The sequence below is a fragment of the Rhinatrema bivittatum genome, chromosome 4 (genome assembly GCF_901001135.1).
Source record: "Rhinatrema bivittatum chromosome 4, aRhiBiv1.1, whole genome shotgun sequence".
NCBI classification, from domain to species: domain Eukaryota; kingdom Metazoa; phylum Chordata; class Amphibia; order Gymnophiona; family Rhinatrematidae; genus Rhinatrema; species Rhinatrema bivittatum.
The window spans coordinates 60,461,662-60,726,556 of NC_042618.1; the positions used below are offsets into that span (position 1 = coordinate 60,461,662).

Consider the following 264,895-nt stretch of genomic DNA (forward strand, 5'->3'; position numbering starts at 1 on the left):
GCTTTTCGACCGATGGATCCTGGGTCTCCCATGGCTCCGGTGCCCTCCCCACTTACAGTGTCATCGGGAGGAGAAACACCATTCTGCATCCCTCCATCGGGAGTTCTGCCTCAGCCATCGATGCCGATACGTCCCTCGCAGCCGATCCAACCATCGGTGCTGATACGTCTATCGGCGCCACCAAGCCATCCATCGATGCCCTCGATGCCTACGCCGGTGCCTTCGATGCCGTTATCGGTGCCTCCGATAATTCCTCCAATTCCTTCGGAGCTTAGACCGGGACCTTCAGGAACTCCACCACCCTGTTCCCCTCTAGTTCCTAGAGGGACACATGCTGATCCTTATGATACCTGGGCTGATGATTCCTTGATAGACACCAATAATTTAGCTTCATCACCTTCATCCACTGAAAGTAGGAAGCGTTCTCCTCCAGAGGACCTCTCCTTTATAAACTTTGTGAAGGAAATGTCTGAATTGGTTCCCTTCCAATTACAGACTGAACAGGATGATAGGTACCAGATGATGGAGTTGCTCCAATTCCTGGATGCTCCCAAGATAATCACCTCTATTCCCATCCATCAGGTCCTTCTGGATCAAGAAGAACTGGGAACATCCTGGCTCCATTGCTCCAGTACACAGGAAAGCTGACACTACCTATTTGGTGCAGTCAGCTCCAGGTTTTCAGAAATCACAACTGGATCACCACTCTGTCATGGTGGAGTCTGCACAGAAGAGAACAAAGAGGTCAAAGCCTCACTCTTCTGTTCCCCCCGGCAAGGAACAGAAGTTCCTAGAAGCCATTGGTCGCCGAGTCTTCCAAGGGTCGATGCTTATCTCCTGAATTGCCACCTATCAGCTTTATATCACCCAATATAACAGGGTCATTTTTAAGCAGATACAGGACATCTTGGACTCCCTGCCTCAGCAATTTCAAGAACAATTACAAATCCTAGTAAACAAGGGTTTTGAGGCAGGCAAACATGAGATCAGAACATCTTATGACATCTGTGATACTTCTACTAGAGTATCTGCAGCTGCTATTTTGGTGAGACGGTGGGCCTGGCTGAAGTCTTCTGACCTTCGCCCGGAAGTACAAGACAGGTTATCCGACCTGCCTTGTGTTGGGGATAATCTGTTTGGCGAACAGATTCAACAGACGGTGGCGGAACTAAAGGACCATCATGAGACCCTAAGACAGCTCTCTTCGATGCCTTCCGACTTCTCTTCAAAGCAGCCCTTCAGAAAGGACTCTAAGAAGTCCTTCTTCCGCCCGAAGTCTTAACCGCCACCAACCAGATCCCATGCCACAAGACCTTATCAAAAACTGCAGTCTCGTCAAACACGTAAACAAAAGCCACAAGCAGCTCCTCAGCCAGGGCCTGCTTCAGGTTTTTGACTTCCACCTAGAGAGCAGCAGCCAGATTCCTCTGCCTCACATACCAGTGGGAGGTCGATTGTGCCACTTCCACAACATATGCCACTCAATCACCTCCGACCAATGGGTATTGGCAATAATTGCTCAGGGTTACCATCTGAACTTTCTCTCCGTGCCACCGGACTCCCCACCTCTACCAACGTGGAGAACATCCAATCACTCCATTCTTCTGGATCAAGAGGTCTCCCTCCTTCACCAGTCCAAAGCAATAGAACCTGTACCATACTCTCAGCACAGCCTAGGGTTCTATTCCCGGTACTTTCTAATCCCCAAAAAATCAGGAGGTGTCCGTCCTATTCTGGCCCTACGTGCCCTCAACAAGTACCTCCACCGAAAAAAGTTCAAGATGGTCACCTTGGGCTCGCTTCTATCTCTTCTTCAAAGAGGAGACTGGCTCTGCTCTCTGGACCTCCAGGACCCATACACTCATATTTCGATAACTCCAGCTCATCGCAAATACCTGAGGTTTCTACTAAGCCCCAAGCACTATCAATATCAAGTGCTTCCATTCGGCCTAGCGTCTGTGCCACGAGTCTTTACAAAATGCCTCGTAGTCGTCGCAGCCTTCCTCAGAACCCAAGGTGTTCACGTCTACCCCTACCTGGACAATTGATTAATCAGGGCTCCCACTCAGCAAGCTGCTCTGTCGTCCCTCAACCTTACACACTCTAATTTCATTAGGATTTCTCATCAACTACAACAAATCCTACTTAGTCCCATCTCAAACCTTGTCGTTCATTGGGGCAGGCTTGGACACCTTACAGGCAAAGGCTTTCCTGTCTTGACAACGAGCACTGACTCTTGCGTCTCTTGCTCACCAGCTGCAATCTCAGCACTCTGCGACTGCACACCAATTTCTCGTCCTCCTGGGACACATGGTGTCCTCAGTCCAGGTCACGCCAATGACCCGCTTGGCCATGAGACTCATGCACTAGACTCTGAGGTCTCAACGGACTCAATCCATTCAGCCCCTGTCGACTATTGTCCACATTGGTTTTTATTGGTTTTGGTTTTATATACCGACATTCATCAATGATATCACATCGGTTAACAGTAAAACAGAAAACTATTATATACTTTGCGGATACTAAATACATTGCACTACAAGAACTAGTAAGAATGCTTCAAAAATATACATTGTATACATTGCAGATACTATATACATTGCATTGCAGGGACTAATAAGAATGCTTCAATTATATAGACTAGTAGATGACTGGGTGAAATTAGGTGGGGCTTTTGTGGGTGGTGTTAGGAATAAGATGGTCACTGGGTGTAAGCTGGGTAGTGTTAGGTGTAAGCTTTTGTGAACAGCCACATCTTAAGTTTCTGCTTGAACATTTTTTGGCAGTCCTCCTGGCGTAGCTCAACTGGCATTGTATTCCAGAGGGCAGGGCCGGCTACAGAGAGCACACGTGCTCTTGTGGACGCCAGGTTGGTGTTTTTGGGGGAGGGAGTATGAATGGTAGCAAGGTATTGGTTTCTGGTGCGTTTAGTTGACTCATGGAGAATCAATGAGTCGTTGAACCAATTCATCTCTGGATTGTGGAGTGTCTTATGTATGATAGAGAGGGTCTTATGTTGGATTCGGGATGCAATTGGGAGCCAATGTAGTTCCTTTAATACGGGTGTTATGTGTTCGTTTCTGCGCGTGTTAGTGAGGATCCGGGCAGCTGTGTTTTGTAGTATTTGGAGAGGGTGGATGGAGTTTTTCGGTAAGCCTAGGAGGAGTGAGTTACAATAATAGAGTTTAGAGAATATTGTGGTTTGAAGTACTGTACGAAAATACGGAGGGTGGAGTAAGGGTCTTTTTTAAGTGTGTGCAATTTAAAGAAACACTCCTTTAATGTGATGTTGATAAATTTCTTGAGGTTGATGTGCTTATCAAGGATGACCCCTAGGTCCCGTACCTGTTGGGAGAATGGGAATGGAGGTGATTGAGGGTGAGGCGGGGGAAGGGTGTTAGGGTGACTTTGGGGTGAAATAAGCATGATTTCTGTTTTTGCAGTGTTCAGGGCAAGGTGAATGTTAGGAGATTGTTAATTGAAAGTAGAGTGGATTTCCAGATGTTCATGGCATTAGGAAGTGTGTCAGATACTGGAATAAGTATCTGCATGTCATCGGCATAGATATAGTGGGGAAGCTTGAGGTTGGATAGAAGATGACAGAGAGGTAGGATGTAAATGTTGAAGAGGGTGGAGGACAGGGAGGAACCTTGTGGGACTCCTTGGTCGAGGGGAATTGCTTTGGACTCATGGTTTCCAATTTTGACTTTGAAGATTCGATTACTGAGATAGGAATTAAACCAGTTGTGGGCAACACCTGTTATTCCAATTTCATTTAGTCATTGCAGGAGGATACTGTGGCTGATGGTGTCAAATGCTGAGGATATGTCTAGGAAGGCTAGGATATAGGATTGACCTATATCCTAGCCTTTAATAAGTTGGTCTGACAGGGAAAGGAGGAGGATTTCCGTGCTATGGAATTTCCAATCCGTACTGTGAGAGGGTGAGGAGTTGATTGTCATCAAGGTATTCTGTGAGTTGTTTATTGATTGTTTTTTCAAGAATTTTTGAGATGAACGGAAGGTTTGAAATGGGGCGGTAATTGGACAGATCAGTGGGATCGAGTTTCGGTTTCTTCAGTATTGGCTTGACAATAGCTTAATTGTCACCTCACTGACTCACTCCGTCTGTCTCTCGCCTGGTGGAAAAATCAGATCAATCTCCTCCAGGGCTTGCCCTTCCAGGCTCCAGACCCTCAAATCACTCTCACCACCAACGCTTCCAACCTCAGTTGGGGAGCCCACGTGGCCGATCTGCAGACACAAGGATCTTGGTCTCCAGAGGAAGTCAAACACCAAATAAATTTCCTGGAACTTCGAGCAATCAGATATGCTCTCAGGGCATTTCAGGATCGCCTCTCAAATCAAGTTATCCTGATTCAGACGGACAACCAGGTGGCCATGTGGTACATCAACAAACAGTGAGGCACAGGCTCCTTCCTTCTGTGTCAGGAAGCTGTGCAGATTTGGGCGGAAGCTCTCTCCCATTCGATGTACCTCAGGGCCACCTGGTTGCCGGGAGTGGACAATGTGCTGGCAGACAAGCTGAGTTGCGTCTTTCAACTGCATGAGTGGTCTCTCAACCCCTCGGTAGCAAACTCCATCTTCCAACAATGGGGATATCCTCGTATAGACCTCTTTGCGTCCCTACAAAACCACAAAGTGGAGAACTATTGCTCTCTCATTCGCAGCAATCTCTCTCAACCCAGAGACACATTCTCCCTCTCATGGGCAACCTGTCTGCTCTACGCGTTCCCTCCACTTCCTCTTCTCTCGAAGACTCTCGTGAAGTTACATCAGGACAAGGGAACCATGATCCTGATAGCACCTCACTGGCCACGCCAAGTATGGTTTCCAATACTTCAGGATCTCTCCATCCGCAGGCACATTTCCTTGGGAAAAGACCCACTTCTGATCACTCAAAACGACAGGTGCCTACGCCATCCCAATCTTCAAGCCTTGTCCCTGACGGCATGGATGTTGAAAGGTTAATCCTTCAGCCACGTAACCTTTCTGAACCAGTTTCCCATGTCTTGATTGCTTCACGGAAGCCTTCCACGAGAAAAGCTTACTCTTACAAATGGAAAAGGTTCACGTCATGGTGCTCTTCTCAGTTCCTTGACCCCTTTTCCTGTCCAATCCCGAAGTTTCTGGACTATCTCTGGCATCTATCAGAGTCAGGTCTTAAGACTTCTTCCATCAGAATGCATGTCAGTGCGGTAGCCGCCTTCCATAAAGGTGTTGGGGATGTCCCTATATCAGTACAACCCCTTGTAACACGTTTTTTGAAGGGCTTGCTCCACATCAAGCCTCCGCTACGTCCTCCGGCCCCTTCTTGGGACCTTAATCTGGTTCTAGGTCGGCTCATGAAACCACCATTCGAGCCTCTTCACTCTTGTGAACTTCGATATCTCACATGGAAAGTGATTTTCCTTTTGACTCTCACTTCAGCTCGCAGAGTTAGTGAATTGCAGGCCCTAGTTACCTATCCGCCTTACACTAAACTTCTGCAGGACCAGGTGGTACTCCGCACTCACCCTAAATTCTTACCCAATGTAGTTTCGGATTTTCATCTAAATCAATCCATCATACTACCTACCTTTTTTCCCAGGCCCCATTCCAATCCAGGAGAGCAGGCTCTGCATACCCTTGACTGTAAACGGGCTCTAGCGTTCTACCTAGACCGTACAGCTGCCCACAGGGAAAGCACTCAATTGTTTGTCTCTTTCCATCCTAACAAGTTAGGGCAGCCTGTGGGTAAGCAGACTCTCTCTTCCTGGTTGGCGGACTGCATATCCTTTTGCTATCAGCAAGCGGGCATTCCATTTCAAGACCGTGTTAAAGCACACTCTGTGAGGGCCATGGTGACTTCAGTAGCACATCTCCGATCAGTGCCGCTTCCTGACATCTGCAGGGCTGCCACCTGGAATTCTCTCCACACCTTTGCAGCCCACTATTGCTTGGACAAAGCCGGAAGACAAGATTCCATCTTCGGCCAGTCTGTCCTTCGTAACCTCTTTACAACGTGACGTACCAACACCCTTCCACCTGCCCGGTGGGGTTCAGGATGCCCTCTACCAAATCCCACCCCAGTTGTTGTGCCTGTTGCACGCCTTTGGGTACATTTGGTGCATGTTCAGGCATCCTCAGCTCGGTACTCACCCATATATGAGGACTACCATCCTGCTTGTCCTGTGAGAAAGCAAATGTTGCTTACCTGTAACAGGTGTACTCACAGGACAGCAGGGTGTTAGACCTCACGAAACCCGCCCGCCGCCCCGCAGTGTTGGGTTCGTGACGTTTTATTATTTTATTTTTCGGCACTGCCTGTAGCTTTTAAATAAGACTGAAGGGGGACCCCTGCTGGCTGCAGGGTTAGTGCCATGCTGAGCATGCCCAGTAGGGGCCAGTCAAAGTTCTGGAAACTTTGACAGAAGTTTTCCGTGATTGGGCTCCATCCTGATGATGTCACCCATATGTGAGGACTAACATCCTGCTGTCCTGTGAGAATACCTGTTACAGGTAAGCAACATTTGCTTTCTAGAACCAAAGGATCATGATACGAGGCTCTGAGTTGGTAGAATTCTGAGCCACATCAGGAAATATTTTATTTCATGGAAAAGGCGGTGGGTGCCTGGAATACTCTACCAGAGGCTAAAATAGTAACAGACTTTAAGAAAGCATGTGATAAACACAGAAGATCCTTAGTTATAAAAAAAAGTGAAGAGAAGATCGGAAGAATTAACAACTTTGGCTAGCTGTGAACAATAATTAGAACTAGAAGTCCTAGGAGAAACTCAGGCACTCGCATAGACATGTCAAGTTGGAAGGATAGAATAAATTTGCAGCTAGGTCTGTCTGGAAGACTGCAAGTACAGTATAGACTAGAAGTCCTAGAGGAAACTGGCGGCAGCCCATGGCAGCATCACTCCCGGCGGCAGTTCGTAGCATCAGTCCTCTCTTCTGCCGCTGCCGGCCTGGGTCAGCAGCCTTGGGTAGGGGTAGGCAGTGTGAGGCGGATGCCACAGCAGCATTCTGAGAAGGGCAAATGTTTGCAGCCTCAAAATTCTGCTGCCTCAAGTGGCCGCCTTACCCTGCCTCATTATAGAACTGTCCCTGGTTGGCCCCGCCTGGCAGGCTGTAAGTACAGTAAAAACTGGAAGTCCTGGTGGATAATGCGAGTGCTCAAGGAGCTGGGTCTGCCTGGCAGGCTACATGCTTCTTGTGTTGACGGGGTTGATGGTAGACGGATGCTGTTCAGAAGAGCCACTGGGATTTTGGGAAGCCAGATGTTCAGGTATTGGTGGCTATTGGATTATTGTGGGACTTGTAGTTTGACATGGGAGGGTAGTCCTGGATGTGAACTAAAAAATAGGTTCTTGCATTCTCAGCTACCCAGGAGAGTGGAGTACAATGGAGAAAGATGACAAAAACTGTCTTGGATAAGGAGTAGCATTCTATAAGCACTCACACTCTATGGCTGCCAGTGTGGACAGATATACCTGGGCAAACCGAACGGGTTAGTTGGTCTTATTCTACAGTCACCACTTTGTTTCTCTGTTACTATGTTCATTATTTTGTTATCCAAAACTTGAATAAACTGGAAGAACATTAATATCCTTTATTGTTCTTTAGTCTTGAGAACTGTGCTCTATGACCTGGTAAATATTGATTGGATAGAAGTAATTTATCTTCTTTAAAACCTTGTGCTTCTATTTGTGAGCATGCTCAAAATCTACAGCATCTGGGTAAGCTTACAGGGAGTTAAAAAAAAATCATAATCTGTTGCTATGGAAACAATTTTCAGTATGCTGTAGATCTATTTGTTAATAGCATCAAACCGTTTCTGAGCTCTCACTGGCATATAGGTCTCCTCTTCCCTACTGGATTTCCTATAGTGCTTACTTGAGAAGAAAACTGTTAAAAAACATGACTTTATGAGCTATTCTTGTTAAACCAAGAAATTCCACACACAACTAAAGAAGCTTACTTTCTAGGAAATATATGTCAAAACATATGCATGGATCTGAAAATTAAAAAAAACACTCATCAGATTCGCCATATCCTCTCTGACACATCCTGAAAATTTGATGTAGATGGATACCAAGCACAAAAGTTATTAGTGGGGGACACACACAGAGCAATCTCATAAGCTTTCTTTTAATTTGGAAAATAGGCTAACAGAACCAACAAACCCTGAGAGGGACAGGTCCAATGGCCCAGTAGTAGTGCAATGCATTTTTATACAGGCTACTCTAATTTGATTCCTGGAACTGACTCACATTCTTGTGGCCAGTAGCGGGAATAGGTGCTGCAAATCCACAGCTATGCCAAGGCCGGTATGGCTTCAGCCATAGACACCATCCAGTAGAGGGCGCCACTGCTCCCTCACACTGCTGCTGAAAAGCAGCCTTCCCTCTACTACCGATATAGTCCCTGGGGATGAACAGCTCTGTTGACCTGAGGAGAAGAAGACGAGCTGCTTCAGGTGTCCTCCATCTCCTCAAGGCCATCCTTGGGAGCGGGGAAGGTGCAACTTGGGGAGATCAGGGCTTTGGGGGTGCCTCTTTCCACTGTGGTAGCCCTGCCTCTATCCCCGGCTGCACTGTTTAAGGCCCACAGCCTGAGATGCATTCCTGGGAAGCGGCAGGGCACCACCTCTGTTCTGATGAGGCCATGGGCCCCGAGGAGTGAAAACACAGAATCTGCTGCCCAGTTGCCAGCTCAGATGCAGCCTGCGCAGGGCTAAATTTGTTTCTCAGATAGGCAAGTATGCTGCCATGCTGCCAATACATTAACTGCCCTCCCTCAATAAACTTTTCAATAAACTTTTGGGGAGGGAAAGGGGAGGAGGTAGGATGGAAGGGAAGGGGAGTGGAAGGGTTATCAACTAACATAAGAACATAAGAAAATGCCATACTGGGTCAGACCAAGGGTCCATCGAGCCCAGCATCCTGTTTCCAACAGTGGCCAATCCAGGCCATAAGAACCTGGCAACTACCCAAAAACTAAGTCTATTCCATGTAACCATTGCTAATGGCAGTGGCTATTCTCTAAGTGAACTTAATGGCAGGTAATGGACTTCTCATATTTGGCTGGCCTGGCTGTTTTTTGTTTTTTTTAAGAGTGGCTGTCTAATGTAAGTGCCCGTTTTCTGCCAACCTCCAGACCCCAGACTGGCCGGGATTCCCCATTCTTGCTTTTCCTCTGCCCGGCACTGCAACCAGCACCGGGCATCTGGCAAACCTTCAGTCAGGCAAGACTCCAGGATTGCTCTAAAACTTCCAGTCCTCCATATTGCATCAGTGCTTAGTGGCTAAGCAATATGCGATTGCAAAATCAGCTTCAAAACAGAAGATGGGGCAGCAGGTGCACGAGCTAGGGGTCGTCTACGCCAGCAACTCTTCCAGATCATACCCCCTATTGCAGGGCCAGCACATCCTATTAGGTGAACTAGTTGGTCGCCTTGGGTGTGGACCATTAGGGGGCCAGAAGAGCAGCCATGTGGGGCAGCGAGCAGAGCCTATCCTGCTTGCAGCAAAGAGGAGTAGAGATTTGGCGGGCCGTGAGCAGTGCCCACTCTGCTCACGGCCCAGAAAAGCACACACTCTGCAGGCGCATGACAGACGTTTTGACTAGGGTGCCTAATATCCTTACACCGGCCCTACCCAGGTGGCAGGAGACACCCGGAAGAGGAATACACCATAATTTATTCCCTCCCTGTCCCTGCACCTTGTGCCTGTGCCTTCTGTTCTGCCGCATGCACTCCCACCAGCCTCAGCCAAGCCAAAAGTGCATGGCAGAACAGTGTATTTCGTACCATCACCAAACCATGTGTGCAGCCTGCTGCCTCCAACTCTCAGAGGCTCTGTTCCTACTATCATCTGGCCCCATAGGACTACTGAGAAGTCCAAGCCTCAGCCAATCAAAAAATGCACAGTGGACTTTCTTTGCACCAAGTCACATGTTGCCCAACAGAGGAGGAGAAACCTGGACTAAGAGATCACGTGGGTGTGTGTGAGAAAGCGAGAGCATGTGTATGTGTGTGAGTGACAGGCATGTGAGACTAAGAACATAAGAACATGCCATACTGGGTCAGACCAAGGGTCCATCAAGCCCAGCATCCTGTTTCCAATAGTGGCCAATCCAGTCCATAAGAACCTGGCAAGTACCCAAAAACTAAGTCTAATAAACTAAGCCCTAACCTCTTTAGTTTTTCCTCATAGGGGAGCTGTTCCATTCCCCTTATCATTTTGGTCATTCTTCTCTGTACCTTCTCCATTGCAACTATATCATTTTTGAGATGTGGCGACCAAAATTGTACACAGTATTCAAGGTGCGGTCTCACCATGGAGCAATACAGAGGCATTATGACACTTTCCGTTTTATTCACCATTCCCTTTCTAATAATTCCCAACATTCTGTTTGCTTTTTTGACTGCCACAGCACACTGAACCGACGACTTCAATGTGTTATCCACTATGACTCCTAGATCTCTTTCTTGGGTGGTAGCATCTAATATGGAACCTATCATTGTGTAACTATAGCATGGGTTATTTTTCCCTATATGCATCACCTTGCATTATCCACATTAAATTTTACCTGCCATTTCGATGCCCAATTTTCCAGTCTCACAAGGTCTTCCTGCAATTTATCACATAGAAACATAGAAATGACAGCAGAAGAAGACCAAATGGCCCATCCAGTCTGCCCAGCAAGCTTTCACACTTTTTTTTTTCCTCATACTTATCTGTTACTCTTGGCCCTTAGTAACCTTTAGTTTCTATTTCCCTTCCACCCCTGCCATTAATGTAGAGAGCAGTGCTGGAACTGCATCTAAGTGAAGTAACAGGCTTAATTGGTTCGGGGTAGTAACCGCCATAACAAGCAAGCTACACCCATGCTTATTTGTTTACCCAAACTATGTAATTCAGTCCTTGTTGTTGTTGTCTGAATATAAATCATCTTTTCTTCATCCCCCCTGCTGTTGAAGCAGAGAGCTGCACTGGATATGCATTGAAAGAGAAGTATCAGGCTTAATTGATTCGGGGTAGTAACCGCCGTTACAAGCAAGCTACACCAATGCTTATTTGTTTACCCAGACTATGTAATTCAGTCCTTGTTGTTGTTGTCTGAATATAAACCATTTTTTCTTCATTACCCCCTTCCATTGACGCAGAGAGTTACGCTGGATATGCATTGAAAGTGAAGTATCAGACTTATTTGGTTTGGGGTAGTAACCGCCATAACAAGCAAGCTACTCCCCGCTTTTTTGTGAATGCAAATCCTATTTTCCACATTTCCTCTTGCCGTTGAAGCATAGAGCAATGTTGGAGTCACATTAACCATGTGTATGTTTATTGAATAAGGTTATTATCTCCAGGTAGTAGCCGTCATTCCCGCAAGCCACCCTCTCTTCATTCACAACCTCTAGACTTTATGGATCCACAGTGTTTATCCCATGCCCCTTTGAAGTCCTTCACAGTTTTAGTCTTCAACACTTCCTCCGGAAGGGCATTCCAGGCATCCACTACCCTCTCCGTGAAGAAATATTTCCTGACATTGGTTTTGAGTCTTCCTCCCTGGAGTTTTAAATCGTGACCTCTGGTTCTGCTGATTTTTTTGCAAAGGAAAAGGTTTGTCATTGACTTTGGATCATTAAAACCTTTCAAGTATCTGAAGGTCTGTATCATATCACCCCTGCTCCTCCTTTCCTCTAGGGTATACAAATTTAGATCCTAGCTATTTCTGAACAGGAATGCCTACTGGCTGGCTTAAGGGCATACTTTTTCAGTGTTCCAGAGAGTACTATGGTACATAACCCTCAGAATGAAGAAGGAAACTGTTAGTTCTTGAAAATTCATATGCATCTTTTTGGTTGGTCAAATAAAAGGCATTACTTTGTACAGTGATTCCAGTCTTTTCCAGAATACAAACAGCTACCAGAACAGGCTGTAAAAAGTCATATTTTTCAAAGAATCTTGCACAATATTTGTTATTGTAGTCAGATTCTGCTGTAACCACACCCTCCATATAACCTGGCTTCAAGTCAGAGGGATAATTGTCTGGACTTTTCCACTTCTGTTTTAAACCATTTGTGGAGTTTATCAATAGGATAAGCTTTGAAGTATGAGTGGAAAAACCAATCTGAATTTTCAAAAGTTGCGTGTGTAAAAAATTGCACTTGCGCAGTGTAAAATAGCATCTACGCGAGCATATGCTATTTTAAAAACCACAACAATCACGTGTAAATCAGGGTCCAGAAGTAAATTTGTGCGTGTAAAAAAGGGGGGGGGGGGGGATAAACCAGGGGTGTTCTGGGGTGGGGCCGACATTTACATGAACGAGTTGCTATTTTACAACCTGTCAAAGTGACAGGCGCTTAAGTCTGGAATTTGTTGCCAGAGGATGTGGTTAGTGCAGTTAGTGTAGCTGGGTTTAAAAAAAGCTTGGATAAGTTCTTGAAGGAGAAGTCCCTTAACGGCTATTAATCAAGTTTACTAACAGGTCGATACTGTAACGTGCGGTTGAGGATTTCCCGTCTGTAACGAGCTGGGAGCGCACAATTCGGACGCGTAAGGCGATCCAGCGATACAGTCTCCAGTTTCACGCGTCCTTAGCGCTTCTTAAAACAGACGCATAACCCTTTTCCGCACGCAGCATGTATATGATATGTAAATGAACGAATTAGCTGTATAATGAAGGAATTAGCTATTCCCCTCCGATACTGTGACGCGCGCTCAGATTATCTCCTTTGTAACACGCTATTTTGCCGCGTCCTTAACCTGTTAGTTTACCACCACCCTCTACTTGGTGTTAGAGTGGTGTTAGAAAATTAAAACGGGAGTAAAGTGTAAAAAATGGGGGCGATTTCGGCGCTCAAGGCCCCGTCCGGTCTCCGGTGCAGCCCCAGTCTTGTCCCCTCCTCCCGAAGCAAAAAAAACCCAAAAAACCGAAAAAGTAGCAAGGCTCGGGCCTGCTACGGTAGTCCCTTCTCCCTTCTCCCTTCCTCCCGATTTCGGTGCTCAAGGCGGCCGGGTGGGCATGCATTCATCCAGGCAGAGGGAGCCGGCGGCGAAAGCGGCCTCCGGCTCCCTCTGCCTGGATGAATGCACGGCCCCCGCCGGCAGTAAATGAATGCCCGTGCGACTTCGGCGCTCAAGGCGGCCGTGCATTCATCCAGGCAGAGGGAGCCGGCGGCGAAAGCGGCCGGCTCCCTCTGCCTGGATGAATGCACGGCCCCCGCCGGCAGTGAATGAATGCCCGTGCGATTTCGGCGCTCAAGGCATGAGCGCTGAAATCGCCTGGATGAATGCACGGCCCCCGCCGGCAGTGAATGAATGCCTGTGCGATTTCGGCGCTCATGCCTTGAGCACCGAAATCGCACGGGCATTGTTTCTGTTTATCCCAGTCTAATCGGTTGCCCATTCAGGAGCCAAAGTTATTTTCATTATGACTAGGGTTCAGTGGTCTTTTTCTGATTTAAAAAAAAAAAAAAAAAAGGCTGGAGATCAACTTATTTGTTAGAAAGAGGTTTTCCTATAAGGAATTTGATGCATGAATGAATGCCCGTGCGATTTCGGCGCTCATGCCTTGAGCGCCGAAATCGCACGGGCATTCATTCACTGCCGGCGGGGGCCGTGCATTCATCCAGGCAGAGGGAGCCGGAGGCTGCTTTCGCCGCCGGCTCCCTCTGCCTGGATGAATGCACGCCCACCCGGCCGCCTTGAGCGCCGAAATCGGGAGGAGAGGAGAAGGGAGAAGGGACTATCGTAGCAGGCCCGAGCCTTGCTACTTTTTCGGTTTTTTTTTTTTTTTTGCCTCGGGAGGAGGAGACAGACTGGGGCTGCACCGGAGACCGGACGGGGCCAGGGCAGGTGAGCGGGGGCTGGGGGAAGGTTTGCCGAGCATCGGGGAACATAACTGTCCACTTCCTGGTACCTGTCATTTCAAATGTCATTTGAAATGACAGATACCAGCGCGGCCGTGAAGCGTTAGGCCCGCGAACCCAGGATACTGTATAGGCGCTCTATACAGTAAAATGGGTTGCGCGGGCCTAACGCTTGCCTAAGGCTTCGCAGCCACGGCATGCATTTGCATGCAATTAGAAGAGAGTATCGAGCGCTAGGTGAAGAGAACTGTGCGTGCGGGGAACGAGGGTGCGCCTGGCAATGCCGCACTCTTTCTACCGCGGCCTTAGAGTATCAACCTGTTAGAGAATAGCCACTGCTATTAATTGCATCAGTAGCACGGGATCTTCTTAGTGTTTGGGTAATTGCCAGGTTCTTGTGGCCTGGTTTGACCTCTGTTGGAAACAGGATGCTGGGCTTGATGGACCCTTGGTCTGACCCAGCATGGCAATTTCTTATGTTCTTATGACTGACACACATGTAGCTTGGCAGGGCCTCAAGTGCAACTTTTTAACACTACAGTGCTTTAACACCACAGAGCTTTAACAACAGAACTCAATATAACTGAGGTAATAATTAGATTGAATGGTTACAATTCACAAGAATATTTTAATGTGGTTCTTTTAGCTCCAGCTTGTTAAAGTAGTGATCAAGTTGAGGGTTCTTACTATTAGTAGAGCTCGTTTTACACTATTCTGCAGGGCTGAAGATGCTTTCAACATTTGTTTCAACTTCTTTCATGAAAAAAAGCCCAATTATTTCCTTATTGGTCACATACTTCTTTTTGCATGTATTTATTTATCTAGATACATTTAGCTCACACCTTTTCACTGGTAGCTCATTTGATATATTTTTTAAACGCAAGGCTTTCTGTAATGAATTATATATTAGTTAATTCTAGCAGATTATCTTCAAAAAAAAGTCCGAGATCATGGGTTAATTTTGAAAAACCTGAAAATCTGCTTCTCCCCTTCACATCAATCACTACGGTAGGCTCCGGCCCGACTCTGCCGCAGCTTTGCCAGGGCGGCGCGGAGGCGTCTGCCCTTGGGAAAATTCCATTGCCGAACACTAGGGGCTCTCGAGAGTGGACGACGTCTGGTTACTATAGCAACGGGCCCCTGCCGTCTGTTGCTGCGAGGCCTTGTTAGGGTCCCAAGAGACAGCGAAAACTTTGGTTCCGTGTTCGGCGAAGTAAGAGGCAAACGCCAAAGGAAGGAAAATGAGTTTAGTTCTGCTGTCCGAGTCTTCGGCTGTAACGGTGGCCTTGCAGCACCTTGTAATGATCGGTAAGAAAAGCGACGAGATCGGCAGCTTCCCTTCCTTTCTCCCTCCTCAGCTCCCTTAACGTATTCCTATTGATAGAACGGCATTAAGCAATGAAAAAACACAAATCAGATAGTTTTATTATCATATGTTATATTTTAGGCTTCAAAAAAAGTCTTATTTCCATTTTAGTAAATATCTATGCTCTGTTTATTTTTATGTTGTGCCTTCTTTAGCCCTTTTTTTTGGTCTCCTGAATGGTTAGGATTTTATTTTGTTTCCTGGGAATTTCAATGTTATAACAAAAAAAAGTCTGGAAAAATGATTTTGTTTTAACAAACTGGTGAAAAATCAATGGAAAAGTCATTTTCCCACTGATTTTGTTTTGTTATAACATTGAAATTACCAGGAAAACTAAAATAAAAGCTGAAAATGTAGGTTCATATGAATGGTATATGTATTTGAGTCAGTTTCCAAATTCCTACAGTTTTCAGGTTTTTTTTTTAATGGGGAAAGAAAGTTGAAATACTTATTTGTGTTGCTGAAGTGATAATTATGTCATCTTAGATGCAAAGGACCCTACAGTCAGCCTTCCATTTACCTGAGGTATGGATGTGCAGCCCAAATAATTTTGTTTAGACTTTTTTTTAGGGGGTAGGTGTTTTATTTCATTTTATTTTAATGTGTAATGCCATTTGATTAATTTGACAAACTGAAATAAAAAAAACCCAATAAAATGAATCTGAAATAGGGCCTACCTGCGCCACCACTGCTACTTCCCAGGGCTTAATACATTTTAGAAGAGTTTGGATGCATCAGCAGCCTGCAATGCAGTAATGAGATGTACAATATATGTGAAAAATATTTGGTTATGCAATCCTAAAAAGTGAAAGCACAGAATTTTTCACTCCAAATGTTAAATTAGCCCTGTTAGTTCCAAGTGCCATGACATTGCCTAATGGTATTTAATCCTCATCTAGACATGCATTGATTGCCATGAAAATAGTTTCTGCTATTGCTTCTTTTAGATCCAAAAGATGGAAAAATCTGTATTGAACTTTGCTGATATCACTGTCAAAAAAAATTACAGTCATGGCTATTTTCCCTATTGGAATAGTTGTCACATCCTCTAAAAGTATGATTTCAATTTTGAACATAAGTTTTCTTTGGTAATTTTTCCAATGATATTCTTAAGATCATTCAATCACCAGAAGCTAGAAATCCTCACCTACTAATTCACTCAATACAAAAAAGGAGGATGTAATATGTTCTCTTTTATAATTTTTTAAAAGTGCTAAATAAATTGTCCTTATCAACTCTTTACATAGGAACAAATACCATCAGTATTAGTGCAAATGGAATTTAATCCATCGCCTCTCGCCACGCAATGGGCCTCAGGCAAATTCAGCGTTTATTCAAGCACTTGGTATATAATCATTTGGTATTGTTCCTTTATTTATTCAAACACATTTTTTAATTGTTATCCACTAAAAAATTTTTTAGATTATTTTCAAAATTTATTTTATCCCAAAACCCAAAAAACTCATTTATTTGTGTGTTTCTAAAATCTCATATACTTATTATTATCCTTGCATGGATAAGAATTGGATAAGAATTAAAAAATGTGTTTGAATAAATAAAGGAACAATACCAAATGATTATATACCAAGTGCTTGAATAAACGCTGAATTTGCCTGAGGCCCATTGCGTGGCGAGAGGCGATGGATTAAATTCCATTTGCACTAATACTGATGGTATTTGTTCCTATGTAAAGAGTTGATAAGGACAATTTATTTAGCACTTTTAAAAAATTATAAAAGAGAACATATTACATCCTCCTTTTTTGTATTGAGTGATTCTTAAGATCATGCCATATTGGGTCAGACCAAGGGTCCATCAAGCCCAGCATCCTGTTTCCAACAGTGGCCAATCCAGGCCATAAGAACCTGGCAAGTACCCAAAAACTAAGTCTATTCCATGTTACTGTTGCTAGTAATAGCAGTGGCTATTTTCTAAGTCAACTCAATTAATAGCAGGTAATGGACTTCTCCTCAAAGAACTTATCCAATCCTTTTTTAAACACAGCTGTACTAACTGCACTTAATTATCATAGATTCTTTGGTAAATTTACAACTCAGTAGTGGAGTCTCCCAAGGATCTATATTGGACCAATTCTTTTCAGTATATTTATAAGTGATTTGGAAAAGGGAGTGAAATTAATAGTTAAATCACAAGTTGATTGTGAGGAATTGCAGAAGTACCTTATGAGACTGAGAATTGGGTATCTAAATGGCAGATGAAATTTAATATGAGCAAGTGCAAAGTGAAGCATATAGGGAAGAATCATCCAAACTTTAGCCGATGCTGGGTTCCATATTAGACGTCACCACCGGAGTCACTGTGGGCAATACTTTGAAATCCATGGCTGAGTAGGAAATAGTAATCATAAAATCAAATAAAATGATAGGTATTATAAGGACATGCATGCAGTATGAAATGGAAGATATCATAATGCCTCTGTATTGCTCTGAGGTGCAACTGTACCTTGAGTATTGTGAGCAGTTCTGGTAGCCCCCAACTTAAAAAAGATATAGTGGAACTAGAAAAGGTACATAGAAGGGTGACCAAAATAATAAAAGAGCTGGAATAGTTTCCCTATGAGGAAAGACTAAAGAGGTTACAGCCTGGAGAAGAAATGCCTAAGAGAAGATATGATAGAGGTCTAAAAATCATGGGTTGGGTGGAATGAGTAAATTGGGAATGGTTATTTATACTTTTCAATATTACTAAGTCTAGGGAACACTGTTGCGGTCCCAGTCACGGCAGCCACGACTAGGCCCTTACCTCCTTGGTCCCGGCCTGTCTCCGAGGGTCTGCGGCCTGTTTCGTGGCATCCCCGTGGGGGGACGCCGCCGAGAAGCCCTGCCTGGACGCCTTCCGGGGCACGGAGCAACAGAGGAACTCCGTTCCTGCCTGAGACTTGTTTCACTCCGTGCCCAAGTCTTGCTTCTGTCTGGCTTGCTTGCAGTAATCTGTTCTGCTTCAGTTCCAGCTTGGTTCCAGTAGCCAGTCCTGCTTCAGCTCCTGTCTGGTTCCAGTAGCCAGTCCTGCTTCAGCTCCTGTCTGGTTCCAGTAGCCAGTCCTGCTTCAGTTCCTGTCTGGTTCCAGTAGCCAGTCCTGCTTCAGTTCCTGACTGGTTCCAGTAGCCAGTCCTGCTTCAGTTCCTGTCTGATTCCAGTAGCCAGTCCTGCTTCAGTTCCTGCTTGCTTCAGTCCTAGCCTGCTTCAGTTCCTGCCTGTCTCCTGATCCCTGCCTGCCTGCTCCAGCTCCAGCTTCCGTGATCTCCTAAGTCCCAGCGGCCGGGCTCCTCCCGGGGGAGTACCGGCTTCCAGGGTGAATCACCTAAGTCCCAGCGGCTTGGCTCCTACGGGCTCCTCCCGGGGGAGTACTGGCTTCCAGGGTGAAGCTCACGTCCAGCTCCTGCCTGGAATCTGCCTCCCGACCTGTCACTCACCAGAGACTATAGTACACCTCTCCCCAGTCTCTCACAAGTCGGCCCAAAGGTCCACTAAACAGTTCACTCACAACAAACACTCCATGAAGCTAATAAGTAGCATTTTTAAAAAAGCACAGAAAGCTAGGGCTGAAACCTCAAAGATCTTTTTGAGATGAAGTTCCATCTTCAATTTTGAGTCTTTAAGTGCTGCAAAGCCCCTCAACTGGGATAGTGGTCTTTTTTGTAACCGCAGTTACTAAGACATCCACCTTAGGCAACTTAAGAAAAGCTAAGGCATCCTCCGGCAGGTGATATAGCTTAGCCATGGCCCAACCAGCCTTTAATCCAGATTCAGGAACATCTAATTCCTTAAGAACCAGGTCTTTAACTATTCTATGAAGGGGAAAGGATCTAGAAGGACTCCTAAGACCCTCCAAAATTGGATCCTTTCTTTCATGCTATGACTCCATCTGCTTATCTTTTATCCTGAGCTCTGCTGGGATCTGAAAAATCATCGTGGGCAATTCTTCCCTCTTAAAGAGTTGAACCACTTTTGAGTCATCTCCCTCAGCTACAGGAAGTTCTTCTCTTCCAAGGGTTCCTGATCCATGCCTTCGTTCCCTGGGATATCTTCCTGAGGCACATCTGGGAGATCCACCTCATTATCCTCCCCTGATGCAGCCAACCTAAACTCCAGACATGGATTGGGCTCAATTCTCCTCTTTTTGAGGCAAGATGGAACTATCTGCCCCACCCCCCCACCCCAGGAGGGCCCTTCAGAAAGGGCCATTTAGCCCCAGTCCTTTTTCTCAGAAAGGCTTTGTGCATTAAAGGCACAAAATCTGCAGTAAAGGGGGGTCCTCCAAATCAGAATTCTCAGAGCATAAATCAGAATCTCCTGTTGTGTTGTCCCAGGGAGCATAGGACCCCCTACACCTGCCACTGGTGACATCCGTGGGGGATTGGCAGTCCCCTCCCCTGCAGTGGCCTGCCCTGCGGAGGAAGAATACATTAATGCTGCTACACTTCCCACCATTAAAGGTTTTGAGACTACAGGACTGCTGTTTCTCTGCTGCTGACTTCCTTCTGTTAGTGGCAGCTGGGGAGACACACAATGAACTTTCCCTGCCACTTGCACAACCTGTGCACAAACCATAGGTTTGCAATTTGGCTCTGCACTCCCTGTAGGCCAAACATTGCTTCTCGTGCTCAGAAGGAGTGGACATTTTTTCTTTTTACAGTGTGCTGCTGCCTTGAAAACCTCCACTGTATGCCTTTCTCCCTTTATAGTTCCCACAGTGCTCTGTGAACGGCTTGCCTGCCCACCAGATCACTGAATCTCAACCACACTCACCAACCCACCCAGCCGCTCACTCTCTGCCTATGTGCCTTTTTTTTATACTTATAGGGACCAGAACCCCCAAAATAAAAAAAAGAAGAATGCAATACTTCCCTGACATCTGTCTTTGGAGGAAGGCAGTAAGAAGCAGAGGGAGAGAGAGTGAGATGGAGGGGAGGCTAGGGTATGAGGGAAACAGCACCATTGGCTTTCAAAACTCTCCTCCAAGATGGGTTGTTTCTCTGTACAGGGTCCAAGTTATTAAAGGGTCACTGACCCCCTGCTTGACCATATTATACCAGGGGATGGTTCTAAAACAGGACCTATTACCTCTGGGAGCAACAAATTTTGTCTTCCAAGTCCAACTGCAGGTTAGACTTGAAGATATTCCAATGATAGAGAAAATAGCCATGACTGTCATTTATGTTGACAATGATATTGGCAAAGTTAAATACAGATTTTACCATCTTGTGGATCTGAAAGAAGCAATAGCAGAAGTTATTTTCACAGCAATCAATGCATGTCTATATGGGGATTAAATACCATTAGGCAATGTCATGGTACTTGGAATTAATGGGACTAATATAATGTTTGGAGTGAAAAATTCTGTGCTTTCACATTTTAGGATTGTAATATTTTTCACATATATTGTACACCTGCTAGAGACAGAGAATATTGCGTGACAGCAGGTGGCACAGTAACTTAAATTATCAACAGTATAGTAAAGTTTTTCTTTTCTGTAGAGTAGAAAAACTCAATTATCTAGACTGCCCATGCGCAAAAGGGATCTCTTTGTCTACTAACTTTCTTGAAATATTGCCAAGCTACTGATGATAAAAAAACTACTGCGTATGAAAATGGTGGATTTCTTGTCTTTGTCCACTGCTTCTAATCACTATATTGTGAGCACTAGCGCTGCACTTTTCTGAATCTAAATATACGCAGTTGGACACCCCAAAATATCTAGAAAAAAATCAGCATATGTATCACTAATGTCATGTCTCAGGTAATCACTACTGTAAAAAGAACGTGACTGCCTCAAAAGTTAAAAGTGTATCTTAAAGTCTATAAAACTATTTAAAAAGTCCAGTTTATACTCATTCTGGGCAGTTTCTAGGTGTTTCCAGCTCTCTGCACTAGTAGAGAGCTGCTTGCATTGGACAGAAAACCTTTAACTCTATCTCCTATCTTGTTCCAAATAAGTAGTTTCTTGTACTTTTAATTAAGTCAAATCTCCATTTTGTTCTGCTTGTGACCTTGAAGCTTGCAGGCTTCAAGTTAGAGGAAGGGAGGTCTGTGGGTCCATGGGGAAGCTGCGAAGGGAGGCCATGGGCTGTGGACTACTAACCTCCCACAAGCCTGTAATTTCTTTAAGCAGTACTATGTGTCTGTATCATTTTTAGCAAAAATATTCAGCCAACAAGCTGCATGCTGACCTTGTACATAATAATGTCTATTTCTCACATTCTCAGTCTCATTTTAAGAACATACTTTTACTAACCTCTGATCATACTTTTACATATACTTGGGGCCTATCTGATTTCTATCCTATACATCTAGATAATCTTCATGTCCACTATTGCCTCACATTAATAAATTCCATCCCCAGCCTTTGTGGAAAGATGGTTAGATGTTAGACCTAAATCTGTATAGTGATTGGAGCAAAGAGAATAGTGAGCATAATGACTACTGGATGGAAAACCAGTCGCTGCAGAAAACCTTCACAAAATGAAAGCATAACTAATTCATACTAGGGGAGAAAAGGGGCTGGGAGGGGTGCTGTGAAGCAAGAACTGTAACACAATATGTTTCTCAGTGAACACAAAAGACAAAACTGCATGCAATTACTATAACTCATTATAAACAAATCATAACTACAGTATGTGACAGTATTTTTCTCTCATAAGGGACAAAATTAACCCTTTACATCTGCAAGACTTTCCCTTACACACTAATACAGATGAGGAGGGGGTGTGTGTGTGTGAGCTCTTTGTGTTGTGGTGTAGTTAATGCAACTTTGTAGGTAACCTATGAGGCCTACTCCAGCAGCTGATGAACGTGCCCTGAAGTGGCACAGTCTGGAGCTTCACCTATACCAGTCACCTCCACTGCAGAGTGAGCCCTTGGGTTCTGGCGATAGGCAGGACTTAGGCGGGTCCCTAGGGCAGTGAAGAGAGTGAAGAGTCCAAAGGCACACCAGGGTCAAGGCAGGCAGTAGACTAATGTAGTTGGAGATAGGCCAAGGTTGAGGCAGGTGCTTAACACAGATAGTCAGATACAGACAGGAGGCAATCATGGTCAAGTCCAAGCAAGAAGTTGAGATCCAAAGAGTGGCCAAGGGTGGACGAAGAAACACAGAAGACACTGGACAAGACGGACAGGATAAGGCTGGACAAGAAAAGCTGGATGAGGCGAGGCTGGACGAGACAAGGCTGGAGAGCAGCGAATCAAGAACACTGGAACACTGTATCAAAACCCACTGCTACTAGGCAAGAGATTTGTTGCTGAGGCAATGACAGGGAGTGCGGGCTGCACTTAAGAAGGGAAGTCCTGCTGACATTATCACTGGGTGCAGCAGTGTCTTTCCTCCCCAAAGGCCCTTTAAATATAGGAGTGTAGCTAAAGGAAGAGCCCGGAAGAGTTGGAAGATGGTGCTGTCCAGCCATAGCGTTGATGCATGAACTGTGGGAAGCAGCCCTGGTCACAGGAGGCAGTGTCCCAGCCAGGGAGGAGCTGGTACTGTTTCCGGGGTGAATGAGGTTGTTACAAATCCGGAGGTGGACTCCTTTTCTGAGGTAAAGTTAGCGCTACCAAAGAGAGAGTCAACCCTCTCTGTCCTTACCGTCGGAGGGCAAGGCTTGAAGGTTCAGCAGTTGAATGAAGACTTCGCCCTGGAAGCTCGTGGCTCCCCCAGGAGGAGCCCGTAGGAACCCGGCCGCTGGGACTTAGGAGACTCACTGAAGACTGAAGATTGGTCTGGATGCAGACGCCTCCTGCAAGTCGTGAATTCCAGACGGCTGGCGCCTCCAGCAGGTTGAGTCAGTCCAGGAGTAGAATCCGAAGAGTAGTCAGGAGCCGTTCCGAGGGTCAAAGCCAGGAGAAGAGTCGAACCCGTTCCAGAAACAATTCAGGAGAATGGTCTGAAGCCAGTCCAGGAGCAAGCCAGGAGAAGGGTCCACAACCGGTCCAAGGTCAGCAAGCCAAGAGAAGAACGACAGCCGGTCCAAGGGTCAGATGCTAAGAATCAGTCCAACAAGGGAGGAGAACAGTAGCGGGACGAAGACCAGGAACTAGACCAGGAACCAGGAACACCAGCACTGAATCCAAACAACCAGAAGCCTCAATACCAAGGCAAGGTCTGAGGAGCAGACCTTGCCTTAAATACAAGAGGTGAGGGAGGAGTCCCGGGAAGGAGCCACGACAACTTCCTGTCGTGGCCCCTTTAAATATATTCTTCAGCTCCGCATGCGGCCCTAACTAACCCGAAGGGGGCGGAGTCTTCCAGGCCATGCAGAGACATGCGGCCGGCCTCAGCAGCGGCCGTGGCCGCGAGGGGAACGCCGGGGATGGGTGCCTGCTCCAGCGGGAGCCATAGCACTGACCCGACGCCGCGGGTGAGCATTTGGTCCCGGCCACGGACCACCGCGGCCAGTGGCCATAATGGTCAGCTCCCACTGTAGACCGCCACGGCCGGCGGCCGTAACAGAGGTGGCTCGTGAGGCCATCCTACGAACCTCTGTAACACAGAGTTTAATTATGTGTTGAGTAAAAAAATATTTTCTCCTATTTGTGTTAAATGTATCACTTAGTAACTTAATTGAATGTCCCTTAGTCTTTGTACTTCTTGAAAGAATATGATTTACCTGCAGACATTGGCCAGGAATATGGTATTAGTGGTCTTGGCTAGATGGCTATGTAACTGGGCTACTGATTGTTACGCGTGGAGGGGACCCTTGGACCGAGACGAGGATGGTGCTACCTATAAGAGGGCTTCCCACAGGTCCTCACCATCAGGAGGCGAACGCAGGTGATGGAGACCCAACCAGACCTTCACCTATACCAGCCCTTGTTCCCTGCAGGTTGAGCCCTTGGGTGCTGGGGCTGGCAGGACTTAGGAGTGGGTCTCTGGAAGAAGACAAGCTTGAAGATGGAAGGTGGAAGCAAGGTCAGGCGTGCCAGAGGTCGGGGCCGGCGGTGGGCAGGAGGATCCAAGGACAGGCCAGAGGCCAGGGCAGGTGGCAAGCAGGAGAAACGATGAGCAGGCGGGCAGCAGACAACACAGAATCCAGGGATGAGCTGAGTCAAGAACCAGAAGGGGAAGCCGAGGCAAGTGTTGGAGACCCCCTGCAGAAGAGGACACACTATTAGAGACTTCAAATCAGGAGCTGTAAGTGAACACTGCTGTGGTGTGGATGTAGATGCATCCATAGTGAAAGAGAAAGCACAAACCCCAGCTGCAGACTAGCAGGGGTTAACAGAGGGCCTGGTTCTCTAAGGACCAGGTTCATAGAGCACAAGCAAGGTCAGGCTATGCAGGAAGAAACTGTGAGAAGTGAGCAGGAGGATTAAGGCAAGAGTTGCTTTTTGCAATTCGGGAGGTGCCCAAGCTTTGACCAGGTTTTCAACTTTTGCTTTGCTGTACAGGAGACAATCCTGGGGCATATTAGATGTGGTAAAGGAGATGCAGTAAACAAATGCGGTCAGCTATTTGAGTGATTTGAGGGACCATTTACAGCATCTATCATGCTTAGCTCAGACCAATCTGCTGCAAGCACAAGAAAAGCAGAAAACATATTATGACAAAGGGGCTAAGGAAAGGGAATTCCAGACCAAAGAAAAAGTTTTGGTATTGGTGCCTGAAATAAACTAGTAGCCAATAAGAAGGGGTTATTTGAAATAAGAAGGCGGCTGGGACAGTTAAATTAAGAAGTGTTGCAGGATTGGGGGAGGTCCCAGGTTTACTATATAAATGTGCTAAAACCTTGGAAGGAAAGAGAGGCCCTCTAGTCACCCAAGGGGGAGGGAAAGAAGAATCAGGTCCTGAGAGAGGTTCTCCAGGACCCCATGAAGTGGTGATTGTTACCAAAAGGCAGCAGAGCGAGTTACAGCAGTTGGTCAGAGAGGCTGGGGATGTATTTTCTCCCATTAGGGCAGACCAAATTGGTCCAGCATGAGATTGTTACTGTGCCAAGAAAGATAGTCCGGCAAAAACTATATAGCAGCCTCAGCAGGAGATACGGGACCAAATTGAGGAAATGCTTAAATTCGGAGTGATTGAGGAGTCAAGAAGTGAATGAGCTAGTCCAGTAGTTTTACTGCAAAAGGCATACAGTTTTGTATAGATTTTAGGTAGGTTAATGCCATTTCTCGGTTTGATGCATATGCCATGCCTCGGATGGATGATCTTATAGAACAGCTAGGAGGGGCCAAGTACCTCTCCACATTAGACTTAACAAGAGTTATTGGCAAATTCTGATAGAAAAGACAACCTTTATAAACCCCTCAGGGACTATCAATTTAAAGTCCTCCCATTTGGCCTTAATGGATCTCCCCCAGTGTTTCAATGCCTCATGAACATCGTACTGCGGCCCCACTGCGAGTACATCACTGCAAATTTGGACGACATAGCTATATTTTCCTAGTCTTGGGAGGGGCACTTGAAATAGTTGTCCTCTGTGTTGCACTCCTTGAGGCAAGCCGGGTTAGCCCCCAACCCAAAGAAATGCACATTAGGCCAGCGAGAAGTCCAGTTCCTAGGTCATGTGGTGGGAAATGGGGTTGTGAAGCCACTTATCCAAAAGGTGGAAGCTGTCACAGAATGCCCTATACCAAGAACGAAAAAACAAGTTTGGGTTTTTCTGAGGTTAGCAGGCTATTACCACAAGTTCATTCCCCGGTTTGCGGATTTAACCACTCCCTTAACTGATTTACTACAGAAGGTTCGGACAAACCAGATACAGTGTGGACCTCAGTGTGAAACTGCATTTAACTGCCTCAAGGAAACATTATGTCAAGAACCGGTATTATATAGTATAGATTTGAAAACCTTTCCTGCTATAAACAGATGCCTCAGAAATAGGGCTAGGGGCAGTCATTTCTCAGGTGGGGAATAATGAAGAACACCTAGTGTTAAATCCAAGTTATAACTTTTTAAAAATAAATGGGCATTATGCAACCATAGAGAGAGAAAGGAAAATTGAATCGCTGTTAGGGAGGCCATTCATACTAGTTATAGACTATTCCTCACTGAAGTAGTTAAATAGTATGAAGGATACAAATGCAAGGCTGATCTAGTGGTATTTGCCTCTGCAAGTGTTTGACTTTATATTGCAGCATAGGGTTAGTAAGGACCATAAAAATGCTGATTATTTATCCAGGGAGGTGCTAAATGGGGCAGAAACATTAGAGTCGAAGACTTGTAAAAAGGGGAGAGTATTGTCAATGGTGTATGATGGGCATTATATTCCCCTAGTGAATATAAGAAGGTGGGTTGTAAAGAAAACCTGAGAAGGAGATCCAGTATGTAAATAGATCAAAATAGGAGGTAGATTACAACTCCCAGAAGGCACAGGCTTCTGGAGCGGGAGGAACTCCCTAAGCTTTGCGCTATTGAGAGGATGAGAGAGTCCAGGCATGGTGGGAGAAGCGTGAGAGCATGTCTGAAGAAAGGATGGGCCAGGAACAGAAAGGAGATCTACTAGAACTAGATGAAGAGAAAGAAGAGATGGAGGTGGAGGTGTTGGGTAGCCCTGAGGAAGAGCCAGAACCAATGGACTTGGGAGACAAGTGGTGGAGACCCCTCCAGAAGAAGACACACTCATGGAGACTGCAGGTTAGGAGCTTTAAGTGAACACTGATGTGGGGTGGATGTAGTTGCAGCCATAGTGAAAGAGGAAGCACAGACTATGGGGAGAGGTGCAGTAGGGTCTGGTTCCCTAAGAACCAGCCCATAGAGCACAACTATGCTTAGGCTATGTAGGAAGCATCTGTGAGAAGCATGCAGGAGGATTAAGGCAAGAGTTGCTTTCTTATTGTATGAGTTTGAGACTGATGTGGTTTGATAAAGTAAAGATATATATTTCTTTAAACAATTGGGATAACTTGCGACTATAAGCTTACGCAACTGGGGTGAGAGGATTTGAACTCATAGTAGTGACACTCTGGAAGGAACAGAGTAAAGTAAAGCTATAGAGACCTTAAACTATTTTTATTTATTTTTATTTTTATTTATAATTTTTATATACCGACATTCTTACATCTGATGTAAATCATACCGGTTTACATTAAACAGAATAGCAGGAAATAAATTTCCATAGTCTAATACAATGAACATTTCTAATTAAAATTGTTAACAAGCGAAAAGAAAAGGTAAAGAATTGGAATAAAGGTTAAATAACAGAAAAATATAAAATATAAAAGATTTTTTTTTTTTTAGAAGCACAAGGGTGCACAAAGGGGAGAGCCCCTTTGTCGCGCCAATCACGGCACGCGGCGCCTGATGGTGCGCTCCAACAGAGCGCACTGTTAACCTGCCCTTGGACGCGCGTTTTCCCTTACCCCTTATTCAGTAAGGGGCAGAAAACGCGCGTCCAACCCGCGGAACCTAATAGTGCCCTCAACATGCAAATGCATGTTGACGGCCCTATTAAGTATTCCCGCACGATACAGAAAGTAAAATGTGCAGCCAAGCCGCACATTTTACTTTAAGAAATAGTTTCTGCCGGCAATGGGAAAGTGCACAGAAAAGCAGTAAAAACTGCTTTTCTGTGCACCCTCCGACTTAATATCATAGCGATATTAAGTCGGAGGTCCCGAAGGGTAAAAAAAGAAAAAAATATATAAAATGGGCCGGCGCCTGTCGGGTCGAAAACCGGACGCTCAATTTTGCTGGCGTCCGGTTTCCGAGCCCATAGCTGTCAGCAGGCTCAAGAACCGACACCGGCAAAATTGAGCGTCAGCTGTCAAACCCGCTGACAGCCGCCGCTCCGGGCTAAAAGGAGGCGCTAGGGACACCTAGCGCCTCCTTTTGCCCGTTTCTACCGCCGGACCTCATTTAAATAGAGAATCGCATGCCGGGAGAGCGGGCGTTCGTCCGCTTTCCCGCGGACTTTACTGAATCGGCCTGCAAATGGGGGTGAGAGAATTTAAACCCATAGCAGGAGATCACGTGATGTGGTGAGTGGGGTCGGACACGTCTGACTAGAGCTCTGAGTGTAACATCCTTCCCCTACCGCCATCTGAGCGACCAGGCAGAGAAAATAATAACAAAAAGAGATTAGTACTATCGCCTATGTTGATAACTAATTTTATGCAGAAGTCTCCATCGGTGATGCCGGCAAAAATCGCAAAAAAAGACAAAGAAAAATCTCGGGGGATGAAAGGCAAGATGGCGCTGCCAGTGACCGAGGCCCACGTCAGAGACAGCCCCATAAAGCAAACTCAAATGCACCCGACCACGGCAGAAATTAAGGATGCAGTTATCAATGCATTGGAAAGCCGGCTTATGGGCATATCAGAACAACTATCTTCATTACAGGCCGTTATTACGGATTAGGCTCCCCGACTCGATCAAGTTGAAGGGAGAATGGCTGTCATAGAAGAAGAAGCTTCGGCACTCACCAACAAAGTAAGCACCATGGAAAAAACGTTACATACTCAAACAGATAAACTGGATGACCTCAAAAACCGAGCCAGGAGGTCCAACATAAGATTTCTTGGAATACCCGAAACCATAGAAGATAACTCACTGCGCCACGAGATACTAACATGGCTGCCTGAAGCGTTGGGCCTTCCAGAATTGAAGAAGAAACTGGAAATAGAGCGTGCTCATAGGATTGGAGTTCATGCTACGGGCCAAAACAGACCGTGTATTATTATTGGGAAAATTCTGAATTTTTACCATAAACAAGTCATGTTACAGGCAGCCCGCAAACAGGCGAATTTACAGATACAAGGATCACCGGTGCAGTTAGCTCCTGATTACTCTGCGAGAATGGCAGCACTGCGCAGATCCTTTGTGCCACTTTGCAGAAAGCTCAGAGAGAAAAATATTAAATTCTAGAGATGTGAATCGGTTCTGGAATCGTTTCTGGTATCATGTTCGTAGAACTACGGGAAATCTTTGTTTCCCGCGGTTCTGACCGCTTTTTTTTTTTCGGCTGTCCCGAGCCAGAAAAAACCCCCCATCCTGACCCTTTAATGGACGGCCGGCGCCATCTTAAAAAATGGCGCGGGCCATCCACTGCTCCTACCATGTGACAGGGGCCGGCCAATGGCATCGATAGCCCCTGTCACATGGTAAGGGCAAAGGGCCATCGGTGCCATTTTGATTAGTGGCAGCCAACGGCCTGAGAGCGGGAGATCGCTCCCCTGCTGGACCACCATGTACTTTAGGAAAGTTTTGGGGGGTCGGGAGTGTGGGGATTCTAAATAATTAGATTTAAAGGGTCAGGGTGGGTTTGGGGTTTTTTTTTTCTGTGTGCCCTTTCTCCCCCCCACCCCAAAACGATAAGAAAACCGCACGAAAATTTCGTGCGGTTTTCCTATCGCTTTCGGGGACCCCCCGATACTTGACGGATTAGAAAATATAGTACGATATTTTCATCCGTCAGAAAAAGGATGCACATCCCTATTAAATTCTCCCTACAGTTTCCTGCCAAACTCCGTGTCAATTATGGTAGAAGATGGACAATTTATGAGACCCTGGATGCGGCTAATAATTTCCTCGCTGAGATTAAGGACTGACTATAAGGACATATCAATTCAGTGAGTGATCCTCTGAAACAATAGGCGGTGGGTGAAGGATGGGCAGCTCAACACATCAGACTGATCTCCACACAGGGCTCCTCGAGCCTATTGGGTTCTTCAGGGGGAAGGGGAGAGAGTGGGGTTGGGCATGGAGAAAGGGGGCACCTGCATTGTCTTATAATGTTTGTTCAGGTTACTAGAGATCTACTTAATATTTGTATACATATGGCGAAGGTCAAATATGGAAGCAAGTGAAGGAAAAATAGAAGGGGGAGAGGGCTAGGCTGGGAGCCTGATCCCTGTATTTCTACCATTTGGTTACAGTATCAAGGGGAAATATTATCTCTTAACCATGGGAGGTAAATATAGAATTATATCCTGGAACACAGACGGGCTGGGCAAAACCTATAAAAAGAAAAAACGTATTTCAGCAGTTACAGCGCCTCCAGGCTAACATGTCTGCCTACAAGAGACACATTTAAATGCACTCCAAAGCGCGAAATTATGCCAGGAGTGGGCTACGGCTTGTTATTTTTCTCCCTGCAAAGGGGAAGAAGGGTGGAGTCGCAATCTTAGTTCATAAGAACACTCTGTTAACAGTCACTAAAGAAATTACTGATTGCGAAGGGAGATATTTTAAAATTATGGGTACCCTAGTGGGGAAATGTATCACTCTGTGTAACATCTATGCTCCAAATGCACATGACCCAGTTTTCTATTCTTATATAACTAACATATTATTGGCAAATGTAGAGGGGGAACTGCTTGTGGCAGGAAATCTGAACTGTGTCTATGATGCTCACATAGACAAATCACAACTCCCCAAAGGTTATAAAGTACGGGCTGACAATGGGGTAACAATACTCAATAAAAGACTGCAACTACTTGACATCTGGCGGGTGTTACACCCTGACGTGTGGGAATATACACATGTCTCTAGGGCACATGGTACCATGTCCCGAATAGAATACATATCAATAACTGATAGTGTGTTTAGCAGAGTAGAAGCTGCTGACTGTTGTGTTTGAGGCATTGTGGACCCTTGGTCGCAATGGAGATGACGCCACCCACGGGGAGGAGCCCTGTGGGGAACCACTGCGATAGGCTGACACAGATAGCAGACACAGAATGGATAGAGTCTTTAATTTACTGCTGTAAATAGATGGTGAAGAAGGAAGGTAAGGCACTGATCCACGAACTGCCAATACGCTCAACAGGCTCAGAAGTATAGTCTCACCCAGATGTTCACGATAGGCAGGAGCTCGCAGTGCGGGTAACGCCGCAGCTGGTGGGTGGAGTTGGAGCACCGGATCGTAGAGGTACTCAGAGTGAAGGCGTCTTCCTGATGGTAGAATAGTGGGACCGAAGGTCCGTGATGCAGGATATGAAGTAGATAGGCCCTCAAGGAGTGAGTACCCAGTGGTCCAATATTCTGGAAATGAATAGAGAGAAAAGACCCCCGAGGAGCGGTTGTCTTGGTTAGTGAGGACCCCGAAGGGAAGTTGGAAGCGAGAGACCCCCGAGGAGCGGGTGTCTAGAGCTTCTGTTAGAGCAAGGCCCTTAGCGTGAAAGTGGCATCTAAGCGAACAGCTTAGAGCAGGCAGAGTAGCGAAGTGAAGTCTTTGCTAACTCAAATTGGTAGCGGAAGCAGAGGCTAGATATACCCGGAGGTACTGACGTCGTGCGGTGGGGCCGCCCCCGAGGTTCCCGCCATGATATGAATTTGAGCATTGGAGATGTAAGCATTCGCGCCCTAGGAGGCCACGGGAGTGAGCATGGCGGATGGGGATGCCTATGCTGGTCTGGAATCGCCGAGGCACTCTGCACCGGAGACAGACATCTTGCCCAAAGAGAGAGAAAGGGGAGAAAAAGCGGTAAGGCAGAGCGGTCGTAGCCGTCTGCGACCGATGGACGCAACACTGACATAGGCGCTATAGTCATAGCGGACCATGCACCAGTATGGATGGACATTTGGTTCTCCAATGAACGGTCCAACAAAAACAAATGGAGATTTCCGAGTCATCTGACTGATGATACACAATTCCACCAATTCCTAAGACAAAAATGGGATGAATATGCAACAATTAATAGTCAACATAGTGATAATTCAGTCTTATTTTGGGAAACTAGCAAAGCAGTATTAATGGGAGAAATAATTGCGTATTCCATAAAGAAAAATAAGCAGTTAAATAGTACTATCTTAACTTTGGAATCACGTTTACAACAGGCAAAAAAGCGTATTACGGAGGATACTTCAGTTCCCCACAAAAATTCTTACCAAGCATTTCTTAATGCTTTAAATGCACATTTACACCTGCGGGAACAGAAAGCATTGCAATCCTCTGAGCATTACCTCTTCCACTACGGCAATAAGTCAGGCAAGCTTTTGGCCCGCTTGGTTGCCATAAAACGGAAAAGAGCATTTATTAGTGGGCTGAAAACATCAACTGGGAATTGGGTAAATAAAACCTCGGAGATATGTGAAGTCTTTCGACTCTTTTATGAGTCTCTATATACGGAAGACAGGGAAGGCAACAAAGATGAGGAGCATAACTTTTTTGAGGACTTAAATTTACCCCAACTGTCGGCCACTCAGTTAGAATTCTATCTATAACTGAGATAGAATTACTGGGGGTAATAAAATCTAGCAAGGGTAAAAAATCACCAGAACCGGACGGTCTCCCAGCAGAATATTATAAAATATTAAGTTCACAACTAACAGTGCCATTAGTTCATTTTTTCAACACTGCTTGGGAAACAGGACATTTTCACCCCACTTTTAATCAAGCTTATATAACAGTCTTACCGAAACCAGGAAAAGACCCATCTCAGGCCTCTTTTTATAGGCCCATTTCTTTATTGAACTGCAACCTAAAATTATATGCTAGAACTTGGGCTTTCCGATTAGGTTCGGTTATACCAGGTTTAATATCTCCCTACCAAGCAGGTTTTGTAAAAGGCAGAAATGCGGGCGCTCACATCATACGGCTCATCTCGGCTATCGAGACCTCCCTTCATGGGAAAATGCAGTCAATGGTAGTGGGGTTTGATTCCGAAAAAGCCTTCGACAGAGTGTCTTGGGACTACATGTTTCTGTGCTCGAAAGGTTTGGTTTTTCTGGTTTCTTAATTACAGCTATATCAATTTTATATCAAAACCCTGAATCTCACATATTAGCAAATGATTCTATCTCTGGAGCAATAAAAATTCAAAGAGGAGTCCGACAAGGGTACCCATTATCCCCAATACTATATATTTTATCCTTGGATCCTTTGCTTCGCAAACTGGCAGAGTTCCCAGCAACACAAGGTTTCTCTTTCAACCAAAGTTGCTTTACAGTGACTGCATTTGCAGATAATATGTTGATGTTTTTGAGTAATCCAGGCCTCTCTTTGCTACACATATTACATATACAACAGGCTTTTGGCCGCTTTGCTGGGTTGAAAATAAATACAGAAAAATCTGAGGCATTAGACATTATGGGAACTTTACAGCACTCTTGGCCGTGCCCCTTTCCTTTAAAGTGAGTTTCAGCGAAGTTAAAATACTTGGGGATATTTATACCAGCTAATCCAAAAAAATTATATGATCTAAATATAACTCCTTTAAAGAAAAAGATGATTAAAAATCTACAATCCTGGCGCAGTTTGCCTCTCTCCCTGTCGGGAAAAGTTTTACTATTGAAAATGATGGAAATCTCAAAGTGGCTTTATGTTTTCAATATGCTGCCTATCTGGATGAAGAAAACAGATATTCTAGAGTTAAAAAAATATTTATGGGAGGGCAAGCAAGCCCGTATTCCATTAACTTTACTAATGAAACAAAAACAAGAGGGAGGACTGAATTGCCCAAACTTGGTTATGTATAATCAGGCAAGTTTATTACGACATATTAGAGATTGGGTATTTGATACTGAACTGTGTTCCCTTATAGATCATTATAAGCAGTGGTTAGCTCCATATGTTCCAGGAGCGGTACTGCATGCAGAGACTAAGGGCCGGATTTTAAGAGGTATGCGCGGGCGTACATTTGTGCACGCAACCCGGCGCGCACAAATGTACGCCCAATTTTATAACATGCGCGCGCAGCTGCACGCATGTTATAAAATCCGGGGTCGGCACGCGCAAGGGGGTGCACACTCGTGTACCTTGCATGCGCCGAGCCCTAGGGGAGCCCCAATGGCTTTCCCTGTTCCCTCCGTCCCCTCCACCTTCCCCTCCCTTCCCCTACCTAACCTGCCCCCAGCCCTATCTAAAACCTCCCCTCACCTTTGTTTGATAAGTTGCGCCTGCGTCTGGGCAGGCGTAGGTTGCGCGCATCGGCCGAGTGCCGGCGTAAGATCCCCCTGCACGGCCGCTGTACCGGAGGCCTCTGTCCCGCCCCCACCCCTTTCACAAAGCCCCGGGACATACGCGATTCCCAGGGCTTGTGCGTGTTGCCGGGCCTATGCAAAATAGGCTCGGCGTGCGCAGGAGCGGTTACGCGCATAAATCCTGAGGATTTATGCACGTAACCCTTTGAAAATCTGGCCCTAAGTATGTTCCGCACCACATTACCGATAGTACAATCATCCGTCCATTCCGACTGGCATGGAAAAGCTTATGTAAGAGCCTTAAAGCGTTACCCACATTTACAGCTTGCCTACCAATATGGGGATCCCCAATGTTCTCCCCCGGTAGGGAACAGACTCTCTTTCAACGTTGGAGGTCAAGTGGCCTAACGTCAATCTCACAATTTCTCAGTTCAGAACCCACTACGGAACAAGTATTGAGCTTTAAGGAGCTGCAGGAGAAATATTTTCTTGCTCATAAAGATTTTTTACAGATATTTACACGTCCGTCATTACATCTATGAGGAATTAAAAAAGAACTCTTTGTTTCTTCATTTTCATGGAATACATGGCATATTAAAGGGTCCAGATGGCAAATGTACAAAATGTTCACAATTTTATAAATCGCTCATAGGACTTCAACCCCAACAAAACTGGACTTACTGATAACAAAATGGAACAAAAACCTTACAACGCCATTGACAAAATTAGATATTCTTTATTGCTTTAAGATGATACCAAGTACCGTGGAGAACATGAATATATGAGACAGGCAATTTCAATTTTTATACCAAGCATACTATGATCAACAACGAGCTTACTACATGGGTGCAGTTCCTGATAAGCTTTGCATACGATGCTCCCATCCAGTCCCAGATTTTTTTCATTGTTATTGGTCATGCCCAATGCTTCAGACGTTTTGGGTTTCTTTTCAAGATTTGGTACAAGCCCTATGGCGAACGTCCATACCATTATATCCAGAAATTTGGCTATTTGGACTAACAGAGTTATTACCAGTGGACATTAAGGAACATCAAATGCAGCTATTGGGGAAAATCTCTATTATAGCAAAATCCACCATTTTGATACAATGGACACATTCGACTCCGGCGCTGCAAGAAACATGAAAGACCCAATTCCTCAAATTGTTACATATGGAATACTTCACTGTAAAAAAGGGTACCGACAAGAAGTTCCGTCAAATGCAGTTCATATGGCACGACTATAACCAAACTTTACCTAATGAAACAAAACAGTTCTTACAGTTTAAACTTTGAATAGGATAATGAGACCTAAAGACCGGACTCTCAGATCCATATTACAAGGCAATTGCCATATAGAATTTTGAGTAACATCATCATGACACTGACCGAAATTCAGGAGTATATTATATCTGGGAATACATTGTGAGAGGTACAGGTGCACCAGGGGCAGAGGGGAGGGAATAGGGAAGAAGAGAGGAAGATAGAGAGGGAGGGAGTTAGTTAGGATGGGAAGGAAAAACTGAAAACATGTAACAGTATCCCACAGTATGTATACTACTTTACAATCAACCAGTTTCAACTGTGTGTTTTATTGGGTCCCTATCGAGAATGGTGACAACCAGATAGTTATGCAGTTATGATGATAGATCAATGGTTAAAGCATGAGAATCGTTATCTTATGTTACATACGCAGATTTCTCTGTAACAGGGATGTGACGTCTAGAAAGCTATTGTTTGTAACATTTCGTTAGGTGGAATGACAGCTAAATGCGTTGGCGAGTCATGTGGCAGGGAGAAAATGCAGTCAGATTTTCTGATCAGGCATCTTCTGTACCCCAGGGAGTAGGAGATAGCAGAGGAAGCATTTGCTCTCACCAGGACCATGTGGGGGGTAGGGGTATTCCCTAGATGGATTTGATGGTGACAAAGCAGAATGCCAAGGCCTCGAGGTTCTTCAGTTTATGAAGAGAGCTAGGATCAGAAGATTAGGGTGCCCTGTCCTGCTCATGGCCTCAAGGACTTCTACTTTACCCTATTATTCCTCCTTGAACCCTGATAGGAAGGTAATCAGGTGCATAGATAGGCAGCAGGGAAGAGTGATTTTAATGCTCTGAAGTAGCTCCGATGACTGTGGTTTGTGGATTTGGTGAATCTCACAGTAGAAGGCTCCTTGCGACTCATTCATGTTCCCAGTCTGTTATGTCAAGGCCCCATCTTCTTGGAACAGACAGATCACTTTTGTCTCATGGCTGGGCTCTTGAAAGGAGAAGATTGAGAGTGAGGGATATTCGGAGAGGCTATTACATCTTTTTTACAGGCCAAAAATTCTTTGAATTCTCTGGCATATGTGCGTGTCTGCAAGATGTTTGAGTCCTGGTGTTTGAAGTCTGAGATGTTCCCGCTTCAGGCTTCAAAGTGGTGGCTTGTTCTTTTTTTAGAGAAAAGGTACATAATGCTTCTTTAGTGTTGCGTCTGGATATGGTGAGACTATTACAGGGAGTTCAACTTCTATGTCCCCTAGTTCAGCATGGAATCTTAATTTGGTGTTGATAGCCATGTATAAGTCCCCTTTTGAGCTGATCAGGAGGGCACCTTTGAAGGATCTTATGCTGAAAAGTGTTTTTGGTGGCTATTTGTTCAGCACAATGTATTTCGGAATTACAAGCTTTGTAATGTAGGGATTTTTTTCTCCAATTTTTGGAGGAATGGGTTTCTATTTGTATGATATCATCCTTTTTGCCAAAGGTGTTTTTTTTCTTTTCATCTGAGTCAATCGATTGATTTGCCTGTGTTTCGAAAGGTGGATTTTTCTATGGTGCACTCTAGAGAACTTCATGTTTGGATGTATGTAGGAACCTTCTGAGATATTTGAAGGTTGCCAGTGACTTTTGTAAGTCGGAACACACATATATAGGGAACCCTATGAATTCCTTCTCAAGATTCACATATTAGTGTACTACTATAACAGTCTATTACTATTACTGTTCCTTAATTACAACAACTGTTAATACAACACATACAGATCATTTTTTTTTATCATTTTATTAATTACATCCATTAATACTTATAATACATACATACATATTAGCAGCAGTATATTAACATCTAAAAACAAATCCCATATCAATCATTAATCCACCCACTCTCCCCACCCATTAAAACCACCCCCCTTTTTTTTTTTCTCAAATTTCACCACAAATTATCAAGTTGAAATTTTCTTCATTAGCTGTTGTTCAACCTAAAAAAAAACAAAAAAAAAAACTCCTTCCAATCGGGAGCAGTTCACAACGTCCCAACAGGGATCCCCGTTTCGCCGCAGCTTCCTCAGGGGACAATTCACTCCCACCTCAACCAGAGACGGCGAGGCCTTCCAGCCTTCCACCCTCCAGAATATTGCACTTCTTCCACGAGCTTAATCAGCAGCACAGCTGCACACCCTTCTAACGAACTCACCACCTTGTACAAGTCTTCAGCATGTATAAGTTCAACAATCTGTTTACACCACTTCTCAATCGATCCACTTTATGTGTGCCTAACATTCAATTTTTCAAGTGCTGAGGAAATTTTACTCTTCAAAACGACAGACCCGTTCCATAATCACCCGTTTCACAAACCGGCAACTCTTCCTCAAGGCGCAGACGGGTGTTTATGGAACGGGTCTGTCGTTTTGAAGAGTAAAATTTCCTCGGCACTTGAAAAATTGAATGTTAGGCACACATAAAGTGGATCGATTGAGAAGTGGTGTAAACAGATTGTTGAACTTATACATGCTGAAGACTTGTACAAGGTGGTGAGTCCGTTAGAAGGGTGTGCAGCTGTGCTGTTGATTAAGCTTGTGGAAGAAGTGCAATATTACAGAGGGTGGAAGGCTGGTGCAGCTGTGCTGCTGATTAAGCTCGTGAAAGAAGTGCAATATTCTGGAGGGTGGAAGGCTGGAAGGCCTCGCCGTCTCTGGTTGAAGTGGGAGTGAATTGTCCCCTGAGGAAGCTGCGGCGAAACGGGGATTCGGGATGTTGTGAACTGCTCCCGATTGGAAGGAGTTTTTTTTTTTTTGAGGTTGAACAACAGCTAATGAAGAAAATTTTCAACTTGATAATTTGTGGTGAAATTTGAGGAAAAAAAAAAGGGGGGGTGGTTTTAATGGGTGGGGAGCGTGTGTGGATGAATGATTGATATGGGGTTTGTTTTTAGATGTTAATATACTGCTGCTAATATGTATGATGTATATTGGGTTGCACATGTCTTTGCATCATTGTTATTATAAGTATTAATGGATGTAATTAATAAAATGATAAAAAATGATCTGTATGTATTGTATTAACAGTTGTTGTAATTAAGGAACAGTAATAGTAATAAACTGTTATAGTAGTACACTAATATGTGAATCTTGAGAAGGAATTCATAGGGTTCCCTATATATGTGTGTTCTGATGTAATAAGTAGGGGGTCCGTACTCTCTTATTTTGTGATTACCATATTTTGTAAGTCAGACCATCTTTTTGTGTGTTCAGTGTTTTCAGTGAAATAAAGGAGGGAAAGCATCAAAGGCATCTATTGCAAGATGGATTAAGGAGGCCATAGCTTTGCAAAGGTCTACAGGTTTCTGTAGGTCTTAGGGTGCATTCCATTCGAGTTCAAGCAGCGTCTTGGTCCGAGTGTAAGTTGGAATTGCCATAGGAGATTTGCAGGGCAGCAACTTGATCTTTACACAATTTTTTCAAGCAATAAAGGTTGGATGTACAGGGCCCGGTTGTTGATAGGTTTAGAGAGAGTGTGTTGTGAGTGGGTCTTTTGGGTTCCTGCCCAGTTTAGGGAAGCTTAGGTATATCCCAATTGTCTATGGGATGATAAGAAAGGGAAAATTGGTTCTTACTTGCTAATTTGCCTTCCTTGAGTTAAACAGACCAGTCCAGAATCCTACCCTTTGATTTCTGAAGATTGCTTTTCTGAATGTGTCAAGATACTCAGAATGTTATTGGTGTTCAAATCCCCTTGTAGGAGGGTTTTACAAATTTATCTTTGGTGTTTACCGATAATTTTTTCCTTCCCCTACTCAAAAGTATGGGGTTAATTCTTTTAGCTTGATTATAGAGTATACTGAGTGATTGCAGGTGATACATTAATTTAAGTACCAACAATACAGTAAAGCTTTTCTTCTCTGTCTTCATCTGCTGGTAGAGGAGAAAAACCCAATCAACTGTACTGGTCTATGGCTCTCAAGCGAAGAAAATTAACAGGTAAGAACCAATTTTCCCTTGAATGCCTGCAACAATTCACTATAAACAATTTTCTCTGAGCAGTCCTCAATAAAAATGGATTTTTTTCTGTAAATATAAGCAGCTATTCACTTTTGTTCTTATGTTTAAAAAAAGTGTTGTTCTGCTTTTTTAGAGTGGCACCTCTACAATAATGCAACCTTTTCAAGAAATGTATAATTTTTGTTTTAGGTCAACAGTTTGAAAAAGATGAACTTGACTGCGGTAGAGAAGTAATGCATCATCTTGCAGCAACTATTGATGCTATTAAGGAAATGGTAACTTTGTTAAATAAATGTTATTATATTGTGTATTACTACCATTATTTAAACTCACGGCTTAAAATAATACTATGTATACTTGTGATCCCCTATTGAATGAAAGACATCAAAGAACTGGAGAGATGAGCCAAGAAATTATTATCAGATACCTCCCTTCTAAACTGGCTATTTGGTTGTGGGTGAGGGTTTTTGTATCACAGTCACTGATCATCTACCTTATAAATGGCCTGTGACCGACGGCCCGCAAATGCGCAGTAGAGCGCAGCTCTACTGTGCATGTGCGGGCAAGGATGTCGATCAGAAAAAAAAAAGGGCGGTGGGGCCGCAGGAGCGGGAGGAGAAGCAGCGGCGCCGCGCGCGCGCGCGGTGCCGCTGCTTCTCCTCCCCAGATCTGCCGGCAGATCTCGGGGGGGGGGTGTCACTCCCGCGCCCCCCCCCACCGAGATCTGCCGGCAGATCTCGGGGGGGGGGGGTGTCACTCCCGCGCCCCCCCCACCGAGATCTGCCGGCAGATCTCGGGGGGGGGGGGGGTGTCACTCCCGCGCCCCCCCCACCGAGATCTGCCGGCAGATCTCGGGGGGGGGGGGTGTCACTCCCGCGCCCCCCCCACCGAGATCTGCCGGCAGATCTCGGGGGGGGGGGGGTGTCACTCCCGCGCCCCCCCCCACCGAGATCTGCCGGCAGATCTCGGGGGGGGGGGGGTGTCACTCCCGCGCCCCCCCCACCGAGATCTGCCGGCAGATCTCGGGGGGGGGGGGTGTCACTCCCGCGCCCCCCCCCCGAGATCTGCCGGCAGGAGCGGGAGGAGTTAATGGAGCCGGGTGGGGGTTGCGGGAAGTCGCGCTTACGGCGCCGGGAGGAAATGGAGGTGGGTGAAGGGAGGGGAGGGAGAGGGGGACTGAGTGGGAGGGAGAGGGGACTGAGTGGGAGGGAGAGGGAGACTGAGTGAGTGGGAGGGAGGGAGAGGGGGGAGGGAGTGAGGGAGAGGGGGGACTGAGTGAGAGGAGAGGGAGGGTGGAGAGGAGTGGGTGGGGGAGGGGGGTGGTGAAGAGTGAGGGGAGAGAGAATGAGGGGGAGGGTGAGAGACAGAGGGATGTAGCCCGTTTTAACGGGCTTTACGGCTTGTAATTATATAATTGGGATAAGTATGACAAAGGTCCTGAACTTTTTTATTTTTACTCTGAATTTCTGTTTTTTTTTTGTAATGGTATGATTTTGTGATCTTGATTCAATAAATCCTGTCCCCTGGTTAAATATTTGAATTGTAATTGTTGATCATAATTATTTGATTTGTCTCTAATGAAGACTTACGGGATGTAGGATGTAAGGGTTATTAGCTAGGAAGATGTTGAATGGACCTCGGTGAGGGCTGGCTCATCTTTGTCTCCTGCTCTTTTTAATCTAAATTTACTCCCTCTTTGCAGTTGTTGCGACTGTCTGTCTGCGACGGCTTCGCCCCACCTACCTCACTCTTCTTATGGCTCCTCTCACTCCCCTCGGACTTCTGGTTGCCACGGCGTTTGTCTGCCGACCTCTCCAGCGTCCTTGGACTGGCTTTGGTGCTGCTTCCCGCCATGCTCCTCCAAGGTACCATGGGGCGCGCGCACGCACGCCACCCTAATCTTTTATTTCCTCGTTGGTGCGAACCTCAGGGGCGTTCCCCTGAGATGACGTCACGCTGCCCGGATATTTAAGCCTACAACTTTTGCTAGCTAATCGAGTTAGCAACCGGAACTCTACGGATGGGATTCACTCTCCATACCGAAGCACTGGAGTGGAAGAGTAGCTATTTGGAACTCTTATTGCTAACAGGTACCCGCTCCTCCTCTGCTTCTTTCAGGTGCTATCAGGAAACCGGTACTCACTCCTTGAGGGCCCATGTTCCCTGAGTTGCTGCCTGCATCTACAACCCTTTCTACTTGGAAGACTTCATGAACAGTTTCCATCTGTGAGTACAACTACCATCTATTCCACAGTACTGCTTCCCTGGAACCAGGTACTCGCTCCTCGAGATCCTGCCCTCTGTTCCAGTGCCTGACCTCTCGTCTAGTGGAATCGCTGTGTGAATACAATACCACTGAGTCTCTCTGCTCTAAGGGATCAGGTACTCGCTCCGCGAGGGCCTGCTCTCCCTGTCTCGGAGCTTCTCCTATTCTACCTGGGACTCTGTATGTTTCTCACTGTGCACTCATAACTCTCAGTCTCTTTCCACTACAGCACAGCCAAACAGAAGATTCGGTGTTCCAGCATCCTGTGGGATACTCGCCCAGCCGGGCTCAACATCTAGTACTCACTGCTGCCACCTCTGGTGGTTTCCAAAACTGTTTAAATAAAGATTCAAATCTGTGTTTGTGTGTCTAGAGTCTAGCCTGACACTGTGGTCCCTCACGGGACTGCCCCCCCCCCCCCCCCCCCGTGGGTGTGGTCAACTGCCACAGTGTCCAAGGATCCACCCAAACATCAATAACCATAACAGATTGCTAACTCCATGGATCCGGCTCAGCTCAATGCCTTGCAGGCGATCCCAGGCCTGGTCCTGCGCATTGCTGAACAACAAGACGCATTGGAGAAACTCACTACTGCGTTTCATCGGCTGCACGCACAGAAGAATCAAGGCTCTACTTCCAGTAATGAAGGTCAGTTACCTGAAGTAACTGTAAAGACTACTGTGCCTCTTGCTGCTCCAGTTCATTTCTCTGGGGAGATTCAAAGAACTAGAGGTTTCTTAAACCAGTGCTGCATGCATTTTGCATTACAACCTTCTCACTTCCCTACAGCATACACCAAGACTACTTACATTCTATCTTATCTTGATGGAAGGGCCTTGTCTTGGGCTTCTGAGCTGTGGGAACGCAAAGATCCTATACTCCAGGATATTGACGGATTTATGGACTTGTTCAAATCCGTTTTTGATGATCCTGCCCGTCACACTGTTGCTGGTTCTGCTTTGGTAGACCTGAAGCAAGGCAACCGACTACTGGCTGATTTTGCTATAGAGTTCAAGACTCTTGATACTGAATTATTTTGGGACCCTAGATGCCTGAAAACTCTCTTCTTCAGAGGTTTGGATTCCCGCTTGAAGGACGAGCTGGCTACTCGTGAGACACCTGACTCGCTGGATGAGCTATTGGCCTTAGCTACTAGAATTGATCACCGGCTTCGTGATAAGGTGCAAGAACTCAAGCCTGGTAAAGGACCTGTTCAGAAAGAAGTTTGTGCTAAGCCTGCACTCAGGCTGGTTCCTGTAATGCCTGTTGCCAGTGGTGAAGAACCGATGCAACTTGGTCGCAGTCACCTGACATCCAAAGAGAGAAGACTTCGGAAGAGGAATGGTTTGTGCATGTATTGTGGACAAGCTGGTCTTGCAGTCCAAACATGCCCCATCTGTCCAGGAAATGGATGGGCCTAAGTCCTGCGGGAGGACATTTCTTAGGCCTTACTACGTCCTCTCCTCCGCTCTCTCTCCCTGTTTCTCTGATCTGCGGACCGTTGGAATTCCAAACCCTTGCCCTGGTGGACTCAGGGGCAGGAGGTAATTTTATTCTACGACGACTTGTGGAACATTTGAGGATTCCCCCCACCACTTTGAAGATTCCACTACTCTTATCATCTGTTCACGGAGAGCCGTTACCGGGTGATGTTACCTGTTGTACCGAACTGGTAGTCCTCCGCACCGGAGCTCTCCATACTGAGTCAATTTCCTTCTTTGTGTTAGAGAAGGCCATGCACCCTATTGTTCTGGGGTTACCTTGGTTGCAGCTGCACATGCCACAATTCAATTGGGCTACATTGGAACTCTCCCATTGGGGCCCCAAATGTCACGGCAAATGCCTAAAGGAGGTCTCTCCTATTCTCTGCATGCCTACAACTCCAGTGATGCCAGGGCTGCCGCCTCAGTACGCATCATTCCATGATGTTGTTTTCTCCAAAGAAGCTGCTGACATCCTTCTGCCACATAGATCTTATGACTGTGCCATAAGACTGAAACCTAATGCTGAACCTCCTAAGGGACGTGTCTACCCACTGTTAGTGGTAGAGAACAAGGCCTTACATCCCTGCTCTTTCTTCTCGCGACGCTTTTCTCCTGCAGAGAAGAACTATGGGATCGGAGATAAAGAGCTCCTGGCTATTAAACTGGCATTCGAGGAATGGCGGCCTTGGCTCGAAGGCGCCCAACATCAAATTATCATATTCACGGACCACAAGAATCTAGAGTATCTCCATCATGTGCAACGTCTTAACCACAGACAAGCCAGATGGTCCTTGTTTTTTAATCGCTTTGACTTCGTGCTCAAATATCGCCCCGGAGACAAGAATGCCAGAGCTGATGCCCTATCATGCTCTTTCCTCTTTGAGAATGTTCCTGAAGAACCTCAGCACATCATCGACCCGAAGAAAGTCATCTTGGCGGCTACCTATTGTGTGCCTGTCGGTAAAACAATTGTGCCAAAAGACCTCAGAAAGAAACTTCTATACTGGGCTCATGATTCCAAGCTGGCTGGCCATCCTGGTCAACACCGTACCCTGCTGAAATTACAGAAGTACTATTGGTGGCCTACTATCAAGGAAACAACAAAGAAGTAGATGCCCAAGAGAGTCTTTTCCAAATCTTTTATTGGTGGAGACGTGTAGTATTTGTTTAAAAATGCCCGACTCAGGCCGAGTTTCGCCACATTCCAGTGGCTGCCTCAGGGGCTATAAATGAACATATATATGAATTCAGTAAATCATAAATTCAAAAAAATCATAAAATAATTAGAATACAAAATTAATAAAATAATTAAAACACTAAACCAAATAATTTAAATTAAATTAAATGAAAAACAAACTATATTAAGAACCTCACATAAGATTGGATAAATAAAACATGTCTAAAAACATATATAAATAAACGTAACATATAGACTGGAAATAAAATAAAGAGCATGTGAACAACATCAATCTGAAATCTTAAAAATCGTGAGAGACCTATATATATTATTTTCCAATTAATGAAGAAATAGATTTAATACCTTAAATGTGAACACACTGAAAAATCGCAATGGAATTCAGAAAACTATCCGCAGTACAGTCATATCTGTAAAAATCATACCACTCAATTTAATATATTGACACAAAAAATGTAGCAATAGGAAAATACTAATACTCTTGAAATATAAATGTGACACACCTTAAATGAAGTAAGTTGTGCTTCACATCTATCGGTTCCATTCACTAATGGTGCCGCATACTAAAAGGGATTCAAGAAAAATAATAAATAAATGTGAATGTGTCTCTAGCACAGTAGCATATATCGAATATTAAACTGACTATAAAAATTGTGATCTGCCGACTGCCCTTGTTCAAATCTGTGAAAAAACAATCTACCAAATTGAAGAAAAGTACTGTCAAAAAGCAGCGCAGTGTGCCGACTAACACTTCTAAGCCACGTCTAACAAGATGCATTTGACAGTCTGAATATATGTCTTTAAAAAGTCATCGAAGACATCATCATTGTTAAAGAAGGGCTCCGGGAGGAGGAGCTCATTCAACTGGACATCTGTAAAACTAAGGATGTCTTTCCAGGGCGAAAAAGACAGGGTACTGTCTGTCAGACATATGTACAAACTACGCTATAGAATTCATGCGTTTTAATCGGGACGCTGTGTTTTTCTGTGTTTCTCAGCTTTTTTCAAATCCAAATCAGGTTATTTTTCATTACGACCAGTTATTGATGCAAGAATTTTGTTTTTTTATGAACTACGAACCACAACTGAAAAGCGGCGACCCAGACCCCGATTTTCTAGCAATATATTCAGTCTGTCAAATGCATCTTGTTAGACGTGGCTTAGAAGAGTTAGTCGGCACACTGCGCTGCTTTTTGCCAGTACTTTTCTTCAATTTGGTAGATCGTTTTTTAACAGAATTGAACAAGGGCAGTCGGCAGGTCACAATTTTTATAGTCAGTTTAATATTCGATATATGCTACTGTGCTAGAGACACATTCACATTTATTTATTATTTTTCTTGAATCCCTTTTAGTATGCGGCACCATTAGTGAATGGAACCGATAGATGTTTAAGCACAACTTACTTCATTTAAGGTGTGTCACATTTATATTTCAAGAGTATTAGTATTTTCCTATTGCTACATTTTTTGTGTCAATATATTAAATTGAGGATTTTTACAGATATGTCTGTACTGCGGATGGTTTTCTGAATTCCATTGCGATTTTTCAGTGTGTTCACATTTAAGGCATTAAATCTATTTCTTCATTAATTGGAAAATAATATATATAGGTCTCTCACGATTTTTAAGATTTCATATTGATGTTGTTCACATGCTCTTTATTTTATTTCCAGTCTATATGTTACGTTTATTTATATATGTTTTTATACATGTTTTATTGATCCAATCTTATGTGAGGTTCTTAATATAGTTTGTTTTTCATTTAATTTAATTTAAATTTGGTCTGGTGTTTTAATTATTTTATTAATTTTGTATTCTAATTATTTTATGATTTTTTTTGTATTTATAATTTACTGAATTTATATATATGTTCATTTATAGCCCCTGAGGCAGCCATTGGAATGTGGCGAAAGTCGGCCTGAGTCGGGCATTTTTAAACAAGTACTATACGTCTCTACCAATAAAAGATTTGGAAAAGACTCTCTTGGGCATCTACTTCTTTGTTGTTTCCTCACGGCTTTGTAAGATCGCCTGCTTTGCTGTTTTCTGGGCTACTATCAAGGAAGACGCATACTCCTATGAGGCGTCATGCTCCAACTGTGCCAAACATAAGCCTACTTCTGGTCAGCCTTGGGGATTGCTACAACCGCTGCCAGCTCCGGAACAGCCATGGACTCACATCGCTACTGACTTTGTAGTTGATCTACCTCTTTCTGGAGGAATGAATACCATCTGGGTCACAGTTGACCATTTCAGCAAGATGGCTCATTTCGTGGTGCTGCCTGGCTTACCCTCAGCCTTGGAACTTGCAAAGCTCTTCATCGCATACATCTTTCGCCTTCACAGCCTACCGAAGCGCATAGTCTTGGATAGAGGATCTCAATTCACGGCAAAATTCTGGAAGGCTTTGTGCAAGCTATTTGACATCTCTCTGGATTATACATCTGCCTATCATCCACAATCAAATGGACAAACTGAAAGGATGAATAGGACCCTGAAACAGTTCATTTGGGCCTATGTGAGTTGCCATCAGAATAACTGGGCCAAACTGTTACCTTGAGCTGAATTTGCCATTAATTCACATCCAGCATCATCCACTGGATCAACACCATTTGAAGTGGTATATAGAAGTTTACCTTCACCGCCACTTCCACTGAAGTTCTCAGTGTCATTCCCAGCAGCTCCATCCACTGCTGATGATATCCATCAACTATGGACTCAGACTAAAGAAATGCTAATTAAAGCAGGTGATCGAGCAAAGAAGTCCTATGACACTCACCATTCTAAAGCGCCTGTGTTTCAACCTGGTGACAAAGTCTGGCTATCAACTAAGCATCTGAGACTAAAGTTACCCTCCACTCGATTTGCTCCTTGCTACGTTGGACCATTTCCAATCCTTCGACGTCTTGGCAACATTACATACAGTCTGAAGCTACCGCCTGTATTGAAAATCCACAACGCATTCCACGTTTCACTTCTGAAACCACTCATTCTCAGTGAGTTCTCATCCAAGTCTCCTGAACCATCTTCTATCAATGCAGAAGAAGACCTAGATTACAAGGTCGAAGCCATTCTAGATGTAAGAAGATGTGGCAAGACTTGGGAATACCTTCTGTCTTGAGAAGGATACGGCCCCGAAGAAAATTCTTGAAGAGATGCTTCATCAGTTTCACCAGATGCATCCTCGGAAACCAAGACCTGGTGCAAGAGTTGGAATCCGCCCGTTGAAGGGGGTACTGTTGCGACCGTTGGTCTGCGACGGCTTCGCCCCACCTACCTCACTCTTCTTGCGACTCCTCCCGCTCATCTTGGACTTCTGGCTGCCACGGCGTCTGTCTGCTGACCTCTTTGGCGTCCCCGGACCGGCTTTGGTGCTGCTTCTCACCATGCTCCTCTAAGGTACCATGGGGCGTGTGCGCACGCTGCCCTCATCTTTATTTTCTCGTTGGCGCGAACCTCAGGGGCATCCCCCTGAGATGACGTCACACTGCCCGGATATTTAAGCCTACAACTTTTGCTAGCTAATCGAGTTAGCAACCGGAACTCTACGGATGGGATTCGCTCTCCATACCGAAGCTACTCTGCCACTCCAGCGCTATCTGGAACTCTTATTGCTAACGGGGTACCCGCTCCTCGGGGGCCTCTTCTAATTCTTTCAGGTGCTCTCAGGAAACCGGTACTCGCTCCTCGAGGGCCCATGTTCCCTGAGTCGCTGCCTGCATCTACAACCCTTTCTACTTGGAAGACTTCACGAACAGTTTCCATTTGTGAGTACAACTACCACCTATTCCACAGTACTGCTTCCCTGGAACCAGGTACTCACTCCTCGAAGGCCTGCCCTCTGTTCCAGTGCCAGACCTCTCGTCTAGTGGAATCGCTGTGTGAGTACAATACCACTGAGTCTCTCTACTCTAAGGGATCAGGTACTCTCTCCTCGAGGGCCTGCTCTCCCTGTCTCAGAGCTTCTCCTATTCTACCTGGGACTCTGTATGTTTCTCACTGTGTACTCATAACTCTCAGTCTCTTTCCACTACAGCACAGCCAAGCAGAGGATTCGCTGTTCCAGCATCCTGTGGGATACTCGCCCAGCCAGGCTCAACATCTACTATGCACTGCTGCCACCTCTGGTGGTTTCCAAAACTGTTTAAATAAAGATTCAAATCTGTGTTTGTGTGTCCAGAGTCTAGCCTGACACCGTGGTCCCTCACGGGACTGCCCCCAGTGGGCGTGGTCATCTGCCACAGTGTCCAAGGATCCACCCAAAAATCAATAACCATAACAGTGGTATGCTACAGAATTTGGGTGTATTTTGTATGGTATATGTGGATGACCTTCAGTTGTTTTTTAAGATGGTTCAGGAGATAGGGGAGGTTTTTCAGGAAATACAAAGTGTTCTAAAAAAGGTAAAAGACTGGATGCAACAAAATTGTTTACTTTTAAATATTTCAAAAACTGAGGTTCTTCATATTTCACGTAATGTCAATAATAAGCTCCCTCCCATCTGGTTTTGGATGATTTGGTTTTGCCTATTCAAATTAGGCTCAAAAATTTGGGAGTTGTGTTTGATAATGGGTTTTCTTTTCAGGATCAACTCCAAACAGTGGTATGGATTGGTTTTTATAAATTGTGGAAATTGCAACGGTTAAAATATATTCTGGACAAGAGGGATTTCAGGGTGGTAATACAAGCATTTATTTATTTGACATTCAATTATTGCAATTTCCTTTATATGGGTCTTCCACATTGTCATCGAAGGGCATTGCAATTAGTAATGAATGCTGCTGCTCGTTTGCTGACTGGGGTGCCTTTGGGGGCTCATATTTCCCCTGTGCTGGAGACCTTGCATTGGCTTCTAGTTGAACAGAAAACCAAATTAACATACTGTCCTTGACCTTTAGGGCCCTGCAGGGGGAGGGCCAGAATTATTTTAAGAAGGCAGTAGCTAGGTACTCTCCTAATAGACCCTTTCAGTCTCAGAAGGAGGCTTTGTTAGTAGTTCGTAGTGTTGCTAAGGTAAAGCTGCAGGAGACGAGAAATAGGGCTTTCTTTAGAATAGCCCTGCATCTGTGGAATGGTCTCCCTGAAAATTAGACAGTTGCAGGATTTTTGTGCTTTTCGCAAATAGGTAAAAGCTTGTTTGTATCGCGTGGACTTTGAGTGATGTTTTAAGTACTATATGTATGTGGGGTGCGTGTGTGGTGTATTTTAAAAATTCTGTTTAAAGGTTGTATTATTATGTATTGTTGTAAAATGCCTAAAACGGTGGTCTGGTAATTGGGCGGGTTATAAATTGCTGTAAATAAAATAAATAAATAAATGTTCTGCTTGGAAGAAAGGGTAAAGAATATAACTATTGATTACAAGATAATAAATGTATTATCAAAGTCAGAAAGAGCAGCATATTATCTGAGTTTAAGGCAGATATGTTTTGGCATATCTTTTAGCACATAACTTCCATCTTCTCATAGTATTTTAAGACATCTGTATTTGTGTTTAGTTGTACTGGTATCTCTGTAAAAAATAACTGAGGAGAAGTTATGAAAAATAAAAAGACATCTGAAAAAGGCAAGCATTTGCAATCCACATGCCTGGAGACAAACTAGTCTGATTCCAGCCTTTCTTAAAACAGCATGTCTTTATTATATCTTCACACATGCACAATAATAAACATTCTTCCCTTCAGAACAGTGTACTCTCTCTACTTTCAGTTCAATATTGCTTCCCTCAGTACTCACAGTTCACCTATGACTCAGCTCAGTGTTTGGAGAGTGTCATGTTACAGGAGCTGCCTTACTCCTGGAGACCTGGGCCTGGTCTGGTTATCACCACCTGGATCCCAGCTCTTATTCCCCAGTCTATGGCTATGTCCTCTGAGCCCCATCTGTGCAGCAGGATCCTGCCCATAGAATATACTCTCCTTAAGGAATGTAAGGTGGACCAGGCATCTAGACTGGTCCTGCACAGGTAAAAAGATGAACACTAGGGGCACTATCTCACACACACACACACACAACCCATGATACGCAGCAGAGGACACTAAAGGGGTTAAGGAGGACTACAAATCCCAGGTTTTTAGAGGTACCACCTGACCCATGGGCCGACGGAGAGCTGGAACAAGTGCCTGAATTAAGCGGTAGTGATTCAGACACAGCTGAATCGATAGAGGAGGGCGTGCCGGAATGGTGGAGGTGGACAGAAAAGCCCAGCTCCGAAGAGGATCAGGACATGGAGGTAGACTCCCGGATGGAGGAATCTTCAGGTTCTGCCACAGAGACTAAGTGACCTGACATGGGGGATGGGATGTTACCTGTAGTTTAAAGGAATGGGGTTTTTTTTATCTCCTGTGGGGAAAACCTGCTGTGCATAAGCTGTTTTGGTTTGGGAAAGCCACTGACCACAGCATAACTGAGGGGAGTTGGGGAGAGTTGTGCATTTCCCCAAAGGCAGCGGTAGTGGCTGGCTTGAAAGCCAAGTTATTGTTACTGTGTTCCTGAGAACTGGTGGAATTTCAAGTGAAGAAGAAAGGAGACAGAACTGTTGAATTGCATTATAGACTATCTTGTAAAAACAAAACAAAACTGTGTTTTTGTGCTATTTTGGAGAGGGGCTGGCTTTACCAACCCCTCCTCCTAAGCTGAGCTTAGGCTAAGCTAGGGCAGTGCAGGCCGGGACCAGGGCCTGGGAGTTTACAAGCATCCGGATGGTGTACAAGGAGAAGAGTGATCCGAAGGAGAAGGGATCTGGGAGCCAGAGGGGTGGTGGAGCAGTGCAGTGGAGGCTTTGATCCTTAACAATATATATGACCTATATATATATACACGTCAGAGAAACCTAAAATAGGGTAAGTAGCACCACTCTTGAGTTATGTTTCGGAGGGTGGACCCCTTGCCCGAAGTGGATTTGACACTACCTGTGGGGGAAACCCCCACAAGTTCCCACCGTCGGTAGACGAAGCCGGGATGGTGCAGAGACACCGCAGGAGCTTCACCACTACCAGCCCGCGTTCCCCTCAGTTTGAACCTTTGGATACCGGGGTCGGCTGGACTTTCATGGGGTCTCTGGAAGAAGAGGAGATGAACTAGGTGGAGCTTTGGGTCGGGTCCAGGAGCAGCCATGAGGACACTAGAGTAGAGTCGTAGACGAGAGTCAGGACAGGCAGCCGTGCTCGTAGTCGAGGTCCCAGGCGTAGGTCGGGACAGGCAGCAATACTCGTAGTCAGGGTTCCAAGCGAGGGTCGAATACCAGAAGAACGTCAGCAGACCGGAACGCAGGCCAGATTCTCCGTGGAGGAAACTGGAACGGAACCTAGAAAGCCAGAAGTCAAGGCAAGGTCTGTGAGCCAGGCCTTGCCTTAAATAGGAAAAGGAAGGCAGGAGGGGCCGCAGCAATTTCCTGTCACGGCCCCCTTAAATCCAGAGAGGAAACGCGGGCACATAGAGGAACCCAGTGGGGGAGGGGCCCACGCTGAGAACAGCCTGCGCATTGGGGAGGCCCTCATCGCGAGGCCTACCCGTGCGGCAGCAGAGGAGACCGCGGGGAAGAGCCCCAGAAGCGGCTGGCTGCCGCAGCCAACGTGCCCAGCCTGCAGCAGCAATGCCGTGGCGGTGAGTGGCAGATGCCAGTCGCAGGGCACCATGGACAGCAGACATGGGACTGAAATCTTCCCAGGCTAAAAGGTATTCCCATTTGCGGCCCTGTTTCTGGACATCAAGGACCTCATGGACTTGGTATGTGGTCTCATCCTCAGCCATCAGCTGCAGGGCTTCGGGAACCTTCTGAGAGGGCTAGGAGAGGACAAGAGGTTTCAGAAGAGACACATGGAAGGAGCTGTGAATTTTGAGAGAGGTAGGCAAGCAGAGTTGGTAGGTCACAGGACCTAGCTGTTGAAGCACCGTGAAGGGACCAATGTAACGTGGAGCCAGGTGCATGGATGGTACCCTGAGCCACACCTTCTCTCCTCTTTGGAATCGGGGCACTGGTCTTCGGTGATGGTCAGCAAATTTCTTGGCCGACTAGGCCACCTCCGGAAGCATCCGCTGAGTGTGGGTCTATAGTTTTCTCAGTTTTGCCGCCATCATTTGTGCTGCCGGAGATGGAACTGACAATGGGAGAGGAAGAGGAGGAACAGGTTGATTCCCATATACAATTTGGAAGGGTGATACCCCGGTAGCAGTACAGGGTGTTACGCGTACCGCCCGCGGCAGACCCGTGGCACAGCCCTCTCACCTTCTTATACGGACTCCAGCTCCTGGTTCCTCTTCACTGGCAGTAGTGGGCTGCCAGCTCTGACCTCAGGTCGCCTCCAGTGCCTCCGGCTCTGCCATGGTCTCCAGTGTTGCCAGCCAAGATGTCTCGGCTCATCAGGCCTCTCTGCGTGGCCCGCAGAGAGACGCTGCCATTGGCGCCGTGCCCCTCTCTAGGCGAGCGCGCCGCATTGCAGATTCTTTTAAAGGGCCCGTGGCGGGAACCTGGCCGTGGACCCGGATGCTGACGTCAGACTCTTCAGCGTATTTAAGCTCAGGCCTCGCTCCATAGCGTTGCCTTTGCAACAGGTCTCCTCGTACTCCTCGTATTCATTGCTGATAGAGAATCATCTCTGTCATGTTCCTGTCTCCTATGGTTCCCGGTTCCTGTCTTCCTCCTTCCTGTCCTGTCTATGTGTTGGCCTGACTTTCTGGATTTCGACTCGGTTTTGTGTGACTATTCTTTGGCTTATCTCCCACCCCAGACCTTTGCTACATTTGACCACGCCTGCCTTCTCCATGCTCTGACCATTGCCTTGATTGACTATGCCTGCCTTCTCCGTGCCTTGACCATTGCCTTGATCGACTACGCTACAGATTACTCCATGTCCAGAGTTCTACATTGCTTGCCACGACCTTCACTTGCTGCCAGCCCTGATTCCAGCCTGTCAGTGACACCTCCTCCTGTCTATCTCCTGGATGTGGACTTACAAGGCTTCGTCCTTTCTTTGCTTAGGCGCCCCCAGTTACCTTCTGTTCCATTGGTGCCTGAGTTCCTGCACCGAACTCTGTCCAGGGTAGGACTACACCACCTATCGACTGCTGGCTCTGGGCTGAACCGCCTTACTTCACGAACCAACCTTGAGGCCCACCTAAGTCCTGCCGGCCCTGGCACCCAAAGGCTGAACCCGCTGGGAACGAGGACTGGTATAGGTGAAACTCCAGCGGCCACTTACTTTAGCCTACTCCACCTGCCGATGGTGGGGACCCGCAGGTCCCTACCTATGGGTTGCGTCAACCTCACCTCGGCCCAAGGGTCCACCTCTGACACAACAGGTTGCAAAGGCCATGGACTCAATGGAGCCGCGTGCCCTCTAGGCCGTAACTGACCTGGCATCCAAGGTACAAGAACAGCAGCAATTCTTGGAGGAACTGGCTGCCTCCATTGGATGTCTTCATATCCGGCTTAATGATCGTCCTAGTGATTCTGTCTCTACCTCGGCTCCTCCTAATCCACAGCCACCTCCATCGATGCCTCAAGCCTTATTGGCACTTCCAGCGTCCCCGCGCTTCAATGGCAACTCTAGACTCTGCAGAGGGTTTATAAACCAATGTTACATGCAATTTGCTCTACAGCCCTCCGTCTTCCAAGACGAGTTGACTAAAGTCACCTTTATCCTTTCCTGCCTTGAAGGGAAGACGCTGGCCTGGGCTTCTTCCCTGTGGGAACGCTCGGACACTTTGCTGAAAGAACTGGCTCAATTTGTGGCTGTATTCAGATGAACTTTTGATGATCCTGGGCGACATGCCCTGGCAAGCACCAGCTTACTACACCTTCGACAAGGTCAAAGAAGTCTCTTTGATTATACCATTGAGTTTCGGACTTTGGCTACTGAGCTCGCTTGGCAGGAAAGACTGCCTCCAAGCTATCTACCTGGATGGACTCTCCCCGCAGCTGAAAGATGAGCTGGCTGCACAAGTGCTCCCTTCCTCTTTGGAGGACCTTATAGACTTGGCAGACCAAATTGACCACCGTCTTCAAGAGCGTCACCAGGAGAGTCAAATGCCCAAGAAACCTATACGGGTTTGCTCCTGTTCACCTCCCATTTCCAACCCTGCTTTCGGCAGCGATACCAAAGTGGTCAAGACGGAAGAGCCTGTGCAGTTGGGTCGTGGGCGGCTGACACTGGAAGAGCGCCTCCGGCGGAGACAAACCAGTCTGTGTCTGTATTGCGGAGCACCTGGCTCCATCTACTGACTTGCCCTAACCGTCCGGGAAACTCCTTGGCCAGAGTTCAGTAGGGGTCCTGAACTTGGGTGCAACTTCTCCGGCCCCTCAGTTATCTGTACCAGTTACTCTGATCTGGGATTCCCGATCCTTCCCGGTTCGTACTCTGGTAGACTCCGGAGCAGGAGTTAATTTTATTCTCAAGGACCTTGTTCAGCTTTTGGGTATAAAGACCCGTTCACTTGTCACATCGCTATGCATTGCTTCTATCTATGGAGAGCCGTTACCCTGCCGAATTTCCTTGACTACGGAACCTGTCCAGTTGCACACTGGGGCCTTACATACCGAGGAACTTGAATTACTAGTGTTGGAGAAATCCATCCATCCTATAGTGCTTGGACTCCCTGGCTACAGAAGCATTCTCCCCAATTCAACTGGGGTTCGTTGCAACTGGAGGAGTGGGGTCCCACCTGCCACCAGTCCTGTCTTCAGAAAGTGACACCACCTCCTGTGGTGACGGCCTGCTCCGTATGCGGCCTTTGAGGACGTGTTCTCTAAACAAAAGGCTGACCTCCTTCCGCCTCTCCGAAGGTTTGATTGTCCAATTGACCTCCTTCCAAGAACAACTCCTCCTCGTGGACGCACCTACCCTCTGTCTCTGCCCGAGTCGAAGGCAATGACAGAATATATCCAGGAAAATCTTGCGAAGGGATTCATTCGCCCATCTATGTCTTCCGCTGGGGGGGATTCTTTTTTGTGACCAAGAGAGACAGGTCACTTAGGCCGTGTATTGACTACCGCAGCCTCAACGCCATTACTCGTATGGATAAATATCCCTTGCCATTAACATCCAAATTATTTGACCGTCTCCAGGGTGCCTCCATATTTATGAAGCTGGATTTGTTATAAATCTGCTGTCTGGTGGGAGGAGCAAGCAGATGGGAGTTAGCAATCTGTTATGGATCAACTTCTGGAGAGGGAGGAGTTAGCAATCTGTTAGATTATAGCTCCCATGGAGGGAGGAGTTAGCAATCTGTTGGGAACTAACTCCTACAGAGGAAGGAGTTATCAATCTGTTATGATCCCATGAGGAGTTATCAATCTTGTTAGGTTTGCTAGGGAGTAGCAATCTTGTTATGCTTCAGCTCCTGTGGAAGGAGGAGTTAGCACACTGTACCAGCGGAGTGCTTGGAGAGGACACTCAGCTATAGAGGAATATAGATAGGTGGATCCTTGGGCCAATGGCAGATGACTGCGCCCCCAGGAGGATATCCTGAGAGTGACCACCGGCTAGGCTTGAGTACGGAGACAGAAACAGATAATTCTTTTATTAGACAGGTTAGTAGAACCACCAGAGGTGGCAGTAGTGAGCAGATATGCCCCGCAGGGCTGAAGTCCCTCAGGTACTGGAACTGCGATTCCATGGTTGAGCTGTAGAGAAACTATAGATAGTGAGTAGACAGGGTATGCTGTGTTCATAGCCAGAACTGGATGACAAACTCACATAAGGTCTAAGAAGCTCAGTAGCTGGAAAGGGTTAGGCCCTCGAGGCGCGAGTACCTGGTTCCAGGGAAAGCTCTGAGAGAGCGGTGGTAACTCACAAGTGTCTGTATCTGCGATAGCTTCTAGGCAGTAGAGAATCTTCAGATTGTTCAGGAACATGGGCCCTCGAGGAGTGAGTACCGGTTCCTATCTGCAATCTGAAATAAAGATAAGAGAGCGAGGCCCCCAAGGAGCGGGTACCCCTGGTAAGTCCGAGGAGGCAGAGTAGCTTGGACGAATCCTTGCTAACTCGATTCATTAGCAAATTCTGAGATCTTTTATATTGGAAGTGGATGACGACATCTCAGGGGGACGCCCCCGAGGTTCGCGCCCTTGTTGGTGCATACATTGGAGCGTGCACGTGCGCGCCCTACGACATCAGGAACATGGCGGATCCGCAGCGTCGTGCTGGAGAGAGACGGCAAGAAGACTTTGCGGCAGTTAGCAGTCCATCAGACCCAGATGGAGTCGCCACAAAGGTAAAGAGGGCGGAGTGAGGGCATCGAGCAGCGACGGACGCAACAGGATTTACGCGGAGTGAATAAACTGGTAAGAATCCATCCTGATGCCATTTGGAAAACTGCCTTCAACACCCGGGACAGACAGTACGAATACTTGGTGATGCCCTTTGGCCTCTATAATGCGCCCGCAGTATTCCAAGGAATAGAAACATAGAAATTACGGCAGAAGAAGACCAATAGGCCCATCCAGTCTGCCCAGCAAGCTTTCACACTTATTTTCTCATATTTATCTGTTACTCCGACCGCTGAGTTCAGGGCCCTTATTGGTAGCTTTTTGATTCTAATTTTCTTCCACCCCTGGCATTGATGCAGAGAGCATTGTTGGAGCTGTATCAAAGTGAAGAATAAGGCTTAATGTTTGAAGGTAATAAGCGTCGTATCGAGCAAGTTACCCTGATGTTTGTATACTCGTACTGCTCAGATCAATGCCTTGTTAGATGTTGGCTGGATGTAAATCCTATTTCTTCATTCCGCCTGCCGTTTGGTGGGATAAAGGTTATTAGAGTTGATCCCATTAGTTTTAAAGGCTTTGCATATGTAAATGAGACATAAGACCCCCATGTGCCCGAGTGAGACCAAGATCAACCTTGCTAGGTCCTTCAATGCCACGACTCTCTTCCAGGAGGAATGCTTTCAGCTGAAGAGAGACTACTCAGGCTCCTATAAACTGAATCTACCGAAATCGGAATCAAGTTCAACTTGGCAAAGTTGACTAGGAACCCCAGTGACTGGGAAAGCTGAATGGTCTTCGAGGGACTCTAGAACCTCTGACAGGGATGGCTTATCACCATCCAGTTATCCAGTTCTGGGAACATACATACATACACCCTGCCAATAAAGCTGCACTACTATTTCTGCCAGGCATTTCATATACACTCTTGGGGCAGCAGATAGGCTAAAGAGGAGCAGCTTAGCTTGGTAATGCATGTCCTTCACTGTAAACAAGGAATTTCTGGGGTTTGGAGTGAATAGAGATGTGCATAAGGGTTCTTCAGTTCCAGAGCACACATCCAGTCCCTTGATTAGATAAAAGGAAGAATCATCTGAAGGGAGTTCAACTTGAACCATTCCCAAACTAGCATTTTGTTCAGTCTTTGTCAACCCAGTGTAGGCCTCAATGCTCCTGTTTTCTTGGGGATTTCGAAATATTGAGCATAGAACTTCTACCCACATTTCTTGGAAGATACAGGCACGATCACCTTTTGTATGAGGAACAACTCCACTTCCAATTGTAGTTGGGAGGATTGAGATTTTGAACTGAAGACTAAAATCTACCACTTCGGAGGAAGGCGAGAGAAGCACAAGTGGTAGCCACAATCTACAATTTTCAGGACCGTCCTTGGTTATCTGGTGCCATGTGATGGGAAGGATTGAACTTTTACCTCCACTGATGGAAGTGGTCTTCAGAGCCACTGTCTGCTTACCTTTGTCACCGAACAAGTTGTCCCCTGTGCGGGGCACATCTGTGAGATGGTCATTCACATCTTCTTAAAGGCTTTAACTCACAACCATGAGTCTTTGGGCCCCAGTGCTAACACTAAAGTTCTGGCTATGATATCTAAAGCTTCATAGATGGAACAGATGGAATAAGATGCTTTTTATATTCCTCTGCTTCTTCCACTGTCCAGTGAACATCCTTCTGATCTGGGTATGATGACTTTGCTTATAGAAACATTCATGTAGATTCTGTACTAGAGTTGTGAGCTTCCATCCAAGCATTCAACATAGAAATCTGGAAGTACTTTTTGCCAAAAAGGACTCGAAGAACTTTGTCTTTCCCCTGTTGAAATATAACAGTGCATTTAGCACACTTCAATGCTGATCTGACCAGTATCTAGTGTTGTGGGAGCTAAATCATCCCAAAACCTGTGGTAGCTTGTATGCTATATTTTAAGTCTTGTTTCTGAGCCACCAGGAAGCACAGTGATGGCATCTGCCAAATCCTTGACAGGCAGTCCTGGAGAAGCTTATGGACTGGGATAGCCACAGAATCTGCTGGAGGTTGCAGAAACTGAAGACATCCATTCTCAGATTCTTTTTCTTCTTAACACTGATATTTATAGTCTTACCCAATTTATCCAAGAATCTGGCATGAGGTATGTTGCAGCAAGTCTGGAAGGGGATCAGATAGAATCTCTGTGGAGTCCTCCTCATCACCTGACAATGGAGAAACCCTAGGCCATGACACCATATTGAAGATAGCGACCAAGGTGAAGACCTCTGCTAGATTGTAGGGGAAACATCCGGATAGAACTCACACAAGATAGAATCCACTTTGTCATCATTTGATCCTTGAAGGGACTTCTCTGGAAAATAATCCAACAGTTCTTAGTGAGGACTTTACCACAGGAGCTGTTGGCACTGTATGTACACACCAATGTGGGCAGGGCTGGATTTAGGCATAGTCAATGTAAGCAATTGCCTAGGGCACCAAATTTTGAAATCACACAAAAACTAGGACTCCACCTATTGCTCTCTGACTTCCAGTGTTAAAACTCCCCACTCACTTTTTCTCCTTTTCTGAAGCAGTACCAGTTGTCTTCTTCAGCCCCCATGACCCATGGGACGACTGAGCTTCTGGGGGCCAACCCAGTTGTGGGCCCACGCCTCTTTCTAAGGCTCCACAAGCCACGCTGCTGATTCTGGTGGGGCCATGCTGCTCTCGCTATGCTACGCTACAGCTCTGAGAGGACGCCTCTGCTGGCTGCTGATACTAGGGATGTGCATTCGTTTTGAACGAATGCGCAATCTGCAATGTATAGGTCCCTATTTGTTGCATTTGTGGGGTTCCGAAACATATGGCAAACCCCCACAAATGCAACGTATCATTAACGAATAAACCCCCCACCCTCCTGACCCCCAAGACTTGCCAAATGTCCCTGGTGGTCCAGCCGGCACCATCTTGTGCTCCTACCATGTAACAGGAGCCAACCAATGGCACCAGTAGTCCCTGTGACATAGTAAGGGCAAAGGCTATCGGAGCCATTTTGAATACCGGCAGCCGACGGCAGGAGTGCAGGAGATCGCTCCAGGACCCCCGCTGGACCACCAGGGACTTTTGGCAAGTCTTGGGGGGGGGGGTCAGGAGGGATTGGGGGTCATAGTTAATTACATTTAAAGGTTGGGATGGGGTTTTTTTTTCAACTTTAATGGGAAACGAATACCATATGTAACTAATGGACGAATCGGGGTCCTCCAAAAACGGATGCAACGGATTTGGGTCCCGACGAATACCGAATCGGATGAATCCGTCCCTGCTGCACATCCCTAGCTGATACCTATGTCGACGTCATCACAAAGGCCTGTGATATCAGGCCATTGTTCTTTATACTATTTCAGTTTGGTGGTGGGCTGAAGATAATGGGACAAACAGATTAGATAGGGATGAAAAAAAGCATGTCAGGCTGTAGGTTTGTACACTCCTCAGTTAGGGGATATGGGTGGGGTGGGGAGGGGTAGATTGCGCCATCCACTGCACCAATGTTGCTGTTCTGGAGCAGGTGAGAGGGAGGGAATGTGCCATCCATTGCCATCAATGCTTGCCATCCGAAATTTGGGGGGGGACCATGGTTCCTGCAGCTCGCCCCCCATTCTGATATTTATGAATTTGCTCCCACTGGCTAGGAGACCCTCTCTGAGTCATAGTTGGAGGAAATACATCTTCCTCGGTAACTCAGATGGGCTTGTCTTTGCTTGGAGTTAGTGGTAAAACTGAAGAGGAGCTCAGCACCACAGTTACAACTGTGGCCAGCTCCATCAGCAATCTCGAATATCAGCACTTTGATCTACAGAGCAGTGGTTCTCAACCTTTTTCCCATCGTGACACACCTGTGTGATATACTTCTCATTACAATTCACGGCGGAAATAAAAAAATAAAAGGTCCACTATTATTTTTATTGTTAAGAATGACACAAGGGAAGATAAGTACTCTGTCTGAACAGAAATTGCATAAATGGTAAACATCCCATACCAAAAAAAAATTTCCAGCACTCAAACAGTAACCAACTTACTTAAGAAAAGGCAACACTGAAAATATTACACCAGGCCTTAAGACACCAATACACCACCTATTAGGAAAATGGATCAAACCAGGCTGCTATAGAGCCCTACACAGAAACTACATTCCAGCAGAATACATCACCTCAGTCAAATGTGCAGACCCTCACCTAACAAAGAATAAAGAGACCATAAAGCATAATTAGAAACATGCACACAAAAACTGAACTGGAAACTGCAACAAGCCAGAGAGACTGCATGCAGTGTAACAAAGGAAAAAGAGAAACTTCATTAGTCTTCAAAACAAATCAAGAAATATAAAATCAATAGCAGTAAAACCATACTAACAAAAAGAACAGATTTCAAAATAGAATGATTCTACTAGAAAAATCAAATATTGTACACAATATTGGTATTGATGCCTATATCTGGTTATTGTTGTACAAAAGATTTTTCAAACCAAACTTTTTAAGCAACATTTGTTTAACCTTTATATGTCGATTTACCAATTCAGTGTCTCAAGATTTCGACTGTTGTTAATTAACAGCTTGCTAAATGCAGCCATAATCATGTGTGAATTTACAATGTCTGAAAACAAAAATGTATGTCTAATTGTTAATTCTGAAACCCAGTCTGATTGAACTCTAACTAATGAGAACTGTTAAATTGTTTAAAGTACAAGACATTAATTATGCCTTTCACTTCTTATTGATAGCCACGGTGTTGCATTATCTCCTCAGAACATTAAATGGACTGTTCTTTATCTGTTTACAAAAGTTATAGCAAGCTTGGATGCTTGACTTCAGTTTAAACAAGGAGTTATAAAGCTGAGTCCCTCTTTCCTTAATTGTGTTACCTTCTTAGAGTGTTGGAAACCTTTTCAAGTCTCTTTGCTGAAACTGTATCTGGAGCAGACTTCAATGCCTCCTTGCAGTACAAATGCAGTGATGTTAGTGTCACATCAGGGCTCTTAGTTGTTTGTATCTGGTGGTAATTTGTATAGAACTTTATTGCTACCTGTGAAGAGCTTCAGACACAGGGCTCCTTAAGATCAATTTGTATAAAGCTTTCTTGACTCCTGTAGAGAGCTACAACCACAGAATTGCCTTCCATTGTACATTTGTAATTATGCTGATTTGGTTTCCCTGTGTTCTAAGAATCTTTTCTTATCTGCAGGCAAGAATATTTCCACAGCCATCTATACTGTTTCAATGTGGTGATAACGACCCAGCAAATGAGTTAGCAATTTAAGTATAATGGTGATGAATATGGACTTTGTTATATCTAAGGGTTACTGTAAGCAGCAGACATTAAAAAAAATGCCTCCCATTCAGTGGCTTTATTTAAACCCTTAGGGTGAACTGTGTCCCATTGGTAGATGTATCTTTGTTCTCTTCTTAGTAACTGAAGGGAAATATCGCCCCCTCTTGACAAATTGTTGCTGTATAACAAAACATTTTAAATCTTGGAGAGAATGATTGTGCTCAGTCCAATGTTGAACCACCAGGGCTTCCATTTTCCTGGTACAAATGTAACTTGCATGTTGGATCATTCTAGTTTTTATAGCCCTCTTGGTGTGGCCAATGTAAATTTTATTGCAGGGCATACTATAGTAAAGACCAGTGGTTCTCAACCTTTTTTCGGCTGGGACACACCTGACAGATGATTTTCACAGATACGTGACACACTGAACATGTGGCCATCACCGGGCTAAATGTAAACATACTTTCTGCATCCCCAGGAACCCTCTCGACCCCCCAACAATGGGTGCAGAGCAGAACTAGGGCAATACCCTGTACAACTCACCATATAGAAAAGATATTCTGGTTCTGATGACATCTCAGTCAAAGTAAAATGTGGCTGCCAGTAAAGAGAGTTTGATACCCCTCCTTATGAAAAGACAGTAATTTACCACTAATGGATGTCCTATTGAGAAAACACAACAAATAAGATTGATACAAATGCCTACATGCTAATTAAATACCTCACCTCGGTCACACACCCAGAATTGAACTTCACCAAGTACAGAAAGACCACAAATTATAAATATGGAGACAAACTGGAAAGGAAAACCAAAAACGCTACTCTGAATGCAGTACAAACCTGGAGAAATGGAAAGACAAATACAGCACCTAACATAGACCCAGGATCAGCAATAATGCACACAAACTAATCTGCACAAAGTTACACCTGTATTATGGAACGCACTCAAACAGTAACAACCTTATCTATGAAAAGGCAATACTACAAATATTAAACCAAGCCCTAAACACTAATACACCTCCTATTAGGAAAACAGAACAAGCCAAGCTGCTAGAGATCCCCACTCAGAAATAATTGTAAAACTATACTAATAAATGTTACAAAACAGCTGATGTACAGAATAACATCCAACAATTAAAAACTCAAAAAAATTATTAAATTGTCTAAATATCAATAAAATATTTCAAAACAGCAGACACATCACATAATACCCAATAATTAAAATGGTAGTCAATCAAGAAAAATAAACTTAAAAAGCCACCTTTACTTACCCTCTTGCAACTCTCCTACTCCTTTCCCTTGCAGGCCAATAGCACTCACCAGAAGTAGCAGTGGCTGCTGAAGCACTGTCTTCACAGTCCTCTTCCTTAGGGCCCACAACCAGCCCATTCACACACACCCTCTGTCTCACACACACCAGTAACTCCCTAACCAGTCTCTCTTCCTCACACACACACTAGTCTCCTCCCTGACCAGTCTCTGTCTCTCACACATATACCAGTCACCTTCCTGACCAGACTCTCTCTCTCTCTCTCACAGAAACACATCACCACTCTGAGCAGTCTCTGTCTCTCACAAAAACACATCACCTCTAACCAGTCTCTCTCTCAATCACACACATGCTCTCTCTTACTTACATACAAGCTCTCAATCACACACAAATGCTCTTGCTCCCATTCTACCACACACACACACACACACAAAGATGCCACTCACGCACCCAGGCATCCATTCTACCACACACACACAAAGCTGCCACTTACGCATTCAGGTACCCATTCTACCACACACACACACACAAAGCTGCCACTTACACACAAAACACTGCCACTCACATACACGCACCAGCAAGTTTCCTCGCTCATGTGGAGCCTCTTCTCTTTGTTTGGCCCAATAAGCCTGGCCTCCTTTCTTATTTTTTTTTTTCAAAATACTTTTTATTAACAGGGAGGCAGCTGTTAGAGGCACCCAACACTAAACTGTAAACAATGTAACCAGTAGAACAGCAATACAATGTCAGTGACAGTGAGAACACCAGGCCCCATACTTCTGCCCAATCCCTGATTTTCCTTTTTTTTTTTCAATTGCAAAACAACACACACCTCCTACCACACCCTCCCCTAATCCCATAACCCAATTCATGCATACCACAGACAGCCAACATTCACATCCTACCCCTTACCCCCCCCCCCCCCCCCACCTATAAGGACCAGTTAGGCGTGTAACCATTGAGTCGAAGTCCATCTTGCAACTCCGTAGGGAAGGTGGAGAGACAAGCATCCCAGCATGTGCAGTAGATTTTGTCTGGTTTTCGAGTTCCGACTAAAAAGTCCAGACATTCCAGTTGCACCAAGGAAGCCATGTGATTGACCCAGGCAGAAAGTGGCGGCACTGACACCAGCTCCGTTCATTCCACCAGGACAGTGCGACAGGCCAGTATAATAGCGACACTCAAATTTAGCCTTCGAGCGGCCGCCAGGAAGAGGAATCGGCGTTGAGCCATACAATATCACAGAACCTGTAACGCTTAGGGGAACTCCAGTTCATGTGCCAATCACTGCCAAAACAGCTATCCAGCATGGTTGAAGGGATTGGCAAGCAAAAAGCCTGTGTAGCAGAGTACCTTCCGTTATGCCACATTTAATGCATAAAGGGGATGTGGTCAGCAGCATCTGGAACCGGCGAACGTCGTCATATTAAACACAATGCAAGATTTTAAACTGTACTTCGTGGAGGCCAATGTCAGGTAGCAGCCTATACAAATTAGTAAAGAAAGCAGTTAGCTGGGCCCCAGTAATAGGGGAGTCCAATAATTTGGACCATCGGCTAGCCAGACAGGTCACCCGATCAGCGGTGCGAAGCTTGTGCCCCAAGTGTTTCCATCCAGTGATAGTATTGGTGAGATAGGCAGTATCAAAGAAGGTGTTCGCAAACTTGAGATCTGCCTCCAACTCAGCGGGTGTCCAGGCGAAGGACTGCAAGTAGTGACGGGCCTAAAGAAAAGCATAGAACTGTTTCGTTGATAAGTACGCACCAACGTAGCAAAATCCATCAAAAGACAAGAGGCAGGATCATACATGTGAAATGCAAAGTATCCCACTATCCGCCCAGGACTGAAATATAGCACCACTTTCCCGCCCCGGTAGAAATTCCACATTGTGTACGAAAGGGAGCAACAGGGACCGAACTCCAGACATATTGCTCAGCTGGCACAACCACCGCCAAGCCCTTATACAGGGGTACGACACTGTAGGATAATTTACACTACAGCGCGCTCCAGAGCGGGATTGAATTATGCTCAAGGGGGAGCCGGGGGCTGACATATGGGCTAACATCCCCGCTGCACACAAATGGCAAGACCCCATAAGCCATTCCCCCACAAACCGAAGTAGGCAAGCTGCATTGTACAAATGGAAATCTGGCATATTAAGCCCTCCCCGCTCCCTTGGTGGTTCTAATGCAGTGTAGGCAAGCCGTGCGCGTTTCCCTTTCCAGAGGAACTTCTGTATACTGGAGAGCAGGCGCCGGATATCTCTCCCCGTTAACCAGCAAGGTACCATGTGCAACAGATAAAGAAGTTTAGGCACCAAACACCATTTTAACCAAACCGCACCTGCCAAAGAGAGATAATGGGAGGGGGGTCCACAAGGCCAATTGTGTCTGCAGCTTAGCAATACAGGTCGAGATATTTAGAGCGTATAATTGTTTTAAGTTCCGTGGGACCCACACTCCTAAATATTTAATTTGAGCAGTGGCCCATTGAAAGGGGAAGGGGCCCACCCAAGTACCAAGTAAATGTGCATTTAAGGCCAGGGCCTCTGATTTAGTGTAATTGATTCGAAGGCCTGCCACTAGTTGGAATTGATCAAATAAGTGAACAATAACCGGCACACTGGTATGCGGTCTACCGACAAACAACAAAATGTCATCTTCAAACAGCGCTACTTTTAAGGGGTGGCCCCCACACTGATACCACTAAAACTTTTTTCCCCCTGCAAACGGATGGCCAGAAGCTCCAAAGCCAAAACAAATAGTAGTGGGGAAAGGGGGCAGCCCTGCCTAACCCCACAGTGTATGGGAAAGGCCCCCATAGGCGTCCCGTTAAGCAATATAGTGGCACTCGGGTTACAGTAGAGGATCTGTATCCATTGTAGATAGGGACCAGAAAGGCCATATTTTCGTAATGCCCAGAACATATACTCCCACGATAAAGAGTCAGAGGCCTTCTCAGCATTTAAACTCAGGATCAGTGCTTCCGCTTCGGCTTGATAGCTAAGTGTGGCTATAAGACGTCGTATGTTGCGCACTCCCTGTGGCCAGCTACAAACCCAGTTTGATCCTCATGTATTAGAGCAGGTAAAATAGCGTGTAACCTGGCTGAGAGTACTGAAGCAAGAATCTTAATATCGACATTAATCAGCGAGATGGGGCGGTAGGATCCGATCTCTAAAGGGTCTTTGCCTGGTTTGGGAAGGACCACAATGACAGATTGGTTGGCGGCCTCGGAGAGGGAAGTAGTATCCAACAGACTCCCAAAGTAGGTTTGCAGGGGCGTGAGAATAGGGAACTGCAGTATTTTGTAATATTCGGAACCAAACCCATCCTGCCCAGCGACCTTACCAAGCTTCAAGCCCTGAATCACGGAATAGATTTCCTGGGTAGTAATGGGGCGATTTAAGGCCGTAAGATCATCAGTCTATATATGGGGCCATGACAGTCCTTTGAACAATGTCTCAGCCACCTCTGTATTCATAGGCTTGACGCCATACAGCCGAGTATAGTATTCTGTAAACCGAGCCGCTATTGTGGCAGGGGCAGTCTGGTGGATGCCACGACTGTCCTTAATACCCACTACGGACGTCCTTACCCCCCTTGGGCGCACCAAGTGGGACATTAAGCGGCTCGCCCGATTTCCGTACTTGTAAAGTTGATATCGGTAATATTGAAGGGATTTTGAAGCTCGAAGGTGTAGTAAACTATTTAATGTTTCCCGGGCCGTACCTAGGGAAGCCTTGGCTTCTGGTGACAGAGCCACCATATGGGCACTCTGGGCTGCCTTAAGGATCTCAGTGAGTCTAAGAATTTCCACATTACTTTGTCTATTCCTTTTAGCCACATAAGCTATTATGGCTCCCCGCATCACCGCCTTCCCAGCCTCCCACACCGTCCCAGGATTAACATCTGTGGTATTGTTAAGTTCTATGTACTCTGTCCAACACTCCTGTAAGTGTCTATGAAACTCCTTATCCAAGTAAAGATCAGGTCTCATTCGCCATGAGAACGGAGGACAAGGACCCTGCCCACATTGTAGGGTTATAGTAACTGGAGCATGGTCTGACAGGGAAATAGTCCCAATGTTAGCCTCTTTTACCTTGGGAAACACTGATCCGAGACCAACAAGTAATCTAATCTGGAGTAGGTGTGGTGCGGGTTAGAGAAAAAGGTGAAATCCTTATCTTGAGGGTGAAGGACCCGCCAAACGTCTAATAAATGTAAACCACTACACAGAAGGTTAACCCCCGTTGTCAGGTCAGATACAGAAGTGGGTTTGGGTGGGTTAATATCTAGATTTTTATTAGCTACAATATTAAAATCACCGCCTAATATCAAATTATAGTCGGAAAAATCCGTTAGTAAACGGAGCAGGGTGGCAAAAAACCCAGGGGAGTATACATTTGGGGCATAGACATTGCAGAAAGCTATTTTCTGCTGGTATAGAGTACCTGCCACAATAAGGTAGCGGTCTTCATCATCCCGACAGGTGCGCGTCAGCTGAAACAGTAGATTCTTATGAGCAAGGATGGCAACTCCCCTTTGGCGCCTATTGTAGGAAGAATAATAATATTGGCCTTCCCAATCTCTGTAGCTTAGTGTGTTCGCCGTCCCCCAGGTGGGTTTCTTGTAGGTATGCTACCTGCGCTTTCATGCCCTTAAACAAGGTGTTTAATTAAATCGCTTTATCGGGGAGTGGATGCCATCCACATTCAGTGAGAGAATTTTAACGTGTGCCATAGTTCAAAACAGATATTATATGTAGTAAACAGAGCCAGTTAAGGCCCCCCAGCACAGAACCTTTGGGGTCCCCTCGGCCTCCCAGCCTGGACCTCGGGGAGCAGACTACCAACAATGGTACACAATTTACCAAGAACTCAAAATTACCACCCAGCATACTGTCCCTTCCCCAAATCCCCCCTAACCCCCCCATGCTACCACACACATCCACAATCATACCAACAGTCACACACACATACATTTACCCTTAACTGAGCTACAACCTCTGCTCCAAGAGGTAGAATGAACCCTAGCCGACTATTCTGCCGGAGCCAGGGACCCCCTCCCCCAGCCATCGCCCAAGGCAGTCCACAAAATAAGCAGGCCAATGTCTGTTAAACCTATCAGAGTAGCATCCGTAAATGTCATTAGTTGATGAAGAGAGAAAAAAAAAAGAGAAAATGCAGTTTACGCTGTAAAGTGAGAAAACGATGTCCTCAGCATGACTAAGAAACCGGACGATGGGGTGTAGCAAGCAGTGGTATGCAAGGCCTGATCACTTACCAGAGTGCGCCCCTCGCCCTTCTCATGTCACCTCCACAGGAAGAAATAGCCAAAGAGTCCTCGGAGCGCAAGCCCTAGTAGGCTGCTGTTAAGGCCAGAGGAGGAAGCGAAATCTCCCATGAAACTGAAATACGGAAATATATGAACTAAGCAATGAGATAGCAACCTCTCCCCTGGAGCACTGGTCTCTTCAATCCACCCCGGCATGTAGTAGAGATACAAGGAATCTGTCCGCTTCCTCTTTTGAAGTAAAGAACAAAGTTTGGTTGCCATGCTGGACTCTTAGTTTTGCTGGGTATAGTAAGGCAAACTTGATGTCCCGTTTATGGAGCGCCGTGCAGGCTGGGGCCATCAATTTCCGTTGCGCCGCTGTCCCAGCAGAGAAATCGTTGAATAGCAGCAACCGATGGCCTTTATGTTCCAGCACTTCCACTGCCAATAAGCCCTCAGGAGCTGGGTTTTGTGATCCCAGTTTAGAATCCGAGCCATAACGGGGCGCGGCCGTCCCTGGCCATTGCGCAGCGGGCCCACCCGGTGTACCTGCTCGCACTGGAGGCTCCCTGCGGCCAGCTCCAGCCCAACCTGCCTTGGGAGCCAATTCTCCACCAGATCTTTGAGCTCTCCCTCCTTTACTTCTTCAGGCAGGCCAATAATTTTCAAATTATTTCTCCGGCCCTGATCCTCCTCCAGTTTGGCCAGTAACTCCATCTGATGGCCCTGCAGATCTGCCACGTGGCGTTCTGAGGCTGCTAATCGGTCCCCTAAGTCCAAAATAGTACCTTCAGCTGTGTCAAGATGTTTGGAGTGCTCCTGCACTGCAGATTTTATGTCGTCCATCGCAGTTTGCAGCCGAATCAATCGGCTGACCAGGGCATCAGTGACACGTTGGGAAATTTTTTGCAGTGCTTCCTCGGTTACAGTAGCCATCACGGCTTCTGCAGAGGAGGCCATCACCGCCATTTTGGCGGCTCGCGGGCGATATGGTCGGTGCTCTGATTTGCCGCGGGCGCCGGTCTTGCGCATCCCCCGCGTAACTACACTCAGCAGCGGGTGCTGTAGCACATCTAGCAGCCAACCGGGGGTAAGAGAGGCGTCGGCGAGCGGCGAAAAGCGATTTTATTTAAAGTAGTGGGGAGCGGGGCCACAGAGCTCATTCCCCCTGCTTCCGCCGCTTCTACGTCATCGCCGGAAGTCCCTGGCCTCCTTTCTTCAGCTGCTGATGGCCTGGCCTGGCCTCTGGCAACAGCACACAGTGTCTCTCCGCTCTTCAGCCACCACCAGCCTGGCCTCTGGCAGCAGCATGCAGCATCACTCCTCTACCAACTGCATCGACCCACCGGGGGATGATCGATCCCCTGATAGGCCAATCCGCCCCTGAGGAAAAGGGAAGCACAACTGGGGCAGTGGGACACCGGGAGCCACGACCCACCTGCTGCTGCTTGGCGACACACTAGTGTGTCACGACACACCAGTTGAGAATCGCTGGCATAGACTACCTGTTCGGAATTGCATGTATAATGTCCACGAAGGTAATGGGTTCTGGTGCTATTGGGTAAAGCAGATTGTTGGATCTGCATTACGTGACTGCACATGACACATTTGCCACATGTGAACTGATCCCTAGGTATTGAACTGGATGTGGGTCTGTCTCTGGATGTATTTATAAGCATATCCTGTAGATTCCGGCCTCTTAGATTCGCAAAAATAGGGGTCTCCTGAAAAGGAGTATGGTCAGATAGTATATTCCAATGTTTTTTTAATGATTTTTTGGACATCACTTGTGCGGGTAGAATAAGGTAGTATACATGCCATTCTATGTGCAGGTGCTTTCTGTGATGGTTGTAGTAGCCACTCTCTATTGGCATGTAATATTCATTTGAATACTTGTTTGATTCAGTGAGGTAACCTCTCTGTAAAAATCTATTCTTCATGTTGTCTGCTTCAGTGGTTTATTCTTCCTTTGAGCTTTACATTCAGGACAAGAGGACTCGTTTCAGCACGCAACTTTATAATTAAGGCACTGGTCTGACAAGAAAGTAGAGCAATTGCATTTGCCTTTGTATAAAACTTTATGATCAAGGAATTATTTCTGTGATAATCAAATGGTTGTGGCTTTTCATGCAGTACTATTATTATAATTTTTTGAACCATGGATTTTGTTTCATTTGTTTCGTTTCAGAATGTTTTATATTTTACATGTTTTTTGTCTGCAAGTTTTTTCTATCATGCTGTTTTGTAAATTATACTAAGTTTTTTATGTGTATATAAACTTTATAGTTTGTGATATTTTTGGAAATTTTTGTGATATTTAATAAAAATTTGCTCTTTTGCTATATGCTTTATTATTAGAGTTCCATTTTTGCATTTGTTTATATTATATATTTATATATATAGAGAGAGAGGGAGTGTATTTGTGACACATTATACATGTTTTTTTCAATTGTTAAGAAGCAGTAAGAAGATTTGTCTAGGAAATCTTGAAGCTGCTTCTATATCACTGATTCAATAACCTTTGCCAAGAAAAGGATAGAAGAAATAGATAGGGATGTGCATTTGTTTGAAATGAAACATTTCCTATTTTTTTATAGTGTCTTCAAAAAGAAACAATAGAAAAACCAATGAGATTTAGTTTTTGTTTTTTTTTTACTTCGTTTTGAATAACAGAAAAGGAAAAAACCTTGGACAGGCCTCTAAAATTTCTGGAGCCAGGAACTTCCCCAGCCTCCACTGGGGGGTCCTGTAAATGCAGCCAGTCCAAGGCTGGTCCTCTGGCCAAGGCTTAGGCCTAGGCGGAAGAGTTATGAAAACAAAATGAAACAATCTGAAAAAAGGCAAGCATTTGCAATCATAATTGTTTCAGGCTAAGAATATATATACACACAACCATTTTGTATGATCGTTCATATTAGTGTTCTGTGTGTTGTATTTATATATTATGATAGTGAGAACACTTTAACATAGATTTTGTGCACTGTTTTACCTTTTGACTATATATATATATATATATATATATAGTGTATAGTGTATTTGTGACATATTATACATGCTTTTTCAATTGTTAGGAATCAATAAGAAGATATACACGTGAACAGTTAGAGATGGAGACCATAGAAAACAGTAAATTGCGTTTTAATGTGGGCCAACTTCCAGACATCATTTCTGAGGAAATAGCAGGTATAGCACATTTCTTTCAAACAGGATCCTAAAATGCTTTACAGTAATACTAGAAACTCATGCAGGTGTGTGTTTGTGTGTCAGATGGATACCCTAATATTCAATGTTTGACACCTAAATTATATTGCATGATAATTTCCAAAAGAACTATGTTGTTACTCCCAAACTGCAGTTAAATAACTCGAAGCATAGACAAGCATGTTAAAAATTCAGTGCTGATCACTTTAAACTGACCAGCACTGTATATACATAAGAATATAAGAAGTTGTCAAACTGGCTCCGACTGAGGGTCCATCGTGTCCAGATTCTGTTTCCAACTGTGGCCAATCCAGGTTACAAGTACTCGGCAAGTACCCAAACATTAAATAGATCCCATGCTACTTACTAATGCCAGTAATAGCAGTGGCTATTTCCTGAGTCAACTTGATTAATAGCAGTTTATGGACTTCTCTGCCAGGAACATATCCAAACCTTTATTAAACCCAGCTACACAAGCCACATCTTCTTGCAATAAATTCCAGAGCTTAATTGTACATTGACTGAAAAATAATTTTCTCTGATTTGCTTTAAATGTGCTACTTGAAAACGTTATAGAGCGCCCTCTAGTCCTTCTATTATCTGAAAGAGTAAATAACTGATTCACATCTACTCATTCTAGACCACTCATGATTTTAAAGACCTCTATCATATCCCCCCTTAACCGTCTCTTCTCCAAGTTGAACAGTCCTAACCTCATTACCCTTTCCTCACAGAGGAGCCATTCCATCCCCTTTATCATTTTGGCTGCCCTTCTCTGTTCTTTTTCCAGTGCAACTATATCTTTTTAGCGTTGCGGCAACCAGCATTGCACAAAGTATTCAAGGTGCAGTCTCTCTATTGAGCGATACAGAGGCATTATGACATTTTCTGTTTTATTCACCATACTTGATGCTTTTATGATATAATATAGTTAAATCAAATGATATCTACAAAACATGAAAAAGTAAGGTACATTTACTTTATTTTAAATTGATATAGTTTTATATTTGATCAGTGTTATCAAGAGTTTAGGGTTAATGTTGTATCAGATATCTTGTAGTCTGTTTTATAAAGTCACCAGCAATATGTTTAGATTACAAGAAGTATCTGTCTGTTTTGTGGAATTTTTGACTAGGATCAAACAAATCAGGTCTAAACCATCTGAGTCGTCTTGTTTTTTTGATCGAGATTGAGAATGTATACAGTATTGGGTGTGGAGTTTAATGCCTTGCTGTATAACCCATTAGAGGACACAATATTGTTTGGAGCCTGAGCAAAGTGAGAGGATTAAACCTGTAAAATAAAGAAAAAAAAAATCCTCGTCCTCCTTCTCACGCTAGCAATAACAAGAAGCTGTGACTATGGCAGAGACAGAGGGATAAAGGGAAGCTTAGTGGTAAACAGACTTGTTGAGGTTGATCACAGATTTTAAGATTTATTGAAAATATGTCAAGCCTCACCTTTTTGCCTTAGAATATAATCTAGTTGCAGTGTATCTAGTTGCAGTGTATCTAGTTGCAGTGTATACCTAAGTAAAAAGGTTACTCACCTTGGAAAGGTGTTAAGGTAGTGTAATTTGGTTTGACTAGGTACCAACATTTGTTAATCAAGAGAGCAGTGAGTCACTCTGGCTGACTAACTGAAGTTAGACTGTTTGTATTTCCGAACCCTAGCTCATCCTTTAATTTATAGGCAGGAGCCACTTTCACAAAAAAACCCATCAAAAACTTTATTGAGAGTTTGATCAGTCCCCTGTAGACCATTACCAGACATATAGTGAATTCACTAATACATTTAAAGGACTTTAATTAGACACATTCCTACTCCCATAGTAACCTAAAACTTAACTAGGAACTGAACAAAATTGAGATGAAGGCAGCAGTCCAGCAGCAAGAAGAGGGCTTATCAGTCTTTTGCATCGAGTGTCTCATGTATGATTTTTTACCCACCAGTGAGAAATTGTACATGTGCATGCGATGCAAAGAGCTCCTGGCTCTCAGAGAACGAGTCTGATCTCTGGAGGCTAGAGTGGCAGACCTGGAGGAGCTGAGGCAGACAGAGAGGTATATAGATGAGACCTACAGGGACATAGTAGCCAAGTCCCAACTTCAGGCTGGCGGCCCTGGTGCTGCCTTGGAGGAAGAAGGTTTCATGATTGGAGAGCATCAACCTGGTACAGCAGGAAAGGATCCTGTAGCAAGGACCTGCTCTCCAGGTGATGCATTGTCCTTTCGCACTGAGGATATCTCCCCAAGGCCTACAGCCCAGGAGGGAAGGGTTAGGTCGGCCGTCATAGTTGGTGATTCGATTATTAGGAATGTAGACAGCTGGGTGGCTGGTGGGCGTGAGGATCGCCTGGTAACATGCCTACCTGGTGCGAAGGTGGCGGACCTCACGCGTCACCTAGATAGGATTTTAGACAGTGCTGGGGAGGAGCTGGCTGTCGTGGTACATTTATTTATTTATTTGTTTGTTTGTTTATTTATTTATTTTGAATTTTTATATACCGACATTCTTGTAAAAATAACAAATCATATCGGTTTCCATTATAACAAAACAATCACGGCTAAGGCGTTACATTAAAACAAGGCGTCTGATAAACATAAAAATAAATAGAATAACATAACAGTAGTGACAGGCATTACAATAAAAACATGGCGTCTAATAGAGTATATCTATGAACCTGTGAACAGTACAAATAGGGCATAACGGGGGCCCTAAGCACATTGAAACTTAAACCTGGATATAAACATTGGCATTAGCTACTAGGTATAATGGTTGTGTGTTAACTCGTTATTATGATAGTAGTATGTCTTGGCAGAGGATGACACGAGGGTGTGAAAGGAGGGACAAGGGAAAGGGTAGCAAAAGTAGAGAAGGGGCTGAGAGGAGAAGGCTGAAGGATGGAAGGAGGGAGGAGGAAGAGGAGGGGAGGGAGGGGAACATGCTAAGGTGGTTGAGGAAGCTCATGTATCCCCATAAGGACCTGTTATGTCCTTTGACCAGTGTCAGAGTGTTCTTGGGACTCCGGGAAGGCTTGTCTGAAGAGCCATGTTTTGAGGTGTTTCTTAAATGTTTGATGACATGGTTCTTGACGAAGCTCTGGTGGCAGAGAGTTCCAAAGTGTAGGTCCTGCTGTTGAGATTGCGCGTTTCCTTAATGAGGTTTTGATCGGTGGCGCGTAAAGAGATCCTTTATAGGCATTTCTGATTGGTCTATCAGATGTATGCGGGCGGAGTTGAGAGCTTAGTTTGAGATGGGCGATGCCATGAATGTCCTTGTGAATCATCATTAAAGCTTTGTAGGTGATCCTGGATTTTATGGAACGCCAGTGAAGGCCGTGCAGGATGGGTGTGATATGGGCTCTTTTATTTGAGTTGGTGAGTATCCTAGCCGCAGCATTCTGGACCATCTGTAGGGGTTTGATAGTTATCGCAGGGAGACCTAAGAGGAGAGAGTTGCAGTAGTCTAACTTTGTAAGGATGATAGACTGAACTACTAAACGGAAGTCGCTGAAATGCAGTAAGGGTTTCAGATTTTTGAAAACTTGTAATTTAAAGAAACATTCTTTAGTTGTGTTGAGGACGAACGATTTTAAGTTGAATAGGTTATTGAGCCGAACTCCTAAGTCTCTGACAGAGGGGGAGTGGTTGATGAATGCTTTAGCGAATTGGGAAGCGCTTTGGGAGTTGAGGAGAGCGTGGTTTTCGTCTGGAGAGATGATGAGGATCTCAGTCTTGTTAGAATTAAGGATAAGGTTAAGGCTGGTAAGCAGACTATTGATGGATTGTAGACATTTGTTCCAGTGTGTCCAGGTTTTTTGCAAGGATTCAGTGATTGGAAGAAGAATTTGAACGTCGTCGGCGAAAATGTAATACCTTAGTTTGAGGTTTGAGAGTAATTGGCAGAGTGGCAGCAGATAAATGTTAAAAAGCGTGGAGGAGAGGGATGATCCTTGCGGGACTCCCAGGTTTGATCTGATTGGGGGTGATTCCTTATTATTAATCCTGACCTTGTAGAATCTATTCTCAAGGAACGATTTAAACCAATTGTGTGCCTGTCCTTGAATGCCGATATCTGATAAGCGCTTCAGTAAGATGGAATGATTGACCGTATCGAAGGCGGCGGATAAGTCGAGAAGAGCGAGAAGGTAAGGTTGTTTTCTTTCCAGATTGAGAAGGATGGTGTCAGATAATGAAGATAGAAGAGCTTCAGTATTTTGAGATTTTCTGAAACCGAACTGGAAGGGGGAGAGTATGTTATTCTCCTCAAGGTAGTCAGATAATTGTTTGTTTACAATTCTTTCCATGACTCTGGAGATCAAGGGAAGATTAGCAATTGGACGGAAATTAGCAGGGTCAGACGTCGGAAGGTTGGGTTTTTTTAGTAAGGGTTTTAGTATGGCTAGTTTTAGTTGTTCTGGAACCTTTCCTTGAGTTAAGGAGCAGTTAATGATGTCTGCTAACGGTTTAGAAATGATGTTGGGAATGGAGAGGAGCAGATTGGTGGGTAATGCATCCAACGGATGAGAAGAAGGTTTTAGCTTTTTGAGGATGTTTTCAATTTCCATTGATGAAGGGGTCTCAAGGGATGTAAGGTTGAAGCTCCTTGTAGATATTGAAGTGCTGGAAAGGAGGGTTATCGGTTGGGAGGTAGAAAGAGGCTTGATGAGGTTGGATATCTTCTTATCAAAGTAGATAGCTAGTTCTGTAGCTTTTTTTGATGCTTGCTCGTCAGGGATGATAGGGGGCGAGGGTTTAGTAAGAGATGATACAAAGGAGAATAATGCTTTGGAGTCGAAAGAGAAGTTGTAGATTTTTTTAGAAAAGAAGTCCTTTTTGGCTTTGAGGATGGCATTCCTGTATGCATTAAGGTGGGCTTTGTAATTTGAAAGTGTGGCGGTGGATGGGGTCTTGCGCCATTTGAGCTCTTTATTATGAAGTTCTTGTTTGAGGGTTTTAAGATCCGGGGTGTACCACGGATTCCTGTTAGCTTGGGGTGGATGCAAGGATTTGGTGATGGTTGGGCAGGATTGGTCTGCAACCTCACTTGTTATCTTGACCCACGAGTTAATAGCCGAGGGAGCGTCGGTGAGATCAAGTTGATCAAGCTCTTTTAAAAGCATTTTCCTAAGTTGGTCTGTGGAGCAAGGTTTCCTGTATTGTATTGTGGTTTTAGGGAATACAGGCCGAGGATGGTTGTTGATATGAAGATCAGCAGAGATAATATGATGGTTTGACCACGGGACTGGGACGCAAGTTGGGAGAGTGGCAGAAGATAGACCATCGTTGAGGAAAATCAGGTCTAAGGTGTGTCCCGCTTTATGCGTGGGACCCTTAACAATCTGGCTAAAGCCCAGGTAGTTGAGTGCTGTAAGTAGGATTTCACAGTTGTGAGATAGTGGGGAAATGTCCACGTGGAGATTAAAATCTCCCATCAAGATGGCTGGTTTGTCCCTCTTGAGATGTTTAGCTGTAAATTCGATTAATGGTGATGGATCGAAGTCTAAGATTCCTGGTGGTGAGTAGACCAGAGCGATTTGGAGATGGTCCGAGTTGAATAGAGCTAGTTCAAGGTTGCTTATTCTGGTGGATAATTACAGATAGATATCAAGTCCCTTTTTTGCAGCTAGCAGTAGGCCTCCTCCTCTTTTTTTGAGTCTAGGGATTGAATGAATATCATATAATTGGTTGGGGAGATGGTTTAGTAGAACTGTGTCCGTGGGTTTCAACCACGTTTCAGTAATGGCGCAGAGGTCAGGGTTATTGTCAGTCAGGTGGTCATTAAGGAGGTGAATATTTTTTGTGATGGATTGGGCGTTGAATAAGGTTAGAGTGAATAGAGTGAGACCGAGCATTTGGGAGATTGGGGAGATCATGATTGGGATCAATCTTTGATGTCGAACACCTAATATCCTGGGTCTGTTGTTCATGAGCTTGGGAGTGTATGGAATTGTGGGTATGGGGAGTGAGCGCATCTTAATGGAATGGCTTGCGTCCCTGCGCATTTTTTTTTGGGAGTAACAGTCGAAGTTCCAGGGAAGGGCTGGTAGCCTGTTGCAAGTAGATGAGATGAAGGACTTGTTCTGTAGTGTAGTTTGATATCACTAACCGTGGATTCTATTTAATCTAGAGGTGGACTGAACTATGCTGGAGAAGGCCTAGGAAGTTTAGAGGTCTGGGGACCTGGCAATATCTCCTTAATAGAGTGTGGGCCGAGTAAGCCTGCAGGAAGTGCTAATAGAAAGAGCTGGATTGAAGGTTGCAGAAGGTGGCTGAAAGGACCAGATAGAAGAACTTGAATGTCAGGAGCAGTCTGAGGAGGAATGGGTCGAAGAGATACAGACTGTCGAGATGAGAGAGAGGCCTGTCCTCAGGGGCTGCACGAAGGGGCGCACAAAGGGGTGGGCCCCTTTGTCGCGCTCCTTCGTGCGCGCGACGCCCGGTGCGCGATGCCGCCGGAATCGCAGCTTTATTTAAAGGGAGCTTGGTCGGCTCCTGATAGGCCGGCTGCGGTGGAGGGCGCGGCAAGACTCACCGCTGTGCTCCTGCCTCTTTCTTGTGCTTCGGCGTTCTTTTTTATTTTTTAACTGTTTCCTCTACGCGGCTCACCCTCGTGGGTGAACGGGCTCTTGCCCCGGATGGGCGGCGCTGATCGCGCGAGCCCTGGCAGAGACGGTGTGGCCGAACGCAGGGCGGGTGGATGGCCAAGAGGGCACCATGTGGGCACCAACGACATAGGAAAATGTGGGACGGAGGTTCTGGAAGCCAAATTTAGGCTCTTAGGTAGAAAGCTTAAATCCAGAACCTCCAGGGTAGCATTCTCTGAAATGCTCCCTGTTCCAAGCGCAGGTCACCAGAGGCAGGCAGAACTCCGGAGTCTCAATGCGTGGATGAGACGATGGTGCAAGGAAGAGGGATTCGGTTTTGTTAGGAACTGGGGAACCTTTTGGGGAAGGGGGAGTCTCTTCCGAAGGGATGGGCTCCACCTTAACCAGGGTGGAACCAGACTGCTGGCGCTAACCTTCAAAAAGGAGATAGAGCAGCTTTTAAACTAGAAAATAGGGGAAAGCCGACAGTCATTCAGCAGCGCATGGTTCGGAGAGCGGTATCTTCAAAGGATACTAATGATGCATTAGAATTAGGGCATCCCGACAGTGAGGCCTGTAACTAAAAACTCACCTGAGCTAAAAAATTCTAACGTATCCCTATCAATTAAAAAGCAGAATAAAAATACAAACAAAAAACAAAGTTTGAAATGTTTGTATGCTAATGCCAGAAGTCTAAGAAGTAAGATGGGAGAATTAGAATATATAGCAGTGAATGATGACATAGACTTAATTGGCATCTCAGAGACATGGTGGAAGGAGGACAGCTAATGGGACAGTGCTATACCGGGGTACAAATTATATCGCATTGACAGAGAGAAGCACTCAGGAGGCGGTGTGGCACTTTATGTCCAGGATGGCATAGAATCCAACAGGATAAACATCCTGCATGAGACTAAATGCACAATTGAATCTTTATGGGTAGAAATCCCTTGTGTGTCGGGGAAGACTATAGTAATAGGAGTATATTACCATCTAATTAGTCAAGATGATGAGACGGACAGTGAAATGCTAAGAGAAATTAGGGAAGCTAACCAAATTGATAGTGCGGTAATAATGGGAGACTTCAATTACCCCAATATTGACTGGGTAAATGTATCATCGGGACACGCTAGAGAGATACAGTTCCTGGATGGAATAAAAGATAGCTTTATGGAGCAATTGGTTCAGCAACAGAAGAGAGAGGGAGTAATTTTAGATCTAATTCTCAGTGGAACACAGGATTTGGTAAGAGAGAGGTAACAGTGGTGGGGTCACTTGGCAATAGTGATCATAATATGTTCAAATTTGAATTAATGACTGGAAGGGGGACAGAAGCAAATCCACAGCTCTCGTGCTAAACTTTCAAAAGGGAAACTTTGATAAAATGAGAAAAATAGTTAGAAAAAAACTGAAAGGAGCAGCTACAAAAGTAAAATGTGTGCAAGAGGCGTGGTTATTATTAAAAAATATCATCCTAGAAGTAAAGTCCAGATGTATTCCACATATTAAGAAAGGTGGAAAGAAGGCAAAACGATTACCGGCATGGTTAAAAGGGGAGGTGAAAGAAGCTATTTTAGCCAAAAGATCTTCATTCAAAAATTGGAAGAAGGATCCAGCAGAAGAAAATAGGATAATGCATAAACATTGGCAAGTTAAATGTAAGACATTGATAAGACAGGCTAAGAGAGAATTTGAAAAGAAGTTGGCCATAGAGGCAAAACCTCACAGTAAAAACATTTTTAAATATATCCGAAGCAGAAAGCCTGTGAGGGAGTCACTTGGACCATTAGATGATCGAGGGGTTAAAGGGACACTTAGAGAAGATAAGGCCATCGCGGAAAGATTAAATGATTTCTTTGCTTCGGTGTTTACTGAAGAGGATGTTGGGGAGGTACCCGTAATGGAGAAGGTTTTCATGGGTAATGATTCAGATTGACTGAACCAAATCACGGTGAACCTAGAAGATGTGGTAGACCTGATGGACAAACTGAAGAGTAGTAAATCGCCTGGACCGGATGGTATACACCCCAGAGTTCTGAAGGAACTAAAAAATGAAATTTCAGACCTATTAGTAACAATTTGTAACCTATCTGTTGCGATTCCGGGGCGGCCCCGGAATCGCCACTCACCCCGCCGTGGGTCCTCGGTCACCTCTCCTCCCTCGGGACCCCGGGCGCAGCTCCCTCCTTGTGCTCCGACCCCGCACGGGCCTGCAGGGCCTTCAGGCGCCATGCGCCGGCTCTCTCTTCGCCGCCGGCGTCCTCCCGCGGCTAGCCCCGCCCCCTAGGCACGCGCGCGCGGCTGAGCCCTGTTCTTAAAGGGCCCAGCGCGGGAAAGCACGGCTCCTCCTTTCCTGACGTCAGACGCTGCAGGGCTATTTAAGCCCTGCAGTTACTAGCCTTCCTTGCCTTGCAACGAGGTTCCCAGGTTTCCTGTCTCCAGTTGCTGCATCCTGTGTTCTCCTGGTCTTCCTGATTCCTGATCCCGGATTGGCTGACGGTATTTCCTGGCTCCTGACTCTGGACTGGCTTACGACGATTCCCTGGCTTCTGACCCCGGTTTGGCTCACGGTGATCCCCTGGCTTCTGACTTTGGACTGGTAAGCGACGACTCTCAGGCACTCGACTCTGGACTGGCAAGCGGCGACCCTCTGGCACTTGACTCCGGACTGGTGAGCAACGACCCTCTGGCACTCGACCTTGGATCCCGTCTGACTCCGCCCCCGCGGGCGCTCCTAAGTCCCAGCGGCCGGGTCCCTACGGGCTCCTCCTGGGGGGACTCCGGCTTCCAGGGTGAATCTCCTAAGTCCCAGCGGCCGGACTCCTACGAGCTCCTCTCGGGGGAGGTTCGGCTTCCAGGGCGAAGACTTCCTCACCACTGTGTCAGCTCCATCCGTTCCCTTCTTCCTTGCCTAGCCCTTGGTCGCAAAGGGCGTCCCAGGGTCTTCTTCGGTCCAGCCACATCTCCGTCCTTGCCGCCTCCCGGTCGGGGCCTCTGCTGCTACCTGGCAGCAGTTCACCTTTCGGTTCCGATCGGCTCAAGGGTCCACGAATCCAACAGATTGCAAGGCCATGGACCCGGCGGACCTTGCCGGCCTCAAGGCTATTCCAGGCATAGCCCAGAAGCTGCAACAACAACAGTCCTGCCTTGATACCTTGATGTCGACCGTTCAACGCCTGGCGGATCGTGTGGAAGGGGCCTCCGCTGCTCGTCCCTCCGCATCCTCGTCTCAGGCCAACGTGGGTTCCCCTGTCCCGGTACAGATGCCATCCCCGCCACGGTACTCTGGAGATCCGAAGGCGTGTCGGGGATTCCTCAACCAATGCTACATCCGCTTTGACCTTCTGCCTGCGCAGTTCTCTACAGACCGGGTCAAGACGACCTACATTATTTCTCTCCTGGACGGGAGACCCCTGGCTTGGGCTTCTTCCCTTTGGGAGCGCCAAGACTCCCGACTAAATAACCTCGTACAGTTCGTCAAGGCCTTCCGGAGGATTTTCGACGAACCATCTCGTGCCTTTACTGCTGCCTCGGAACTCCTCCAGCTGAGACAAGGTAATCGCCCCCTAGAGGAATACGCGATGGTGTTCCAGACCCTTGCCACCGAATTGGCCTGGGGAGAGGACAGCCTGCATGGGATATTCCTGGAGGGTCTTTCCCCACGGCTCCAGGACGAACTCGCGGCTCGGGACCTTCCGGATGACCTCCAAGAGCTCGTAGAACTGGCTGGACGAGTGGACCGACGCATCCAGCGCCGCTTCCGGGAGCGAAGGCCCGTCCAGGGGCCGGCCGCTCGTCGAACCACGCCACCTCGGGCCCGAGCTTCGCCTCCTGCGGCACCTGCCCTTCCGCCTGAAGAACCTATGCAATTGGGCCGGGGCCCTCTCTCGGCCGAAGAACGGAGGCGTAGACGCTCGCAGGGGTTATGTCTCTATTGTGGTGGTAAGGGGCACTTTCTGGCTCGCTGTACAGAGCGTCCGGGAAACGGCCGAACCTAGAGTCTAGTGGGGAGCTGACTCTAGGCAGTACCTCTCCGAACTCCCCATGTACTGTCCCAACGAGACTCTGTTTCCCAGGAGGGGGATTCGATACCTTGGCACTGATCGACTCCGGGTCCGGGGGGAATTTCATCCTCCGAGATCTGGTACAACAACTGCAGCTTGAAGTCGTGCCTCAAGAACCACCCTTGCGGGTATCGTCCATCCAGGGGATCCCTCTCCCAGGGACCATTACCACTCGTACACAACTACTCCAGCTTCAGGTCGGACTGCTTCATAAAGAGGAGATCTCTTTTCTCATCCTGGAGAAATCCATTCATCCACTTGTTTTAGGACTCCCCTGGCTCAGGAAACATTCCCCAGTAATCAACTGGGACTAGCTTCAGATCACATCTTGGGGGCCAGGCTGCGCCCGTCGCTGTCTTCCTGCTCGCCCGCTTCAGACACTTCCGCTTCCGGCAGCTCCGCTGACGGTGCCACCCCAGTACCAGGCCTTCCGGGATGTCTTCTTTAAGGAGAAGGCAGAATTACTACCTGAGCATCGCCCCTTCGATTGTGCGATTGACTTGCTACCGGACACTACGCCTCCTCGCGGTAGAGTTTATCCTCTGTCTCTGCCGGAGACCCAGGCCATGTCTGCCTACATCAAGGAGAATCTAGACCGAGGCTTTATAAGACCATCCAAGTCCCCGGCAGGAGCCGGCTTCTTCTTTGTCGCCAAGAAGGATGGGTCTCTTCGGCCCTGTATCGATTACCGGGGCCTGAACCAGATCACCCGACGAGACCGTTATCCCTTGCCCCTGATTCCGGAACTCCTGGATCGCCTGCAGGGGGCCCGCATCTTTACCAAGCTGGATCTTGGAGGGGCGTATAACCTCGTACGGATTCGGCCGGGAGACGAGTGGAAGACTGCCTTTAACACCAGGGACGGTCATTATGAGTACCTCGTCATGCCATTCGGTCTCTGCAACGCCCCAGCCGTGTTCCAAAACCTAATGAACGAGGTGCTTCGCGACCTCCTGTATACCTCCGTTATTGTCTACCTCGACGATGTGTTGATTTATTCCCGGGACCTTGAGGAACACCGTCAACATGTGCGCCAGGTTTTGCTAAAGTTAAGAGAGAACCGATTATATGCTAAACTGGAGAAATGCCAGTTCGAGGAGGAAGCTTTGCCCTTTTTGGGCTACATCGTCTCCTCTACCGGCTTCCGCATGGATCCCGATAAGGTCGCGGCTATCCGGAACTGGCCACAACCTGCGGGAGTTAAGGCGCTCCAGCGTTTTCTAGGCTTCGCCAACTTTTACCGCCACTTTATCCCGCACTACTCCTCCTTAGTGGCGCCTTTAACAGCTCTCACCCGCAAGGGTGCCGATGCCCAGAATTGGCCTCCCACTGCAGTACAGGCCTTCCACGATCTTAAAGAGGCCTTCCTCCAGGACACCTGCCTCCGACACCCGGACCCCCTACGCCCGTTCATTGTGGAAGTGGATGCCTCCAATGTAGCCGTGGGGGCCGTCCTGTCCCAGACTTCCAAGGACGGTAAAACTCGGCCATGTTCCTACTTCTCCCGCAAGTTCTCGCCTGCCGAGAAAAACTACGGCATCGGAGACAAGGAGCTACTGGCCATTAAGTTGGCCTTTGAAGCATGGCGCCAGTGGTTGGAGGGGGCCCAACATCTGATCGTAGTTTACACGGACCACAAAAATTTAGAGTTCTTGTCCCAGGCGCAGAGACTTAATCCCCGGCAGGCACGCTGGTCCCTCTTTTTCAGCCGGTTCGATTTCACCCTTCGGTATCGACCAGCGGCCAAGAATACTAGGGCTGACGCCCTCTCACGCACTACTGAAATTGAAGACGCCTCCGAACCCCCTCAATACATTTTGGACCCGGCTAAAGTCCGACTGGCAGCCACCGAACTTGCACCGGCGGGGAAGGTGGTAGTCCCGGTACGTGCTAGAAGGAAGGTCCTAGCATGGGCACACGACTCCCTGAAGGCGGGTCACCCCGGGATCGCCCGGACTCTTCAATTACTGACGGAGTTCTATTGGTGGCCACGGGTGAAGGAGGATGTCCACCTGTACGTACAATCCTGTCCCACGTGCGCGCAGCAGAAAACCCCGCCTGGTCGTCCCTGGGGACTCCTCCAGCCACTCCCTGTACCCACGGAGCTGTGGACGCACATCTCCACGGATTTTATCGTTGAGCTGCCCCCGTCCCAGGGGAAGACTGTGGTTTGGGTCACTATTGACCGCTTCTCGAAATTGGCTCATTTTGTGCCACTTGCCAAGTTACCTACGGCTCCTGAGTTAGCTGAACTATTCATCCAGCATATCTTCCGACTGCATGGGTTGCCTCTACATATTGCCTCGGACCGAGGGCCCCAATTCACGGCAAAATACTGGCGGGCACTCTGCAGGAAATTTGGGGTTCAGCTGGACTTAACCACGGCGTTCCATCCCCAGGGCAATGGCCAAGTTGAACGCACGAATCGAACTCTGAAAGCGTTCCTCCGTGCCTTTGTAGGGGAGCAACAGGACAACTGGGTTGCTCTTCTCCCATGGGCCGAGTTCTCTTACAATCGCCATCGACACTCCGCCACGCTACAGTCTCCCTTCCAGCTGGTTTATGGGAAGGTTCCCAAACCTCCACTACCGTTACCAGTATCCACCTCCTCGCCAGCGGCGCAACTGACGGCCAACCAGATTCATCAGGTTTGGCACGCCACTCAAGAGAAGCTCCACCGCACCGCCGCCCGGTTCAAGGCCTACACAGATAAATCTCGGCGACCCGCTCCAGTGTTTCTGCCCGGATCTAAGGTATGGCTCAGTACTAAGAACATCCAGCTCCGGATTCCTTCCATGAGGCTTGCGCCTTGCTACATTGGACCCTTCCAAGTAGCCGAACGTGTGGGCGCGGTTTCCTACCGCTTACGTATTCCTTCGACCCTTCGAATAAATGACGTCTTCCATGTCTCCCTTCTCAAGCCTGTGGTTCTCTCTCGCTTCCGACCTCTGCCTCCGGAACCCCCTGAGGTGGCTTCTGAACCCGGGGCCACGTACACGGTTAAGGAGGTGTTGGATGTCCAACTCCATCGTCATCGCTGGGAGTATCTCCTCTCTTGGGAGGGATACGGTCCTGAGGAGAATTCCTGGGAGCCCTCCTCGCACGTTCTGGATAAGGACCTCCTTCGCCTATTCCATGTGGCGCATCCGGACAAGCCGAGACCCCCCGGGAGGGGGCGTAGGGGGGGGTAATGTTGCGATTCCGGGGCGGCCCCGGAATCGCCACTCACCCCGCCGCGGGTCCTCGGTCCACCTTTTCCTCCCTCGGGACCCCGGGCGCAGCTCCCTCCTAGTGCTCCGACCCCGCGCGGCCTGCAGGGCCTTCAGGCGCCATGCGCCGGCGTCTCTCTTCGCCGCCGGCGTCCTCCCGCGGCTAGCCCCGCCCCCTAGCACGCGCGCAGCGGCTGAGCCCTGTTCTTAAAGGGCCCAGCGCGGGAAAGCATGGCTCCTCCTTTCCTGACGTCAGACGCTGCAGGGCTATTTAAGCCCTGCAGTTACTAGCCTTCCTTGCCTTGCAACGAGGTTCCCAGGTTTCCTGTCTCCAGTTGCTGCATCCTGTGTTCTCCTGGTCTTCCTGATTCCTGATCCCGGATTGGCTGACGGTATTTCCTGGCTCCTGACTCTGGACTGGCTTACGACGATTCCCTGGCTTCTGACCACGGTTTGGCTCACGGTGATCCCCTGGCTTCTGACTTTGGACTGGCAAGCGACAACTCTCAGGCACTCGACTCTGGACTGGCAAGCGGCGACCCTCTGGCACTTGACTCCGGACTGGTGAGCAACGACCCTCTGGCACTCGACCTTGGATCCCGTCTGACTTCGCCCCCGCGGGCGCTCCTAAGTCCCAGCGGCCGGGTCCCTACGGGCTCCTCCTGGGGGGACTCCGGCTTCCAGGGTGAATCTCCTAAGTCCCAGCGGCCGGACTCCTACGAGCTCCTCTCGGGGGAGGTTCGGCTTCCAGGGCGAAGACTTCCTCACCACTGTGTCAGCTCCATCCGTTCCCTTCTTCCTTGCCTAGCCCTTGGTCGCAAAGGGCGTCCCAGGGTCTTCTTCGGTCCAGCCACATCTCCGTCCTTGCCGCCTCCCGGTTGGGGCCTCTGCTGCTAACTGGCAGCAGTTCACCTTTCGGTTCCGATCGGCTCAAGGGTCCACGAATCCAACACTATCCTTAAAATCATCCATTGTACCTGAAGACTGAAGGATAGCTAATGTAACTCTAATATTTAAAAAGGGCTCCAGGGGCGATTCGGGAAACTACAGACCGGTTAGCCTGACTTCAGTGCCAGGAAAAATAGTGGAAAGTATTCTAAACATCAAAATCATAGAACATATAGAAAGACATGGTTTAATGGAACAACGTCAGCATGGCTGTACCCAAGGCAAGTCTTGCCTCACAAATCTGCTTCACTTTTTTGAAGGAGTTAATAAACATGTGGATAAAGGTGAACCGGTAGATGTAGTGTACTTGGATTTTCAGAAGGTGTTTGACAAAATTCCTCATGAGAGGCTTCTAGGAAAAGTAAAAAGTCATGGGATAGGTGGCGATGTCCTTTCGTGGATTACAAACTGGCTAAAAGACAGGAAACAGAGAGAAGGATTAAATGGGCAATTTTCTCAGTGGAAGGGAGTGGGCAGTGGAGTGCCTCAGGGATCTGTATTAGGACCCTTACTTTTCAATATATTAATAAATGATCTGGAAAGAAATATGATGAGTGAGGTAATTAAATTTGCAGATGATACAAAATTGTTCAGAGTAGTTAAATCACAATCAGATTGTGATAAATTGCAGGAAGACCTTGTGAGACTGGAAAATTGGGCATCCAAATGGCAGATGAAATTTAATGTGGATAAGTGCAAGGTGATGCCTATAGGGAAAAATAACCCATGCCATAGTTACACAATGTTAGGTTCCATATTAGATGCTACTACCCAAGAAAGAGATCTAGGCGTCATAGTGGATAACACATTGAAATCGTCGGTTCAGTGTGCTGCGGCAGTCAAAAAAGCAAACAGAATGTTGGGAATTATTAGAAAGGGAATGGTGAATAAAATAGAAAATGTCATAATGCCTCTGTATCGCTCCATGGTGAGACCGCACCTTGAATACTGTGTACAATTCTGGTCACCGCATCTCAAAAAAGATATAATTGTGATGGAGAAGGTACAGAGAAGGGCTACCAAAATGATAAGGGGAATGGAACAGCTCCCCTATGTGGAAAGACTAAAGAGGTTAGGCCTTTTCAGCTTGGAGAAGAGACGGCTGAGGGGGGGATATGATAGAGGTGTTTAAAATCATGAGAGGTCTAGAACGGGTAGATGTGAATCGGTTATTTACGCTTTCGGATAATAGAAAGACTAGGGGGCACTCCATGAAGTTAGCATGTGGCACATTTAAAACTAATCGGAGAAAGTCTTTTTCATTTAACGCACAATTAAACTCTGGAATTTGTTGCCAGAGGATGTGGTTAGTGCAGTTAGTACAGCTGTGTTTAAAAAAGGATTGGATAAGTTCTTGGAGGAGAAGTCCATTACCTGCTATTAATTAAGTTGACTTAGAAATTAGTCACTGCTATTACTAGCAGTGGTAACATGGAATAGACTTAGTTTTTGGGTACTTGCCAGGTTCTTATGGCCTGGATTGGCCACTGTTGGAAACAGGATGCTGGTCTTGATGGACCCTTGGTCTGACCCGTATGCCATGTTCTTATGTTCTTAATATTTTGATATATTGTTTTATTTTTAATGAAATTTTCAAGTTTAATTTTCTTTTTAATAGATGTATTTAGTGTGAGTTCTTAAATTGGTTTAATTTTATTTAATATTTACTTATGTTTAATTGTGATTTTTGTGTGAATATGGAAGTAATTTTCAAAGGAGCGCTATGTGAAAATGTAACATATTATCACAGCAATTTTTAAAATCCATTTACCTGTGTTAAGTGCCCTTAAACTGTGTAAAATCTATTGACAATTCAATGACATATATTATAGCTGTTTTCAAAAGTCCACTTATACGGGTAAAGTGTATTTACATATGTAAAATCAAGTTTTAAGCTTGTAAATCCTTTTTAAAATTATCCCTTTGTCTCCAGTTCAGTTTTTATTATTTTTTATTTTAGATATGTTATTGTCTGAGTCCATGTTTATGATTTAGGCATTTTTAAGATGTAACCCAATTAGAACAACATTGTTTGTACAGCATGGGTTATACATTTTTTAATAAAATAAAAAATAAACAGAAGGAACACAATTAAAGCTAAATTCTGTACTTGCACTACTAAAATATATTTTTTAGTTATTTCAGAATATTTTCTGGAATCTTTGTTCATCATCAAATATAGATACTCCCCTCTAGATTAACTCTGTTTTATTTCTTTATAACTTAGGAAATGATGAAAATGTTATAGCCTACTGATAAACCTGATTTTGCAAAAGAATATCAGTAATGGTTTTTATTTGTTATGCTTGTAGCTTCCATTTTGGCTGCCCGTGAATCAAATGCTTTTCAGATAAATCAGCTGCAAATTGAACTGAGGAACATCAGAGAGAAGATGGAACTTTTGAATAAGAAAGATGATGATCTTAAAAAACAGAATATTTTTCTTGGGTATGAAATTATTTTTCTTGTAAATGCATTAAATATAGCTAAAGCAGCTAGGTGTGATAGTGCAGCCTTCTTGTGAAAACAAAGCTTGCTACTGAATGAGCATAGAGGCTTGAAGAGTTGTAAGAGCACCACATTGCACCAGTTTTGAAATCTGCAGACCAGCCTGACAGTAGACTAAGACAGACTGAGAGACTGGTATCCTGCATACCTAATCTTGGTGTTACAGTTTTGGCTGCAGTGCAACCGCCTCACCACCAGGGGTCCCTCTAGTGCTGGCTCTCCTGACAGGCCCAGGCCATCTCCCCTGTCCACTCTATGTTCTGGGTTGGCCTTATAACCCTGCCTGACAGTTCCCTCGGTGCTTCGGCATCGAGCTCACCTGGGCTCCCTGCTCTAGCCTTGCGCGGCCTTCGGGCCTTTCCTTGCCCTGCGCGGCCTTCGGGCCTTTCCTTGCCTTGCGCGGCCTTCGGGCCTTCTTCCTCGCTTTTCTTACCTGGCCTACGGGCCTTCTGACCTGCCTGCTCTGTTTACGGTGTGTGGCCTACGGGCCTTCTGACCTGCCTGCTCTGCTTACGGTGTGTGGCCTACGGGCCTTCTGTGTATGTGTGGCCTACGGGCCTTCTGACCTGCCTGCTCTGCTTACGGTGTGTGGCCTACGGGCCTTCTGTGTGTGTGTGTGTGGCCTACGGGCCTTCTGACCTGCCTTGCCATGACTACGGTGTGTGGCCTACGGGCCTTCCGTGTGTATGTGTGGCCTACGGGCCTTCTGACCTGCCTGCTCTGCTTTCGGTGTGTGGCCTACGGGCCTTCTGTGTGTGTGTGTGTGGCCTATGGGCCTTCTGACCTGCCTTGCCCTGACCCAGCCTGAACCCAGACACTGCTACTTGCCGCCTGCCCTGACCCAGCCTAGACCCAGACACTGCTACTTGCCGCCTGCCCTGACCCAGCCTGAACCCAGACACTGCTACTTGCCACCTGCCCTGACCCAGCCTGAACCGAGACACTGCTACTTGCTGCCTGCCCTGACCCAGCCTGGAACCAGACACTGTTTCTAGCCATTCCTGTCTCTCTCCACCTGGAGCCACCCTGCTGGGTGGTGTTCACGACTCCTGACCAGAGCCCAAGCGTAACACTTGGCATGGTGCTGCAATGCCTTCCCTGTGCTAATAGGATTCTGGCAATGTAACTGTAGTTTATTAAGAAAGTCATGCTGTCGGAAAGCAATCTATTAATCAGGCAGAGAACTGTTTGGGTACTGGTAACCCTCTTTTTTTTTTTTTCTGCTTTCTTTCACCAGATCGTACCTACCATAGGTGCTTGTGAGCTGGCACTTGACAGTCAAGGGCATGATGATAAGAAGTGAGGGAGAACCAGATACCTGGTACATTAGGATGGTACTTTTTTGAGACAGTGACAAAGGCAACGTTCCCGAGCAACACCACCAAAGCACATAGCATAGTATTGGCTAATCCAGAAAAACGATCCACATTTCTTGTATCTTCTTGGCCAATATCATGGTTGAATTATGATTTAAAAATATATGCAAAAATATTGGCAAACAGGTTGAGCCAGGTTTTCCCTGATCTTATATCTGTTCATCAAGTGGGATCTGTTAAAGGTAGATCAGCCTGCACTCATCTTGCAAAGCTCATTACGGCAATGACTTCCTGTAAATTAAGGGTTATGCCCTCAATAGTAATGTGATTTGAGTCAGACAAAGCTTAAAACCGGGTGTCATGGCAACATTTCGATGCTAAAAAGGAGGCGCAGATAAATGTAACACCTCACACTGAGAAATAAATCCAGAAGTGAAATTAATGTAAGCACAGTTCATCAAAGTGCATCAGTTTATTTCTTCAACTATAGTGGTACAAAATACATTTAATAAAGGTTTTCATATCCAAATAATTATCAAATTTGCAATAATTTCAAAGGGGTCCATAATAGTCTATTCAAAGCAGAACTAGGTCCCCCAACATGGCCATGTTTTTCCAGGTGACTTCGGGAAGGACGTAGCAACAAGTGAAGAAAGATCTAAAGTGAAATTATTAAAAAATGAAATGGCACCATCATAAATTATTACAGACAGTAAATAAAAATGAAATTAAAAAGACTAAAGTGTTGCGCCCGTCGGTCGCAGACGGCTGCACCCTCTCATGCTCACCTCTTTTTTTTTTCCCTCAACAGTCATTCATGGGAAGAGTGGCAGTCTCTGCCAGCCAATACCGACTGCTCTGGCATTCCCGGCATCACTTAGGCGCGCGCATTAAATCCCAGCTGTTGCAGAGCGCTCGGAGAGCGATCCTACTTCCTGAGAGATGTGTGTCCTTGGGCCACGGCTCGACCCCAGAGGATTCCGAAGAGGGCCGCGGGAGGCGTGGCATGCCCGAGCATGGGTTGGACGGAAGCAAGACTGGAGTGATGACCAGGCGACAGGCCCTCCTCCGGACCTGCACGCTTCGGGAGACCCAACAACGCAATGTTGGTCTTGTGAACAGTCCTCCGACCGTTCCCAGCCCTTTCGGACCTGCCGCAGGGTATGGGTCGAAGCGGCAGGCCGGATGGAGGCCAGGACAGCGAAGACTGGGACATAGATTCAGACGAGACTCAGAAGCAGGGTACTGGAAGGGCAGACGTAGACTCAGAAGCAGGGTACTGGAAGTGCAGACGTAGACTCAGAAGCAAGGTACTGGACGTGCTGACGTAGACTCAGAAGCAAGGTACTTGAAGTGCAGACGAAGACTCAGAGACAAGATACTGGGCGTGCTGACGTAGACTCAGAAGCAAGGTACTGGGAGTGCAGAGGTAAACTCAGAAGCGAGGTACTGAAGGTGCAGAGGTAGATTCAGAAGCGAGGTACTGAAGGTGCAGAGGTAGATTCAGGAACAAGGGCTGAAGGAAGACATGGGCACTGTCCCTCAGGGCGCCCCGCTCAGACCACCCGCGGGACTGAGTCAAGGACCACCCTGTCCCACGCGTTCCCAACACTGCCTTGGAGGGCAGGTCACGGACCACGCTGAGAACAGGAGAATGCAGGAGAGATCCAGGCGAGGAGAACTCCGATGCTGGGATACTGACATCCGAAGCCCCGTCAGCTGGCAGGAAGGGAAGCTCCAAAGCACAGGGACGAATCCCACCTGTTGGCCGCTCCAGGGCCCAACAGGCCAGAAGGCTCAGGAGCCAGACGAAGACAAAGGGCAGAACATCCAGGACTGGATCAGGAACTGGATCAGGCACCGACATCAAGGCAACAGGGAAGAAGCAGGTTGCTGCACACCGGCAGCCAAGGCAGGATTGCTGCACACCGGCAGCCAAGGCAGGTAACAGGGTCAGGAACAAGGACTTGTCAGAGACTTAGAAACGAGGTACATGGCTTGCATCACAGAGGGCCCTAAACAGCCCGCCCCGAGGGCTGGTTACAGACCACGACGTGGCTTGCCGCGAGGTACCAGGACATTGGAAGACACAGGATCAAGGTGCTAGCTTTCAGGAGATTCAAGAGCAAGGTACTTAGCTTTCAGGCGAGTTTCAGGATCAAGGTACAAGGCTTGTATTATCTGGGCTGGACCATGGATACCGGATTAGAAATCAGACCTCAAGGCAGGAACAGGAACAAGCAAACATCAGGACTGGAACTGGAAACATCAGGACTGGAACAACTGGACAAGAAGCTCCGACAGAAAACATGGAACACTGGACCTTGCAGAAGGCTGGAACACAAGGCAGCTCCTGGAACGAGGATCTCAGGAGTGACCAACTCCTTGCGAAGGCAAAGACAGACTGAACGCAGAGCCCTTTAGTAGCGCTGAGGTGGACAATGCCCAGGGAGGGGTCAGCAGGGGGCCACACCTGGCTGACCCTTGAAGAGGAGCAGAGAGGCGCGCGCCCGCGCCTAAGGAAGCTGGAAAGAAGAGAGAGCTGGGTCGTAGGTGGTGTTCCCAGCCACGTGGAGGAGCCATGGAAGCCAGGCAAGCATGGGGGCAGCCCTGCCCTGAAGCTGGAGAAGTGGCAGGCTGCTGGAGCGGCTTCCAGCCGCGAAGTCAGAAGCAGGAGAGAAGGTAAGGCTGGCTGCAGGGGCTGAGTAGGCTGCAGGCACCGGCAGGGACGGCCTCCCTGCCGGGCGAGGACCTGGACTGCAGCACGGGCACCGGCAGGGACGCCCTCCCTGCCGGCTGAGGACCCCGGGAAGGCAGAGGCACGTCGGGGAGAGCCCGGAAGGACAGCGGGGTTCCCGGCCGCGAGGGAGAGCTCGCGGTGGGTCGGCCCCGCTGCACGGAGGAGAAGGCAGCCGGGGAGGAGCCTGGACACCGCGGAGAGACCGCGGCAGCGGCAGCAGTGTCGGCGGCTTGACTAGCCACGTGAAGGTGAGGGCCTGCCTGCGCTCCTCGCGGGCAGGATCGTAACACCAGCTGCCATATCTTCGACCACTCTTCCAGCTTCCTTAAATCCTGTCTCATTCTTTGTATTCCTTCTGGCGTCTCCACTCTGTTGCAGATCTTAGTATCATTCGCAAATAGACAAACTTTACCTTCTATCCCTTCCGCAATGTCGCTCACGAAGATGTTGAACAGAACCAGTCCCAATACCAATCCCTGTGGCACTCCACTTAACACCATTCTTTCTTCAGAGTAGGTTCCATTTACCATCACCCGTTGTCTTCTATCCATCAACCAGTTTGTAATCCACGCCAACACCTTGGAGCTGACTCCCAAGCTTCTCATTTTGTTGATGTGTCTTCTGTGTGGGACTATATCAAAAGCTTTACTAAAATCCAAGTAAATTATATCAAGCACTCTTCCTTGATCCAGTTCTCTAGTCACCCCATCAAAGAAATCAATTAGATTCGTCTGACAGAACCTTCCCCTGGTGAATCCAATCTGCTTCTGATCGAGCAACCCACCGGATTGTAGATAGTTCACTATCCTTTCCTTCAGCAGAGTCTCCATTCATTTTCCCACCACAGAGGTGATGCTAACTGGCCTATAATTTCCAGCTCCCACACTTGTGAAGCGGGAGCACCACTGCTCTTCTCCAGTCACTAGGTACTACACCCTTTTCCAAAGATCTATTGAACAGGTCACCCAGTGGACCCACCAGCACATCTCTGAGTTCCCTCAGTATTCTGAGGTGAACCTCATCAGGCCCCATGGCTTTGTCCACTTTCAGTTTTCTTAGCTCTTTCCATACATTATTTTCCGTAAATGGAGTTTCGTCTACTCCACCCCCTTCTTCAGTCTTGATAACAAGTGACGGTCTTACCCACAGAGGATAAGGCACAGTTATTTGCCTTTTTTCTTGAAGATCTTAGTATTGTCTTAGTTGAACGTGCACTATCTTTCTTTAGAATAGCGGATGCTAAGATTGAGGTCTTGTTGGAAGTTTTTTCCTACAGGGGATCATATGTCCACTCAGGTTTTTTATTTTGAGTTGTGAGAATTAGTGCTTGGGATTGGAGTTCATGAGTCACAGCCATGGAGGTGTAAAGATCTTCAGCAAGTTGTGCTCACTTTCTCAGGAAGCAGATCAGCATTTGTTCCTGTTACGCTCTCCTTCTCCAAATGGGAGGAGCTAGCAATCTGTTACACTCACCTCCTCCAGAGGGGAGGAGGTAGCAATCTGCTGTGGCTCACTCCACCAGGAGGGCAGAGTTTGGCAAGCTGTTCTGCTGTGCTCCTGAAAGGGGAAGGAGTAGCGATATGACCTGCTCCTCCAGAGGGGAGGAGTTAGCTATCTGTAATTCTATTAGCAAACTGCTCTTAAATGCTCCTATAAGGAAAGGAAGTAGCAAGCTGTAGCAATCTGCTAAGGAGTAGCAATCTGTTATGGATCAACTCTTCAAGGAAAAGGAGTTGGCAATAGGTATATAGTACTTCGCTATTGAGATAGCAATCTATCATGCCCCCCGCTATGGAGTAGCAATCTGTATATATAGTACTTCCGTGAGCAGAGTCAGTGGTCTGTAGTAGTTGGCTCCCACAAGGTGACAATAGTGAAAGGAATGACCACTTGGAGGAAATGGTGAATCCCTGGGCCGATGGCAAATGACAGTGCCCCCAGGAGGAGATCCTGAGAGGAACCACCGACTAGGCTAGAATATGAGATAAACACAATAGTTCTTTATTAGACTGGAAGCTGGACCACTAGAGGTGGCAGTAGTGAGTCGCTGTGTCTGGCAAGGCTGAAGTCCTTCTGATACTGGAATATAATCTCTGGGTCGCTGAGCTGTAGAGTGAGACTAGAAGTAGTGAGTAGACAGGGTATACTGGATACAAGATGATACTCTCACAATAGAAGATGTCTGCAATGGTCTCTATGCCACAAAGTGTCTTCAGTACATTCAGGAACAGGAGCTGTAGGCAAGCACTGGTTCCCACAAACAGTCTGTAATAAGAACTCACAATTGCTGTATATGAAATGACTTCTAGAGTAGAAGAGAGTCTGTATAAGATTCTAGGAACATGGGCCCTCGTGGAGCGAGTACCGGTTCCTATCTGTAATTTTGCCAATGTAACTCTTGATCTCTGTACCTGCGATAATGTCTTGGACAGAAGTGAGTCTTCAGAGCAATAGGAATGTAGGCCCTCGTGGAACGAGTACCGAGTCCTATGTAATAGAACTCACTGTGTTCACGTCCACGATCATTTCCAGGAAACGAGGAGTCTTCCGAGTGTTCTGGCAATCTGAAATCAAGAAGAGAGAGTGGAGCCCCCGTGGAGCGGGTACTCCTGGTAAGTTTGAAAAGGCCGAGCAGTGGGAACGGGTTCCCCGGCTGACTCGGATCGTTGTTGCAAGTATCATGGACTGTCGAAGCAAGTCCCGTTGGAATTCCTTGCTAACTCATTAGAGGTTCGCGCCCTTGCTGGTACAAAGTCTGGAGCGTACGCACACGTGCCCTTACATCATCGGGAACATGGCGGATCCGTAGCGTTAGGCCAGCCCGGGGGAACTGGGACCAAGAGGCAGAGAGAAGCCGCGGCTGCACTGTCCGTCAGAGCCGAAGGGAGTCGCATCCCAGGTAGAGAGGGTGGAGCAAGGGGCGAGAAGAGGTACGAATGCAACAATTCCAGAAGCCTTGGCTAGAGGTTGTCTTTGGGCTGCTACTATATGTTCTCCTGTCCCGGTAGAATGTAGTATTCCCTCAAGAATCTTCAGGATAGATGGATTGGTCTCTTGGTATTTCCTGTGTTTTTCTTCAGCAGCCCTGTTCAGCTCAAATTTCTTGTGTGGCAGGCTAATGTCACAAATTCTCTTGTGAAGGTGCTGTACCTCACATGAAACTTGTCTAAATATTAGACTTTCATAAGACGCTTGTCAGCACTTTTTCAAACAAAGATATGACTCAGAATTTTAGAACAAATATAATTTTAATATTTCATATCTTTGGAAGAACAGGAGCTATCCTTCAAGATGGGCATAGCAACGCTGTATCTTGTAATCTTTAGTACACGCTGTTATTTTATAGTTTAACCCATACATAGAAAATGCTTGTGAGAGGATCCTTCACCAATTTGTCAATGTCATAACCTAAAACTTTTCTATACCCTGAGATTATTCCTCCCCTAAAAGTTCCTTTGTCTTAGCATTACTTTGAAGTATTCTGTTTTCTTGTGATCTTCTGTGTTTTGTAAATAGATATATTTATGTTTTGTAAATAGATTGGTCTGTTTTCTGTAGTTGGTTCCAAGCCTTTAATTAGTCTTGACCTCTGGGAATCTCCAGTTCACCTGGCTTCTGTCAGTCCACCTGCTTCTTTCAATGAGATAGGAATCTGTGAGAACCAAGCTTGTATTATGGTCCTTGTATTATGGTTTAAATATTGCCATTGATGCCCTCCTGGCCTTTAATTATAGGCTTTGCAGAGCCTACAGGTTTCCCAGATCTTCCACATTCTTGAGTCTGAGGTGGTCAGAAGTTCACTGTATCTTAGCAATTCCAGTCTGAAGCAGCCCCTGAGGATTCTGGGACTGGCTAAATGAGCCAAAGTTCTGAACCATTATATCAAACTGGTGGTGGCATTCTTTTAGGGGGTCTTTTGATTTTTCAGTAGCTTCCACCTATGTGACCATAAGATTCCTCTGGTTTTGCAACTGGAGGGTAATCTCTTGATTTAAGAATTGGCTGGGCAAGCTCTCCATTATAGAAGAGCTTCTGTTTGGGGTAGGACTGGAACTGCTGGTTATTAATCTTGAAGGTCCAAAGCTGCTAAGGCTGCCTCAGATCATAGGTTGGTCCCTTTTAGCAATGTAGCAGGGATTACGCTCTTAAACTTTCTCAGATAAGAGTTAGAATCAGCTCTTATCAACAACAACAAAAAAAGGCAGGGTCTAGTTCCACCAATTTCTCTGGATCCAGTTATGCTTTGCACTCAGGTGTGTCAAGTATGCTTCCTGGAACCTCAGGTAGGCAGTCATTTGCAACTTTTTAAATAGAATCAGACTCTGTGCATCTCCCATTTTTGGTTACATACATATCTAGATCAACCAGTTTCATCTCATAAGTCTTTCAGTGCAGACCCTACACCATTTTGGTTGCCTTTCTCTGACCGCTTCCAACCTCTCTCTATCCTTTTCAAGATATTGTTTCCAGAAATGAACACAGTATTCCAGGTGAGACTTCACCAAAGATCTATACAGGGCATTATCGCCTCTTTTTTCATACTGGTTATGCCTCTCTCTATTCATTCCAGCATCCCTCTGGCCTTAGCCATAGCTCTATCACATTGTTTCACTACCTTCAGATTGTCAGACACTATCACCTCAAGGTGTCTCTCCTGATTCTTTCATCTCTCTTCACCATTATATACAACTCTTTTGGATTACTGCACCCCAAATGCATGGTTTTGCACTTCTTGGCATTGAATCCTAGCTACCAAACCTTCAACCACTTTTTGATTTTTCTTAGATCATTTCTCATTCTTTCTACTATTTCAGAGCTGTCCACTCTTGCAGATTTCAGTGTCATCTGTAAAAAGACAAACTTTAACTTCTAACCCTTCCACGATATTTCTCATAAAGATATTGAACAGAGAAGGTCCCTGAACCAACCCTTGAGACACTCCACTTATGCCCATTCTGTCTTCAGAGTAAGTTCCATTTACCCTTACACACTGTCATCTGTTAGTCAACCAATTTGAAATCCATTCCACCACCTTGGGACCCATTCCCAGGCTTCTCACTTTATTCATGAGCCTTCTATGCGAGACCATATCAAAAGCTTTGCTGACATCCAATTATTTATATTTCTAAAATAGTGATTAAACAAATCCACAGGCAGATTCCCATCTGGATTATGTGTTACACAGAACTGAATGTCATCTGCATATTTATCAATAGCATACTCCTAGGGCAGATAACATCTGATCCAGGGGCTGCAGATGTAAATTAAACAATACAATGAATAGTTCAAATCTCTTGAAAACACACAAATACAGGAGCCTCTAAGAAGAGTATCTCCAAACCTCACCTATTGCAAACAGTTAAAACAGGAAAAAAAACCAGTTCGAAACAGTGTTTCCTAACTCAAAAGACCATAAACACGATAATTCAATTCTGTGGTTAATAGTATCAAATGCAGTTAAGTCTGATTGAATTAGTAATACAGCTCTTCCCTTATTTAAAACATCATGGAAAGAATCTAATAATGTGAAAAGAAAATATTATTCCCTTGCCCATACTGATTTTTATCCAAAATATTATGATCATCAGCAAAATCCTCCAACTGACATAACATTTATTTTTCAGTCAACATGCTTTCAGTGAGTAGATTAGATATCGGGCAGTAATTAGAAATTTCAATTTCAGGCAAATCTAATTTCTTTCTGATGGGGAAACTACTGTTTTCTTTAGGCAATCAGGCATACAACCTTAACCTAGTGAAGCATTAATGATATCCACAAGGAACTGATAAGAAATCATATGCATGTTCTAATGATCCAAAAAGGACAGGGATCCAATAAGATACTATCCGCTTTTATTTGAGAAATCAATTTAGAAATGTCAGATAAAAATATTCAATAGAACTGTGCCCATTTAATGAGAAAGGGTGCTACCAATTCAGAGCCATTGTTGAGGTTAATGGTAGTATTTATGGGAATCAGAGTTACAGTACTATTTAACTTCTCAATAAAATAATCAGCCACTTTATCATAATCTATATCAGGATCATCTTGACATTTATTCCCCTTCCTTAATCTATTAACTACATAAAATAACTCTTTAGGTTGATTCAAAGAAGTCTTTAACTTGAATAAAAATCTCTTTTCGTATATGAACAAGAGTCTTTGTTGCGCCGGAGGTGGACCCTTGGGCCGAGGTGAGGTTGACTCTACCCGTAGGAGGGATCCTACGGGTCCCCACTGTCGGCAGGCAGAGAGGGCTGATGGACGGAGGCCGGCTGGCGCTTCACCAATACCAGCCCTTTGGGTGCCGGGGCCGGATGGACTTAGGTGGCCTCCGTCAGTAGTTGTCGATGGTGGATCGAGGTCAGCCCAGAGGCAGCAACTAGTGTAGTTATCAGTCCATACTGGACGAGGCGGAGACCCGGAGACCCGGGCGCGAATAGGAACACAGTTTGACAGAGGGCGCCCGAGCAAGAGCAGGCCGAAGCCTGAATGAACCACGTCCAGGACAAAAGCTGAAGAGGCATCTTTAAGCAAGCTGGGATCAGGGCTGGCAGCAATCTGGAAGCAGTGGCAAGCAAGGCTGAGGTCTAGACGAGGAGAGAGTCAAAAGGATGGTTAGACGAAGCATAAGTCCAGGGCTGGAGAAAAGCAAAGGCGTAGTCAAGTGATGCAGAGGTCCGGGGCTGGAGAGAGGCAACAGAGTGGTCAGGCAATGCAGAGGTCCGGGGCTGGAGAGAGGCAACGGAGTAATCAGGCAATGCAGAGGTCCGGGGCTGGAGAGAGGCAACGAAGTAGTCAGGCAATGCAGAGGTCAAACAAGGTCAGCAATCCAAAGGAGAGACGAAGGAACAGGAACACAGGAACAAGGAAACAGGAACGAAGGCAATCAGGATCAGGAACCAGGAACTGAAGAGGCAACAAGTACTCGACTAGCAAGGGACCTGTTGCAAAGGCAATTTGAGAGAGCGGAGCGTATATACTGGAGCTCTGCCGACGCCAACATCCAGGGCTGCGGCCAGGTTCCTGCCGTGGGCCCTATTTAAAGACTAGCTGTGCGTGCGCGCCTAGGGAGGGACGCGGTGCTGGTCAGGATGGCATCTCTCCGCGGGCCACGCAGAGAGGCCCAACGTGGAGCATCGGGAGCTGCTGCAGAGCAGGAGGCACCAAGGGCGGCCAGAGGATGGAGCCGGTGGCCCACATCCGCCAGAGACGAGGGACCAGATGCTGGATTACTTTGAAAGAGGTGAGGGGGCCAAGCCGCGGGTCTGCTGCGGCCAGCGCGTGTAACAGTCTTATATAATTTCATCATCAATATTTTGGAGTTGTTATCTTCTTGAGACCTCTTTTTATGCCAGCGTCTCTCTGCTCCATGGAGCGCTTTCCTCCTTTCACATAATTCTTGGGAAAACCAAAGAGAAGATGTTTTCATTTTCCTACCCATAAGCCGTTTCTGGGCCACTTTTGCATATATTTCAGTAAGAGTAATATTCCAACTATCTACTAGACTTGTAACATTAGAATAATCTAACTTACCAATGGTCTACTTCCAAGTCTCCTGAACCAAATCAGGATCCAGTCTAGGTCTAATTACTCTCTTTATTTTGTAGATGTGCTGCCCAACAAACTAAAATTTGTATCAAACAGAGCACATCTTGTACTATAAAAATGGCAAGACTCTTATATTCTGAATAACACAGGCTGTCATTAATACATCTTAGCAAAATATTACATCCAAAGTGTGTCCTGATATATGAGTAGGCGAGCGGATCAGCTGAATAAAACCACTTACTGCCATAACAGTGAGAACTTCTCTTACGTTTATTTCCTTTTCTTACTTAAAGATTTGTTGTCTTATTATAGCTTCTTTCATTTTGGCCTACTGTTGTTCCTCTTCACCTATCTTCTCTCAATCTTCTAGCTCCTCTTCAAGGTATATCCTCAGTTTACCAAAATCCATATTTTTGAAATCCAGGACTAAGATTTGTGTGACTTCTCTTCATTTTGGCCACTATATCAAACTATAACATCTGATGATCACTGGTTCTCAGGTGGGTACCTACTCAGACATTAGAGATACTATCTCCAGTTGTAAGTCGCAGGTCCAAAATTGCTCCTCCCTGCATGAGTTCCATTATCATTTGTCTGTGCAGTACCCCTGGAAGGGCATCCACAATCTTTAGTTGTTACAGATTCTGCAGCAGGCAGCCCTGGATTTGTCAATAGGCATCCATTATACCTGTGCCTAGGGAGGCAAATATTTAGGGGCAGCAGGCTGACTAAGATTTGCTTCCTTCTAGCTCTGCTGAATCTCATTCACCAGAGAACAGTCTTCTCCTACCCTGTAGGAGACCGTTACAGGAGTTTGGGGGATAAAAGCACCAAACGTGCCTATGGGCAGCACAATCCTAGCAGCAGGGATACTCCAGTCTACATCCTGCAGATCCAACAAGCAACACCTCTCACTTCCCACCTTTTAGATGTCTTCAGCCAGATCTCTGTGTCGGAGGCCTGTAGACCATACCAGTGTAAATGGAAGTACCATCATTTTTTTTAAGACAGCCCATAGCACTTCTTCCTTTCCTCATTTCCCCCTGCATTTCAGTTGCTTGAATATTGTTTCTGATATAAAGAGCAACTCCTCTCCCTTTTCTACCATCTCTATCTTTCCTCAACAGGTTATAGCCCAGTTTGGCCATATCCCATTCATGACCATGTCACTGTAAAAGCAAAAATGTCCAAGTCTGCCTCTGACATTAGAGCTTGCAGATGTGGAACTTTATTGCCTAGACTACGAGCATTTGTGCTCATAGCTTTTCAGCTTTTCAGCTTTTCACTGTTATGACCATCGGTTGCAGACGGCTGCGACTGCGTCCACTTATGTCTTGTACTGCCCTGCTTCCCTCTCCAGGTCTGCTTGCGGCAGTGGTAGCCTCCACCGCCGCGTATCTCCTGGTTCCTCATGGCGGCCGGGACGCCGCCGCCATCCAAGCCGACTCCGGGCCTTCCTAGGCGCACGTGCTCGCCACCGGGCCCTCTTTTGAAGTTGCTACGGCGGGAACCTCAGGTGCTTCCCTGACTGATGACATCACTGAGTCAGGGTTCTTAAGCTCTGTCTTCGCCCCCTACTAGCCGACTTGACAAAGAGTTCCATCGCTATTCTATTAGCTCCTGTCTCCTTGGACTTGTGAACGCCTCGGACCCTGCTTGGACTCTGGACCCTGGTTCAGGTACCCGCTCCTCGAGAGCCTGTGTGTGCTATCTCTGGAGACCTGGTTTCCTGGCTTGCCCTGTGCCTCCCAGGAATTCTACCCGCTGGCGTCCTGCTCCTCGGAGTTGCCTCAGGGAACACTCTCACCACTTGGGAGACCTATCTCCGCACTTCCCCACTCCTTGGGGCAGTGCCTACGTTTTACATCAGAGACTGTCTGCGCTTCCCCGCTCCTCGGGGCAGCGCCTACATTTTACATCAGAGACTGTCTGAGCTTCCCCACACCTCGGGGCAGTGCCTATGTTCTACTCCAGAGACTATCCAGGCTTCCCCGCTTCTCGGGGTTGCCTGTGTCATTACTAGAGATGTGAATCAGAACCGGAATCGGTTCGGATTCCGGTTCAGATTCACATGTGGGTTTTTTCCCCATCGGGCCCGATCGCGTTTTGTTTATCGGCTGCCCAGCCGATAAACAAAAAACCCACCCCGACTCTTTAAAAATAACCCCTTAGCCTCCCCCACCCTCCCGACCCCCCCCAAACCTTTTTACAGGTACCTGGTGGTCCAGTGGGGGTCCTGGGAGCGATCTCCCGCGATCTCCCGCTCCGGGCCGTCCTTTGCCCTTACCTTGTGACAGGGTATCCGTGCCAATGGCCGGATCCTGTCACATGGCAGGAGCACAAGATGGTGCCGGCCATCCAGTTCTCCTACCATGTGACAGGATCCGGCCAATAGCACGGATACCCTGTCACAAGGTAAGGGCAAAGGACGGCCCGGTAGCCGGAGGACGGCCCAGAGCGGGAGATCGCGGGAGATCGCTCCCGGGACCCCCACTGGACCACCAGGTACCTGTAAAAAGGTTTTGGGGGGGGGGATCAGGAGGGTGGGGGAAGCTAAGGGGTTACTTTTAAATGGTCGGGGTGGGTTTAGGGGTTATTTATGTGTGCCGTTTTTCCCGCCCTCCCCCAAAACGATAAGGGAAACCCCACGATCAATATTGTGGGGTTTTCCTATTGTTTTGGGAGAGCCCCCGATTTCTGACGATTTTGAAAATATCAACGATATTTTCAATCGTCCAAAGCCCGATTCACATCCCTAGTCATTACTTGGAGACCAGACCCGGGCTTCCCCGCTCCGCGGGTTAGCCTACGTCATTGCATCAGTACCTTCCTCGCCACGCAGCGCTGCCCCTTGGAGTTGCCTCTGCAATATACCTCCTGCTCTTCCGGCCTCATGCTTCCCGCTCCTCGAGCCTGCCTAGCGCCACCCTCTTGGAGGTCTTTGCCCAGGTACCGCTGTCCACTCTCTCTCTGCTATGCCTCTCACCCGCTCCTTGGGGCCTCCCCACAGATTCTCTCCCAGAGCTCCAGCTGTACCTGACCTCGCCTCCCGACGATGTGAACCTGTGGGGCTCCTCCCCACAGGCAGTAACAACTCTCACCTCGGGCCAAGGGTCCATGAAACCCACAAACCATAACATTCACCCTTGGCTTGCTGCTCTTCCTGGTTATCTATTCTACCCTTTTTCTCAAAAGTGAACTATTGACTGGATTTTTTTTTCAATTTCTTCACCCACTTCCTGTATTTGTATTCGTTGGGGGCAACATTCCATTTCCATAAGCTTCCTTTTGCCACCCCCATCCTGTAGTTTAAATACCTGGTGACATATGATCTGAATTTCTCACTTAGAATCTTTTTCCTGCCACAGACAGATGTAGGCCAGCTTTACCTTATAGACTTTTACTGTTCTATACATGGCCCCATCTCCAATATATTCAAACCCTTCTTTTTTACACCAGTTTTTTAAACATGTATTGAAGTTGTCGATATGGCTTAGCCTTTCCTTTCCTTCTCCATGAACAGGTAGCACTTCTGAAAAGGGAATGATCCTAGCCATATACCCAAGCTGTTTCCCCAGAGTCTGCAAATTTCTCTGTATTGCTTGGATACTGTTTCTAGTGAGGTCTTTGGTTCCCACATAGATGATAATATCAATTTTATAGTCTTTACTTTCTTCTTTAATTGCAGTGACAATCTGGTTTGCACTTCTTCCAGCAGAGGAGGAAGGCATTTAACTATTGTACATCCCTCAAAATAAGTCCCCAAGTTGGTGCCTCTGATAACAGTATCACAGCAGAAGGTGCTTTCTGTTATGATGTTTGATAATATTCTGGGGTATCTGTGTGCATTGGGTATCATTCTTTTCAGATACTGCTTCAGTTTCCATTTCTCGAGCATCTTCATTTTCTAATGCAGAAAAAACATTTGATGTATTGTTTGGGAAAGTGGTATCTCTGTGCTACAGATCTTATTCTTCCAGAGCCCACTATAATCCATTTATTCATGGGTTTCTGAATCTTCTGTGGGGGTGGGGGTGGGGGTGGATATTAATGCATAATTTCAGATGAGTTAGCGCCTTTTTTATTGCAGATAGCTGAAAGCAAATGGGACAATCTTTGAGCCTGCAGATGATTTGCCTTAAGACTAAAGCATTATAATTGTTACACTGAATAACAGTCATTATGTTACGATTAAACAACTTGTATTGTGATAACCAGTTGCAAAATAACTTGCTTAGCACTGAAGTTTAATTACCCTTTTTCATGTGTCCGAAGTCCATATAAGGAAAGCAAGGTCTGCGATGGGTGGGAGACTGGGCAGGATGGAAGTGATTTTAATTGTCAAGGGCACTTTAGACCAAAAGGTACTTGTTTGAGTGCTACTCTAAGACTCTTTTTCTAAAGGAAGAGCAGGGAAACAGCAAGATATTGTCAAAGCTATAAGCAAACTACAATTAATAAGCAAAAGGTAGATTATAAGCAAGCAAAACAGGCTGAAATTAGTAGCAAGTAAGTTCAAAACAATGAGGATTTTTTTCAGTATTTATAGCTAGAAATAATCACTTAGTAGTTTGAAGTGCTTGGTTCTGTCTGTGAAAGAATTGCACAGCCACTCCCCACAAGGCAGACTTTCTGCACAGTAGCCAGAAAAAAAAATCCAAACCTTAGTTTCTATCCTTGATCTCCTTCTAATAGTAGCGTGACGTTGTTATGATATGTGTGATACTTTTGTCATTGATGATTCTTGGGAGTTCTAGGAAGTACACCTAGGATATATATTCTAGGATATATCACCTTTTTTATTTTTCCATCCTGCTTGCATCACCAGAACTTTCTCTCATCAAATCTTATTTGTCCTCTTGTATACATTTATGATTTGTCAGAATCTCTTTTCAATCTGATATAATTATTAATAAGTTCAGAACAGACTTAGTTTTCATTTTTTTCATTGTGGTTTATTTTTAACAGTCAAGAGGCAAAACTATTGTGGGATGACCATGAACAAGCTATTGATCTCTTGAACCAGAAGATGGCAAAGAAAGCTCAGGAAAGTATTTTTCTAAATGAGATTCACAACAAAACAAATGAGATAAAGGAGGAATTGAACAACATAAAGAAAAACATTGATTATTTGAATGAAGATATGGATGAAGAAAGGGCACAGTTTAAAGAAAAAAGTGATAGACTTAACGAACAGGTAAATTTTATGATTTACAGTTGAAATAAATGTAGATTACAGACACTTGTATTTTCACTGATTCAAAGCTGTATAAGGGCCAGCCTTGTGGCTCAATTGTAAGTGCTGTGGAGACACATTAGTGCTCCCATGTGTCTGTTTTTGTGCTGGACAGTCTTACTTCAGTGCTTCCATCTAGGAGTCTGGCTCCCGCACCTTCTGCCTTGTAAAAAATAAAATAAAATAAAATACAATCTCGCAGTCAGGTGAAGAATCCAATCCCGGCTCTCACTTTCTCTCTCTTTTTTAAAAATCTCTGCAGTGCTGTCAGGGAACAGGCAGGCACTGGCCCAAAAGTCAGCAGTTTGCTGTGGTTGTGACTGGTGAGGGAAAGCAGAGGTGGGTGTAGAAGAGGTTAGGATCTGTCGCCATACCATCATGCTGTCTTCTGTTGTTGCAACTCTCAGGATTGGTTTCGACTACATCATGGCACTGTTGCTTAGGGATGTGAATCGTGTCCTCGATCGTCTTAACGATCGATTTCGGCTGGGAGGGGGAGGGAATCGTATTGTTGCCGTTTGGGGGGGTAAAATATCGTGAAAAATCGTGAAAAATCTAAAAATCGCAAAACCGGCACATTAAAACCCCCTAAAACCCACCCCCGACCCTTTAAATTAAATCCCCCACCCTCCCGAACCCCCCCCAAATGAGTTAAATAACCTGCGGGTCCAGCGGCGGTCCGGAACGGCAGCGGTCCGGAACGGGCTCCTGCTCCTGAATCTTGTTGTCTTCAGCCGGCGCCATTTTCCAAAATGGCGCCGAAAAATGGCGGCGGCCATAGACGAACACGATTGGACGGCAGGAGGTCCTTCCGGACCCCCGCTGGACTTTTGGCAAGTCTCGTGGGGGTCAGGAGGCCCCCCACAAGCTGGCCAAAAGTTCCTGGAGGTCCAGCGGGGGTCAGGGAGCGATTTCCCGCCGCGAATCGTTTTCGTACGGAAAATGGCGCCGGCAGGAGATCGACTGCAGGAGGTCGTTCAGCGAGGGTTCCGGCGCCTCGCTGAACAACCTCCTGCAGTCGATCTCCTGCCGGCGCCATTTTCCGTACGAAAACGATTCGCGGCGGGAAATCGCTCCCTGACCCCCGCTGGACCTCCAGGAACTTTTGGCCAGCTTGTGGGGGGCCTCCTGACCCCCACGAGACTTGCCAAAAGTCCAGCGGGGGTCCGGAAGGACCTCCTGCCGTCCAATCGTGTTCGTCTATGGCCGCCGCCATTTTTCGGCGCCATTTTGGAAAATGGCGCCGGCTGAAGACAACAAGATTCAGGAGCAGGAGCCCGTTCCGGACCGCTGCCGTTCCGGACCGCCGCTGGACCCGCAGGTTATTTAACTCATTTGGGGGGGGTTCGGGAGGGTGGGGGATTTAATTTAAAGGGTCGGGGGTGGGTTTTAGGGGGTTTTAGTGTGCCGGCTCACGATTCTAACGATTTATAACGATAAATCGTTAGAATCTCTATTGTATTGTGTTCCATAACGGTTTAAGACGATATTAAAATTATCGGACGATAATTTTAATCGTCCTAAAACGATTCACATCCCTACTGTTGCTTGCGCTTGCAGGTTTAGAAGCAGAACAGATGATAGCTGGCACTGTTTCTTCTGTGCAGTTATGCTCAGGCCTAGGCTCGTGAAGCAAAGCCAAATCAGCCAAGCTTGTGGATTTCTATCATTAACTTCCACAGACTGCTAGGTGTGTGCAAGCTCCGGGTTGCAGAAGGGCAGGAGTTTGCTTGGCCAGCTGGCTGGTGTTCTGATGCTCCCATCTTTCTTTTGTGAATTTGTGACTCTTAAGGGGAGAAGAGGGGGGGATTTGAGCAGGGGATGAGGGAAGGGATGAGATGGGGGAATGGTACTGGGACCTGGTACTAGGCAGGGAGAGAGAAGGATTCATGGAGGGCGGACCTGCACCTGTTGCTGGCCCAGGTTGAGCAGGGTACCTGCTGTTGGCCCAAAGGGTAGGGGCTTGGAGATCTACTGCTGGATAGGGATAAGGGAAGAGCATGAGGACCTGCTGCTAGCCAGGGGGAAGAGGGCCAGGGGCTTGCTGCTGAGCATGGGAGAGTGTGAGATGGTTTTGGTGGAGGCTTGATAGGAGACTAATCCAAATTACCCAGTCCGAGTCTTCTACAATATGATGAGCTGTATGTTTCTTTAAATTATAGTAATAATCTTAATGTTGCATCTATGTAAAGATATTGCTTTTTCAAATTAATTTCTGCTAATTATATATTCAGATTTATTGCTAATTTTGTCTTCTATTTTGTCCCCCTTTTTAGACTTAAGTGTCCTCCTTTTGGGATATCGCGTTCCTTTTTAGAGATGACTGGTTCTCTTTTTGGGGTAATTACTCTGAATTGGCCACCCTATGCCAAATGGAGGACTCTGGCTCAGTTCCCAAGCCTTTCTTTGCCTACTTTCCTTCTTTGATTCAGAAATTTGCACTACTAACCAATGGCAGGGCAACTTTAATTAAAAAATGTTCAATGACATTACAATGTGCTCAGATGTTCCTGAGATTACAAATGAACTGAATTGGTCTATTTCCCTAAAGGAATCTAAGGTTAAGAAAAGAAATACAATTCTAAGGTCACATGGAAAGTAAAGGTCACATGGAAAGTAAAACAGTATGTGCCAGGGTCATTGAGTGTGCTGCTATCTGAAGCAGAAATTTGGATAAATGGTTCAAAAGTTATTAAAATGTGCTTTCACGACACTGAGAGATAAATTTTAAAAGTTGTTGCATAAAAAGGCTCAAACACTGCAGAGCAAAAACACAGCATGGTTCCTTTACCTGTGATGGTGGCCCCCAAAGCACCAGTCCACCATTGCTTTAAAGGGCCATGCAAATGAAAAAAAAAAAGTAGCCCCAAAGTAAACCTCTTTGCAGGGGTCAAACTAGATTCCCCTTCACACCTCAGGGCCACCACTCAAGGTAGCCCCAACAACCAAATAAAAAAATTATTAGCCAGTGGCTGTGTCACAACAGAATAGCCTTCCCCCCAACTCAGTCAGAAGTCGGCCAGAACGGCCATAGGAACCCTCCATCCCCTTACACAAAACAATATATCTGTTCTCACAGGACAAGCAGGATGGTAGTCCTCACAAATGGGTGACATCATCAGGATGGAGCCCTGTACGGAAAACTTTTCTGTCAAAGTTTCAACAAGCTTTGACTGACACTGGCACACTGGGTGCACTGAGCATGCCCAGCCTGCAATTATCCCTGTGAGCCACAGGTGTCTCCCTCAGTCTTCTTTTTTCCGCTCTGCAGTCAGCATAGCGGTTGGAGCTCTGTGAGGATTTTTTAACTAATTACCTCATGGAAACACTTAACTTTTCACTTCAAAAAACACTTTTCCCTGCACAGGTCTCCCTCCACGTACGTTTTTACGACGCTCGGTGAGTACTAATTCTTATTTTTTCGGTCGGTTCCTGTCACTATCTTAAGGCTGTTAACTGACTGAAGCCTTCCCTTCCCCCATTTTTCAGTTAGCTTTAAACAGCTTGCGAGTATCTCTGTGACACTCTGCTTGCTTATGCTAGTGGGGTAGGGATTTTTTCCTTAACTTTAGGACCTCTGTAGCTTCAAGTCCTTCGTTCCCTGGTACCCTCACGCAGTCGATACCCTATCGCTACACCGGTACCCTCCTAAACCGCCCTGGGCTTTTATATGTCATCAGCGCCCCTCCCCCCACGGTGCCCTGATGCCTTTATCCATGTTTTTTGCTTTTCAGTGCTACCAGGCTTTTTTCCTCCTACGCACTGTTTTTTTGTTTTTTTTTTTTTTCCTTGGGCTTCCTCGGTGCCGTCCCTACCCGGATGCATGCCATTGACGCACACGCTGTTAGTCACTGCCATGCATACTCGGGTCGCCACCACCGTTGCCTGAGACACTTTTTAACGATCCCAGGGTCACTTCATCGATGCCACCCCCCTTTTTGGGGATGCCATCTATGCCCCATCCTCCCCACCGATGTCCAGCCCTTTTCCATCGGCGGGCATCGGTGCCACATCGATTCGTCGGTGGGCATCGATGCCGGATGGTCCCCATCGGTGGACATCGGTGCCGGATGGTCCCCATCGATGGACATCGGTGCCGGATGGCTTGTCCGTCGATGGCATCGGTGCCAGGTCCTTTTGCATCGATGGACACCGATGCCCAGGTGTTTCATCCATGGGCATCTATGGTAGAATGCATCCATCGAGGGCAGTCGATGCCAGGCTGCTCCCATCGGTGAAATTCGATGCCCAGGTGGGTCCCATCGGTGGGTATCCATGCCGGCTCGATTCCGTGGATGGGCGTCGATGCCAATGCCAGCCTTATGGCTGGCATCGATGCCCATGCCGATTCCAGGACTGGCGTTGATGCCGGGATGGAATTCATCGACTGGGAGATCCATGCCATCGATTCCATACGTGCCCATATCGATGCCACCGACACACATGTCTGGGGCACCGATACCATGTACACTTGGAAATCTGAGTCTGTCCAAATCGATACCGTCAATGTCTGTGGCCCTATAGTTGATGCCCGTGGCCATGCCACAAAAGGCATAAATGCCCGCCTCCATGCATCGATGCCCTCGACACCTACGTTTTCCTTCGGTGTCCTTGACGCCCTATCGATTCGACTTCGACTCAGTCGATGCCGGTATCTTTTTCAATAACGGCAATGTTTTTCGATTATTCGATTCCACATCGTTTCAAAGATACCTATGCCAGTGCTGTCAGTGCCCGTCACTGTCATCATTCTCCTGGCCAGTCATCGACGATTTTTCATACCCATTTTGATGATATCCTCGAAGCCCCTTAGGTTGCCTTCAATATCGTCAATACCGACATAGCACCGCCACATAATACCCTCGCCTCCTCACATTGCTCCACGCTTTGGGTTCTTTTTTAAGCCCCGTATTAGCTTAAGACACTCCATTGTGTCAGGAGCAGAGCAGGCGTGCTGACAGTTCGTCATCGATCGCCTTCCAGGACGACGAGGGCTTCCATCTCGGCGCTGGGGAAAGACCGGGCCGAGCACCGTGGCACCCATCATCGCCGACATCGTGATCGTCCGCCGCTGACGCCATCCAGCACGTCGGTGCCATCCTTCTCCAGGCTGGACAACGCTCGGGCAGAGCAACATCACCACTGCCATCAGCACTGTTCCTACAGTTTTGGCAGTCCTTGGTGATCCAGAACTTCCGGATCCAGGTCCGACGGCTTCTGCATTGGCGTCACGACACATCGAGCCGCTGCGACGAGGGAAGGGAACATGAGTTCCGTTAGGGCTCCCCTGTTCCTGGCGTGCCCCACCGTCAAGTGGTGTGGGACTGTGGCCATCTGTTACACTTAGCAGTCTAAGCGCCAATCACGCCTGGCCTGTCTCCTCTGTACCTGTGCCACCATACCGGGTTTCAGTGTGAGATGGACGTTTACGTCCCCGGCCTTCCCCTCGAGTACTCCAGAGACCGACGGAGTCAACAGTCTTCACCGGCTCGTCTTGCGGCGATCCACGTCGGATGGTAAGTACCCGCTTCGGCGGCATTCCCATAGAGTTGTGTTCTCCCATTCGGACCGTGGTTCGAAAAGTTCTGGGTCATGTGCCTTAGGAGCTGTATTAGTGTCACATATCGCTATGTTAGCTATGTTAGCCACAATACCAGGAGAACCCCTCTATCTTCTTGGGATTGCAGCAGGGCTTCTTCTCTTGTCAGTAACAAGTCCCTGTGCCGACCAATGCTCTGACTCTTGGTTCCCTCCCAACCAAAGTTCCAGCTGCATTGGCTGATCTGCTAAACATGAGATTCAGCAACCATTGCCCCATGTACAAGTCCACCTTGAAGCCTGGCCACAGGTCTCAGTGTTTCCTTGTACAGCATACAGAAATGCGGGTACCACTTACCGCTCACACTCCTGCGGGAGCCTACATGATATCCTCCATTGGGACACCTCCTGGTCTCCCATCTGGTCAGATATCAGAGCGGCCACCCCACCTTGTACCAAAATCCCGGTACACTCCCCCAGGCGCTACGAAGTGCAGAGGGGAGAAGGGAGGGGGGTTGGGGAGTTTTAATTGCACTATTTTTTCTTTTAACAGAAAATAGTTACTCTCCGCACATCCTGGACCTAAGAAACTCCAACTTTCTTTAGAAGTCACAGGTACAATGGTATCTTTGGTTACCATCACTCCATATTGCAGTAAGTACATTATTTTAATGTTTCTATGTGCTTTATGATGAGTCAACATTACAACCCCAAGCTCTGCCGTTGGCACCAGCTTCGGTAAGTGAACTGACTCTTGCATCATGGTGAATGCTGTTTTCTCTGCGGAGTGTAACATCATTCACTTTCCTTGCATAGACTACTGCTAACCACTTTCAGTACATGCAATGAGCTCTCACTTTTTTCATGACTCACTATACATTTACTAACTGGGATTACTGTCACTGCCATAAATCCCTTCTGTAACACTTCTGGACACCACAGTCTTAAGACCCTCTTGTCCAGCATGCGCACAGACATTCTGATACATTCGTATATGTCCCTGTGCATATTTTCCATAACCTCAGCCCTTCAACTTTTCATGGTTGGGCTATGGGGTTTCTTCCCACTATGCATTTTTCTCATAATTCAAAACTGCTATGGGTTATATTCAGTGACATTCTATACTCAATGGACCTAAGTGGTTTCATTGCTTTCGTCCCTGATTCTTATCCCAGTTCGAACTAGGACCTAGTCTCCTTCGACTCATGCTCGCAATTCCTTAGGGTTATAAAGTTTCTCCTGAAAGCTTTCAACCCATTATGCGTCTATTGCACTCCAGCATAGTTTCTCATAAACGTCCTGGACGTTGCACCCATGAGTTATGCCCTTATGCCTTCCAATACTGCTTTTGCAACAATTCTTTGTGCATACAGACAGACAGCATAGGGACAATGTGCTTTCCAACTCATAAGCACGCATTACCTCTTAGCTGCTCTGCTAGACAGCTGCGCAGCTCTACCTTGGCCCTTGTTCACTTCATGCCTCCTTGGGCCACATATCTAAGAGATTTAATGAACGCTCTATCAGACCTTCTCCACGTAGGTTCTATCCTCTCGAATGGTCTCAATTACATGTGTACAGGGAAAATCTTTTCACGCTGAGTTAATTAAACTTTCCTCGGCGTCTGCATCATTCCATACGATGCACAGGTTCTGCTCCCTGCACATGTTTCCTATGCGTTCCCTTAGATGCCTTTTCTTCCATCAAAGGCCTCTTCAATATATCTCTTCTGCTGCCTCTCGTAGCCAGCATTTTTTCTAATGTTGAACTGGGATGGGGTTCAGTATTCTTTTCCCCACTCCCTGACTGAGATCAGTATGCTTCCCATACTTCTCAATCCATCATATCAGTAACCTTTTATTCTCTCACCAGTCAGTCCCAAATCATAGACTTACCGATGTTCTTAGGTTCTGGTAGCGTCACAAAACCTTCTAAACATAAATCTTGCCGTTTAATATGGCAGGCTTTACCTCCTGACGCTAAAAAAAAAAAAAAAAAAAAAAAAAGAGAGGTATTACTCCTTTTACTTTTCCACCATTTTTTTCTTACTCCCTCGGATTCTGTTCTCCAGACATCCTCCACATAGTTACACCTTTCTCTCAGTAGGTGTATCGTTTTGGGAGTTGGGTTCCCGTTTACGGTAAACCTCTCTGAGTCGGCTTACCATGGATTATCCACTGATCAAGCCGCCTCTATTTCTCTAATCACGGAATGAACATATATATTTTCCTTATAAGTCTCATACATTCTACGTTTGAGCCTTTCCATTCCTCTCTTCCACAGTTTGGCAAGGGAACTTCTTTCCCTCTTAATGTCATTCCTGCCAGCAGGGTCCGTGAGTTATGCACTCTTTCCATACTCACCTGACTCGTTCCTCCGTCACTGAGTGGTTCTATGCATTCATCTTTCTATCCTTTTCAGGTAGATGTTGCATCTCTCTTTACTCAGGAAATACTCTGCCAATTTTTCCTAGCCTCTCTCTCACGCCCTAGGGAGAGAGTGGGTTTTCCACATTCCTGGACAGTAATGCTGCGCTTACATTCTATCTACATTGCACTGCATTCCATGTGAATTCCACTTGACTCTTTCCTCCATGCAAGAGTCAAGCTGCGACTTCCAGTGGCCACTCAGATCTAATCCTTCTGACTAAGTGGTCTGTATTTCCTTTGCTACCAACAAGCAGACACTTCACTACAACACTGTGGGTATCCACATACTGTTGTTTCCGTCCTAGCCTTAACAGCTTCCCTTTGGTTACTGCTGCTTGTACTTTTTTATCAGGCTGCAGCCTGGAGTCCTCTCCATACCTTTGCAGCCTATTATTGCTTAAATTGACTAGCCGGCATGCTCCATGTTTGGCCAGTCCGACTACTCTTACCTTTTTCAATTCCCTACCCAACATCCTTCCACGAACCCATTATGGTGTTGCGGATGCCCTCCGTTCCCATTTCCACCTCAGTCATTACGCTTTCGCGTGTCTGCGGTGTATCTGGTGCATTCTCGTGCATCCTCAGCTCGGTACTCACCCATTTGTGAGGACTACCATCCTGCTTGTCCTGTGAGAAAGCAAATGTTGCTTACCTGGTGTAACAGGTGTTCTCACAGGACAGCAGGATGTTAGTCCTCACAAAACCCGCCCGCCACCCCGCGGAGTTGGGTCTGTATACTTTTATTTTAGTTTCGCTTGCGCTTTTTAGCTATAAGACGAGACTGAGGGAGACACCTGTGGCTCACAGGGATAATTGCAGGCTGGGCATGCTCAGTGCACCCAGTGTGCCAGTGTCAGTCAAAGCTTGTTGAAACTTTGACAGAAAAGTTTTCCGTACAGGGCTCCATCCTGATGATGTCACCCATTTGTGAGGACTAACATCCTGCTGTCCTGTGAGAACACCTGTTACACCAGGTAAGCAACATTTGCTATATTTCCCCACCCCCAGACTCAACCACTCCCCAGCTCCCAAAACTTAAAAGACCTTGATCTATAGTGGTCCCTCCTTCCCCCTTCCTAATGACTCATTGGTTTCTAGTGGGGGGCTTCCTCTGACCCCCCTCCCACTCCCCAGTACCTCAAAAGCCCAAAATCCATCAAGAGAAAGGGCCCAAAGTGCCACCTAGCCCCGGGCCCAGTTAGCGCCATTTTTCAAAATGGCACCGACCTGACTTTAGAACATAAGAATATAAGACTGGCCATACTGGGCCAAACCAAGGGTCTATCAAGCCCAGAATTCTTTTTCAAACCGTGGCCAATTCAGGTCACAAGTACCTGGCAGGATCTCAAAGGGTAGATGAATTCTAAGTTGCTTATCCCAGGAATAAGCAGTGAATATTTGCAACTCCACCTTAATAATGGTTTATGGACTTTTACAAAAAAAGATAAAGGAGAGTCCACAAATCCCAGTGCTGTGGAAGAGCCGGCTGTCGTGGTACATGTGGGCACCAACGACATAGGAAAATGTGGGAGGGAAGTTCTGGAAGCCAAATTTAAGCTCTTAGGTAGAAAGCTTAAATCCAGAACCTCCAGGGTAGCATTCTCTGAAATGCTCCCTGTTCCACGCGCAGGTCACCAGAGGCAGGCAGAACTCCGGAGTCTCAATGTGTGGATGAGACGATGGTGCAAGGAAGAGGGATTCGGTTTTGTTAGGAACTGGGGAACCTTTTGGGGAAGGGGGAGTCTCTTCCGAAGGGATGGGCTCAACCTTAACCAGGGTGGAACCAGACTGCTGGCGCTAACCTTTAAAAAGGAGATAGAGCAGCTTTTAAACTAGAACAAAGGGGAAAGCTGACAGTCGCTCAGCAGCGCATGGTTCGGAGAGAGGTATCTTTAAAGGATACTAATGATGCATTAGAATTAGGGCATCCCGACAGTGAGGTTCCAATAATTAGAAAAGCAGTCCAAGTGCCTGTAACTAAAAACTCACCTGAGCTAAAAAATTCAAACTTATCCCTATCAATTAAAAAGCAGAATGATAATACAAACAAAAAACAAACTTTGAAATGTTTGTATGCTAATGCCAGAAGTCTAAGAAATAAGATGGGAGAATTAGAATGTATAGCAGTGAATGATGACATAGACTTAATTGGCATCTCAGAGACATGGTGGAAAGATAACCAATGGGACAGTGCTATACCGGGGTACAAATTATATCGCAGTGACAGAGAGGAGCACTCGGGAGGAGGTGTGGCGCTTTATGTCCGGGATGGCATAGAGTCCAACAGGATAAACATCCTGCATGAGACTAAATACAAAATTGAATCTTTATGGGTAGAAATCTCTTGTGTGTCGGGGAAGACTATAGTGATAGGACATAAGAACATAAGAACATAAGAAAATACCTTACTGGGTCAGACCAAGGGTCCATCAAGCCCAGCATCCTGTTTCCAACAGTGGCCAATCCAGGCCATAAGAACCTGGCAAGTACCCAAAAATTAAGTCTATTCCATGTAACCATTGCTAATGGCAGTGGCTATTCTCTAAGTGAACTTAATAGCAGGTAATGGACTTCTCCTCCAAGAACTTGTCCAATCCTTTTTTAAACACAGCTATACTAACTGCACGAACCACATTCTCTGGCAACAAATTCCAGAGTTTAATTGTGCGTTGAGTAAAAAAGAACTTTCTCCGATTAGTTTTAAATGTGCCCCATGCTAACTTCATGGAGTGTCCCCTAGTCTTTCTACTATCCGAAAGAGTAAATAACCGATTCACATCTACCCGTTCTAGACCTCTCATGATTTTAAACACCTCTATCATATCCCCCCTCAGTCGTCTCTTCTCCAAGCTGAAAAGTCCTAACCTCTTTAGTCTTTCCTCATAGGGGAGTTGTTCCATTCCCCTTATCATTTTGGTAGCCCTTCTCTGTACCTTCTCCATCGCAATTATATCTTTTTTGAGATGCGGCGACCAGAATTGTACACAGTATTCAAGGTGCGGTCTCACCATGGAGCGATACAGAGGCATTATGACATTTTCCGTTTTATTCATCATTCCTTTTCTAATAATTCCCAACATTCTGTTTGCTTTTTTGACTGCCGCAGCACACTGAACTGACGATTTCAATGTGTTATCCACTATGACACCTAGATCTCTTTCTTGGGTTGTAGCACCTAATATGGAACCCAACATCGTGTAATTATAGCATGGGTTATTTTTCCCTATATGCATCACCTTGCACTTATCCACATTAAATTTCATCTGCCATTTGGATGCCCAATTTTCCAGTCTCACAAGGTCTTCCTGCAATTTATCACAATCTGCTTGTGATTTAACTACTCTGAACAATTTTGTGTCATCTGCAAATTTGATTATCTCACTCGTCGTATTTCTTTCCAGATCATTTATAAATATATTGAACAGTAAGGGTCCCAATACAGATCCCTGAGGCACTCCACTGTCCACTCCCTTCCACTGAGAAAATTGCCCATTTAATCCTACTCTCTGTTTCCTGTCTTTTAGCCAGTTTGCAATCCACGAAAGGACATCGCCACCTATCCCATGACTTTTACTTTTCCTAGAAGCCTCTCATGAGGAACTTTGTCAAACGCCTTCTGAAAATCCAAGTATACTATATCTACCGGTTCACCTTTATCCACATGTTTATTAACTCCTTCAAAAAAGTGAAGCAGATTTGTGAGGCAAGACTTGCCCTGGGTAAAGCCATGCTGACTTTGTTCCATTAAACCATGTCTTTCTATATGTTCTGTGATTTTGATGTTTAGGACACTTTCCACTATTTTTCCTGGCACTGAAGTCAGGCTAACCGGTCTGTAGTTTCTCCGGATCGCCCCTGGAGCCCTTTTTAATATTGGGGTTACATTTGCTATCCTCCAGTCTTCAGGTACAATGGATGATTTTAATGATAAGTTACAAATTTTTACTAATAGGTCTGAAATTTCATTTTTTAGTTCCTTCAGAACTCTGGGGTGTATACCATCCGGTCCAGGTGATTTACTACTCTTCAGTTTGTCAATCAGGCCTACCACATCTTCTAGGTTCACCGTGATTTGATTCAGTCCATCTGAATCATTACCCATGAAAACCTTCTCCATTACGGGTACCTCCCCAACATCCTCTTCAGTAAACACCGAAGCAAAGAAATCATTTAATCTTTCCGCGATGGCCTTATCTTCTCTAAGTGACCCTTTAACCCCTCGATCATCTAATGGTCCAACTGACTCCCTCACAGGCTTTCTGCTTCGGATATATTTTAAAAAGTTTTTACTGTGAGTTTTTGCCTCTACAGCCAACTTCTTTTCAAATTCTCTCTTAGCCTGTCTTATCAATGTCTTACATTTAACTTGCCAATGTTTATGCTTTATCCTATTTTCTTCTGTTGGATCCTTCTTCCAATTTTTGAATGAAGATCTTTTGGCTAAAATAGCTTCTTTCACCTCCCCTTTTAACCATGCCGGTAATCGTTTTGCCTTCTTTCCACTTTTCTTAATGTGTGGAATACATCTGGACTGTGCTTCTAGAATGGTATTCGGTGACATTTAACGTTGTTTCCTGATATTCTTGATTTATATTTACATTGCTACTTTGATTACTCTGTCCTATAAAATACGCATTAGATATTAAAGGTAGGTTTTCAGATGTTATTGAAAGAACATTCATAAAATAATTTTTCAGTTGTTCTTTAGATGACATTAATCTACACTTAGGAAAGTTTACTATTCTAAGGTTTTGGTAACGGACTACATTTTCCAAGTTTTCCACTTTCTTAGCCATTACATTTTCTCCTTTAATGATGTTAAACTGTACATTCTTAATTGAATTTAATTCTTCCTCCACCTTTACCAACGTCGCACTATTATTAGTGACCAAAGGATTAATATTTAATATAACATTCTGCATCTCTTTTATGTTGACATTTAAATTGGCAATGTTTTCTTGTAAACCAGTTATCGCTTGCCATAGCATTTCTAAGGAAAATTTCTTAGGGTTTACAGGTTTAGCTATTGGGGTTGATGATAACAAAAAGTTCCCTTGAAGTTCTTGTCTGTCAGTGTTCCCAAGGTTTGGAGAAGGAGTATTCTCTCCAGGAACGTTTGGACTCCCATCTGTTCCATTTGATTTTCCACCGACTTTATGCTCACCCATTTTAGATGTATCAGCTGCTTCACCAAGCTCGCTTTCTTGTACTGACCTTATACCTGGAGCCTCCTCATTTGAGCCCACTATTGCCAACGACTTCCGTATGGTATGTGAGCCTGACTCCAAGGTATGGGTAGTAAACTGGGAGGGAGCCGGCACTGATGGGGCCCCTGGACTTAGACTGACTTCGCCTGATAGAGGAGACACTTGCTCCTTGTCTACCTCTATAATAGGCCTCTCAGGGGTTAAATATGCCGACGGTGAGTAAAAGCCCGTTATCACTGATTGAGTAGGGATAGGTCTTGCTGGTATTGAGGACTCCTGCTTGACCTTTCCCTTTCTTTTAGTATGAGGCATTATGTTAGAAGAAAAGTTAAAGTCAATGAATGTGGGGTTACTCACTCTTCTGTAGCAAGGCAATATACGGCTGGAGAGGTACCGGAGGTTCCGATGTCCTGGAAATAAAGTCCTGGGCGCCTTCTTCGCCTTCGCCGGCCTAAGCCGGTCCAAGCCGCGCGCCCCTTACGGAGCGCGCGGCTTAGGCAGCGCGCCGACGGCGACAACGCGCCGTCTGCAGATCTTTCTAAAGGCAGATGCAGGCTGCTGACGTCACTGGGCGTCTCCTTCCGGGTCCAGAACCCGCCGCTGTTCCGAAGGGTGTCAGGTGGCGTTAACGAGCCATCAAGGTGCCAGCAGCAGAACTCCTCTCTCTCTCCCCTCTCCGCTCAGCAGCTCCCGGGGTTTCCAGCGTCTGCAGATCTTTTAAAGGCAGACGCAGGCTGCTGACGTCACTGGGCGTCTCCTTCCGGGTCCAGAACCCGCCGCTGTTCCGAAGGGTGTCAGGTGGCGTTAACAAGCCATCAAGGCGCCAGCAGCAGAACTCCTCTCTCTCTCCCCTCTCCGCTCAGCAGCTCCCCACCTGCTTCACTTTTTTGAAGGAGTTAATAAACATGTGGATAAAGGTGAACCGGTAGATGTAGTATACTTGGATTTTCAGAAGGCGTTTGACAAAGTTCCTCATAAGAGGCTTCTAGGAAAAGTAAAAAGTCATGGGATAGGTGGCGATGACCTTTCGTGGATTGCAAACTGGCTAAAAGACAGGAAACAGAGAGTAGGATTAAATGGACAATTTTCTCAGTGGAAGGGAGTGGACAGTGGAGTGCCTCAGGGATCTGTATTGGGACCCTTACTTTTCAATATATTTATAAATGATCTGGAAAGAAATACGACGAGTGAGATAATCAAATTTGCAGATGACACAAAATTGTTCAGAGTAGTTAAATCACAAGCAGATTGTGATAAATTGCAGGAAGACCTTGTGAGACTGGAAAATTGGGCATCCAAATGGCAGATGAAATTTAATGTGGATAAGTGCAAGGTGATGCATATAGGGAAAAATAACCCATGCTATAATTACACAATGTTGGGTTCCATATTAGGTGCTACAACCCAAGAAAGAGATCTAGGTGTCATAGTGGACAACACATTGAAATCATCGGTTCAGTGTGCTGCGGCAGTCAAAAAAAGCAAACAGAATGTTGGGAATTATTAGAAAGGGAATGGTGAATAAAATGGAAAATGTCATAATGCCTCTGTATCGCTCCATGGTGAGACGCACCTTGAATACTGTGTACAATTCTGGTCGCCGCATCTCAAAAAAGATATAATTGCGATGGAGAAGGTACAGAGAAGGGCTACCAAAATGATAAGGGGAATGGAACAACTTCCCTACGAGGAAAGACTAAAGAGGTTAGGACTTTTCAGCTTGGAGAAGAGACGACTGAGGGGGGATATGATAGAGGTGTTTAAAATCATGAGAGGTCTAGAACGGGTAGATGTGAATCGGTTATTTACTCTTTCGGATAGTAGAAAGACTAGGGGACACTCCATGAAGTTAGCATGGGGCACATTTAAAACTAATCGGAGAAAGTTCTTTTTTACTCAACGCACAATTAAACTCTGGAATTTGTTACCAGAGGATGTGGTCAGTGCAGTTAGTATAGCTGTGTTTAAAAAAGGATTGGATAAGTTCTTGGAGGAGAAGTCCATTACCTGCTATTAAGTTCACTTAGAGAATAGCCACTGACATTAGCAATGGTAACATGGAATAGACTTAGTGTTTGGGTACTTGCCAGGTTCTTATGGCCTGGATTGGCCACTGTTGGAAACAGGATGCTGGGCTTGATGGACCCTTGGTCTGACCCAGTATGGCATTTTCTTATGTTCTTATGTCCCAATATTATGGGGCAGATTTTAAAGGGTTACGCGAGTAACATACGCGCTTAACCCCCGAAAACCTGCCCCTGCCTGCCCCTGCGCGCGCCGAGCCTATCTTGTATAGGCTCGGCGGCGCGTGCAAGGCCCGGGATGCGCATATGTCCCGGGGCTTCGAAAAAGGGGCGTTCTGGGGGCGGGGCAGTGGGCGGGGCACCAGTCCGGGGGCATTCGTGGGGCGGGGCCGAGGCCTCCTCCGTTGCGGCTGTGCTGAGGGATGGTGCGCCGGCAGCCAGCCGACGCACGCAAGTTACGCCTGCCCAGAGGCAGGCGTAACTTCGACGATAGAAGTCAGGGGGGGTTTTAGATAACATGCGTGCGGCTGCGCGCACATGTTATAAAATTTGGCTTCGATTTGTTCGTGCCGGATTGCATGAACAAATCTATGCCCACGCATATGTCTGGAAATCTACCCCAATGTGAACAAAACAAAATAAAAAATGGGACTCAAATTACCAATTGCAACAAAATCTGGTCAAGCATACAAAACCTGCAACAAAATGAAAGTAAGGTGTCAGCAAGCGTGACGGCATGCCATCCACAAAAGTACTAAGACTGCCTGGACTATTCAGTCATCCACTTCAGAGGAGATATTTTTGGAAGTTTTTTTTTAAGCATCTTAACATGGTATCTGGGTCCCCTGTCACTCAAAAACACAGAGGTGTGAAAATCAATAACCTCTAAATCATTCTTAATTTGAAATGACCAGTGCTACCGGTATATTGCAGTTTCTAGTTCTAGTTTAACTTTTTTTCTCTCCACCTGCTACAAAACACCAGCAAGCTGTTAGAACTGGGAAAACAACCAGTGCCTTGTTAAGGTAAAAAACAGAGAATGAACCTCATGTTTGATGTATTCTAGCATGGCAAAGTTCGCAGAGTTTGTGCCTTAATTAACTCTGAACTCTGGATAAATAATAATATCTTTTGACCTTCTGCATTTAGGATGGACATATGCCTACTGCCTTTAGTATTTTCTATATTTAATGATTAGAGTTATAGATGCTGCTGTATATGGTATTTATTAGGGATGTGCAATTGATTTCCCGAATTAGGCAATGTCAATGAAATAGCCTAATTCAGAATGGTTCAGGAGAACCGAAAAACAATTGATTTTTTTCCAAAATTTTGTAAAAAATTCATTTTTGAGTTAATGTCCACTAACCGCCGATAGTGCGCACTAACCCGAAAATCAGGGCCCCCGAAAAAAAAACCCTGAACGACTGGAAAAACGAAATTCCCGCAGTGGGGGGTAGGGGGGGGGAGGTCCCCCGAAATGAAACGAAACCAGACACGAAATTTTTACCCAAGGCACGTCTCCAGTATTTATATACATATATTAATATATGAAAGTATATTCGACAATAAAGGTCAGGGGAAGTTTTAGATTTTAAAGTTAGGGATATGAAATCAGGTGCTCTTCTGTCAATTAGATAGAATAATTATACTAGATCAAAAGCACACAGGTATCTTGATGAAGCACATCTGATGTAAGATCAAAGAGTTTATTATAGCTAAATTTTCTTGGACATGTAACTTGACATATATGTAGTTTAGTAAATTAGAACAAATGAGGTCAGAAGTCTCTGAGTTAGTTGAACTTGAACTTAAATTGAAAAAGAATTACTATAAGCCATTAAAGGTCAGCAAATGAAAAGGTATATATACAGTAAAATCTAGATCAGTGATGGCTAACCTATGGCATGCATGTCAGAGGTGACACGCCGAGAAGTTTTTGCTGACATGCGCAGCGTTTCATGGACTATCGGGAAATTATTTTTTTTTATCGGCTGCGCCGAGCCTTTATTTCCAGCTGCGCCGCCCTTTAAAATTAGTTTTTTAGTATCCCCCCCACCCTCCGGACCCCTCTAATGCCCCCGGGCGCAGGGAGGCTCATGCGGCGCAGCGATAGGCAGGGCCGTGGTGAGGGTCACGTCACCAAGGCCTGAAGAAAAAGATCACATTTAAACGAGCTGATGCTCCTCCTCCTTCCTGCCTGGAAGTAAACATTGCCGGAGCCGCATGGGCAGGAAGGAGGAGAAGCATTAGCGCGTGCAGAAGAGAAGCAGCACTTGCGCTTACGGGCCGCCACGAATTCCAAGTCGCAGCGGCCTGAGAAGAGGAAGAGGCCCGGTAGCAGGGCCACCGCGCCCCGAGAAGATCAGGGCCGCTGCAGAGCCCATCCTGCGGCGACCCGCGAAGAGGAGGCCCAGAGGTGAGAGAGAGGCTGAGGGTCTATTGAGGGTGTGTGTGTGTGCATGTATGAGATGAGTTGAGAGATTGTGTGTGAGAGTGAGGACCTGAATGTTTGCAGAGACAGCATGTGAGAGCCTCTGTGTGTGTGAGAGAGACAGCATGTGACAGTGAGAGCCTGTGTGTGTGTATGAATGATTGTATGAGAGAGAGCATGTGACAGTGAAAGCCTGTGTGTGTGTGAGAGAGAGAAATGCATGTGAGAATGAGAACCTGACTGTGTATTTGAGGGAAGAAGATGGAGCGAAAAGAAACAGAAAAAAAGACAATATAAAAGGAACTGGCAAAAAAAATAAGAAAGGGAAGGTGGAAAATAAAAGCCTGTGACCAACCAATTAGAAAACTAAGATCAGACAGCAAAGGCAAAAAAAAAAAAAATTACTTGTTAGTGATTGGCACATATAATCTTTGGGAATGTGCAAGAATAGCACTTTCTCTATGGATCTCACAATGTACGAGATCAGCATGGAGAAAGTGGAAGCCCACAGGGCCTGCACAGAGGAGGCAGCAGAATGGGCTTCAGTGTCAGTAGCAGTAATCGGCACCTCCCCAATAGCCATGTGGCAGCAGAGGAATGAGAGAGGTTCCGAGGTTGCTGGCAAAAGAGAGGGGGGTCTGCCTTTAGTGTGTGCATGTGTATGAATATGCCAATGCCAGAAGTCTAAGAAGTAAGATGGGAGAGTTAGAGTGTATAGCAGCAAATGATGAGATTGACATAATTGGCATCACAGAAACTTGGTGGAAGGAGGATAACCAATGGGACAGTGCTATATCAGGGTACAAATTATATCGCAATGATAGGGAGGATCAACTTGGCAGGGGTGTGGCACTTTATGTCCGGGAGGGTATAGAGTCCAACAGGCTAAAGATCATACAAGAGACTAAATGCTCAGTAGAATCTATATGGGTAGAAATCCCATGTGTGGTTGGGTAAGAGTATAGTGATAGGAGTTATACTTACCGTCCACCTGGACAAAATGGTCAGACAGATGATGAAATGCTAAGAGAAATAGGGAAGCAAACCAATTTGGCAGTGCAATAATAAATGGGAGATTCAATTACCCCAATATTGACTGGGTAAATGTAACATCAGGACTTGCTAGAGATATAAAGTTCCTGGATGTAATAAATGATTGTTTCATGGAGCAATTGGTTCAGGAAACCAACAAGAGAGGGAGCTATTTTAGATTTAATTCTTAGTGGAACACAGGATTTGGTGAGAGAGGTAACGGTGGTGGGGCCACTTGGCAACAGTGATCATAACATGATCAAATTTAAACTAATAACTGGAAGGGGGACAATAAGTAAATCTGCAGCTCTAACACTAAACTTTCAAAAGGGAACTGATAAAATGAGGAAAATAGTCAGAAAAAAACTGAAAAGGTGCAGCTGCAAAGGTTAAAAAGTGTTCAACAGGCTTGGACATTGTTTAAAAATAAAATCCTAGAGGCACAGTCCATATGTATTCCACGCATTAAGAAAGGTGGAAGGAAGGCACAAACGATTACTGTCATGGTTAAAAGGTGAGGTGAAAAGAGGCTATTTTAGCCAAAAAAAATCATCCTTCAAAAATTGGAAGAAGGATCCATCTGAAGAAAATAGGATAAACATAAGCATTGTCAAGTTAAGTGGTAAAACATTGATAAAACAAGCGAAGAGAGAATTGAAATGAAGTTGGCCATAGAGGTAAAAACTCATAATAAAAAACTTTTTTAAATATATCCAAAGCAAGAAACCTGTGAGGGAGTCGGATTGGACCATTAGATGACCGAGGGTTAAAGGGGTTCTTAGGGAAGATAAGGCCATTGCAGAAAGACTAAATGAATTTCTTTGCTTCCGTGTTTACTAGTGAGGATGTTGGGGAGATACCAGTTTCCAGAGTTGGTTTTCAGGGGTGATGAGTCAGACGAACTGAACGAAATCAACTGTCAACCTGGAAGATGTAGTAGGCCAGATTGACAAACTAAAGAGTAGCAAGTCACCTGGACCGGATGGTATGCATCCTAGGGTACTAAAGGAACTCAAAAATGAAATTTCTGACCTATTAGTTAAAATTTGTAACCTATCATTAAAATCATCCATTGTACCTGAAGACTGGAGGGTGCCAATGTAACCCCAATATTTAAAAAAAAGGGCTCCAGGGGTGGATCCGGGTAACTATAGACCAAGTGAGACCTGACTTCAGTGCCAGGAAAAAATAGTGGAAACTATTCTTCAAGATCAAAATCATAGAGCATATAGAAAGACATGATTTAATGGGACACAGTCAACATGGATTTACCCAAGGGAAGTCTTGCCTAACAAACCTGCTTCATTTTTTAGAAGGGGTTAATAAACATGTGGATAAAGGTGAACCAGTAGATGTAATGTAATTTGGATTTTAGGAAGGCGTTTGAACAAAGTCCCTCATGAGAGGCTTCTACGAAAACTAAAAAGTCATGGGATAGGAGGCGATGTCCTTTCGTGGATTACAAGCTGGTTAAAAAGACAGGAAACAGAGAGTAGGACTAAATGGTCAATTTTCTCAGTGGAAAAGGGTAAAACAGTGAGTGCCTCAGGGATCTGTACTTGGACCGGTGCTTTTTAATATATATATCAATGATCTGGAAAGGAATACGACGAGTGACGTTATCAAATTTGCGGATGATACAAAATTATTCAGAGTAGTTAAATCACAAAGCAGACCTGTGATACATTACAGGAGGACCTTGCAAGACTGGACGATTGGGCATCCAAATGGCAGATGAAATTTATAATGTGGACAAGTGCAAGGTGTTGCATATAGGGAAAATAACCCTTGCTTTAGTTACACGATGTTAGGTTCCATATTAGGAGCTACCACCCAAGAAAGAGATCTAGGCGTCATAGTAGATAATACATTGAAAATCGTCGGCTCAGTGTGCTGCAGCAGTCAAAAAAGCAAATAGAATGTTAGGAATTATTAGGAAGGGAATGGTTAATAAAACAGAAAAATGTCATAATGCCTCTATATCGCTCCATGGTGAGACCACACCTTGAATACTGTGTACAATTCTGGTCGCCGTATCTCAAAAAAAGATATAGTTTGCAATGGAGAAGGTACAGAGAAGGGCAACCAAAATGATAAGGAGATGGAACAGCTCCCCTATGAGGAAAGGCTGAAGAGGTTAGGGCTTTTCAGCTTGGAGAAGAGACGGCTGAGGGGGGGATATAATAGAGGTCTTTAAGATCATGAGAGGTCTTGAACGAGTAGATGTGACTCGGTTATTTACACTTTCGAATAATAGAAGGACTAGGGGGCATTCCATGAAGTTAGCAAGTAAGCACATTTAAGACTAATCGGAGAAAAATTCTTTTTCACTCAACGCAACAATAAATCTCTGGAATTTGTTTGCCAGAGGATGTGGTTAGTGCAGTTAGTGTAGCTGGGGTTCAAAAAAGTTTGGATAAGTTATTGGAAGAGAAGTCCATTAACTGCTAGTAATCAAGTTTACTTAGGGAATAGCCACTGCTATTAATTGCATCAGTGCATCAGTAGCAATGGGATCTACTAGGTGTTTTGGGTAATTGCCTGGTTTGGCCTCTGTTGGAAACAGGATGCTGGGCTTGATGGACCCTTGGTCTGACCCAGCATGGGCAATTTTCTTATGTTCTTATGTTCTTAATGGGACTCTGCCTGGGGGTGTATGTGTGTGTGAATGCATGGGTGCCTGCCTGGGGGGTCTGTGTGTGTGAGAATAATGTGTGCATGCCTGGCGGATGGGGAGGGAGTGGTGTGAAAATGAATGGGAGCCAATAAAAGAAACCGACTGACAGATGAAGTTGTAATGCTTGCTTGGGCTTGAAGTGTACGAAATACCAACCTTCAATTGAAGATGCAGCCAATGAAATTCAGCAACAAAAAGTTACTAAGCAGGTAAGGTAAAGAATTATATGTTTTTGCTTTATTAATAAATACGTACATAATATTAAAATTATAACTTTTTGTTATTAATTAGAGCTACACATATCACAAAATTATGGATTTTTCTAGAAGTGACACACCATCCGAGTTATGCTCGGTTTTTTTATGAATTTTGACACACTGAGCTCAAAGGGTTGGCCGTCACTGATCTAGATGCTCAAGGCTGTTATGCTATCCAGAGTATGACATCCCTGATATCCTGGCTGATTTAACCTATATTTGGTAAACAGCCATTTTGACTTCTATTTTTCTGTATTATATGACTTGATCAATCAATTCAATTTAATTATATACTTCCCCCATGTAAAATAAAAATTGTATACTTCTTTTTAAGAATATATCTCTGACTGAGTTATTGAGTAACTCTGATCTCATAAATAATTAACTGAGCTTGGGGTCTGGCTGGCTGAGAGCTGAAGTGACAACTAGCCGCCCTGATTAGAGTCCCTGGAGTGAAAACGCCGCTAAAATTCCATTCTGAAGCGAGCAGTGAGTAACTGAAAGCCAGAAAAATTACCATCAGCTGAGACAGAGGACCTACGTCATCATCAGGAGCCCGGGTCTTTAAAACCCGAAAGACCGCCGGCGCGCAGACCGACGCCAGTGCGCTGCTAGCCCGCGCGTGCCAAAGGCGCGCGCGCTTAGACGGCTTTGACTCGGATTTGACTGGGAAAATCGAACTACCCGAGGATTGATGGGCCGCAAAAGGAAAGCCAGATTTGCCACTTCGTCTCCAGCAATGACAACATCAAGAACTGGACCCATGGACGCCCACGTGAGTCAGCAGGGACCGCCAAAGATGGACAGCATGCGAGACTCGTCTGAAGCCTCGTTAAGTCCAGGCAACGCAGTAACTCCCCCTCAACCACACAAGAATCCGGGAGAGGATCAACTGGATGGGAAGGATTCATCCAACGTGAGTGCAAGTAATGTGCAAGTCGCGGCGGAGGTATCTGACCTCTCTATTTGCCTCAAAGATTCTTTAATTGAGGCACAAGAGAGAAATCTAATGGTAACCATTGGTAGTTCATAGATTTCATCTGTGGACCCTTCCAAGGTGACTCTCTCGGACCTGTGGAGGGTTCTGGTTAAATTGGACTTGAATTTGACGCAAGTTAATTCTTCTCTCACTTCATTGGTTAGTGTTAATAGAACATCTATTTTGGATCAAGATAAAAGATTGAGTGCTGTAGAAGTAATGATGAATGAAACAACTGGAAAAATAGATAACATGCAGAATTTAGAAAATGTATTAATTAAAGATAATATTTCAATACATACTGATTTAGAAAATTTAGAAAATCTGATAAGAGTAAAAAATCTAAGACTAGTTAACTTTCCAATAACTAGGTTATTATCTCCGAGAGAGATGTTAATAAAGTACTTAAAAGAAATCTTGATGTATGAAGAAAAAGATATACCATCTTTCTCAAAAATATATTATTTTGTACCTCGATTTGATAAAAATAAGATAAGTGAGGAAAATAGTATTGGAATTACTACATTTCTAGAGGAATCAATAGACATCATTAACAATAGAGCAACTCTCTTTGTATCTTTTATGGCTGAGAGTGATAAGGAATGTTTATTGGAGAAATTTTTCAGAAATAAGGACCTGCAGTTTTGTGGTAAAAAGATTTACCATATTTTTCGCTCCATAAGACGCACCTGACCATAAGACGCACCTAGGATTCAGAGGGGGAAAATTAAAAAAAAAAAAAATTGTGCTAAACCGGCTCTGCGTCTGGGCGTCTTATGGAGCAAATTAGGGAGTGCATAGCTTTTTTTTTCTCCCCATTTTGTTTTCGGGTCTGGGAAGGGCCATTTCGGTCCACTCCCCAGATCAAAAACGTTTTTTCTCTGGGAACCCCTACCCCCCCAAACCCCCCCCCCCCATCCAACCTGTAAATTAACAACCCCCACCCTCTGACCCCCCCCCCAAAGACCTGCCGACTTAATTACAACCCCCACAAAACAACCCCCCAACCCTCCTGACCCCCCCAAGACCTGTCGACTTAATTACTACAACCTACTACAACCCCCCACCCTCCTGTCCCACCCAAGACCTGCCGACTTAATTTACTGCAACCCCCCACACCTCCTGGACCCCCCCAAGACCTGCCAAACGGTCCCTGGGTGGTCCCAGCGGGGGTCCAGGAGCGGTCCGGGAACGATCTCCTGAGCGTGGGCCGTCGGCTGCCAGTAATCAAAATGGTGCCGACGGCCCTTTGCCCTCACTATGTCACTGAACGAGCAATAGCAGAGGTCGGTCCCAGTGACATAGTGAGGGCAAAGGGCCGTCGGCGCCATTTTGTTTACTGGCAGCTGACGGCCGAAGCCCAGGAGATCGTTCCCGGACCGCTCCTGGACCCCCGCTGGACCACCAGGGACGTTTGGCAGGTCTTGGGGGGGGGCAGGAGGGTGGGGGGTTGCAGTAAATTAAGTCGGCAGGTCTTGGGGGGGGCAGGAGGGTGGGGGGTTGCAGTAAATTAAGTCGGCAGGTCTTGGGGGGGGTCAGGAGGGTGGGGGGTTTGCAGTAAATTAAGTCGGCAGGTCTTGAGGGAGTCAGGAGGAGGGGGTTGTTAGATTTTTGTTTGTTTTTTTTTTTATATTCGCTCCATAAGACGCACATACATTTTCCCCCCACTTTTGGGGGAAAAAAAAGTGCGTCTTATGGAGCGAAAAATACGGTATATGTTTCCAGATGTTTCAAAATTTACTCAGGTCCGTAGGAAACAATTCTTGGCACTGAAAAGTAAGACCCTGGAAATCGGAGCAACGTTTTATTTGAGATATCCATCCAGATGTTTTATAAATTTCTAGGGGAAGAAATTCAGTTTCAATGAACCATTACAGTTAGAGAATTTTTTGAAAGACAAATCAAGTCAAAAAAGTAACCAAGAAATGATACTAGAAGATACAATAGGTAATAATGAAGAAGTTGTCCCTTCACATGATGTGTAATTATGGAAATTTATTTGGTTATCAGGCTCCCCCCATTATTAGTGTCTAATTTGAGAAATGATGGAAGGTTATGTATTGCATTTGATATTTGAAATATTGATTTGTTCTCAAGTTAGAAGTTTATATTGATTTGTGAAGTAACATTTTTTTATGTTTTATGTGTAAGTTTGAAAAAATTGAATAAAGAGAATATAAGAAGGAAAATAATTAACTGAGCTCAATAAATGCATCATCTCTCAGTAGCACTGATATGTTAACTTTAAGTGACATGGTGTTCTAAAGTCAAGAGGGTAACCTTTAAAGGGAATTACTTTTATAACATCCGTTTTACTTAGAATTGCCTATCAGAGCAGAAGCAAGACACAGTAAAAAAAGAAACAGTCAAAAGCGTTATCATATAGCAAACCCATTAATACGGCTGTTTTTTTTGTTGAGAACCTTCCTCAAAGGTAAACTTAAATTTGTAATCCACTTTGATTGTTACGGCTATGGCTGCTGTGCAACCGCCTCACCACCAGGGGTCCTTCTAGAGCAGGCTCTCCTGACGGGCCCAGTCCATCTTTTTTGTTCACTCTATGTTCTGGACTTCCCTTTATAACCCTGCCTGGCAGCTCTCTCGGTGCTTCAGCATCGAGCTCACCTGGGCTCCCTGCTCTAGCCTTCCTTGCTTTGCTTTGGTCCTTGGGCCTTGCTTTGCCTTGCGCTGTGTGTGGCCTTTGGGCCTTCTAACCTGCTTTGCCTTGCCTTGCGCTGTGTGTGGCCTTCGGGCCTTCTACCCTGCTTTGCCTTGCCTTGCCTTGCGCTGTGTGTGGCCTTCGGGCCTTCTACCCTGCTTTGCCTTGCGCTGTGTGTGGCCTTCGGGCCTTCTACCCTGCTTTGCCTTGCCCTGCCTTGCACTGTGTGTGGCCTTCGGGCCTTCTATCCTGCTTTGCCTTGCCTTGCGCTGTGTGTGGCCTTCGGGCCTTCTACCCTGCTTTGCCTTGTCTTGCGCTGTGTGCGGCCTTCGGGCTCTCTGCCTTGCCATGTGTGTGTGTGTGTGTGTGTGGCCTTCGGGTTCCCAGCCCTGCCATATGTGTGTGGCCTTCAGGCTCTCGGCCCTGCCGTATGTGTGTGGCCTTCGGGCCCTCTGCCTCTGCCATGTGAGTGAGGCCTTCTGGTCCGCTGTCCTACTGTGTGCATGTGTGGCCTTCGGGCCCTCTGTCCTGCCGTGTGTGTGGCCTTTGGGCTCTCTGCCTTACTACTAGGTACCTTGACCCAGCCTGGACTCTGACACTGATGCCTACCGCCTGCCCTGACCCAGCTTGGACTCTGACACTGTTGCCTGCCATCTGCCCTGACCCAGCCTGGAATTTGACACTGCTTCCAGCCTTACTCTGCTCCACTGTCACCATCTTCAGAGACTTTCCAGCCATCCCTATCTCTCTCTACCTGGAGTCACTCCAGAAGGTGGTGTTCACAGCACCAGAACACAGCCTGAGCGTAACAGTATGCCGAAGCCACCCTCCAGAGAGAGAGATTGAACCTGGGTCTACCAGTGAGATAATATTTTTTACTTCCTACATCATGCCGCAGTGTCAAAGATTTGTTATCTGTGCTCGTTGCCAGACCTTGAATTACCCCAGTTATCAGAACTGTCTAGCTTGTCAGCTTGCAGACCAAGAACACTGGTCTTGTAGCAAATGTCATAAAAAGAATGTGTTTGTTTATCAGGAATGCTTAAATTGTCTGACTCCAAAACCAGGATGGTGGAAATGCTCTTGCATTCCTAGTCTGCTACCACCAGGCAAACCTTGCCCCTGTTGCTCAGCTCTAGGACCAGCTGTTTCATTAGAAAAAACATTCAGCTCTACTAACCGGTATTCTGCTTCTGGCTCAACTAAGACAGACATTTCTATTGGTTGTTTGTGGATAGAGAATTCTAAGACATCCCTTCATGAAACTCTGCAGAAAACTTTTAATAAAAGAACAAGTTTTTTCCCAGAAAATTATAGGACTTACCCGGTCAGGAAGGCTTCTGTGACTCCCATGCTAGAGCCTCAGGTTTCTCTAAAACCAAGAAAGCTGATTAAGCCTAGCAGAGCTCTGCTTCCCTCAGCTGCGGCTCAGAGACAACTAACAAACTGTGTTCTAAGACGTTCTAGAGCTGCCTGTTCCTTTAACAAGCTGCATGTCCACACTTCTGAACCAGAGAATCGTGAGCTAGGCTTTAAGAATCCAGCTCTGTTCACCAAGTCCTTTGCTCTTCAGCCTTTATCCTCCATTTGTTCCATCACAAGTATAGCCACCACCGGTGAACAAGCTGTAACAGACTCCATTACCCTGCAGACTGAACCAGCCCAGCTGCCACCCCTGGAGGGGCTTGAGCCTACCCTACCGCCCCAGGTGGGGCTTGGACTTATCGCTGCATCCCCGGAGGGGCTTGAACCTGCCTTGCCGCCCCCGGAGGGGCTTGAACCTGCCTTGCTGCCCCCGGAGGGGCTTGAGCCTGCCGTGCCACCCTGGGAGTGGTTGGAGCCTGCCCTGCTGCCCCAGGAGGGGCTTGGATTTGCCGCTGTGCCCCGGAAGGGGCTTGAGTCTGCCGTGCTGCCCTGGGAGGGGCTTGAGTCTGCCATGCTGCCCCGGGAGGGGCTTGAGACTGCCGTCCCACCCCGGGAGGGGCTGGAGCCTGCCCTGCCGCCCCCGGAGGGGCTCAGACTTACCGCTGTGCCCCAGGAGGGGCTCGGACTTAACACTGTACCCCAGGAGGGGCTTGAGCCTGCCCTGCCACCCCCGGAGGGGCTTGGACGTACCGCTGTGCCCCGGGAGGGGCCTGAGCCTGGCGTGCCACCCCGGGAGGGGCCTGAACCGGTCCTGCTGCCGCCCCTGGAGGGGTTTGAACTGTTCCTGCTGCTGCCGCCCTTGGAGGGGTCCATACCGGTCCAGCTGCTGCCGCCCCTGGAGGGGTCCGTACCGGTCCAGCTGCTGCCACCCCTGGAGGGGTCCATACCGGTCCAGCTGCTGCCGCCCCTGGAGGAGTCCGTACCGGTCCAGTGGCCATCTCTGGAGGGGTCAATACCTGCCTTGTTGCCCCAGGAGGGGTCTAACCCTGCCGCTTTGCCCCAGGAGGGGTTACAGACTATTTTGCTGCCCCAGGTGGTGTTTGTGTCCCCCTTGTCACCCCAGGAGTGGTTATGAACTGCTTTGCTGCCCCAGGAAGGAGTTGAACCTGCTGCATCGCCCCAGGAGGGGTCTGCCTTCATTATTCAGTACCCCCTGCAAAGTTGGGACCCAGGAGGAGGGGAGGCCTTGAAGGGGGGGGGGTGGGGTACTGTTACGGCTATGGCTGCTGTGCAACCGCCTCATCACCAGGGGTTCTTCTAGAGCAGGCTCTCCTGACGGTCCTAGTCTATCTTCCTTGTTCACTCTATGTTCTGGACTTCCCTTTATAACCCTGCCTGGCAGTTCCCTCAGTGCTTTGGCATCGAGCTCGCCTGGGCTCCCTGCTCTAGCCTTCCTTGCTTTGCTGTGGTCCTTGGGCCTTGCGCTGTGTGTTGCCTTCGGGCCTTCTACCCTGCTTTGCCTTGCGCTGCATGTGGCCTTCGGGCCTTCTACCCTGCTTTGCCTTGTCTTGCGCTGTGTGCGGCCTTCAGGCTCTCTGCCTTGCCGTGTGTGTGTGTGTGGCCTTCGGGCCCTCTGCCCTGCTGTGAGTGGGTGGCCTTCGGGCTTCCAGCCCTGCCGTATGTGTGTGGCCTTCGGGCCCTCTGCCCTGCCATATGTGTGTGGTCTTCGGGCCCTCTGCCCTGCCGTGTGAGTGAGGCCTTCAGGTCCGCTGTCCTACTGTGTGCGTGTGTGGCCTTCGGGCCCTCTGCCCTGCCGTGTGTGTGGCCTTTGGGCTCTCTGCCTTACTACTAGGTACCTTGACCCAGCCTGGACTCTGACACTGATGCCTACCGCCTGCCCTGACCCAGCCTGGACTCTGACACTGTTGCCTGCCGCCTGCCCTGACCCAGCCTGGACTCTGACACTGTTGCCTGCCGCCTGCCCTGACCCAGCCTGGACTCTGACATTGTTGCCTGCCGTCTGCCCTGACCCAGCCTGGACTCTGACATTGTTGCCTGCCGTCTGCCCTGACCCAGCCTGGAATTTGACACTGCTTCCAGCCTTACTCTGCTCCACTGTCACCATCATCAGAGACTTTCCAGCCATCCCTATCTCTCTCTACTTGGAGTCACTCCAGAAGGTGGTGTTCACAACACCAGAACACAGCCCAAGTGTAACAGTATGCCGAAGCCACCCTCCAGAGAGAGAGATTGAACTTGGGTCTACCGGTGAGATCATTTTTTTACTTCCTACATCATACTGCAGTCTCAAAGATTTGTTATCTGTGCTCGTTGCCAGACCTTGAATTACCCCAGTTATCAGAACTGTCTAGCTTGTCAGCTTGCAGACCAAGAACACTGGTCTTGTAGCAAATGTCATAAAATGAATGTGTCTGTTTATCAGGAATGCTTAAATTGTCTGACTCCAAAACCAGGATGGTGGAAATGCTCTTGCAGTCCTAGTCTGCTACCACCAGGCAAACCTTGCCCCTGTTGCTCAGCTCTAGGGCCAGCTGTTTCATTAGAAAAAACAGTCAGCTCTACTAACCGGTATTCTGCTTCTGGCTCAACTAAGACAGACATTTCTATTGGTTGTTTGTGGATAGAGAATTCTAAGACATCTAAGACATCCCTTCATGAAACTCTGCAGAAAACTTTTCATAAAAGAACAAATTTTTTCCCAGAAAATTATAGGACTTACCCGGTCAGGAAGGCTTCTGTGACTCCCATGCTAGAGCCTCAGGTTTCTCTAAAACCAAGAAAGCTGATTAAGCCTAGCAGAGCTCTGCTTCCCTCAGCTGCGGCTCAGAGACAACTAACGAACTATGTTCTAAGACGTTCTAGAGCTGCCTGTTCCTTTAACAAGCTGCATGTCCACACTTCTGAACCAGAGAATCGTGAGCTAGGCTTTAAGAATCCAGCTCTGTTCACCAAGTCCTTTGCTGTTCAGCCTTTATCCTCCATTTGTTCCATCACAAGTATAGCCACCACCGGTGAACAAGCTGTAACAGACTCCGTTACCCTGCAGACTGAACCAGCCCAGCTGCCGCCCCCGGAGGGGCTTGAACCTGCCTTGCCGCCCCCGGAGGGGCTTGAACCTGCCTTGCTGCCCCCAGAGGGGCTTGAGCCTGCTCTGCTGCTCCAGGTGGGGATTGGACTTACCGCTGTACCCCAGGAGGAGCTTGGACTTACCACTGCGCCCCTGGAGGGTCTTGAGCCTGTCCTGCCACCCCCGGAGGGGCTTGAGCCTGCCGTGCCACCCCGGGAGGAGTTGGAGCCTGCCCTGCCGCCCCAGGAGGGGCTTGGACTTACTGCTGTGCCCCGGAAGGGGCTTGAGCCTGCCGTGCCACCCCGGGAGGGGCTGGAGCCTGCCCTGCCGCCCCCGGAGGGGCTTGGACTTACCGCTGTGCCCCAGGAGGGGCTCGGACTTACCACTGTACCCCAGGAGGGGCTTGAGCCTTCCCTGCCACCCCCGGAGGGGCTTGGACGTACCGCTGTGCCCCGGGAGGGGCCTGAGCCTGCCCTGCCACCCCGGGAGGGGCCTGAACCGGTCCTGCTGCCGCCCCTGGAGGGGTTTGAACCAGTCCTGCTGCTGCCGCCCCTGGCGGGGTTTGAACCGGTCCTGCTGCTGCCGCCCCTGGCGGGGTTTGAACCGGTCCAGCTGCTGCCGCCCCTGGAGAGGTCTGTATCGGTCCAGCTGCTGCCGCCCCTGGAGGGGTCCGTATCGGTCCAGCTGCTGCCGCCCCTGGAGGGGTCCGTACCGGTCCAGCTGCTGCCCTCCCTGGAGAGGTCCGTACAAGCCCAGCTGGCGTCCCTGGAGGGGTCAGTACCTGCCTTGTTGTCCCAGGAGGGGTCCAACCCTGCCGCCTTGCCCCAGGAGGGGTTACGGACTATTTCGCTGCCCCATGTGGGGTTTGTGTCCCCCTTGTCACCCCAGGAGGGGCTTGGACTTACTGCTGTGCCCCAGGAGGGGCTCGGACTTACCGCTGTACCCGAGGAGGGGCTTGAGCCTGCCCTGCCGCCCCCGGAGGGGCTTGGACGTACCGCTGTGCCCCGGAAGGGGCCTGAGCCTGCCGTGCCACCCCGGGAGGGGCCTGAACCGGTCCTGCTGCTGCCGCCCCTGGAGGGGTCCGTACCGGTCCAGCTGCTGCCGCCCCTGGAGGGGTCCGTACCGGTCCAGCTGCCATCCCTGGAGGGGTCAGTATCTGCCTTATTGCCCCAGGAGGGGTCTAACCCTGCCACATCGCCCCAGTGGGGGTCTGCTTTCATTATTCAGTACCCCCTGCAAATTTGGGACCCAGGAGGAGGGGGAGGCCTTGAGGGGGGGTACTGTTACGGCTATGGCTGCTATGTAACCGCCTCACCACCAGGGGTCTTTCTAGAGCTGACTCTCCTGACGGGCCCAGTCCATCTCCCTTGTTCACTCTATGTTCTGAACTTCCCTTTATATCCCTGCCTGGCAGTTCCCTCGGTGCTTCGGCATCGAGCTCACCTGGGCTCCCTGCTCTAGCCTTCTTTGCCTTGCTGTGCGTGTGGTCCTTGGGCTTTGCCTTGCCTTGCGCTGTGTGTGGCCTTCGGGCTTTCTACCCTGCTTTGCCTTGCCTTGCCTTGCGCTGTGTGTGGCCTTCGGGCCTTCTACCCTGCCTTGCCTTGCGCTGTGTGTGGCCTTCGGGCCTTCTACCCTGCCTTGCCTTGCGCTGTGTGTGGCCTTCGGGCCTTCTACCCTGCTTTGCCTTGTTTTGCGCTGTGTGTGGCCTTCGGGCTCTCTGCCTTGCCGTATGTGTGTGTGTGGCCTTCGGGCTCCCAGCCCTGCCGTGTGTGTGTGGCCTTCGGGCTCCCAGCCCTGCCGTGTGTGTGTGGCCTTCGGGCTCCCAGCCCTGCCGTATGTGTGTGGCCTTCGGGCTCCCAGCCCTGCCGTATGTGTGTGGCCTTCGGGCTCTCTGCCCTGCCGTATGTGTGTGGCCTTCAGGTCCGCTGTCCTACTGTGTGCGTGTGTGGCCTTCTGGCCCTCTGCCCTGCCGTGTGTGTGGCCTTTGGGCTCTCTGCCTTACTACTAGGTACCTTTGACCCAGCCTGGACTCTGACACTGTTGCCTGCCGCCTGCCCTGACCCAGCCTGGACTCTGACACTGTTGCCTGCTGCCTGCCCTGACCCAGCCTGGACTCAGACACTGTTGCCTGCCGTCTGCCTTGACCCAGCCTGGAATTTGACACTGCTTCCAGCCTTACTCTGCTCCACTGTCACCATCATCAGAGACTTTCCAGCCATCCCTATCTCTCTCTACCTGGAGTCACTCCAGAAGGTGGTGTTCACAACACCAGAACAGAGCCCGAGCGTAACACATGTCCTCAGGAGTTATTGTTAAATTAACGTGACTGACAACTTTCTAAGTTGGCCGTGTTAATTTATTTACATCATATATTCAGGAGCTGCTTTGCATGGGATTTGCAAAATTCATGTTTGCAAATCCCATACAAAGCAACTCATTCTAATAGGGAAGGGAATATGGGCCAGGTTAAGCAAAATTTTGTATATACCATGTGATATTGCTGAGATAGGGCTATATCGTGCGATAAACAGCTTATATTGTACAATATATGCTGTTTAACGCACGTTAAAGTCCTACTGTGACTTGATGCATCTCTCTCTTTGAAATTACATAAGGTATTGAAGTCCCTAAAAGAACACATTATTTGTTTTCAATGCAGATTGAAAATGTGCAGATAAATATAGAAGGACAAACTAAAGATAATTTAGAAAAGCAGGAGTATATTGAGAAGCTCATCAGAGAATACTTTGATATATCAGAGAAGGTTACCAGGGAGCAGGAGGTAAGCATAAACTGATTAGTATTTTGAAATTTTTTATTTTCCATCGATAAGCAGGCCGAATTAGCCATTACATATCATCTGGTGGCTTCGAACGGACTTGTCTCTCCACTCTAGTAGAGCTTTGAGCTTTACTGAACATGTGTAAGAGTTCCTGTATGGGCATTGCCTTGTGAACCTCTTTAGTCATTTTTGTTAGAGCTTAAGCACAGACATGTATTCTGTATTTCCTCATATTTTTCTCTAATTATGTTTTTGGTGATTTTTTGCCTCTGAAATTATTTTTAAGTTGCCTTACTGCCTCTGCAGCCCCACAGTAGCACTTTTCAGTGCTATCTAAAAAAACAACAAATCAAAAAAAGCACTGGCCCTACCTCACAAAATATCAGGCCAGAAGAAGAAATCTACAATGGAGAGTGAATTTAAAAGCTGTGTTTGTGGCAAAATAATGTCCCTCATAGATGGACTTGAACTGTGTTACTGGTACCTCGGGCCAGATCACGACTAGAAGAACTTCTGTGACTGTGGACAATTGTCCCTATGCTCGCAGTATTCTAGGGTGCTTCATATTGAGCAGCTGCTTTAAATTTCTCCAGTGTCATAGCAGGTCCTTGTCCTGCAATGCAGCGTCATCTGCCTTGCTGGGAAAAGTGTTGAGCAGGAACTTCTCTAGATCTCCCCCATCCGCTCAGGCTGTAGCCGTGGGGTCGAGTTCTGCCATCCTTTCTGTGTCCAAGACAAAGTGGCATCATTCGTTGGAATCATCACAGCCTGTGTCAAAGAAGCATAAGGACAGAAAGTGCGGTGCATCAGCACTAGCACCATTGAAGCGGCATCAATGGCATAAGAGCCATCAGCATTTCTGATGTCTGATGCATAGATTCACATAACACTTCCTGCTCCAATGCACTTAATGCACGGTGCACTAATGCACTTGGTGTATGCTGCACCGAGGTGTTTGATGCAGAATGCACCAATTTCCTTGATGCACGACACTTCTCACTTCACAAGGATAATCCATAAATCCCTAACCACAATCTTCAAAAATATCCATGGACTAGCTCCACTCCATCTACAAATAGCACTTAAAAAACACTCCTCCAACAGACCCACTAGAGAAGTGTACAGAGAACTTCTACAGGTACCACACGCCAATACCACCCAACACATAACCCTGAGAGACAGGGCCTTCTCTACAGCAGGCCCCCCACTATGGAACTCAATCCCCTTAGAATTACGACAGGAACCATGTCTTCCAACCTTCAGAAAGAGACTTAAGACATGGCTGTTCAAGAAAGCCTTTCCGGACTCTGACTGATGATCTCACCAAATACAGAAAGACGGTCTATCTCCCACTAAACTGATACGGACATACCAAACACTACACGTTCTTATTCTTGTTAAATTTCTATCGTCTTATTCTTCTTCTTTTCCCAGTTAGAACCATCCTTGTTTTATTGTAACTGATTTTTTCTGCGCACTGTTATAACTTGTTATAATTTGTAAATATATAAAATGTATACTCATGTTATATTTATACACGTTTATAATGTATTGATCACCCCTGTTTTATGTAAACCGACATGATACGAATCTCCGTGAATGCCGGTATAGAAAAACTCAAATAAATAAATAAAATAAATAAAAAAATAAAGATCCATTGAAGCACTCCAAGTCATCCAAGACATTTAAGAATTCTACCCCATCAAAGCAATTGACATAACGATCTCAGCCTTCATTTTAATCAGGCTGTTTTGCTGACTCAGCTGTATACAGCCCATCCTAGATCTGCAACTGTATGAGTCAGATTGCCTCTGCCCTCTCCAATAACCATGGTGTTTCCTCCCTTAGACTTGTGGTAGAGGGACATTTCCTGGAGACGTCAGACCCAGTGTGCTCCATAGTCCCGCTTATCTCTAATATGTTGCCCATTCTAATTCAGGAGCCTGTCCTGTACTCAGAAGAGGATGTCCCACTTCCTATACCAAGCCAGAGGACACATTAGTCATGTGACCACATTGCAGGTTTGGTGAGGAATTTCTTTGCCTCTCTGACCAAGGATATGGATGGAAATTCTAGCTGTTCCTTTCCACTATCGCTATAGCAATTCCACAGACCGGAGTCCTAATTTTGCCAATAGGGAAGAACTCATCATCAGAACCCATGACTGAGTCCCACTCTGATGCAGCGGAGTCCTGTCAGTCAGAGGTGTCGAACCAGGCAGCTCCTCCTCAGAGTCAACCAGATATACCTTCTGGTTCACCCTCTTTGTCACTGGAGTCCGGAATAAGTATACGTGCCCTTAGGCTCAGACGAAGACTCTTATCAGCATCCCTTCTGATCCGTTCCCGGATCCTCCGGACCATACTTCATCCCCAGAGGATCTCTCTTATTTAAAATTTGAGAAAAAGATGGGTACGACCCTGGGCGTTCATGTCCACAAAGAAAAAGACCCCTGATATGAACTTCTTGGTCTTCTGCAGATTTGTGGTCTTCTTGGTTTTCTGCTGCTGAATCAGTGGCCCTTCCAGTCTACAACATTCTCAGTGTCCTTCTGATGAGAATGTGGGAAACTCCTATTGCAGGCACTCCTACGGCTAGGAAGTTCAAGTTTATAGTCCAACAATTTCCAGGATTCAGCATCATTCAACTACCTCACAAATCTGTAGTGGTTGAGTTTGATAAGAAAAAAACAAAGAAGGCTCAAATTCATTCCAACTGTTCCACAGGGAAAGACCATAAGCTTTTAAACAACTTTAGACAAAAAGGTCCATGCTATTTTCTTGCATATCTATCTACCAATTCAAAATAGATATATTCACAATTGTATTCAGAAGTTGAAATCTTTCCTGCAGCTTCCTGAAGAAGGCTTTGTCTATCCTAAACCACTTTTGGATGCGGAAGAAGGTATCCTCCATCTCCTCTGTTTTGTCTATGAATCATTTAATTTCATTTCAGTTACCTCTTCAGCCTCCATTGGGGCTTGATGCATGGCATGGCTTCAGGCAAGCAGCATCTGCAAAGACATTCATGAAAAACTTGTAGACCTTCCATGCTTGGGAGACAGTCTCTTTGAAGAGAAGCTCAGAGAGACGGTCACACAGATAAAGGACCAAAATGTGGCAGTATAATCTCTCTCTCAACAGCCGCTGAGCAGCCCTCCATATCAAAGCAGCCCTTCTACGCATATAAACAATCATACTTTCACAGGTGGCCCTACCGATCTTATCAACAGTACCGTCCACCATCCCTTCTGGCCCAGTGTCAGCAACTGCATCCATCCAGACCTCAAGAAAGAGTGCGCCATCAGCCAAGGACCACATATCAGGCCCACCCTAAAACAGGGCCTAGATTTTGATCCATCTGAGCAATCCATTCCCCGTTCTTCCATTAGGGGGAAGAATCTAACATTTCCTGGAAGATTGGCATTAAATCACCAAGAACTACTGGGTTCTCCAGATCATGCAATCTAAGTACTGGTTACATTTCTCCCAGCTACCATCCCTTCCATGTTATTCAACTCTCTATCCAAAGGCATCTTACCTGCCGAAGCACTATCTGGAAGTCCAATTGCTTTTCCAGTGTCAAGTAATAGAGCCAGTTCCTGCATTACAACATTCACAGGGCTGTGTGGGAAGCCAAGCCACACGGACTCCAGCCTTTTCTAATGCAATTTTCACTTTATTTATACACAGCATTGTAACAGAATGCAGACTGCCTTGCCTCAGCAGTGTTCCCTTACACACAAGGTTAAAAACTGCCTTCTCGCTAGGCAGTGTACACTCTTTCCCTCTGGATTAGTCAGGATAGATTTACAGGAGCTGCCTCTCCTGGAGATGTGTTAGGCTTACAGACAGAGATCTAAGGTTATGCTCATCCCCCCACATTAGGGTCATCCCAGACAAAATTGTTAGTATCACCCACTGCGAGAGGGTCTCGCAGTGGAGAGCCCATCTGTAGCTCCAGGTTCAACTTCCATCCTAGCGGGACTCCTTGGACTGGCTGTGGGACGTGTGATGAGCACTCTTCATTCATCTCTGTGGAGTCATGTGCCTTCTCTGTACTGTCATGACCAGCATCCTCTGTTGACTCCATCGTGATGCCACGCATTGGCTCCTCAGCAGCCTCTCTTGTTGGGGTCTCCATGCTCCTTCTTACTTGACTATCCTTGGCCCTTCCTTCTGGGCTATCCAGGGCAGCACCTTCATCTGGCTTCTCTGTATTCCCTTTCTCTAGGGACTCCATGGCCTCTGTGGCCTCTTCAATTGGCCCCTTGGCAACATCTCTCTCAGACTCCTTGATACTGCCTCTTGCAGGCCACTTAGTACTGCCCCCTTATGGGCAGTCTGTGTTTCCCTCTCCAGGGCTCTTTTCAATGTTTGGGCACCCTGCAGTGCTTTCCTTGGGACTTCCTGTAGTGTCAACCTCAGGCTTCCCTGCAGCGCCCTACTCGGACTTCTTCTTGCTGCATTGCTGGCTCTCTGAGACTTCTCTCAGGGGTCTCTGCAGGCTATCTCTCTTTAGGCCACTCCTTTAAACTCCTCCATGAGCTCTTAGGTAATACAGTCTTTTCTACTCTCTTCTGCGGTGCATTTTCTGTATTCCCAGTGGTCTCCTCAGACTATTGCCACAACTCAGCCAGCTCGCTGGACAACTCTGCTAGCAGCTCATCCAGCTCCTCCAAGAACTGTTCCTGGACTCTTCGGAGTGGTTTCTGTAGTTCTATTATTCTGGTTGGCCTCTTCAGCTGCCAAACCTTGAGCCTCAGGTTCTTCCTCTCACCTGGCTCTTGAGACTGAGAAACTCCCACTATGCAGAAGTAAATGGCTACTCTTCTTTTAAGCACACTGGCTTCTCTTTTCTCTTTTACCGGTACTAAGGTACACACACTGGTTCCAGACCATGTTTTTGGTACTACTGCCCAGGCCTTCTGCACTTGCTAGCAGTTTCACTTTCAGTCTGGGCCAAGCCCTACTCCAGCTACAGTGCACAACTGCTTTTTCTTCCTCTCTTTTTTTTTTTCTTAAAAGGAAAAAAAGTAAAAAAAAATTTCCCGCCTCACTGGCACTGACGTTACTGACTATAACAGTTCTATCTTCAGATGCGGCTTGACCCTTAGTCTGCAAAGAGAACCAACCCTGCCTGCAGGCCCCACTGACCCCTCTCTGGTTTAAAGGCAGTTTTCTTTTTTTTTTCCTGTGCTCCTCTATGAGCCAGCAAGCTTCCAGTTTTCAGTGCTTTGAAACCCAAACAGCATTGCTTTTCTTCTGTCCCAGCCCCCTTCTTTAGGCAAGGCTTAACAAAACTTTTTTTTCATGCAGCCTGCCTTGCTTCAGTGTGCTCCCTAAGCCACACCCTTTTCTCTGCCTTGCTGCTTTGCCTCCAGTTTCTTTGGCAGGCCACACAACAAGCTTCAGTCCTCCCTTTGGAGACTAGGTGTTTTTCTCTGTGCCCAGTGCAGAGAAAAAAAATACCCAACCTGACATCATATGTGAGAAGCCGAGCGGTGCTTCTCGGGCTGGAAGCACAAAGCCACACAGACTACAGCCTTTTCTGATGCAATTTTAACTTTATTTATACACAGCACTGTAATAGAGTGCAGACTGCGTTACCTCAGCAATATTCACTTACATACAGCGTTGTAGACTGCCTTCCCTCTGTACAGTGTATACTCTCTCCTTCTGTTTTGGTCAGGATAGATTTACAGGAGCTGCCTCTCCTGGAGATGCAGGGGCCTCCTGACCCTAGCTGGGCTTACACTTTTATGCTTCTCAGCTGGTCCTTTCCTCAGGCCTTTCCCTGCCCCAGCAGGGTTCCGCCCACAGAGATCTTTTCCTCTGTGGGATTTAAAGTAGAGCAAGCATCTAGCTTGGTCCTACCCATGCAAAAAGGGGGAAATGGAGTCACTCTGTTACAGGCTTCTATTCCCGATAATTTCTTCATCCCCAAGAAATTAGAGGGATTGCGGCCTCTTTTGAAGTTGAGACATCTGAACAAATATGTATTCTGAGAGAAATTCAAAATTAATTCCCTCAGGACAATTCTCCCTTACATACAGAAGGACGAATGAATTGTGCTCTAAATCTCAAAGATGGATATGTCCACATACCCATCCACCCGTCACTGTAGCAGAACCTTCGCTTCTAGGTGGATTCCACCCAATACCAGTACAAAGTACTCCTGTTTGGTCTGTCGTCAATCCATAGTATCATAACAAAATGCCTTGCTGTAGTAGCAGCGAATTTGTGTTACCAGGGAATACAAGTTTTCCCATACCTGGATGACTGCGAACTCCTGAGATAGAAACCTCCGCTTCCTTTGTTCAATGATTTGCCTTCTTCGGTGCTTGGGGTTCCTGATCAACTTCAAGAAGTCAAATCTGGAGCCCACTCAGTTTCTCAGATAATAACCACCGCTATTACTAGCTACGGTAACATGGAATAGACTTAGTTTTTGGGTACTTGCCAGGTTCTTATGGCCTGGATTGGCCACTGTTGGAAACAGGATGCTGGGCTTGATGGACCCTTGATCTGACCCAGTATGGCATGTTCTTATGTTCTTATCGATCAGAGGTTGAATCATTGCAGGAAAGAACATTTTTTCCTTCCGTATACCATGACATCGCTTATCCGCCAGCTCCTATCCTCTGCACACTCAATGGCCAGAAGCTTCCTCATGATCTTAGATCACATGGCAGTAGCAATCCATGTTGTTCTGCTGACCTGCCTTCATATCCACTTCCTCCAATAGGTTCTGTCCAATAGTAGGATCAATTGACTCAACCACTGTCATCTGTGATGCGAATTTCAGCAGCAGTGAAGTGAGAGTAGTGGTTGTGATTTATCTTCAGGAAGGACCCTCTCTTCACTCAATACACCACCAAGTAGTATTAGCGACAGATATCTCTACCAAGGGATAGGGTGTTCACACTGGATCCTGCCAAACCTAGGAAATCTGGTCATTTAGGAGAGCCTTTTTCAAATCAATCTCCTGAAGCTGAGAACAGTAAGGCATGTCTTATCAGCATTCATACATCTCCTCCAGGGAAAGAGCATTCTGCATCAAACCAACAGCCAGGTTGCCATGTTTTATGTCAACATACAGGGAGGAATGATTACATGGCCTTTCTACCCTGAAAATCTGGAATTTGGAGGAAAAGAATTGAATTGCTTTGTAGATCACCTGTCTGCCAGGCATTTCTAACACGCTGGCAGATCTACTCAGAGTATTTTGGATAGATGAGTGGCCTCTACAGCAATCAATGGCGAACAGACTGATCAGCTTATGGGGTCTGCCATCGGTGTGCTAGTCATATCACAACAGAATAGAAAACTAAATCCATTTTTCTCAGTTCTGCTGAGTGATCACAGATTGGCTCAGGATGCTTTCCTCCTTGGGTGGGGACAAAGCCTTATGTATGCTTTTCTACCGATAATGCTCATTGCCAAAATGTGCAGAAGGTCCTTCAGAACTATATTTGGTTGATCCTCACAGCCCCAATACGGCCCGGACAGATCTGGTATGCGTATCTCATACAACTTTCCAGCAGTCCTCCCATACATCTGGGAACAGACTCTGCATTATTAACTCAGGAAGACAGGACACTTTTATCATCCCAGCCTCTCCACCCTCAATCTAACAGCTTGGATGTTGAACACTCAATGATTGTGGATCTCCACCTTCCTATAGAAATTGTTGGCATACTAGAATTGTCTAGAAAACCTTCAACTTGAAGAAATTATGCTTTTAAATGGAATAGGTATTTCAAATGGTGCCAACAAAATGCATTGGACCCTTTCTCTTGCGAACCCCACCTTCTAAAATACTTGTTCCACCTTTCTCACTCAGGTCTTGCCACCTCTTCAGTGCGAGTGTGCCTCAGCACCATAGCAGTGTACCATACATCAATGGACAGCAAACTAATCTCTACCCATCTGCTGATGTCTTGCTTCATGAAAGGTCTCTGGCATACAAACGCCTTCTGTTCTGTGGGACCTAAATGTGGTCCTTTCCCAACTGATGAAGCCTTCTTTTGAGCCATTGGAGTCACCTTCTCTTAAATTCTTAACATGGAAGGTATTGTTCCTTGTCACAGTGACCTTGGTCAGAAGATTCAGTGAGCTTCGAGCTCTTGTCCACTTTCCTCCGTATATGCAATTCTTCCTCAACAGGGCGGTTCTTTGTACTAACCCGAAGTTTCAGCCAAAAGTAGTCTTTGCTTTTCACATCAATCAATCCATCGTATTGCGTTTCTTCTTTTCAAGGCCTCATGTGCATGAAGTCAAAAAAGCCCGCCATACTTTGGATTGCAAATGGGTCTTAATGTATTATAAAAGAAGGACTCATCAAACCGCCCAGCTATTTGTCTCACATGACCCAACAGGCTAGGAGTAGCATTCACCAAATGTATTGAGGTCAATATTCAGAGATAGCTGGCTAAGTAAGTTAGTCAGATAAGACTTATTTGGCTAACTTATACAGGATATTCAGCAGCATAGCTACTTAGCTAGATAAGTCTAAACTGACTTTGTTTAGACCTGTTATGGAGCAACTGGATAAGTCTGAATAATGATACTTATCCAGCTAAGTTAGTCGGATAAGTAGTGCCGCCCAGTTACACCTACTGTCCACCCACTATATGGCTAACCGGTTAGCCGGATAAGTTACTTATCCAGTTAAGTGGCGATCGCTGAACATAGCTGGATATTCATTGGCTGCCACTTAGCCAGATAAGTCTTTCTTATCCGGCAAGTAGCCTTTGAATATCGACCTCACTCTTTCTAACTGGTTGGCGGAGTGCATTTACCATTGCTACACCATAGCAGGGTTGAAAGTAACAGGCACTGCAAAAGCTCATCATGTGAGAGCCATGGTATCTTTCATTGCTCATCTTCGAGAAGTATCTTATCAAAGGTATCAGCAAAGCTGCAACTTGGTCTTCAGTTCATACTTTTATGTCTCATTACTGTCTTGATAACCTCTCAAAGACTGACAGTAAATTTAGGAAAGCAGTTTTGCGTGATCTGTTTTCACTGTAGTCTACTTTTCACAGTAGGGTCCTGATTGTTTTCTAAGAAACTGCTCTGCTGCAACCCTCAGGTTGGGATTCCCTACATTTAATGGCTAATGTAATCTTTTTATCAATGGAAAAAGCACATTTGCTTATCGTAAAATGTGTTTTCCTTAGATAACAGGATGAATTAGCCATGGAATATCTGCCCACCTCTCTGGAGAGTCGCCTACATAGCTAGAATTAGCTCTGTTACTGACTGAAGAGGTTTATGAGGCAATGCTCGTGTGGGAACTCCCAGACGTGCTCTGTAGAGCTCAAAGATCTACTAGCTTGGTAAAATGAGTCTGTTCGGTGCTACCAGATGACGTCATCCACATTTAATGGCTAATTCATCCTGCTGTCTTTGGAAAACAGTGTTTATGGGTAGCAAACTTGCTTTTCAACCCCTTGTTCTACTTTAAAGAGGACTATTATTTAAAATATCTTCCATCGCCAGATTTATTTGTCTGTTGATTTGTAGTGGACCAAGAGAGTAAGGCCAACTAATAGAATTCACAGCTCTCATCTCACTGTAGGACTCTGCCTCTTCAGAGACAGACCAGTTTTTTAATGGCTACCAATATCTGAATTTTATAATTTTTTGTACCACATAACTATGCACTTGTTGGAGAGGGCCTTCTCTCAACCAGAATGTTGTTTGTTATTAATTAATAAAAGAAAATATAACTAAAATTTTGTTTTGGCAATGGAATATTAACAGTAAGTATTTTATTTAATAGGCAGTTATTCAGATGAAGAGTAAGGTAAAGCAAATACAAGCATCCTTTATTCAGCTGGTAGAGCTATCAAATCAACAAAAGAAGACTATTGAGGAATCATCTGGCAAGAAGTGAGACCAAAATAAATCTTGTATATTTTTTGCTTTAATTTTTCTTTGTTTGTATCTATCAAAGATGGGTTCCATTTTTCTTAAATATACGGCATCTGCTCAAATTGTATTTATTTCTTTATTTTAAAAGCTTGTATTCCACATTCTTCCAAAACAATTCATTTAGTGTAGATTACAATTTAACATCCATAAATCAGCATATATCACATTGAAACAAAAATCACATTATAAGATACACAATATATTAAAAACAATTAGCCAAAGGCCTTTTTAAAATACATAGACTTAATGCTCTTTCTAGAAATCTTTAGGTCCTGCTCTCCTCTAAGATAATTTGTCAGACTGTTCCATAGAATTGCTGCTGTAAATGAAAAAGACCTTACTCTTGTCTGCACATATTTATAATCGTATTATTTATTTATTTATTTTGGACTTTTATATACCGACATTCATGTGAAAATTACATATCATATCGGTTTACAGAGAAAAACACAAAAGTTGCAAGGAGCATTACATAGAACAAGGTATCATGGAACTGGGAGCAAAGGGATGAAAAACAAAGTAACTATTAACAACTGAAAAAGAGTGAGCCACGTGATGATTGGGATGACTCTTAAACAATATCAAATCCAGAAAGACGTATCAAATAAAGAAGCAATGGTAGAAAAAGCCTATAAGAAGATCAGATAGTATGTACATTTCTAGATACTAAAACAACACAATTAGATAAACGGTGATAATAATCTTGCAGTGTTAGTACCATAAACAGATGAGCAGAAGCAGATCTTACCATACCATTGTATCTAATTCTTAATTGCACAGGGGTAGTCAGAATAAAGCAGTTTTTGTATGATTACCAATAATTTAAATCTTGATCTCCATTTCACTGGAAGACAATGTAAATTACGCAAGATGTGTGATATGATCTCTTTTTGGTAGTCCTATTAGCAAACGAGCTGCCACATTTTGTACCATCTGCAGTACCTGTATTAGTTTCTCGGGCAGGCCCATGCAGACACCACTGCAACAGTCAAGATTTCCCAGAATGAGTGCTTCCTCTTCACTCAGGCAGCCCAATCCACACCAGTGGGTTATACACTCCTACCAGCAGATGGACATGGAGACAGCTGACTCGCTAATATCACTGACATATAGCCCTGCCCTGATAACAGCCTGCCAGTATTCTCTATCTCCAGCAGATGGTGGACATGCATTTTCCTAGTGGGGATTGCCTGTTTTTAAGAAAAGGAGAAAAAAAAAGAAAGAAGAGACAGATTTGAGTTCCTGAGGTGAACCCACTCTAGGGCTCTCCCTCAGTTGAGCATTTTGAGCTACTGTGCCTTGCCAGCTTTAGGTTAAAAAAAACAATAAGAAGAAGAGGAATGGGGGCGCTCTGCGGTGAAGGCTTGTACGCTCTCTTCCCATAGCCATTGGCTCGGTCGTGATTTCAGTCGGCGGAGGTTTCAGATCAGGTAATAAAGAATACAGGGGGGCCTCACCAGTACTAATCCCCTCCTCACACCTCCGATTGATCTCCAGAGATGGAATGGGGTGGCGAACCAATGATGCCATTAGTTTAGGTGGCAATAGCGCTTCAGGGCTCCCGCACTGCTGTTACTATATGTCGGCCACATGAGGAAAGGTTAGGCTGCTGTGACACGTGGTAAGACTGTATCTGGTGTTTTTCTGGAGCGCATGGGCGAGTGCACACAGTAAGGTCATAGCCTGGGGTTCAGCGTGCACATATACACGCATAGGTATTCATACAAAGCCTCACACTTGAGTTTCACATATACGTGTGCAGTCATGACTGCACGCTCTAGTGAGTCATTGGCAGTGTTTTAGCAGCACACAAGAGGTAGCTCCTATGAGAATGTTAATGGCACTAAGGATTAGAGATACTGAGAGGGCTCCCATAATGCGGCTTGCCAAATGAGAGCACTCCAGCCATTGCTATGTCTTGCCCAGACCAGCGTTGCCTGGCAGCTCAAGGAGAATTGTCCTACAAGGATTTTGCTGCCGTTTGGGCATCCCCTCAGCCAACTGAGACTTGGTGGAGAGGCGCACAAGAGGCAGTGCACTAATCAGGGACAACCCCACCCTCCTGCTTCCCTTGGGGAATGGGGAGAGCACTTAGGTTGGACCCATGGATTCAGGATGGATTGGCATACTTTTCCTGGGTAGAATTTTTTTTCCAGGGTTTGCAAACTATTCTGAGAGAGTGCCCAGCAGGGAACTGTGAGGGAGTGTACAGAAAACTCCCTCAGATTACCTTAAAGAACTGGACACAGCTGTTTCACCTGGTCCTCCTTAAGATTGAGACCCATAGGGAATCCTAGGTGAAGGGAGGAGCTCTTCACCAGAGTACAAGTCTTCAGGGTCTAGAAGGGTTAAGCGGGCCCTGGGGAAGGGCTAGAATCCCACCATATGAGAAGACCTGCCATGTTTAAGGTTTGAGACTGACATTGTTAAGTTCTCACAGGACATGCAGGATGGTAGTCCTCACATAACGGAGCCCTGTTATGGAAAACTTTTCTGTCAAAGTTTCTATAAAGCTTTGACTGACACTGGCACACTGAGTGCACTGAGCATGCTCAGCCTGCAATTATCCCTGTGACAGTCTTCTTTTTTTCGCTCTGCAGTAAGCATAGCGGTTAGGAGCTCTGTGAGAAATTCTCACAATTTTTCCTCACGGAAACACTTAAACTTTTACTTCACAAATGCTTTTTCCCTGCACGGGTCTCCCTTTGCGTACATTTAATCGACACTCGGTGAGTACTATGCCCTGTTTTTCGGTCAGTTCCTGTCACCTCACTACTGTTCCCCGGCCTACCAATCGAATTGCGGCCTTCCCTCTCCCTATGTTTTCACAGTTAGCCGCACATAGCCTGCGAGTGTCCTCCTGTGACCCTCTGCCTGGTTATTAACGCTAGTGGGATAGGGACTTCCACAGTTACCGTTGCCGCCAGGGCCTTTGTCAAATTCATACCTCGGTACCTTTGTGTAGTTGATGCCCCCATCGCTAACGTCGGTACCCCCATCCAGGCCATCCTGCCTTTTTCGATGCCATCAACACCCCTCCCCCCACAGTCCATCGATGCCATCGATTCCCACATCAATTCTTTCAGTGCCATCAATGTTTTCATCCATGGCACTGATTTTTCCATCGATGTCATCGATGCCCGGGTGGAAGCCATCGATGCACATTTTGGTGTTGTCGGTGCCATTGATGCCTAGGTCGATTCCATCGATGCCCAGGTCGATTCCATCAATGCCATCGATGCCTGGGTTGGTTCCATTGATGCCTTCGATGCCCATATCGATGCAGTCGACATGCGGGTTGGTGCCATTGATACCCAGGTCAGTTCAATCGGTGCCATCGTCGATTCCATCAATGCCATCGATGCCTGGGTCGGTTCCATCGATGCCATCGATGCCTGGGTCGGTGCCATTGATGCCCATGTCATGCCATCGACGCCCAGGTCGATGCTGTCGACGCCCAGGTCGATGCCGTCGATGCCCGGGTTGGTGCCATCGATGCCGTCGACGCCCATGGCCATGCCATCAGCGCCTGTCTCCATCCATCGATGCTGTCGACGCCCACATCATTTGCATTGGTGTCTTCATCGTTCCTATCATTGCAGCCATCGATTCCATCGATGCCGGTATCAGTTTCCCGATGCCATCGATGTCTATTCGATTCTTCGATGCCACATCGTTTCCATCGATACCTACACCGATGCCTTCGGTGCCTCCGTCATTGTTATCGTTGCTCTGCCCAGGCCATCGACGTTTTTTCATCTATATTTTTGACAATACCCTCGAGGCCGCTTCTATGCCGCCTTCGCTACCGTCAATACTGACATAGCACCTACACGCAATGCCCTCGCCTAAACAGAGTGCTCCATGCTTTTTGTTCTTAACTAAAGCCCCGTATCAGCCTACGACACTACACAGTGCCAGGAGCAGTGCAGGCATGCTGACAGTCCGTCATCATTAGCCATCCAAGACAGTGAGGGCATCCACCTCGGCGCTGGGGAAAGACCAGGCTGCGCACCGTGGCACTCATTGTCACCGGCATGGTGACCGTCCGCCACCGACACCATCCAAGACATCGGTGCTATCCTACTCTGTGCTGGAGAATGCCCAGGCCGAGCAACATCGCTACTGCCACCGCCACTGTTCCACACAGTGCTGGCAGTCCTTTGTGCTCCAGAATGACCGGACCGAGTTCCGAGGAATTCTGCACTGGCATCATGATACATCGAGCCACTGCAAAGAGGGCTGGGTTCATGAGTCATAATGGCTCCCCTGTACCCGAGGCATTCCCCACCGACACCGGTGCGGAGTTCTGACCCTCCACAAATTACTGTGGTAGTGCCAGACACGCTCAGCTTGCTCCTCTGTACCTGCGCTACCATACCAGGTTACAGAGTTGGGTCGGATGTTTATGTCCTTCAGGCTGTCCCTCGATGCCTCCTGAAATCCACGGAGCCATCGATCTTCACCGGCTCGTCCTTCTGCGATCCACGACGGATGATAAGTACTCTAATCCTGCTTCAGCGACAATCCCTTTGAGACCTGTTCTCTAAATCGGTAAAATGGTGTCTCTCGTCACCATAATTCCATACCGCAGTAAGTAGGTTGCCTATCTCCTCTAATCTTTCTATGTGCTTCATGGTGAGTCAACAATATTACAATCCAAGCTCTACCGGTTGCTCCAGCTTCAGCAACTTGGGTATTTCATTAAATCACTAGCAGTGACTGCTGCTTCTCTACGGAGTAAAACATCATTCACGCTTTTCCTTGCATGGACAGCTGCATAACAACAGTCAATCCAAGCAAGGAGCTCTATCTTCTTCACGACTCTCTATAAATCTACTACCTGGGATTGCTGTTAACATAAATCCCATATAGAAGACTTCTGAACACCACAGTCACAACGAACTTCCTGTCCAACAACTGCGCAGACATTCTTGCAAATTCCTATATGTCTCATATGTCTTTGCGCGCATACAACATAACCTCAGCCCCTCAATTCATTCATTGCTGGGCCACGGGATTTTTTCACCATGCTCTTTACTCATAGGTCCAGGTTTGCCATGAGTAATATTCAGTGAAATTTCAATTATCAGTGGATCTAAGCTGTTCAACCGCTTTCATCCCTGATCCATATTGCAGATCTAGAACCAAAACCTAGGCTGATCCTGCTCATGCTCGCATTTACTCAGGGTTGCAGAGTTCGAACTGATATCTGCTCAACCCAATATGCGTCTATTCCGCTCCATGCAGAGTTTCACATCAACTTCCTGGAGCTTCAAGCCATGAGTTATGCCTTTATGCCTTACAATACTGCCCCTGCAACAAACCTTTGTGCATACAGACAGACAGCATAGTGACAATGTGGTATTTCCAACACACAAGCACGCACAACCTCTTAGCTGCTCTGCTAGGAAGCTGCGCAGCTCTACCCTTGGCCCTTGCTCACTCCATGCATCCCCGGACCACTTATCTAACAGACTTACTGAACGCACTAGCAGACGTTCTCCATATAGGTTTCCATCCTCTCGGATGGTCTCGGACTACATGGGTAGCGAGAAAAATCTTCTAGCGCTGAGGTCAACCGACCTTGCCCTCTGCGTCTGAATCAAACCATATGGTAGACAGATTCTACTCCCTACACATGTCTCGAATGCGTTCACATGGAAGCCTTTGCTGTAACAAAGGCCTCTTATATGTGCCTCTTTCGATGCCTCTCATAGCCAGCATTCTTATTATGCTGCCCCGGGACGAGGTTCACTGTTTCTCAGACCCACGTCCTGGCTGAGACCAGTATGCTTTCCCATATTTCTCAATCTATCACACCAGTAACCAATTCGCCTTCTCACAGGTCAGTCTCATATCATGGACTCACTGATATTCTCAGGTACTGGCAGCATCACAAAAACCTCCCGCACATAAATCTTACTATTCAAAATGGCATGATTTACCACATGGCGCATACAAAAGGGTATTACCCCCTTTTTTTTTTTTCTCTACACCACTCTTTTCTCTTACTCCCTCGGATTCTGCTCCCCAGACATCCTCCACATGGGTACACCTCGGTTCCAATTGGCGTACCACTTGGGAATGGGGATACCCGATTAACGGTTCAACCCCTTCTGAATCAGCTTACATGGGTTATCCACTCATTAAGCTGCCTCTACTTTTACTGGTTACAGAATGGGGCCTATATTTAGTGCTTACAAGACTCATACGTTCTCCGTTCGAGCCTTTCCATTCCTCTCACTTAACAGTCTGGCATGGGAAATTCTTTCCCTCGTAGTCATCACTTCTGCCAACAGGGTCATTGAGTTTCACACCTTGTTATATACTCACCCGACCCTCCGTTCCTCCGTGACAGAGTGGTTTTACGTACTCAACTTCATATCCTTCTTAAGGTAGATGCAGCATCTCACCTTACTCAGAATATACTCTGCCCACTTTTTCCCAACACCTCTCTCTCACCAGAGCGAGAGGGTTTTCCACTCCTTGGACTGTAAAAGTGCACTTGCATTCTATCTAGACCACACTACACTCCATAGGAATTACACCTAACTCTTTCCTTCTGTGGCAAAAGCAAGCTGCGAGTTCCAGTTGGCAAACTAACCTATTCCTCCTAATTAAACGTTCTGTATCTCTTTTTCCTACCAACAAGCAGGCATTTCACTACAACACCGTGTGTAACCACACTCTGTTAGGGCCGTACCAGCCTCAATAGCTCACCTTCGGCCAGTGCCGCTTGTACATATTAGTAAGGCTGCGACCTGGAGCTCTCTCCATACCTTCGCAGCCCATTATTGCTTAGATAAGACTGGCCGGCATGCTTCCATGTTTGGCCAGTCTGTCTGCTCCTCTTCTTTTTGGTTTAACTACCCAACATCCTTCCACCAACCCGTTAAGGGTTTCAGGATGCCCTCCTTACCAAATTCCACCCCCGTCGTTGCGCCTTTTGCACGTCTTTGGGTGCATTGGTGCACTCTCGGGCATCCTCAGCTCGGTACTCACCCATATGTGAGGACTACCATTCTGCTTGTCCTATGAGAAAGCAAATGTTGATTACCTGTAACAGGTGTTCTCACAGGACAGCAGGATGTTAGTCCTCACGAAACCCACCCGCCACCCCGCGGAGTTGGGTTTACATATGTTTTATTATTTTAGTTTCGCTTGCGCTTTTTGCTATAAGATGAGACTGAGGGGAGACACCTGTGTTCACAGGGATAATTGCAGGCTGAGCATGCTCAGTCCACTCAGTGTGCAAGTGCCAGTCAAAGCTTTATAGAAACTTTGACAGAAAAGTTTTCCGTAACAGGGCTCTGTCAACTGACGTCACCCATATAGAAACATAGAAACATAGAAACATAGAAATGACGGCAGAAGAAGACCAAACGGCCCATCCAGTCTGCCCAGCAAGCTTCACATTTTTTTCTCATACTTATCTGTTTCTCTTAGCTCTTTGGTTCTATTTCCCTTCCACCCCCACCATTAATGTAGAGAGCAGTGATGGAGCTGCAACCAAGTAAAATATCAAGCTTGATTAGTTAGGGGTAGTAGGGGTAGTAACCGCCGCAATAAGCAAGCTACACCCATGTTTATTTGTTTTACCCAGACTGTGTTATTCAGCCCTTATTGGTTGTTTTTCTTCTCCCCTGCCGTTGAAGCAGGGAGCTATGCTGGATATGCGTGTAGTATCAGTTTTTCTTCTCCCCTGCCGTTGAAGTAGAGAGCTATGCTGGATATGCGTGAAGTATCAGTTTTTCTTCTCCCCTGCGGTTGAAGCAGGATATGCATTGAAAGTGAAGTATCAGGCTTATTTGGTTTGGGGTAGTAACCGCATATGTGAGGACTAACATCCTGCTGTCCTGTTACAGGTAAGCAATATTTGCTATCTGCTATGTTTAAGTTTGGGGCTTGCCTGGAGTCAAGATGAGCTGCCTCCAAGTGATTGATTTGCTTTGCACTATCTTTTGTGATTTGTGAGATTCCTGAAGCCAAGTTGAGCTGCTTAAATTGTTTGGTTTTACTGAGCACTGCACTTTTGGTTATTTTCACTGTAAATGAACTACATTAAAGGAATAGCCAGAGCCTTCCTCCTTTTTCTCTCTGGCTGTTCCCAAGTTGATACTGCAGAAGTTATCACAGATGGTGGCAGTAGTGGGATATATTGCCTAAGAAGAAAGCACAGATAAGATCCCACAGCCACAGCAAGAGAAGAGAAAAATAAAAAAACAATACCTCCCAATTCCACTCACCTAGTTTTTGCAGCACAGGCCAAGGGGTCTATGCCTGCCTGTATAGTCAGGGGTCAAGCAGTGAGAAAGGGCCGGATAGGACAGCAAGTTTTTGTTTTGTTTTGTCCCACTCTCCTATTCCCAGAGAGGTAGTTTTGTGGAGGCAGCTCGCTAAGCAAAAGAGATGGAGCTGGTCATCCAAGTCCTTGCTACAGGACAGCAACAATTACAAAACGCTCTACAAACACAAATAGATCAATAGCAGGCAGGTGGTGCAGCATCAGACAGTACTAACGCAGATTGCCCAAGCTATGCAAACAGCCATAACCGGTCCACCTTCAGTGCTACTGACACTCCTTAAGATTACCTATAAAGAAGGCCCAGAGGGGTTCTTGAAAAACTTTGCGGTCATAGTATGACTGGCAGGCTGGCCAGAGGACAGGTAGGCTACCTATTTGGGGAATTTACTCACTGGGGCTAGTCAAGATGCCTACCAAACAGCCAAACTGGAAGGGAGGGCCACCTACCAGGCAGTCAAGGCAGCCATTGTTGAGTGACCGGGACTCATCCTGGAAGCCTACCGTCAGTGGTTTCATTGGGAAATTCTTCAGGCTGGTGAAAATCCTGAGAACCTCATCCACAGGCTAAAAGATGTCACTTGAAAGTGGCTGCGCCTGGAAGGGAAGACTGGGATGGAGATAGCGAAACCAGTTTTACCGGAACAATTCCAAAACAGCCTAGAACAGCCAATGCGACAGTGGGTTTGCGGACACCCTAACCTTATGCTGGAGAAGATCCTAGAAGTGTTGGAGGCCCATTACCAGGTCCAGACCATGCCAGAGGCACCAAGGATCTTGGAGACACCACCTGACGCAGGGAGAGGTCAACAGAGTTGTAAGAACTGAGGCCCTGACAACCAGTAGTGCAGACCCAGCTGGACTGTACACCTCAGGCGAAATCCTTTGTTGGGCCACTATATTTCCAGTGTGAAGAAAGGGGCTATTTTGCCCAAGACTGTTCAAACAGGGAAGAGATGCCTATGAACATTAATGCTGTGACCCTACACTTTTGTAACTTTGTAGCTGTCTCCAGCCAGGGAGTTTCTACTTTCGTGATCTTGGTTGAGCTAGATGGCGTTCCACCACAAGCCTTAGTGGACTCTGGGAGTGTGAAAATGCTTGTTCAGTGAGACTTGATGAAGCAAGTCAAAATTGATTACGACAAGATAGTGACCCTGGCATACATTCATGAAGAAGAGCCCTCTGAAGCTGTCTGTAATGAAACACAGCTCTGTGTCTGGGAACCGGACAGCAAACTATTTAAACACAAGCCAAGTACTTCATTAGATATTGGGTACTGATATATTTTTATTACCTCACTATATTTTCTATTGAAGTATGATTTTATAAGTTAAGGGGTTGAATTTTATGACTCCCGATGATCATTTTTAAATGCATTGAAAAATTAAAATAAAAAACAAAATCAGAAAATTGGACCAACCATATTCAGCCTGTGTTTGGTGAATAGGTTGATAGTGGCAGTCCTACAAATAAAAATATACATTAAAAAATATTTTTTTTCAGCAATTGTCATTTATTAAGATACATAACTGGGATTTTTGCATAGCAATTTCATTGGATTGTCCTGGGGTTTGAATTGATAGTTTGGGGGCTCTGAGTCAGATTATGTATTCATGGGGACCATCGACAATATCCAATAAGCTGGGTAAGACTGAAGACCCTGGCCAGCCAAAATATTGTTCAGGTGGGAGTACTCCCTTGGCTACCCTACCCTGTGATCATTGGACGGTACTGTCCAAAGTTCAAGTGTCTCTGGATCTAGCTTACAACAGGTTTGTCCAGCTAGAATGAAGAAGAATTGGAGTTTCCAGAACTCTTTCCATTGGATGAGCTGATCTTCTTCATAAAGACTCTAAGTCTCCTAAGTCCTGGAAGCAACGCCAACAGGACAAATACACCTACATTGCTAATCTAGAGGCAGCTGGGGGAAGAGGGTTCGGAGTCAAAGGAAGAACAACCACCCATCTAGAATGTCCTACCTGGCCCCTTTGAATGGGAACCATGGGGTGACCTGGGAAACTTTAGCAGTCTCAGAGGGAGGATGAATCCTTTTAAGTGGTCCCAAAAGCATATACATAGGGGGTAATTTTCAAAGGAGTTACGTGCATAAATGTAACTACTATTGTAGCAATTTTCAAAAGCCATTTACTCATGTAAAGTGCACTTATGCGAGTAAATCCTATGGACGATTCAATGGCATATATTGTAGCAATTTTCAAAAACCCACTTACTCGAGTAAAGTGCATTTACATGCGTAAAACTGGGTTTACGCATGTAAATGCTTTTTAAAATCAGACCCAATGGGTGCATGGAAAGGTAGTCCCTGGGGTGCAGCTTACAGACCCTGTTCCTCCCTATTTTGTGATGAAAGAGGATGTACATTACAGAGTCACAAAGGGAAGTGTGGAGGGGAAGTGGTAGAACATGCCTGGTTCTCAGACCCTATCTTCTGCAAGTCATGCAGCTAGGCCACAATTACCTTCTAGGGGATCACCTAGGGAAGAAAAGATCTGGAAAAGATTCTGGCAGAATTTTATTGGCCAGGCTTTCATAAACAGGACCGGTTGTATTGCTGGTTCTGCCCTATCTTCCAGCTCACAAAACCTGCCAGAGAATGGTCAGCATCTCTCATACCAATGCCTATAATTGAGAGCCCTTTTGAAAGAGTGGGCATGGATCTTGTAGGGCCATTAGAGAGATATACTTGAGGAAATAGATACATTCTCATCATACTAGATTAAGCCACCAGATATCTAGAAGTAGTGCTGCTATGGAATATGAAGACCCTGACATTGGCGACTGCCCTAATGGAGGTTTTTCACGACTTGGGATGCCCAAGGAGAGCATGATGGATCAGGGTATCCCTTTCATGTCCAAGGTCATGAAACAACTCTGCACCTTACTCAAGGTGTTGTGAGCCTGCCCGCGACAGGCACGAGCAGTCCCCCTACCTTCCTTCTGGCCTTGAACGCAGCAGGCCGCCGCCGATGCTGTCCTCCGCGGTCCGGAAGCCATGGCTGCCTCCTGCTCTGTGCGGCAGGACTGAGCCACCCGACGCTTCCTTCTCGCAGCTGGAGCTGCTGCCGGGGTCCTTGAGCAGCAGGGAAGCCATCTCTCCCTGTGCCTGCTTCTTCCTCCGTCTTCACGGCAGGGAGCTGCTTCTCCTTGGGCCTCCCACGCAGCAGGGACGCCGCCGATGTGCCTGCTCTTTTCCAGCTTCTGCATAGGCGCAGGCGCGCACCTCTCTTCAGTATTTAAAGGGCCAGTGGCAGGAAAAGCCCCACGGTCCCATCGGATGACATCATCAAACTGTTCCACTTCAGCCCTATAAAAGGGCCTTGTTGACATTCCTCAGTGCCTTCGGATTAGGTTTGCACATTGTCTGTGATCTTCCTTACGATCCAGGTCTTCCGTGGTCTCCTGTGCCGTGATGGATCTTTGTTCCATGTTATTCGTGTTCCTGAACCTTGTCCCCTGGATGTTCCTGGTCTTGACCCCCGTCGGAGCTCCCTCATCGCCAGTCTTCTGTTCCTGATGTTCCAGATGTCCCGTGTCCCGAGGTGCCATGTTCCATGTTCCTGATGTCCGATGTTCCTGTCTTGACTTTGTCCATCTCATCTTCAGCTCTTCATCCAGTTCCCAGGTCCCTCGTCTGTCCACCTCTCTTGGCGTGCCATGTCGTGGTCTGTGACCAGCCCACAGGAAGGCTGTGTAGGGTGCTTCATGGTACAAGGCCTTCTTCTCGTCTGCAGCACAAGCCTCCGGGAGACTTCTGTTTTTAATGCCTTGCTTCCAAGTATCCTGAGTCTTGAATCTTGTCCCAGTCTACGGAATTCCCTTGTGCCTGCATCTGTCCATGCCTAAGACTCTGCCAGAACCTACTCCGCACCAGCGTGGTCCGAGACCAGCCACAGGCGGCTGTGTAGGGCGAGCTCCGGTGCAGGCCTCTACTGAATCTTCGTCATGTTCCAGTCTCAAGTTCCATGTCTTTGCCTGGAGTCTGCTTCACATTCAGCGTGGTCCGCGACCAGCCATGGGCGGCTGTGTAGGGCGAGCTGTGATGCAGTTCTCACCCATTACTTTCGCCTGACTCTTGAATTCTTCCCTGAAACTTCCGAGCAACTTGAATCTTTGTCCGAGTCTTCTGAGTTTCCTGAATCCTTGTTGGAGTCCTCCGAGTCTCCTGAGTATCCAAGTCTTCGTCTGAGTCTTCATGTTCCATCCCTCAGCCTCCATCTGGCCTCATGCACTCGTCGTTCCCAAGCGTTGCTGGATCTGATTGGTGTGTGTAGGTCCAGTGGAGGTCTGAGCCTGCCTAGTTCCTATTCTGGATAATCCTCGCCTTGTCTTCAGTCCAGGCTTGCTCCTGCTCCACCCCTGCTCGTACCAGCTCACCTATCATGGTGTATTTTGGGGATCCTCCCTGAGCTGCGCCATGACCCAGGGGCTCACATCCTACCTTAGATGGGACCGTACATCCGCGCACCTAACCGGGCCTGAGGGCACTCTCCGCAACACAAGGTAAAAACTCTGTAGACTTCGTTGTATCACCCGCAGACCGATGGCCAGGTTGACTGCTTTAATCAGAAGCTCAAATAAATGTTGAGGAAATTTGTGGATGAAGATGCTAAGAACTGGGACACATTACTAACCTATTTGCTGTTTGCAACCTGCGAAGTACCTCAGAGTTCAAAGGAGTTGTCCCCATTTGAGTTACTGTATGGAAGGAGACCGAGAAGAATCTTGGACATAGCTTGTGAGACCTGGGGAGTTAAACCAAACCCTGGGCAGAACCTAGTAGACTACATACTCTGACTACAAGATCGCCTAAAAAGAGCTGATGAGTCTGCCTGCCTATGTCTGAAAAAGGCTCAGAGTTCCCAGGCTTGAGTTACAATCATTCCACGGCCCAAAAGAGTATACCAGCCAGGGGACCATGTCCTTGTCCTCTTCCCATCAACAGAAAGCAAGGTGTTATCCTGTTGGCAAGGATCCTATGAATTTCTGGAGAAAACTGGGCCCAAAGATTACAGAATAGCTCATCCAGATAAATGGAAAAACCCTCAAATCTGGCACATAAACCTTCTGAAGAAATGGGTGGCACAGGAGTGCAGTGTGGTACAGGAAGGAGAATTTGGCCCACAGGTTGGACCTGAAGTGGACCGAGCCCAAGTTCCTTTCAGAAAGCAGCTATCCAATATATAGGCAACTGACTTAAAGCAGCTGATAGAGAAAAACAAGGAGATCTTCTTGAACCTGCATGGTGCAACATGACATCATTATGTCTCCTGGAATTGTGATACAACAGTGACCCTATTGGATTCCTGAGGCCAGAAACCGTGTCATTGAGTCAGAAAGGAAGGAAATGCTCCAGCTTGAGCTAATAGAGGAGTCAAACAGTGATTGTTCCTTACCCATAGTATTGGTGCTGAAGCCAGATGGGAGCACAAGGTTCTGTATTGACTTAAGAAGGTAAATGAGGTTTCAAAACTCAACACCTATTCAATGCCACGAGTGGATGAACTGATTGAGTGTTTGGGATTGGCCCAGTTCATCTCTACCCTCAATCTTAGTAAAGGGTATTGGCAGGTGCCTCTCATTCCCTCAGCGAAAGAGAAGACGGCGTCTTCGACCCCTGGTGGATTTTTCCAGTTCACCATACTCCCTTTTGGCCTTCATGGCACCCCTACAATGTTTCAACAATTGGTTGACTGCAGCCTCCACCCACATCAAGGGTACGAAATCGCCTTCTTGGACGATATTGTGGTCTACAGCCCCAGTTGGAAGACACATCATAGCTAATCTAGGCTGTGCTAACCAGTCTGAAGAAAGCAGGGCTAACAGTTAATCTTAAGAAGAGCTACCTGGAAGGGCAAGAGGTCCAGTATCTCTGCTAAACCCTAGGGAAGGGCAAGGTCCATCCACAGACCAGGAAGATTGAAGCGATCACCCAGGTCTAGTCCCGCAAACAAAAGTGAAAGTGAGAGCATTCTTAGACCTTAGGGGATACTACAGAAGATTTATTCCCATCTACTCAGAGAAGTCGGAGCCTCTCACAAGGCTGTTGGTAAAGAAAGCACCAGAGAAGACCAGTGGTCAGAGAAAGCAGAGAAGGCCTTCAGGCCCTGAAGAAGGTGATATGTTCTGAACTGATGCTGATAAGCCCGGACTTCACCAAAGCCTTCATAGTGCAGACTGAAGCCTCAGAAGTCGGCTTTGGAGCCATCTTAGTCCAAAAGAAGGATGGTCAAGAACATCTAGTCTCATTCATTAACCGGAAGTTGATGCCATGAGAAAGGCAATACTCAACAGTTGAGAAGGAGGCCTTGGTAGTTAAATGGGCCTTAGAAGGTTTATGCTATTACTGCTGGGATGCCAGTTCACGCTCATAACAGATCACCAGCTGCTCCTATGGCTAAATAGGAACAAGGAGGCCAATATGAGTCCTGGCCCTGCAACCCTTCAACTATAAGATCCAACATAGGGTAGGAAGGGAGAATGCCAAGTGGATTTCCTGTCAAGTGAGGTGTCCCTTGTACAGGCAGATGCTCATCCCAGCAAGGCTGAGCTAAGGGGGAAGGTATGCAAGGGAGTGTACAGAAAACTCCCTCAAACTAACGTAAAGGGCCAGACACAGTTGTCACCTAATCCTCCTTAAGATTGAGACCCACAGGGAATCCTGGGTGAAGGGAGGACTCTTCACCAGAGCATAAGACCTCAGGGCCTAGAAGGGTTAAGTGGGCCCCAGGGAAGAGACAGAGTCCCACCATATGAGAAGACCTGCTAAGTTTAAGGTTTGAAACTGACATTGTTAAGACTTGCTATGTTTAAGTTTGGGGCTTGCCTGGAGTCAAGGTGAGCTGCCTCCAATTGATTGTTTTGCTTTGCACTATCCTTTATGATTTGTGAGATACCTGAAGCCAAGGTGAGCTGCTTAAGTTGTTTGGTTTTGCTGTGCACTGCACTTTTTGTTCTTCTCACTGTAAATAAACTACTCTTAAGGAACAGCCAGTGCCTTCCTCCTTTTTCCCTCTAGCTGTTCCCAAGTCGCTACTACTGGAGTTACTACAGGATCAAATAGCCTTGTAAGGAGGGGAAGCATCCTCGGCCTTCCCACTCTGCAGCAGAGTGAGGCAAATGCCATAAAGAGAGGTTTGACAGATGATCCAGGGAGGATTTGGGCTATTCACTTTTGGAGCAAGGTGAAATCCCGCCTGACTTGGGGGCCACATAATTTATTTATTAATTTATTTAAAAGATTTTGTATACCGTCGTTCGTAGTTACATCACAACGGTTCACAATATTGTATCTAAAATACAGCAATATCGTCTCTACTCCATTTTCTACCACAGGGTCAGGTTTATTAGCTCACACCCTGAAAACACTTGGAATGAATGGGAGTGGGGTTATGGAGGTGCAAAGAAAAGTTTCCATCCTGGTCACTTTAAGTAAGGCATCTGGTTTGTATTGCCACTCTGGAATCAGTGCAGGAGTTAGTTAACCTTGTGTGGTATTCCCTGACAGAAAATATTAAAGGGGTGGGGGGGGGGGGCAATATTTGTCGGACCTGTAACCCCTAAACCCAAGGGCAAGGGGGCAGTTGGATTCCCAGAGATTGATGCCCTGATGTGCGTGGTAACCATGAACCACCATCCTGGTTGAATAAGGGGCACCTCTAAAGGAGCCCTGAATGGAAAAATTGAGGCTATCCTCAAGTAGGCATTTGAGGCGGTGGCAGTGCATTTGCAAATAGCTTCTTGCTGCTCTGAGTTACCTCGAGCAGGCATGCATCTCTCTCAGGCCTGTGTTGGAACTGGGAGATGCATTTCCAGCTGATGCAAGCTATGACAGTGCGTACGACCACTAGAGGAGTAGCTTCTGTTACACCAGCAAGGTACATTTGGTGGCTGCAGAACTCGTCAGCAGATACAATTTCTGAGTTGAATTTGACACACTTGCCCTTTCAGGGTTCTCGCTCTTGTTTGGAACTGAGTTGGAGAGGAAGGCGAATTGATGGGATAATTCAAAGATTCCACATTTGCCAGAGCACTAGGAAGTGGCTGCACATTCTTTTGGGGCAAGTAACCGCTCCAGGGATTCCCATTATTTTCGCCTCTACAGGGGATTGACGAATAAGAAGTCGCATCCCGTTGAAGGCTCTCAGTCCTTTCAGCTGGAGAGCCAAATAAGGACTCGGGTTCCAGTGCTGGAGTACTGTGGACCTCGCAATGAAGGTACTACAGTCCACCTATAGGTTCCAGAGATAGGCAGATGACTATCTCAATTTTATTCAAGGTGGATCCAATTCACGACTCCCTCCAGATGCCCTTTTGGGTTATTCATGCAACTCACTAGTGAGGAGAGGGGCAATAGAAAGAAGGCTGGCAGACCTAAGGGCCATAATTCCAGCTCCCACACTGCAGGAAAATGCTGGATGCTATTACATCTGTTTTGTTGTGCTCCAGAAAAAAGAGGGCTGAGCTCCTTTTGATGCCTTCTGGATCTGAAAGGTGTCAAACGGCATTTGCGCATAGCACACTTTAGAGTGGAACTTTGCACTCCATCATTATGGCAGTGCAGAAAGAGGACCTTCTCCCATCTCTCAATCTGATGGAAGCATATTTACATACCCCTGTACAACAGAAATGTCGGCAATTTCTGTGTTTTGCCATTCTAGGATGGCATTATCAATGTCAAGCCTAGCCATTTGGCCTGGCTACAGTGCTCAGAACCTTCAAGATCATGGGGATAGTAGCAGCATCTCTGCCCAAGAAGGGTATTTTGGTCCATCCATATCTGGATGGCTAGGTGATTCGGACCAAGCTTGAGAAGAGAGGCAAGGGGCATCTCAAAAATTGATCTGCCTCTTCAAGCTGGGCTGCATAGTAAACTTAGCCAAAAGCACTCTACAGCTGACACAGACTTGGACTACCTCAGAGTGAGATTCTCTAAGGTACAAGGCAGGACCTGCAGTGTATCTGACAGTTGGAAACTCAGGTTCAATCCTTGAGATTGGCCATTCATCCAATGGTGTGGAGTTATTTCTAGGTCTCAGAGTCAATGGTGCCAATGTTGGAGGTAATACCTTTGGCAAGGGTGCATATATGTCCACTTTAGCAGGCTCTGTAGTGTGTAGGCAGTGAGGCTTGCCTGGCCGATGGAAGTGAGCGCGAAGTTGTGATGATTGCAAAAGGGAACTCCTCCTGAGAAGGGTACTCCAAAAGACCCTGGAATGGTAGGTGCTCACAATGGGGGCGAGTCCCCTAGGTTGGGAGGCTCCCTACCAAGAGTTGATAGCGTAAGGTCAATAGAATGCCAAGGATCGACAGGGAACCATCAATCAATTGGAAGCTCTGCTAGTCACTTGGCATGCTTATGGTTCGCTGAGTGGCTGATAGGATGAGCAGTAAGGGTGATGTCAGACAAAGCCACCACAGTTGCCTATATAAACCATCAAGATGATAGCAGTAGTCACCAGAGGTCGGTGGAAATAGATGCTCTTATAAAATGGGCAGAACAACATATCCAAATGATATCAGGCTCTCACGTTGCCAGGATGGACAATGTAAAGAGCCAATTTTCTCAACAGCTATGACTTGGATCAGGAGAGTAGGAGTTGGCGGAGGACTTTTTCAGCTCATAGCCTCTCAATGGGTCCAGACGTTTCTGGATTTGATGGCGTGTTACCACAACGTGATTGTGTGACAGTTCTCTAGTTGCAGACAAGATCCGGGGATGTTGAGAATTAATGATTTTGCTCGACAGTATGCCGCAGAGCAAGATGCTAAATGGGTTTCCTCCCTGGCTGATGTTTGGCAGGGTAATGCGGAGGATTGCAGGTCACCATGAGTCTGTACGCCTGGTGGCTTGGATTAGTCATGGAACCCGTGTTTTGATCCTATGGGGCGGCCGGTCCCGAAGGATCTTCTTCAACAGAGATTGATCAGACATGAAAATTCAGGTTGATTCTGTCTTACAGTTTGGCCCTTGAGAGGGCTCGACTGCTGAGGCTTGGTTGTTTTCCAGCAGTGGTGTCCATATGGCTTCAAGCTAGGAAGTTTTCCACATCTCTGGCTGATATCAGGGTTTGGAGAGTTTTCGAAAGTTGATGTGGACTGAGAGATTTTCATCCTCTCAGAGTGGAAATACCACTAATCCTGGGTTTTCTCTAGGTAGGATTAAACTCCTTACAGGTTCTGGTTGCAGCATCGTTCTCCATCCAGATGTTTCTCTACTTTTGGAGGAAGTTCAACATCTATGTCCTTCGTGGTATCTGCCAGTGCCACTTTGGGACCTCGGCCTGGTGTTGAGGTTTTTTGACAGGTTCCACCTTTTGGCGGCTGAGTAGTCTCTCCTTGCGGCTACTTACCTAAAAATGTTTTTTCCTGGTTGTTTTATGTTCAGCGAGGCGCTTTTCCGAGTTGTCAGCTTTCTCTTGCTGGGAACTTATTCTGCAGATATTTCCGGGGACAGTGCAGGTTAGGTCAGTACCTTCCTGGTTGCTGGAGTTGGAGTCTGAGTTCCACTTGAATTTTCAATTGTTTAACACATTTAATGTTTCTGATACAAGGTATGATTACTTTGTTTATTGTAATAAAAATTTAATAAAGAGTGAAATTTTTTTTTAATAAAGAGTAAAAAATGTAATAAAGAGTAAAAAAGAAATTTAATAAAGAATAAAAAAAAAAAAGAGAGAGAGATGCATAGTTACATACTATACAACCACTATACATGAATACATGAAAGATAGTAACTACCTCGTATCTGCTTCATTCAAAGACAACCAAGCTACTTAAGGAGACAATATCACATCAAATTTAGACAAAGTATTCTTCTGTAAAACTGTGATTTTATTTAAACTCTATATCTTAAGCAAATGCTTAAGAACTGCTTTCAAAGGAGGTACCATTTTCTGCTTTCAAAATAAAGCAACCTCACAAAGAGCAGCTAAAAAGATCTGCAGGAGTAACCTCTGACTATACTTAATTTTGTGGGGGTCAGGAACATTTAATAAGGCATATGTGGGATTAATACTGTTTTCCGGTCCTGTGATAATGTGCATCCAAGAGAAAATTCCTTTCCAATATGTAGTTATAAAGTCACATAACCACCAAATATGATAAAAAAAGACCCCAATGCTCCGCATCCCTGTAGCATTTATGAGCCCGGGGAAACATCCTATGTGCTCAGGCATTAATACCAATAGAGGAGTACTTTATAACCATTTTCTACCAGAGTTACAGATATAGAGCATTTATCAGTATAAATGAAAGAAAGGACTCACTCATTTTCAGACAAAGGAGGCCCCAAGAGCCCTTTCCCCCCACCCGGGGAACTTGCAATTCAGCATTTAGCAAACGATACAGTTTCAAGATGGTCTCTTTCACTTTATCAGCCACATCACATACATTCTTGAAATAAGACTTTCCCTGTAAAAGGGATTTTCTGATCTTATTCATTTTCATAAAGTGCCAAAATTGGGCATAGGAGTAAAAATCACATGGGGGTATATCATATTTTTGAACCAGAGATTTAAAGCCCAAAAACTCGCCTCCCCCCAATAAATGATCCATATGATAAACTCTACGTTCTCGTTATATTTTAAAGGGTCCCAGTGGTATGAGCACAGGGAATGCATGATTGTGAAAAAGATGAATGCTATAAAAATAATCTCTCTGGTCTAATAACCTATTGCGCCACTGGACCCAAACTCTTAATGTATTGATTAACAGGGGGAGGATTAACAATAATGGTCTCCAAGTTTTTTTCGGCTGCCAGATCAGAGCGGTTAAAGACATAGAGCCCACCACCTTTTTGTTCCAATCAACAATTCCTCACAATTGGGAGGCAGCATAATATCATTTCAAATTTTTTACTCCCAACCCCCTCCCTGCCCCCCTCCACTTTAGGTTGGAACATTACATTATGAGACACCCTAGGCAGTCTACGTCGCCAAATAAAATAATTCTCCTCTGCTACAGCTTCAACATTACATTGGGAATCCTAATGGGTGGGGGCTGGAATAAATAGCAAAATCATGGGAGAATATTCATCTTTAGTTGTTTATATTTTTATTTAAAAATGAATATTGTTTTCATGGGCATTGCTCTCAGGTTTCCTTTTGCATCAAATTATTGACATTGTGTTCAGTGGTACAAATCCTCCTGGATTCTTGAACACTATTCTTCTTCCTACCATATATCTCTCATAAACTCCTCCCTCTCATGAAACTGAAAATGTATGCATGTTTTTAGTGAAGTCTACACTCTAGACTTAGATTATATCTTCTCCTTTGGGCAACTCTTATCGGATGATTCATCAAGCCGCATTAAGGCTCTAATGCATGTTATATCACATATATAGTGCAATATAGAAACATAGAAACATAGAAATGACGGCAGAAGAAGACCAAACGGCCCATCCAGTCTGCCCAGCAAGCTTCACATTTTTTTTTCTCATACTTATCTGTTTCTCTTAGCTCTTTGGTTCTATTTCCCTTCCACCCCCACCATTAATGTAGAGAGCAGTGATGGAGCTGCAACCAAGTGAAATATTAAGCTTGATTAGTTATGGGTAGTAGGGGAAGTAACCGCCGCAATAAGCAAGCTACACCCATGCTTATTTGTTTTACCCAGACTGTGTTATTCAGCCCTTATTGGTTGTTTTTCTTCTCCCCTGCCGTTGAAGCAGGGAGCTATGCTGGATATGCTTATATGCTATATCATATATCATATGATATATGCAATATTTTGCATCTCTCCACCCAGATACTCTCACCTATTACAATGACCTTATTTGCATGCGAGTTACATGCATGAATAATGCAAGTGCATGCAAAAAGATCATTACTAATCAATTTTATGTAAATATTTTATCGCGGCCAACTGAGAAGCTGGTCGACTGTGATAAAATATCTACACCTATTTGAAATGTATTAGATGTCTGGTGAGAAAACTAGGACACTAACACAGGTCCCAAGGCTCCCACCACACATTTAAAGCGGCAGAAAAAAAAGACCTCGTGGCCAATGGGAAGGTTGAGCGGGGGTCAATGCTGACCCCTGTCTCCAATTGGGCCGCCAATCGAGGTGGCCTAGAAACTCCCAAAACATGTAAAAGCTTTTTAAAAAGTACTGTGCAGCGACTGCCTGAGTACCCCCTTCCCTCCTCCACAAAGCACACATTAACATGTGGACCCGATACCAATACCGCCTCTGCCCCCCAGAAGGCCTTACTTTCAAACCCCCAACCCTTACACCCTTATGGGTGTGGTAGTGAATTCCTTAGTAGGTGACAGTCTTACCTTAGGCTGTGGAGGACACACTAGAGTAGAGGCTGAGTAGATAGCGCAGAGCAATCCCAGGAACAGTCCGGGGTCTGGGCAGGCAGCAGGCAAAGAAGAATCCAAATTCAGTCTGAGTCGTGGGAAGGCAACGAGCAGGCAATCCAGAACACAAATCAGAATCAGGGCAGGTAGCAGACAAAGAAGAATCCAAATTCAGTCCAGGTCATGGGTAGGCAGTGAGCAGGCAATCCAGAGCACAGACCAGAGTCAGGGCAGACAGCAGACAAATAAAACCAACGTGAGCACCAGCACAAGCAAGCCTGTAGCCGAGGCAATGTTGTACTGGGCTCAGGGCTTTAAATCTAAAAAGTTCCTGCGCAAACACGAGGACTTCCGGGAAGCTGACAATACATCTTGGGGGGGGAGGTCGGAGCCTGGACGCGAGTTGCACTAGACTGTGCTGCTGCTGGAAGACGCCGCTGTGCGGCGAAGCTGGAGGGAGCCCTGAGTCTCGCAGATCACCAAACGGTAACAGTACCTTCCCCACAAAGCCCCACCCTCCTGCTTCTGGGATGAGGTTTGATAGGAACCTACGTTGATGAAACTGCCGAAGTAAATGAAACTGCTGAAGTAAATGAGGTGCCTGATTATTACAGGCTAGCTCCCAAGAATTCCCTTCTGGCCCGAAATTTTTCCATGAGATTAAATGTTGTAATCTTCCCCTAGATCTTCTGGCGTCCAAAATTTCTTTAATCTCATATTGTGTGTCATTCTGTATAACTGAGGGAGTTGATAGTTTAGTCTTTCTAGAAGACCAGGACAAGATTGCAGGTTTGAGTAAAGAAATATTTAACACATCATGGATACGTAGATTGGTGGGTAGTTGAAGTTTGAAGGTGACTTCACTGACTTGTTTTTCAACGGGAAAAGGTCCAACAAACCTGGGCTCAAATTTTAAGGACGGTGTGCGTAACCTGAGCTCTGAGTTCTCAACCACACCAAATCCCCGGGTTGGAGTGAGGACCCAATCTCTTTGACTAAAGAAGAGTGCCCAACGGGCTTGTCATGGGTTCAAACGTTGGGCCTGTGATAAATAGGTGAGATTCTTATGATCCGTATAAATGTTAACGGTATATTTAGCCCCTTCCAGAAGGTGTCACCATTCCTCAAGTGCGGCCTTGATGGCCAAGAGTTCTCGTTCACCTATAGCATAATTCTTTTCTGCTGGAGAAAATTTCTTAGAGAAATAGGCACAGGTAAGTAATTTCCCTGACATGGAGGGTTGTAAAAGAATTGCTCCAATACCTAAAGCTGAGGCATCAACTTCTATAATAAATGGTTTAGTTGGATCAGGACGTTGCAGACATGGATCTCTTATAAATTCCTCTTTTAAACGTTGGAAGGCGTGGAGGGCTTCAGAAGGCCAGTTGCAAGTTGGGGCTCCCCTCTTAGTTAAGGCAGTAAGTGGCACCACCAGGGTAGAATATCCGGAAATGAATTGTCGATAGTAGTTGGAGAACCCCAACAATCGTTGTAAAGCCTTAAGCCCCACTGGTTGGGGCCAATCCACAATAGCTCTGAGTTTCTTAGGGTCTATACGTAGTCCGTCTCGAGACACAATATATCCTAGACAGAGTAATTCTTTTTGGTGAAACAGGCATTTTTCTAATTTTGCATAATAGTCTTATCTTGGAGGTGTTGAAGGACTTGCATAACATGGATCTGATGTTGCTGCTCTGTTCTGGAAAAAATTAAGATGTCATCAAGATATACAATAATATGAGAGTACAGAAGATCTCGAAAAATATCATTAATCATGTTTTGAAAAACTGCCGGTGCATTACACAAACCGAATGGCATTACCCGATGTTAATAATGTCCATCGCGAGTGTTAAACGCGGTTTTCCACTCGTCCCCTTCTCGTATCTGAATTAAATTGTAAGCCCCACGGAGATTGAATTTCGTGAAGATTAGAGCTCCTCTTAAGCGATCAAAAAGTTCCGAGATTAATGGAATAGGCTACCGAATCTTTTTGGTAATGACATTTAGTCCTCTGAAGTCAATACAAGGCCGCAATGACCCATCTTTCTTTTTGACAAAAAAAAATCCAGCTCCTGCAGGAGAAGAGGACGATCTGATGAATCCCCTGGCCAGATTCTCTTGGATGTATTGGTTCATGGCCTCAGACTCTGGCTCAGATAAGGCATAAACCCTTCCTCTGGGGGGATTTTTCCCAGGAAGTAACTCGATTTCCCAGTTGTAGGTACAGTGTGGTGGTAGCGACTCGGCTTGTTGCTTACTAAAAACCAACAAATTTGGCATACTGAAGTGGTAATGTGGACGGAATGACCGCTGAACAAGAGATAGTGGAACTGGCTGGAAGAACTCTCAACAAACAGTTCTGATGACAGTTAGAAACAGGATGCTGGGCTTGATGGACCCTTGGTCTGACCCAGCATGGCAATTTCTTATGTTCTTATGTTCCAACTAGCCAATTGTAAAATTCCCCAATCTACCTGGGGTTGATGTAGTCTTAACCATGGTAACCCAAGTATCACCTGGTTAACGGAAGAGGGAAGCACATATAGTTGGATGGTTTCTTGATGGAGTATTCCAGTCATCATCTTGATGGGTTGAGTGATCAGAGAGATTTTATTTCCCAATGGCTGTCCCGAGACAGAGGAAATTGTGAGTGGAGTTTTTAGCGGCTCAGTGAGAATATAGTATCGACAGACCAGATCTTCCTCAATGAAGTTGCCTGCTGCCCCAGAAAGCCTGAAAATGAATAGTCTCATCATTGATAGTCATTGATACTGGAATCAGGATTTGTGGAGAGGGGATAACATGACCCAGGGAGCCTCCCCTATCAGCCCTAGGCCCGGGAGTTTCCTGATTTATTTCGACATTTATTCACGAAATGTCCCATTCCTGCACAATAAAGACAGAGGTTATGCAGTCTTCGACATTGTCGTTCCTCGGGTGTTAACCGACATCGGTTGATCTGCATGGGTTCTTCCAAAGGTACTTGCGGTTCCAAGGGCTTGGTAACCGTGAGAGGTCATTGAAAGGCAGGAGCCAAGCGAATGGGTCATCTCAGAGCGGCCCGTTCATGAGACCTTTCCTGAAAGCGCAGGTCTAGTTGGATTGCCAAATGAATTAATTCTTCTAGAGATTCTGGAGTCTCCCGGCCAGCCAACTCATCCTTAATGGTCTCAGAGAAACCTTGACGAAATATGGCCGTAAGACTGTCATCACCCCAATGAAGCTCAGCGGCCAGTGTACGGAACTGAATGATGTATTCCCCGACTGATCGGGCTCCTTGTCGAATCTGAAGTAATTCTGCCGCCGCCGAGGTTAAACGTCCAGGCTCATCAAAGATCAGACGAAAGTCTTTTAAGAATTGATCCAAGTTATTCAGAAGAGGATCCTCTCATTCCCAGAAGGGAGAAGCCCATGTTAAGGCTGGTCCTTCCAAAAGGGATAGAATAAACGAGACCTTAGTTTTATCTGTGGGAAACAACAAAGACTGGAGCGAGAAATGCATACAATATTGATTAATAAATCCTCGACACTGCTGAGGGTCTCCATTGAAATGAGGTGGAGGTGGCATTCGTAACACGAGGGATGGTGTAGAAGGATCCGGGGCAGCAACTGAAAGTGCATCCATTCTAGAGCCAGCCTCTCCAAAACTCCTGTGACTTAAGAATATAAGAACATGCCATACTGGGTCAGACTGTTTCCAACAGTGGCCAATCCAGGCCATAAGAGCCTGGCAAGTACCAAAAAACAAAGTCTATTCCATGTTACCGTTGCTAGTAATAGCAGTGGCTATTTTCTAAGTCAACTTAATTAATAGCAGGTAATGGACTTCTCCTCCAAGAACTTATCCAATCCTTTTTTAAACACAACTATACTATCTAGAGATGTGAATCGTGTCCTCGATCGTCTTAACGATCGATTTCGGCTGGGAGGGGGAGGGAATCGTATCGTTGCCGTTTGGGTGTTTAGAATATCGTGAAAATCGTTAAAATCGTGAACCGGCACACTAAAACTCCCTAAAACCCACCCCCGACCCTTTAAATTAAATCCCCCACCCCCAAATGCCTTAAATTACCCTGGGATCCAGCGGCGGTCCATAGCTAAATCGGGGGAAGGGGGAGGGCAGGAAAACCGGCACACTAAATCCCCCTAAAACCCACCCCCGACCCTTTAAATTAAATCCCCCCCAAATGCCTTAAAATACCCTGGGGTCCAGCGGCGGTCCGAAACGGGCTCCTGCTGTTGAAGCGTGTTGTCTTCAGCCGGCGCCATTTTGCAAAATGGCCGCCGCAAAATGGCGGCGACCATAGACCAACACGATTCGACCGCAGGAGGTCGCTTCCGGACCCCTGCTGGACTTTTGGCAAGTCTTGTGGGGGTCAGGAGGCCCCCCCAAGCTGGCCAAAAGTCTCTGGGGGTCCAGCGGGGGTCCGGGAGCGATCTCCTGCCGCAAATCGTTTTCCGTACGGATAATGGAGCCGGCCATACGCGTATGGCCGGTGCCATTTTCCGTATGGAAAATGGCGCCGGCAGGAGATCGACTGCAGGAGGTCGTTCAGCGGAGGTCCGGAACCCTCGCTGAACGACCTCCTGTAGTCGATCTCCTGCCGGCGCCATTTTCCGTACGGAAAATGGCGCCGGCCATACGCGTATGGCCGGCTCCATTATCCGTACGGAAAACGATTCGCGGCAGGAGATCGCTCTCGGACGCCCGCTGGACCCCCAGAGACTTTTGGCCAGCTTGGGGGGGCCTCCTGACCCCCACAAGACTTGCCAAAAGTCCAGCGGGGGTCCGGAAGCGACCTCCTGCGGTCGAATCGTGTTGGTCTATGGCCGCCGCCATTTTGCGGCGGCCATTTTGCAAAATGGCGCCGGCTGAAGACAACACGCTTCAACAGCAGGAGCCCGTTTCGGACCGCCGCTGGACCCCAGGGTACTTTAAGGCATTTGGGGGGGTTCGGGAGGGGGGGGGATTTAATTTAAAGGGTCGGGGGTGGGTTTTAGGGGGATTTAGTGTGCCGGTTTTCGGCCCGTTCGGACCGCCGCTGGACCCCAGGGTACTTTAAGGCATTTGGGGGGGGGGATTTAATTTAAAGGGTCGGGGGTGGGTTTTAGGGGGATTTAGTGTGCCGGTTTTCCTGCCCTCCCCCTTCCCCCGATTTAGCTATGGACCGCCGCTGGACCCCAGGGTAATTTAAGGCATTTGGGGGGGGGGGTTCGGGAGGGTGGGGGATTTAATTTAAAGGGTTGGGGTGGGTTTTAGGGGGTTTTAGTGTGCCGGTTTTCCTGCCCTCCCCCTTCCCCCGATTTACGATTTTTTGACGATAAATCGGGGGAATTGGTATTGTATCGTGGCCCTAACGATTTTTGACGATTTAAAATATATCGGACGATATTTTAAATCGTCAAAAAACGATTCACATCCCTGCACTAACTGTTGCGGTCTCTGCCGCTTCCCCTTCTCTAGCTCTGAACAGTGCCTACCTCTGCTGCTGGAAATGCCGCGTTCCGCGTGGCTGGGACTCCGGCAGCTCTGCCAGTTCCACGTGGCGGCCGCCATTGCTTGCCCGTCTCCCTGCTGCCTCGCGCGCGTGCGCGAGGACGCCCACTTTGTGCGCACAGCTCCCGGAAGTCTGGCCCCGCCTGTGCTGATGACGCCACGCCCTAAGCCCGATATAACCGGCGTCCGGACTCCTTCTCCTTGGCTTGCAACGAGGTTCACTACTGCCTAGTAGTTCTGAGTTGCGCTTCGTCTGTTCCTCGTTCCTGACTTGACCTTTGGACTGCCTTTGACTTCGCTTCAGCCTGCCGCCTGCCTCTGACCTTGGTCCGTTCCCGACTTCGCTTCAGCCTGCCGCCTGCCTCAGACCTTGGTCCGTTCCCGACTTCGCTACAGCCTGCTTCAGTCCACAGCCTGCTACAGACTCCGTTCCAGTCTACAGCCTGCTTCAGTCCACAGCCTGCTACAGACTCCGTTCCACTCTACAGCCTGTTCCAGTCCACAGTCTGCTACAGATTCCATTTCAGTCTTCAGCCTGCTCCAGGCCCAGCATTCTACAGACCCTGCCTCACTGTCCGGTTAGTTACAGTTCCCGCTGCCGCCCGCTGCCCTGTCATCAGCTGGCCCTCGGCTTGTACAGCCGGTCCACGGACTATCTTACACTCTTGGACTTTCCAGACTACACTCCCAGCCTAGGCCTTACCTGCCACTGGACTTTGAGCATATTCCCCAAGTCCCAAGGTTCCAGGACCCTACGGGCTCCTCCTAGGGGGCTCCTGGTTCCCAGGTGAACACCGCCAGCCTGTGGCTCCGCCTCCCGGCCTACCCTATCATCCTAGGTGGGCCGGCCCAAGGGTCCACTACCTCGCCTGCAGTATCCAACTGCAACAGTTTGCAAGGCCATGGACTCAGCAGAGACTCCAAGCCTGCAGGCCATTCCAGGGATGGCTCAACGCCTCCAGCAACAACAGCACTGCATTGATACCCTCGCTGCCACTGTGGAACACTTGGTCTCTCGTCTTGAGGTTTCCACTCGGGAGTTGCCTCCAGCACCCGCGTCTACTTCAAGCACTCAGCTGCCCACGCCTACCCGGTATGCCGGGGACAGCAAGACATGCCGTGGTTTCCTAAACCAGTGCCAAATGCGCTTCACCCTGCTGCCAACACAGTTTCCCTCAGACGCAGCCAAGGTATCCTTTATCTTCTCCCTGCTGGACGGCAAGGCCCTCGACTGGGCTTCACCCTTGTGGGAACGTTCGGACCCTTTGCTACAGAACCTGCAAGACTTCCTCCTTAACTTCCGCCTGGCCTTTGATGACCCAGCACGCCGATCCACCGCGGCCTCGGAGCTCTTACACCTTCGGCAAGGGACACGCCCGGTGGCTGAGTATATTATAGACTTCCGAACCCTGGCCATGGAGCTCGCTTGGCAAGATGATTGCCTTAAAGGGATTTTCTTCGAGGGTCTGGCAGGCCGAATCAAGGATGAACTGGCAGGTTGGGAGCTCCCTGAGGACTTAAATGACCTAATGGACATTGCTGGTAGGGTGGATCGCCGTCTCCAACAGCGGGATAGAGAGACTCGCTCGAGTCGCCGAGTCCCACCACAGCTGTCTACCTCCACCAGAACACCGGCTCCCAAGGTTCTTGCCCCCACTGTGCCTACTGGGGAACCCATGCAACTGGGCAGGTCTCCACTTACCCCGGAAGAAAGGAAGAGACGTCGCTCCCTAGGCCTCTGCCTCTATTGTGGAGGCAAGGGGCACTTTCTTGCTTCTTGCCTAGAGCATCCGGAAACACTCATGCCTAGGTTACACTGAGGAGCTACACCTAGGTGCTACTGGATCAGCTCCTCTCTGCACGCTACCAGTAACTCTGAAATACCCCGGTGGGGAACTCCAGATTCGTGCCTTCATTGACTCTGGCGCTGAGGGGAACTTTATTGTGGCTGATCTGGTGACTCAGCTTTCCCTACCGACACTACAGAAGGTCCCTCCTCTGCGGATCTCCTCGATCTGAGGTACTCTGCTTCCGGGGGTCATTACCTGCTCCACGGCCCCAGTGACTCTGCAAACAGGCCTGTTCCACTCGGAGGAGATCTGCCTGCTCATCCTGGAGCGAGCGGTGCACCCGTTGGTTTTGGGACTTCCTTGGTTACGTCAGCATTCTCCCATGATACAATGGGATGACTTCCAACTGGTTCGTTGGGGTCCTGCCTGTTTTGAACGCTGTCTACAGCTCCCACGTCCGCCCAGACCTCTGCACCTCTGCTCCTCGCACCTCCTCCCTGAGCCATACCAAAGCTTTCAGGATGTTTTCTCCAAGGAGATGGCGGAGATCCTTCCCCAGCACCGGCCGTTTGATTGTCCTATCGACCTCCTGCTGGGCACCATGCCCCCTCGTGGCCGAGTGTATCATCTGTCGCTACCTGAAACGGAGGCCATGTCCCAGTATATTACGGAGAACCTAGCCAAGGGGTTCATCCGCCCGTCTCGCTCACCGGCTGGTGCCGGATTCTTCTTTGTGGCCAAGAAGGATGGCTCCCTCCGGCCGTGTATCGATTACCGCGGCCTGAACGCCATCACCAAACGGGATCGGTACCCCCTCCCGCTTATCCCGGAGCTTCTGGATCGCCTCCAGGGTGCCCACATCTTCACGAAGTTGGACCTCAGAGGGGCCTATAACCTCGTCCGTATACGCCCAGGGGACGAATGGAAGACGGCGTTCAACACCAGGGATGGGCATTACGAGTATCTGGTAATGCCCTTTGGACTCTGCAATGCCCTCGCCGTCTTGCAGCACCTCATGAATGAGGTACTGCGTGACATGCTCCACTCACATGTCATAGTCTACCTGGACGACGTGCTCATCTTTTCCAAGGATGTGGACTCCCATCGCCGCCACGTTACACAGGTTCTTCAGGCCCTCCGGGACAACCGCTTGTATGCCAAGCTGGAGAAGTGTACATTCGAGGCTGAGTCTTTGCCCTTCTTGAGATACATCATCTCCTCTACCAGCTTCCGCATGGACCCAGAAAAAGTAGCGGCCATCACCAAGTGGCCTCAGCCCACGGGCCTCAAGGCCCTCCAGCGATTTCTGGGCTTCGCTAATTTTTATAGACACTTTATCCTGCGATACTCACACCGAGTTGCTCCGCTCACGACCCTGACCCGCAAGGGAGCTGACGCCAAGAACTGGCCTGACGCTGCAGTGGCAGCCTTCTCCGACCTCAAAGAGGCGTTTCTTTCAGACGTTTGCCTCCGGCATCCAGATCCCTCCAGACCGTTCATTGTGGAAGTCGACGCCTCCAGTATAGCGGTTGGGGCGGTTCTCAGCCAACACTCCGACTCTGGCCAACTCCTCCCCTGCTCTTACTTCTCCAGGAAGTTTTCTCCATCCGAGAGCAATTACTCCATCGGGGACAAGGAGCTGTTGGCGATTAAGCTCGCCTTCGAAGAGTGGAGACAATGGCTCGAGGGCTCCCTGCATACTACCACCTTATACACAGACCACAAGAACCTGGAGTTCCTGTCACAGGCTCAACGACTGAACCCCCGTCAAGCCCGCTGGGCCTTGTTTTTCAGTCGTTTTGACTTTGTTCTGCAATATCGACCGGCGGCCAAGAACCTCCGAGCGGATGCTCTCTCCCGCACTTCATGCGTCGAGGAGGATCAAGAACCTCCTCAATTTATCCTGGACCTGACTAAGGTCCGCCTGTCTGCTTTGACGGTCCTCTCCCAGGATAGGACTGTACTTCCTCGCCGGGATCGCCTAACGGCCTTACGCTGGGCTCATGACTCCCTCATCGGAGGGCATGCAGGACGTGAAAGAACTTTGGAACTTATCAATCGCTTCTATTGGTGGCCCAACATCCGGCGGGATGTTTTTTCCTATGTGAGTTCCTGCCCCACCTGCGCCCGTCAGAAGCCCAGTCCTGGATCCCCTTGTGGCCTTCTACAGCCACTACCGGTCCCCACCGAACCCTGGACCCACATAGCTACAGACTTCGTGGTGGACTTACCCTCGTCTTGCGGGCATACGGTCATCTGGGTCACCGTTGACCGCTTCTCAAAGATGGTGCATCTAGTACCTTTGCCTAAACTTCCTTCAGCGCCTGAACTGGCCCGTCTCTTTGCTCAGCATGTCTTCAGGCTACATGGTCTTTCCCAAGACATAGTCTCCGACAGGGGACCCCAGTTTGTAGCTCGCTATTGGAGAGCCCTCTGCAAATGCTTTAAAGTAAAGTTCAGCTTCTCCACAGCCTTTCACCCACAGAGCAACGGGCAGACCGAGAGAATGAATCGGACCCTGAAGGCTTACATTCGGGCCTTCATTAACGAAAGACAGGACAATTGGTCAGAACTACTGCTCTGGGCCGAGTTCGCCTACAACAACCAAGTTCACGCCGCTACCGGCAAATCCCCATTTCAGCTAGTCTACGGGAAACCACTAAGACCTCCGCTCCCGCTGGATGCCCCCAGCGCCTCGCCGGCTGTTCAAGTAACGGCCCAGCAACTACGGACATTGTGGCACAAGACTCAGAACCAACTACGCCGCTCAGCCGTGTCCGCCAAGCAAGCGGCCGACCGCCACCGACGACCAGCTCCCACCTACCAGCCGGGGGACCGAGTCTGGCTCAGCACCAGGAACATCCATCTCCGACTCCCATCACGGAGATTTGCACCCAAGTTCTGTGGGCCATTTCGGGTTGCTGAGCGGGTGGGCCTGGTCTCGTATTGGCTGAGACTGCCTTCTACTCTCCGAATCCACAATGTCTTTCATGTGTCCCTGCTTAAGCCTGTGGTCCTCTCTCGTTATCACCGTACGCCTCCGGATCCTACTGCAACTGCCATCGACGATGACCCCACTTACCAAGTGCATGAGGTCCTTGACGTCCGCTTCCACAACCGTAGATGGGAATACCTACTGGCGTGGGAGGGCTGCGGTGATGAAGATAACACCTGGGAACCCAGCCACAATATCCTTGACAAGAACTTATTGCAACAGTTCCATCAGGACCATCCAGGAAAACCAGGGCCTCTCAAGAGGGGTCGTAAAGGGGGGGGTACTGTTGCGGTCTCTGCCGCTTCCCCTTCTCTAGCTCTGAACAGTGCCTACCTCGGCTGCTGGAAACGCCGCGTTCCGCGTGGCTGGGACTCCGGCAGCTCTGCCAGTTCCACGTGGCGGCCGCCATTGCTTGCCCGTCTCCCCGCTGCCTCGCACGTGCGCGAGGACGCCCACTTTGTGCGCACAGCTCCCGGAAGTCTGGCTCCGCCTGTGCTGATGACGCCACGCCCTAAGCCCGATATAACCGGCGTCCGGACTCCTTCTCCTTGCCTTGCAACGAAGTTCACTACTGCCTAGTAGTTCTGAGTTGCGCTTCGTCTGTTCCTCGTTCCTGACTTGACCTTTGGACTGCCTTTGACTTCGCTTCAGCCTGCCGCCTGCCTCTGACCTTGGTCCGTTCCTGACTTCGCTTCAGCCTGCCGCCTGCCTCTGACCTTGGTCCGTTCCCGACTTCGCTTCAGCCTGCCGCCTGCCTCAGACCTTGGTCCGTTCCCGACTTCGCTACAGCCTGCTTCAGTCCACAGCCTGCTACAGACTCCGTTCCAGTCTACAGCCTGCTTCAGTCCACAGCCTGCTACAGACTCCGTTCCACTCTACAGCCTGTTCCAGTCCACAGTCTGCTACAGATTCCATTTCAGTCTTCAGCCTGCTCCAGGCCCAGCATTCTACAGACCCTGCCTCACTGTCCGGTTAGTTACAGTTCCCGCTGCCGCCCGCTGCCCTGTCATCAGCTGGCCCTCGGCTTGTACAGCCGGTCCACGGACTATCTTACACTCTTGGACTTTCCAGACTACACTCCCAGCCTAGGCCTTACCTGCCACTGGATTTTGAGCATATTCCCCAAGTCCCAAGGTTCCAGGACCCTACGGGCTCCTCCTGGGGGGCTCCTGGTTCCCGGGTGAACACCGCCAGCCTGTGGCTCCGCCTCCCGGCCTACCCTGTCATCCTAGGTGGGCCGGCCCAAGGGTCCACTACCTCGCCTGCAGTATCCAACTGCAACACTAACCACATGTCCATTCTCTTTCACATATACACTGTCACATACACACACATACACACACATACACATATACATGCTCTTATACCCACTATAACTTCCCTCTCTATCACAGACATTGACACACTTTCAGGCTCTAAGACCCTCTTTCCCCCCTCACACCACCCACACACAAGCTCTCACTCCCCTGGATTCTCTCATATACACACATGAACTCCCTCTCACTTTCTCTCTCACATACACACAAACACACACCCACCCAGGCAAGCTCCCAGTCATTCTCTCTCTCTCTCACACACACACACACACACACATACCCATATACACCCACACTGACCCCCCAGGCAGCTCCCATTCATTCTCCCACTGCTCCCTCCCCACCCCCAGGCATGCACACATGCATTCTCACACACACACACAGACCCCCCCAAGCAGGCACCAATTGATTCTCACAAACATACAGACATCTATTCTCACACAGACAGACCCCAGACCCCAGGAAGACACCCATTTGGTCTAGAACACCTTGCTGTTGCTGAATTCATGTAGCCAGTCCAGGAATGGCCTGTAGGGCTGTCAGATCTATGGGATCCATGGCCTCGGCTAACTGTTACGGGTGTGGTAGTGAATCCCTTAGTAGGCGACAGTCTTACCTTAGGCTGTGGTGGACACATTAGAGCGGAGGTTGAGTAGATAGCGCAGAGCAATCCCAGGAACAGTCCAGGGTATGGGCAGGCAGCAGGCAAAGAAGAATCCAAATTCAGTCCTGGTCGTTGGTAGGCAGCGAGCAGGCAATCCAGAGCACAGACCAGCGTCAGGGCAGGCAGCAGACAAAGAAGAATCCAAATTCAGTCTGGGTCGTGGGTAGGCAGCAAGCAGGCAATCCAGAACACAGACCAGAGTCAGGGCAGGCAGCAGACAAAGAAAACCAACGTGAGCACCAGCACGAGCAAGCCTGTAGCCGAGGCAATGCTGTGCTGGGCTCAGGGCTTTAAATCTAAGAAGTTCCCACGGAAACACGAGGACTTCCAGGAAGCTGACAATACATCGTGGGGGGCGGAGCCTGATCGTGAGATGCACCTGGCCGCGCTGATGCTGGAAATGTCGCTGCACAGCGAAGCTGGAGGGAGACCCAAATCTTGCGGATCGCCGAACGGTAACACTCCCGAAGGCAATACCTACATCACCCCATACCCTGCCCCCCTGAAGACAATACCTACAACCCCCTGCCCCCTCAAAGTCAGTACCTTCAACATCCATCCCCTCAAAGGCAATACCTATATCCCCCACCTCCCCAAAGGCATACCTTCAACCCCCACCTCCTGCCCTCTGAAGGCAATACCTACATCCCACAACCCCCTGGCCCCTGAAGGCCCTTCATTCAAGCCCCCTACCACCATGCCCTCCTGAAGACCCTACATTCAAACTCCCCACCCTTTGTCCCCTCCAAAGGCAATACCTACATTCCCACCCCTGAAGTGAATATGCTCACCCCCTGACCCCAAAAGGCAATATCTACATCTCCTACCCCCCCAAAGGCTCTACATTCAAGCTCCCCTGACCCCTCCCAAAGGCCTTACATTCAAACCCCCATCACTTGCCCCCCTGAAGGCAATACCTACATCCCCTGCCCCCTGAAGTCAATACCTTCAACCGCCTGCCCCCGAAGACAATACCTACATTCCCCACCCCTGAAGTCAATATCTACATCCTCCCGCCCCCCCCAAAGACCCTCCCTAAAGGCAATACCTACATCTCCCCATCCCATGCCCTCCTGAAGGCCCTACATTCAAATCCCCCACCCTTGCCCCCTAAAGGCAATATTTACATCCCCACCCTCCACCCCTCTGAAGGCAATACATACATCCCCTGCCCCCAAAGTCAATACCTTGAACACCCACTCCCCGACCCCTGAAGGCAATACTTACATCCCTCTGACCCTGAAAATATCTTCAACCCCCCTCTGTCCCCTGAAGATCCTACATTCAAACCCCCAACCCCCAAAATAAGTGCAGAACCCTACTACCACCCCCCTCAAGGACCCTACCCTACCTTACATTGGATCCCACGTTGGGACTGGGTTCACCATCATACCTGGCTCAGTCTGCACCATTTTCCGACCTTACCCTGGACCTTACCCCTGTCATTTGGCTGGGGTAAGGTCAGTTTGGGTGGCCCAATGAGGGATCCAATTTAAGGTATGGGGATTCTGGGGGGGGGGGGGGGTTGGGGAAGGGTGGGAGTGGAGCATTTGAATGTAGGGCCATTGGGGGTGCAGGGAGGTGGGTGGATGTAGATATTGGATTTGGGGGTGTGGGGGGGAGTTTGGATGTAGGTATTGCATGCAGGGAGCCAGGGAGTGGGGGGAAGTAGGTATTGTCTTCAGGGGGTGGGGATTGAGGTTTGAATGTAGAGCTTTAAGGGGGGATGGGGAAGATAGGTATTGCCTTTGGGGGGTGGGGGGTATTGGTATTAAGGCCACATGCTATTGTGTGATTTGGGGAGGGGGAAAGGAAACTGGGGCTGTCACTGCGTGGTTCTTTTTTTTTTTTTACTTTTACACATTTTGGGGGTATTGGGGTTGGTCAATACTGACCTCCACTCAACCTGCCCATTTGGCTGCGACTTTTTTTGGGGGGGGCCAGTGGTCCTTTAAGCCAATGGCATTCCCATGAGGTTGGATCCACCATCGAGTTAAAGGGCCACTCGCCTCGTTCTGTTGTGCTGTGATATTTTGGCTGCGACACAAAAGAACATGTCATACAGCCACAAAGCTTTTCAAGGGAGGTGCCCCACTATCACGGTGACATTCCCCGTGATAGTGGGACCCATCATTCAAGAAAACATTGCAGCTTAGTGCATTTAGGGGTTAGTTTGGTATCTTTGTTGTAGTTGAGATCATGACCACTTAAGTTTTGAGACACTGCCTATGGCAGGGCTTCCCAAATCTGTCCTGGGGACCCCACAGCCAGTCGGGTTTTCAGGATATCCACAATGAATATGCATGAGATACATTTGCATGCCATGGAGACTGAGTATTTGTAAATTTATCTCATGCATATTCATTGTGGATATCCTGAAAACCCGACTGGCTGTGGGGTCCCCAGGACAGGTTTGGGAAGCCCTGGTCTATGGCAACATTCGAATCAACTAGCAAGAGGCACTATTAAAACTAATGTTTATTATATTTCTTATCACATTTCTTTGCCCTGCTTTCCTTTCTCCTTGTACTGCTGTTGTCTTGCCTTGGTCAGAAATCTTAACTTATATCCAAGTTTCACAAGTCCCAATATTAACAGCTCTTGGAATCTGCCTGAACGTGGATGTTCCAAACAACTACTTTACAGTGCTATAAAGCAACTAATCAGTCTTAATAGTGGGCTTTTTAAACTATTTTTGTTTTCTTTATAGAGTTTTTCATATCTCATAAATTTAAGTTACAAACATCCACTTGTAGTAAAAGGCAAAAAGTAGGGTAAAATAAAGTTAATGAAAGTCATTGGAAAATACACGTGTGAGGGAGTGTATAGGAGTCTCCTCAATCTACTTTAAAGGACCTGGCTCAGGTATCCCGCGTGGTCCTCCTTAAGCTTGGGCTCCCAAAGTATCCTGGGAAGAGAGAGGAGTCCAACCCCTGAGCATAAAACCTGAGGGCCTAGACAAGTTAGATGGGTTCTAGATAGGTGATGGAGTCTCAGTGTACTGATTGAGGACTTATCTGTAAGGTTGGTAAACTGCTTGTACTTAAAGCTTAGAGACTGCCTGAGTTCAAGGAGACTGTTCTATTGTCTGTTGCCACTTGTGTGTCTTTAAGATCACTCAGGTCCCCGTTTGGCTGCGCGTGGTCCCCAAACGGGGACCATGCGCTATTACCACCCCTTATACAGTAAGGGGTGGTAATAGCGCATGGAAAACGTGCGGCCAACCCCCCTGAAACTAAAAGCGTTCATCACATGCAAATGCATGTTGATGAGCCTGTTAGGTAGTCACCCGCAATACAGAAAGCAAAATGTGCGGCCAAGCCGCACATTTTACTCTCAGAAATTAACTCCTGCCAAAGGCAGAAGATAATTTCAGACGGCACCAGGCACGTGTACAGAAAAGCAGAAAAAACTGCTTTTCTGTACACCCTCCGACTTAATTTCATAGTGATATTAAGTCGGAGGCCCCAAAAATAAAAAATCTTCTTAAAAAAAAAAAATCTGCCCACGGCCCGTGGGTTGGAAAACAGACGCTCAGTTTTGCCGGCGTCCGTGTTCCGAACCCGTGGCTGTCAGCGGGTTCAACAACCGACGCTGGTAAAATTAAGCGTTGGTTGTCAGACCCGCTGACAGCCACCGCTTCCACCAATAAGGAGGCGCTAGGGACGTGTTAGTGTCCCTAGCACCTCCTTATTAGCGCGGGCCCTAATTTAAATACTGAATCGCGCGCCCAAGAGAGGTGCCTGGGCGTGTGTTGAGAGAGTAGCAGCTGAAGAAAGGGTACGGCTCTGTTGAGCACTGAAAAAAAACCATGCAGTTTTTTTTTCCTCTTTCTTTTCCTGGGGCCCTCCCAGCTCCAACCCAGCTTGTGTGCAGGCCAAGGGGGCCACCCCCCTGGTTAGAGAGGGATCAAGTAGTAAGTAAGGGACGGAGAGGCCAACAGGTTTTTTTTGTTTTGTTTGCTCTCCTACATCCGGAGAAACATTTAAAATGGAGCAAGTAATCCAAATTCTTGCCACTGGCCAACATCAGCTGCAGAGTGCCCTGCAAGTGCAAATTACCCAGCAGGAAGTATTACAGGCACAGGTGACACAGCAACATACCGTGCTTATGCAGATACCCCAGGTGGTGCAAACTGCTGTGGCCTGTCCACCAACAGTGTCACCAAACCTCCTAAAGATAACCCTGGTGGAAGATCCGGATGTTGCGGTCCTGGGCCGTGCCCCGGTCCCGCCACCTACCTCGGGGGCGGCCCGGGCCATTTCGAGGCTTCCTCGGGCCTGCAGGCCCTCCAGCGCGTCTCTCTCTCCTCGGGAGAGACGCCGAGGGTCCAGCGCAGCTGGCCCCGCCCCCTGACGCGCACGCGTGGGTAGGAGCTCCACTTAAAGGGGCCAGCGTGGGAAAACCCTCAGTCCGGCTGTAGATGACGTCAGACGCCCTCAGGGTATAAGTACCCTGCACCTAGACCACTCCAGTGCCTTGCAACGAGGTTCCTCAGGTTTCCTGATTGCTAGTTGCTGCGTTCTTCTGGATTGCTCTCTGTTCTCGACCTGGCTTGACTCTTGACTCATTTTCCGTCTTCGTCCCTTGGCTCTGGTATCTGCTTCTGACCTCTGGTTCCGACCCAGCTTCGTCCACGACTTCACCTTCAGCTTCTGTCCCTGGCTTGGCTCGCTCTGACCTCTGGCTCCGACCCGGCTCCATCCACGACTCCGTCTTCTGCCTCATCCCTTGGTTCTGGTATCTGCTTCAGACTTCTGGTTCCGACCCGGCTTCGTCCATGACTTCACCTTCAGCTTCTGTCCCTGGCTTGGCTCGCTCTGACCTCTGGCTCCGACCCGGCTCCGTCCACCACTCCGTCTTCTGCCTCATCCCTGGTTTGGTTCCTCCTCCTCCTCCTGACTTCCGACTCGGCTTCCTTCCTGGTCTTCGCTGGCCCAGAAGATTCGCCTAAGTCCCAGCGGCCGGGCCCCTACAGGCGCCTCCTGGGGGGGCTCCGTCTTCCAGGGTGAATCTCCAAAAGTCCCAGCGGCTGGACTCCTACAGGCTCCTCCTGGGGGAGTACCGGCTTCCAGGGTGAAGACTCTTCAGTCACCAGGGGCCCAATGTCGTCCGTCCTCTCAGCCTTGCAGAGTCCTTGGTCGCATAGGACTCCACCTCGTCCCTGTGCCGAAGCCTTCCCTGAGTCCTCCGAGCCTCCTCCCGGTTGGGACGCTTGCCGTGGTCCTCCACAGCGCACCATCTTCTGTCCCAACCGGCCCAAGGGTCCACAACCGTAACACCGGAGGGGTTCTTGAAGAACTTTGAGCATACAGCAAGGCTGTCAGGCTGGCCTGAAGATAGATGGGCTATCTACCTGGGAAATGTACTTACTAGACCATGTCAAGTGGCTTATCAAACAGCCAATCCAGAGGGGATGGCCATGTATCTGGAGGTTAAGGCAATGATCCTACAAAGAACTGGAATCTCCGCAGAAGCATACAGGCAGTGGTTTCAAGGAGGAGTTTTACAGGCTGGAGAGACCCGTTGGAACTTGTTCCACTGCCTCAAAGATACCGCCTGGAAGTGGATGCATCCAGCTGGGAAAACGGGATGGAGGTGGCAAAAATCTTTTTGCTGGAGCAGTTCCAGAACAGTCTCAGTCCACCCATGTGGCAGTAGGTTCGCTGGCATCCAGATCTGATGATGGAAAAAGCTCTGGAGGTAGCCAAGACATAAATCAGGCCCAGACCATGCCTGCACCACCATCCTGCTGAGAGAAACCCCTCAACATAGAGAGGGAATGACGGAGCCTCTGCGACAGGCCTGACTGAACCAGTTACCCTAGATGCAAACTTCAGTCAGCTTGACATGCTTGCATTGTGGGGAGCGAGGACACTTTGTAAGAGTCTGTTCCCGCAGGGAATTGGAGGCAATGGAAACTAATGCGGTAACTTCTTACTGTTGCAGTTTAGTAGATGTCTCCATCCAGGGAGTCTCTAAATGTGTGATACCAGTGGAGCTGAATGGGGTTCCCACCCAAGCGCTAATGGACTCCGGTAGTATCATAATGCTGGTGTGAAGCGATTTGCTGAAATGGATCCCTTTTGAAGCATATGTTTACGGGGCCATCAGCAATATCCCACCAGCCGGGTACACCTGAATACCCCCAGCCAGTCAAGGGATGATGGAGTTTGGAGTATTTCCTTGGTTATCCTACCCCGTGATTATTGGGCGGGATTGCCTGAGTTTCAAAGCACTTTTGGATCAGCATATAATGGGAATATCTAGCCATGATCCCAAAGAGCTGATGGTTCATGAGCACTTTCCAAGGACCCAGACCTTGTTCATAAGGACACTAAACCTCATAAGCCCCGGCAGCAATGCCATCAGGACAAATACACACTGGAGAAGGGTAAAGTCCATCCACAGATCTGGAGGGACGAGGTAATCACCTGGTTGCTGCTACCACAAAGGGAGTTGAAACCGCTGACAAGGCGATGGCTGAAAAGGAGGCCAGAGAAGATCCAAGGATTGGAAGAAGCCGAAAAGGCTATAATAGCCCAGGAGAAAGTTGATCAAAGCTGTCCACCGACCTACATTGGCCGGAAGCTAAAACCATGCAAGAGACAGTACTCCGCAGTTGATTCTCTGTCAAGGGAGGTCTCCCTTATACAGAGGGACACACATTTCAGCAAGGGAGTGAATAGGTGTCTCTCTCAATTTACCTTAAAGGACCAGGCTCAGGTATCCCTCCTGTTCCTCCTTGAGCTTGGGCTCCCCAAGGTATCCTGGGAGGAGGGAGGAATCCAACTGCTTGTACTTAAAGTTTAGAGACTGCCTGAGTTCAAGGAGTCTGTTCTATTGTCTATTGCCTCTTGTGCGTCTTTTAAGATCACTGTAAATAAAGAGCACTTTAAGCACAGCCTGCTAGAGTTTCTGTGTGCTTTCCTCTGTCTATAACCACGCCACTGACCGCATGAGTGCCACAACACATTAAAAACTATGCAGTTTATTTTTATTTTTTAGGACCAAAGCCATATGTGTGAAACTTAAATGAATTTATGCACATTTTCTGTTCTAGGAATGATCTTGAATTTAATTTAATGAGCATGAAAGAAAAATTCAACGAATACAAAAAGATTCAAACTGAAAAGATAGCTGAGGTAAGAAATATCACTAAGTTATGCAGGAGTAAAATTGCAATTTAAAGGTTGGGAAAACAGTGACCTAAACTTGTTTGACTTGTTGGTACCTTTCAAGTATAAAGTGAACCCTCAAAAATCCCAAGCAAATCCCAAGCAAATCCTAAATCTAGTCACTCTCCCCCTTCGCCTTTCTCCTAACTCTCCCATTCCCTCCCTCCGGCTAGACACTGCATTCCTCTTCCTTGCCTTCTCTTTCCCCCCCTTATACCTTCTCCTCTTTACCTCCGTCCCTGAGCTTATTTATGCACATCAATTATATTGATTTATTTATATTATTTATTGTATTTTCTGTTAATACGAGTTTCATGAGTTTTAGATTATGTTAAAATGAGTCTCTAGAGTTTTAGGTTACGTTTAGTGTTTCTACTGTTAACTGGCCTCATTGTTCCATGTACCGCCTTAGAGCAAAATTGAAGTTTCATTGTAAACCGATATGATTTGTACTTTTACAGGAATGTCGGTATAGAAAATAAATAAATAAATAAATAAATAAATAAAAATGGGTTTCCCAAAAGTGTTCTGGGACCCCACAGCCAGTTGGGTTTATAGGATATCTACTGTCAATGCATATAAGAGAAATTTGGGTATATTGGTCAGCCAGTATATGCTTATTGATGGCTTGCATTTTCTTTGTGGATATCGAAAGACCTTTGTTCCTAAACATACCCAGATCAGTCCAGAAAAGTGGGTTGTGTATCCCTACCAGCAGGTGGAGTCAGAGAACAATTAGAACTTTGGGCACTGCTACATAACGAGAGTGCCACCTGCAGTCACTCAGTATTTCTCTGATTCTAGCGGGTGGTACAGATACACACCTGCAGTCTTTAGTTGTATTTTTTATTTAGTTAGTTTAAATGTAATTTTTTGGTTTACGGTCGCTTCCTGAGCTGTTAGGCTCCTTCGTGGGCCATCTCTTAGTAAAAGCCGGGTGTCTGGGGAATTGGATATTCCTGCCAGGGTTTCGCCCATCACAGTTCGGTGTCTGACGACCAGGGGCTCCTGGCTACTCACCACGTCTCTGCTACAGCTGCTCCCTTGTCTCCTGCAACAGCTTTTCTCAGTGTCTTGGTAAAGTTTATTTAAAAAAAAAAAAGAGCTGTTTTCACTGTGGCTGACTGACAGTCTTCAGTGCTGAGGTAAGGAGAGGTGCAGGAGGGACCGGGTCTTTTAAGGCCGGCTGGGGAAGCTGTCGGCAGTGTTCCCCTCAGCTCCCGGGGCTCCAGGTGGCTTTCTGAGGGCAAGGGTGAGTTTTTTCTCCGTGTGCCTCATTTACTCGCCGCTTCCCTGCTGGGGACCTTGCGATTTCACTATAGACAGGCTCCTTTCCCGCGGCACGGCTGCGCGCGTTTTTTTCTCCTCAGCCGGTAGTCTCTTAGCCTGCAGCACGAAAAGTTTGTTTTTTCTGGTCCTGCCTGACTGAAATTTTATCCGCGTCATGGCTCCGAGCTTTTCTTTTTTTATTCGCTCCCTTTTCTAGTTCACTTCAGACTATTGGCGTGCTGCTGCGGATGGGACTGAAAACAGAATCGCAGGCCTGCCAAGCGTGTGGGTCATGCGGCCACGCGTTAGATGCGGCCTCCTTATGCGCAGCGTGTTCCCCGGGGTTAGAGGGCTCTTCAGGGCTTCTTGCCTCCTCCCTCGGAGAGGAAACGTCTGTCTTGCCTTTGGCTTCGTGGAAAGAGGATTCTCCGCCTGTTCTAACCCCGGTGAGGGAAGACCTCACCAAGGGAACTGATAGGGATGTGAATCGTTTTTCAACGATTAAAATTATCGTCCGATAATGTTAATATCGTCTTAAATTGTTATAGAACACAATACAATAGAAATTCTAACGATTTATCGTTAAAAATCGTTAAATCGTGTTAGTGCGCACTAACTCCCGTTAGTGCGCACTAACTGAAAATGATACAAATTGACACTTTCAAGGTCACTGAAGGTCAGTTAGGAATGAATATGTGTTCCTATTGGCTGGCTGCCCTCTTATCTATTGATGTTACCAAGGTTACCACTGAGGTAATGGTTGGGGGGATGGGAAATGGAACTGGAAACTCACGAACACCAACAGAAAATGAAACAAAGTGTTCACACTTCCCAGGTCAGTAAAGGTCACTTAGGAATGAATATGTTTTCCTATTGGCTGGCTGTGCTCTTATCTATTGATGTTACCAAGGTTCCACTGAGGTAATGGTTGGGGGGATGTGAAATAGAAACAGTTGGAAGCTTGACAAAAAAAGTAATGTGATGATCAGCACTCATGTGACTAGAACTTGTTTGTTTATTATTTTTGTTAGCAGGCACCTGAAATGCTAGTGCATGTTGAATTTGCCAATCACTGTGCATTTTAGAAAGGTGGTCCTGGCTGGAACTGTACACAGTTCAAATATATGTAATTGATTGTTGGTAACTGTATTTTTTAAGTAGCCACACTGGCACCAGTATGTTTACTTATCCTCCTACTTAACTCACTAGCTCAGCTTTGTAAGAAGGGCTTCTCTGCTTGTGTGTTGCTTTTGTTTGGTGTGAGGAGAGCAGAAACATCAGATCTGTATTCAATCTACTACAGTCATCTCTTATATTAACCTACTCAATTTTTTTAAATGATTTGTTATATCACTGAATTAATAATTCATTATTATTAGGTGGTGGTGAATGTCTGACTAAGCTACTAGGCTAGTGTCACTGGTGAGGCTAGTGGCAGTTTAGCAGAATTATAATTTATTTTTATTAGTACTGCAGCATTAATATATTCAAGCCTAGGTAGGCAGGCAGCCAGTGCACTACTCCAGCAGTCACCTCATTGCTTCCTGTGCATTGCATTATATACACAACATGTATCCCAAACTTAAGTTGGTATGTAACAACACAATTAGCTAGGGTCATGTAAAAAGTATGGAAAACTTATATACCCAATTTGTTTCCCAATTTTAGGTTGGAATGGGGCAGCACAGAAAGCATAGATGATGTATTACACAAGTGAAATGTATCCAGGGTTAACTAGGGGGAGGCTGAGGAAGGGAGGGGAGTGAGAAGACTCTGTGAAGAGCAGGTTAGGCTGACAGACTGAGTTGGATTGATAGGTTAATGAATACTGAGGTTAAGGGAATGCTTGCTTAAATAGCCAGGTTTTGAGTTTTATTTTGAATTTCTGCACACACTGCTCCAGTCTGAGTTTGGGTGGCATGGAGTTCCAAGAATAAGGGCCAGCAATGGAGATGGCACGCTCTTTTGTGGATTTGAGGTGTATATGTTTCGGGGAGGGTGTGTGGAGAGTACCTTTGTATGAGGATCTGGTGGGTCTGTTTGAGGCATGGAGGAGTATCGTATCTTTCATCCAGTACATGGTTTGGTTGTGGAGGGTTTTGTGTATTATAGTGAGTGTCTTGTAGGTTATGCGTTGGTGGATGGGTAGCCAGTGCAGATCTTTGAGTATAGGGATGATATGGTCACATTTACGAGAATTTGTGAGTATTCTCGCAGCAGCGTTTTGGAGCAGTTGGAGAGGTTTAATCGTGGCTTTGGGAAGACCAAGAAGGAGGGAGTTACAGTAGTCTATTTTGGACATGATGGCTTGCAGAACTGTACGGAGGTCACTAAGGTAGAGGAGGGGTCTGAGTTTTTTTAAGGTGTTGAGTTTAAAGTAGCAATCTTTCATAGTTGAGCCGATGAATTTTTGTAGGTTGAGGCGATTATCAATGATGACGCCTAGATCTCGAGCTTGGAGTCAGAAGGAGGTGTTTCTTGGAGGGGTGCTAATGGAATGGTTCGGAGGAGAGATTATGAGTAGTTCAGTTTTAGCGGAGTTGAGGGCCAGGTTAAGAGAGGTGTGGAGGCTATTTTAGATGAAAGAGCGCTTTCCCATCTTTCAAAGGTGGAGGTAAGGGAGTCAGTGATGGGGATGAGTATTTGCACGTCATCCACATAAATGAAAAGTGTGAGGTCAAGGTCAGAGATGAGTTGGCATAGGGGAAGTAAATATATATTGAAAAGGGTGGAGGACAGTGAGGAACCTTGTGGAACGCCTCTGGAGAGGTGGATAGGTTTCAATTCATGGTCATTGATTTTTATTTTGTAGAATCTGTTGGTAAGGTAGGATTTGACCCATAGAAAGGGGGTGCCAGTGATGCCAATATCACCGAGGCGAGTTAGGAGTATGTTGTGGTTAACCATGTCGAAGGCTGCAGAAATGTCAAGAAGTGCCAGCAAGTATGAGTGACCTTTGTCAAAGCCTCTTAGAATGGTGTCAGAGAGGGTAAGTAGGAGGGTTTCGGTGTTATAAAGTTTTTGAAATCCGAATTGAGAGGGGAAGAGGATGTTATGTTTTTCAAGATAGTCAGAGAGTTGAAAGTTGACTATTTTTTTAAGTACTTTGGATAGAAAAGGAAGGTTAGAGATGGGACGGAAATTAGAGAGGTCATTAGGGTCGAGGCTGGGCTTCTTAAGTAGGGGTTTGACGGAGGCTTGCTTGAGAGGGTCGGGAATGATTCTCGAGGAAAGTGAAGAGTTGATGATATCAGCAATGGGTTTTGCTATGGTGCTGGGGATAGATAGTAGGACTTTGGTGGGTAAAGTGTCGGAGGGGTGTCGGGCTGGTCTCATTTTTTTGAGTATGGTTTCTGTTTCTATAGATGAGGTCAGTTCAAATGAGTTGAAGGGAGTCAGTGAGGCAGTAGAGAGAGGAGTGGGAGGGGGGTTGTGGAAGGAAAACATTGAACGAGCTTTGAGACTTTTTCATTGAAATGCACTTTTCATTATCGCATTTAGTTTGGGTGTCAGAGTCAGTCGGGGTGGTATTAGGTGCTTGGTGAGCTCACCAACGTAAGAGAATAGGGCCCTTGGCATTAAATTGGAGGTCATGTATTCTGCTTGCATAGAAGTCTTTCTTGGCTTTGAGGATAGCAGTACGGTATTTGTGTAGGGCAGTTTTGTTTTTATCCACATGTTTATTAACCCCTTCAAAAAAATGAAGCAAATTTGTGAGGCAAGGCTTCCCTAGGGTAAATCCATGTTGACTGTGTTCCATTAAACCATGTCTTTCTATATGCTCTGTGATTTTGATCTTTAGAATAGTTTCCACTATTTTTCCCAGCACTGAAGTCAGGCTCACTGGTCTATAGTTTCCGGATCGGCTCTGGAGCCCTTTTTAAATATTGGGGTTATATTGGCCACCCTCCAGTCTTTAAGTACAATGGATGACTTTAATGATAGATTACAAATTTTAACTAATAGTTCTGAAATAGTTCTGAAATAGGATGCATACCAACTAGTCCAGGTGATTTGCTACTCTTTAGTTTGTCAATCTGGCCTACTATATATTCCAGGTTCACAGTGATTTGATTCAGTTCATCTGACTTATCACCCTTGAAAACCATCTTCAGAACTGGTATCTCCCCAACATCCTCAATAAACACAGAAGCAAAGAATTCATTTAATCTTTCTGCAATGGCCTTATCTTCCCTAATAGCTCCTTTAACCCCTTGTTCATCTAACGGTCCAACCAACTCCCTCACAGGTTTCTTGCTTTGGATAAATTTTAAACATTTTTATGAGTTTTTGCCTCTACAGCCAACTTAATTTCAAATTCTCTCTTTGCCTATCTTATCAATGTTTTACACTTAACTTGACAATGCATATGCTTTTTCCTATTGTCTTCAGATGGATCCTTCTTCTAATTTTTGAAGGATTTTTTTTTGTCTAAAATAGCCTCTTTTTACCTCACCTTTTAACCATGCTGGTAATCGTTTTGCCTTCCTTCCACTTTTCTTAATGCGTGGAATACATCTGGTCTGTGCATCTAAGATTGTATTTTTAAACAATGTCCATGCCTGTTCAACACTTTTAACCTTTGCAGCTGCACCTTTCCGTTTTTTTCTAACTATTTTCCTCATTTTATCAAAGTTTCCCTTTTGAAAATTTAGTGTTAGAGCTGTAGATTTACTTATTGTCCTCCTTTCAGTTACTAGTTTAAATTTGATCATGTTATGATCACTGTTGCCAAGTGGCCCCACCACCATTACCTCTCTCACCAAATCCTGCATTCCACTAAGAATTAAATCTAAAATAGCTTCCTCTCTCGTTTGTTCCTGAACCAATTGCTCCATGAAGCAGTTGTTTATTCTATCCAGGAACTTTGTCTCTAGCATGTCCTGATGTTACATTTACCCAGTCAATATTAGGATAATCAAAATCTCCCTTTATTACTGCACTGCCAAATTGATTAGCTTTCCTGATTTATCTTAGCATTTCATCATCTGTCTGACCATTTTGTCCAGGTGGACAGCAATATACTGCTATCACTATACTCTTACCCAACACTCATGGGATTTCTACCTATATAGATTCTACTGAGCATTTAGACTCTTGTATGATCGTTATCCTGTTGGACTCTATACCCTCCCGGCCACAGCCCCCACCAAGTTGATCCTCCCTATCATTGCAATATAATTTGTACCCTAATATAGCACTGTCCCATTGGTTATCCTCCTTCCACCTGGTCTCTGTGATGCCAATTATGTCAATCTCATCATTTACTGCTATACACTCTAACTCTCTCATCTTACTTCTTAGACTTCTGGCATTGACATACAGACATTTCAAAGTGTGTTTTTTGTTTGTAATAAAAACCTGCTTTTTAGTAGGGGTGTGCATTCGTATTGACCGCATATGTAAAACGCTACTTATATATTTTTTTTAACTTAAAAAAGTGATGGGGCGTATACGAGCGGATTTCCAACATATTCAACATAGCTATGTTGGATACGGCGAACCGCCATGTGCGCGCTTTCTCGCCGCCATTAGCTGCGAGCTCGGAGCCCCGGATTACCTCAAAATGGCGGCGCCCCTGCGGTAACCATGCCAACCTGTCTGACCCTGTCCTGTGAGTCGCAGTGACTCACAGGAAAGGGTGGAACAGGTCGGCATGGATACCGGAACGCAGCGAATCAGCGTTCACTTTTTCAGAGAAGCACTGAATGCAGCGAATCGCGCTGTCATTCAGTGCTTCTCTGAGGATTTCCTGACGAGCCAGCACTATAAAAGCAGCAGCAGCAGCACGAGGAATCAATCACGGACATTTTCAGCGATTGTGTGGGGAGCTGGGCTCGGGATCGGGCTGGGTGCAGGCTCAGGCAGGCTGAGGCAGACAAGAAAGCAGAACCAGATTTGATAGACACAACACAGGACAGATTCTTTGTTAGGGAAAAAAAAAAAAAAAAGAACATTGTTATTGAGTGATTCTGTTCATTTTATCCTGGGCAGTGCCAGGGGTGGCACTGGCAGTACTCTGCCTCATATCTACTTTAGTTCTGTGTGCACTGCAGTGCACACACACAGACACATTCAGTGCATTGCCAGGCAGGCAGTGAGGCAGTGGGCATAAACAGAGTGAAGATTGGCCTTCAGCGAGTCTGTTCAATCTGCTCTTTTTAAACAGACTTAAAAGCATTGTCCTTGAGTGGTTCAGTGCTGGGTGGGCAGTGCCAGGGGTGGCACTGGCAGTACTCTGCCTCATATCTACTTAAAAGGAAGCTAGTCGTCCTGTGTGGACTCACCGCACAGTGACACACACAGACAAATTCCGTGCATTGCCAGGCAGGCAGTGGGCATAAACAGAGTGAACATTTGCCTTTCAGCGAGTCTGTTCAATTTCCTATTTTTAAAGAGACTTAAAAGCATTGTCCTTGAGTCTTTCAGTGCTGGGTGGGCAGCAGTTCCAGGGCTGGGAGTACTCTGCCTCATATCTACTTTAGTTCTGTGTGCACTGCAGTGCACACACACAGACACATTCAGTGCATTGCCAGGCAGGCAGTGAGGCAGTGGGCATAAACAGAGTGAAGATTGGCCTTCAGCGAGTCTGTTCAATCTGCTATTTTTAAACAGACTTAAAAGCATTGTCCTTGAGTGGTTCAGTGCTGGGTGGGCAGTGCCAGGGGTGGCACTGGCAGTACTCTGCCTCATATCTACTTAAAAGGAAGCTAGTCGTCCTGTGTGGACTCACCGCACAGTGACACACACAGACAAATTCCGTGCATTGCCAGGCAGGCAATGGGCATAAACAGAGTGAATATTTGCCTTTCAGCGAGTCTGTTCAATTTCCTATTTTTAAAGAGACTTAAAAGCATTGTCCTTGAGTGGGTCCGTTCATTTTGTTATTTTAAACAGACTGAGCATTCTTCTTGAGTGGGTCTGTTAATTTTCTTATTTTAAACAGACTGAGCATTGTCCTTCAGAGTTGGTCCGTTCATTTTCTTATTTTAAACAGACTGAGCATTCTTCTTGAGTGGGTCTGTTCAATTTTGTTATTTTAAAGAGACTGAGCATTCATCTTGAGTGGGTCTGTTCATTTTGTTATTTTAAACAGACCGAACATTATTATTGTGGGACAGTGGGCAGTGTTACCACTAGTATTCATTGACATAAAATCCATAATGTCAGGGAAAGAGAGATGCAAGCGACTTAGTGGGAATGGCAGCGGAGGCACCGCAAAAGACACCAGTGCAACACCACCAGTACAGCTAAAAAGGCAACTGTCGCAATCAAACGTCTTTGTAGGGGATGGCAGTTCCATGGCAAAAAAAAAGAAATCAGACCATGAAACTTTGCAATCGCCACCACGTGTTTCTGGCCATGTAGTTTTGGAGGAGAGTGAAGATGAGGCACAGTCTAGCCAGACAAAAGTTGCACACCCAAGAGCAGCCAGGGGACAGAAGTGTCCAGCTAAACTTCGCGTTGACAAGGTAGCGCTGGCACTGTTAGCTTCTGATTCAGAAGAAGAATCTTCTTGGATGGAATTCTCATCAGAAATGGAAGATGTAATACCTGAGGAATCTTCGGTAGAATTGTCAGTTACTCCTGTTTTAGCCTCCACCTCCAGAACTCTGCGGCAGGGGAGACATTCCACTGATATCGAAGAGGAGGAAGAGCTGTCAGAAGGGAGACAGAGGGTGACTGTTGCCCCCGCTGGCATTGCTTCGCCGGGTGCAGTGGGTGCACCACCCACACCCAGTAGTACCTCAACTCCAGTGCCACCATCCACCCCCAGGGTGGGAAAGAGAGGAGGATCACAAAAGAAATCTGCGATCTGGGCACATTTTAAAGTGACAGAAGACCGGCGTTATGCTCGGTGTAATTACTGTGCCAGGGATATTAGCAGAGGCAAGCAACTGGGACATCTATCAAATTTTGGCATGGAGCATCATATTAAGAGGCAACACCCAACAAGATTACTGCCATCTGGGGATGGTGGCAGTTTCCGTGGGGGGGCCCCTTCCCCTTCCAACCAGGGTGCAGTGGTAGGAAAGCAGCAGAGTCAGCCCACGCCCTCATACCCTTCTAGCAGTCAGGCGGCAGGCCAGCAACCCACTGACACGTGGCAGAAGCGACAATGCACCATGGAGGAAATGGGGTGGAGTGCGGTAACGCTATCCTGGGGTAGGAGGCAGGCAGCCGCAAAAGTTGTAACCAGGAGCATTGGGGAAATGATTGCCCTTGATGACCAGCCCCTGCAGTTAGTGGAGAATGTGGGTTTCAAACGTTTTTTGAAGGTCGTACTTCCAAATTACAAAGTCCCCTCCAGAACCACATTTAGTAGAAAGGTCATCCCCAGCCTGTACAAGCACTGTCTTAGTCGCTTGCAAGCACTGCTAGGTAAGGCAGACGGAATAGTGCATTTCACCTGCGATATCTGGACCGCCGTGAATGCTGCACACTCTTACCTCTCTCTGACAGCACACTGGTGGGACATGGCAGAGGCAGGGGCAGCCAGCAGCTCTATTACTGAACAAGCATCAGGGTGGAGGTGGGCTTTACTGCACACCCACCTGACAGACCATTCCCATACCGCTGCCAATATTCTAGCATGCATCAGAAAGATGCTGGCAAGCTGGCAAGTACACCAGCGAGACAGTAAAACGCGGGCAGGCTTTTTTGTCACAGACAACGGTGCAAACATGGTTAAGGCAATAAGCGATGGGCGGTTTAAGAACATCCGATGTTTTGCACACACTCTGCATCTGGTAGTGAAGTCAGGTCTGGGCTTGGAGTCCAAGGACAAGGAGACTGAATACCTGCGTAGGTTAATACACAAGTGCAGGAACATAGCAGCACACTTCCACAGAAGTGTCAGGGCGGGGCAGGTTCTCCGAGAAAAGCAGACTGATTTGGATATGCCTCAGAAGCGTCTCATTCAAGACGTTGCCACCCGGTGGAATTCCACCTTTATGATGCTGGAGAGGTTACTGGAGCTGCAGACACCCCTTCATGAACTTTCTGGTACAATAGACATAGGTGTGCAGAATCCCCTAGGGCATCACGATTGGCTAGTCATGAGTCAGCTGGTAAAAATCCTGCAGCCCTTCAAGGATGTCACGGAGGAGCTGAGTTCCAGAAGTTCCACCTTGGTTGACATCATCCCTATAGTGAAATTCCTGGATGACCATTTGGAGGGCATTAAACGGCAAGAGGGAATGACTGCTGAGGTGCTGCAGTGTGTGGACGTTTTGCAGCAGCAGGTGAAAGACAGATTAAGGCCTTTAACAGAGGATAGCACATACATGCTCGCCTCTGTCTGTGATCCCCGTGTGAAAGGTAAACTCGCCCTACAGACCAATTGTCTGTCATTTGTGAAGGAGCTGTTGTTAGCACAGGTCCGTGAACAGGAGCGCCATAGGCGGAGACAGATTAGGCTTGAAGCACAGGTGGAAACAGCAGGCACGTCACAGAGTTGTGCTGCTGCTAGCCCTGGCAGGAGAAGGATTGTGTCAGTGACAGATACTATTATTAGTGCCTCCTCCTCCACGTCAGAACGCCCAAGGCATGTTGGCCATAAAGATACATCAGTTGTGCAACGGGCGAGAGAGAAAGTAACTGGATTGAGTGACTCTCAGCCCTCCCAAGCACAGGAGGAGACAGCAGCAGAGCTGTCAGTGACACGGTATCTCTCAGAGCCGATAGAGAACACGCAGACAGATCCGCTGGCATATTGGGCACACAAGTCCACTGTCTGGCCACACCTAGCCAAAGTGGCTGAAGGATATCTGTCATGTCCACCAACCAGTGTGCCCAGTGAACGTGTCTTTTCAATGACAGGGGATATCATGAGCCCTCACCGCTCAAGGCTGTCACCAGTCTTGATGGAAATGCTAGTGTTTTTGAAAGTTAACCTGCCATTGCTTGGCTTTCCCGATTTTCCTTGTGAATGGCAAGATGAATAAAAGCTATTGAAAGGAGCCTTGCAGCAGTTCCAATTGCCTCCTATGCTCAAGATAATGTAAGCACTGCAGCACATGTTCTTGACATGAATCGCTGTGCCTGACCGGCGTCTACTGTGCAGCCCTTGTGTTCCTACAAGTGTTATACCTCCATTGCTGTGCCCGTTCATCCATGCCTTGTGTTCCCACAGGTGTTTTAACTCCATGGTTGTGCCTGTTCCTCCAGGCCTTGTGTCCTTAGCTGGGATTGACCTCTGTCGTCGAATGATGTGCCTGTTCATCCAGGCCTTGTGTTCCCACAAGTGTTTTAACTCCGTTGCTGTGCCCGTTCATCCAGGCCTTGTGTTCCCACAGGTGTTTTAACTCCATGGGTGTGCCTGTTCATCCAGGCCTTGTGTTCCTACTGGTGTTTTAACTCCATTGCTGTGCCTGCCTGTTCCTCCAGGCCTTGTGTCCCTAGCTGGGCTGTTCCATGTTGTTATTTTAAACAGACTGAGCATGGTCCTTGAGTGGGTCTGTTATTTTAAACAGACTGAGCATTCTTCTTGAGCGGGTCTGTTCCATTTTGTTATTTTAAACAGACTGAGCATTGTCCTTCAGAGTGGGTCCGTTAATTTTGTTATTTTAAACAGACTGAGCATTCTTCTTGAGCGGGTCTGTTCCATTTTGTTATTTTAAACAGACTGAGCATTGTCCTTCAGAGTGGGTCCGTTAATTTTGTTATTTTAAACAGACTGAGCATTCTTCTTGAGTGGGTCTGTTCCATTTTGTTATTTTAAACAGACTGAGCATTGTCCTTTAGAGTGGGTCCGTTAATTTTGTTATTTTAAACAGACTGAGCATTCTTCTTGAGCGAGTCTGTTCCATTTTGTTATTTTAAACAGACTGAGCATTGTCCTTCAGAGTGGGTCCGTTAATTTTGTTATTTTAAACAGACTGAGCATTCTTCTTGAAGGCCGAGGTGGAGAAGGGTTCCATGTGAACAGCAGTTCAACATGGGTCAGTCGGTCCTAAGACATAGGCGAGAGCCGTTCGGAAGGGACGGGCGAAGGCCTCCGTCGCCCTGGGCCGATCGAAAGGGAGTCGGGTTCAGATCCCCGAACCCGGAGTGCCGGAGATTCGGCGCTGGGCTCTTCCCTCTTCACTCGCCGTTACTGAGGGAATCCTGGTTAGTTTCTTTTCCTACGCGGCTTGTGTCCCTAGGTGGGATTGACCTCTGTCCTCGAATAATGTGCCTGTTCCTCCAGGCCTTGTGTTCCTAATGCTGTTTTAAGTCCATTGCTGTGCCTGCCTGTTCATCCAGACCTTGTGTTCCCACACGTATTATTATTTCTGAGAGATCTTCCAATTCCTTTGTCATCAGCTGAAGTGCATATTAAGTAGGGTAGCAAACTAGTAAATGAGGAGAATATTGGAGGGGCGAAGTTCCATATTCAAAGCAGAGTAGTTGTACTTATCTAGTGAAAGTTTGAAGGATCAGGGAAGGCTTGTAAGAAGAGCCAAGTTTTGAGTTTGTTTTTAAATGTTGGTAGGCACGGTTCCATTCTGAGTTCTGCAGGAAGGTGGTTCCAGATGGCTGGACCTGCTGTAGGAAAAGCTCGGTCTCTGGTAGAGATGAGTCGTGTGGCTTTAGATGGTGGGGCTTGTAGTGCTCCTTTGTAGGTTTCTCTCATTGGTCTGTTGGAAGTGTGGAGTTTGAGTGGGAATTCGAGGTCGAGATGGAGGAGGCTATGAATTGATTTGTGAATTAGAGTTAGAGCTTTGGGTAGAGCCCTGTGACTGACTGGTAACCAGTGTAAATTACGGAGGATGGGCGTAATATGGTCTCTCTGGTTGGTGCTTGTAAAAATTCTCGCTGCGGCATTCTGTATCATCTGTAAGGGCTTGGTTGTTGAGTTGGGTAGGCCAATGAGGAGAGCGCTGCAGTAGTCAAATTTGCCAAATATTAGGTATTTGAGAACAGTCCTGAAGTCATGAAAATATAGGAGAGGTTTGAGTCCTTTTAACACCTGAAGTCTGTAGAAGCACTCTTTAGTTGTGGTTTTCATCATATTCTTTAGGTGAAGACGGTTGTCTATAATTACTCCAAGGTCTCTCACATGAGTGTGGGTGAGAAGGTGTTTGTGATGGATCTGAGACGGGAGGTTTTCTTGGTTGGAGGAAATGAAGAGGAGTTCTGTCTTAGAGGCATTGAGGACCAGGTTTAGACTGTTGAGGACATTAGTGATGGCTTCTTGTAAGCTGCTGATCCAGAGTGCGATGGCTTTTTAATAGATTCTGTTATGGGAATAAGAATCTGAACATCGTCTGCATAGATGTAGTGAATGAGGTTAAGACTAGTTAACAGTTGGCAAAGGGGAAGGAGGAAACGCCGGGGGAAACGGCGAAGCTGCTGCCGGGGGGGGGGCTATAACACGCGCCGCCGGAGCGGCAGGCCACCTGCCCCCCCCTGGGCCTTCCCAGCCGACCCGTAGCCGGTCGCAGCGCACTGCCGCGGAGGAAATGCGCCCTGCATGGGCCGGGGCCCTCCGGGAGGCGTTCCCCGCCTCCCCCCAACCCCCGCGAAAGGGGTGTGGGTGGGGGATCCGCCGAAACCCCGGTCCGACCGAACCCGCCGGGTTGAATCCTGCGGGCGGACTGCACGGACCCCACCCATTTACCTCTTTACAATTTCACGCCCTCTTGAACTCGCTCTTCAAAGTTGTTTTCAACTTTCCCTTGCGGTACTTACTTATTTATTTAATTTATTTAAAGTTTTTTTATACCGGCATTCATGAAATCGTTCACATGATGTTGGTTTACAGAAAACAGGGGTGCAAAGAAAACAACCTAAAACATAAATACAGTACACGTGGTGAAGAGATGCAGTTACAATTAACAGGGGCTAATGAACTGGGAGTGTAAGAAATAAAGAGAGATAGAGGAGGTTAAAAATTATATACATGTGTACAATATAAATATACAAGAGTACAATATAAATATGGAGTCCAATATATAAAGCTTCTCAGCAGAGAATTTATTGATGGTGCGTGTTAGGTGGAGTTCGGGAAGGCTTGCCTGAAAAGCCACGTCTTGAGTCTTTTCCTAAAGGTTAGGAGGCAAGGTTCATTTCTGAGATCTCCCCGTGTACAACATTTTGAATTAAACAGGCCACTTTATATTGTATGCGATATTGGATTGGAAGCCAATGAAACTTGATCAATGTGGCGGTAATATTGGTTGCATTTCCGTTTACCAGACAGAACACATGCTGCTGCATTCTGCAAGACCTGCAATGGTCTAATATTTGAAACAGCTAAGCCAAGTAATAAAGAATTACAGTAATTTAAATTAGCAGAAATCAAGGTCTGTAAAACAGATCTAAAATCTTTAAAATTTAAGAGTGGCTTTAACTTTCTTAAAGTTAATAGTTTAAAATAACCATCTTTCAATTTGGCAGCAATATGCTTTTTAAAAGAGAATTCAGTGTCTATAATCATACCTAAGTCACGGGTATAAAAAACAGGACTTATTTTAGTGTTAGCATTTCACCTCAAATCTGGAATACTTTTAACATGACATTTGCGTTCAAGAAGCACAATTTCAGTTTTGTCCATATTCAGAACTAAGCGCAACTATTGAAGTAGCTGTTGTAAAGATAAAATATACATTTTAACAATTTCTAACATGGCCTCTACTGAATTTTCAATAGGTGCTAAAAACTGAATATCGTCAGCATACAAATAAAATGTGAAACCAAGCCCATTTAAAAAGTGACATATAGGTAAAACTTAAATATTAAAAAGGGTGGCTGATAATGTTGAACCCTGCGGAACACCTGTTCATCCAGGACTGTATTTCTGGCTACATTGAGGTCACCCCCCACAATGAGGTTCCCCTTCCCATGCAACAAGATAAGATTGTTGACTTCGTTAAAGAATGTCCCCTGGTCCTGATTGGGAGCATATAGATTTACAAAACTATATTACGTTCCATCTATTGCTATCTGTAATAATATAAATATCGACCCTGCGGGTCGGTACGGCAAGAGCGGTATTAACAGCAGGCGCTGGGCACAGCGCTCGAGGTCAAACCCTTGTAGAGACGTCAAGCCTCGACAGACAAAGTAAAGAGGAAGAAATTGTTGAACTTGGAGGTGGACCCTTGTCCGGGGGAAACGGCGAAGCTGCTGCTGGGGGGGTGCTATAACACGCGCCGCCGGAGCGGCGGGCCACCTGCCCCCCCCTGGGCCTTCCCAGCCGACCTGGAGCCGGTCGCGGCACACCGCCGCGGAGGAAATGCGCCCTGCGGGGGCCGGGGCCATCCGGGAGGCGTTCCCCGCCCCCCCCCCCACCCCCCATGAAAGGGGTGGGGGTGGGGGATCCGCCGAAACCCCAGTCCGACCGAACCCGCCGGGTTGAATCCTGTGGGCGGACTGCACGGACCCCACCCATTTACCTCTTTACAATTTCACGCCCTCTTGAACTCGCTCTTCAAAGTTGTTTTCAACTTTCCCTTGCGGTACTTACTTATTTATTTTATTTATTTAAGGTTTTTTTATACCGGCATTCATGAAATACGGCAAGAGCGGTATTAAACAGCAGGTGCTGGGCACAGCAATCGAGGTCAAACCCTTGTAGAGACGTCAAGCCTCGACAGACAAAGTAAAGAGGAAGAAATTGTTGAACTTGGAGGTGGACCCTTGTCCGGGGGAAACGGCGAAGCTGCTGCCGGGGGGGGGGGGGGGGCTATAACACGTGCCGCCGGAGCCGCGGGCCACCTGCCCCCCCCTGGGCCTTCCCAGCCGACCCGTAGCCAGTCGCGGCGCACCGCCGCGGAGGAAATGCGCCCTGCGGGGGCCAGGGCCCTCCGGGAGGCGTTCCCCGCCCCCCCAACCCCCGCAAAAGGGGTGGGGGTGGGGGATCCGCCGAAACCCCGGTCCGACCGAACCCGCCGGGTTGAATCCTGTGGGCGGACTGTACGGACCCCACCCATTTACCTCTTTACAATTTCACGCCCTCTTGAACTCGCTCTTCAAAGTTGTTTTCAACTTTCCCTTGCGGTACTTACTTATTTATTTTATTTATTTAAGGTTTTTTATACCGGCATTCATGAAATCGTTCACATGATGTCGGTTTACAGAAAACAGGGGTGCAAAGAAAACAACCTAAAACATAAATACAGTACACGTGGTGAAGAGATGCAGTTACAATTAACAGGGGCTAATGAACTGGGAGTGTAAGAAATAAAGAGAGATAGAGGAGGTTAAACATTATATACATGTGTACAATATAAATATACAAGAGTACAATATAAATATGGAGTCCAATATATAAAGCTTCTCAGCAGAGAATTTATTGATGGTGCGTGTTAGGTGGAGTTCGGGAAGGCTTGCCTGAAAAGCCATGTCTTGAGTCTTTTCTGAAAGGTTAGGAGGCAAGGTTCATTTCTGAGATCTGGGGGGATGGAGTTCCATAACGGTGGGCCTGCTGTGGAAAGGGCTCAATCTCTTAAGGTGCTGTGATTAGTGGTTTTGGTGGGTGGAACAAGGAGGCATCCTCTGTAGGCTTCCCTGGTCGGTCTTGTGCATTTGTATAAACGGAGAGGAATTTGTAGGTCGATTATGGTGTGTTGGTGAATGATTTTTTATATCAAGGTGATGGATTTGTAAATGACTCTGAACTGAATTGGTAACCAGTGGAGGTCTTTTAGGACTGGGGAAATGTGGTCTCTTTTCCTAGTGTTTGTTAGTAGACGGGCTGCTGCGTTTTGAACCATTTAGAGTGGTTTTGTGTATGAGGAAGGGAGTCCAAGTAATGTAGAGTTGCAGTAGTAGAAAATGAGGGCTTGGAGGATGGTTCTGAAGTCTTTGGCGTGGAAGAGTGGTCTTATCCTTTTTAAAACTTGCAGTTTATAGAAGCAGTCTTTGGTGGTTTTATTGATGTGGGCTTTGAAGTTCAGTTAATTGTCGATTAGCACACCTAGATCCCTCACATGAGTAGTTTGTAGGTTGGTTGGGAGACAAGCTGTGAGATTGTTGTCAGGAGTTATGAGTAATACTTCAGTTTTAGAGGAGTTTAGTACCAGATTTAGGCTGTTGAGGAGGCTTTTGATTTCTAGGTGACAGGAATCCCGGTATTCGAGGGTTTTCGAGTATGATTCTTTGATGGGGATCAGGATCTGGATGTCGTCTGCATAGAGAAAGTGTATTAAATTGAGGTTGGTAAGGAGTCGGCAGAGTGGTAGGAGGTAAATATTAAAGAGTGTAGGGGATAAAGAGGAACCTTGTGGGACTCCGATGGCCGAGTCGTGGCGTGGTGATTCTTTGTTCTGGATTTTTACCTTATAACCTCTGTTGGTTAGAAACGATTTGAACCAGGCAAGCGCCAATCCAGAGATTCCTATTGCTACTAGCTGTTTGATCGGTCTCGTGCCGGTATTTAGCCTTACATGGAGCTTAACACCCGCTTTGGCCTGCATTCCCAAACAACCCTACTCCGAGAAGACCCGGTCCCGGCGCGCCGGGGGCCGCTACCAGCCTAACACCGTCCGCGGGCTGAGCCTCGATCTGAAGGACTTGGGCCCCCGAGCGGCGCCGGGGAGGGCGGTCTTCCGTACGCCACATTTCCCGCGCCCGCCGGACGGGCGGGGATTCGGCGCTGGGCTCTTCCCTCTTCACTCGCCTTTATTGAGGGAATCCTGGTTAGTTTCTTTTCCTCCGCGGCTTGTGTCCCTAGGTGGGATTGACCTCTGTCGTCGAATGATGTGCCTGTTCATCCAGGCCTTGTGTTTCTACTGGTGTTTTAACTCCATTGCTGTGCCTGCCTGTTCATCCAGGCCTTGTGTCCCTAGGTGGGATTGACCTCTGTCGTCGAATGATGTGCCTGTTCATCCAGACCTTGTGTTCCCACAAGTGTTTTTTTTTTTTATATTAACCATTTTTATTAAGACTGTTTCAGTTCAAAATGGAAATCTTTATGTATCAAGATACCCAACCCAGAATATTTATGGGTCGACGTTGCTAAGCCGCGACGAGTAGGAGGGCCGCCGTGGTGGGCACGGAAGCCCGGGGCAAGGGCCCAGGTGGAGCCGCCGCGGGTGCAGATCTTGGTGGTAGTAGCAAATATTCAAATGAGAACTTTGAAGGCCGAAGTGGAGAAGGGTTCCATGTGAACAGCAGTTCAACATGGCTCAGTCGGTCCTAAGAGATAGGCGAGAGCCGTTCGGAAGGGACGGGCGATGGCCTCCGTCGCCCTCGGCTGATCGAAAGGGAGTCGGGTTCAGATCCCCGAACCCGGAGTGGCGGAGATTCGGCGCTGGGCTCTTCCCTCTTCACTCGCCGTTACTGAGGGAATCCTGGTTAGTTTCTTTTCCTCCGCGGCTTGTGTCCCTAGGTGGGATTGACCTCTGTGCTCGACTGCTGCGCCTCTTCATCCAGGCCTTGTGTTCCCACAAGTGTTTTAACTCCGTTGCTGTGCCCGTTCCTCCAGGCCTTGTGTTCCTCTAGGGATAGGGAAATACATACAGTACCTGAGTGTAATCAAGTATGATTTGCATTGAATACAATAATGTCAGTATATAAAAATGAAAAATAAATAAATAAGTAAATGAAGTGCTATAAACTTTTTAAAAAAAGAATATAAATCCATAAAAAAAAAAATTTACTATCCGAGTATCAGTGTTCATCCATGTTCCTACTGGTGTTTTAACTCCGTTGCTGTGCCTGCCTGTTCATCCAGGCCTTGTGTTCCCACAGGTGTTCTAACTCAGTGGCTGTGCCTGTTCATCCAGGCCTTGTGTTCCTCTGGGGATAGGGAAATACCTACAGTACCTGAGTGTAATCAAGTATGAAGTGCTAGAAACGTTTTCGAATAAGAATATAAATACATTAAAAAAAAATTAATTACTATCCGAGTATCCGTGTTCATCCAGGCCTTGTGTTCCCACAGGTGTTTTAACTCAGTGGCGGTGACGCTTCATCCAGGCCTTGTGTTCCCACAGGTGTTTTAACTCAGTGGCGGTGACGCTTCATCCAGGCCTTGTGTTCCCACAGGTGTTTTAATTCAGTGGCGGTGACGGTTCATCCAGGCCTTGTGTTCCCACAGGTGTTTTAACTCAGTGGCGGTGACGGTTCATCCAGGCCTTGTGTTCCTCTGGGGATAGGGAAATACCTACAGTACCTGAGTGTAATCAAGTATGAAGTGCTAGAAACGTTTTCGAATAAGAATATAAATACATTAAAAAAAAAAAAAATTACTATCCGAGTATCCGTGTTCATCCAGGCCTTGTGTTCCCACAGGTGTTTTAACTCAGTGGCGGTGACGGTTCATCCAGGCCTTGTGTTCCCACAGGTGTTTTAACTCAGTGGCGGTGCCTGTTCATCCAGGCCTTGTGTTCCTCTGGGGATAAGGAAATACCTACAGTACCTGAGTGTAATCAAGTATGAAGTGCTATAAACTTTTTAAAAAAAAAAATGTAAATCCATTAAAAAAAAAATTTACTATCCGAGTATCCGTGTTCATCCAGGCCTTGTGTTCCCACAGGTGTTTTAACTCAGTTGCTGTGCCCGTTCTTCCAGGCCTTGTGTTCCCACAGGTGATTTAACTCAGTTGCTGTGCCCGTTCTTCCAGGCCTTGTGTTCCCACAGGTGTTTTAACTCTGTGGCGGTGCCTGTTCATCCAGGCCTTGTGTTCCCACAGGTGTTTTAACTCTGTTACATTCTGGGAATTGGAAAGCTTGCCTGAAGAGCCAGGTTTTTAACTTTTTTTTTAACTCTGGTAGACTGGGTTCGAGGCGTAGGTCTGGTGGGAGAGCATTCCATTGGTGTGGTCCCGCAGTTGAGAGTGCTCTTTTTCTTAGTGTTGATTTAGCTGGAGTTGCGACTAAGGTGCCTTTGTAGGCGCTTCTGATGGGTCTGGAGGATAAGTGTGGACGAAGTTGAGTTTGTAGTGATATAGGTGCGACGCTGTGAATTGCTTTATGAATAATAGTTAAGGTTTTAAATAGGATTCTCTGTTTGATGGGTAGCCAGTGGAGGTTGCTCAAGATGGGGGTGATATGGTCTCTTTTATTAGTGTTAGTTAGGATTCTGGCTGCGGCATTTTGTACCATCTGTACAGGTTTGATCCTGGTGGAGGGGAGGCCAAGTAGGATTGCGTTGCAGTAATCGAGTTTAGAAAAAATAATGGATTGTAGAACGAGGCGAAAGTCATTGAAGTGCAGGAGTGGTTTTAGCTTTTTTAGGACTTGTAGTTTATAGAAGCAGTCCTTGGTGGTGGTGTTTATAAATTTTTTTAAGGTAAGTTGGTTGTCAAGCCATGCTCCTAGATTCCTGACGTCTGCAGAGAGATGCATGTTTAAAGATGTGGATTGTGCAAGGCTAGGTGAGTAGGTGTTTGGGTTGTGTGAAATAAGTAGCATCTCTGTTTTGCTGGAGTTTAGAATCAGGTTCAGGTTGGAAAGTAGTTGTTTAATTGGTTGAAGACAATTCTCCCAGAAGGCGAAGGTTTTTTGAATTGATTCTGTGATGGGGATGAGGATCTGGATGTCGTCTGCATAGAGGTAATGAGTAAGCTTGAGTTGTGATAGCAGATGGCAGAGGGGGAGGAGGTAAATGTTGAACAGGGTGGGAGAGAGGGATGAACCTTGTGGTACGCCTTGGTCTGATAGGATGGGGTCAGATTCCTTGTTGTTAATTCTGACCTTGTAAAACCTGTTTGATAGGAACGACTTGAACCAACTGAGAGCTGTGCCTTTGATTCCTATGTTTGATAGTTCTTCCAGGCCTTGTGTTCCTCTGGGGATAGGGAAATACCTACAGTACCTGAGTGTAATCAAGTATGAAGTGCTAGAAACTTTTTAAAAAAAGAATATAAATCCATTAAAAAAAAAATTTACTATCCGGGTATCCGTGTTCATCCAGGCCTTGTGTTCCTCTGGGGATAGGGAAATACCTACAGCACCTGAGTGTTATCAAGTATGAAGTGCTAGAAACGTTTTAGAATAAGAATATAAATACATTTTAAAAAAAAAATTACTATCCGAGTATCCGTGTTCATCCAGGCCTTGTGTTCCCACAGGTGTTTTAACTCAGTTGCTGTGCCCATTCTTCCAGGGCTTGTGTTCCCACAGGTGTTTTAACTCAGTGGCGGTGCCTGTTCATCCAGGCCTTGTGTTCCCACAGGTGTTTTAACTCAGTGGCTGTGCCTGTTCATCCAGGCCTTGTGTTCCCACAAGTGTTTTAACCTGGTTGCTGTTCCTGTTCATCCAGGCCTTGTGTCCCTAGCTGGGATTGACCTCTGTGCTCGACTGCTGCGCCTCTTCATCCAGGCCTTGTGTTCCCACAAGTGTTTTAACCTGGTTGCTGTGCCTGTTCATGCAGGCCTTGTGTCCCTAGCTGGGATTGACCTCTGTCCTCGAATGATGTGCCTGTTCATCCAGGCCTTGTGTTCCCACATGTATTCTTATTTGTGAGAGATCCTAGGCTCCAATTCCTTTGTCATCAGCTGAAGTGCGTAAGTACAGTCGGAATTCACTAGACGCCAACGGAATTCACTAGACGCCAACGATATTCACTGGACGCCAATGTAAACACTGGGTACACACAACTCTAGGGGTGGACCCGTTCCAGGAAGTCCTTCCCTGAACAAGCATGAGGGTGGAGGTGGGCTTTACTGCACACCCACCTGACGGACCATGCCCATACCGCTGCCAATATTCTAGCATGCATCAGAAAGATGCTGGCGAGCTACCAGTGTTTTAACCTAGTTCCTGTGCCTGTTCATGCAGGCCTTGTGTCCCTAGCTGGGATTGACCTCTGTCCTCGAATGATGTGCCTGTTCATCCAGGCCTTGTGTTCCTACTGGTGTTTTAACTCCATTGCTGTGCCTGCCTGTTCATCCAGACCTTGTGTTCCCACACGTATTCTTATTTCTGAGAGATCCTCCAATTCCTTTGTCATCAGCTGAAGTGCGTAAGTACAGTCGGAATTCACTAGACGCCAACGGAATTCACTAGACGCCAACGATATTCACTGGACGCCAATGTAAACACCGGGTACACCCAACTCTAGGGGTGGACCCTTTCCAGGGAGTCCTTCCCTGCACAAAGGAAAGGGAACTCTCTCCTGGGCCAATTGATAAGAAAACCCCAATTCTGCATCCAAAAATAGGCTGGAAATCCTTCCCCCATTGACTTTAATGGGCGACATATGGACATATACCCAACTCATTGAATTCTGTTTATGTCCATATTGACCGCAAATGGGACCCCCTTTGGACATATGGACATATGAACTTAAACTTTTGCTCTGCACATCCCTACTTTTTAGTTCTTAGGGACAATTTGGAAATCTTTAGCTCAGGTGATTTTTAAATATTGGCACATGGACTGAGTTTGTTTTTATTAGACCCTCTCTGTTGGGATGCCCTAACTCTCCTGTTTCATTAGTATCCTTCAAGGATACATTTCTCCGAACCATGCACTACTGAGTGACTGTCTGCGTTCCCCCTTGTTCTATCTCCTTTTTAAAAGTTAGTTCCAGCAGCTTGATCTACTCTGGTTAAGGTGGAGCCCATCCTTTCGGAAAAGTCTCCCCCTTCCACAAAATGTTCCAGAGTTCTGCCTGCCTCTGGGGACCTGCAAATGGAACAGGAAGCATTTCAGGGAATGCCACACTGGAGGTTCTGGATTTCAGCTTTCTACCTAAAATCCTAAATTTGGCTTCCAGAATCTCTCTCCCACATTTTACTATGTTGTTGGTGCCCACATGTACCACGACAGCCAGCTCCTCCCCAGCACTGTCTATAATTCTATCTAGGTGACACATGAGATCCGCCACCTTCGCACCAGGCAGGCAAGTTACCAGACGGTCCTCATGTTCACCAGCCACCCGGCTCTCTACATTTCTAATAATTGAATCACCAAATATGATGGCTGGCCTAACCCTTGCTTTCTGGGCAGTAGCCCTGGGAGACTTGTCCTCAGTGCGAGAGGACAATACATCACCTGGAGAGCAGGTCCTTGCTACAGGATCACTTCCTGCTATATCAATGTTCTCCAACTGGGAGACCTTTCTGATCCAAGGCAGCATTGGGACTGCCAGACTGGATTTGGGACTTGGCTACTTTGTCCCTGAAGGTCTCATCGATGTACCTCTCTGTCTGCCTCAGCTCCTCAAGTCTGCCTCTCTAGCCTCCAGAGATCGGACTCATTCCCTAGAGCCAGGACCTCTTTGCACCGAGTGCACATATACAATCTCTCTTTTATTTATATGTAGGTATATTATGTCAAAAAATATAAAGACTGTTCTAAGTGATGGAAAAGGCAATTATTTATTTTATTTATTTAAAAACTTTTCTATACTGTCATTAAGTTATTTCACCATCACAACGGTTTACATAAAGGCACCAAAGGATATTCAAGGTTAATTGGTATAGATTACAAGTTATACATGTGCCAACATGGAACGGTAACATAATTTTAATAATATAGCTATGTGATGAATAAAGCTTACATGTTGGTTGAAAAACTGGTAAAACGATTCAGGTCTAGTGTTAATAACTTAATATGTATTTCGTGATGTTTAAAAAAAAGAAACTGATTACTTAGTGCTTACTTAGCTTTTACTTGTTTTCCTCTTTCTCTTTGTCTTTATAAAAAGCTTGTTTGAAAATCCAGGTTTTTAGATTAGTTTTAAATAGCTTCAGGTTACTTTGCAATCTAAGTTCGAGTGGCATGGAGTTCCATAGAACCGGTCTGGCCAGCAACAGGGCTCTCTCCCTTATGATCTTATTGGAAGAACAATTATGGCCTGAGTATAGTATCTAATGATTTATGAGATGCAACCTTTTTAAAGTTAACCTATTATTATTTAACAATGTTGTAATTTGGAAAATTGAATGCTTACATTTAGAGGTGGGGGGTTAAATGTATATAATCTCTAATAACAGTAATAAATGTCAATTTGCTTAACTGTTTTACTTATAGAGTACAGAAAACATTGTAGAAGCTGAAAACAAAAATAAAGATCTTAGAAACAAAAATGCAACTCTGAATCAACTATGTCGATCACTGCAGGATGAAGAAGACAAAATAAATGCTATAAAGAAAAACACCACAGTTCAGTATGTCTTTAATAACTAGCTTCAAACTATATACCTTTTGAACAGTGAAATGTATTTTAGCTCTGCAGTGAATTGAAACAGCATTTCAACATCCATTAGAGATGTGAATCGTGTCCTCGATCGTCTTAACGATCGATTTCGGCTGGGAGGGGGAGGGAATCGTATTGTTGCCGTTTGGGGGGGGTAAAATATCGTGATATATCGTTAAAATCGTTAAAACCCGCTAAAACCCACCCCCGACCCTTTAAATTAAACCCCCCACCCTCCCGAACCCCCCCCCCCAATGACTTAAATTACCTGGTGGTCCAGCAGTGGTCCGGAATGGCAGCGGTCCGGAACGGGCTCCTGCTACTGAATCTTGTTGTCTTCAGCCGGCGCCATTTTCCAAAATGGCGCCGAAAAATGGCGGCGGCCATAGACCAACAGGATTCGACGGCAGGAGGTCCTTCCGGACCCCCGCTGGACTTTTGGCAAGTCTTGTGGGGGTCAGGAGGCCCCCCCCAAGCTGGCCAAAAGTTCCTGGAGGTCCAGCGGGGGTCAGGGAGCGATTTCCCGCCGCGAATCGTTTTCCGTACGGAAAATGGCGCCGGCAGGAGATCGACTGCAGGAGGTCGTTCAGCGAGGCGCCGGAACCCTCGCTGAACGACCTCCTGCAGTCGATCTCCTGCCGGCGCCATTTTCCGTACGGAAAACGATTCGCGGCGGGAAATCGCTCCCTGACCCCCGCTGGACCTCCAGGAACTTTTGGCCAGCTTGGGGGGGGCCTCCTGACCCCCACAAGACTTGCCAAAAGTCCAGCGGGGGTCCGGAAGGACCTCCTGCCGTCGAATCCTGTTGGTCTATGGCCGCCGCCATTTTTCGGCGCCATTTTGGAAAATGGCGCCGGCCGAAGACAACAAGATTCAGTAGCAGGAGCCCGTTCCGGACCGCTGCCGTTCCGGACCCCCAGGTAATTTAAGTCATTTGGGGGGGGATTGAAGGAGGTAGGATTTGGCAAGGAAATGTTTAAGTTATTTGGGGGGGGTTCGGGAGGGTGGGGGATTTAATTTAAAGGGTCGGGGGTGGGTTTTAGCGGGTTTTAGTGTGCCGGCTCACGATTCTAACGATTTATAACGATAAATCGTTAGAATCTCTATTGTATTGTGTTCCATAACGGTTTAAGACGATATTAAAATTATCGGACGATAATTTTAATCGTCCTAAAACGATTCACATCCCTAACATCCATAGCTCAAATATCAGCTGGACTGACAGCAGTGTTTCCCCTAAGGAAACACTGCATGGCCATATAGACTTCCTCCAGTTGCAGCACATGCCACACTTCTGACCACACAGGACCTGGAAGAAGAGCAACAGAAGCCTGACTCGCAGCTGCCGACTATCCCATAGCTTCTGTGTCAGCATCACAAGCATGTTCAAAGCTGACAGGATGGCACTTTTTGTCTGCTGAGCTGCAGGTAGGAAGTGCCAGCCCACAAGCTTTGAATCTGTTTATATTGCTGGCACAGATGCCAGCCATGGAACAGATGCTGGAAAGAAGGTGAAAGCATGGAAATGCTGGGATGGAGGAAAAGGCAAGGTAAGGCAAGGAAGAAATTCTGTGGGGGAGAGACAGGAGGCAGATGCTGGGGAAGGGGGGGGGGGGGGGGAGAAGGGGCAGTTGTTGAAGAAAAGGGTACAGAAAAGAAGTGGGGGAAATGATGGAAAGAGAAATGGTGCAAAGTCTGGAAATGAGAAGAATTGAGGATTTGTGGAGGCAAGGGGGTAAGAAATGTGGGTGAATGGGAAAGGAGGTATTATTCAGATGATATAGAGGTGGAGAAATAAAAGAAAAATATGGATGGATGCACAGCCAGCTTTTGGGGTATACAATCTGTGTGATTGCACAAGGTGCCATGACTGAGGGGGTGCCATTGAATTGCTGATGTAGCTGATAGTGTCCCCTCTTCCACCAGTGCCTCCTTTGTTCTCTCCGGTACTGGCACTTTGCATCCCATGTCATTAGGCTGCAATCTGCAGCCTGTTAAGTCATTACAGCCCCCAGGTGCACAGAATAGACTCTGTGACACCACTCATGCAGCATGCTCCCACCTCCCCTCCTCCCCACACTTGAAAGAAGCAGCTAGCCCAGGAACGGGAGCAAGCATGAGGGATCTGTTGAAGAGTAAGACAGAGGAGCTATAGCAGAGAACACCACTTGCTGGATCCCTGGTATTTGCATTGTCCATGTCCTGTCCCCCCCCCCCCTCCCCCCACCACATGCTGTTAACCCCCTCCTTTTAAGGGACCTGTGGAGCATTAAAACAATTACTGCTGCCTCTCCCACTGCAGCAGCTTATATTGCAGAGCAGGAGCTCTCCGCTTACTCTACCGCCTCTGTTTTTTACCCGCAGTGGTGGTGGTAGCGATAACAGAGAATGTGTGAGTTGATGAGCGTGTGTGTGAGAAGATGAACATGTATGTTATCATGAGAGCATGTTTGTTTGAGATGGTGAGCATGTGTGTGATTCAGTGAGTGTGTATGAGTTGATGAGTATGTGTGAGCATAAGAATGTGTGTGTGTGTGAGTGTGATAGCATGTGTGTGTGTATGAGTGAGTCAATATGTGTGAATGTCTGTGAGTGAGCATATGAGAGAGTGCATATGCATGCCCACACGCGCGATTAATTCATAACAATCTCAGGGTGACTGGAATCAAAAGTTCCTAGGTATGGAAAGCAAGGAGATTTTTCAAAATCTTTTATTGGTTTTATTCATTGGGTGTTATTTAATGTCAGCTGTTTTGAATTGTTTATTCTTTGTTGCGGAGGTAGACCCTTGGCCCGAGGTGGTGTTGGCGCTATCTGTAGGGGAAACCCCCACAGGTCCCCACCATCGGGAGGCGAGGCCAAACGGGAAGCAGAGGCCAGCTGGAGCTTAAGTAGGGAAGTCCTGCTGACATCATCACCGGGTGTCATGGTGCCTTTCCTGCCAAAGGCCCTTTAAATATAGGGGTGTACCAGGCATGCCTAAGGGAAGGGCCCAGAGGCACTGGAAGATGGCGCCGTCCAGCCGCAGCGTCGATGCGCAAGCCATGCAAAGTGGTCCTAGTTACAGGAGGCAGTGTCTCAGTCAAGGAGGAGCTTATGCTGCATCAGGGGTAAGTGAGGGGCTCACAGGGTCATCTCATGAGCTACTGATTGTGATACTCAGCTTTAGGGAACGGGCTCATGAGGGGACTTGACTCGTCATCCCATTCATCTCGCCCCCAGCTTTCAACACCCAGTAGCTACCCAATCATCTCCAGAATCTGTCTTTCGCAGGAAGAATCCATGCAGGTGGAGTGCCTTAAGCTATCTCCAGAAGAGGTGAGGAATGCAGGGCTTGGTGGATTTAAATAGTCTGAGAAGGCTGACATAGTTTGCACATGCTGCATCCAGTTTCCTGCCATGGGGCCTATATCATGCGCACACATGCGCATACATCTGTTATTGTTTGTAAGGTTTTGGGTGGACCCTTGGACACTGTGGCTGCTGACCACGCCCACGGGGGGAAGTCCCGTTAGGGGCCACAGGTCAGGCTCAGCTTAGAAACATAGAAACATAGAAACATAGAAATGACGGCAGAAGAAGACCAAATGGCCCATCCAGTCTGCCCAGCAAGCTTCCCTCATTTTTTCTCTCATACTTATCTGTTTCTCTTAGCTCTTGGTTCTAATTCCCTTCCACCCCCGCCATTAATGTAGAGAGCGGTGATGGAGCTGCATCCAAGTGAAATATCTAGCTTGATTAGTTAGGGGTAGTAACCGCCGCAATAAGCAAGCTACACCCATGCTTATTTGTTTTTACCCAGATTATGTTATACAGCCCTTATTGGTTGTTTATCTTCTCCCCTGCCGTTGAAGCAGGGAGCTATGCTGGATATGCGTGAGGCATCAGTTTTTTTCTTCTCCCCTGCCGTTGAAGCAGAGAGCTATGCTGGATATGCATCGAAAGTGAAGTATCAGGCACATTTGGTTTGGGGTAGTAACCGCCGTAACAAGCCAGCTACTCCCCGCTTTGTGAGTGTGAATACTTTTTTCTTCTCCCCTGCCATTGAAGTTATGCTGGATATGCGTGAAGTATCAGTTTTTCTTTTCCCCTGCCGTTGAAGCAGAGAGCTATGCTGGATATGCATCGAAAGTGAAGTATCAGGCACATTTGGTTTGGGGTAGTAACCGCCGTAACAAGCCAGCTACTCCCCGCTTTGTGAGTGTGAATCCTTTTTTCTTCTCCCCTGCCGTTTAAGCAGAGAGCTCTGCTGGATGTGTGAAGTAACAGTTTTTCTTCTCCCCTGCTGTTGAAGCAGAGAACTATGCTGGATATGCATTGAAAGTGAAGTATAAGAATGGAGTGATCAAGCTAGTTGAAAGGCATCAGGAATAGAGGAAGGTGGAGGTAGTAATTTGGATATTTGGTTTGGGGTAGGACACACAATACAGATAGATCTTTTATTAACAGTATAGAGGAGCCACCAGAGGTGGCAGTAGTGATCAGAGATGAAGCCCAGCTGGGCTTATAGTCCCTCAGGGCTCTGGAACAGCGATGAAGCCCAGCTGGGCTTGTAGTCCCTCAGGGCTCTGGAACAGCGATCCCACAATGGCTGTGCTGTAGTGAAGAGAAACTGAGATAGTGAGTACAATGAAGGATATGCAGGGTTCTGGAATAGAGCCTCATTGGTTGAGTACTCACACAGTGGTTTCTCTCGGTAGGAATCACAGGAGCTGGAATAGAGGCAGGCCCTCGAGGAGCGAGTACGCTGTTCCAGGGAACAGCTCTGAGAGAAGTAGATAGTAAATCACTGATGGTGTAGGCAGCGGTATCTTCCAGGCAGAAGTGAAGTCCAGGCAGTGAGTCCGGGAACATGGGCCCTCGAGGAGCGAATACCGGTTCCAGACAGCGACCTGAAAGAGAAGAGAGAGGCCCTCGAGGAGCGGGTACCCCAAATAGAGTAAGTCCAAAAATGGAGAGGCAGAGTAGCTAGCTAAGGAGAGCGAATCCCATTCATAAAGAGTTCCTGTACGAATACCTTGCTAACTCGATTAGCTAGCAGTAGCGTAGGCTTTTGTATCATGGATGCGTGACGTCATCACAGGGGGACGCCCCTGAGGTTAACGCCAAAGAAAGTATTTGAAGCAGGGCTGCGCAGAGCGCACGCCCTAAGGCAGCTGGACAGCATGGCGGGAGGCAGCGCCCAAGCCGGACCGGGGACGCCGGAAAGGACGGCAGGCAGACGTCTGTCAACGTCTGTCAACCACGGGAGGAGTCGCCAGAGAGGTAAGGAGGGCAGAGTGGAGACGTCGGGCAGCGACAGTCATAACAACATCTAAGAAGGACGCGAGCGGGGATGTGATGCCACCTTTGACTTGATTCTCTGGATCTCGACTTGTTGCCCGGACCTGACCACGATTGCCTATCGCCTGGACCTGACCTCTTGTTTGGACCTGACCATCCATGTTAGCCACCTGCCTTGACCTTGGCCATTAGTCTGCTGCCTTCCATGAGCCCAGTGTGCCTTTGGATTTGACTCTCTTCACCTCCTTAGGGACCTGCCTAAGTCTTGCTGGCCACCAGAACCCAAGGGCTCAAACTACGGGGGAGGCAGCTGGTATAGTTGAAGCTCTAGACTGTCCTGCTATAGGGTGCATCTGCCAGCTGCTGGCATAGGCCTAGTAGGTTCGCTTATAAGGCTGCGCCAACTGCACTGCAGCACAAAGGGCTCACACCCCCGCTACCCATCACACTAAGGTCCAGGCGAATTGCCAGACTGATTAGTCTTTTTCCAAGGTAGGGGTCAAGTCTTGGGTGGCCAGCTCATCCTTGATACTTTCAGAAAGCCCTTACCTGAAGATAGCGATTAAGCTAACGTTGCTCCATTGGAGCTCTGATGCCAGCGTGTGGAAATGGACGGTATATTCTCCTATTGACAGGCAGCCTTGACAGATCTGGAGAAGCTCAATCACCATAGAACATGACCAAATTCATCAAATACCAAACAGAACTCCCACAAAAAGTTGCTCAGGTCTGCTAGGAGTGGATCGTCTCTCTCCCAAAGAGCTAAAACCCAGGCTAGGGTGGAACCCTTCAATAAGGACAAGATATATGTTAATTTGACTTGGTCAAATGAAAAGAGAGGTGCTTGCAATTTGGCATTGGTTCAGGAAGCTTCTACACTTTGTGTGATCCCCATCATACCTCAGGGGTGGAGGCAAATGAAGCATGGGAGAAGCAGGCTGGGCAGGAGGTGCCAGAGCAGTTGCTGTGGGGGCTGGACGAGTAGCCAGACCCTGAAGTTAGTTCACCATTGTGTTCAAGTGATCCTGCTGCTTCTTCAGCTGATGAGCTAACCTGGCTATGGCAGGTGCCTGGGATGATTCTGCCAAGCTCATGGCCTCAACAAACTGTGATGAATGGTGTGGGTGTGAGCCCTTGGTGCTGTGGTGTAGTTGATGCAGCTTCATAGGCATACCTATGAAGCCAAGGCTGATAGCTGGTGAATGAGAAAGTATGAGAAAAAATAAGTGAGAAGCTTGCTGGGCAGACTGGATGGGCCGTTTGGTCTTCTTCTGCCGTCATTTCTATGTTTCTATGTTTCTATAATGTGCCCTGAAGCAGGACAGACTGGAGCTTCACCTATACCATCCGTCTTCCCTCAGGTTGAGCCCTTGGGTTCTGGCAGCCGGCAGGAATTAGGTGGGTCCCTAGGGCTCCAGGGTCAGGACAAGCAACAGACAGGAGATACCGGGAACAGGCCAAGGGTTGGGGCAGGTTGCAAGCAAACTTATTCAGGTCCAAGACAATGGTCAGGTCCAGGTGGCAAGAAAGTGTAGTCAGATCCAAAGCAATGGTCAAGTCCAGGCAGCAAGCATGCGTAGTCAGGTCCAAAGCAATGGTCAAGTCCAGGCAAGTGTAGTTGGGTCCAAAGCAAGAAGTCTGTACCAGAAGATCTGGCTGAAGGAAAGACAAGGACAGTGAGGAGACACTGGACGAGACAGGCTAGGCAAAGCAAGGCTGGACGAGACTGGCTGGGCAAGGCAAGGCTGGACAAGACAGGCTGGGCAAAGCTGGAATGCTGGAACAAAAGGAATGCAGGAACAATGGGAGCAACTTGCACTGTTCTAGACAGGAGGTGAGGAGCGCAAGGGTCGGTGGGTTTAAATAGTCTGAAGAGGCTGATGGCATTTGTATGTGCTGCATCCAGTTTCCACTGTGGGGCTTTTCTCACAGGACAAGCAGGATGGTTGTCCTCACAAATGGGTGACATCGAGGATGGAGCCCAACCACGGAAAACTTCTGTCAAAGTTTCAGGAACTTTGACTGGCCCCTACTGGGCATGCCCAGCACGGCACTAACCCTGCAGCCAGCAGGGGTCTCCCTTCAGTCTTCTTTTTTCCGCGCAGCAGTAGCCACGCGGTCAAAGAGCTCTCAACCACATTCCTGACAGGAATTCTTCAATTAATTTCCTGTGTTTTGTGTTTAGGAAGCGAGCATGATGTCCTGACTTGCACCAAATGTGCCCTAATGACACCAAAAGGTCGCAAAGCCAGAATGGAGAAGATGGGACTCCTTTTCCATGCTCGCACTCCAACGCCATCGATTGCATCGACGTCATCGGAACCGGCACCGTCGAAGTCTCATCATCATCGACAGCCCTCCGTGACCGTCCGCCATCGACGACTTCACAGCCATCGACTCCTGTCCCTTCCCCCGATGATCGAGGGGATCGGAAAGAGAAACATCGCCATCGATGTCATAAGTCTCGGACCGTTGAGGAACCGATGTCATCGACCTCAGCACTGTCCAAGCCTCCGCTGAAGAAGTCTCGACCAGAAGTGGCACCGTCCACTCCTGTCTCGCAGACACCGAGGCAACCCTCACCCCTTCGGGGTTTGGGAGCCGCGATTCCACCGATGACGGTGGTCCCTCCGGCTCAGCCTCAGCCTCCCTCTTCCGTCGAGCCGGGTCTCGTTACCCCAGGTCTCCGGGCAGAACTGGACCGGCTGGTCCAGGAGGCCATCGACAAGGCGATGCTACGGTTCCAGACTCCTCCGGCACTGACTCCGGCACCGAGAGTGGAACCGGTCACGACCCGATTCCAGCAGCACTGGTACCGCTGCTTGCCCGGATGGAAGCGCTTATGACGGCCCTTCCACTGGCAATACCTGGGTCACCGACAGCCTTTTCCTCAAGTGGAGAAACACCGTATCGAATTCCTCCATCGGGGGTAGTTCCATCGGTGCCATGTCGTCCCTCGCCACCGATACATTCCTCGGGGGCGATACGCACATCAGCTCCACCGAGGATTCCGATGCCGACACCGATTCCTTCGATGCCGACACCGATTCCTTCGATGCCGGCACCGGTACCGATGCCGACACCGATTCCATCGAGGACATTCTCGATGCCCCCGGTGATTCCTTCGAATTTCTCGGAGCCTCAACCGGGGCCTTCAGGTATTCAGCCCCCTCATGGTCCTATAGGTCAGCAACCTGATCCTTATGACACTTGGGGTGATGATACCTCTTCAGATACCGATGACTTGCCTTCACCACCCTCGCCAACAGAGAGTAGAAAGCGTTCTCCCCCGGAGGACCTCTCTTTCATAAATTTTGTGAAGGAAATGTCGGAGTTGGTCCCTTTCCAACTTCAATCTGAACAAGATGACAGGCACCAGATGATGGAATTGCTCCAATTCCTGGATGCCCCTAAAGTCATCACTCTATTCCAATTCATCAGGTTTTTCTAGACCTTCTCAAAAAGAATTGGGAATCCCCTGGATCTGTTGCTCCAGTAAACAAGAAAGCTGACTCTACCTATCTCGTACAGTCAGCACCTGGCTTTCACAAACCACAATTGGACCATCATTCTGTTGTGGTAGAATCAGCTCAAAAGAAAGCTAAACGAGTAAAGCCACATTCTTCCATACCTCCTACTAAGGACAATAAATTCCTAGATAGTATAGGTAGGAAGGTATACCAAGGAGCCATGCTGATTTCTAGAATAGCTTCTTATCAGCTGTATATGACTCAATATAATAGGGTCATCCTTAAACAGATGCAGGAGTACTCAGATGCCTTACCAGAACAGTTCCAGCCACAGCTTCAATCCCTACTAAACAAAGGGTTTGAGGCTGGGAAGCATGAAATAAGAACAGCTTATGACATTTTTGATGCTTCCACTAGACTTTCTGCTACGGCTATCTCTGCTAGATGCTGGGCTTGGCTCATGTCATCTGACCTTCGTCCGGAAGTTCAGGACAGGCTCTCTGACTTGCCCTGTCTAGGGGATAATTTGTTTGGTGAGCAAATTCAGCAAATTGTTGCTGAACTAAAGGATCATCATGAGACACTTAAACAGCTCTCATCCATTCCTTCTGACTTGCCTTCTAAACAGCCGTTTAGGAAGGACTCCAAAAAGTCTTTCTTCCGGCCACGGAAGTATTATCCCCCGTTAGCCAAGGCTAGGCCTGCGAGGTCTTACCATAAAACTCAGCCTCGCCAGTCTCGTAAACAAAAGCCCGCAGCAGCTCCACAACCTGGCCCTGCAGTGGTTTTATGACTCTCAGTTAGAGAGCAGCTGCCAAACCCCTCTTCCAGCCATACCAGTAGGAGGTCGGCTATGCCACTTTCTAGAAAGGTGGCATCATATCACCACAGATCAGTGGGTGATAGCGATAATTGCACAGGGTTACCACCTCAACCTCCTGACTCTCCCTTCCGACTCCCCACCCCTGCAGGTGTGGAGACTCACCGATCACTCTGTTCTTTTAGAGCAGGAAGTTTCCCTTCTCCTACAGTCAAACACTATAGAACCCGTTCCTCCCTTACAACAAGGACTAGGGTTCTACTCCAGGTACTTCCTGATCCCAAAAAAGTCAGGGGGACTTCGTCCAATCCTGGACCTACGGGCCCTCAACAAGTACCTTCACAAAGAGAAGTTCAAGATGGTAACCCTGGGCTCGCTTCTCCCTCTGCTGCAAAAAGGGGATTGGCTATGCTCTCTAGACCTGAAAGACGCATATACCCACATTGCGATAACGCAATCTCATCGCAAATAACTGCGTTTTCTAGTAGGCCGAAATCACTACCAATACCGAGTGCTACCTTTCGGCCTGGCATCCGCACCACGAGTTTTCACCAAATGCCTCGTGGTGGTTGCAGCCTTTCTCAGGAAGGAAGGTGTCCACGTCTACCCCTACCTGGACGATTGGTTAATCAGGGCCCCAACGCAGCAGATTGCTCGGTCCTCCCTGACCCTAACAATTCAAACTCTGCTTTCTCTAGGGTTTCTCGTCAATTACGAGAAATCCTACTTACTCCCATCTCAGACCTTATCCTTCATTGGGGCAGACTTGGACACCTTACAGGCAAAAGCCTTCCTTCCTCATCAACGGGTTCAAACCCTTATGTCCCTAGCTTGCCAGTTGTAGTCTCAAAGCACAGCAACAGCTCACCAATTCCTTGTTCTACTGGGACACATGGCCTCCTCAGTTTATGTGACTCCCATGGCCCGCCTGGCGATGAGAGTCATGCAATGGACTCTGAGATCACAATGGACCCAAGCTGTTCAGCCTCTGTCCTCCATTGTTCACATCACAGATGCACTCCGTCTGTCTCTTGCCTGGTGGACAAATCAATCAAACCTCTTACGGGGCCTTTTCACCTACCAGATCCTCAAATAATTATCACAACCGACGCTTCCAACGTCGGCTGGGGAGCCCATGTAAACAATTTACAAACCCAAGGATTCTGGTCTCCAGAGGAAGCCAAACACCAGATAAACTTCCTGGAACTTCGTGCGATACGATATGCTCTCAGGACCTTTCAAGATTGCCTATCAAACCATGTAATCTTGATTCAGACGGACAACCAGGTGGCCATGTGGTACATAAACAAGCAGGGAGGCACAGGTTCCTTTCTTTTGTGTCAGGAAGCTGCGCAGATTTGGGCAGAAGCCCTCCCTCGCTCCATGTACCTCAAGGCCACCTACTTGCCGGGAGTAGACAATGTATTGGCAGATCAGCTGAGCCGTGTCTTCCAATCACACGAGTGGTCACTCAACCCCTTCGTAGCGACCTCTCTGTTTCACAAATGGGGATATCCCCACTTAGACCTCTTTGCGTCCCCTCAGAACCACAAAGTGGACAATTACTGCTCTCTCATTCGGAGCCAGCACTCTCGGCCCAGGGATGCATTCTCCCTTACCTGGACAACAGGTCTGCTTTATGCATTCCCTCCACTTCCTCTTCTGTCGAAGACTCTCGTGAAGCTACGTCAGGACAGGGGAACTATGATCCTGATAGCTCCGCACTGGCCACGCCAAGTGTGGTTTCCCATACTCCAGGATCTCTCCATCCGCAGGCACATTCCTCTGGGAACGGACCCGCATCTGATCACTCAAAACGACTGATGCCTCCTCCATCCCAACCTCCGAGCCTTGGCCCTGACGGCATGGATGTTGAAAGGTTAGTCCTTCAGCCATTCAACCTTTCGGATTCAGTTTCTCGTGTCCTGATCGCTTCATGAAAGCCTTCCACAAGGAAATCTTATTCCTACAAATGGAAAAGGTACACATCATGGTGCACTTCTCAGTCCCTTGATCCTCTTTCCTGTCCAATCTCTAAATTCTTGGACTATCTCTGGCATCTATCAGAATCAGATCTAAAAACCTCTTCTATTAGAATGCATGTCAGTGTGGTAGCCGCCTTCCATAAAGGTATCGGGGGTGTCCCTATTTCAGTACAACCCCTTGTAACACGCTTTCTTAAAGGATTGCTCCATTTGAAGCCACCTTTACGGCCTCCAGCCCCATCTTGGGACCTTAATCTGGTTCTTGGTCGCCTTATGAAACCACCTTTCGAACCTCTGCACTCCTGTGACCTAAAATATCTCACATGGAAAGTGTTATTCCTTTTGGCTATCACTTCAGCTCGCAGGGTTAGTGAATTACAGGCCCTAGTTACCTATCCGCCTTACACTAAACTCCTGCAGGACCGGGCGGTACTCCGCACTCACCCTAAATTCTTACCTAAGGTAGTTTCGGAGTTTCATATTAATCAATCCATCATACTACCTATCTTCTTTCCCAGGCCCCACTCCAACTCTGGGGAACAGACTCTGCATACCCTTGACTGTAAACGGGCTCTAGCATTCTATCTAGACCGTACAGTTGCCCACAGGAAGAGCACTCAATTATTCGTCTCTTTCCACCCTAACAAGTTAGGACAACCTGTGGGTAAGCAGGCTCTTTCCTCCTGGTTGGCGGACTGCATCTCCTTCTGCTATCAGCAAGCTGGCATTCCTTTTCAAGACCGTGTTAAAGCACACTCTGTGAGGGCCATGGCGACTTCAGTAGCACACCTTCGATCGGTGCCGCTTCCTGACATCTGCAAGGCTGCAACCTGGAGTTCCCTCCATACATTTGCAGCCCACTATTGTTTGGACAAAGCTGGAAGACAGGATTCCATCTTCGGCCAGTCTGTCTTGCGTAACCTTTTTCCAACATGATGTACCAACACCCTTCCACCTTCCCAGTAGGGTGCGGATGCCCTCTACCAAATTCCACCCCGGTTGTTGTGCCTGTTGCACACCATTGGGTACATTTGGTGCATGATCGGACATCCTCAGCTCGGTACTCACCCATTTCTGAGGACAACCATTCTGCTTGTCCTGTGAGAAAGCAAATGTTGCTTACCTGATGTAACAGGTGTTCTCACAGGACAGCAGGATGTTAGTCCTCACGAAACCCGCCCGCCACCCCGCAGTGTTGGGTTCATTTTTATTTTTATTTTTTCGGCACTGCCTGTAGCTTTGAAACAAGACTGAAGGGAGACCCCTGCTGGCTGCAGGGTTAGTGCCGTGCTGGGCATGCCCAGTAGGGGCCAGTCAAAGTTCCTGAAACTTTGACAGAAGTTTTCCGTGGTTGGGCTCCATCCTCGATGTCACCCATTTGTGAGGACTAACATCCTGCTGTCCTGTGAGAACACCTGTTACATCAGGTAAGCAACATTTGCTATATCATGTGCGCATATACGCACGAACATCTAAGGAGGACGCTGGCAGTGATGTGATGGCAGCATTAAAGCCGCGTGGGCAACAGAAGCTTATTGGTGAGTACGTCTGGTTGCTGGCCTACCACAACTATGCTCTTCACCTGTTTGGGGAATTTATGTGGATAGGGAGTGTGTGTTAGAGAACTAGCAGAGGTTATATTGAAATTCTGTCCCATTTTGTATAGACTCCAGTTTTCACTCCCATACAAAAGAATTGATAGCATCATTCAATCACATAATTTTAAAGGGAGCTTTACTGGGTAGTGGAAACTGGCCAGGGTTTTCTTTATTACACAGAAGGCCCTTTCGACTTCTTCCTGTAGTGTCCTTTATAGCCAGTTTAAAGCAAAGGGCCCTGCTTTGCTTTAAACTGGCTTTAAAGGGCATCATGTGTGGAAATGTCATTTTGGCTTAATTAACATAGGGTCTGTGTTCAGCCGCTGAGTGGCTGTGCTAGTTAGTCGCTACATATATCCAGCTGTCTTAAAGTTAGCCAGCTATATATAACCGGCTAACTTTAGGACAGCCCTATGGCCTGACCAGAGTTATCCACAGAAGGTTACCAGCTAATTCCGAATATCAATATTAGCCAGTTAATTTATGCAGCTAATTCCACTTTCCCTAGAACTCCTCCTGCTTGCTCCTGGAATGCCCCCATCTTATCTGGCTAAATTCTAGTTGGGTAGAATTTATCCAGATAGGGGCTAAAAAAAGTTGGGTAAGCTATATAGACAGATATCTATTACTTTCTTAGCATTTAGACAGGTTAATCCACACCAATTGGTTGTGCGTCACTACCAGCTGATGGAGACTGAGCAAAGCTGACCTCACAGTATATATACCCCTGCACTGACATCAGCCCTCCTCCCTACTGGGAAGGAGAAAAGAAGAAGGAAATTAATTTGCCCTGCTTTTCTATGGTGATACCTTATGGTACCTCCCTCAGTCAAATTTTCCTGAGGATCCCTCCCTCAGAAGAGTACCTCGGTCCTGTAGCTGGTTTTCCAGCGTGGACTTAGCTGTAGAGAGACAAACAGCTGAAAGGCTAGTGGGTACAAGAAGCCGAGTAAGGTAGTGAAGGCCTTTGTCCTCTCCCCCATCGCAGCTGGAGACCAACTCTGTACTCGGCCAGGATGGGCTGAGCTCAGGTAGAGTATATATATAAAAAAAAAAAAGAGAGAGAGAAGAAGATAATTTTAGGGATTCCATACCTCTTCTGGTCTCCGAGCTTGGCATTCTGATCCGACATCCATTCCTGTCTCCAGGGGAGCTTGGGAAGATTTATTTATTTATTTATTTATTTATTTTTAATTTTTATATACCGATGTTCCTGTAAAGAATACATATCGCACCGGTTTACAAGGAACTGAACAGTCGCCTCCAGGGCGGAAATACATTAAAACAGTCGCCTCAAGGCAGAATACATTAACACAAGTATACAGGAAAACTATTAAAAGAGAACTTTCATAAACTCAATTAAATGTAACTGTGAACCATATGTAACTGTGAACCAAGATGTGGCAAGTTGAGCAGTCTTTTTGGCTAGGCCACGCTCTCAGGCTTTGCTTAGATGATGTGTGGTAGGCCACGGCAGCGTTCGCACACTTTTCTGCGCACAAGTCTGCCATGAAACAGTGTCTGATGTGGTTCGTGCTTGTGCGCCCAGGTGGGGGCTTAAGTGGGCACTTAGGTGGGCGCCTACCTGAACCACGTATTGGGCACCTACATTTTGGGCATCTGTAATGTATGCTTATTGGACAGAGCTTGTTTTTGGAAACCCTGTCCCAGACGGCCACGCAGCTGGGCGCATTGTTGTCATATCCTCTTTGGTGCGTACTGATAGCAGGTGTTTATCCATGGCACTGGTAGCAAAGAAGCTTACGTGCCTTACCCTTTGCGCTGCTTATCATATTCAGACATCACAGCCTGGCGTCCCCTCTAACTTGTGTCAGTGCTGCTTGAAGGGTCAGGGAAAGTTGTCCCCAAACGATTTTGCTAAGCCCGGTCCTTTCCAGCATCCTCAGGAATAGGACAGGTGGGGGAAATGCCAGAGATTTCGCTTGGTTTTGGGGCTCCCTAACAGCGGGGGAAAGTAGCTTAGTGGGCGCAGGACCAACACCCCCTGGCTTTGGTATGGGTCCTTCTGCCTTTTCTTGGGTGGAATTTTTCAAGGGTTGCAATCGTTCATGTGCAGTCAGCAGCCCCGGCCAAACCTAACAGTTCAGGATTGCAGGCTGCGGATTCCTGCACGCCTGGTGCCGCAGGTAAGCATTGGAGTAATTCTAGACCTGCTGTGGGTCACGTTGATAGGGACCCATATGGAATAGATAATGAAGCTGATCCTTACTCCCTGGTGGATGGGGAAATTCCTCCGGGATTGGAGCCATATAGAACAATGTTTCGTTTCTTTCATAGAAAAGGGTTGCCAGCTCTGATCTCCCAGACCTTGAAGATGCTGGGGTGCCAGGTGCTGATTTCTTGTCTGAGCCAAAGAAGATTCCATTTTAATTTCTTTGTGTAAAGCATCATGTTTCTTCCCCATTATGGATGCTATTCAAAAATTAATTGATCTTGAATGGGGAACCCAGGAAGCTCATTTTAAAGGGGGATGAGCTTTGGAAGCGCTGTATCCCCTGGATCCAGCTGCGAGAGAGCAGTTGCACTTTCCGAACTTGTTGCTCCCTGGTGGCTCACACTTGTTTGCTTCTCTCTCAGGAAGTTGATGAATCTGGTTTGAATTCCAGGGCAGTGATGAAACCAGTAGCCACCATTTTGGCAGATGCGGGCTGAGACCTGGTCTGCGCATCTGCCAGAGCGGTGGCTTCGGTGATAGTGGTCAGGTGTCAGTTATGATTGAGGAATTGGTGGGCCGATACAATTTCAAATTCTAATCTTACACAATTGCCCTTTAAAGGATCACTCTTGTTTGGGAGTGAGTTGGAAAAAATAGCCAGTAAGTTGGGTGAGTCCCGGATTCCTCAGTTACCAGAGGCTAAGAAACAGCCACCGCTCTTTTTCAGTGCGAGAGGTCATGCTAGGGGTTTCAAACCCTTTTGCCCCTACAGAGGAACGGCTTCTCAGAGGGGTCGACCTTTGGGTAGTCTCAGTCCTTTCATCTCAGGCAGCCCAGATGGGGTGCAGGCTTGAGTGGCGTTGCCCCCTGAACCTCTCAAAGAAGGTGTGCTGGCCCACCCCCGGGAATAGGAGATAGGAGGTCGCTTCTCTCTTTTTTTTTTTTTTTTTATAGGAGTGGGTTGAGATCACGTCAGACCAGTGGGTTCTGGAGGTGATAAGAGATGGCTATGCTCTGGAATTTCTCAGCGTTCCTTGGGGCATTTTCATGGTGTCTCCCTGCAACTCTCTACAGAAGAGGCAGACAGTGGAGTGTACATTGTCAAGACTCCTCAGCCTGTGGACAGTGATCCCAGTGCCCAGGTCACAAGAAAATATGGGCCAATATTCCATTTATTTTGTTGTACCCAAGAAGGAGGGTTCCTTTTGCCCCATCCTGGATCTCAAGGGAGTCAACCGTCATTTGCTGGTGACTTGTTTCCGCATGGAAACTTTTCTCTTGGTTATAATATGTAGGTACATGAAGGTACATCTCTGGAATGTCAGAGGTGTACCTACATATTCCCATCCGCTGGAGCATCAATGGTTTCTGCATTTCACTGTTTTGGGGTGACATCATTTTGAGCGCTACCCTTCAGTTTGGCCACCATGCCCAGAACCTTCTCCAAGGTCATGGTGGTAGTATTGGCAGTGTTGAGAAAGGATGGCATTCTGGTCCACCATACTTAGATGATTGGCTAATTTGGGCCAAGAGCATGAAAGAGAGTCTTCACACCTTGCGCAAGGTGATCTCCTTGTTACAGGAACTAGATTAAGTGGTGAACTTGGCCAAGAACAATCTGAAGCCATCCCAATCACTGGAGGATCTTGCTGTTTGTTTTGACACGAAGCAAGGCAGGGTGTTCTTGCTGAAGATCCAAATTTAGAAACTGATGGCGCAGATGCGACTATTGACCAAAACAATACGCCCAACGGTGTGGTCTTATCTACAAGTACTCGGGTTGAAGACAGCCACCACCCTAGAGGTGGTTCCATGGGCAAAGGAGCACATGCATCCTCTTCAGTGCACACTGCTTGCTCATTGGAGTCCACAGTCTCAGGGCTACTCGATGCAGCTTCACTTACCGGTGGAGCTCACCATCCAATTGCAGTGGTGGTTGCAAACAGATCATCTAAGGACGAGCATTCCCTACGAACACTGGACTGGCTAGTACTCATGACAGATGTTAGCCTCCAGGGTTGGAGGGCTCACTATCAGGAGTTGACAACACAGAGGTCCTGGAGAACAGAAGAGTCTCTCTAGAGCATCAATAGACTGGAAGCCTGTGCCATTCGGTTGGCATGATTGCGATTTGTTGACCGCTTGCAGGATCGAGCGATCTGAATAACGTCAGACAATGTGATGACAATGGCTTACAGCAATTGCCGGGAGGAACCAAGAGCCAGCAAGTGTCGCAGGAAATAGCCCAACTCATGAACTGGGCAGAAGTACATCTTCAGGAGATCTCACTTCTCAATCTTAGGAAAAGACAGTGTAAGAGCAGACTTTCTCAGCAGACAGAGTCTGGATCCAGGAGAATGGGAATTGTCAAATGAAGCATTTCAGCTCAAAGTGGACCACTGGGTCTTCCCGTTTCTAGACTTGCTAGTGGTAGCATTGTGTGATGTCAATCTGAGCAGAAGACCTGGAAGTCGGAGAAACCCAACAAAGATAGGCTGAGAAATCCTGCCATGACATGATGTCCTGTGCTGCCATCATTTTGCTGAGGATCAGAAAGACTGTGAGCTGAGAAGCAGAAATACTCCATTCCTACCTCACCACCAACCAGAGCAGAAGAAAAGGAAGACGAAGAAAAGTACACAAAACCACAATTGACGCCATGGAACATATAACTCCTATTAACCCAGTAATTGGACAAGGTATGAATGGAGACAAATAATAAAAAGAAGAATAAAAAACAAAATGATACAAATAATATTATACATACCATAACCAGTAATATTGGGCACAACTTCAAAACCAGCCTTTTGATTATGTTACTATTATTGAATGCACAATCAATAATTTAAAAAATCCCTTTAATGAATAATATGCTAAATAATAAACATTCTGCATCATGGAAACATGGATGACTGATAAAGACAATGTATTACTAAACTAAATCTACCATCCAGAATTCAATTTACACCACATACCAAGACAAAAAAAGAAAAAAGGTGGAAGGCTATTAATAATATGTAGGAAAGAACTAAAACTAGTTTTAAGTAAAATATAAATTGATCCATGCTATGAAGTTGTGATACTAAAATCGAAGCAACTAAATATAAAGCAGGTATATTGCCCCCAGGCCTTTTACAAAAAGAATGCCCTCCACTAATTGAACTATTCATGAATGTGTTCCCAACCCCCAAAAATACCTTACGAATAGGTGATTTCAACTTCCAAGTCGACAAAAAACCTATGACAAATGCATGCAAAATATTCCTTAATACTATGGAGGCCCTAGGATGGTCACAATAAGTCTCAAAACCAACACACAAAGCAGGCCATACTCTGGACCTAACTTTTGCCAACATGAAAAAACTGCCAAATCAACACTGAACATACTGTAATACCATGGTCGGATCATCAATTAATAAGAGCAGAAATAATTCTCCAAAAACAAAATCATAAGAACATAAAAAAGTATTAACAATAATATTCAGCTTAAATACTGACAATAACTGATTACTAGAAATGACACTTCAACACACAACCCATTCAACCACTGAGATCTCAAAATAAAGGCCTCTTAAAGATCCCTACAATAAGAGACATTCATTTGCTCAAAGAAGAGACAGGCATCTGTAGCTGGCCCAAAACTCTGGATCTCCATGCCAGAAGAAACTAAGAACAACATCGGATAGAAAGAATTTCAAGTATGACCTGAAAACTTGGCTCTTTAAAAAATGCCTTAACTTAACATAATAATCAAAAGAATCAAAAAGCGCGAGCTCTGTCACTGATATATGATAACAAATTAATGAGTTGTACTATTATTTAATGTATTAAAAATAATTTTAATAACCTACACTGTGTGGTATGTTGTTTTACATTATTTTAGTGCAACCTATATTTTAAATGAATATATAGGAGGAAATAGAGGAAGGTTTCATATATTGTGTAGGTGTCCCAACACCACTGTTTTTGTGGTTATAATCATTAACCATCCTCCTCCTCCGTGAAATATTTTTTTGAGATGTTTTCATATGTGTTTATATGTTACTCTAAATCCCGAAGAACCTGAAGATAGTCCCTATCTTTAAAGGTTGTATATGACACACCAACAACACATCGGGGAAGTCTGATTTGTTTGCTCTCCATAAAAAAGTATTGTTTAACCTTTACAAACTTCACCAATGGTAGTCAGCATAGAAATATACTGACATTATTGGCCACGGAAGAGTCTTCAGGTTCTTCGGGATTTAGAGTAACATATAAACACATATGAAAAACATCTCAAAAAAATATTTCACGGAGGAGGAGGATGGTTAATGATTATAACCACAAAACAGTGGTGTTGGGACACCTACACAATATATGAAACCTTCCTCTATTTCCTCCTATATATTCATTTAAAATATAGGTTGCACTAAAATAATGTAAGACAACACACCACACAGTGTAGGTTATTAAAATTATTTTTAATACATTAAATAATAGTACAACTCATTAATTTGTTATCATATATCAGTGACAGAGCTCGTGCTTTTTGATTCTTTTGATTATTATGTAGGTCGCTGAATTTAGTGGTGTATTTTCTTGATTCATTTGGTTTATAACTTAACATAGCCATAGAATTCAGTTTACCCAACTGATAAATAAGATTTTGTGGAAAATATCCTTCTGGAATTGTTTATATGTTATTACTAATCCTTTATTTTATATGTGAGTTTACCCTGTAATTTATTTTTATCTTTGAATGTTTTTATGTAAACCATTATTTTTGTGACTTCATGTGGAATGATGGTATATAAACATTTAAATAATAAATGTGAAGGTTCCTCGCTTCTTCAGTCGCAGGAGAGATCTGAAGTCTTTGGGCCATTAATGCCCTCATGCAGGAGTGGCCGGAAGGCAAGCTTGTATATGCCTTTCCCCCATGATCGTTGTTGGACAGAATAATTTGGATGATCGAGATTCACACAGGGATGATGCTTCTGGTCGTGCCAGATGGCCCAGGAGGCCTTGGTATGCAGATCTGTGAAGGTTCCTGGTGGATTCTCCTCTCCGATTGCCAGTCCACAGGTTTTCTGCTGCAGCAGGGGCCTGTTCTTCACTGACTTGATTTTGTCTTACGGTAATGGCTCTTCAGAGGGTTTGGTTGCTGAAGCTTGGATACTGCATTGCTGTGATTGCCACTTTGCTTCGAGGGCGAATGTTCTCAACCCTCCTTAGCCTATGTTTGGTTTGGCCAGTATTTGAGGCTTGGTATGAGGAACAAGGGGTTCATCCTCGTTTGGTTAAGATCCTGCTCATTTTGGATTTTTTGCAAGAGGGGTTGATTAAGGGGTTGGCCCCTAATCCTTGAAGGTAACAGGTGGTGGCTCTTGCCTGTTTCCGAGATCAGGTGAAGGTGAACCCTTGTCGACCCATCTGGATGTGGCCCGATTCTTTAAAAGGAATGAAGCATCTTCGTTCTCCTTTGCTGTTACTAGTGCCCTTGTGGAGTCTTAATCTGTTTTGGATTTTTTGGCGGGTCCCATCTTTTTGACCACTGCATAGCATCTCCTTGAGGTTATTTACTTTGAAGATGGTGTTTCTTGTGACAATTTGTTCTGTGCGTAGAGTTTCCAAACTACAGGCTTGTCTTGATGGGAACTGTTCGGCGAGTGACTCTGGGGGCAATATAGCTGTGAACTATTCCGTCCTTTTTGCCAAAGGTGGTTCTCAGATTTTCACTTGAATCAATCAATTTCCCTACTGACTCTGGATGAATATCGCCTGTTATGGACATTCGAAGTCAAGAGGCATATCATGAGGTATTTGGAGGTTCTAAACCTCTCAGGAAGACAGACTAGCTGTTTATACTCCACGGTGGGAGTAAACAGGGTGGGCCGGATTGCAGGCTACAATAGCCTACTGGATTAAGGAGGTAATCATGGTTGCGTATGTGGATGCTGAGCAGCCATTACCTAGTCAGGAGGGGGCTCATTCCAGTAGAGCTCAGGCAGTGTCATGGGCAGAGATTAGATTGTTGTCTCCCATCGAGATTTGCCGAGCTGTTACGTGGTCCTCCTTACACATCTTTTCCAGGCATTACTGCTTGGATGCCAGACTCAGGAGGATGCAGCCTTTGCCATGTGGTATTGATCAGACTGCAGGCAGCCTCCACCCTGTTTGGGAGTAGCTTTGGTACATCCCACTGGTGTGGATTAACCTGTCTGAATGCTAAGAGAGGAGAAATTACTGCTTACTGATAATTTCCTTTTCTTTAATGCAGACAGGTTAATCCACCTTCCCTGCCTTTGGCTGCCAGATGGTGGTGATATTGTCCTCCTGAGTGGCTGCATTTCTGGGATTAGTAGTAAGTGTCAGATCCCAGTCCTTGGATTAGAGATATTATAATCCTTGTCTGATCTCATTGTTTCCTGTAACTGAGTGCTTGCATGGTTATCTGTTAATAGTTATGCTCATGTATTGTTATTTGTCTATAACTGGCTTTTGTAGAGGAATACTAGCGGGGCTGATGTCAGGTGCAGGGGTATATATATCATGATGTCAGCTTTGCTCCAACTCCAATCTGCTGGTAGAGGTGCATAACCCACTGGTGTGGATTAACCTGTCTTCATTAAAGAAAAGGAACTTATCAGGTAAGTACTAATTTCTCCTTTATCCGTCTAAACCGCTTTTGAATATGGACCCTCATAGGGGAAGATATTCAATAAAGCTGAGTTCCTAAATTTAGGGCTCTAAAATTAGGAACCTGTTTTCAGACAAACTTAGGGGGTCATTTATCAAAATGCGATAAGGCGTTTTTGCATGTGTTAAGGGCTTATCGCATACTAAAAGCCCCGTTAATGCATGCGATTGCACCATATTGTATGGTGCGATTCAAATAATAAGAGGAGTTAGGGGTGGACTGGGTTAGCCTGTCTGCAAAGAGCTATTGCACAGCTGTAACTACACATCTTTGGATTGTGTGGTAAAGTTTCATTTCCATGTCTCCTGTAAGTCCTATTTCAGGTGAATTGAAGGAGGGGGAGAGAGAGAGACTGGCCATAATGTCATGCCCATAGGTAGGTATTTGTATCCCCATGGTAGGCCCCACCTAGTAACTCGAGGTGGGGTTTAGGTAAGAGTGTAGGGGGTTAGGGGCCACTTTGACATGTATGTGACACCTACAAACAGAACAGTGGTCTCTTGTGAAGATTTGCTGGCCTTCGGAGTGAGGAAACTCACTCCAAGATGAGATTTGGGCAATGTTCTCTCAACCAGCTTAGGTTAGGTTGAGAGAACATTGCCCAAATCTCATCTTGGAGTGAGTTTCCTCACTCAGGTTGAGAGAACATTGCCCAAATCTCATCTTGGAGTGAGTTTCCTCACTCCGAAGGCCAGCAAATCTTCACAAGAGACCACTGTTCTGTTCGTAGGTTCACGTAGAATGTCAAAGTGGCCCCTAATCCCCTACACTCTTACCTAAACCCCACCTCGAGTTACTAGGTGGGCCTACCATACGGATACAATTACCTACCTATGGGCCATGACATTATGGCCAGTCTCTCTCTCTCCCCCCTTTTGCATGATAAATCCACCCTATGATGCCTACATTTTCAACTGAAAATTCACATAAATTTAGATCCTAAAAGTTAGACCCCTAAATTTAGATCTGCTTTTCTTTGCCTAGATTTAGGCCGTAAATTAGGTGCCTAGTTCTGAAAATCAGTGCTAAGCTACTAACTTTATTCTCTGCCTAACTCCACCCCATAACCACCCCACTTTTTAGGTTTCAAAATTTAAGAGCCTAATGAGATTAGGATTCTAAATTAAGGCACTTAGCTCTAGTAAATTTTCAGAAGGGCTAATTTAGGAAGTTTAGGATCCTAAGCTCTGAAAATTGGCATTGTAGTGTTTACAGGACCTCAGTAGCAGCAAGCATCAAACAGATTCATACAAGATCATATATTACTCCTTTATTTTTTTAGGGTTTTCATTATTTATTTCACCCTACTTTATTTCTGTTTGAGAAGTTATCTTGAACATATTTGCAAATAAATAAGTAAATATGATTTGTGTTTTTATCGGGGGGGGGGGGGAGCAGGGGTGCCAATTTCAGTTTTCACTCAGGACGCTAGTTAGCCTAGAGCCGCCCTGATGAGATTGGAGACAAAGAATAGGAATGGAATAGTAGAAGAGAGCAAAATGGAGTGGAGGGATAGGTGGTGGCTGTAATATATGGGAAAAGCTAAGGAAGAGCAGGAATAGAAGAGATGGCACTGAAGGGAAAAGATGGAAACAGAGAAGAGAAGATGGAAATAATGAGGGAGAAAGATAAAGTCTGAATGCCTGATCATGGCAGCGGCAAGTGGTGGCACTATTTTGAAACAGTTCTTGTGATAATGTAATGGAAAATTTGGAAAATCCACTCAAATATTTATGTTTATATTTGTGTTATACTATAATTGATAATTATTAATTAGGAAAAATGTCTATATGTAGATTACTCAAATTTATCTTTATTTTGGTAGACTTCAGACATTAACAGAAGAGCTGATCAAGAACACTGAGCAAATAGAAAAATTAAAACAGGAAATAAAAGAAACTGAAGAGGACATTAAAAGATTCCAAGACAATAGTCTGTAAGTAGAAAATTTCAACAATGATTAGCAAGGCAGAAATGTTCTATTTGCATTTAAAATATCCCAGACTTAGCTTTGTAAAATAAAAATGTATTTAAATATAATTTACTGTAATGTTTTTATATTTCAGATTTAATATCATGGTACGTGAAGAACATATGGAAGAGGAAAAGGGCAGTCTTAGTAAAGAAAAATCTAAAAGGTAAATGTTACTGTAATTTTTAGCTAAGGTAGCAAACTGTCCATTAATAAAACTGGCAAGAGGCTGGGGATGCTGTGGAAGGAGTAAGTCTCAGCTATCACACAACAGCAACACTTAGTGACCAGATTCAGGGTACACATGTGCCAGGTTTCTGAAGGAGCCACAGTTTGTGGCTTTTAGTCAAGTACTGTCATTGCGATGGTTGGGCTACATTTGTTGGTGGGTGGGGGAGGAGATCAGTGAAGGATTTTAAAATGGGAAAAAACTCTGGGTAGCTGTAGATCAGGGGGTGGGCAAACCCAGCCCGATGACAGATTTTTTTTCCAACCCTCCTTTTCCTCCTCCTCCTCCTCAATTTGCCGCATTAGATGCGGCCCACCAACACCTTCAATGTCATCAAAAATGGCCTGACATCGCAGGCCTTTGTTGATGACTTCGACTTGGATGTCGGCAGCCGGAGGTGACGTTCCCCTCAGAGGGAGCAGTGGGGCAGGAAGAGGAGGAGCAGCACCCAGCTGTAAAAAGGCCTGTGCCACCAGCAGTGAAGAGAAAAGGCGTGTGTGGCCTTTGGTGGACACCATGACACTGATGATGAAAAGGAAGAGGCCGCTGATGGATCCCATCCCACTGGCAGCAAAGAGAAGAGGCTATGTGGTACCTGGTGGACCCCATGCCACCAGCGATGAAGAAAGGAAGAGGCGGCCAGTGGATCCCATCCCTCCTGGGGTAAAGAGAAGATGCCATGCAGTTCCCGGGGGAGCAGTGAAGAGAAGAGGCCCATCTCTTCAGTTTGCCCAATGGTGCAGAAGTTACGCATCTGCTCTGCCAGGCGAACTAAGCCCATCTGTCGTTTCTGCAGGCTTTGAGCAGTATTAAAAGCTCGCGAGGGCAGCACATTCTCTGTGTTGATGTCGTGATACATAAGATTAGTATGGAAGACGTGCTATAACTGCAATTTTTCAATACCGTTTAGCCTGCAGAGAGGAGGAAGAGCAACAGAGCGATTTCGATGATGGATTAGATCCTCTCCAGCACACGATGATGCTGACAATGGCATTGGAGGAGCATGAGAGTCTGTGAGGCTGCCACATGTATGTATGTGTGTGAGAGAAAATGAATGGGTGCCTGCCTGGGGGTCTGTATGTGTGTATAAGAATGAATGGGTGCTGCCTGGGGTGTGTGTGAGAATGAATGGGTGCCTGCCTGGGTGTGTGTGTGAGAATAAATGAGTGACTGTCTGGGGGGGGGGGGGGGCTGTGTGTATATGAGAATGAATAGGTATCTGCCTGGGGGTCTGTGTATGTGTGAGAGAATGAATGGGAGCTTGCCTGGGGGGACAGGGTACCAGTGAGAATTGAGTGCATGTTTGAGTGTGTGTGTATATGAAAGAACCAGAATGAGGTTTATATGTATGTGAGGGAGTCAGTGAGAGTGAATACATGTTTGAATGTTTGTGGGTGAATGAGAGTGCAATGTGTGTGATTGAGTGAGAGCACATTGTGTGTATGGGTGAGAGAGACCATGTATATATGGGTGGATGAGAAATCATTGTGTGTATGGGCGAGGGAGAGCATGTGTGTGGTTGAGAGACAGAGAGAACGCAAGTGTGTGCAACAATCCCCCCCCCCTTTCCTATCTGTCTCTAATCCCTGACAATCTCGGGACATCTGGGAATCAAACATTTCCCGGTAAGGAGAATTTTTAAAAATCCTTACTAGTTTTAATTATTGGGTATTATTTGATGTTTTGAAATATTTTATGGGTGTTTGGAACATTTTTATATTAGTTTTTAACTATTTGATGTTATTCTATTTGTTAATTGTGTTGATTAATCTTTTTATTGATATGGTTGCTGTTCATGGAGTTTTAAGGGACCTCCCCCCCCTCACAAAAGGGAACACCAGCCCTTGGCTCTGATAAGCACCAGTATCGTGGCCTGCTTTAAAAAAATGTTTGCACACCCCTCCTGTAGATTAAGGTGCAAGAAGAACATAAGAACTGCCATATGATGGCTCAGACTGAAGGTCCATCATATCCTTTTTCCACCAGTGGCCAATCCAGGTCACAAATATCTGACAGGATTTCAAACAGTAGGTAGGTCCCATGCAGCTAATGCTCAAGGATTAGAAGTGGTTTTTCTCAGGTCTATCTGGTTAATAACAGTTTATGGACTTCTTCTTTGAAACCTTGTCCAAATCTTTTTTAAACATCTTTGTTAGCTGCCTGTATCACATCCTCTAGAATGAATTCCAGACCTTAACTGTGCATTGAGTGAAAAATAATTTTCTCTGATTTGTTTTAAATGTGCTACTTACTAATTTCATTTCTAGTTTTTGTATTTTTTGAAAGAGTAAATAACTGATTCACATTTACCTATTCTATTCTACTCATGATTTTATAGATGTCCATCATATCCACTCTCAGCCATTACTTCTCCAAGCTAATCAGCCCTATAGCCATTCTTCATAAGGGAGGTGTTACATCCTCATTATCATTTTGGTTGTCCTTGGTATGTTTTCTAGTTGAGCTATATCTTTTTTTTTATTATTATTGACAATTTTTATTGAGAGAAATATAAAACTGAATTTACAAGAAACAGCAATGTTCAGATACAGCCATAATATAATCTAACAAAGAAATACAAACTGTGGTACTAACATGATCCAAAGGTCCGCCAGTAAGCTCTCTTCCCTCTCCATTAGACCACCCTCCCCCCCTTCCCCCCTTCCCCCCTTCCCCCCTCCCTTTTCCATCCCTCAACTGAATTCCATAGAGCATGTTACAACAGATGATCTGGAAAGGGGAACGTCAAGAGGTGGTCAAATTTGCAGATGACACAAAATGATTCTGAGTTGTTAAATCACAATTGGATTGTGATAAATTGCAGGAAGACCGTGCGAGACTGGAAGACTGGGCATCCAAATAGCAGATGAAATTGCTATTCCTACAATGATAGCCAAACCGATTTCAGAGATTATTAACAAATCCATCACTACTGGACTGGTACCTACACAACTTAAACATGCCATAATAAAGCCAACTCTCAAGAAACTGGATTTGGATCCTACAGAACCTTCTAACTTTCGCCCAGTCTCAAACCTCCCTTTTCTATCTAAAATAATAGAAAAAATCATTAACAAGCAACTTACAGAATTTCTAGATAAAAATCAACTACTCTAACCTTCCCAGTATGGATTCCACAAGTACCATAGCACTGAAACACTCCTGCTATCTCTCTCAGAAACCATCCTAAAAGCCCTTGACACTGGTCACTCTTACATTCTAGCGCTGCTTGACATCTCTTCTGCATTTGATACTGTTAACCACAATACCCTTATTACCCGCCTCGCTCAAATTGTCATTGCTGGCTCCGCTCTATGCTGGCTTCAATCATTTCTGAGTGATAGGAAATACAGTGTAAAAATTGGCCGCCACAAATCTAAACCCAAAAAACTGCAACAAGGAGTACCTCAAGGTTCCTCTCTTTCTTCAACTTTTTTCAATATCTACCTCACCCCCCTTTGTCAAATATTGAATAAACTAGGTTTACTGCACTTCATATACACAGATGACGTGCAAATCCTCATCCCCATTAATGACTCCCTACCTAACGCCCTGAAAATCTGGGAAGCTGCTCTTACAGAAATAAAGAACCTACTCACGGAAAACTTCCTGGCAATAAACACTGCCAAAACAGAACTACTCATTATCACTCCGCAGAACAATGCGTCCATCAACTCTTTCCATATGTCACAAACCAACCTTCCCATGGTATAGCAGGTACGCAGCCTCGGCATATTCATAGACAACCATTTCTCTTTAAAAAAATTCATATCGGCCACAGTCAAAAATGGATTCTTCAAACTACATACGCTAAAAAGAATTAAATCTCTTCTACACCCTCACGACTTCCGAAAAGTCCTACAAGCCACAATTCTATCAAAACTCGACTACTGCAACTCGATCCTCCTAGGACTGCCTAAAAATTCACTACAACCGTTACAGATGCTACAAAATGCGGCTGCACGCATACTCACCAACACGATCACATCACGCCTGCACTACAATCTCTGCACTGGTTACCTGTAGCTTCCAGGATATTGTACAAAGTACTTACCCTCATTCATAAGTCTATCTATAATCAAGATATGCAATGGATCTCTGATCATTTCACATTTCATAAATCTAATAGACCAACAACAACAATTCACCAAGCCAAACTTCAAACTCCCACCCTCAAGCACATCAAGCATGTCTCGACGAGAGAATGCTCTTTTACTATTGCAGGAACTGTCTTTTGGAATAAAATGCCCTCCCACCTGCGCCAGGAGCCCTGCCTTAAGAAGTTTAAACAAAACCTCAAAACCTGGCTATTTAAACAAGCTTACCCAGAATAGGAATTTTCTTAATCTGAACTGCTAATCATTCCATCACTTTGTATCCACATTACCTCAATAATTTCTCCCACTAGCAATCCTTTGTAATCTAGTTATGTGCCCCTAAAATACAATTTCATTCATCAAACAGAATGCAACTTTGGATTCTCCTAACTTCTATTGTTTGAATATACCTAGATGTTTATACTTACCTCCTATATTATTACCCATGTTAGGCTTGTTTAACTTGTATTACATGTTTCTATCATTCATTAAATTACTTGTATTTGTTCTGTTCTATGGTCATTAGAATGTAAAGCTAGTTGCTGAATTATTGTTTATTGTAAACCGAGGTAATGTTTTTTCAACGTGCCACGGTATATAAAAAAATGTATAAATAAATAAATAAATTTAATGTGGACAAGTGCAAAGTGATGCACATAGGGAAAAGACACCCACACTGTAGTACATGGTTAGGTTCCATATTAAGAGTTAGCACCCAGGAAAAAGATCTAGGCGTCATAGTAGACAATACATTGAAATCATCAACTCAATGTGCTGCAGAGGTCAAAAAAGCAAACAGGATGTTAGGAATTGTGAAGAAAGAATAAAACAGAGACGGTCATAATACCTCTGTATCGCTCCATGGTGAGACTGTATCTTAAATTCTGTGTGCAGTTCTGGTCACTGCATCTAAAAATAGATCTAGTTGCACTGGAAAAGATGCAGAGAAGGACAACCAAAATTATAAAGGGGCTGGAATGGCTCCCTATGAGAAAAGACTAAAGAGTTTAGGGTTGTTCAGCTTGGAGAAGAGACGGCTGAGGGAGGATATGATAGAAGGCTATAAAATCATGAGAGTAGCACATTTAAAACAAATTGGAGAAATTTATTTTTCCTTCAATGCAAATTTAAGCTCTGGAATTAATTGTGGTAAAGGCAGTTAGTATAGCTGGGTTTAAAAAAGCTTTGGACAATTCCTGAAGAAGTCAACTGCTATTAATCAAGCTAACTTAGGGGTAGATTTTAAAAAATTGCGCGATCACGTACTTTTGTTCGCGCACCAGGCGCGAACAAAAGTACGCTGGATTTTATAAGATACGAGCGTAGCCGCGTGTATCTTATAAAATCTGGGGTCGGCACGCGCAAGGGGGTGCACATTTGTGCAACCTGCGCGCGCCGAGCCCAGCGCGCGCTGCCTGTTCCCTCCAAGGCTGCTCCGATTTCGGAGCGGCCTCGGAGGGAACTTTCCTTCGCCCTCCCCCCACCTTCCCCTCCCTTCCCCTACCTAACCCACCCCCCCCAGCCCTATCTAAACCCCCCCTACCTTTGTCGGCAAAGTTACGCCTGCTGAACACCCCCGGGCCGAAACCACGCCCGCGTCGCCACCCCCGAAATGCCGCGTCACGTGCGTCGCCGCCCCCAAAACGCCGCGTCACTCTGGCCATGCCCCAACACCCCCCGACACGCCCCTTTTAGAAAGCCCCGGGACTTACGCGCGTCCCGGGGCTTTCCGCGCGCCGGCGGCCTATGCAAAATAGGTGCGCCGGCGGCTTATGCAAAATAGGTGCGCTGGCGCGCAAGTGCTTTTAAAGTCCGCCCCATAGGAAATAGCCACTACTTATTACTGGCATTAGTAGCATGGGATTTATATACTGTTTGAGTACTTGCCAGCTACTTGTAACTTGGATTGGCCACTGTTAGATGGACCCGTAGTCTGACCCAGTTTGGCAATTTCTTATGTTCTTAATCAAGCTGTGAAATTGTTGCTGGAGTATGTGATCACCTCAAAACCATACAAAGTGACATATATTTTCTTATTCTTTATTGCATAGAAAAAATATTACAACAATCTTTAAATATTTAACATATTACCCACAAAAATATGCATCTAAAAATTCTCCCTCCATTCATACATCATACATACGCTTACATACTTCTACTATCTTCATAAAAACTGTCCCAATCCTCTCAGATTGAGTTACATGCCAAAACTTCCTTTCTTACAATATATTATGAATATGAAATACAATTTATTAAATAAGCAGAGAAAATCCCATTTATCATAAATTATCACTCATTTAAAAAACAACAAATTCTTTAATTCTTCTTTTATTCTTTCTTATTCTCTCAACATGTTTCGCCCACAGGCTTCCTCAGGAGATATATAAACGAATCTCCTACTGCTCATCTGTTCATGCTCATCACATATTCTGAAAGGATCTCATCTGTACGTCCTCAAAAAGATTTCTCTTAGACGTACATATCAGTATACCATTCCATTCATGCTGCTCCACATCTTTTCAACAAGTATTTGCCCAGACGCTTGGGTTTAAACACTTCTTCCACCCTTCTTCCACCCTTCCTTTGTGAGTTACCATATCTTGTAAATCTTAGCGCACTGCCACCTTCATAACATTCAAACGGATGCCGACATGAAGTGAAACAAGGGAGTATGTGATCAAGCAACTAGCATAAAAGGGGCTTGGACATGCTCCTGGATGGGATGTTCATAAATAGTTATTAACCAAGTGACACTGGGAAATCCTCTACTTTTCCTTGTGAGTGAGCAACAAGAAATTGGATCTATTTTCTAAGATTGCCCACTGTCAGAAACAGGATCCTGGGCATGAAAGATCTCAGTTTGACCCAGCACGCACATTTTATGTTCTTATGGATGTCGTTTTCATTCTGCAGTTAAAGTGATATGTAAAAGTTGAACCAATATGTACATTTATCTTTAGAATATCACTTCAAGCTAAAAAACTGAAATAGAGAAACAGGCTGAATTTTGGGCGTCAGCTGAAGAAAAATTCAGAATGAAATGAATTTAAAAATTGAGAATGGTAAAAGAAGACACGAGGAATTAACAAATGAGGTAGGTTAACCATAGGGAATTAAATTACATCTCTTGCCTATATCATAATTTCATGGATTTTACACATTTTACATGGATATAATTAAAAGTACATGTGACTATTACTGCCATATTTTTCACTGCAGAATTGTCAGGTTTTGAGCCTCTACTATGCAAGCCAAAAGATTAGAGAGTTGAAGCTTGGCAGCATTCTGTAACATAATGTCCTGGCTTACATATAACAGGTTTCAATGTAAACACAAAGGTCCAGTTATCTCCACAGTCTTTACACAACAATGGTTTCAGTTCCAACAAACAAGTCCAGTTCACATTACTTACACAGGTTTGATTGTCAATACTGGATTCTGACCTTCAGACAGCTTACAATGAGGGTAATTTATCAAATTGTGTTAGGGCCCTAATGCAGGTGATAAACACAATAACGCATGCCATAAATACTGCATCGCAAAACGCATATGCAAATTTGAAAATTTTATTCAAGTGGGAGGAATAAATGGAAATGAGGGTCAGTTAGCATGGCGTGTGATAAAATAACACAGCAACACAGGAAATAACTACACCTTTTTTCTGTGCATTGTGCCTGCATTAGCTGTGCATTACCAGAAGAGCACATTTTTATCACAATTTTCGATTCAGGGAATTGGGGAAGAGAGAGAGAGAGCAGCTCTGTGGAGGTCCATTGATTTTTGAGCTTATTATACTACTGTAAAAGGGGGCATTATGAACACGGCATGAGGTTTGTGGGTTGACAAACAGCATAGTTAGAATCAGTGAAGAATGAATGTGATTTGGAGTGATAAAATGTGAAAGAGTAGATTTGTACCGGGTTCTCTCTAGCTAGCTTGATTGCAGCTTGGTAGATACTAGTACATCAAGCTAGGTAGAGATAACATGGTACAAATCTACTCTTCTTTCATCTTTCATCACTCAAATAACATTCATTCTTCAGTAATGGTAACTGTGCTGTTCATACGAATGACTGTGCATGTTAAACTTCCCCCTCAAAACCTCACCCCGCACAAACCTCACTCCAAGTTACTAGTGCTCCCTCTTACAGTGGTATAAACAGTTAACTTTTTTGTGACCCTCTACAGAGGGTCTCTCTCACTCTCAGCCCAAATCACAAAATGCAATAAAGCCAGGCTGGTTGGTAACTCTGCTTGCAATATGAAAATAACACAGGTGTGATAAATTTAACTCACATTACAAAAACATACCTCTGCAATGCAGTACCAGGAAAACTAGCCTAACCATTCCCTCTTTTTTTTTATATCACAGGCATTATTTTTGCTATATTATAGTAAAATTATTAATCTAGGCCTTAACTAATAAGAGTTTATGGTTTACTCATAGGGTTCTTCTGCACACAACCAGTGACCCTCAAATTGCTGGGAACAAGATATTGTTCCAATAGATCCCTTTTATAAACCATGAGGACAAATCTGGCTGCACAGGGGTTGATTTGCATATCTTAACTCGGACACTATACAAACTCTCTAATTTACAAGAGTTATCCAATGGCTCAAAGTCAGAACTCACCTTTCATCCCAGCAGGCTACCAGTTTGAGGCCAACCAAAGCATTCTTGCCCTTACAGGAATTCTGTTGTCAAGATGTGAATATATTTTCAAAACTGTTTTCAGCATGTGGATTACTAAAACAGGAATATAAACTTATAAAGAGTCTATTTTCATTAGGAATCTAAATTTATTTACCTAAAAAGTGGGTGGCATTTAAGGCAGAGTCAGGGCAGAGAAAAAGGTCAGGCATGTTGAGGCTGATATTCAAAAACACAGAGCACCTAAATTTAGGCACATAAGGTAGTTATCTAAGTTGAATACCTACTTTTCAGTCTTAAAAGCTTACATTTTTTAATGAAAATTCACCTAAATTTAGTAATCCTAAAACTTAGGGGGCCATTTTCAAATGCTTATCGCGTGCGATAAGCCGCTATCGCGTGCGATAAGTCGCTATCACATGCGAAAAGTCCCTTTTCACATGCGATAGCTTGCTAGGGGCGTAGTCAGGGCGGCGAGGGGAGGAGTCGGGGCAGCGAGGAGGCGGACTCCGCAATGTCTTTGCTGGTGGCGATAAGGTAAGACACGTTAACGTCGCCAGCAGTGCACCGGATAACTATACCTTTTATGGTGTCGCTATTCAGTGCGAAAGCCAGCAGCCGGCACACCGCAGTGGTGCGAAGGCTGCGGGCTTTCGTAGGCCCACCCCCCCACCCCCCATTTTCGCTGGATTCACCATTCTGCGGTACAATGGTGAATCCAGGCCTTAGTGTTCTAAATTTAGACCTGCTATTCATTTTCCTAGATTTTGGATCTTGTGTATCTTATAAAATCCAGCTACTTTTGTTTGCGCCTGGTGCGCGAACAAAAGTATGCACTCGCGCAATTTTATAAAATCTACCTGAGAGAGAGCACCTCTGTAGAGGCTCACAAAAAAGTTAACTATTTATACCACTGTAAGAGGGGCCACTAGTAACTCAGATTTGGACCATGTTCTCTCTACCTAGCTTGATGCTCTCTAGCTAGCTGCAGTCAAGGTAGATAGAGAGTAAATCCCCCCAAATCACATTGTCTTCACTAATGGTAACTGTGCATGTAAAATTGCCCCCAGATTCCACCCCACCCCATAAACCTCACCCCAAGTTCATAATGCCCCTCTTACAGTGGTATAAAAAGTTCAATTAAAATGACTCTCCTCAGAGGTTCTCTCTCTCTCCACCCTCCCTCTCCCCTCCCAAAATGGGATTTGAGATAAATCCCGTTTCGGCTGTAATGCACAGCTATCACAGGCATTAATGCTGAGAAAAAAGTGTGTAGTTATTTCCGCAATAGTGTGCATTAAGTTATCGCACGCAATGTTAACCAGATCTCATTTCCATTTACTCCACCCAAACTCCTCCCCACTCGATTACTAATTTTAAATTTGCATACATATTTCATGATGCGGTATTTATCGCATGCGTTAGCGCGCTGGCCCTAATGCCCACAATAATGCCCTAATGCATTTTGATAAATGATCCTCTAAGGGACCTAAAGCTAGGCAATTAAATTGCAGATATAAATTTCTGCTCCTAAATTTTAGGAATCTAAATTTGGGTGAATTTCATTAGAAAATTTAGGGCCTAAATTGGGCTGAAAATCTCTCTAAATGTAGGCAGTGAGAGGTTCATATTGAGTAAGCTGATGAGCATGGATGTTCAGTGGAACTTACCAAATAAGTGGTCAGCTGAATATACCTGGATAAAGTTATCATGATTTATTTTTTATTTATTTCTATTTAACATTTTTTATAGACCGACATTCGTTGGGAACATCACATCGGTTTACACGGAACATTAATGCAGCATAAAAGGCTTTACAGGGAACTAATATTTAAACAATTTAGAACAGTAACTGTGAGAAACTGTCTAAATATTTACAGTACAGTGTCCAAATATTTACAGTATTTGGACTGTATATTTATTTATAGTAATAAAAGATATAGCAATAGAGGGGAACGTATATCTATGATAAGGATTGGGTTTGGAGGTGAAGTATGCTATAGAGGGTCAGTAGAAGTCAAGGTGGGATATGAAAAGACATTTCTCTAAAGAGAGTAATATGGTGAAGGTATGGGATATTGGGCATGGGAAATGGTTACTTTCTATGCTTGCTGTGAAACAGCAGCAACATTGTCCAAGAGTTGAATGTCCATTCATGTAACAAAGTGGCCAGAATACTGTTTTCCTACAAACTGGGGTGCTCCTATAACAACGATCCTGCTAACTCAGGTTTTTAGGCAGCCCTCCAGACAGAAATCAACCCAGCTGGGTTTATGCTGCTCGAAGCCTGTAAATTCCATTGTAGACAAATACAGCTCATGCATATTCACTGTGGATAACCTCAAAACCAGACTGAGAAGCATTCCTCTCAATGCCATTTACTACAAGGTTTATTTATTTAACATTTTTTTTATATACCGAAATTCATGTGGCAAAGGTACATATCAATTCGGTTTACATTATAACATTAAACAGGCATGACAGAATGCAATTACATCGAACAGGTGGATAAACTTGGATCAAGTAACTGGGGATTAAAGAACAAAAAATACAATAAAGAATGAGGTTCTAGAAAGGACCTGGCTAAATATACAGGAGTCATGGTACAAGGTGCACATGTTTGGAAAGATTGAGTGGAAAATTATTGGTATGGATAGAAAGCTTGTTCGAATAGCCAAGTTTTGAGTCTCTTTTTAAAGGCGATAGGGCAAGGTTCTTTCCTTAGGTCTGGTGGTAGAGAGTTCCATTGCGCGGGGCCTGCTGTGGATAGAGTACGTTTATTTAATGAGGTTTTGATGGTTGGGGTGAGGAGGGTATCCCTATAGGCTATTCTCACCAGTCTGGAGGGTATATGTGGCTGAAGAGGGATATTGAGTTCCAGTGGAATGAGCTTGTGTATAGATTTGTGTTTGATTGTTAGTACTTTGTAGGAGATTCTGAACTTGATTGGGAGCCAGTGTAGGTTTTTCAAAATAGGGGTAATATGATTTCTTTTGTTAGACTTAGTCAGAATCCTGGCTGAAGTGTTTTGAATCATTTGTAATGGTTTTATGGTGTTGGTTGGGAGGCCGAGTAGGAGGAGTTACAATAGTCAATTTTTGAAAAAATGATTGCTTGGAGAACTGCCCGGTAGTCTTGAAAATGGAGGAGCGGTCTGAGTCGTTTCAGGACTTGCAATTTATAGAAGCCTTCCTTAGTGGTATTATTAATGAATCTCTTAAGGTTTAGTTGATTGTCCATGATGACTCCGAGGTTTCTAACCTGAGAGGAGAAGGATAGTTGACTAGTAGGGGGTAGGTTAGACGTTGCATAGTTAAAATCCTGTGTGTGAGGAGTAGGAGTAGTTCAGTTTTGTTAGAATTAAGGATCAGGTTAAGGCTCATGAGTAGATTGTTGATGGCTTGGAGGCAGTTTTTCCAGAATTCTAGCGTTTTTTGAAGTGATTCCATAACCGGGATGCATATTTGTACGTCGTCTGCGTAGATATAATGGGTTAATTTTAGTTTGGAGAGAAGCTGGCAAAGTGGTAATAGATAAATGTTGAAGAGGGTGGGAGATAGGGAAGAGCCTTGACGGACTCCCAAAGATGAGCAAACTGGGTGTGATTCTTCATTGTTGACTCTGACCTTATAAAATCTGTTATGTAGAAAAGATTGAACCAGCTGAGGGCACTGCTTTTGATGCCGATGTCAGATAGCCTATCCAGAAGCGTTGCATGGTTTACCGTGTCAAATGCGGCTGATAGGTCGAGGAGAATGAGTAGGCCGGGTTGTTTTTTTATCTAGATTCAACAAAATTGTGTCAATTAGAGAGATTAGGAGAGTTTCTGTATTTGGGCTTTTCGGAAGCTGAACTGAGAGGGTGCTAGTATTTTGTTATCTTCTAAGTATTCCGTGAGTTGCTGGTTGACTATTTTTTCTAAGATTTTGGAGATGAAGGGGAGTTTAGTGATCGGGCGATAGTTGGCGGGGTCATCTGGAGACAGGTTGGGTTTTTTCAGGAGTGGTTTTAGGATTGCCGAGTTTCAAAGGGTCAGGAACTGAACCTTGCATTAGTGAGCAGTTGATAATGTCGGCGATTGGTTTGGCGACTGTTTTTGAGATGGCGATGAGTAGGTTGGCGGGTATGCGTCTGTGGGGTGCGAGGCGGGTTTGAGCTTCTTTAGGATTGTTTCAATTTCTAAGGATGACGTCGGCTCGAAAGTTTCAAGACTAGTGTTCTGTTGATAATGAGAGTAGTGGGCTGGTGGCAGCCGAGGAGCATTATTGGATTAAAGGTCTGATCAGGTCGCTGATTTTTTTCTTGAAATATGTGGCTAACTCTGAGGCTTTGCTGGCCACTTGATCGTCTGGGATAGTCGTGGGGGTAGATTTAGTGAGAGATGAAACAAGGAGAATAAAGCTTTAGGGTCGAGATGAAGTGGTGTATTTTCTGAGAGAAAAATCCCTCTTTGTTTGGAGGATGGATATCTGGTAGCGGTGCATGAGAGATTTGTAAGCTTCCAGGTTTGATGGGGAAGGATTTTTTCGCCATGTATGTTCGAGTCTCCTGATTTCTTGTTTCAGGGTTTTAAGCTGAGGGGTGTACCAGGGTTTCCTGTTGTTCGCATTAGAGGGGAGAGCTTTAGTGGTTAAAGGACATGTTAGGACTGCTACGTCCTTAGTTATTTTGATCCAGGAGGTTGTGGCTGAATTGGCATCCGTGAGGTCTAGTTTGTCTAATGCAGAGGATAGGTGTGGGCTGAGGGTTTCTGGGTTGCATAACTTCCTGAATTGGACTGTGGTTTTTTGTGATGGTAGGAGGATGGGTTGGATGAACTTGAGAGTTGTAGAAATCAACCTGTGGTCTGACGAGGGAACTGGGGAACAAGTGTGTAGATGAGGCAGTGGTAAGGCTTTCATTTATGAAAATTAAGTCCAGTGTATGTCCCGCTTTGTGCGTCGGATCTTTGATAATTTGTTTGAATCCCAGATACTGAAGTGAAGTGAGAAGGTTTCACAACTGGATGATTGAGGGGTTTTATCCACGTGGAGGTTGAAATCTCCCATTATTATTATAGCAGGGGTATCTGTGTTGATGTTTTGGCTAGGAGTTCAATTAAAGGAGATGGGTTCGAATCTAGGCTTCCTGGAGGGGCATAGGTAAGGCCAATTTGAAGGTGTTTAGATTTGAAAATACAAATTCGAGAGAGGGTGATGAGATGGTGGTGTGTAGAGATAGCCCTAGCTCTTTTTTTGTGGCTAATAATAGACCGCCTCCTCTTTTTTTGAATCTGGGGATAGAGAGGATGTCGTAAGTGTGAGTAGGGAGTTGGTTGATTAGAGCAGTGTCTTCTGGTTTCAGCCATGTTTCGGTGATTGCGCAGCAGTCCGGATTTGATTCTTTAGATAGTCGTATAGGAGATGATTTTTTCGATAGTGATTGTGCATTGATCAGGGTTAAGGAGAGTAGCGTGAGGCCCAGCAGTTTTTCAGTGGTGAAGTCATGATTGGGATAATTCTTTTTTGAATGAAGTTGGGATTGGTGTGGTTTTTTACAGAGTTTCTCCTTTGGTTTGTAGATGATAGGTATAGCGAGGGTGTGCATGATGAGTGACGTCTGGGTGCGTATCGGGAAGTCTCTCAGAGTGCTGTGGAGGTCTGGGTGAGAGACTGGGGGCATCTGAGGGAGTGTTGGAGGCGTCTGAACGGGTGCTGGAGAAGTCTGGATGAGTGCTTGTAGAGTCTGGAGTCTGGTAGAGTCTGGATGAGTGTTGGTTGAGTCTGGATGGGTGTTAGGGTTGTCCGAGTGAGAGCTGGAGTTGTCCGAGTGAGAGCTGGAGTCGTCTGAGTGAGTGCTGAGGTCGTCCGAGTGAGTGCTGAGGTCATCCGAGTGAGCGCTGGAGTCGTCTGAGTGAGTGCTGGAGTCGTCTGGGTGAAAGCTGGAAAGCTTCTCGATGCTTACTTGAGGTTTGTGGGTGGAGTCGGCTAGAAGGATGTTAGGGGCGTTTTGCTGTAAAATGGAGTAAGTTGCGGCTTGCTGTAACCGGTGAGACAGTTGTTAGAGCATCAGGTTTTAATTGCTGGGGTAAGGTTGATGAGGTTGATGAGTGAAAGGATGATGAGGTTTGATGGGTATTAGTGACTGGTAGAAAGAGTGCTGGATATTGGTTTGATAGAGGTTGGAGATTGGCTGGCTGGAATTGCTGGAAGTTGGATGAGGTTGTAGACTGTTTGGATTGGTGTTGGAGGCTGGTTGGAAGAAAGCTGGAGGTGGATTATGTGAGTATTGACGGTTGAAATGATGAGAGCAATGGGGTGGAAGGTAGTTGGCTCGGTTGGTACTGGGACTTGAGAGGGAAGTGAGAGTTGCGAGGGTTCTTTTCTTTCTTTTATGAGGTACTGCACTTCGGGGCGCAACGAAGGGGCGAACAAAGGGGCCTCCAGCGCGCGACGCCTGGCGCGCGGCACCTGGGAGAGGTTCCTGCATTTAAATCCCCTTTTAGTCGCGAGGGGATGATGTAATCGGCGCGCCCTGTGAGAGGGAGGCGGAGTCCGATCGTGGCGGTGAGCGGATCTTAGCGAGGCAGACGGGCTGCAGGAAGACCCATAGTCGGTGTGGGGGCCCTCGGAGGTAAGAGCGAGAAATAATGGGCCTTACCCCGACGGGCTCGTGCGCCAACCGCGCGGCCCCTTCTCCCAGCTCCTGTTGAAGGCGTCCTCCGCCGGTCTTGTAGGGACCCCGGGTCGCGGTAGAAAGGTTTTGTCTGTTGTGTCACTATAGGAAATGCCCTTAAAAGAAAACACTCAAGCACACTACAGCCACCTGCAAGGCCTGTATCCTCATGGGAAAGCTGTCATCACCCCTCCCACTGAGCAAAAATAATAGCAAAATCTCACTCACCAGAGCAAAAGGGATAACAAGCCTAAGCAGAAGCTATTTAGGCAGTAGCTCTGACCCTGTGGCTGTGTTGAACGAACTCTTCCAATGAAGCAAAGAAAAGGGAAGGCTGTTGATTGATCAAACTTAACCTGGCTAATTTTGTCTGGGCAGCACTGTGAATATCAGCTCTGACTGGACAAAATGAAACCATGTTCTAGGAATGCCCCCAGTGCCACCTCTTTTTACCTAGATAAATTTTGTACAGGCAGTGAGCGACAAAATTTATCCAGGGAGCAGGGTGAAATATTCAGATCTCGGGTTTTGTCTGGCTAATTCCAAAAGTTAGCTGGTCAAATCCTTTGAATATTAACCTCTGTGTATTTGTTGAAAAGTGATCCCGTGAGTGTCTTTGCACAGCCAGATGACTAAAGTGACATCCTCAAAATTTTAGAGGTATGGCTTTATGTTAGATTCATTGAGTTACTTTTCAATATGTTGAACATACAAGTGTAGTACACATTATATTCAAAATCCTACACCAAATATTTAACAACCCACTGTAGCAAAGAAGGGATTTTAATTAATGTTATTTGTCTGCCCTGCTCCTATTGATTTTTAGTTAAACATGTGGCAGTCACTGCAGCCGGTGTACTGTTGTACTGAGGCAATGACATTATGCCATTTAGTTTTTCAGTTACCTGCTGATGGTTAGAGAGTTACTGGACAGACAAAATGATCTATCTTTGTACAGCTGAGAGTTACAGTTGTGATCTGAAAGGAGAAATTACTACTTACCTGAATTTCCTTTCCTCTAATGAGGGCAGGTCAATCCCACCAGTGGGTTATGCACCTTTGCCAGCAGATGGAGATGGAGCAAAAGCTAACGTCACAGATATATAGTCCCACCCCAACATCAGCCTGCCAATATTCTCTGGAAAAGCCAAACTGGACAAACTGATTATACTTGAACATTATCATTAACAACCAACCACTCATGCTTCCAACCCAACGAGAACACTGAATTCAGATAAAAGAAGTGACATATGCACTAAACTGAGGGGCTAGAAAAACCACTTACCAGTCTTCAAAAAAGAGAAAGAATCACACTCTACAATGTTCACCCTGAAAAGGATAACCATAATTTAAACATCTGCAGCCTAAGGCGGGTTTGGGACTGACCTGCCCTCATTAGAGGAAAAGAAATAATCAGGTAAGTAGTAGTTTCTCCTTCCTCTGCATTCTGGCAGGTCAATCCCACCAGTGGGATGCACCAAAGCTAAGCCCAAACAGGGCGGGAGGCTGCCAGTGGTCCAGTCAATACCACCCGCGCGAACGCAGTATCCTCCGTTGCCCAAATATCCAAGCGATAGTGCTTAGAAAAGGTGTGCAAAGATGTGCACATTGCCACTCAGCAGACAACACCAAACTAAGTTCTGCTCATGATACCACTTGAGCCTCCGTGGAATGTGGTCTAATTTGTTTCTGCAGAGCAACCTCAGCCACCACATAGGCGGCTGTAATGACTTCTTTAACTCAGTGAGCTGTCGTTGCCCGGGTCGCCGTTGCTCCCTGTTCACTGCCATCATGGAGCATGAACAGTCGATCCGACTAATGGACAGTTTTAGTCATCTTCAAGTAACACAGCAAATGTCATTTGATGGCCACTTTCATCTCTGTCCCTGTCCAAGGCATGCAGGGAAATGGACTGATTCAAACGAAACTCCAAAACCAATTTTTCCAAAAAAAAGAGGGCACAGCTCGAAGCTGTACCGCCCCTGGAGGCATACGCAGAAAAGGCTCATGACAAGAAAGAGCCTGCAGCTTGGAAACTTGATGTGCCAAACATATTGCTACTAGAAAAAAAACAACCCTGTAGACCATGCAATCTCATTCAGCCCCAATTGTAAATTTGTAAATCAAGTAATCTTTTATAATCTACGTATTCACATTTTTGTTAATCTTGTTACCTCTATCCCACTTCTCTCCTTCATTTAGTTTGTTCAGGTTTCGCTGTTTGGACCTCTATCAGTTGTCCTCCCCACCATTCCCTGTTAATTGTACTTTCCACCTTTTTGTTATTATGGAAACCGATATGATGTGTACTTTAATGTCGGTATAGAAAAGCTGTTAAATAAATAAATAAAATAAAACTTCAAGGTAAGTAGCCATAAAGAAAGAGTGTGCAGCGGCTAAAAGGTCGGACCTGCCAATAATTCCAGGAAGAAATTAAGGTGCTAAGGGTCAAGTCTTTATGCAAGCCAACCTGTAAGAATTCCAAAATTAAAAGAATATCCACCTTGAGAGGTTGAGAACCTCACTCAGAACACCAGGCTTCAAAACTCTCCACACTATAACATAGGCTATGGGAGTAGAAAAGTTCCTGGCCCGAAGAAAGGTGGAAATCACAACAGGCGAATAATTGCACTTCAACAACTGAGCCCTTTCAATAGCCAAACCGTAAGAAAAAATGGACCCAGATCCTTGTGAAGAATGAGTCCCTGGCACAACAGATCCTTCTTAGACAGTAGCCTGAGGGGACCGCCCTCCCCAGCTGTCTCTGGAGATCGACATAGCATGGCCTCCAAGCCCAACCCAGAGTCACTAAAAGGATGGTGTTTGTTTGACTTGCAGTCTTCTGGACAATCTTGCCTACCAGAAGCCAGGGGGGGAAATGCAAACAGGGCACCACGTGGCCATTCCTGAATGAGAGCCTTGATGCCCAGCATTTTTGAATCCCGCCTGCGACTGAAAAAGCATGGAACTTTTGCATTGTAGAAAGTCGCCAACAAGTCTAGGTCTAGTAGGCCCCAATGGTTCACAAAGAGCCAAAAGGCTTAGTCTGCCAGCTCCCATTCTCCTGGGTCCAAGTTTCTCCTGCCGAGTAAGTAGATTCTGATATTGGCCTTTCTGGCAATGTAAGAGGCGGAGATGCCTTGTAGATGCTGTTCTGCTGATACCATGAGCACATCTATTTCCTCTGACAGCTATTGACTTTTGGTTCCACCCTGATTATTGATGTAAGTTACCATCGTAGCATTGTCTGACATTTTCCAGACTACCCAAGTCTATAGACGCTTGGTGAACCACCCTTGATTCCAATCTATTGATGTTCCACTGTCGTTCCTCTGCATTCCAGCAACCTTACATCATTAACTCCTGACAGTGAGCCCCTCAACCCAACAGGCTCACTTCTGTCATGAGTACCAACCAATCCGGTGTCTCCAGGGAAACTGCCTTCCTGAAATGAACCCATTTGTAGCCACCAGCGCAACTGATACTTCACATTCAATGATAGGAGCACACCACATAGTTCTGCGACTGCAGATTCCATCAGGAAAGCAAGCATGTTGAAAAGGTTGCATATGTGCCCTTACCCAGGGGACTTCTTCCAATGCAGCAGCAATCAACCCCAGGACATATAGATAAGCCCATACAGTCAGGCAAATAGTGTTCATGAGGATGCGAATTTGAGCCATCCACATTTGGATTCGAATCTCAGGCAGAAATACTTTGCCCTGATATGAATATCGAGTTACTCCAGAGTTGGAGTTGGCGGCAAACTGCACTGTCCAAATTCACCACCCAGCCTAGCTCCTGTAGCAACAAAACTACCTTGCGAGAAGCGTGAAGATTCTCTTCCATGATCTTGACATGAATCAACCAGTCGTCCAGATAGGGGTGAACTAGAATGCCGACTTTGTGTAAGGCATACTTGTCCCGAACCACTTCGAGAACCCATTGATCTGAAGTAATCTGGATCCTCCTGTGATAAAAAATGAGTTAGGCAGCCACCTATCTCCTGCCCCAGCAGGGGAGCCTGCAAATCCTCATTGAGAAGATTGAGGAGCTCCATTTCCAGAGCCTGCATCCTTTTGAAGCCTTTGGGGTGAAAGGACTGAAGTCTGCAGAAGGGACAGGATCTCTGGGAAGAACATCCCAGATAAGGCCAAAAAAGCCAGCAGTCTCGAGAACGGCCATTCACCCAAAAAGTCCAGGAAACCGGCTTCTTGTTCTCTAGCAAGAGAGGAACCTGGGTTTCTCCCATTTATTTGCCATTTTCTCCAGCTCACTGCCAAATAAAAGTGAACCCTTGAAGGGCAGCTTGGCAAGATTGGACTTTGAAATAGTATTTGCCGACTAGTTGTGCAGCCACAGCCATTGCCTGGCTGCAATAACAGAAACAGCTCCTCTGGTGGCTGTGTGAACCAGGACACAGCTCGCATTAGCCAAGAAGGCAGCCCCCTGGTTCTACTACAGGACAGTTATCAGATGCAGCACTTCCAGACTCTTGTGAAAGACACAAGGTAGCTCAATCTACCAGGGCATAGCAAGAAGCAATTTGTAAGTTTATCACCACTGCCTCAAGTTTCATGTTAGGATAGCCTGAATTCTTCTATCCTGAGCATGCTTAAGAGTCGCAGTTCCCTCTACCAGAATAGTCGTTCGTTTCGTGACAGAACACACCAAAGTATCCAACTTAGGGAAACACAACTGCTCTCTGGCCTGCGGATCCAAGGAGTATAAAACAGCCAAGGCGCACCCCTCTTGAAAGGACGCCTCTGGCGCACTCCATTCCAGATCATTCAACTCCTGAATTACATCCAGGAGGGGAAAGAAACAGGAAGCCATGTGTAAGGTGACCAAAAAGGGGTCCTTTGTCTGCCCCCTCAAGGAGTCAGCCCCTGCCACTCCGGGGATCTTCAAGGTGAAAGAGATCAAGCTCGGCATCTCATCTCTGTGAAAGAAACAGAGAAGAGTTCCTTGTGGCTCCAATCTAAGGGTAACTCCCCTTCCTTACCAGGAGAGCCACTGCCATCATCAATCGGTGCCATCATGATCCATATGTATTTGAACCTTGTCAGGCAGCGCAGCGCCACAGCATCTGACTGTGATGGCAGGCACAGGAGAACTCTGAGCTCATGGACCTAAACTAATAGGTATTGATGACTTAGCTGATTGCCCCTGTAGAAACGTTGGTAATCCTTAGAAGAATTCCACCTAGGAAAAGGAAGGTGGGTCCATTCCAGGCCCCAGAAGCTCAAACCTGACATCCTGAGAGCAAATCTTCTCTGAGGACTCGGCCAATGCATCAATTGAAGGAGGGGACACTTGCAGTTGTGTCACCCTCGATCCCATTTGCTTTAGACTAAGGAGATGGACCATAGTTGGGCAAAATCAGAAGAAAAATCTCCACGACCATCCAGGCAACGCTGACACAGGCTTGTGCAAAGCTCTGGCTATATCGCCCTGATGTGGCAAGCAGCAGAAATAGATAAGCACTTAGACTTCTTTGCCATCGGCACCATGGTTGTAATGTACTCAGACAGGTATAATGCACCCAGCTGGATGCACATAATGTGCGGCCAGAAACACGGGCTTAACAACTGCATCCAAAGTGGGCGCACAAAAAAATGTGTGTCAAACTACACGTGCCTTCACGCCCATCCAAACAAGGTGCATAAACCGTGCGACCAGATACACACGCTCAAAAGAGCACTCAAGCTAGGCATCCAAGATGCGCAACCAGAAAGGACGCCTAACCTGGACGCACAGAATGTGCATTCAAGGAACCATCCTGTCACATGCACGCGCCCAAAAGGGAGACGTGGCATTGGACTCACAATGAGACGTGCAGGTGTGTGCCGATGACACAGAATGAAAACATGTGAAGTAACTATCACGGCTAACCACATGCCAAAAAGAAAAAGCCTGAAAGCGGGGCCTACCCAAAAGGCTGCTCAACCGTCCATGCCTGAACTAACTCCACATCTAACAGAACTCTCCAGAGACATGAGCAGGAAGGCCAAACGCTGAAGGAAACAGACCCAATAGGAAAACTCCTCAACTAGTTCATTCCTTCTCCTCTCTCTCCTGCTGTTTTTTTTTTAATATAAAGTAAAAACTTTTACCTGATCTCAGCCCTACCTAGCTGAGAGCAGGAACAGGTTCTAACTATGGGTGGAGAGGTCTAAAGCCTTCACAGCTGAGTCTTTCTAATTCCAAGTCCACGCTACCCAAGGCTACCGGACTGAAGGCTCTGTACTGAGGAAGGGACAGCATGGTTTCTCCTCATGAGGCAAACCCTTGAAGGGAAATGCATGTCTACCATCTGCTGGAGATGGAGAATACTGGCAGGCTGATGTCAGGGCAGGATTATATATCTGTGACGTAAGCTTTTGTTCCATCTCCATCTACTGGCAGAGGTGTATAACCCACTGGTGGGACTGACTTGCTAAAATGCAGAGAAAGTGATTATTACAACTGTTGTAGCTGAAAGAAGAAAATAGTTTCAGAGTCTGTCTGAACTCTGTGAGCTAGTTGCTGATAATCTAAGAAATGGTCAGTGTCTTGGTTGATCATATCAATACTCCCACAGCTGAATGAGAAAGATACAGTGTTTACCTCTGCAGACAAGTTAAATTAAACTACCAGTTTGTGTTACTGTGAAATTCCTTTTCTTTTCCCCTGCCTGCTGTAATGCAGTTTTATTTAAAATCTTTTTATTTTCATGTCATGTAATGCCTTAATGATAAGCCTAATACCCACTGAGGGTTAACCTTGTGGACCCTTGAAGCACCTAACAAATGCTGCCCAGGTCTGCTTGCAACTGTGTATGAGCCTCTGCACTGACAACTTCCTGTCTACTAACTGGGTTCCTCTGGGCAAGTGCTCTACCCACAGACCATCCCCTTGTGGTTTCTAGGGACATTGAGACCCCACAAAACCCAAGGGTCACATAGTTCCTAAAACTTACCTAAAGATCAGTACAAAGAATGATGAGTCACATACACAGAACTAATAGATTAAACAGTTCATTAGAAAAAAGTCGATACAATGAACTGTAAATCTAATATCAGAAAACTATAAACAGGGAAGAGGAAGAGGGGTTTATAATACACAATCTAATCAAGATTCACTTTAACTAGCGAGTCCTGGGGAAGCTCTAGTAAGAAATCTGTCAACAGAATACTTTTCAGAAGTGGATCAGGGTCCTGATACAAGCCTGGTTGGCTATGCTCCTCAGTCAAGAATGAGATTTCTGGTAAATTCTGGGCTAGGTCACTCTGGAGCTGGTGTTGCAGAACTAGTCAAAAACCAGGACACCTTCTTACTGATCAATAGCATTGCTTAATTATCGTCCAATCAGAACAATCCAGAACAAATGGATTTAGCCGCCTGCCAGCAGAGACAGAACAAACTGATTTGCTGACATCACCCTTATAGCCTGTGAAGCCTACAACCCTTGAGTATTTTTCTGTCTCCAGCAAATGGTAGAGGTGTAAATCCTGCAGCCTGGAAGTCTTGGGGGAAAATTGCTCCTAGGAGGTTTCAGCCTTAGGACATTTTTCCTAGTGGAGTAGGGACGAGCAGGAGGAGGGAGGTGGGAGGCAGTTGGTATGTCCTTTCTTATAGATTAGTCCTTCTGTGTGTATGTGAGGGTTAATAGCCATTGGTGCTGGCTGTCTCTTTTTCTGTCTTCTCTACTGAGAGTTTGATTACCTTTACCCCCTTTATTCCTGTTGGGATTAATTCCCTGTAAGCCAGAGCTTCCCAAACTGTGAGTCAGGACCCCAAATGGGGTCACAAAACCTCCAGTCATGGTCACAAATGCCTCAAAGGGAAGTCCTCTCCAGACATCACCAGCTGCAGAAGCAATGGAAATCAGCATGGGATCTTTGAGCTAGCATGCACTCTCAGGTCCTGCAATGGTCCCGCCCTCACTTGAGTTTCCACATTAACAGGAAGCCATGTGTGAGGAGGGACCGGGGCCACTGCAGGGCCTGTGGGCTTTTACTGGCTCACAGATCCTATGCTGATTTTCATAACTAATGCTGCTGCCAATTGCAAATCAACATCAGGCATTGGACCAGCAATTGGGGAAGTGTGGGCAGAGTGTGCACAGGTCTGTGCAGGTTGTTGCTTCTTCTCTACCCTGTCCCATCACTGAACTTACTTAAGAGAAAAATCTTGCCCCTGTCATCAGCCTACCCTCTCTTCCCACTAGCGTCATCCACTTATCGCCTGAAGCCCAAAGGAAAATGTTGCTGCTGATCCTAGTCAAGGGGATGTTTGGATGGGGGCTATTTGGAGGGAGGGATCAGATACAGGAAGGGTTTGAGGGCTGGATCAGTGGGAGAGGGATTGGCTGTGGAAGGTGAGAGGGGGGATGCAAGAGAGGAGCTAGGAGTGAGAGTATCAACTGGGGAGTATGTGAGAAGAGAGAGAAGAAGGGATAACAGATAATCAATTAGCGTTACAAAAATGGCTTGGAGATGAGAGAAGTTCAGAGGGGAGGATGTAAAAAGCTGGAGTGGGTGAGCGGGAGGCTAGGCTGGGAAGGGGAGAGGAACTGAGGGATGTAAGATGGGATCAGCTGGAGTGGCAAAGGTTGAGAGGCCTCTGGAGGGGGATAGAAGTTGAGAGAGGGGATCAGTTGGAGTGCAGGAATTTATTTATTTATTTATTTATTTCAGATTTTTATATACCGGCATTCGAGACAGCAGTCACATCGTGCTGGTTCACATAAAACAGGGGTGCATAGTAAACATAACTATAACAATGGTGTTGAAAAGGCAGTTACATATAACAGGGTGATAAGAACTTGGCTGAGAAGGAAGAGAAAGGAAAGGTTATTAAATTCACACAGGTAAACGATAGAAGATAAGGATGACCATGGTGTAGTTGGAGATTAGTTAACCATGTTGGAGATTAGTTAACCATGGTATAGTTGGAGATTAGGGGTGGCTTGGAGGTGTTCGATCAATTGGCGTCCGGGAAAGCTTGTGTGAATATCCAGGTCTTTAGTCTTTTTTTGAAAGTTGAGATGCATGGTTCTGTTCTGAGATTTGAGGGGATGGAGTTCCATAATGGTGGAATGGCTGTAGAGAAAGCCCGGTCTCTTAGTGTGCAGTGTCTGGTGGATTTGGACGGTGGTACCTGTAGCGATCCCCTGTATGCATCTCTTGTCGGTCTTGACGAATTGTGTAGTCGGAGAGGGATCTGTAGGTCAATGGGAGCCAAGTGGATGTTTTTGTATGTGGTAAGAATGGCCTTGTATATTATTCTAAAGTGTATAGGTAGCCAATGGAGGCTCTTTAGAATGGGGGTTATGTGGTCCCTTCTCCTGGTATTTGTCAGAATTCGTGCAGCTGCATTTTGCACCATCTGAAGCGGTTTGGTGTATGAAGCGGGAAGGCCAAGTAGGATGGTGTTACAATAGTCTAATTTTGAAAAAATGATTGCTTGTAGAATGGTTCTGAAATCTTGGGCATGGAAAAGTGGTCTAATTCTTTTCAGCACTTGTAGTTGGTAGAAACAGTCTTTGGTGGTTTTGTTAATAGTGGCTTTGAAATTCAGGCGATTATCAATTAAGACTCCTAGGTCTCTCACTTGTGTAATTGTTGGCGTGGTTTGTTGTGCAGAGGTGATGGTGCTGTTTTCTGAGGCGATGAGGGAGTTCAGTTTTGCCGGAGTTTAATACCAGGTTTAGGCTGGTGAGGAGGAGTTTAATTTTTTGAAGGCATGTATCCCAGTAAGCCAGAGTTTTTGCGAAGGAATCCCTAATGGGTATCAGGACCTGGATATCGTCCGCGTAAAGGAAGTGTTTGAGGTTGAGGTCGGTGAGAAGTTGGCATAACGGTATAAGGTAAATGTTAAATAAAGTAGGAGACAGGGAGGACCCCTGTGGGACTCCTACTGACGACGGGTGTTGAGAAGATTCTTTGTTCTGTATCTTGACCTTGTATCCTCTATTGCTGAGAAATGATATGAACCAAGATAGAGCTGTGCCTGAGATACCTATGGAGGCTAACTGGTTAATGAGTAATGAATGATTGACGGTCTCAAAGGCTGAAGAAAGGTCCAGTAGGATCAGTAAGAAGGCTTGACCTTTATCGAGGCCCAGGATGAGGTGATCTGTTAAGGAAATGAGGAGGGACTCCGTGCTTAGTGTTTTGCGGAAACCGTATTGTGATGGGAATAGGAGGTTGTTTTCTTCAATGTAGTTTGAGAGTCGGGTGTTCACCAATTTCTCCATAATCTTGGCTATGAAGGGGAGGTTGGCGATCGGACGGTAGTTGTTTGGGTCATTAGGAATGGTGAGTGGAGGGATTGTTGGAGGCGAACTACATCCCCTGCAAATTAGTTTGGTTGTCTTCTGGGGTCGTGTGAATTTTCAAGTGCTAAAATGGGGTCATATTGGCTAAAAGTTTGGGAAGCCCTGCTCTAAGCTCACTGTTCTACTATTTATATGTATTAACCACATCTTTGTTCATTATTATGTTTATTTATTTTGATTGTTTTATTGTAACCCACCCCGAACGTTGGAGGGCACAGGCAATAAGTATTTTTAAATAAATAAATGAAATCGCACAGAACTCTGTTCTGAGGTAAGGCCGTTAAGCTTTATTGCAAGTGAACTCACAGAGAGAAGGCCCCTTTGAGCAAGCTCTCAATATGATTCTGAAATCCATCACAACTAGCAAAACTTATATACTGTTTCTACATAAAGTGTTACGAGCGCATCCTCCACGCTGCTGAAGAACCGAGGGATTGGAGGCCTTCGGGTTCTGCTGCGGGTGCGAGGAGCGCGGTCGCCTCTAGAGCAGGTGGTGTGAGCCCATGGGCCACGGCGAGACTCAGGGAGGAGCCCCAAGCCACACCGTGGGAGGTGAGCCGATGCAAGCATGGAGAGCTAGGCGAGGCAAAGCTGAAGCAAGGACTAGAGAACAAGGTCTGACCCTCAACTGGACCTGCACACCCACGGCAACCAACAACGCAATGTTGATTGATGAACGGTCCTCCGACTGTTCCAAGCCCTTTTGGACCTGCCGCTGGATAATGGCATTGGGCAGCAGGCCGGACAGAGGACGAGGGCAGACAGAGTCCTTGGAACACAGAAGACATCATAGACGAGGGCTGAAGTGGAGACATCATAGACGAGGGCTGGGAAGGAAGACATTGGCACTGTCCCTCAGGGCGCCCTACTCAGCCCACCGACACGGGCGGACCCAATGGGCTGGTCGCGGACCACCCTGTCCCACTGCGCGCCCTACACAGCCCAGGAAGGCTGGTCGCGGACCACGATGAGAATGGAACAAGCGCAGGGAAGAAGTGGGTTACTGCACTCCTGGCAGTCTGAAGCGGGATACTGCACTCCTGGCAGTCTGAAGCGGGGTACTGCATTCCTGGCAGTCTGAAGCAAGAAGGAACATCAGGAACTGGATCAGGAACAGACATCTAGGAACATCTGGAACCAACATCAAGGCAACAGGCAGAGACACAGGACAAGGAGCCATCAAGACAAGCGAGACCACGGAGGACCTGGATCAGTCAGAAAACACAGGCAACTGTGAAACCCAATCCAAAGGCAAACAGGAACTGAAGTGAAAGTCCTTTTATTCTGCTGCATGCAGGCAACTCCTTGGGAGGAGTTCACCTGGACCACCCCTCACCGGCCCTAAACTGCGGTGGAGAGCTGTGGGCCGACCCCTAAGGAGAAGGGCGTGGCAGAACTAGGAAGTCCAAGCAGAGCCAAGCAAGC

General features: G+C 46.4%; 1 protein-coding gene across 1 annotated transcript; it reads left to right on the forward strand.

Moving 5' to 3' along the window:
* Positions 1-15,085: 15,085 nt before the first annotated feature.
* On the forward strand, positions 15,086-238,630 carry LOC115089340 (golgin subfamily A member 6-like protein 1). Its single transcript, XM_029597429.1, has 14 exons — positions 15,086-15,198; positions 39,249-39,307; positions 39,518-39,603; positions 71,406-71,517; positions 88,658-88,793; positions 105,430-105,658; positions 138,046-138,168; positions 147,958-148,067; positions 189,070-189,151; positions 213,364-213,500; positions 237,369-237,479; positions 237,610-237,681; positions 238,224-238,407; positions 238,541-238,630. The coding sequence occupies exons 2-14, from the start codon at positions 39,280-39,282 to the stop codon at positions 238,628-238,630; spliced, it is 1,500 nt and encodes a 499-aa protein (XP_029453289.1). The 5' UTR covers positions 15,086-15,198; positions 39,249-39,279.
* The last annotated feature ends 26,265 nt before the right edge of the window (positions 238,631-264,895 follow it).

What these genes read in the sequence shown, in the direction of transcription:
- LOC115089340 (XM_029597429.1), top strand. Translation starts at nt 39,280, where the DNA reads ATGGCTCTCAAGCGAAGAAAATTAACAG. An exon ending in GTGATAGACTTAACGAACAG is followed by an intron (nt 105,659 to 138,045) that starts GTAAATTTTATG and finishes TTTTCAATGCAG; the next exon opens with ATTGAAAATGTGCAGATAAA. An exon ending in GAGGAATCATCTGGCAAGAA is followed by an intron (nt 148,068 to 189,069) that starts GTGAGACCAAAA and finishes TTTCTGTTCTAG; the next exon opens with GAATGATCTTGAATTTAATT.